The sequence below is a fragment of the Podarcis cretensis genome, assembly GCF_951804945.1.
Source record: "Podarcis cretensis genome assembly, chromosome: 14".
Taxonomy (NCBI): domain Eukaryota; kingdom Metazoa; phylum Chordata; class Lepidosauria; order Squamata; family Lacertidae; genus Podarcis; species Podarcis cretensis.
The window spans coordinates 45,019,175-45,262,967 of NC_137183.1; the positions used below are offsets into that span (position 1 = coordinate 45,019,175).

Here is a 243,793-nt window from a genome sequence, read left to right on the forward strand (position 1 = left end):
TGCGGCGCTTGCAGGCTTTTCCCCAAGGAGGGAGAAGGACAGCTCCATGCGGCTCTTTAAAGGGGGCGCTGAGCAGAGCCTCCCACCTGCATTCGCTCCATAAGATGCACACACATTTCCCCTTACTTTTTAGGAGGGGGAAAGTGCGTCTTATTGAGTGAAAAATACGGTACATTGATATTTTGCCTTTGTTCCACATGGAACAAAAAACCCCAACAAACCTCAACTTGCTGCATGCAATGTACCAGCAATGTCCCAGATAAACTTTTAACGTACGGCAAACCAGGAGTATGCAAAAAACATGACTCTCCCGCAGTGTGTAAGCCAAAGTGAGACGGTCCCAAATTCTACCACCTCATCCCAGATAATGCAGAGCGGCTCTTGTATCTCTCAGCACTTTCCACGGTGACAATTGAAGCCTTTCCTACAACATTATTACATGACAGCGACGTCCCCAGGAAAGGTGCCTGCAGGCGAGCGTGTCTGCTAGATAGCCCTTATTAGACTGCTTCTATAGCTTATATAACGGGACGCAGGTGGCGCTGTGGGTTAAAGCCTCAGCGCCTAGGGCTTGCCGATCGAAAGGTCGGCGGTTCGAATCCCTGCGGCGGGGTGCGCTCCCGCTGCTCGGTCCCTGCGCCTGCCAACCTAGCAGTTCGAAAGCACCTCCGGGTGCAAGTAGATAAATAGGGACCGCTTACCAGCGGGAAGGTAAACGGCGTTTCCGTGTGCGGCTCTGGCTCGCCAGATGCAGCTTTGTCACGCTGGCCACGTGACCCGGAAGTGTCTCCGGACAGCGCTGGCCCCTGGCCTCTTAAGTGAGATGGGCGCACAACCCCAGAGTCTGTCAAGACTGGCCCGTACGGGCAGGGGTACCTTTACCTTTACTATAGCTTATATATAGGAACTGATTTCACACAAGATCGTTCCCCTCTTGGGCTGCTGACTCGGAAGGAGGCCCATTACCCTCAAGCAGCAGCAAAAGGTAGCCACTAGATGGTGCTGCACATTTGCAGGCAGCCTCTGAGGATTCGCTGGAGGCAGCCGGCCACTGCAGGAATGCCCAGGAGAACTCTTTGCGGAGTGATGTCAAAAGGAAGCGAGGAGGCTGGAATTGGAAGCTTTCGTCCAACCTACATTTCAACCCACTGGATTTTGTGACTCTTCAGTGTCTACTCAAGATTGCCCCAAGCTGGCACTATTTTGCACAGGGGATTCAAGCCAACACTGGAAATTTAGATTTGTGCAGTTGAAGTGGATTAAAGGGCTCAGTTGCCCTAGCGCAAGAAACCACTTTTAGAAAATTTTGAAATTTAAAAAACCCAATGGATTATTATTACCGTATTTTTCGCTCTATAAGACGCACCAGACCACAAGACGCACCTAGTTTTTGGAGAAGGAAAACAAAAAAATATATATTATGAATCTCAGAAGCCAGAACAGCAAGAGGGATCGCTGCGCAGTGAAAGCAGCAATCCCTCTTGCTGTTCTGGCTTCTGGGATAGCTGCGCAGCCTGCATTCGCTCGATAAGACGCACACATATTTCCCCTTACTTTTTGGGAGGGAAAAAGTGAGTCTTATAGAGCAAAAAATACGGTATTTTTTGCAGTTACAAGACTGATGGGGAAATGCATTGAATGAATGACTTGCAAGCAGACCAGAATGGCTGTTCAGTAAAGACTATTATTATTATTATTATTAATTGAATTTATATACCGCCCTATGCCCAGAGGTCTCAGGGCGGTTCACATAAAAAGATCACAGTCTATAAAATAAAAATAAAAGCAACAACCCAATAACACCCGCCGAGAAAGAGTCACATTTTAAAAGGGTATGGGATGTTGATCAGGCCAACCAAAGGCTTGGTTAAAAAGGAACGTTTCTGCCTGGTGCCTAAAGAAGGCGCCAGGCAAACTTCCCTGGGGACTAGGCATAAACTGCACACACACACCATACATTTAAGGCATATTTAAAACACATTCCCACCCCTAAAGAATCCTGGGAACTGAAGTTTGTTAAGCATGTTTGGAATTGTAGCTCCAGTTCCCAGAATTGGAGGTGTGCTTTAAATGTTCTTAGCAGCATGGTGTGTACGCAGCCATAATCTAACCTCCACGTAAGCTTTGCACAAGCAAAGCAGGATGACTGTTCAATAAACAAACCACCTGTTTTTGAAATACTAAAACTAATTTTAGTTTTACTAATCTACTAATTTACCTATGTGCTTACTCTGCTGACTATCACGTGTCTGCTTATTTACACAGCTTGATCAAGGGCTGAAGGACAGACACAATACAAACATTCTTTAAAAAATAAATAAATTATTTATGCTTTCCAGGTTTATACGTTTCACTAATTTTACAATCATTTTAACATTTCACAGCTTGACTTCCTTCTCCCCTTTCTGCGTTTCCTTAAATTTATTTTTAATATCTTCTGCATATCCAAATTTACCTTAATTTGTTCATTTATTCATCTACTTCAAATACATACACTTACAAAACTGCAGGTTACTACAATAATCCTGCCAATGTTTTTATCTGTGTTAGATACCATCGATATATCATTTTCATATAATTTTCTCTTAGACCATAAAGGTAAAGGTAAAGGGACCCCTGAACATTAGGTCCAGTCGTGACTGACTCTGGGGTTGTGGTGCTCATCTCGCTTTACTGGCCGAGGGAGCCAGAGTACAGCTTCCGGGTCATGTGGCCAGCATGACTAAGCCACTTCTGGCAAACCAGAGCAGCGCACGGAAATGCTGTTTACCTTCCCACCAGAGTGGTACCTACTTATCTACTTGCACTTTGGCGTGCTTTCGAACTGCTAGGTGGGCAGGAGCAGGGACTGAACAACAGGAGCTCACCCCGTCGCAGGGATTCGAACCACCAACCTTCTGATCGCCAAGTCCTAGGCTCTGTGGTTTAACCCACAGCGCCACCTGTGTCCCCTCTCTTACACCATAACATGCTGTAAATTTTATATCTATATTCCACAATTGTTCCCATGCTTCCATGTCGATAGACACAAGACAAGCATTGTGAAAGAGGTTAGTGGGTATGGGGCTGAGGACCAAGGGGGCAAATTCAATGTTATACTGTACCAAATTTGGTACAGTTGCCGTTATACTGTACCAAAAGCCCCCCACCTTATGAAAACTTTAATGAACTGCTTATCAAAAAATGAGATCAGCCAAATGAATGTATTTATGCCACTTGCATCTTAATCCTGAGCAGGTCTGTAGCCTCACAAGGAACATTGTGAGGGCATTGGCTCCTTCGTGAATATACAAAGCCCCTTCTCCAAATTTTCCAAGTCCATCAAAAAATGCTCAAGCCTGCTTAATTGTGCAGACATCTGGGGAAACACGCAGACTGTATTCTAACCAGTCACTCTATCGAATAGCAAGCTCATGGAGTGAGTGCCAAGAGAAACCAGAACAAAAGCAAGGTCACTGAGAAATAGAGATGTTCTGAATCAGTGTCTGGCATTGGTAATGGACTGTGTGGGATACATAAGTAGCATACAAGTACAACATTCCTTGTTTTCCTAGAGTGGACATGCGGGGGAATGTTTGGTCCAGCCAGTCGAAAACTTCCTGTTTCCTCCTGGCTGGGACATACTTCCTTTGCATGTGACTAGAGGTGGGCGTGACCTTACCTGTCTAGGTAACAAAAGGGACAAGTCTCTTTTTTACTTCCTCCACCATTGGAACAGCTTTTAGCTAGAGATACTCTGTTGGCTTCTCCATATGGAATAGCTCCACATGTATACACCATATTTTTCCATGTATAAGACTAGGTTTTCCCCCTAAAAAATAATGTCCGAAATTTGGGGGCGTCTTATACATGGGGGCCATCTCCCTCCATTTTCTTAAATCGGAGTCCCCCAAAATAGGGGGTGTCTTATATGTGGGAGCATCTTATACACGGAAAAATACGGTACTTTGTAACTAAGTCTGCCTTCAGGGAACCATCTGTGAACTGATGTGAGTAAACTACTGTCCTATCTGGACAGGGATAGCCTAACTACTGTTGTCTATCCTCTGGTTACCTCAAGGTTAGATTACTGCAATGTGCTATACGTAAGGCTGCCTCTGAAGATGGTTTGGAAACTTCAGCTAGTTCAGAATTCAGTGGCCAGGTTGCTCACCAGAGCAAGACGGTTTGAGCATATTACACCGATCCTGGTCCAACTTCACTGGCTACCAATTAGTTTCTGGGTCCAATTCAAAGTGCTGGTTTTGACCTATAAAGCCTTAAACGGCTCAGGACCATAGCTGTCAACGTTTCGCTTTTTTAAATCTGAATCTTTAATCTGAATAGGATTCCTTGCAAGAAAAGGGAAAAGCTGACAGCTATGCTCAGGACCGCAGTACCTCAAGGACCGCCTCCTTCCATATGAACCTACCAGGACCCTGAAATCATCTTCTGAGGCCCTCCTTCATGGGCTCCTTCTTGAGAGGGTGGCAGCACAATAATGGGCTCCCTGTCTGTGAAATGCTCTCACCATGGAAGTTTGCCTGGTGCCTTCATTATACACCTTTAGGCACCAGGCAAAAATGTTCCTTTTTAACCAGGCCTTTGTTTGATCCGATTTACATCCTATGCCCTTTTAAAATGTTTGGGGGGGGGCTATTGGGTTGTTGTTTTTATTTTTATTATGTACTTTGTGGTTTTATATCTTGATTTTATTTTGAAAACTGCCCTAAGACCCCCGGATATAGGGTATAGTAATAATAATAATAATAATAATAATAATAATAATACAAAGCCCCAAATGACTTTGGGGCATGCCATCTAGATGGTTGTCTTCTCTCTTTTGATCCCACTCACTGCATGCTGAAATAAACCTGCTTTTACCTCTTAGTATTCTTGCCAATCAGTGCTTGCTGAAGCACACACGACTGACTCCTGAGGGAGACAGTACAGTAGGCTTAATGGACCACCTGGTCCAACCTCTGATGGATATGCTCATGAGATTGTTTTCACTCTCGATCCCTACAAATGCCATGGGCAGCTGCTGTCACTCAGCAATGGCCCCTGAATCTTCAGATGCCACTGATATCTCCTGCAGATCCATTCCTGAATGCCAGTCACATGAGGAATTGCCAGTTAGCTTTGTCCATTCCCCATCTGCAAATTGAGATAATCCAAGCAATCAATCTTTGTGTGTTATGGGATGTTGCCACGCACAGCAGGTTAACAAGCAGCGGCATTTGGGCATAGCACCGTAGCCCCTTATTTCAAATAACTTGCACCTCAGCCACTGCAAACTATGTGTTTCGGTGCCATTTCCCACTACGCAGCACAGCAAACCCGTTATATAGTTTTACAGGCACAGGCAGACTGAGATGAGGAATTTTTAAAAGGCGTTAGTGGAAGTGTGATGATTTAAAGTGACGTCCGCTTAAAATAAGACATGTGTTGTTTCCAGACTTGCTCATTCAGCTGATGAGCTGCAAACTAGCCTGGAAATGACTGTGTTATATTTTCTCCATCAGTTCAGACCTTGTCCCATTACTGCAACATTTGTCAGGCAGAAAGTTTGGGGTAGAACAGGACTCAAGACCTCCAGAAATCCATTCTGTAAGATTTCAAAGGCACAGTGCTGCATGACTGGTATGTGAGAATCTGGAGGTTAGCTTGAGTGGAAAACTTCACATCAAAACTGAAAGTAATTAGGGGATAAGCAAAAAATGATTCCTTTGAAGAAGCATGGAATGGTTTCATTGCTTTTGTTAATAATAAAATGAATGATTTATCTCCTGCTCCACATTATATAAATTAGTACACCATAAAGTTGACTGATCTTTTGATAGAATTACGTAACACATTTTGATATGTATGATGATTTGCATGTAAACTGTTATGCTACACTTACCTGCTTAGGAGAAATGGGACGTTCTTATTCTCATATAAAACTTGGAACCAAATGGTTTGGGGGGGTACAGTTTCAGTTAGTATGTTTATTTGTTACAGTGGTTCTGTGTATGTTTGTTTGCTGAGTGAATATCTACATCAGGAAGAAGGGGGGAAAGTGTTATGTACTGAGTTGAATAGGATCCAAAATGCAGCAGTCTGATTGGTCCTAGAACAATAGGATCCAGAATGCAGCAGTCTGATTGGTCTGCAGGAGCCACCCAATCCAACTCCAGGTGGAAGTGAATCCGCTACCTGATTGGCCTACAGGAGAATCCCAGAATTAGCCAATCACATGGGGCCCATTGTGTAAATGATGTCTATAAAGCAGACATTTCGGGGGAACTTCCGTTCCTCACTACTCTGAGCTGAATAAAGAGCATGAAATCCACACTCAACTCCGAGTATATGTCAGACACAAAGATCGCAAGCAAGGCAAGAATAAAAATTTACATCAGGAACTAGGGTGGGGGGAGCTCACCAGCAGCTCCTATTCACCAAGAGGCCACTGAAGAGGTGGCATTGCGGAGGATGCATTTCATTGAGGCTGGATCTGCTGTCCCCATGGATCCTGCCACCTGAACCGGTTGCTTCACCTTGCCTCATGGGTGAGCTGGGCCTGCTTCACAGAGCTGCCGTTTCCCCAAGGTCTCTGGCAGCTGCCTCTTTTGTGTGGGTGGTGCCAATTGGCGACATAAGCAACAGTGCTCGTAGTCTGAGCATCAGAAATAGAAGGCATTATATCGCCACGTGTGTACTCTTTGCTGCACAAACTAGGACTATGTACACATTGAGAAGCGAAGTTACAAGGAACCAGGCAGAGGGCCTTCTTGGTAGTGGCGACCGCCCTGTGGAATGCCCTCCCATCCTATGTCAAAGAAATAAACAACTATCTGACATTTAGAAGACGTCTGAAGGCAGTCCTGTTTAGGGAAGTTTTTAATGACTGAAGTTTTAATGTACAGTGGTACCTCGGGTTACATATGCTTCAGGTTACAGACTCCGCTAACCCAGAAATAGTACCTCAGGTTAAGAACTTTGCTTCAGGATGAGAACAGAAATTGTGCTGCAGTGGCACGGCAGCAGCAGGAGGCCCCATTAGCTAAAGTGGTGCTTCAGGTTAAGAACAGTTTCAGGTTAAGAACAGACCTCCAGAACGAATTAAGTACTTAACCAGAGGTACCACTGTATTTTTTATCTTTTGTTGGAAGCTGCCCAGAGTGGCTGGGGAAACCCAGCCAGATGGGTGGGGTAGAAAAAATAAATTACTACTACAACCACCACCACCACTACTACTATAAAGCATATTCAAAGCACATTCTCTTTCCCTCAAAGAATTCTGGGCACGGTAGTTTCCCCCTCACAGAGTTACCATTCCCAGCAGTCCTTAACAAACTACAGTACCCAGAATTCTTTGAGGGGGGAAACATGCTTTGAGCGTCCTTGAAAGATGTAAGTGTTTATGCACAGTCACTGTGATGGAAGGATTGTGTTTCTTTCGTCCACCCAGTGCTGGGAGGTTCTAGGATACATTTTCAAGACACAAATTAAAATGAAGCCCATCCGTCAACAGCTTGCACGTTCCAGGCGGAAATGTCCCATTAAACAGGTCTTTGGGCTGCTTCCCTGCTCCCAAGCTGGTGCCACAACAGACTCCTGAGGGCACAACTCAGAAACGCCTGCACAGCCTTGGAGCTTCCCCACACCAGCCAAGCCCCATCTAATGCCAATCATAGCTACAAAAATGCTTTGCAACAACTGCCAGAGTGGCTTCCAGTCCAAGGAACAAGGAATTACAGACTTGCTGGCGGTCCTGTTGTCTCTGCTCCTATCAGTCACCAGCTGATTCTCAGTTCATTTATTTCAAGATTTATACGCTGGTGAGCTGAGAACAATCTCCCAGCTTAGGAAGCAGAGCTCTGCTCTCTGACCTGTGGCAAGTTCTGTGCCGAAATGCTGGGAGCACATACCTCACAGAGGATGATATTGTTTCACGATAAGTTAATTTGTTCTTGTAAATTAGCCAAAGGATCAAGCCAGCAGCGTTCTGGGTGAAATTGTTTTGCATGTGAAATAATATATTACCATCTAGCAAAGTTGTCCTGCTGGCGCAGGGAGAGAGGAGAGGGTTCCACAAGTATAGGGCCAGCCATATCACCAAGCTATGAAATTTCCCAGCCCCAGCCATGCTTTAGGTTCATCAGATAGAGGGTGTCAGTATGTGGGATGACTCCATAAGCAAAGCACCCAATAATAGTCCACTGTCTGCACAGTGCAGCCGAGTGTTGAATGATTGGGTCCCTAGATGGCAACCTTGGGTCAATTGCTTGGATAGAAGAGAGTGAAGGAAATGAGTTAAAAGACTTTAAATTACACAAAAAATAATTATTATTGGGATGCAGGGGCTAAAATGGCAGTGATGTGGATGATATACCATGGCTCTGCTAATTATGGCTCTGAATTATTTTTTCGAAATTCCCCAAGTGTTTCTAGATGGCTAATGAATTCAGGAGCAACTGAATTGGGGAATTGTTTGTTTGTTTGTTTGTTTGTTTGTTTCATAAATTTTATACACTTATTGATTGTGGGTTTTTTGTTTTGTTTTTTAAGCTTCAAAGTGGTTTAGAAATGATGATCTGGGTTACTGGGTAGGACATTCATTTGAGACCACACACACACACACACACAACCTACAATACAATTGCATATTTGACTCCCCCCCCCCCTTCGTGGTTCCTTTTCTAATTTAAATTTTATAACACTGCATTTTTCACTTTAATACATTTTTTTTAGCTATTCTTCCATTTATCTTAGTACAATTTTAACTGCATGATTTAAATCAATCCTACTAATGAACTTACTTGTATGCAAGAAAACAGATTAATTTAATATGTCTTTCTGTAGAGATGATTTGAGGTTAATGAAGGAGGTAAGCGAAGGCGAGTGAAACTGATATGGGGCAGGATCCATTGATAAATTATTTGGGGTGATCAGGGGTGTGGTGAAAATTAAAGACTGGACTTTCTGCAGCAAGGAAAGTGATGGGGAAATGAACTGCAAAGTACAGTATAACACTTGCTTTGACCCGACTAGAGATGGGTGACTGTCCATTTCAGTGTCTCTCCATTTTTCATTTTACCAAGATTAAGATCAGTTCTCCACATTTCCACATCAGGTTGATTATTTTTTTAAAGTTCACATGAAAATTCATCTGCATTTTAGTGCAACTTTCCCCCAATACGAACATTTTTTGCAAAGCCATTTCCCCCAATGAAATGCATTTTTGGATTTTATTTTTACTACTGTATTCACTTTTTGGCACACTTTGCTATAGTCTATGCATTTTTGCACACACTAAATGGAGAAATTGCAAAATTCGCAAAAGTGCAAATTCCGAAGAAAAGCTGTGTTTCAGTTCATGCATTGTTTTGGAAAGAGGGACTCATGGAGGTTCACCTTTAAATGTGTACTGCAGGGGTCAGCAAACTTTTTCAGCAGGGGGCTGGTCCACTGTCCCTCAGACCTTGTGGGGGACCAGACTATATTTTTTGGGGGGGATGAACGAATTCCTATGCCCCACAAATAACCCAGAGATGCATTTTAAATAAAAGGACACATTCTACTCATGTAGAATTGGGCCGGATCTGGCCCCTGGGCCTTAGTTTGTCTACTCATGGTGTACTGAATCAAATTTCTCATCTGTCCACAGGCACAACATCAACGAACCTCCCTGCAAACAAATCAGAATGAACGCCCATTAAATAGCCAATTTTGCCTAATCTCCCCATGAAGCTCCCTCTTGCTTTAACTATGATACTTGCTTCTTGGAGTAATGTGCTATATGCCTGCAGCGTCAGTGACCATTCGGTCACTATAGAGACGGAGACCATATAAGCACAGAAATCAAAGTCGTTGCAGATCCTGCTTTAAATCGATGTTTGCATGTGTCTAGCTTCCGTAAGCTGGAGATCCTATGTCTGCCTTAAAGAATGACTCATTTCAGAAGAATGTGGGTATCAAAATGCACAGATCTCTCCAGTTCCTCACCAGTAGTTGCTAGAATATCTGTTTCTTGCTGATACAAATTCACACCCACTGGGGGGTGGCGAGAAGCGCCGGTTTCATGCCTCACTTTGCACTGGATCAGGTCCAGTTACTCCGCTTACCATTATGCAACTTAAACCGAAAGCAACCCAATACCACAGGACAGATTTAGAATTGCCCAAACGCATTTGCACAGTTTGTTACCTGTCCAGGATATTTATTTATTTTTCACTGCACAAGTCAGGATAGGCATGCTAAGATGCTGCTGATATACAACACTTTCCCAAAGTGTCCTTAAAAGGCTTCAGATCCATTCAAGAAGCTCAAAATGTGCCTTGGCCTTTAGAGGAATCCATTGACTTGCCTCCTTTATACTTTATTTTCCCTGACAGTAAAGATCATAAGAAGAGCCTGTTGGATCAGGACAGTGGTCCAGCATCCTGAGATTAAGGATCACAGTTCAGATTCTAGAATGTTTATTCACAGAATCGTGGAATTCTAGAGTTGGAAGGGACCTTGTGGAATCTCGTCCAACTTCCTGCGATGCAGGAATATGCAGCTGTTCCATACAGGGATCAAACCTGCAGCCTTCGTGTCGTCAGCACTACACTCTATAGCCAACTGAGCACTCCCACTTTCCTTCAAGGAGTCCAAAATGGGACACAGATTTCTTCCTCTCTCTGCAATATGCTCACAACAGTCCTTCGCACTGAGGACAAGTAAGTTCTGAGCTGTACACTGGGAGTACAACTGTCGAACGCATCAACTCCAACCATCATGGCCAGTGGTCATTCATTCCTCTGTATACCAGTCGCTGTGAATCATAGGTGGGCAGTTGCGCTCTTGGGCTGCTTACAGGATCTCCAAAGGTACGTGGCTGTGGCCATTGTGAGAACAGGATGCCCTGTTATGTTCTTCTCCAGCAGGGTTCTTCTTATGTTCCTAATGCTCAAGTAAAGATGGGAGCTGTAGTTCAATAACTTATGGAGGACCACAGGCTGACCATCTCTGGCTTAGGCAGAGGGAATGGCTGTTAAACCCAGTATGTCTGCCATATAAGGATATGCTCTGAGGAAAATCTATAAGAAAATGAGAAAAAAAGATAATTGAGGCAACAGGGAATTAGTAGTAGTAGTACCCTGTCCATCTGTCTAGGTTGCCCCAGCCACCCTGGGCAGCTTCCAACAAAATATAAAAGAACATTTTAAAAAAGAACTAAAGGATGTGTACCATGTTGTAGTTTGGGCTAATGCCAGTGGTGCCAGAAATTTGGTTGAAGGTTTAGCATTCCTAATACTATATTAAGCCATGTTCATTAATGGTTACCATATTTTTCTGTGTATAACATGCCCCCGTGTTATAGGATGCCCCCTATTTTGGGGGACTCCAAATTAAGAAAATGGGGGGAGATTGTTGAGGTTTTTTTTTTTTTTAGGGAGGGGTTGCCAAAAATTGCTTACCCGCTGCCACTCACATGTGTCACAAAATCGATCTTTCATCTGTCCCCTTGCCAGCAGAAGCTGCCAATCGCCTCAGCAACAGCCAATCAACACCAGCCCTTGCCACAGTCACCAATAGCACGCACAATACCCACTGACAATCTCCGGCTCGCGGCAGCAACCAATCCCACGACCCCACAATGCACTATCCATGTATAAGATGACCCACAATTTTTCAAATGATTTTTAATTAAAAAAAATACCTCGTCTTATACACGGAAAAGTATGGTATTTTTGAGGCAATGACCAATAGCTGACTTTAATGATTTCAGAATGTGCATCTAGTAGTTGAAGCTTGTTTTCTATTAGCTTACACAGTCATAAGGGTGATGATTGGTTAGGCTGGCATCTGTCTGTTTCAGGATACGATGGAAAAGTGTGCCTTCAAGGGTGAAGTCAAACCATTGAAAAGTTATAGTGCCTGTGGTGGCTGTAGAGACCCAAACAGGAGAGACATGTTTTGTTGCAGCTGGGGCAGATGAAGGCGTCTGGTTGTGCTATTGCAGATGCACCATGGCGTTTCTTCTTTCTGCACCTCTACCAGCGGTCATTCCTCCTCTGGTCACTGCTGGCCTGTCTTCAGGTGTTGTGGTCATCTGCAAGGGGTTCCCAGATGGAAGGGCAAACTGAGTCTGATCTGGTCTGAAATTTGTTTGTTTGTTTGTCCTTAATTTAATTTTAAAAACAATATTTTTATACTGCTTTTCAGGGGAGAAAGGCGTACAACATTAAAAATTACAAACAGAGACACACACACATCAATACTACTAAGAAATAAAGATAGAATTCACAAAAATGAAAAATTCAGCACTCCAATATAATCATTTAAAATTCCAACCTCCATCAAGTGAATGGGACACAAAATTACTCGAGGAAGGCCAATTGGTACAAATGAGTATTTAAGTCCTTCTGAAAAGGTTGAAGGATAGCTACGTGCTGCTGTTCTACTGAGAGGGAGTTCCAAATATGTTTCCCTGCCATGGACCACTTGAAAACTGCAGAGCCTCTTGATGGATCACTTAATGATTATTCTTTTGAATTATTCTTTTGCATGTGCCTTAAAGATATAGTTGTGCATGCAGCCTAATTTGCCCAATGCTGTCACAAGTTCTCTGGGCATATTGTGCTGCTGTTCATTTGATCCATAACCAGAGGAATTCGTTTCAAAAACAGCAGTCTACAGTCTTGCCAGAATCAATGCGAGCAAGCGTCATCTTGCCTTTGATTTCACTCAGCGAACGTCATCTATTTGTGCCTATAATTTATAAAGGTTTGCCTGCCCTTCCAGAAAACCCTGATGCTCTCACTACAACAGCCAGTATCTCCTGCAAGAAGTGATGGAATTTCCCTGGCTCAGGGCTGGGAACACTGCGAAGACTCTGTACCGTATTTGTCCCTAAGGGAAACCTCATCTCACGCTGCAGTCTCATGTGTGGGCTTGGGCCGAAGTGACATAGCGAGTGCTTCTGAGCAGAGTTGCCAGTCTCACGTCTATTTTGGGAACATCTCAGATGAAGGGAACTTACCTTGCCTTGGAACCTCAAAGATCCATGAAACGTAAGGGGCTTCCCACATAGAGAGCCTTGCCAGAGACAGAGAGCCTTGCCAGAGACAGAAAATCCAAAAAAGTCTTAGGTTTTTTGGAGCTCCTAGGCAAGGTGGTGTTGTTGTTGTTTAGTCATTCAGTCGTGTCCGACTCTTTGTGACCCCATGGACCAGAGCATGCTAAGCACTCCTGTCTTCCACTGCTTCCCGCAGTTTGATCAAACTCATGCTGGTAGCTTCGAGAACACTGTCCAGCCATCTCGTCCTCTTGTCATCCCCTTCTCCTTGTGCCCCCCATCTTTCCCAACATCAGGGTCTTTTCCAGGGAGTCTTCTCTTCTCATGAGGTGGCCAAAGTATTGGAGCCTCAGCTTCAGGATCTGTCCTTCCAGTGAGCGCTCAGGGCTGATTTCCTTCAGAATGGATAGGTTTGATCTTCTTGCAGTCCATGGGACTCTCAAGAGTCTCCTCCAGCACCATAATTCAAAACCATCAATTCTTCGGTGATCAGCCTTCTTTATGGTCCAGCTCTCACTTCCATACATCACTACTGGAAAAACTATAGCTTTTACTATACGGACCTTTGTTGGCAAGGTGATGTCTCTGCTTTTTAAGATGCTGTCTAGGTTTGTCATTGCTTTCCCAGGCAAGGTAGGTTGATGAATAATTTGATTGTTTGCTGCTCTTTTGTGATTTTCCTCCCAAACTCTGTCACTTGAAGCAGCCTGCTTCATCTGATTGACAGAGGTCTCTTGATTTTAGAATCCTCAGGTTGTGGTTCGAGGACCCGACCACCGCGACGTGAAAAGAAGACACAGGGACACGTGATATAAGGTTAATGGGCTAGAAAAGGCCACAACTTTATTGATTACAGCAATGAAAAGGTATTGGCTTAGGCATTGGATCGCGAAACAAGTGGGTTTATTCACCAGGGGTTCATCACCTGTTGATGCTAATCCAACTATAGGCTCACCCCTGCTGTCAACCACGGCACCTGGTTGGACGGCCACCGGGGGGGCGTGAGCGCCAGCCAGGTGAGCTGGAGGCAGGGGGCTATGCCCCCTGCTAGGGGCGGTGTTCAGGCTCCCGCCCACAACCACTCCCCTCTCTTACAGGGAGGAGAGTCTTTCTAGAAGACATAAGAAAGAACTCCTGGGCTGGTGGCCCTGGCAAAGTGCCTTCCAATGGACTCCATCCCCAACCCTATTATGGGGTGGTGAGACATAGTGAAGAGCAGAAGCAACAGTGGTGTGTGATGGATGCCTCTATGACACCCGCCATTTTGAATTTCTCACAATGCCCTGATTTAACTTCATTCCAGGGTGTGGTGGCAATGTCTACATGGCTGCTTCCCAACAACCACCCATTGCTTCTGCTTTGTAATTCCAAGTTGAGGTAAAAGAGCTGGGCTAAAGCCAGAGCATCATCGTTAGTGGGTCCTCCTGACAGTTGACAGAGGGTACCAGGTGTAGCCACTGGTCCTGAAAGAACTTTATGTTTGGCATCCAAATATCTCATAGAGCAATTAACTCTGGGCCCTCCAGGTGTTGCTGAACCACACTTTTCATCATTCTTAACTATTGTCCATGCTGGCTGGGCCTGATGGGAATTGGAGTCCAACAGCATCTACATTTAGGTTGAGTTTTTTAAAGAGTGAACTGAGGCTCCCATCTCTCTCACACACAAACACATATTTGGGTGCAGACACCATGCCTAGAACTCCATGTTTTTGCTAAATATAGCACTAATCTTTCACTATGTGTGAAGGTATATCTCAGCTTGAACCGTATTGACAAGCATGTAATACTATGCTGCTTCTCCATCAGCAGTCTACAAGTTGCTGTCAGGTTTTTTAGACTGGGCTAAATTTTTGGCAAAATGAATAGCCATTAGTAGGGTTTTTTTCTTTACTGTGTAATATAACTGCTGCAATTCAAACAGCTTTAGCTAATTTAAAACTGGGCAAATTGTTCCACCCCATTTCTTGTACAGCCCAGAGATACAGCCATTGAATTCCTGCTATAATCATGAAAAAGAAGGATCGTTTAGCCCGGAATGAGTCCTCCCTTACCAGCATTTTGAAGACACAATGCTTAAGCCACTGTCGGTACCCAAAAGCTGACATTTGCCCTATTGCCGAAGAAGATCACAGTCATTGGGAAGAATGACTATCAGCAACGCCAGAGATTATGCAAGGAAGATTCAAGAGGTCTAATCAATCTACTGCAGTTCCAGATAAAAACTACCCTGCAGATTCAGCAGACTGGACGGTCCCAGAAGAAGAGGATTTGCAGAGTAATTTTATTAACCTACCAGATAAAGAGCAAAGTGACATTCTCACCAAACTCGCTAAGTTACAATCCAGGTTGACCCAAATACAACAGCATGGATAACAAAACATTGGTGAAATGGTTTGACAATCAAGCCTTTTGCCCACAAGCTGTTTCTCCAAAACATATAGTTAAAAGAGGGCTACCGGAGGATCTTTTAAGTGTATAGATGCAGAGCTGCAAACTCAACCCCCCCCCCACTTGGAATATGAGATGGGAAGGGACAATCCTGATGGTGTGGCTACAAATTCCTGGCTGAGCTATCAGAAGTTAGTTCCAAATGAAATGGGTAGTTAACAGTTGATTTTAAGGGTATTTAGGGACCAACTGAATATGTGTTCACTCTGAAGTAGGGATTGGTGGATCTATCCATTTCAGTTCTCTCGGTTTCTTTTTCCAGCCTTAAATTCAGTTCACTGCATTTCTGCTGCCATTTGCCATTTGTGAAAATTTGTCAGGATTTTTAGTGCAGATTTCCCCTAAGAAATTTTGTATGCAGTTTTCTCTAAAATACCCATTTTTTTTTTGCAAAGCAGTTTCCCATAATATAATATAAGTCTCTTAATATCATACACAATACAGTCAAGGGGCTGGCGCAACTCCTCTACAATAGAAGGTTACAACTAGGTATGGCCAAATTTGTCCATTTTGCTTTCAGTGCCATTTCTCATTTTTTTTCCACATTTCTGCATCAATTTGATTTTTTAAAATCATTATTAAAAAGTCCTCATAGATTCATAGAAGCATGGAATCATAGAACTATATAGTTGGAAGGTCATTTGTCCAAAGTGTTGGGGCAACACCTTAGTCACAGGGCTTTTTTTCCAGAGGGTACTCAAAGGTACCCATTACCATCACCTCTTTTTTGTTGTTGCTAAAAAGTGCGGCACTTACTGTAACAACTTCATGGTGAGTCCCGGCGCCTATTTTTCATGAAATAAAAGCACTGCCTAGCGATGTATCTTAGAGTTCTACTTATAGAGACAGACACGCGGGTAGCGCTGTGGTCTAAACCTCTTGGGCATGCTGATGGGAAGGTCGGCAGTTCAAATCCCTGTGACAGAGTGAGCTCCCATTGCTCTGTCCCAGCTCCTGCCAAGCTAGCAGTTTGAAAGCAAGCCAAAAAGTACAAGTAGATAAATAGGTACCATGGCGGTGGGAAGGTAAACGGTGTTTTTGTGCACTCTGGCATCTGTCACAGTGTTCCATTGTGCCAGAAGCAGTTTAGTCATGCTGGCCACATGACCCAGAAAGCTGTCTGTGGACAAACGCCAGCTCCCTCGGCATGAAAGCGAGATAAGTGCCACAACCCCATAGTCACCTTTGACTGGACTTAACCATCCAAGGGGTCGTTTACCTTCACCTCATACCTTTGACTTGTGTGTTATGCACTCTGAACTGATGCTGAGCCTGTGTACTGATTTAGTGAATAAAGCTTTTGGGTTTCCTCAAAACGAGAGTCTGGAGTACTGTCTCAAAGGGTGGGAGCCAGGATAATACATTTGGGAGTAGGTAGTGCAGTGTCAAACCCTGGTGCATTGCTGCCAATTTATATAGCATTCCTTGCAACATCATGATGGGACTGATGATGAACATTTTTAGATGTCCAAAATGCTTGGAGCAGAGATGGGGGAAACCTGCGGCCCTCCAGATTATCACGGGACTATCATTTGATTCGCCCCGTGCTGGATGGACTTCAACGCCCCACAAGAACTCAAGGGCCACAGGTTCTCCATCCCAGTGGCGTAGCGTGGGGGGTGCAGGGGGGGCCGGCCGCACCGGGTGCAACATCTGGGGGTTAGGGTTAGGGGGCGCAAATCCACGGGTTAGGGGGCGCAAATCCATGGGTTAGGGGGCGCAAATTACTTGCCTTGCCCCGGGTGCTGACAACCCACGCTACGCCACTGCTCCATCCCTGCCTTGGAGGGAGAAGGGTCTCACATGCAACTGCTTAATCCTTGCCCTGTGAAGCAGGAAAACAAGTCTGTAAGGATCCAGGCCTGAGAAGTTCCTGAAGAATGGTGCTAAAGCAGGCGTGGGGGATTTGGGTCAGCTGAGATACAGGATATCTGATCTGTCGGATCTTGGATGGAATTGCCTTACTGGCTGAAACAGTAGAGCTCTGGCTAAATTCTAGATTCATCAGACAGCTTGAAATGGTCTTAAATTAAGAAGCAGGGTGAAACATAGTGAATTGGGGAGGGGGGAAGGGAGGGGGAGATCACACCAGTTAGGTCAAATCTGTTTCATTCCAAGTCAGCACTTCTTACATAAACAGAGGTGCTCCCCAAAATAGCCTCTGTACAAGATTGAGATGCATTAGTGCAAATCCTTTTGGTCACTTTAACAGTGAACATCTACAACAATTCCCCACCCCACCCCACACACAGCTCAACAAGGATGTACACATATCTGCCCTTAAAAAAACCAGCATTCAGGGAATTAGGGCCTTCTTTGTCTTTGGACAAAGAGAAAACGATATATAAATATACTGGCATTTTTAAAATGATCCAATATACTGAATTTGGGAAATATGAAACTAGGGCCCAGGGTGTGATCAAGGAAGCTTGCCAGTGCCAAAATACTCTTGTGTTGAGTCAGTGTGCAGATGCAAGGCCACCAAAGGACCCTCATTTTCTCTCCTTTCTACCCTCTGACAAAGGATTCCTAAAAAGAGCAACCTCTCCCCAGGGTCGGCCCATTCATGAGGCAGACGGAGGCAGCCACCTCAGTCAGCAGAAACCTAGGGGCAGAGACCATTGCCAGAGAAGTGGGTGTGGCAGCTTCTGGGGAAATCCCGCAAGAGCCCTGTGAGATCACGCAGAGCCTTGTGCAACCTTCCTGAGAGCCTGGTAAGGGAGGTAGAATGCTTCCCTTACCAGGGCCTCTGGAAGGTCATGCGAGGCCCTGATCTCGCAGGGCTCTTGCGAGAGCTCACCAGAACCCAGAAGCCACAGCCGTACAACCCCAGTAAGCAAGGTTTCAGTTGGAGCAGTAAGGGGTGGCCGGTGGTGCATAGAATGGGGTGGGCTGTCCCTGCCTCCTTCCATTTCTTTACTTCCCCTAATTTGATGCCTTCCTGTTTCAATCCTGTACAGTGGTGCCTTGGTTCTCAAACGCCTTGGTACTCACACAACTTGGAACCCAAACACTGCAAACCCGGAAGTAAGTGTTCCAGTATGTGAACTTTTTTCAGAATTCGAATGCTCCATTTTGAGTGTTACGCTTCTGATTTGAGTGCCACACTTCCGTTTTGAGTGTTACATGGAGGTCTGTCTGTTTTTGCTATTTATTTTGCATTTTTGTGACTGTGTGGAACCCCGTTCAGCTACTGATTGATTGATTGATTGATTGATTGTGTGACTGCAGTACATTGTTTATTGCTTTCATTTTATGGATCAATGGTCTCGTTAGATAGTAAAATTCCTGTGAAACTGCTGCTTTAAGGGTTGTTTTTAAAAGTCTGGAACGGGTTAATCCATTTTGCATTAATTTCTATGGGAAAGCGCACCTTGGTTTTGGAACGCTTTGGTTTTGGAATGGACTTCTGGAACAGATTAACTTTGAGAACCAAGGTACCACTGTACTGCACTTGAAGTACAGAACTTGCATGAGCTTCATTCAGGTGCGCCATAGCATGTCTGTGGATATGTGGTTGACAGCGGGAGAAGGCCCTTTCTTCTCTTTATCTATTCACATTGGATTTAAATTATAATTTTATCGCTTCTTTTTATTACTTATGCTGTTTTACTGTCGGAATCCTATGGCATTCATATCAGAATACAATAAAACACAATGTATAATAAATTTTTAAAATGCAATGCAAATACAATTAAAAATCATACAGCATCAAGCACCCAGCTTCTCAACTGCTACAACAGGTGGCGGGTGGGGGGGAATCATTAGGGGGCCCTCTGCAATTTTCAAGCATTCGAAAAAGAGACGTTTGGGGTGGGGCAAGAGAGCCAAGTAGAGTGAATGAGACAGTAAGTAGCGTAGCTTGGGGGTGGGAGAAAAACAAGGGCCCTATCTGTATTATACATTTAAAGGAGTATCATACCACTTTAAACAGTCATAAAAGGTAAAGGGACCCCTGACCATTAGGTCCAGTTGCGGACGACTCTGGGGTTGCGGCGCTCATCTCGCTTTATTGGCCGAGGGAGCCGGTGTACAGCTTCCGGGTCATGTGGCCAGCATGACTAATCCGCTTCTGGAGAACAAAAGCAGCGCATGGAAATGCCGTTTACCTTCCCGCCGGAGCGGTACCTATTTATCTACTTGCACCTTGATGTTCTTTCGAACTGCTAGGTTGGCAGGAGCTGGGACAGAGCAACGGGAGCGCACCCCGTCATGGGGATTCGAACCGCCGACCTTCTGATCGGCAAGCCCTAGGCTCTGTGGTTTAACCCACAGCGCCACCCACGTCCCTTAAACAGTCATGGCTTTCCCCCAAAGAATCCTGGGAACTGCAGTATGTTAAGGGTTCTGAGAGCCCCCATTTGAGTGACAATTCCTCTTTTCAGGAAACTCTGGGAATTATCATTCTGGGAAGGGAATAGGGGTCTCCTAACAATTCTTGGCACCCTTACAAACTACAGTTCCTTAGGACTCTTTGGAGGAGCCGTGACTGTTTCAAGGTTAAGTCATGGGGGGGGGAGCCTGTGGGTTCTCTTGCTCCCTATGAGGCTGCAGAAATGCTGCAGGGGGTTACTTAAAAGCCCTGGGTCATACTACCCCCCAAAACACTATTGCATAGTACAAACCCCTGATAGATACAAACCACTTAATCTAACTTCAGGTCCCCTCTCCACATTAGTGCAGCCAGTGCTATTCCCCCCAAAATAATAATAATTAATAATAACGACGACAACAACAACAACAATAATAATGTTTAGGGGTACTCCCATTTTGACTCAAGAAAACCACCATTTTATAGTTCAAATCGTGGAAAATAAATACAGTAAATGGACAAAAGTACAAAGATTCACAAAATGTTTAGGGGTATGCGTACCCCCAGAAAAAAAAACCACTGAGTGCAGCCCATAGTATTCTTGACAATTGCCATGAAAAACGAACACAGCCGTGTGTCGGATGGGCATTTCCTGCTGCTGCTTTTTCATCCCCTCCCCCCTCCCCCACTCTTGATCCTTTAAGTATTTAAACAATGGGATCATTGTGAGTGCTTTAAGCCAGGCTTAGCATTAAAATACGAGATGAATTCTCATTTCTAAAATGGCTTAAAGCTCCCATATCCACTGTCATTACAATTGCTTTGTTGACTTCTTTTTCGTTCGGTGTGGTGGCTGGTGCCAATTTCTTTCCCTCCTTCCACCTGTGGCCTTGGTGCATTGGTCACTTCCGCTCCATCAGAAATCCATCAGAAAAGTTCGGTCCTTTGGTAAGGCCTGGCTTCAGTTGAGTGTGGCGTACTGCTGACATCCTGCCTGGGACCTTGCCATCGTCATCCCCACCCCCAAGCAAATGCAGTCCACCACCAAAGACCCTAGTGATGCAGGCTCTGGCAGCAACACAACCCCCAGTTCCTCCTCCTCCCTTGGATCAGCTTACCTGGTTTACAGTAACACAGTCTTGGGACCCAAGCCGAGCCACTATGTGGTTTTGATTGACGCTGGGGAGTTGCCATGCTTGATCTTCAACAATGCAATGGCCAATGTCCAGTGCCAGGTACTGCACTACAGGAGATAAAACATGGCAGGTGCCTGGCCAGTTAGGCCACATTAATGCCATACATTTAAAGTACTATCGTGTCACTTTAAATAATCCTGGCTTTCCCCAAAAGAGTTCTGGGGGCTGAAGTTTGTTAAGGTTGCTGAGAGTTGTCAGGAGGCCTTTCTTCCCCTCACAGAGCTACAATTCCCAGAGCTTCCAGCTAACTTTTTTAATTATTTACAATTTGTCTTCATATATTCAATGATTTTTTCCCATTCTGTTAAGAAAAAGTCTTTCATCCTGACCTCTTATTCCTCCAGCAAGTTTTGCCATCTCTGCATATTCCATCAGTTTTAGTTGCCAATCTTCCTTTACTGGGACTGTTTCTTCTTTCCATCTTCTTATTCACTAAGTCTTTGGCACAAGATCTTAGTCTTCCTGAAGGGGTGGGGAATCCTTTCAACTTGGAGCGCTGCATTCCCTCAATGCTAACTTCTAAAGGGCTACATGCCAGCAGTGGGTGGGGCCATATCGTCTCGTATACCTACGTATGCATATATGTATATCGGGCTTCTCCGTTTTTGTTATGTACTGAGTTGAATAGGATCCAAAAGGCAGCAGTCTGATTGGTCCTAGAACAATAGGATTCAGAATGCAGCAGTCTGATTGGTCCTAGAACAATAGGGTCCAGAATGCAGCAGTATGATTGGTCCTCAGGAGCCACCCAATCCAGCTCCAGGTGGAAGTGAATCCGCAACCTGATTGGCCTACAGGAGAATCCCAGAATTAGTCAATCACGTGTAGCCCATTGCGTAAATAATGTATATAAAGCAGACATTTTGGGGGAACTTTCATTCCTCAATACTATGAGCTGAATAAAGAGCATAAAATCCACACCCGACTCCCGAGTATATTTAGTTTTGCACACCATGCTTTAAAAATTGAACCTCAGCTCAAAACCCGCCACAAAACATTGTTTGGCATCTGCCTTTCAAGTACATCAATATACTGTTATAGACCTGAGGGACCCCCCCCAAACCCTAGAAATTAATAAATGGTAGGATTTTGATTATTTGGGGTGTGAAGGGAGAAATACAAGCTGCAAAGGAATTGCTGGGTTAGCCTATGCAAAATGACCTGGCCAAGCTAGGGCCATTCTGAAACAATACAGGGCCATTTAGGGCCATTATTGGCAGTGCAAGAGAAGTATCCTTCCCCCTTGCCCTGAGACTGGGGGATTGGAAGGTTGCCTGGGAACTGGATGTGAAGTGACAGGAAATGAGAGTCTTGAGCTAGGGCTGCTGGGAAGAAGAAGCAGGAAGAAGGACTGGGATCCATCTTGGGCAGGTTAGCTGAAGGCAAACTGCACTGCTGTGGGGGACCAGCTCCTCTTGAAATGAGCTTGCTGTAAGGTCTGGATTCCCTCCATGCAGACTGAAGGTGTAAATAGGCGAATAAACTATATTTCTTAAAGCCACAACAGTCTCTGTCGTTTCTTAATTCTCCAAAGGAACACAGACCTTGGTGTGAGTGCCTGGAACCCCATGGGCTCTTGCCACCGCTCAGCAGAGAGAGGGGAAGGCACCCAACTTTTGTAACAATACTCTTACAGGGATGCAGTTAAAAAGAAAAAGGAACAAACAGTAAATTACATCTTAAGAGGGAAAGATGACATCCTTAAACCAAGGCAAATAATGATTGGAGGAGACAGAAGCTGCAACAAATGATTGCAACTTGTGCTTTTTACAGTATAAGCAGCAGAGCGGGGAAGGGTGTTTAAATAGGCATGGCCGCAGGTCACAAGCCGCTATTAACTGATGTGCTGTGGTTGGTGTTCAATCATAATAGCTCTTCCTCAGCTTTCGCATCTGAGCCTTTGGACCAAAAAGGAGCATCACTCCTTAGGAAATACCGTAATACTGCATGCCAACGAAACAAAAGTGAAGGTGTTATCGAGAGAATAGAATATGACAGAATTATCTCTGTGGTAAAGAAAATGCCATGTACTCTAGTCTTCACCAATCTGACTGGAGTTGATGGGAGCTGTTGGGCAAAACATGTTGGGAAAAGCTGTAGCTCAATGGTAGAGAGCATCTGCTTTGTATACAGAAGGTCCCAGGTTCAATCCCCAGCAGCTCCCAATAGGACTGGGAGAGCCCCCAGTCTGGAATTCCAGAAAGCCGATTCCAGACAGTACAGGTAGTTCTGAGCCACATGAACCAATGGTCTGACTCAGTACAACAAGGCAGCTTCCTGTGTTCCTCTCTTGAGAGCACTACGCTGGCAAAAGCTGATATATATGAACAGCAGACTCATTCTCCAAGAGAGGATTCTTCTGTGGTTTCTAAAAACTAATATTCAGAAGCATGGCTTCCTCCAGCTGTGGAGGCAGAGCAGAGTCATCATGGCTGGTAGCCACTGACAGCCTTCTCCTCCAGGAATTTGTCTAATCCTCTTTTAAAGCCATCCAAGTTGGTGGCCCTCACTACCTGCTGAGGAAGAGAGTTCCATAGTTTAACTATGTGCTTTGTGAAGAACTACTTTCCTTTATAGTGATGTATGGAAGTGAGAGCTGGACCATAAAGAAGGGTGATTGCCAAAGAATTGATGCTTTTGAATTATGGTGCTAGAAGGGACTCTTGAGAGTCCCATGGACTACAAAAAGATCAAACATGTCCATTCTGAAGGAAATCAGCCCTGAGTGCTCACTGGAAGGACAGATCCTGAAGCTGAGGCTCCAGTACCTTGGCCACCTCATGAGAAGAGAAGACTCCCTGGAAAAGACCCTGATGTTGGGAAAGATGGAGGACACAAGGAGAAGGGGACAACAGAGGACAAGATGGTTGGACAGTGTTCTCGAAGCTACCAGCATGAGTTTGACCAAACTGCCGGAGGCAGTGGAAGACAGGAGTGCCTGGCGTGCTCTGGTCCATGGGGTCAGGAAGAGTCGGACACGACTAAACGACTAAACAACAACAACACTTTCCTTTATCTGTCCTGAATCTGCCAACATCCAGCAATATGAACAGATTTGGAACATTTGTAGGAAAATCAATCTTTTAGTGTGGCAGCACCTACACTTTGAAACTCCCTACCTGTTGTTATCAGGCAGAACCTTCACTGAATTATTTTAAGTGAAGGCTAACAACTCTTTTGCTTAGATCTTTTGAAAGATACTCAGAGTTGAGTGTGAATTTCATACTCTTTATTCAGCTCGTAGTAGCAATGATGAAACATTTCCCAAAACATCTAGCTATACAGTGGTACCTCGGGTTTCATACGCTTCAGGTTACATACGCTTCAGGTTACACACTCCACTAAACCAGAAATAGTGCTTCAGGTTAAGAACTTTGCTTCAGGATGAGAACAAAAATCGGGCTCTGGCGGCGCGGCAGCAGCAGGAGGCCCCATTAGCTAAAGTGGTGCTTCAGGTTAAGAACAGTTTCAGGTTAAGAACGGACCTCCGGAACGAATTAAGTACTTAACCCAAGGTACCACTGTATATACATTATTTACACAATGGGCCCCACGTGATTGGCCAATTCCGGGCTGCTCCTGTAGGCCAATCAGGTTGCAGATTCACTTCCTCCAGAAGGCTGATTGGCTGCTCCTGCAGGCCAATCAGGTCGCTGATTCACTTCAACCTGGAGCTGGATTGGGTGGCTCCTGCGGACCAATCAGACTGCTGCATTCTGGATCCTATTGTTCTAGGATTCAGCTCAGTACATAACAATAACCCTACCTAGATACCTAGAGTGCTGGTGCCCTTTTTTTAGTTCATTGCTGATTTTATTTATTTTCTATGTTTTAAATAGTTGGTTTAATTGTTTTTAACCAGTAATTTGATTGTTTCCACCAGTAATTTAATTGTTTCATGAATTGTTTTGTAGATTGCTTTGAGGTTTATTTTTACAACCAGGCAGCATATAAATTTTATGAAATGAATACAGTAAATAAATCTTAATTACCGTATTTTTCGCTCTATAAGACGCACCAGACCATAAGACGCACCTAGTTTTTGGAGGAGGAAAACAAGAAAAAAATATTCTGAATCCCAGAAGCCAGAACAACAAGAGGGATTGCTGCGCAGCGAAAGCAGCGATCCCTCTTGCTGTTCTGGCTTCTGGGATAGCTGCACAGCCTGCATTCGCTCCATAAGACGCACACACATTTCCCCTTACTTTTTAGGAGGGAAAAAAGTGAGTCTTATAGAGCAAAAAATACGGTAAATGGGGAGAGAATGGGGGATGCCACTTGGATGATGACATCATCGTGTTGATGGTGCAAAAACAAAACAGCGCACCTTGCACACATGAGATGCATTGAATTCACTTTAAACTGCTGTGTGCATTGCACACTGTGTCATTTTTTTTTCTAATCCCCTCCTCCTCCAGCCAGTCTTTTCAGGGAATATAGCAAGTAATTTCACAACAAAACTTACATCCATCCATCCTGGAAGCCTTGCAGATTTTATTGTTTGTTGCTGAGGCCACAAAGGGAAGTCAACCGTTTCTGCTTAAATCTGAAGAAACTGAATACATCCAACCCTTTTCACTTATCCAGCCACTCATCTTGTTTCATTTGCAAATATCATATGCATTCTCTTGAGTTAAAAATAGAGCAAGTTGACTAGTTGGCCAGGTTCATCCGACACCATCCCCTTTGCAATGCTGAAATCTACAATCTTTACATGGTATACAGCTTTAAAAATATACATAGATATATCAGCTAGCTCCAAGCCAAAGGAGAGACTAGATCCCCTCTTTTCCCAGCCAAGAGGATCACAAAGGCAGGGTAATAAATCCTTCAGACTTCTAAGAAGTAATAAATTTTAGAAACAGGGACAGAATTCTGCCTCAAGCCAGGGGCGTTGTTAGGTATGTAAAAGGTTTGAGGCACCAGCCGCTAAACGCACAGTTCCATATGCTAATTTATATGTCTAGGTATACATTTAGATGTCACAGAAGACAAGCTAACCAAATCTCCCCCCAAATCTCCCCAGATAAATTGTTCAGTTCCTTTGCACATTATCCAAATCATTCCAGATGAGTTTCTCTTCCATTCATTTATCCCCAGTTTATTTCTCGACAGATCCTACTGCAAGGTTGCACACAATTGAAGTACATGACTTCTCCCATATAATCCTGGGAACTATAGCTTGCTAAGGGTGCTGGGAACCATAGTTTTGTGAGAGGTAAACCACTGTTCCCAAGGTTCTTGGGAGTGGGGCAAGCCATGTGCTTTAAATGTGTGATGTGCATGCACCCCAGGTCAATTCAACTCCCTGCTCATCTCGCAGGGTAGCAACAAAACTTATGGTGGCAAAGAGTCACCATAACTAAACAAAATAAGGGCTCCTCCAGATATCCTGTATATTGAGCATTCATCCCAATTTCCTTGCACAAAGCTTTCACAGAGGTTAGGCTATGTCCTGTCTAGTGTTTATTGAGCATTCATTCTGCGTTGTTTGTTGGGAGGTTATTCAAGGATTAAAGCTATGGTTTTCCCAGTAGTGATGTATGGAAGTGAGAGCTGGACCATAAAGAAGGCTGATTGCCGAAGAACTGATGCTTTTGAATTATGGTGCTGGAGGAGACTCTTGAGAGTCCCATGGACTGCAAGAAGATCAAACCTCTCCATTCTGAAGGAAATCAGCCCTGAGTGCTCACTGGAAGAACAGATCCTGAAGATGAGACTCCAATACTTCAGCCACCTCATGAGAAGAGAAGACTCCCTGGAAAAGACCCTGGTGTTGGGAAAGATTGAGGGCACAAGGAGAAGGGGACGACAGAGGCCGAGATGGTTGGATAGTGTTCTCAAAGCTACCAGCATGAGTTTGACTAAACTGCGGGAGGCAGTGGAAGACAGAAGTGCCTGGCGTGCTCTGGTCCATGGGGTCACGAAGAGTCGGACACGACTAAACAACAACATTCAAGGATTTGTCCTGATTTGCTTGTGTGGTAGTGAGACACCTTCCCATTAATCGTTTGTTCATTCCACAGTTTTCAGTGCATATATCCATCACTTTCCTACCTGCAAATTGTCCAGAGTTTTTGTTTGTTTGTTTGTTTGTTTGTTTGTTTGTTTGTTTTTAAAGATGAAGAAGAAAATGGGGATTTGTTGCACCAGGGCAACGTAGCGCTTCAATCTATTTTAATTGTGCACACCTAAATTTTCACTATGTGCTTTAATCTCTCCTGCAAACTACAGACAGTCTGGAGGTGACCCAAATTCTCCTGCAGTTAGGCTGCCAAATAAACCAAGCATGAGTAGAAGGCACGTGCTTAAGTGGTTTGTTGATAACCGTTATTAAGCAAATTTCTCCGTGCTCTGCCTGTGGGGGAGCCACATTTGCCTGACCCTAGATTTTGGAATACAGTACTTTGCCAAATGAAATTCATTTGGCCCCCTCCCTCGATGCTTCCTGTCAGTTGAAGCAAGCTTTAGTCATGCTGGACTTTAAGGTGTTAAAGCCTGCGTAGATCCTGTTTTTATATCTACTTAATCTGTTTCTCTTTGTTTGGTTTTTGTATGGTTTCATTATGGATGGTCTTGATCATTGCAAGCCACTGTGAATAATGGAAACAAACCGGGAGGTCGGGGTCATGTATCTTCAAATAAATAAAAAATTTAAAATACCCATGGTTTGCTTAGCAACATGTGAGAAGAACACAAGGGGCTAGTACATGCAATATACCCAGGGTACAAATACTGTGTGCCTGTCAGGTATGAAAACACCATGTATCTGCTAATTTTTTACATGAGTTGAGAAGTCCCAAATTTTGAATTTACAAGTTTCTAAGCCCACTGTCATGGACTGGCTGAACGCAGAAGAATGGTGGGAGACACCAGCTGGGCAACCCACAAGGGAAAAAGACTCAGAGCCCAGGGATTGGTGGAGGGATGAGTGGTCAGAGAGAGAAGAGGGAGGAGACTGAGAGATGTTGGTAGCTGAAGACCTAACAGGGCTTAGTGAGAGAGGCAGTCTGTGGCCGAAAGAAGTTCAGAAGCAGAAACATAATTAGGAGAGAAGGGAGGCCAAGAGGCAGAGATGAGTCAGGCTGGTGAAGAAGCCAGGGTGTCTCCCCCTCCTGCTGCAACAAGCTCCCCTCCTCCTTGATCTCCCAGAACCAGAAGAGGGATGAAGAGGGAGGAGCAGAGACAGACGTGCTGGCGGAGTCTCAGACTGCTTGGGAAGGACCTGGAAGAGGAGGGGGCTTAGGCCGCTGTGGGAAGGCAAGGACCTTTAGTCCCCACAACTGCCTCATAGGGGCAGATCTACCAGGCAGAGTTGCTGCAATCATTAGGCCTGGCACTACTGAGCTGCCCTTGTTTCTTCTAACAAAGAGTTAACTTCACTTACTGTGATTTATTGCTGACCCACCTCTGACACCCGCTTCTGAAACCAATGGTGTGAAGCCTGTGGCCTTTCAGATGCTATTGGGACCGCATCTCCCATCAACCTGAGTCAACATGACCATGGGAAGTCAGGGATGGTGGAAGATGCAACTTCTATAGCAGTACAAGTTATCCCTTCCCTGTTCTGCACCACAATCATCCAGAGAGACATTCTAGCTTTCTAGATCCCTCTACATTTTACTTTGGCTTCAATCCTAAACATACTTTCCAGGGAATAAACTTCATTCAGCTCAAGGGGACTCACTTTCGTGCACAGGATTGTTCTGCCAGTTTGTAAATGAATGAAGGGCTGGTGATGGAATTTACTTGGGTGATAATTGTAAGTAACTACAGAAATTATTGCCTAAAGGACAGCTTTTGGGGTGCGCCATACATGCCTCTCCTGCACCCAACGCACTACTCAGACATAATAATCATGTCGCCCTGTGGGCTGCACGTGTTCCTTTGTGGAATTCCCCACTCAGTCCCCATCTTCAAGTGGAGCCACCTGCTAAAGACATCTGTTCCCTTGTGCTCCATTTACAATTAGGCGAATAAGGGATCCCATATCAGGAATTGTCACGGCAACAACCTCAAACAGAGCCTTACCCTGGAGAGAGACAGTGAAGTTATTTTAATGACTAAATAGCTCTCTCGCTAATTTATATTTTGCATCTCAGCAATGGCACGACACAGACATTGTTTCTGGGAAAGATTTTGGAGCTGCTCTGTCTCCAGCTGCCAGGGTTAAGAGGCAACACTAACGCAGATCAGCTTTTTTTATTTAGCCACGGTTGACATGCTGAGCCTTGTTCCATCGCAATTCGGAAATACTGCTCTGGGCAGGAGGGAGAAGGTTACATTGGTTTCCACAGCTCCATGGGGAGCAAAGTATTTTATTTTTTTTCAGTTGATATTCCCCAGTGTCTCCTGCAGGAAAAGAATAGCTTGTGCTAAATTATGTGTTCTTTCACCGGAAATGATTGCATCACCTTTTGAATATTTTGTGCTTCTCCAAACTATGATGCACTGACTCTTTGACATGGTGAGAGCTGATGCAGCCTTGTGGCTAAGCAATTGGGTTACAAATCAGGGAATCTCTAGTTCAAATCTCCCCCTCTTGCCATGAATAATAACATCATCATCATCATCATCATCATCATCATCATTATACCCTGGCCACTCTGGATGGCTTCCAGCATTTATAAAAACATAATAAAACATTAAACATTAAAAACTTCCCTATAAAGGGCTGCCTTCAGATGTCTTTAGAAAGTTGTGTAACTGTTTATCTCTTTGACATCTGATGGGAGGGCGTTCCACAGGGTGGGTGCCACTACCAAGAAGGCCCTCTGCCTGGTTCCCTGTAACCTCACTTCTCACAGTGAGGGAACTGCCAGAAAGCCCTTGAAGTGTCCAGGCTGAAAGACTGGGGTGAAGACACTCCTTGAGCCCAACAGACGGCCTTAGGAAAGTCTCTGCCTCAGCTGCCCATCTGCAACTTGAGAGTAATTATATTAACCAACCTTACAGGTGAAATGTGAGCAGGAACTCAAGTCATATAGAAATGGTTGTATGGGAGGAATCAGTTCTGGGTGACACCAGCAGAGAAAGGGAGTTATGAAGACCTGGTTAGCTACAATTTTGTATTTAGTTTGGTTAGCAGCACACTGCTAAAGCTATTTCCCGTTCCCAGGGAGATGACGTTGCGGGCTGGGAGCAAGCTCTCCCCATGTGCACGTCATCAATGCCTAAGCCAATACCACTCAAATTCTGTAACCAATAAAGTTGTGGCCTTTTTCGCCCATTAACCTAAAATACTGTTTCATGTTTCTTTATTCCACTTCCCAGGTGGGTATGGGAACTTGCCACGCAAGTAAAGTTTGTTCCTTCCAATCCAGTTTCTCTGCATCATTTGTAATCTTGGCAAATACTAAAACAGAGTTGTGGCAGGGTTTTCGCAAGATAAGGTATGTGAAGACTTTGAACGTTTGAAAATGCCATTCTTTCCTTCAAAGAATTCTGGGAGATGTAGCTTACTACGCACGGAGTTACAATTCCCAGAAACCCTTAACAAACCACAATGCACAGAATTCCTTGAGGGAAAGGAATGTTATTTGAATGTGCTTTAAAATTATAGTGTGTGTATGCAGCCTGAGTCAATGTTAGGTTCTGAAAAGAGAAAGGATGAGCAGTAATTTTAAAGTATTTATGTTCAGGGTATGGGACTTAGGACTTAGTAAGTTAGATGACTGAACCGGCATGAAGCAGACATGAGGGAAAGATGACCTGCCATAACTTCCCACCACATCAGTCTGTGTCAAACTAGTTGTGATGCCATCATTTCATGCTGAATATGTTCAGATATGATACGATACGATAATCTTTGTTCTCATTGCCCCATACAGAACAACGAAACTGAAAAATCTACACAAGACATTCAAAAACCAACAAGCCTGCTATCCCAGCTATCCCAACCTGGTTAGCCCCCTAAAAACTCTGATACCCCATTTTTTAAATACTGTACAATATACTTCCATAGAGACTCCTTACACTGCGTTTAAAACCAAAATCCCATTTGGATAGAAACTGTTTCTCAGGTGGCTAATCCTAGTCTTTATAACCCTGTACCTTCTTCCAGAAGGCAGAAGCTGAAAGAGATCATTTCCGGGGTGCGCACTATCCTGCGCTATCTCTGCAGCTTTCTTATGGCACCTTGAATCGTAGATTTGATCCAAGGTGGGAAGAGTACACCCAATTATTCTCTCCGCAGTCTTTAAAACCCTGGACAGCATTGTTTTTTCCCTGGCCGTGCAGCTCCCAAACCACACACACAGACTATAAGTTAATACACTCTGAAAAGTACAGATCAAATGTTGGCAGTAAGACCATGAGAAGAGTCTGCTGAATCAGTTCAATGGCCCATCTAGTCCAGCATCCTGTTCCCACAGTGGCCAACCAGATGTCTGTGAAAAGCCCGAAAGCGGGACATGGGTGCAACAGCACTGCCCACTTGTGATTCCCAGCAAATGGTATTCAACGGCATACAGCGGAAGCATTCCATGATCTTAGAAGGGGTGGGAGTGGGGATAGAGGCCTTTTAATTATAGTAGAGTGGTAGCAACCTAATGCCACCCAGATTTTGTTAAGTCTGTAACTCCCTATATCAGCCCTAGTCAGCATGACCAATGGTTAGGGAGTTGTAGTCCAGTAACATCTGGAAGGCAAATTTTCGTAAGTCCCCAGAATTATGGAATTCCATCCCCAGAGAAGTTTGAATGGTGCCTATGCTGTCGTCTTTTTAGGCGTCAGATGAGAACATTTTTTATTCCCCAGGGGATTTTGAATAAAACCAGCTTTTCATTTCAGTTGTTTTGCGATGGGGAAGAAAACATTCCATTCTGCTGTCTGAATTGGTTTTGAATTCGGAAAGGGCTTTTGTTTAGTGGGGAACGTAGAGTCCAACAGCCACATCTGGTGGGCCACATCTCCCATCAACCACAGGCAGCATGGACAGTGGTCAGGGATGATGGGAATGGGAATTCAACAACATCTGGAGGGTCTCAGGTTTCCCATCCTTGGTATAATGGACATCAATGGACCCCTATAGTCATACAAACTTTTAAATCTGCTTTATACCGGGGAAAGTCATTATTCCATCTAGGCCAGTACATTTTGCTCTCCCTAATATGTCTGATTATTCAACCAGGGATTGAACCTGCAACTTTCTGCATCAAAAGCATGTGCTCTAACACAGAGCCAGTGGTGGCTGATGATCATTGGAACAGTGGGCAGAAGGCAAGGAGGCCAACAGCAGGTCAAGACAGAGCCAATGACAGGCAGAACAACAGATTCTAAATTTTATCCCCATTTCCCTCCCTGCTGAACTCTACAAGGGCAGTGCTGAGACCAAGAAAAAGGAAGCTAGCAGTCACTTCCTGTTCAAGGTGGGGTTGTCTGACTAAGGACAGACATTGGCTGAGCCAGCTTTCACCGCACTGAGCTATGCCCATTCCTTTTATTGCATCATCTTTGATGCTAGGGTGCACTTTCTGCATCACTGAAGTTGTTTGGGGGGTGACAGCATTTCCTCAGCTGTTCCTGTTTAATCTCCAACAACAGGAACACAAATGGGGGAGAGATAGGAGCTTCTTGCCTTTGGGTGGTTTCTGTTTTCCTTTTGTTTTCAATCCAGGGGTCTGAGTGTAACAGTTAAGTGTGTGGTATGCAGCTTCACCTTTGGTGTTTTAAGATTTAGTAGTAGGTGGGGAGGGGCAATTTTTCATCAGGGCTACAGCATGCAGAGAGTGGGAGGTGTTTAACCCTTCCCTACCCAGCTGCAATCCTGACGAGGATAAGTTCCTCCACAACAACTGGTGAAAAGCTCCAATAATATGAATAATAATAATAATAATAATAATAATAATAATTTATTATTTATACCCCACCCATCTGGCTGGGTTTCCCCAGCCACTCTGGGCAGCTTCCAACAAAATATTAAAATACAATAATCTATTAAACATTAAAAGCTTTTCTAAACAAGGCTGCCTTCAGATGTCCTGTCGCCAACCAAGTGAATTGCTTTGCAAGAGCAATTTTTGCTGGTGGAGATGGAAAGCTAAAACCTTCCCATATACCATCGGTCAAGTGAACATTGAGTAGTCTTGTGGTTATTACAATAATAATTATTATTATTATTATTATTATTATTATTATTATTATTATTATTATTATTTATGAATCGTTTCCTAAGAGGCGCTTTACAATATTAAAACAGTTACCTATATAAAAACAGTTAAAAGCAATTGCATATAAAACCAATCAAAATGCAACTCTAAATATATATAAAAAAGTTGAAGACTGATGCACATGCATCAGTTCAGATCCAGGACAGATGCCAACTGGGATAAAGATTTTAGTAGGGTGGTTGAAAAGAGAGAAGGCGCCTGTCTGATATGTAATGCGAGGGAGTTGGGTGCTTCCACACTAAAGGCCCGATTCTGACATCATGCAGAGCAGACCTTGTATCTGCAGGATTGCATTTTCAAAAAAAAAAAAAGCACAGATTACTTTGTGCCATGTGTTTGGTGTAATGTGCATTTAAACTCCAGGCAACTGGTTGGGCGCTAGCTCCTTGCAGCTTCCAGGGTAAGAAGAAAATAGGGCATCCTGTCCCATGTACTGTGGGCGATGTCGCTAAACACTGGGCTGTCTCGGCCGAAGCTGAACAGGTGGCATCTCTCACTGGCGCACATGCTAATCTTAGCCAGAGCTTGGGAGAGGAGGGAGACACAGCTGCAGGAATGTGCTTCAGCAGCAGCTCTTGCGGCTTCTCCTCCGAAGACCCAAATAGGGCATCATGTTAGACACTTCCCTGTCTGATTCTCTTACCGTACGCTTCCTCACAGAGCTCTGGTAAAGGCACCTCATTGAAGCTGAGGTTGAGGAGGAGGAGGAGGAGAACTTCAGCAAGAAGCTGAAGCCTTGCCTCTAAACATGTCGGCGGAAGGAGAAAGCATCTCCCTGCACTGTTTGGCTCGGAGCTTCTGCAGCCCCTCAGACAACAAGGCCCCTAGAACTGTCAGGCTGAGGAGACAAGGAAAACATGGCTGGTGAAGGGTGGAAGGCTGTCTGGTGGAAGGACCTGAAAGTACCTCAGAGTTCTGACTGAGGGAGGCACGGCTGCTGCTTCTGGCTATTTTTATTTATTTATTCACCCTAAGGTCCCAGGGTGGGTTACAACATGAGAACACAATATCAAAAACAATTTTAAAACAGTTCAGAACAAGACTAGGCATGTGCCTTTCTCAAAATGGCAGCACATCCCTCACAGGTACCAGGTGGCAGTTAAAGGTAAAGGTAAAGGTACCCCTGCCCATACGGGCCAGTCTTGACAGACTCTGGGGTTGTGCGCCCATCTCACTTAAGAGGCCAGGGGCCAGCGCTGTCCGGAGACACTTCCGGGTCACGTGGCCAGCGTGACATCGCTGCTCTGGCGAGCCAGAGCCGCACACGGAAACGCCGTTTACCTTCCCGCCGGTAAGCGGTCCCTATTTATCTACTTGCACCCGGAGGTGCTTTCGAACTGCTAGGTTGGCAGGCGCTGGGACCGAGCAGCGGGAGCGCACCCCGCTGCAGGGATTCGAACCGCCGACCTTTCGATCGGCAAGTCCTAGGCGCTGAGGCTTTAACCCACAGCGCCACAGTTAGCATGACAGAAATGGCAGGATCAGGAGTGGACAGGCGGTCACATCACCTTAGAATCATAGAATCATGGAGTTGGAAGAGACCACAAGGGCCATCGAGTCCAACCCCCTGCCAAGCAGGAAACACCATCAGAGCATTCCTGACATATGGTTGTCAAGCCTCTGCTTAAAGACCTCCAGAGAAGGAGACTCCACCACACTCCTTGGCAGCAAATTCCACTGTCAAACAGCTCTTACTGTCAGGAAGCTCTTCCTAATGTTTAGGTGGAATCTTCTTTCTTGTAGTTTGGATCCATTGCTCCGTGTCCGCTTCTCTGGAGCAGCAGAAAACAACCTTTCTCCCTCCTCTATGTGACATCCTTTTATATATTTGAACATGGCTATCATATCACCCCTTAACCTCCTCTTCTCCAGGCTAAACATGCCCAAGCTAAACCTTGCCATTCTGCTGCCTGAGGTAAATGACAAGATGGCATCCTCCCTCCACTCTAGGTAGAGACACCTGAGGGAGCCCAGCACAAGTCATATGACATATACACAACCCTGCCCTCCAAAAGAGAGCAATCCTTGGGGAATTCAGAAGGAACGGCCTGGGAGTTGCTGCCACTGTCCCCCAACATAGGTCCCCTCACTCTGCCTAATGACAGAACTGGTCCTGACTTGTTTGAATGTAATTTCTTTTCTCCTTAACTGATGGACAGTGATAAAGATGGAATAAATGTTTAGCGCAGCACTATGTTTAACCTCCCTATTGGCCGTGGCGGGGAAGAAATTTTGATGGAACTGTGCAAAAAAAGCCATCCTTTGAAACTTGGACATCTTTGCAATGCAGCTCCCCAGCCAAGTCATGTGTTCCAAAATAAATAAACTGTGCACAATACAGTGGTACCTCTGGTTACAAACATAATTCGTTCCGGAGGTCTGTTCTTAACCGGAAACCGTTCTTAACCTGAGGTACCACTTTAGCTAATGGGGCCTCCCGCTGCCGCTGTGCCACCTTCATGCAATTTCTGTTCTCATCCTGAGATAAAGTTCTTAACCCGAGGTACTGTACTATTTCTGGGTTAGTGGAGTCTGTAACGCGAAGTGTTTGTAACCTGAGGTGTTTGTAACCCGAGGCACCACTGTAACACATATATTACAGTGGTACCTTGGGTTAAGTACTTAATTCGTTCCGGAGGTCCATTCTTAACCTGAAACTGTTCTTAACCTGAAGCACCACTTTAGCTAATGGGGCCTCCTGCTGCGCCATTGGAGCACGATTTCCGTTCTCATCCTGAAGCAAAGTTCTTAACCTGAAGCACTCTTTCTGGTTTAGCGGAGTCTGTAACCTGAAGCGTACGTAACCCAAGGTACCACTGTATTGAAAACACAATGGTTGGAAACCTGTTGGAAACCTGCAAGCTAGATGTGAGCACAATAGTAGTCTGCTCACCTGCATATCCCAGTGACTGGCATAGAATCATAGAGTTGGAAGAGACCACAAGGGCCATCGAGTCCAACCCCCTGCCAAGCAGGAAACATCGAAACATCAAGTGGCATAATGCAGAGTATAGCCAATATGTCTACTAGTCATGAATAGTCTTATCCTCTATGAATTTGCCTGACCCTTTTAAAGCTATCCAAGTTGGTGATCAGCCCTGCCTCCTGTGGTTCCATATAACTACATGCTGCCTGAAGTTCTTTCCTCTGTCTGTCCTGAGTCTTCCAACATTCATCTTCATTGATGTACATGAGTTGTGGAAGGGCAAAGCAGGTGCATTTGGGACAACTGGGAAAGGAAAAAAGAGCAAAACAGCACTGTGCTTTTCCCAAGGCTAATGACTGAGGCCAGGAGGCTTCCACCTTCGAACCAAGCCCTATATGGGCCTGCACTACCAATGCCTAATGGGTGTCAGGGAGCCAGGCAGCAATAATACTCACACAGAGTATGTGAAGTTAAATCTTCATTAGAAGAAACAAGGGCTTCTCAGGGGTGCCAGGCTGAGCACAGCAACTCTTCCTGGCAAGACTTTCCCCTATGAGGTAGTTGCAGAGGCTGAAGGTCTCCTCCTTCCCACAGATGCCTAAATCTCCTCTCCCCAGGTCTTTCCCAAACAATCTGAGACTTCGCCAGTGCACCTAGCTCTGCTCATCCCTCTTCATCCCTCTTCTGGTCCTGGGAGACTGGGGAGGGGAGCTTGTCGCAGCAGGAGTGGGAGACACCATGGCTTCTTCTCTAGCCTGACTCATCTCTGCCTCTTGGCTCCCTTCTTCTCTTGTTTCCGCCTCTAATTCTGATTCAGGACTTCTCTCTGACATAGACTCCCTGCTGACCAAGCCCTGTTACCTCTCAGTTTCCAACACCGCCTTCTCCCAGGCTTCTCCCTCTGACCACTCATCATCCCGCCTTTGTCCCTTGCGGGTTCTCCAGCTGCTGCTTCCAAGTATTCCTCCGCATCCAGCCAGTCCATGACAATGGGATTCTGCAAATCAGCTCCCATGGGTTAACAGTACTACTAGCACAAAAGCAATATCATCTGCAATATGGAGACTTTGGCTGGGGAAAGAAAAAGGGAGACCATAAATAGACTTCTGAGGGTGGGTGGGGGCCCTTGCTCTTTACAAGTTTCTCTGCTTCTCCCTCTCCTCTTTTGTGCCAAAGACACATTTCCATGGCCTTGACACCTCGTGTATTTATTGTCTCATTTTTCTGGAGTTTAATTCTTGTGATCTTTAAGGAAAAGAGTTGCTAACAAGAGGGCTAAAAATAAACCAAGTTCAGTCCCAGCTTGGGAGAGAAATTCAAGTGGAACTGAAAGAGAGCTCATTGCAAGGAATAAACTCTTGGTTCCTTTATAAATTTTAAATCCGGTGCAAGATTAAAATAAGTATGAATGGTATTATATCTTTAATGACAATGATTTTATTTCAGCACAGTGTAGAAAAATGGCTATAAAGTGATGACATATTGTTACACTTCCCAATTATTCTTTAACATATTAACCCAGGAACAATTTCTTTGGCCATTTGCAGCCTTTGTTGCTGTTGGCAAAGCAGAGTTGTAAAAGGTAAAGGTAAAGGTACCCCTGCCCATACGGGCCAGTCTTGACAGACTCTGGGGTTGTGCGCCCATCTCACTTAAGAGGCCAGGGGCCAGCGCTGTCCGGAGACACTTCCGGGTCACGTGGCCAGCGTGACATCGCTGCTCTGGCGAGCCAGAGCCGCACACGGAAACGCCGTTTACCTTCCCACTGGTAAGCGGTCCCTATTTATCTACTTGCACCCAGAGGTGCTTTCGAACTGCTAGGTTGGCAGGCGCTGGGACCGAGCAGCGGGAGCGCACCCCGCCGCAGGGATTCGAACCGCCGACCTTTCGATCGGCAAGTCCTAGGCGCTGAGGCTTTAACCCACAGTGCCACCTGCGTCCCAAAAAGCAGAGTTGTATTTGGTAGCAATTTTTTCTCCTGTCTGTTGGTGTGACAGTCCTAATGCAATGATGTCACAATGTGGCATAAAGGAAATGCCGAACTACATGTGATGTTAGATGCAATGGGGAGGGCTAAATGCAAATTGCATTAGCTGCAAGGTAGGGGCTGATAATGAGCAGGATCAGAACTGGCATGGGGAGAATCTAACCTTTTCCTCCCCTACTGTGGCCCTGAGAAAAATCCCTCCTCTGAAGAAGTATTTGCATGAGGAGGAAATCTCTCATTGGCACCAAGGACCCTGTTTCCCAAGAGTCCTTAACAGTAGGGTGAGATTCCCATTCAACCCCCAGCTGTTTCTAGGGTTGCATTCTCTTCTTCTGCCCCTGTATCATGCAAATTAATGGAGATATCTATATCTTCCTCTCTTGCAAGTTAATGGAGGACGGAAAAAGAGGCTCCGTTTGGCCAGCTAAACCAGGTGAGGGTAGTCAATGGGTCTCAAACCCTCGAGTTAGGGACTTCCCCTGCATGCAAAGACAGGCTCTGGTTGATTGAGTGGACTGGTTGATTGAGTTGATTGAGACCAATTGTGGGTCCAATGGTTAAGAAGGTGGTTTCTGCATGCACTGTAGAGGTGCAGATGGGGCTTGTCAACCTGGGAAGGTAGCCCATCTAGGAGAAGGGAATCTCTGATCCTAAACCTCGACTGCCTTGCAGCTATACACATTTGTGAGAAAGGGTTTGGGAGTAAACCTGTTGGAAAATCTGTACCCTCTGCCTTGTGGGACACCTTTGGGAGAAGAAAAGGCAAAGAGTAAACCCTACACAAATCTGGAGTGACCCCCTAAGGCAGTTGGATGGTGTCTTGTGCATCTCCTTTTGGCAACTCCTGCAGCCAAGAGAGTTCCAAATGTATTGCTCTGCTTTCCTTTGGACCACATCAAGAGGGGGTCGTTTGGGCAACCCCACTGCCCAGGCTTGCTCCCCAGAGAAGTCACGTCAGTGCTCCTAACGCAGCAAAAACAGTGCGGGAGGCAGCAGTTATGAGTTACCAACCTTTCTAGCCACAGCAGATGCTGTGATTCTCCAACAGTTCGGCTTCACCCCTGGAGGTACACTCCATTGTCTCTCGAGACAGACGGATACCAACAACTTGGCTGGAGAACTGTGTTGCAAAATTCAGAGAAGTGCAAATTTCAGAGGAAGGTTCTGTACTGTTTTTGGAAAGTGCAAATAAGGAATGTTCACCTTTACATGCAAACTGAATTGAATCCCCCTACCATCTCTTACCCTGAGGCACAACTAGATACATCTCCTGTGCCATCCCCATTTCAATGAATAACAGCATAGATCAGTGGCTTTCAACCAGTGTGCTGTGGCACCCTGGAGTGCCTTGAATGATAGTCAGGGTACTGCGAGCAACTTTGAGGCCTCTGTTCCTCTTTCCTTCCCTCCTCTGATGCCCTGTTGTGTCTCTGCCTCCAAAAGGCTTGCACAGCTGTTTGCTGCAGCAGCCCTGGCTACAAGCTCCACAGATTAATGGTGCCTCTGGGGCTGGTCATAGAATCATAGAATCATAGAGTTGGAAGAGACCACAAGGGCCATCGAGTCCAACCCCCTGCCAAGCAGGAAACACCATCAGAGCACTCCTGACATATGGTTGTCAAGCCTCTGCTTAAAGACCTCCAAAGAAGGAGACTCCACCACACTCCTTGCCAGCAAATTCCACTGTCGAACAGCTCTTACTGTCAGGAAGTTCTTCCTAATGTTTAGGTGGAATCTTCTTTCTTGTAGTTTGGAACCATTGCTCCGTGTCCGCTTCTCTGGAGCAGTAGAAAACAACCTTTCTCCCTCCTCTATGTGACATCCTTTTATATATTTGAACATGGCTATCATATCACCCCTTAACCTCCTCTTCTCCAGGCTAAACATGCCCAGCTCCCTTAGCCGTTCCTCATAAGGCATCGTTTCCAGGCCTTTGACCATTTTGGTTGCCCTCCTCTGGACACGTTCCAGTTTGTCAGTGTCCTTCTTGAACTGTGGTGCCCAGAAATGGACACAGTACTCCAGGTGAGGTCTGACCAGAGCAGAATACAGTGGCACTATTACTTCCCTTGATCTAGATGCTTTACTCCTATTGATGCAGCCCAGAATTGCATTGGCTTTTTTAGCTGCCGCGTCACACTGTTGGCTCATGTCAAGTTTGTGGTCAACCAAGACTCCTAGATCCTTTTCACATGTACTGCTCTCAAGCCAGGTGTCACCCATCTTGTATTGTGCCTCTCATTTTTTTTGCCCAAGTGCAATACTTTACATTTCTCCCTGTTAAAATTCATCTTGTTTGTTTTGGCCCAGTTCTCTAATCTGTCAAGGGGTGCCGATTGCCAGGAGCTGAGGCAGCCTCAAAGTCAGCAAGCAAGTGGGCGAGGGAGCCCAGCTAGCCAGTCCACCAGACCTTGCTGTTGGGAATGGCTGGAAAAGTGGGAAGCCAGGCAGGCAGGCAGGCACTGCTCTGGCCTTTCTTGTGCTTGCTGTGTGCAATGCTGAAGGGGAACCTTTCCACCACGCAGGCCCAGCAGCAACTGCTGCTGTCACTGCTGCCTCCCAAGGTAAGGTGCTGGCTTTATGTTCACCTTGACCAGTCTCTGTTGGGCTGGGGACATCCTCTGCCCAGGCCCCTGTGAGAAGGGGCACCTCTCTTTGGTCGAGAGGCGGGCAGCCCAGAGACCAGGCTGCCCAGATGACTCCCCAGGAGAGGGGAGAGGAGAGGAGGCTGAGGGAAAACTTCACAAGGGAGGGTGCTCGAAAAGGGGTGAGGGGCTGCCGGCTCTGCAGGCAAGGGGTGACATAACTGGGCTCCTGAGCCCCACAGAGGTGTAGTTGGTCAAGGGAGCCATGGACTCAAAAAGGTCGAAAACCTCTGGCATAGATGCTCTTTAGAAGGCAATGGTAATGGAATACCCCATTACACAGTTTCAAGGGTCGCACTGTGGCTGTTTCAGCATAAGCCTTGATACCTCCTCCTATTTTGTTCCACTTTGCTCCTCCCAGATACTGATATGCAAGCTGCCAGTTTGGCATCTTCTGCACAGTTGGCACTCGGGACAAATGTTCACTCTATCTGATGGATGGGATAGCCCTGCAGATGCTTCATCATAGCTGTTTAGAAGTGCCAAGTTGTCCAAGAAGAGGAGCTGTGTTATATTTCTATGCGAAGGAGATGCAACATACCCTTGCAAGATTCAATTGATTAACTGTCTTCCTGTTTAGTCTGATTTGGTTCCAAGTCATATGTTTGGCGTAATTTTTATAATCTCTTTTGGAATTGAGTGAGGAATGTAGCCTAGAGGCAACAAACAGTTGTTGGGCTGCCTCTCTGCCCCCACCACCCCACCCCACCCCACACTCCAGAACTGCAGAAACAAAGCACGCTGGAACATTTATATAACTTTCGTTTACTGACATAGCCACGAATTGCAAGCCGATCACGTAATGCCTGGGGCAGTTCAATTACAGCCAAGTATGAAGCTAGAGTTGTTTGGCAGATGTAAGACTATGAACTCAGACAAGGAATCCTAGCAGTGCACATCCCCTGATGCCTTGGCAGTCAAGCATAATGCAGAATTATCATGACTATAAATCCTAAGACTCTCCTCAAAGTCTTTGATGTTAATTCTTGGCTGAAACGAGAGCTGGTGCCAAATGCCAGGCTGCAATTTGCAAATGGTGAACCAATTAGATTGCTTTCTTTCTGCTTATTCCCTTGACTATGGCCGGGGGGTGGTGAGGGTGGTTAGGGAGCATGCCCCAGATCTTGAGTAAGATATTATTGGCAACTCTTCTTTGCACAGTGGATTTGACTACATTTTTAATGGGGCCCATGCCTGGTGCAGTAAAAATGTGCAAGTTTAATCATGCACATGCATGAAATCACACGGCGATTTCACCCTGCTTTGGTTATTAGCGTGTCTGAGCCTCTGTAACAAGCTAGTGTTTGGTGTCCTTCTGGAGAGTATTTGGCTTAGGAATAAGGAGGACGTCACTCACCCCTGAGACTCTTAGGCATGGGGTATCAAGTCCTGATCAGGGTACTATGGCCACTTGCCCCAGCCAAGTTCTTTTACTCTTTTTTATAGGGACAGACGCAGTGGTCATATCCCTTGATGGTGTTTGTCCAGTGATGTCATTTGGGAACTCCTCAAGGTGTTCTCACAGATAAGACATAAATCACTTTGCATTTAAGCTGCTAACGCAAATCTCACGTCAACTGCGACATCCATTCAGTTTCTCTTCCACATTCTATGCTGCGTTAATATTCACGTGTGAAGCAACAAGCAGCACTCAAGAGCTCGTTCTTTAATTGCCATGTGTGTACACAATCAAAGGAAATCGATCTTTGGGAATTGCGGTACAGACCAATGTTCAGATTGGAATGTCATCGATCTTTTGGATTCCACACTTCTTGGAATTTTGTAATGCAGTTATCAACATTTTTTTTTTAAAAAAAAAAAGGATTAAAATTTTTTTTTAAGTGTGTTTTGAGATAAAATAAATTTAGAAAGGTGCATTTTGGGAGAGAAAAGATTTAAAAACAAGTATTTAAATGCAATATTTCATGTGGATTTTTTAAAATAGAAAATGAAGGTTAATGTGTGAATGAACACTTGCAAAAGTGGCACAGACTGGGAATCGGCTGATCTTTCATCCCTACATATTTGAAACCAATCTCAATTGTACTTGTTCCTGAATCCTGCCTATCTATCTATCAATCATCTATCTATCTATATACTGCTGCTTCTCTAAAGAGCTGAGGACAGCATGCATGGCTTTCTCTTCCAGTAGTAAACTTCTGTCATGCAAGAGTTCATTGTGACAACCCCCAAAGCCCCAAGAAGGATCCAAAATCCTATTTCATGCACCCCAAAATACAAGCAGCTTTGATATGTATATATGCACGCACAAACCCACACACAAAAGAGCAGCAGCACATAGCACGGTACTCCAGTTTATTAGGGTTCTCATTATTGCAATCCTACGCATAATTTATTGGGCAAGGCTCAACTTCTGAAACAAACTGAGCTTTAACAAAATATATTCAGCCAGCTGAAATGCATCCTTAAGCTACTAAAGAGAAATGTAAACAACCCTGCAAACATTTAAACTGCTTGCATGAAGTAGGAACCCAACCCAAGAAAAGGAAAGACGGAGCCAGCCTCTGAGAGCCAGGGCGGCGTACTGGTTTGCATGTCAGATTACAACAAATAAGGAATATCAATGGGCAGGTAAGTCACTCTCTGCCTAACCTACCTCACAGGGCTGTTGGGAGGTTAAAATGAGAGGGGGATGATCATGCATGCCATCCAGAGCAACTTTGAGAAAAGAGAGAATGGGATGCCATTTCTGGCCAATGCATTGTAGCCAGAGCCATGGTGTCAATGATGGCTTAGATCCACATATATTTAAAGCAAGGAGCAAGGCTACCTTCCCCAATATACACCTGCACACATCATGCTGCCTATGGTGAAGATAAAGTACAGCAGAAGATACTTTGCTGCCTGAGACAAAGGGTAAGATAGTGTCTTCCTTGATAAACAAAGAACTGGCAGCTTGATCTGTCAGCACTGGCAAAGGGGTCTCGTAGTTTAGCACACATGAGGGCTATAGCTGCAGGGCACACACAGTCTTCTGTCCTCCAGCACTTCATGGCTGCTCACCTGCCGCCTGAGGTGGCTGCTGCTGCTGCCTCACTCTGCCTAATGGTAGGGCCGGCCCTGTGGAAGATGTGTGCGCAGCTTGGGCTGAGAGAATCTGTAGGAGAAACGAAAAGCAGTCCAAATGGTTCCTCTGAGGAGGAGGAGGAGGAGGAGGAGAGCAGAGAAAGGGAAAGAGGATATGGAGGCAGCCATCCCACACTCACACCCAGACTGCTAAGGTTTCTCCTTTGAATTAGCAGCCAACCCACGTGGGGGTGGTCTTAGCGCAGCAGCCTGGCAAAACACTTGGTCATTTCACAGAAACAGAGACAGCGGGAGGTGAACTGACAGAGGGGGACGCAGCAGGGGAGGCCGAGGGAGCCACGGGTTAGATTTATTTCTCAGAAGGAGGTACTGAAATAAACGCCTCTTGGCTGACTATGAATTCTCTGAATGGCAGGATTCAAAAACTCAAAGCAGCTTTCGTATTTGCATTTTTGTTCGTTTGCTTGACATGGTTCCAACATGGATATTTTATCGTTTATATCCTACCCTTCTTCTTCCAAGTCCAGAGCGGCAGTTTTGCTGTGCACAGCAATATTCTGAGGCAAATAGGTTGAGAAACTAGTGAATTATCCATAAGCAAGTGGGGCTTTGTTTGGTTTTTGGCACGGGTGCCCCAGATCAAAGTACAGCACCCAAGCTGAGGGCCACAGAATCAGTGGCTTTGCGTCCAATATGGCCCACTACCAGAAGTCGATAATGTATTAGAGAATGTTGGTTGAAGGCATACATCCCTCCCACAGAGGACAATTGCCTAATTGTCACCAGGATGACCACGTGTCCTGTTCTATGAAAGACAGTCCTCTGTCTGAAGGGTTGTCTGATCTGAGCCTAGTTTAAAGATAAAAGACCACTAGGAAAAAAGAGCAGAAGGATGATAATTATATTAATCTTCTTGTATCTTATAGTGTGGCAGTTTGTTTGATTTTTCTGTTGTTTGTTTGTTTGTTTGTTTGTTTGTTTGTTTGATTGTATGTTTGTTTACTTGTATGTACGTCTGTTCTCTCATAAATGTATTTATTTTAAATTAATAAAGATATTATTATTATTATTTTAAAAAAAGAAGGAACCTTGAAGTTGCCCATCAACCATTAGCACTGGGACTACAGATGAAGCAGGAACACGAGTCACAGTCTTTCTCACTAGGGTGTACTGCATTTTTTATTTCAATTATAGTCATTATTTCCACATTTGCATGCCTCAATCCATATTAATTAACATATGCAACTGCACCCTCTTTTGGGGTGGTGATGCATTGCCTCCTTTTTGGCTACTCAGGTGTTTCGTATTTAAATCAGAGGACGGCAAGTGCTCATTAAATTTTCTGCATCAGGGCTTAATGATACAGCTGGTCATGGGCACTTTGCGCTTTGGCTTGGAGCAGGGTGACATTTGTTGCCTCATGTCATGTTTTCAGACAGTCCCAGGAGGAGGAACAGAACTGGGAGACTCCAGGGGTCAGCAGTGAAATGGTGTGGGTTTCAGCAGGTACCCAAGTATGCCAGTCTCTAGTGAAAATGCACAACCATTGCAACATAATCCAATTTGCCTGGAACAACTTGAGCTGAGCATGTCCCTATATGCCACCAACGGGGTGAGAGAATAGGCTTTCTATTGGTTGGGAGTAGTGCAATAACACTTGCAGTAAGTTACCTGAACCAGTTGGGGGCGATAGACAGAAAGGCAACCTATTTCTCCCTCACCGATTCCTTCTCTTTTAATAACTAAAGGTAAAGGGACCCCAACCATTAGGTCCAGTCGTGGCCAACTCTGGGGTTGCGGCGCTCATCTCACTTTATTGGCCAAGGGAGCCAGCGTACAGCTTCCAGGTCATGTGGCTAGCATGACTAAGCCACTTCTGGTGAACCAGAGCAGCGCACGGAAACGCCATTTACCTTCCCGCCGGAGCGGTACCTATTTATCTACTTGCACTTTTGACGTGCTTTCGAACTGCTAGGTTGGCAGGAGCAGGGACCGAGCAACGGGAGCTCACCCCGACACGGGGATTTGAACTGCCGACCTTCTGATTGGCAAGTCCTAGACTCTGTGGTTTAACCCACAGCGCCACCCGTGTCCCTCTTTTAATAACTACTTGTTGGTAAATGGAATCACTTCCTCTCAGATTTCACTTGCTTCCTGCTTCTTCTCCAAGTTGGTCAGTCCAAGTATGAGATAGCATGTGGCGGTGTTAATTTATTGACTCCATCTTGGCCACATGTAAAACTTATATTTAGAGAATGGCTTTGTTTGCCATGAATAATAAACCACAACTTTTCTTTTTCCTTTCAACCAGCAGTCTGACCTGACTGTTTATTTCTGCACAAATATATTTACCAAACTTGAACATTATTTAGTTTATGGAGCTAGAGAACAGACTATACCAGATGTATTATTTCTGGTACTTACCTTCCTCTGGTGCCACCTATTGGCACATTGCAAGAGATTGCATAACTGCATACACCTGTTCTGAGGAATGGTGCTCTGTGAATCTCAGAGAAGGATAAATGGGGTGTCCACTACCACACTGTAATTTAAACACTCATGCTACGCTCACCAGGAAGAGTACAACCCCATTGTGTATGTTTTCTCAGGAGTCAGCTGTTCTGTGTTCGTTAGGTCTGAAGGCAGCAAGCCCCAATGCTTTTGGGACTGCTGTTTCAACACCACGGTCCTAGGCACCCCAGCTAAGGAAGGTACATGTTCGATAATTAATTCTTTATTGACAAAAAAATGCATTTACAACAACTTCCATGGGGCTCCATATACTTCTCGCCTCTAGGCAGCTGCCCCCAGGTTTGTGCCCTGCTGAGCAGTTGCTGTAACAGTGGGATCACGCCGCCACCACCCCCAAGCTTACGTACCCTCATCTGATGGAGCATACACATGCATCTTGAGGCTCTACCTAAAGGTAAAGGTAAAGGGACCCCTGACCATTAGGTCCAGTCATGGCCGACTCTGGGGTTGCGACGCTCATCTCACTTTATTGGCCGAGGGAGCCGGCGTACAGCTTCCGGGTCATGTGGCCAGCATGACTAAGCCGCTTCTGATGAACCAGAGCAGCGCATGGAAACGCCGTTTACCTTCCCATCGGAGCGGTTACCTATTTATCTACTTGCACTTTGACGTGCTTTCGAACTGCTAGGTTGGCAGGAGCAGAGACCGAGCAACAGGAGCTCACCCCGTCGCGGGGATTCGAACCGCCGACCTTCTGATCGGCAAGTCCTAGGCTCTGTGGTTTAACCCACAGCGCCAGCAATTGATGCTTTTGCCCCTTCAAGCCCTCCTGGTTCTAGGAGATGGCAGGACGGGGGATGGCAGGGAGTCTACTAGCCCGTCCCTCACCTGAGCAGTCTCTTCCTCCACCCTTGAGACTTCCTGCATGCCTCCCTCTGTCTCAGACTGCTCTGAACCTTCTTCCTCCCCCCACCTTGACTTCTGCCTTGCAAGCAGTGCCAAACCCCATAAAACACTGGCCCCCTCTCCTGGGTCATTCCCCAGGCCCCCTGCCTCTGCCGCAAACTTTTCAGATCCCTCCCAGTCCCTCGCTAGACCGTAGCAGAAGATCTTCCATTCCCCCTGCCCCCCTGAACCAGAGAAGCAATATTCAGCTGCTGAGTGCAAGGGAGCTCACTGCTTTGGAATGGGCTGACCTCCAGCCAGTTATGGTACAGGGAGTTCCTTCTCAAAAGCTGACATACTTCTGGGATGGTTCCAGATCTCTCTCTCTCTCAAGCATGTGTATAATTTCTGCCAGGAGAAGCAGCTCTAAGCGGGGAAGCAGCCAAACAGCTTAATCCACGAGCCAGTTAAGACGGAGCATTTAGAGTTGAATTTATATAATCCAAGGGGCCTCCACATTACCTAAATGCCATAGAGGCTGGCTAATTTGGGGAATCAGAGTTTGGCCCTAACGGATAGGTTTTATTGTTTATTTGTTGTTTATCCTTGTGGACACCTCATAAGCAACCATAGCTGTTGCTAATGATTAACAAGGGTGGGCAGATGCAAAGGCCGAGTCTAGGACTTGCCAATCAGAAGGTCGGCAGTTCAAATCCCCGTGTCGGGGTGAGCTCCCGTTGCTCGGTCCCTGCTCCTGCCAACCTAGCAGTTCGAAAGCACGTCAAAAGTGCAAGTAGATAAATAGGTACCGCTCCGGCGGGAAGGTAAATGGCGTTTCCGTGCGCTGCTCTGGTTCGCCAGAAGCGGCTTAGTCATGCTAGCCACATGACCTGGAAGCTGTACGCCGGCTCCCTTGCTTTGATGGTCCATTCCTAGGGCCACCATATTTGTAGTCCTGGAGGCCTAGAGCTCCGGGCTTTGCTCTTCAAACAGAAGCCATGTGCTCTCCTGAATCCTCTGGTCTGCCCTCAGTTTAAGCCTCCTACTCCCTTCTATTAATTACTTAAATTTGTTCACCCGAATATCACAGAGCAGTACACAATGTAAAAATACAAAATGAGAACATAAAATACATTGAAGACCATAGAATGTTAATCAGCCCAAGTCCTGGTTACAGAGATACACTTTCATCTGGCACCTAATGATATGTAATGAAGGCACCAGGTGAGCCTCCCTGGGGAGCACTTTCCACAAATGGGGAGCCAGGTAGAAAAGGCCCATTCTCGTGTTGTCACCCTCTGGACCTCTCGTGGAAGAGGCACACAACGAAGGGCCTCAGATGATGATCGCAGGTTCCAGGTCCGTTTGGTTAGTAACCTGGTTTTTAAGGTACAGTGGTACCTCGGGTTAAGAACTTAATTCCTTCTGGAGGTCTGTTCTCAAACTGAAACTGTTCTTAACCTGAGGTACCACTTTAGCTAATGGGGCCTCCTGCTGCCGCTGAGCCACCGCCGTGCGATTTCTGTTCTCATTCTGAAGCAAAGTTCTTAATCCGAGGTACTATTTCTGGGTTAGCGGAGTCTGTAACCTGAAGCGTCTGTAACCTGAGGTACCATTGTAATTGAGGTACCATTGTAACCTGAGGTACCATTGTATTATAGGGATGTGTGTCATTTTTTAAATAAATAAAGGCGAAGACTTAAGTATGGAGTGCAATCCTATGCATGTTTGTTGTTTTGTTGTTGTTTAGTCGTTTAGTCGTGTCCGACTCTTCGTGACCCCATGGACCAGAGAACGCCAGGCACTCCTGTCCTCCACTGCCCCCCGCCTGTTGTCTTTGTCCATGGAGTTTTCTTGGCAGGGATACTGGGATATGCATGTTTACTCAGAAGTAAATCCCACTGAATTTAATGGGACTTGAGGTATGGTACTGCTGTGGTACCTCGTTGGCTGCTAATCTTTCTTTCATATATATACTGCAGGACTTATTCCCAGGGGTGTGTAGGATTGATGATTAAGTAGCAGGGTAAGTGGGAATTCATAACTGATCTCCTCAGAGTAGACCACTGAAATTAATGGGCAGCAGGTTCATATGGGGAGAGGCAGTCCTTTAGGCCTTGCAGTCCTGAGCCTTTTAAGGCTTTATAAGCCAAAACCAGCACTTTGAATTGCACTGCATGCAACCCATGATTTATTTCTGGAGACTGACCCACTCAGCACAGATTTACTCTCAAACTAGCCTCTTTGAACCCAGAGTTTTTGCTTCCTGGAAGCACAGAGACAGTCCTGCAAAGTCTTCTGATCTTATCATTTAATAGAAAACTAGATAAAAGTTCTAAATGGGGGGGTGGGAATGTTCCAACTTTATATTTTATAAATATCATTTTTACTTGGGTGTCATTAGGAGACAGCAGTTGGGGGGCGACTTTGTGTGGCTCTGAAAACTTGCTATATTGTCTAAGACCCGATGTACATTCCTTTGGGATATAAATATCAATTTGATTAGCTAGCAGGTCTTGTCAGCTACAGTATCTTATCCCCTGGGGCATTTGACCAATGACGTGGTCCCAGGACTTCTGTAAAAGGCTTGGGGGGTCTTAACTAAAGCCTATATAAGACAAGGTCTCTGCCCAAGCAAATACCCTAAGAGAAGAGCTCTCCTTAGATCTTAGATCTTTCTGCCCCCTTTTCTTCTCTCAGCTTTGGGAAACATCCATAAGGTGAGTTTAGCCTTTCAGCCTAGAGATTTTTTCCCCTGCCATTTTTTATTATTTTTGCAGCCATTGGCAACAACCAAGCCATTAAAAAAAATAGCCACCTGCATGGAAACTTATCAAGATTCTCAGACCAAAGAAGCTGTCAAGCAATGAGAGATTTGTTCTTATTATTCTTATTACCACAAATATTTTTTGTTTTGCTTGTTTTTGGCGTTTGTGCAAACTGGGGTGGGGGGGACAATGATCGGAGAAGAGCAAATTAATCACCTTTGTGACCATCCTGGTGGAAAAAAAACACAACCTGGGTGGACAACAGGATTTTGTAAAAAAATAATATTATTTTGACGAAGGAACTCTGCTCGCTGGTTTTGAATGGCAGCTCCTTTGCCTTGGACTTGTAATCATTGCTTTTGCTGCTGCTGCTACTATTTCCTAGCGATACAAGGAGAGCTCATGCCGCTACCCCATCTGGTGGCTGAAGAACAACTTGAGCTCTGGCAGCTACAGCCGTCTACGCTTGAGACCTCCTGCACCTAGTTACCTCTGCTTGAAAATGCTATTCGGATCTCTCTCTGAAACCCTGGATGGCTGCTGCCAGCCAGAGTAGACAGTGCTGAGCTACAAAGGCCCATGGTCTGACTCAGTTTAAGGCAGCCTCCCATGTCCCTATGGCCCTCATAACTTTCCTTTCTGTCTTTAACCTCAGCTAACTATTTCTCCCTCCTCCCCCTATAGCTTTGATAATGGCTTTCGCCGGTATCCTGTCTGATGCGGACATTGAAGCTGCCCTGAAAAGCTGCCAAGGTAATTTCTATCTTTAAAAGTATTTGGTTTCCCTACCCTCAGGCAAACAATATATTTTAAAGAAATCTGTAACTTTCTCCCTGCTCTTCCATTCTCCATTCCTGGACTTGATTGTGCAGCACTAGTGGAAAAACAGACACTTTCCTAAAATACGCTTTCCTAAAAATGCAAAGCAAAACAAACAAACAAACAATCCTTCCCAAAAAGTTATTTTCCCCCCTCAAAGCAGACAAAATAACTTAACCAGCTATTGAAACACAGCCAAGCCACAACGTTTTGTAAATTATAAATTGTGTGTCTATGAACTGAAGGAATTCTATCCAAAATAATTTTGGCAGTGAGCTTGTCACGACCAATAACTGTGAGTTGTCTGCACCTCATAAAGAAGAGAGACTTAAGACAGACAGAGATGTAGAATATTTAAACAAACAAAAAACAAACAAACCCTCTTTCTAAAAGTGTACATCTGGCTTTTCAGTTAGATACTTGTACAGGAGATGGCAGATCACACAGGCAAAGAAGCTTATACAAAACTAGGTTAGCCCTGGGTGAGGATAATTTTTTTGAAATATGGGGCTGTATCCAATGTGATTAATATATGATATATCAAATTCACAGTCTGCCTTCTTTGTGTATATTAACTACCACAAAGAGGAGGTGTGTCCTCTGATTCCCCAACATTCATTTTATATGTAATTGGTTAAAATTTGTGCTAACCCTGAATGACAACTGTGATAACACTATTTGTAATAATTGCAGATACAAAAAAAAATGGTTGTTGTTGTGCTTAGTGGGCAATATAATAATAATAATAATAATAATAATAATAATAATAATAATAATAATTGGCTATAAGTGCAAAGAGCATAATACAACCAGCGGATGTATTACAGTATAGCCACCCTCTTTGCTGCTATTGTTTGGAATCTTAATAGGAAAAAAAACCCCTGATTTCAAAGGCCCAATGTGTTATTTGTGGGCATAGCTGTGGGAGAATGGTGGGTGCCGCCCAAAAATGATTCGGAAGTTTTGCAGAAAAAAAACAGCAAAGCAGCCTTCTTTTTCTTTTGGTTTCTGTTGGGTGAGCAAAAGGAAATTCTAGAGCTGGGAGCAAATGGCCTCTTAAAAGTCCCAACCTTGTTTGCCTGCAGAGAAATTGCAGGAAAAATTTCACCAAAAATCTCGGGGTTGGAGGGGGTAGAAATTCTCTAACAATTTCTAGCCCCTGGAGTAGCACAAGTTCCTTCCGCAAGTCCCCGCAAGGGGTTTTCCCCACCCCATTAAGCGGCAACCACAACTGTGTATCTTGACATCGTCCTCCCCCTAAAAATCGCCTGGACATGGTGTCATTTCAGGCCAATGCCAAAGGCTACTGCAGACAACAGAGTTTGGAAATCATAGCAAAGTGTGTATGTGCAAGACCAACATGTTGAGTTGGGATGGAAGGATCTATCAGTTTAAGTTCTCTGTTTCTCATTTACCCTGCCTTAAATTTAGTTCTCCACATTTTGCAACAAGCTGAATATTAATAATAATAATCATCATCATCATCATCATCATCATCATCATCATCATCCTGATTAAAATTTATCAGCATTTATGTGCAAATTTCTCTGACCGAACACATTTTTTCTATGTAGCTTTGACTAATGTACACATTTTTTGCAAGCCGTTTCCCTAATATAATGCATTTTTATATGTTTTTTCCACTGATGTCTTCGGGGGGTTTTGCACACTTCCTTCTAATTTATGCGTTGTTGTTTTTTTGCTAACACTGGTTGGATAACTGCATTGCAAAATCCGAATAAGTGTGAATTTCGAAGGATAGCTGCGTTTCGGTTCACATATCGCTTCGGAAAGTGTGGATTTGATAAATTTGGCTTTAAATGCCCATAGAATCAGATTTCACCTTGGCCCCTAGTGCCGAGCCTCTCAGAGAGAATATTCTCTAAGCTATAATTGAACTCTGCAATCTTAGCATGATTTAGAGCCAGAGTCGTCAAACTTTTCAGACCCTGGGCCAATAGTGCAGTTAGGTAATTTTAGACTCTGGGTTCAGTGACCTTATGGGGAGGGAGGGCACTTGTTAGATGACAGCATCTGCTACTTCACCAGCCCGGCTGTGTTTGGGGCTTTTCTGGCTCATTTTGCATAGTGGGACCCCAGACCTTTGCCCCAAAGTCTTGGCCTGACAGCGCCTCTACCTGGTGGGACTCACCTTATCTCCAACTTGCAACATGGCATTCACTTCTATTTGTTTTGATCTTCTTTAAATATATATATATTTATATTTATGCATGCAAACAGAACATTTTTTAACCGCCTCCATTGCGGGGCATGATCTGCTTGTTGGTGCCAAACCATTAGCTGAAGATGATGATGGGCATTTCCTGATTCCTAAAGGAAGTTCTATGATTGTCCTTTTTTAGACCTACCCAGCCTGGTTTCGAAAACAAGACCAACTTGTGGGTCTCAGGGCTCCTTTTAGACTGATAATTCTCAGCTGCTGAAACCCAACGTGCACAGCTGAAACTATGTGAATTTCAAGTTGCAAATTGCTTTGCATATTTGTATCAGTGCACATCCAACTTAAAATGCAACTCTTGTTTACTGTGCCTTTTTGAGAGGCATGGTAATTTGATTTGTCCTGGACCCTTTATTGAGTCCTATAATTGATTCGAGCAGAATTGCTACCCCAAAGGCAAACTTCCCTGAAAACATATGGTAGGATGGAAGGCTAAATATGACCTTTTTTGGGAGACAAGTTGTCCTCATTCATGTACAATGGTCGGGGGGGGGGGGGGAATCTATTTCCTTTAACTTCTCCCCTCCCTTTTCTTCCAATATTTCACCATCTCTTTTCATTTTTCTGCTTCAAAAGCTCCCGATTCCTTCACTTACAAAAGCTTCTTTGAGAAAACGGGTCTAACCAAAAAATCTAAGGAAGAACTGGGGAAAGTATTTGGAGTCCTTGACCAGGACAAGAGTGGATTCATTGAGAAAGAAGAACTGCAGTGAGTAGAAGGGGAAGAAATGCCTTTCCCAGAGACAATTTTCAGTTTTACAATCGGTAGTTAACCTGCATGCCATTGGGCCAGATCCAAATATGCCCCCTTGTGCAGAAGGCATCTTATGTTCATGATGAAAGGTGCGCTCCACTTATGGACAAACTATTTCATACCTGACACTAGATCCAAAATGAAACCAGATCCAAAGAAGTTGATTTGCTGGTTCAACAACTTGTGCAACCTTTTACACAATCAGAAACAGAAGACTGGTGACTAGGTAAATGTAAAGGTAAAGGACCCCTGGACGGTTAAGTCCAGTCAAAGGTGACTATGGGGTTGCGGTGCTCATCTTGCTTTCAGGCCGAGGGAGCCAGTGTTTGTCTGCAGACAGCTTTCCAGGTCATGTGGCCAGCATGACTAAACCGCTTCTGGCACAACAGGACACTGTGATGAGTGTCAGAGTGCATGGAAACACAGTTTACTTTCCCACCGCAGCAGTACCTACTTATTTATCTACTTGCACTGGTATGCTTTCGAATTGCTAGGTCAGCAGGAGCTAGCACAGAGCAATAGGAGCTCACCTCACCACACAGATTCGAACTGCCAAACATCCGATCAGCAAGGCCAAGAGGCTCAATGGTTTAGACCACAGCACCACCTGTGTCCCTGTAGCATTGGTGACTATTGCCCTTTCATTCACAGTTCTCCAAAACCAACCCATTGAGCATAAATGTTCCTCCAAGTGGAGATGTATGTAAATAGTTCAGACAAGTCTCTCTCTCTCTCTCTCTCTCTCTCTCTCACACACACACACACACACACACACACACACAGACACACACACACACACACACACACACACACACACACACACACACAAATAATACTTTAGGCACAACCCAGCCCAAGTTAAGTACTTTTAAGTTTAATTGATATCAGTTGAAAAAGTATGAGTCACATAAATACACTGTTTGGGATATGCATGTTTTAAATAAATAGTAAATATATGTTTACATCTTTCCCACTAAAATAAGGATGCTTCGAAGTGCTTGATTCTGTCTGCACTGTTCCCTTAGCATTTGAAAACACTCCATCGTTAGTGATCAGGGTGCTACATATGCATTATTTCAGCACTGTATTATTCCTATAATGTAATATGGAAGATGGTGATGGGTGGTATTCAGTGCTAGGCCCACTCAGAGTAGACCCATTGAAGTTCATGGACATGATTAGCTTAGAGTCATTAATTTCAGTGGGTCTGTTCTACGTGGGGCTTAGCTGAACACAACAACAATAACATCGCCATAAAAACTGTTATTATTAACTATTGCACTCATACTGAATGCAGAATTTATGTATATATATATTCTAACCACTTAGTCATTTCTTGAAATATAAACTGGTATACATGTTAAATACATACATACATTCATTCATACATACATATATACATACATACATACAATTAATGACAAAGGTGCAAAAGCTCATGAATTGCCTGCAGATATTCAGCACCAAAGCTAAGACTTGAACTAGGGTTTTTTCATAGGGTGGTCATCACATGTCTTAGAGAACAGTCCTCTGGTTGAAAGGCTGTCTGGTTTAAAGATAACGAGCCCTCCGAAGGGAGAGCAGGAGGGGACTTGAAGTTGTCCATCAACAGTTAGCAGCATCTGGAAAGCAGACAGAGCAGACAAACATCTGCTCCTGATGTGTCTTCCCCACTAGGGTGAGATCTACTGCATTTTTATTACAATTATCCTAAAGCTACACCTATACATATAAAGAAGCAAATGCAAATTTTATGCTGATCAGTAGTGCCCTCTTTTCTGGTAATGCCATTTCCTCTCTCTTTGTTTGGCCACTTTCAGAGCTTTCCGAATATAAGACCCCAGGTGTAACTTAAGTCCCCAGTGGCACCTTTGCCACATTCCATACGAATTACGCAACCATATTGTGGGACGCAGGTGGTGCTGTGGGTTAAAGCCTCAGCGCCTAGGGCTTGCCGATCGAAAGGTCAGCGGTTCGAATCCCTGCGGCGGGGTGCGCTCCCGCTGCTCGGTCCCAGCGCCTGCCAACCTAGCAGTTCGAAAGCACCTCCGGGTGCAAGTAGATAAATAGGAACCGCTTACCAGCGGGAAGGTAAATGGCGTTTCCGTGTGTGGCTCTGGCTCTGGCCAGAGCAGCGATGTCACGCTGGCCACGTGACCCGGAAGTGTCTCCGGACAGCGCTGGCCCCTGGCCTCTTAAGTGAGATGGGCGCACAACCCCAGAGTCTGTCAAGACTGGCCCGTACGGGCAGGGGTACCTTTACCTTTACCTTTATTCAGGGCTCAGAGGTTAAGAAACGTAGCAGAACAAAGAGGCCGACCCAACAGTAGCTGTTTTTGCATTCCTTAGTACAGTATCAGCTTCACCTACCTCTCCCATCAAATTAAAGCGCAGGGGCTGCGGAGAATACAGGGGAATGGAAATGCAGCACTTTGAAGCACAGCAAGCGTGTGGAATTTGTTTTGCATTTCACCTAGATTGGCAGCCCAAGTGGCAGAATGCAGAAGAGATCTCAATGGCCTATGAAAGCTTGAATAATAAGAATGTTTTGGTTGGTGGGATGATTGGATTGTGGGTGACTTTTTGGCATGTGAAAGAATTTGGGGGGCGCAAGCAGTAACTTATATGAAAGGGGTATTGGAGGTGCAGGAATGCCAGAGATTAACAAATTATTATGACTATTACAAATATATTTCTTCCTGCCCTATGGCAAGAGGGGAGGCTTTGCATAGGCTTTTTTTCCCAGCAGAAAGGAATGCTTCATGGCGAATGTTGATAAAACCACACTGTAGCCCCACTGTAGCTTGCTAACCTATCACTCATCAATCAATTCTTCTCTGACAGAAATTTCATGCAGAATTTCAAACCAAGCGCCAGAGTGTTGACTGACAAGGAGACCAATGCTTTCCTGGCGGCAGGTGACACCGATGGAGATGGCAAAATTGGAGTGGAAGGTGGGGATAAATTAGCGGAATGCTTACCTATTAATCCACCTGGATCTGACATGTATGCCTTGCTTGTCCTGTTATCCTTAATATAATAGGGATAGGGAGTTTATGACAATGAACAAATTAAAAGTGATCAGGGCTTCTGGAATTTTCTTCCGAGACAAACTAAAATCCAAAAACAGAAAGTTCAGGTTCTATGATTCTATCTTGCAAATTGCCCAGAATTTGATTCTTGTTCCTTGTAAATATGATGTACTTCTTTGGTAAAATGCAAAGGAGGGGAGCAGGGGTCTCTAACCTTCCCCTCTTCCTGGCCCTCAATCTAGAGTTTCCCTTGAAGAAGGGAGCTCAAACTGAACAAAATAAAAGTTCCCTCCCCAGTGTAAATGGCATGTGGGGAGGGGTCCAGACTGGGAACACAGATTGGTAGCACAGTGGGTTGAAAGGGTTTGGTGGCTCACACTGGCAAAGTGTGGTAAAACATACATACAATAAAAAACCTGGCAATTAATGGTAGAGAGGTGTATTTATAGCACCATACATTTAAAGCACACACCCCTCCTTCCCCCAAATTTAGGAAACTGTAGTTTGCTAAGGGTGTGGGGAACTGTAGCTCTCTGAGGGGTAAACTACAGTTCCCATGATTCTTTGAGGGGCGCTTAAAATGTATGGTGTGTATGCAACCATTGAATTCAGTCTCTGGCAGAAGTCTCTGTGTGACATCATTAGAGAGAATCAGTATGGATTCTGAAAAAGAAAAATAAAGCTGTCTAGTTTTCTCAACAGCAAAATAATTAAATCTGGGTTTTGTTTTTGCTTTTCTAGAGTTCCAAGCACTGGTTACAAGCAAGTGATCAAGTGGAAGACCAAGCTATTGTATTGTAAAACACTATTTCTTATTGCAAATCTACTATTTATTTATACATTTTATACAGTTAAATGGCATTGACAGTTGCCAATATATTGTTTCTTATTGTTAGAGGACTTTGTTAAACTCCCAATGCGCTGTTTGATCTTTCTTATTGTCTGGTGTCACAAATTCGTAGTTAAAGGAGGTCTGCATCAAACAGAGACAAAGTTGGAATCTAAGGAGAAGAACTTCGAACTTTTATGTTTCACTTGCAGTAGGCGCTAGTAGGAACACTCAATAAATGTGAGATTTTAAAGAGATCTCTGGATCAAAAGTTAACCAACATCAATCTTCCTTCCAATCAAGGTATATGAAATGACAATGGGAGAATCATGTTGATTTTTGTTTATGTTTAAACAAAAATGTTTAAAGAGAATGTTTAAACTGGTCCTTGCCTTAACACAACCAGCTTCATTAAATGCCTTGCTGTAGTTAACTCTGGTGGAATTGTTCATTTGTACATATAAAGAGACTTCATCATTCACAAATTAGGGAATCGTTCTTTACTTGTTTAACTTATGTTGTTAAGTTTCCCTTCTTTCTTTTGTACATTGTGAATGTAAAAAAAAAAAAAAACAGCAACACAACATGTTAACTTTGTTATGCTTTGGAAGCATTCATTTTTAGCTGACGGTGTGGATATGGAATGCTGAGTGGGGAAGGGAGCCAGAATGGAACTGGCAAGCCCAGCATGGAAATAGCACTCAATAACACACACCAGCAAACATATACTGCATTTTCCTGGACCCAGAGACAAGGCCTCCTTCTGGCATGGAGTCACAGAGCAATATAAGGAAGGCAGGAATTAAGTGTTGATAAAAGGCAAAGGCAGAAGACTTGTTGATCTTTCTGGATGATGGCAGAGAAGGAACTAGGTGTGGATAACTCATTTCTTCTCTTTGACAAAGGAGCCCCTGGGGTGGGAGACATATAATAATGGTTGCAAACTGGATATTTAGACCTCCCACAGCATGGTCAGCTATGGAAGTGCTAGGACAAATTTGAGGGTCAGTTCTGCCTGCTTGGATTGTGCCCTCAAAGCTGCTCTGACCTGACAAACAACCCTAGCAATTCCTTTTGATATAGAGAAATAGGGGTGGTTGGCTTTTGCTGCTCAACTCCCCCCAAGGGACTGATTCCCCTAAGTCCAGGATCAGCCAGAGATGAACGGATGGAGGCAGATCTTTATTTTTCTGTTGCAAAAGAGTTCCCTCCCCTCCTTGCAAGGAGGCAAAAGAGACCCAAAACTAAGAAGAAACGTCTTTTTTAAGGGTTTGCATTTCGGCGTTGAGAAGAAGGACATGCCCTCTACAGTCAGAAATTACATCACACATAAGGTGGGGTTAATGTGGCTCAGGCTGGCCAAGGTGTGATATTCCTGAGGATTTAGCAAGTTTTACACAGTTCCAGACACAGTTTGCACAAAACATTAGTGTTTGGTAAGACAACCAGGATGCCGGTCAGACACCCCTCAATGCAGAGCATCTGGGCAAACTGATGATCAATACAAAGGAGGTTCATAGATATAGGAGAGGAATCCCTTCAGGAACTTCCCCTGACTGCTATCTGCCTACCTGTTCTCAGGCAAGGGGGATTAAGGAGGCAGTGGAAATATTGAGATTCTTTAGGAGAGCCAAGATGGCTTTCGGATTGCTTTCCTGTACCATTTTCGACATGTGGTTTATATACTTAGGTATGTGTGCAATTATCAACATTTATGGTATATTTGAGACCTTAGAATTCCTATAACACTTTGAAGTGGCAATATTCTTAAGGATGCCAGAGAAGCCACCCAAGGAACAAAGGAATGACGTTTATATGGAAACAGACCATAGGTCTCCCAGGGTCAATATAGTCTGTATCAGGGTTGGGGGATTTCCAGTTCATGCTCCAAATGCAACCTACCAGTCGTCTCAATCTGGCCTGCTGGATTCCCCCCAGGCCATTCCCATAGCTATTGGGCTCTCTGTGTTTGTGTGTGTAACTGTGTGTTTGTATACTTTGGCCCATCCAACCAATGCTATGTGGCTCCCAACCACCTCCCCTCAAAGGGGGGGGGAGGACCCTGGCAGTGTTTGTGCATGTGGGAAGGATGGAGATTCTTCATCCCTGGTCCACAATGACTGCTGTCTGTTCTGTGTTTCAAGCCTTTCCCAGGCTGGAGAACTGAACCTGGGATCTTCCCACATGCAAAGCATCTACTCTACTTCAGAATACGCAGGTGATGTATATGGCTCAACTGCAACCATAAGGGTTTTTTGGCTTTGGCACCTTTGCAGTTTGGGATGCAACGAGATCAGCGAATTGCAAGGAGGATGAGAGAATTGTGTGACGTTAAGACTGATGGACAGGGAGCATGCTTGTGCAGTCGCTTATTTGTTTAAGTTCATTTAAAAGCAACAAAAATCAAGATAGGCTTAATTTCATTATGTGTAGTAGTAGTAGCTCAGCACAGAAATAAAAAATTATACTGAGAGAGAATTACCTAGAAATAATCGACCACTTGATGGCACTCTTGTTTTGCTCACAACCAAATGTTTGTACCTGGTACAGAATACCAGGCTAAGAGAGGATTATTTCCACAAGGCTGTCTTCATTGCATCACTCAAGTGCCCACAATAAAGAGAGCTCAATGCAAGGAATCCAGGATATTGCTCAATTACTCTGCCCTAGGAGGACAAGTTCAAAAAGGCCCAGTGAGATAAGTTGGTACATCCCAACCCTGAACTGACAGAGAAGCTACTTTCTCTCCAGAACTACCTTATCAAGTGGCGGTTGCTTAGAGCTGATCAATATTAGCAGCCCCACAACTTAGTCTGCCCCTGCTGTAATCTATAATTTGCTCTTCCAGGTTATATATCCACTGCCACCACATGTGTAATTGAGTATTGACAGGTTGAAATTAAGAGATATCAACAACAAAAAGCCAAACCACTATACAGTGGTACATCGGGTTACAGACGCTTCAGGTTACAGACTCTGCTCACCCAGAAATAATACCTCGGGTTAAGAACTTTACCTCAGGATGAGAACAGAAATCGCACGGCAGCAGGAGGCCGCATTAGCTAAAGTGGTACCTCAGGTTAAGAACAGTTTCAGGTTAAGAACGGACCTCCAGAATGAATTAAGTTCTTAACCCAAGGTACCATTGTAATTCATGTCAACTGGTTCTTAACCTCATCAGTACTGGCTCCAGCTTTTGGGGGGCAAAGGCAAGATGTTCAGAAGGTGGCCCCCCATCTCTGTGATTTTATTTAGAGAGAGAGAGAGAGAGAGAGAGAGAGAGAGAGAGAGAGAGAGAGAGAGAATGAGAATGAAGGGGGGGTGCCTTTGGGGAAGAAGATTACAGGACTTGCTATGTCACCAAGGGGTGGGGAAATCAGCAGGGCCAAAAGGCTCCAGAGGTCAATCGATGGCCCCTTGCCATGTTTGTGGGCCTTGGCAAGGGCCTGATGGTGCCAATTGCTGACACCAGCTGCAACCCAAGTGCACTTTCAGAAATAATCCCTGACTCTGCTCCAATAGTTAATGCTGTTTTGCATTTGCTGCTTTTTCACCTTCCGAAGGTCCAGCAAAATGCAGGAAGTATTCCTACCTTAGTTATTACACTAGTGGAAAAGGGGGTGCTTTTCTGTGCCTGAGGAAGAGGAAGGGGGTGTTTTCAAGTGTGCATGCGCTAGAGTGGTGGCAAGCACTGAAGAAATGGTGGCATTTTCTTCAGTGGAGGAGAAAACTCAGGAGCAGCTTGAGGCTTGTGCACACATTATGTTTGCCCTTCCTTTGCCGGCAGAAGAAATCTGAAGAGCTTAAAGCAGGCATAGGCAAACTCAGCCCTCCAGATGTTTTGAGACTACAATTCCCATCATCCCTGGCCACTGGTCCTGTTAGCTAGGGATGATGGGAGTTGTAGTCCCAAAACATCTGGAGGGCCGAGTTTGCCTATGCCTGGCTTAAAACTTCGCTAGTAGCATCGAAAACATTTCAGTAAGTCAGTCTCACTTGCTCTATGCTTATAATATAGCTATTACGGGAAACTTAGAGTATGTTCAAAAGAAACTTTAAAAAGTTTGTTTGTTTTTCATTCAACTGGCATATAAATTTTATGAAGTAAGTAAGTAAGTAAAAAAAGGTGAAAATGCTTTCTGGTCATTGACCGTATTAAAGATATTATAAAAAAGGTGAAAATCACTGCAATACCCAACCCATTCGAAAGGAGGAATAGTGTAGTCTATGCAAATTTTACAGTTGAGATGGCAGCAAAATGAACACATCGAGGTGGACTTTGATTCAAACCACTGAGGTCCAGCGCCAAGGGCCTTCTGGCGGTTCCCTCACGGTGAGAAGTGAGGTTACAGGGAACCAAGCAGAAGGCCTTCTCAGTGGTGGCGCCTGCCCTGTGGAACGCCCTCCCACCAGATGTCAGGGAAATAAACAACTATCTGACTTTTAGAAGACATCTGAAGGCAGCCCTGTTCAGGGAAGTTTTTAATATTTGATGTTTTGTTCTGTTTTTAGTGTTCTGTTGGGAGCCGCCCAGAGTGGCTGGGGAAACCCAGTCAGATGGGTGGGATATAAATAATAAAATTGTTGTTGCTGCTGCTGGTTTGTGTGTTGCTGTTGCCCTTTGCACTGATCCACCTGAGGCTGCAGGAAAAAAGGAAAAGTGAGGCAGCATTGGTTTCTAGGTCCTAAACATGTCTGCACCCCCAAGGCAGGCCATTGGTTCCTCCTTACCTGGGACGGTACTGGAACAACTAATGAACTATTGACAACCACTGTGCCGAAGAAGAACCACCAACCTGAGTTGTGAGCACCCCAAAATTACAATACCAGGAGGCAATGGAGGGCTGCAGGGCAGGCAACTGGAAGCAACTATCAAGAGATGGCAGGAGAGGTGTCCAGTGACTGGGTAAGGTTAGCATCCCGCAAGAGTTAGCAACAGAACTCCAAAAACACTTGAATTCTGAGCTTGCTATCTAATTTCCAGGCAAACTGTCTCATGGCTTGAGACTGAGGCTCCCCCGCTAGCTCAACAAATCTGAGACACTTTTGACACTTACCATTACATTAGGGGCGATAAAAAATTGATGGTAAGACAGGTGCGGTGTCTGCTTCGTTGATCGTTAACAGTAGATAAAAATGAAAAACAAAAACAAACAAAAAACCCTGCATCCAGGAAGTCTTTAGAAGCCTTTTCTTTCTGTAACAGTCGTGCAAAAGAGTTAGTGCCTTTGCTTGTTTGGAACAGTGCCACTATATTTATAAAGGACATAGGAACTAGGATATGATCTGGAAGCACAGGAAGTTAGGTAAAGGTAAAGGGACCCCTGACCGTTAGGTCCAGTTGCGGACGACTCTGGGGTTGCGGCGCTCATCTTGCTTTATTGGCCGAGGGAGCTGGCGTACAGCTTCCGGGTCATGTGGCCAGCATGACTAAGCCACTTCTGGCAAACCAGAGCAGCGCACGGAAACGCCGTTTACCTTCCCGCCGGAGTGGTACCTATTTATCTACTTGCACTTTGACGTGCTTTCGAACTGCTAGGTTGGCAGGAGCTGGGACCGCGCAACGGGGGCCCCGTTGCATGGATTCGAACCGCCGACCCATAGGAACTAGGATATGATGTGGAAGCACAGGAACTTACTGAAGCTAAAACAGCCTGGATCTTGTCTGTGTCAGGGTAGGAGACTGCCTGGGAATCCCACAGGTGCCATCTTGAGTTCCATGGGGAAAAGGTGGGATATAAATGAAATAGAATCATAGAAGTGTAGAGTCGGAAGGAACCCCAAGCGGCACCTGATAGGAATCACTGCTAAATAATAAAAGTACAATATTGGCCCAAATATAAGCCGCACCTTTAAAATTGGGGGGGGGGAGAGAGAGAAAAAGACAATACCCAAATATAAGCCACTCCCTTAAAATTGGGTTACAGGCTGAAAACCACTGCGGTTGGTAAAATTGTAACTCCGAGCCAATTTAAGCCTTTGATCTTGCAAGCCCACAAAAGTTACCGTACAATTGCTAAATTCACAAATTCAGTTACTACAATTCCACAGGCTTTCACACCCGCAAATGGCAAAGGTAGAAGAAAATCCTAAGGATTAATTGCACAACAGTCTCAAGCTCGCAAATCAGCAATAAAACTTTTGTTGTTGTTCCGTTTTACCGCTTATGCCTGCTTCAGCAGTGATATCGTAAAAGCCCATTTTTTGTAAGGTCGCAAACTTAAGCCGCACTTTTACTTTTCATGGTCAGAATTTGGAAAAATAAAGTGCGGCTTATATTCGGGCCAATATGGTAAATAACAAATTGGATTCAGAATTATTCTTGAATTTCATCCTCCAATCTAGATGCCCTTGGGACATGACAATTGGGGCACCTCATGATGAGGACGGCCAATCCTTGCCTCTTAGTTCTCTTTGGCATGTGATTCCGGATGCAATGACTGATGCCCATTGACGAATCTGCTCTTTGTGAATTTGTCTCCCGTTCTTTTGCAGCCAACTACCTTCCCTCCCATCACCACATCTTGTGGAAATGAGTTAAACATACATCCCATGAATAAATAACTCATTTTGTTTGTCCTGAATCTATGAGCAATCCATTTGCGATGCAAGGGACTCATCAGGTCTGCACTTGTTCAGCTCTGACAATGCTGTAGCATCAGCTTCTTCTAGTCGCTGGGCTCTGAGTTGCTGCACTGATAATTATTTTAAGACAATGATCACAGGCGCTGGAACCTTAGAAGAGGAGCCGGTAACAATATACGCAGCCGACACCCTCTCTTGCCCATAGCTTTTACCGATTCTCGAGATGCATTTTCTAATCATCCTTTAACCTTTAGGGCAGAGTTATTGTTAAAATAACAGAGAAAACCTGAATAATTCAGCAATAGAAAGATCGCCCTCCCTGATTATGCTGCTGACAGCAACCAGAAACATCTTGGACAATTGCATGTAGCATCACGGTCACAAGATAGTGTTACTGGGTCATTGACGACACTCAACAATCTGTTTAATGATCATCATAGAGTATATCAAACGGTAGCGACGGCAGCAAAGAACTGAATTGCTTTGAAGCTGTAAGCCAATCAAGGACACAAACTGCTGGAATTGATATGCTATTTACAAAACTACGCTCTCTTTCTTTGATGTTTTCTACCGCTGCGTGCGCCCCCTTTCCAACCAATGAGAGTTTCTTGGGTCCAAGCTACCCAAGGCTTTAGTTTCCTCTGAACGAACAAGAGAGCACTGGGAATTTATGGCGTCTTTGATCACAAGGAAAGGCTCTTACTGCAGGCAGCCGATTCTTGACAATCAGCTCACAGCTCCAACCTGCCTACTGCAAAATGGTTTCCCTGCCTTTCCCACATGCTCTATTCACTAGTATGTTGCTGAATGCAAGTAGCTTTTTACCTGTTCAAAAATGAGCTGGGGTTAGGGATGGTGGAGAGTTTTGATTCAGTTGACATTTAAAGACCAAGCTACCTGTTTTTCACTTTCTGAGACAATGCAAGAACCAACACAGTAATCCCTTGAAATTTGCACTTCTCTGAAATTTGCAATTCAGTTCGCCAGCCAAGTTCAGTTCTCCCCTATTTTTATTTCAGTTTGCATTTTTTTTGTTATAATGCAAAGGTCCTCCTGGAAATTTGTCAGCATTTCAATGTGAATTTCTCCTGATACAGACATTTATGCAAAGCAGAATTTTTGCTCATTTTTCTGTTCGTTTCATTAATATTTGCATCCGTGTGCATACTTTGCCGTAGTATAGGTGTTTTTGTACACAGCACTTGGCTGGAGACCAGTATGGCAAAATTCATAGAACTGCGAAGTTTCATAGAACTGATGAATTTCTGCCGCATTCCCAGTCAAGCACGACTCTTCTTCTCCTCTTTAGTGTTGCATCGACTGCCTTCTGCTGCTTTACCACCTTACTTTTCGAGCTTTTTGAGCAACAATGCTACTGAAAAGTAAATGGCTTAAGACAAAGAGATGTCATTTAGCATGAAAAAGAGAAACCTGGCATATCTCAAGTGCCTTTTGGTCCGGTGTATGTAATTAAGATGCCTCTTTTTTTATTTGCCCCTGATGATTTCATTCATTCTAATTAAGGTGGACAGAAAGCAATGCTTCAGATAAGAGTGTCATTAATTAATAAATAAATACCAGTAACTGTAGATTACCACCTGTATCGCTATACAGAAGTATTGCCTTCGTTCTGAAATACAGTTCTTTTTAGCTTTTGTAACCAACCTTTCAGCTAGGATTAGTGTCACTTTGGTCCCTGGTGTCCAGTTTCAACCTTAAAGAACCTCTTTCTTAACAGTCACTGATTGGTGACATCTTCCTTTTCATGTTTTTAGCTGACCTTGTTGTCTCTTCGCTATGCAGTTTGTTTATTTAATCATTTCCAAATAATTTTAACTGGAAAGCACTTTGCTAGGCATTCAGTTGTTATTTTTCTGGGGGTGGGTGGGGTTCTTCTTTACATTTTTACTAGAAATCCATTTATATGGGATATGGAAGTATCATTAAGTTGGAAGAAGTGGTGGGGTAGTCTGATCCCTGCAGATGGTTAAGACAGGTTCCTCCCTATCTTAGTTCCTTTTCCAGTACAACCTTTAGAATATGCTTTTTAAGGAATTTGTCTTAAAATGCATGTCGACAGGAAAGATGGCATGTGGGTCTATTTCACAGCCAAGCCTCCAGAAGAAAATACATTCATTTGTAAACTATTCCTTCTAGCCTGGCATCCCTATGCATCTTAAGCAGTATATCTTGGAGACTCCAAAAGTTCTACTCTTACTACATTCTGCACCTAGTACATAATCTTATTATGTTCTATAGTTAATACATATTCAGTTTGCTAGAAAACTATGTTGGAATAAATATGGTGGCCACATAGCAGCTGTCCGTGCACTGCACCTTACAGTTTGCCTAGAAGGACTATAAGCAAAGCTGGAAGAAATAATAATAATAATAAACTGTAATTTTGTGTTGTTTTTAAAGAGGGGGTGGGGAGGCACAGGATATCCAGGGCCCACTGCAAAAGAATAGGGAGCCAGGCTCCCTAGCTCTCACTCTCTCTAACAATCCCTCAGTTTCCAAGCACAGAGCAGGAATTCTGCTACAGAGCTATAACCCGTCACTGCTTGTTGTTGTATATTTCAATTGCAAATTGCATTAGGGTGGTACCTTGGGTTACAGACGCTTCGGGTTACAGACTCCGCTAACCCAGAAATAGTACCTCAGGTTAAGAACTTTGCTTCAGGATGAGAACAGAAATCGGGCTCCGGCGGTGCAGCAGCAATAACTAAAGTGGTGCTTCAGGTTAAGAACAGTTTCAGGTTAAGAACGGACCTCCGGAACGAATTAAGAACTTAACCTGAGGTACCACTGTACTGTGTTTTACAATGGGGCATTTTTTTGTATTCAAGTTCCAAAACTGAAGTGCAGATCATCTCTTACACAGCTCTGTTCAATAACAACAGTCCTGTCAGAGCTGTCCCAGTTTTCGCTGTCATTAAAAAGGTTTTTACATTCTCATTCTTCTTTTTCCCAAGATAGCAGCGACGTTTTAGGAAATGGCTTTGTTGTAGACGCGAAAGAGAAGCTTGATAAAGACGGTTCACTCCAAACCCTATCAAGGTTTTTTCTGTCTGGCTGACAGCTTCTCTTTCGTCAGGCTGGCATGAAGTCACTCTGTGTCTTTCACCTCCAGGTTCCTCCACAGGATCAGCAAACATGGAGGGATAAAAACCAGTGTTTTCTGTACATTTCCCTGTACATTACCTAACTGCCACAGGGGGTTTCCCAAGAGATGGCAGCTGGGGAGAAAAGGGTTAGCCCTTCCCTCAATGTATGCAGCCACTCACACCCAACATCTCTAATGCACAGCAATAAAACTGAGGAAGAAACATTTGCACAAACGAGATTGATTTCCCCAAGTTTATGTGACCCCAGTGGCAGAGCTAGCTGCACCCGGGGGGCAGGGTGAGTGTCCCAGGGGTGTGCCGCATGCGCCGAGCATCCCGGGGGGGGGGGGCACCGCCAGCAGCGAGCATCCCAGGGGGGTGGAGCGGCAATATCACCCCTCTCAGGGAGGACACCTGGGGCGCACCGCACCCACCTTGCTCCACCTCTGAGTGAAAAGGGAAAGGAGCAGCAGAAAGAACAGGGGTGGCCCACCATGTGGTTTCAGCCCCCCTCACCACTGTCTCCTGCCCTTCTCACTTGTGCTGGGCCCAGGGGTAACCCGTGAAACACAGTCCAGGACTGGTCCAGAATCCGAAGGTTCTGCCGGGAATCAGTCCGACAGGGCCAAGGCAGGACACGAGGCAGGAAACCAGGCAAGGACAGGTACAAGATCTCAGGCAGGATCTAGCATACAGCAATGTTGCTCCCACAACCTGGGGCCGGGTTCGACAGCCTTTTATCTTTGTCGGGGTAGCGGCCGGTCCTGATCCCCCGGTGACTCACCTCCCTGTTTCGCCTGAAGGCAAGCACTCCTCCTGCGAGTACTCAGGTCTCTCCTTCTCTCAGACCTCGGTCTCTGCAGCTCGGGAGATGTCGGTGGGTTACTAGACCCAGAGGCTGCCTCATCCTCTCCTGACCCAACCAGTAGTGGAGCAGCTGTAAGTGATGGCCCAGCTGAAGGCAACAAGGTAATCTCCGCATCTGGAGCCGGGGCAGGCTCAGGCCCCTGACTCGGCCCAGCTGGTGTTTGTTGCAGGGGAACCTGTGCAGACCGGGACTCTTCGGGATCAGGCCCCAGACTTGGTTTAGATGATGCCTGAGGCAAAGAATCATAGAATCATAGAATCATAGAATCATAGAATCAAAGGATCCGGTGCAGACTGAGTCTCCTCTGGTTCCGAGCCCAAGTCCCAGACCATCACATCATGAATGGTATGGAGCTCCCTCTGGCAGCTGAGACGGGGCAAGTGGGGAGAGCCACTGGGCTTAGCTTTGGACCCACTGCACCCTTGCAGAAGCAGCTTTCTCCAGGAAGCTGTTTTCTGGGAGATACTAAGCAGCATGATTGGGCCCTACTGCGGCTGAATGCCATCTGCCCAACTAGCTGCAGCTGCTCAGGATACTCCCCAAACCATTGCACCTTGCTTTGGTGCTGGGAAGGATATGGCAAGCTTGCTGGGGTCAGCTGGTTGCATCTCTGGTGGGGGCAAACCCAAAGAAGATACCCCCAGAGGAGTTTGTCATGTCTTTCAGGTGCAACAAGCTTGTATTACACTTACAAACACAATACATATATAAAAATGCATTTTCATTCATTTTCATTCCAGATCAACACCCCCCTACATATGTACCATCGCATAACTATATAAATTAACAACCACTATAATTTGCTTCTGTGCAGCACAAATAACAACCAGTGATGGATCCCACACATTTTGAAGATCACAGTTATTTTCTATATCTACCACATGAATGGTAGCAAATAGCCATCTTTGGAAAGGTGGTGTTATTTTTCAAATGTCTGTTTCACACTTTTGCATTCCCTGTTAAGCAAATTTTCACTGGGGAGCAGACTGGATGCTGACAAACTGTGGCTTGCCGGAATTATGGTATGCTGAAACAAGCCAGCCTCAAACTCTGGCTTATAAAGCTGACCGTTTCAAAAGAATGTCAAGATTCACCACAGTTTCAGAGTTGGATATAACAATAAAGTGTGGTTAACTAAAAGCAGAAGTGAAAGCTTCCATTGTCTTCAGAATCATACTGCGCAGGAAAGAGTTGGCACAGAAACTCAAAGCTTGTAACCCATGTAAATCTAAACCATGGTTTAACATCATGTCCAAACCAAGGCAGGCATTAATTTTGTGAACCTGCTGCATGCAACACATGAACCCTACCACTGAGCTAAAGACTTTCTCCCTGGTATCCAGCTTGCCATTACTAACCAAAGCAAATGTTTTTGGTCCCTCACATTTAATTCATGTGGAATTCCAGTTTGATGATTGCACTTAAGCTTGACGAAAGCCAGTGCAATAATTCATTGTCAGCATGAGAGTGTCTGTAATTCTCTTTGCTGGTTGAGTATCGCACAGTTGGGAGCAAGGTGCAGCCCAGGCCCTACTTTGCTATAAAAACTGTTCCTGCACACTTTCCCCCCGTTGGTGCAGGCCTAATTAAAGTCAGCGCAAGAAGAACATATTGCCAAGATAGGAGTGTCGGCAATTCTCTCTACTATATTCTCCTTGGGTATAAATAGAAGGGGAAAAAACCCAGTTCATTAGTTAAGCAAGACATTTGAGCAGGGTCTCAAATTGAGCATCTAATCCATGAAAGGGTAACCTAAGTCGCTATTGTCACCTTTTGAATCCTATATAAGTTAGGTAGACAACTCCAAGCCAAAGGTACAATTTTGCCTGATATTGATTCGGCTTTCCCCCCCTCCTCCCACCTCTTCCCTGCTCAGAGAAACCATAAAGGTGAGCAGCCCGTGAAGAGATTAAAGGGCAGAGACACCTGTGCCTGGCCAACTACATTGTAAGTATACAGCTTTGTCTCTAAGACTGAGCTATTATCTATTTACCTGTGAACTGTTTCCCTGCCTGGAAAAGCCATGGAAGGGACTAAGGGAGCAAAACATCTCTGAGTAGTAAGCATTGTGCTTCTTCTCTATTTATCGGCTATCCTTTTACCTGTTACTGTCCACAATACAAGGATGATTAACCATTTTAAGTGAAAATATTCCACCCTTTCCATTTTCAGCTGGGGTCCTTATTTCTCTCTCTCATCTCCATCTCTCATATCTGTGCATCTCAAAATATGATGCTGTTTTGCGCAAAAATATGTAAGATGCATCAAATATGGAGGTAGGCCTGAGTCAAAGAGGGGTCCATACGCTCGGTATGAGGACAAGGTTTATCCAAACATGGGACTCAGTTAGACTGCTAAAGAAAAAGCAATTTATATGTGTTGTATATGCAATATAACGTTGTGCCACCAGATGGTGATGCAGAGTCCCATATATCTCCACCTGTTTACCCTGTTTAAATTTACAACGCTTTAAACTGAAACGCTTCTTTGATGTTTTCTAGATCCAGCCATGCTTATGCTGATTGTGTAGACAGTTTTAAAGATACATATTAATAGATTTTGTCTTAAAGCTGAATGCAATGCCCCTTGCTTTTTCTTCTCTCGTATCTCTTCCGTTCCCTGAGTGAAAGGGTGAGCTCGCTTGCCTTGTTATAGCACTTTGCTTTTTTGTCTTTTGGGACAGATTAATATGAGTATCAGCGACATCATCAGCCCTTCTGATATTGCTGCTGCAATCAGAGACTGTCAAGGTAAAATTGTCTGTGTAACTAATCTAAGAGCTGCATCTAAAACACATTTATACTACCCTAGCAGACATGGCTTACTCACAAAGAATCTTGGGAACTGTAGTGTCCCTCTCACAGAGCTACAATTCCTAGTGCCCTTAGCAAACCACAGCTCCCAGGATTCTGTGGGTGAAGTGATAGGCTTTAAATGTATGGCAAGAATGTGACCCAAAGTTCAGGAATGGGGAATCTATGGCTCTCCAGATGTTGTTGTACTAAAGCTCCCAAAATTCCTAACTTGTCCATAGTGGCTGGGGTTGATCAGGCTTTGATTCCAACAACTTCTGGACAGCCACACAGGCAGGCATGGTCCAGGAGGTTTTGTCAATGTGGGCAAAACACCCTGCTGCCTCCCCCTGCCCAGCACTGTCCCCCCACAATTCCAGGCACCCTCCCTGCCCCCAACATTGCATCTGCACTGCTACCCATCCTGCCGCTGCAACTACAGCCTTGCCTATGTCAGACCCTCCAAGTGTCCCTGTTTTCCAGGGACAGTCCCATGTTTACAGAAGCCATCCTGGTTTCTGATTTGATCCTGGAATATCCCAGTTTTCCTAAGAACATCCCTATTTTCATGGGAGAAATGTTGAAGAGCATGGAGTTACATGATCCCCGAGCCAAGGAGATAAGTAACCGTACAACCTTTAGAAGACATCTGAAGGCAGCCCTGTATAGGGAAGTTTTTTTAATGTTTCATATTTTATTGTGCTTTTATATATGTTGGAAGCTGCCCAGAGTGGCTGTGGCAACCCAGTCATATGGAAAAGTATTATTATCCTCATCATCATCCCTATTTTCACCAGAGAAATATTGGCGGGTATGTCACAGCTGCACGCAGGCTGCTGCCACAACACAGTGGCAGCGGTGAGGACGCAGTGTTGGGGTGAGGGCAAGGGTACTGTGGCGGCAGCAGAGGTGGCGTGAGCAGAACCACAGCATGGCTGGCAGTGGTGCAACAGTGGCAGTAGGGTGGTGGTGGGGCAGAGGTCAGATCTGCCCCTGAGGCAAATTCTTTCACCTCACCTCATGGCCACAGGTTCTCAGTCACTGACCTAACCCAAGATGCTGTCTTCCACCGTATTATTGTATTTCCATTTGTAGTCTGCTTCCTCTCTGAAGATGAGGTTAAGCGCTCAAGGTAGTATTTAGCCTGATGCTGCCAGAACATTGACAAGCAGGACATACCCTACCTATAGTTTGCTCCCAGCCCTAGACAACAGAAAAAGCAGGAGGGCATCCAAACACAGCAGTAAATGAAGTATAATACACACTGCCACCTAGAGGAAGGCCTCCAAGAGACCTTGACGTCCAGAGTAATTTAAGACTCTGCACCAGTGTTCTGAATACACAGGTTCCAATTCAGTTATTTTATCTATGTCTCATCATTGTATTTGATCTGTGTTTCATTGGTAAGTTCATTTTGTGAGCTACTTATGTTATTTTTCTCATTAAACAGCCTGTAGGTTTTTCTAAGTTAAATAAATCCCCGCAGTTGCTATTTTGAAGGATGCAATCACACATTTAATGTATGGTATGGTTTGGTTGGGGCAAGCAGGTGGCGCTGTGGGTTAAAGCCTCAGCGCCTAGGGCTTGCCGATCGAAAGGTCGGCGGTTCGAATCCCTGCGGCGGGGTGCGCTCCCGCTGCTCGGTCCCAGCGCCTGCCAACCTAGCAGTTCGAAAGCACCTCCGGGTGCAAGTAGATAAATAGGGACCGTTTACCAGCGGGAAGGTAAACGGCGTTTCCGTGTGCGGCTCTGGCTCGCCAGAGCAGCGATGTCACGCTGGCCACGTGACCTGGAAGTGTCTCCGGACAGCGCTGGCCCCTGGCCTCTTGAGTGAGATGGGCGCACCAACCCCAGAGTCTGGCAAGACTGGCCCGTACGGGCAGGGGTACCTTTACCTTTACCTTTTATGGTTTGGTTTGGTTGCCAAACTAAGGCCCGGGGGCCAGATTCGGCCCAATCGCCTTCTAAATCTGGCCCATGGACGGTCTGGGAATCAGAATGTTTTTACATGAGTAGAATGTGTCCTTTTATTTAAAATGCATCTCTGGGTTATTTGCGGGGCATAGGAATTCGTTCATTCTTTTTTTTTTCAAAATAAAGTCCAGCGCCCCACAAGGTCTGAGGGACAGTGGACCGGCCCCCTGCTGGAAAAGTTTGCTGACCCCTGTCTTAAAGAAACCAGCTCTGGACCCCACACTCCTAAAGAAACCAGCTCTGGACCCCCTTATCAACCAGTTACAAATCTTTCCTTTGGAGGGCAGGTGGTGGAGAGGACTGGGCAGGAGGTATCTCCAAGCATTCTTGGACACCACAAATTTCTTAGATCCTTCCCAACCAGGATTCGGGTCTGAGTGGACGTTGGTCACCCCGATGGATGACCTTTGAAGAGAGGGGGTGGGGGAGTATGACCCTGTTCCTGCTTCTTGATCTCCTGTTGGTTTTTGAGTACCTTGACCACGGGATCCTCCTGCGGAACTGGCACCGTTACAGGTGCCACACAATACTTGCTTTGCAATTGTAATAAATTGAACTTTTTGTGTGGCAACATCCAACACTTTGGAATTCCCAGCCTACTGACACCAGGCAGGCCCCTTCACAGCACAGTGGAACCTTGGTTCTCGAACTTAATCCGTTCTGGAAGTCCCAAAACGTTTGAAAACCAAGGCGTAGCCCCCCCCCCGAAACAATAGCCGACAACCGCATCAGACGTTTGGCTTCCAAAAAACGTTTGGAAACCGGAACACTTACTTCTGGGTTTTTGGCGTCCGGGAGCCAATTTGTTCGTCAACTAAGCCGTTCAAGAACCAAGGTTCCACTGTAATCTTTTCAGCACCTGCAAAAAAATATATTTGTTTACGCAGGCCTTCCCAGATGTGTACAATGTTGCTGTGTGTTTTTAATCTGTTTTCACCTTATCGTTGATTTTAATTATTTTTTAAAAATGTTTTTAATTGTTATTTTGAACTGTTTTTGGCAATAATTTCATTGTTTTATTCTGCTTCGAGGTTTGGTGTTTTTAGTTTTGGGGGGTTTTTTATAGTCAAGCAGTATATAAATTTTATGAAACAATCAAATAAATAAACCATGCCAAATACAGAAATGCATTAAGTCTGATCCACTCAACAATGGATCCCTCACAGAGATAATGCAGTGAGAAGCAGGCATGTGTGAAAGAAATCTTGTAAGCGCACACATGCACAGAACCCATAAGAGGATCTGCGCAACTTTTGGAGACAGGATGCATAGGTACAAAAAAAATGACCATCTTCATCTGTATTCCAAGCACTTAGGTAACAGCAGCTTTCTTTTTCTGTCTTAGCTCCAGATAGTTTCAACTACAAAAAATTCTTTCAGATAAGTGGCATGTCCAAAAAGAGCAGCAGCCAACTGAAGGATCTCTTCCGCATCCTAGACAATGATCAAAGCGGCTACATTGAAGAAGATGAACTGAAGTGAGGCTCCACCTCCCCTTTGCTCTCTTTCTCTGACTTTTGAAGTTGCCTAGACATCTCTCTTCCTTTTGTGTTTCTCGCATTTCTTTGGCGCGTCCTTGGTTTGAATATAAAATAAGCATGAACCATATTTAACAGACACCCTGTGCACTCTTTCTGGGTACTATGCCTATAAAGCACATTCTGCTCCCTCGAAGAATTATGGGCACTGTGGTTTGTTAAGGGTTGCTGGGAACTGTAAACACTGGAAGGGAAACCACAGTGCCCAGAATTCTTTGAGAGAAAGAATGTGCTTCAAATGCGCTTCAAAGACACAGCCTAAGCCCAGCGGCGGAGCAAGCCAATTGGGCGCCTGGGGTGGTGCGTGTGCCCTGCACCCAGGGACGGGGGTGGGGCCAGTCAGGGCAGGATGCTCCATGGGGCCTCCAAGGAGTCTCCCTGCCTGAGGCGGAGGCAGCGGGCGAATCGTTTGGGGCAGCGCGGAGCCTGTGGGCGCCCAAGCCACCACGTCACTGACAGGAGAGACGCCTGGCTTGGGCGTGCTGCAGGCCCTGCAGTGAGTGCCGCCCAGCATTTTGTCACCCCCCTCAGTGGTGTGGTGTAGTGGTTAAGAGCAGTGAACTCGTAATCTGGTGAACCGGGTTCGATTCCCCGCTCTTCCACATGCAACTGCTGGGTGACCTTGAGCTAGTCACACTTCTCTCTGAAGTCTCTCAGCCTCACTCACCTCACAGAGTGTTCGTTGTGGGGGAGGAAGGGAAAAGGAGATTGTTAGCCCCTTTGAGACTCCTTAGGGTAGTGGTAAAGCGGGATATCCAAACTCAAACTCAGACCGCCCCCACTGCACCCCCTTCCTCCGCCCCTGCCTAAGCCCCACTGGACACAGCAGGGTTTATTTTTGAATAAGCATGCAAATTATTGAACCACTCAGAATGATTTCCTGGGGGAATCTGCTAGTAGTCACTTCTACCATAAAACCTAATCAGCTTGATTTAAAATAGCACTCCTATTGCAAGAAATCTTTAAAATGTGAGAGGTAAAAAATGCCTATTCATTTGCATCCCACCCTATGTAACAACATTTTTTTAAACTGGGGGATGAGGAATCTGTGGCCCTATATACATTGCTGGAATCCAATCACCATCAGACCTGGCTCAGGCTGATGGGAGTGGAGTCCTTGAAGACTACAATTTCTCAATTTCTGCTTTAGTTCCTTGCTCCTCCGACCATTCTCCATTTGGTAAAGTTGGTGCCCAGTTTCGCTCCTCTCCACTGCCACTGTCTGTCAGGGAGAAGAAAATCTCCTAGGCAATGGGGATTAGACAAATTTGTAGGGGGTAAAGCTATTGATGCCTCTTTGTTCCAATGAATATATTACCTCCAGTTAGTGTCATTGAAAGTGAACTTCTGAATACCATGTGCTGAGGATCAAAAGCAGGAGAGTGCTTTAGTGCTCCTGCCCTGGCCTGAGATTGTCTGAGGCAGAGAGTGGGGTTTCATCAAGTAAGATTTGTTGCATAGTCTTATCTCCTCTCCTCACATTGAGAGTCCCTGTCTCATGGTCTGATTCAGAAAGCTCAGGGGGGACCACGATTCAAGCAGCAGGAAAGGAGCAAAGTTGGTGTGATTTTCCTCCTGAGTTCTTGCACACTTGCCTGTTCATGCTTAGCTGTGGTTTGGCCATATATTTAAAGCACTCTGATACCACTTTAAACAGCCTTGGCTATCCTCAAAGTAATCTGGGAGCTGTAGTTTGTTAATGGCGCTAAGACATGGGTAGGCAAACTAAGGGCCCGGGGGCCGGATCCAGCCCAATCACCTTCTACATCCAGCCCGCAAACGGTCCGGGAATCAGCGTGTTTTTACATGAGTAGAATGTGTCCTTTTATTTAAAATGCATCTCTGGGTTATTTGTGGGGCATAAGAATTCGTTCATTATTTTTTTTTTCAAAGTATGGTCTGGCCCCCCACAAGGTCTGCAGGACAGTGGACCGGCCCCCTGCTGAAAAAGTTTGCTGACCCCTGCGACTAAGAGTTGCTATGAGACCCTCACAGAGTTACAATTCCTAGAGTGGTTTAACAGTAAATCCCTTCTCACAAGAAAGGCTGGGAAATTGTAGCTCAGTTCGGGGAATAGGGGTCGCTTAACAACTCTCAACACCCTTAACAAACCACAGCTCCCACAATTCTTTGGGGACTTAATTCCATGACTACTTAAAGTGTTGTCACAGTGCTTTAAAGTTTAAATGTGTGGTGTGAATGTGCTCTTAGTGTTACGGCAAACTAGGTCAGTGTGTAACTGAGGTTAACAAGGTTTCGTGATGCTCAGGACTCCTCTTCAGGCAGTTGTACATTCAATGGCATTCAGTTGTGTGCCCTTTATTCTTCCCTTACTAGGTTTTTCCTCCAGAGGTTTGATAGTGGAGCCCGAGTGTTAACAGCTACAGAAACCAAAACCCTTTTGGCAGCGGGAGACCACGATGGAGATGGGAAGATTGGGGCTGAAGGTACGAATGTGGCTGATATTGAATGGTCCAGCATAGGTTAATCCTGTCACCTCTATCCACTGTTTCTGCCGCCTTCCCTTTCTCCTAGAAACTGCCTGACTGGCACCCTCTGTGAGATTAGTGCTAAGCACAAATGCCCCAACAACCAAATATATGGGCCGGCCTGTATCTCTCCATGAGGGCAGGCTCTTTCACCTATTGGTGATTCCATTCTGCAAGTATTATCCTAGAAACTGGCTCCGGGGGGGGGGGTCTGACTTAACAGACTTTTTCATGTTCTGCTCACTCTCATAGTGAACCAGGTCAAAGAGCCACGACCAACTGGGTATGTTGCTCTTAAATTCCAGGGAAATAGCTCTGCCCCATAGTCTTCCTCCCTCAGCCACCCATGCAGTGGTTGGACTTAGAAATGTTCCATTCATGCAAATGAAACTTTTATGTACTAAGCGTACCTAATTGCTGCATTTTCAACAAGGACAGCTGGGGAGGGAAGGTTTAATCATCTCCTTGTCCTGGTAAACAACACTTCAACAGAGGCTCGTGTGTGTGTGTGTGTGTGTGTGTGTGTAAGAAAGCAAGCTTTAATCAAGGTTTGCAATGGTACATGTACAAGTGCCTAAGGTGAGGCTATAGAGTTCAAGAACAGCATCAGGCATCTGAGGCCAGATGAAACCTATGGGGGGGGTCTGCTGTCAGCAGCAGGGAAATCACCAAGTTCTTGGTGATAGAATGGGGTCGGCCCCTATGGCTCCACCTGCTGCCCAGCCTCCCCTCATGGGACGCTGTTGGCGCTGTGGTCTAAACCACTGAGCCTCTTTGGCTTGCTGATCGGAAGATTGGCAGTGAGCTCCCATTGTTCTGCCCCAGCTCCTGCCAACCTAGCAGTTCGAAAGCATAGCAGTGCAAGTAGATAAATAGGTACCACTGCGGCGGGAGGGTAAATGGCGTTTTTGTGCGTTCTAGTTTCCGTCACGGTGTTCTGTTGCGGTTTAGTCATGCTGGCCACATGGCCTGGAAAGCTGTCTGTGGACAAACGCTGTCTCCCTTGGCCTGAAAGTGAGATGAGTGCTGCAACCCCATAGTCGCCTTTGACTGGACTCAACCGTCCAGGGGTCCTTTACCTTTACCATGGCTTGTTGACACCCTCCCCCAGTGCTACGCAATCTCTAGGGGGAGAGGACAGGATGGGGCAAAACAGAGAGACAGCAGAACTGCCCCCCTTGTATTGGGGTACCCATCCTTCCTCTTGGGCTGTTCCCCACCTATGACTTCCTCTGCCTCTCCTTCCTCCTCATCTAACAGCAACTGCAGCCACAGCCTCAAGCCAGTTATCAATTAACATTACAAAAAGGTTCATTCATAGGAATAGGGCCTCTTCCCCCGCCCCCAGGATAACTATTGAACAAGCAGGTCGGGGGGGAGAAGGGGGGGGGGAGAAAGAGGTGGCTTTAATAAAATGGGTGCCTTTATCAGCTGTGGTTCCACCCTTCCCAAAATGATATACGAGCAGAAATACAGGTAGGATTCAAATTGGGTGATGCAGTTCTCTAACAAACAAACAAAATGGTGTACAGAAATGTGCAAACAACACCCCAAGACGCATTATATTAAGGGAAATTACTTACATTAGGGAAAATACATACTAATATGCTGACAAATTTTCATAAGGAGCATTACAAACTGATGCAAAGGTCACCTTGAGGCACATGTAAAATGTGGTTTGTAAGTGAATTATTATTAATCATCATCACAAGTGAGAAACCAAAATTGACAAGAGTCATTTGTTGCGACATTTAGCCCAGTTTCCTGATTTCCAAAAGTGGCTATCCAAATGCTTCTGGAAACGCCAAAAGCAGGACATTAGGGCAATAAGCTTCTCCCAGTTGTTCTCCACTCAACTGCTCCTGGATTTGGAGGTTACTAGCTGCACATAGACCCATTCTCCTTGATGAAACCTAGTTTCTGTCCACATGGTCTAAAGGTAAAGGTAAAGGGACCCCTGACCATTAGGTCCAGTCGTAGCCGACTCTGGGGTTGCAGCGTTCATCTTGCTCTACAGGCCGAGTGAGCCAGCGTACAGCTTCTGGGTCATGTGGCCAGCATGACTAAGCCGCTTCTGGCGAACCAGAGCAGCGCACGGAAACGCCGTTTACCTTCCCGCCAGAGTGGTACCTATTTATCTACTTGCACTTTGACGTGCTTTCGAACTGCTAGGTGGGCAGGAGCTGGGACTGGGCAACGGGAGCTCACCCCGTCGTGGGGATTCAAACCTCTGACCTTCTGATCAGCAAGTCCTAGGCTCTGTGGTTTAACCCACAGCACCACCCGCGTCCCCCACATAGTCTAGCCTTGTCTAAATTTGTCATTTTTGTTCCCTGGCACTGCAAAGTCTCACTTGCAAAGCTACAGGACTCACAGTCACCAACCTGTAGCACTTCCACAATTTCAGCTTCTATATTCCAATATTTTTCACACCTATTTCATAACTCCCTCGCTGCCATATCTTGTGCTGTCACTACATGAGAGATTGTGGTGTAGACAAGCAACTGTCTGAATTATACAAGTCAGCTTTGCAAATGACTTTTCCCCCCTTTTGGTGCAGAATTCCAGGAAATGGTGCTCTCCTAAGGCCTTGAAAATGACCACACGTGTCAGGAGAACTGAGGCATCTATAGGAGACGATCTTCTGAAAGCTTGTAAACCCATGAACCCATTGCTAATTTTCTTTTTCTCTTGACTGTGTGTCAATGGTTTATAGATTTAATGAGGTATTGCTACACTAGTTAATAAAGGCGATGTCATGCTAGTGTAGACCTTGGTCATTGTCTCATCAGTCACTGCACTGAAAATTACCTGTATTTTTTTGTTCTTTTGCCCTAGCCTATCCTTCTGACCTAGAGATGGGGCAAATGTGGCTCTCCAGGTATTGTTGAACTACAACTCCCATCAGCCCTGACCATGCTGGCTGGGACTGGTAGAAAGTGGGGTACAACAACATCTGAAGGTCATGGGTTCCCCATTCCTGTCCCAAACAATATTCCAAAATGTATAGTGGATATATTATGGTGAGTGTGATTTTTTATACCCAGGCTCAAATCTCAAAATCTATTTTGAAAAGCTCGTGGTCTTAGCAAAGGATGTTCCACAAAGTGGGCTTTGTTGGGGACCAATGCTGTAAAATTAAAAAGCCTTTCCCACAACAATTCATGTTTTTGCAGTCAACCTTCATGTCATCATAGACATTAAGATCAGTCCCTATTTCTGGCCCACGTTTCTAGTGAATTACAGTCCTTGCTTTGGTCTCTTATGAATGCCCTGCTTAAATTTTGAATGGTTGCCATTCTTCAGTATGTAATTTCCTCCCCAGGGTCTCTAGACGTTAAGTAAGAAATTGCTGGATGTAGCCCAAGCACACTTATTTAATTGCATACACATGAACAATTAAGGCAAAATGCTGTACACAGGCTTTTCTCTTGTACGATGTAGCTGCAGCTAAGCTAACTGTTGGCCACACAACAGGTAGGTATGAGGGAAAGATTTCATTCAGTTCACATTTAAATGTGACTCTATCAAATTGTCACTTTTCAAAACAATATGAGACCCCCAAACAAAGCCATCCTTTGAAATTCACATTCATCCAATTTTTGCAATGCAGTTCTCCAACCAGATGTTTACAAAAAAATGCATATATGTGGTTATATAATAATAACAATTTATTATTTATACCCCGCCCATCTGGCTGGGTTTCCTCAGCCACTCTAGACGGCTTCCGACAAAATATTGAAATTACATTAAAACATCAGTCATTAAAAGCTTCCCTAAACAGGGCTGCCTTCTTTTAAAAGTAAGATAGTTGCTTATTTCCTTGACATCTACTGGGAGGGCATTCCACAGGGCAGGCGCCACTACTGAGAAGGCCCTCTGCCTGGTTCCCTGTAACCTCATTTCTCACAGTGAGGGAACCGCCAGAAGGCCCTCGGCGCTGAACGATGGGGCTGGTTGCAATGTGCAGAAAAATAAAGCTATTGGTGAAAATACAATACAAAAATGCACTATATTAGGAGAAACTGCATATAAAATAACATAGAAAAATGTGTTTATCAGGACAAATTTGCACCAAAATGCTTAAGAATTTTCATGAGGATTATTTGCCCCCAAATTACTGCATTTAAGATTGGAAAAATTAGAAACTTAGAAAGCTGCAGGTGAAAGATCCTGCTGTCCCTCATTGTAGGACATATTGCTTGCACGAAGGGGCATCATGTGATGTCCAACAGAGCAATCCACTTGCCCCATCCCTGGTGTCATGCACCTGCCCTAGCCAACCCCTGATGTCCACAGGCTGAGCTCGGAAGAGGAGACCCCAATCACAAGCAACTGCTAATGCACAGGCTTGCTTATGACTGGGGTCCCTGATTGCACTGACATCCTAATTGTATGGAGCCCCTGAGTGAGAGCAGCTGTGCACATATAAGGCGTCAGATATCTATGCTCAACATGCAGATATCAGGGGCCACGGCTAATCTGGCCATGCAACATGAGAGCTAGCAGTCCAGTCATCATGTGATAACCCTTCACATACTGTAAAGAACCCTCCTTCATATGTTACTTATTTCAAATGTATCCTTAATTTGCATCAGGGTTGGGGGCGGTGATGCAGTTTTGTCCTCCTGCACCATTTTTCTGTGAGAAACAGCTGCCCCTGGTCCAACTACTATTTGCTGCTGAAGGTGCTATTTGCAGTATATCAGCACCATGGGACAAGGACAAGCTTTGGGAGTGCTGTTCCACTGGGAAAGCAGCACAGGGCAAAAGGTTTAACCCTTCTCTGTGCCACAGCCCTAATTCAGAGCGTGGGACCCCGATTGCTTTTCGTTAATAAAATGGTGCACCCAGTCCTAAGCATGCTATCTGCTACTGAAAAACATAGAATTTGACCCTAAGATGTACTATTTCTAGTGGATGGTCTACATCACATTATGTCTTGGTTTTATACCACTGTATCTGCCATTGCTCTTTCCTCCACCACAATTCTAGGAATTGTACTTTGGTGATTTTGCTAGGGCTCCTGTGTTAAAGAAACCTTCAAAAATATGCTGTGTACACGGCCTTCAAGTTTTACCCATACCGCTCCACTTCCTGTTCTGCGTTACCACCACTGCTCTGACCGACATCTGCAGGTCCCCTAAATCATATCAGAACTAAAAAAACGCAAGAGTTTCCTGGGGAAAGAGATAATAATTTAAGTAGTTTATGTCTATAGCATGGATATATCCATAGCTGTCAACTTTCAGATTTGAAAATAAGGGATCAGCAGCCTCAAAAATAAGGGATCAGCAGCCTCACCTGTCCCGGGGACAGTCTATGGGATATCTAACAATAGCAGCGGGAAACAGCGCTGGAAGATGGGAATTTCCCACAAAAAAGGGAAGGTTGACAGCTATGGATATATCTGAGGGGCTTCCTTTTTTTTGTGTGCGTCCTTCTCCCCCACTCTTTTCCAGTCTTTGCTGCAGGAGAAGAGGTATTGCTATTTAGTTTCCTGTTTGATCACCACTCCTCACCAGCAACAATTGCTAGTTTCTTCAAAATAGCAGTGGCAGTGTTGAATATGCTTTTTAAAAAAAATGCTTAATAACATTTGACTGTGTAAACACTATACCTTTAAAGCACAGAGTTACTATTCCCAGCAACCCTAAATGAAAGACAGTGTACAGAATTCTTGGAGGGAAAGGATGTGCTTGCAATGTGCTTCAAAAATATACTGTGTACATGGCCTTCAAGTTTTACCCTTACTGCTCCAGTTCCTATTCTTCATTGCCACCACTGCCCTGACTAACATCTGCAGGTCCCCTAAATCATATCAGCCTGTTCTTGGTCATAGGAATGTTGTGAGTCTTAACAGTTTATAATGTAGAATGCTAACTCCTGAACCAAAAGGGTAAATAGAATCTTCCGCCCTCTTGCTTAAGGAAGTTGGGGGTTCTTTGCAAGAAGACTTTGCTGGACTGAGTGCAGGATTACTAAATTTCTGAAACATATGCATGGGCATCTCTGCCAGGCCAGCAAATCCATGACACACCCTCCACTGTTAGACCACTGTTTTGATTTTCTACTGGTGGTGCGCTTTTATGACTCAACAAGTTGTCTTGTTGGTTGAACCAAAATGAAAAGATGTGTTCATATGTGACATTAAAATGTGTTTTGAGTCTCCCTTATGCTTCTTTGTCTAGCGAATAAAACAGAAGAGAAACAGTATATACCATGCCATCCACGCTGGTTTTAGATTTGCATTAGGATTGGATTAAAAAACAAAAAATGCAGTCTTTCCAAGTTAGTAGAAACCGTGGTAGAAAACAATAAAAGCTTTTGGTTTGCTCTTCACATTTAGAACTAAAAGCATTTTGTCAACTAACTGGTGCAATTAACTGATTAACATCTTGTTTCATTTGCATTTCTGTAACTGAAGGTAGAGTCTGATGGTGTAGGCTTAAATTCGCCTATCCGTTCACATTAAAAATGCATCCGGAAGTCAGTTCCTTCTTGAATTAAAAAATGTTCACCAAACTCAAGGGAAAACTGATGACCTGGAGACACTAGGGTGATGGGGCATGGGGGCCAAGGTTTGTGCGCAGAAAGTCAGAAGGAGATGGGAGCAGAGCCAAACACAGTGGCCGCATGGCTCTAATGGTCAGTGGTCCCTTCTTTTTTTAAAAAAAATAATTTTTATTAACCGGCCAATCAAATCAAATTAAATCACATCACATAAATTCCGAATTACAAAGCCGAATTTTTAATTTTGTTGGGGGGACCCATATTTCAAGATCCGAAGGGAGATTCTGATCATCTTCTTTCTACTGCGTTAATGTCCAAATCAATCCAAATCAGTCCAAACAGAGTTCATAATTCTATCCAGTCTTTTCTTGCTGTTTCCACATCACATCTTGTTCATATATTTTCTCTTTTTTCTTTATGATCTCTTCTGATAGTCTCCTTAAGCCGATAAACACCAATAATAGTCAGTGGCCCCTTCTTTGCCTCCTGCAGCCAACACCACTGGTGAGAGGCTGCTTTGACTCACCTTCCTCTCCATGGTGGGAGGAGGAGCCTCCATGTTTTTTGGACATTGGGGGCCCCAGCTCCCACCCCAAAAATGTTGGGGGACCCCAAAGGCTGGCACACCCCTGCCTGGAGAAGAGTTCCATATCAAAATCACTGACACTCCCCTAGGAAAATCTCCTTTATAGCATGCAGCAAAGATAATCTGAAGAACCTTATTTATTATCTGACATTCAAGGCAATCCCTGTCTCAGAAGAACAAGATCAAAGATTCAACAGCATCTCCAGTCAAATGTGCAGGCAAACCTGATGCATGCTTATTCAGAAGTAAGGCCCACTGTGTTCAATGGGACTTACTCCCAGGTGAGTGGGCATAGGACTGTGGCCCTACCAAACCCAATGGGGCTTATTTTAGGAAAAAACCATGTCTAGGATTATGCTGTGATAAGTTTCTCTTACACATTTTCCATGGACATACATATCACATATGGACCGCTTACCGGCGGGAAGGTAAACGGCGTTTCCGTGTGCGGCTCTGGCTTGCCTGAGCAGCGATGTCACGCTGGCCACGTGACCCGGAAGTGTCTCCGGACAGCGCTGGCCCCTGGCCTCTTAAGTGAGATGGGCGCACAACCCCAGAGTCTGTCAAGACTGGTCCCTACGGGCAGGGGTACCTTTACCTTTTTTTTAGACTCAGGCCCAGTGCAAAATAGCTTGAAGTCCAAGGGAGGGAATTTCAGGACTTGATTCTTGTTACTCTAGAGCTGTACCAACTCCAGCTTTTAGAAGTTCTTTGGTCAAGGTACCCTCCTGTAACATAAGGCCAAGGAAGGCAATATAGAATCTATCTTCATCCTCTTCTGTGTGAGGGCTTTCAAGGTGTTTGAAGAAGGCTGTCATGCCAGTTTATGCAGATGGCTCCTAATCTATTCCTTGTACTTCTCTTAACACATAATCCTCTTAGTAGAGAATGGTGAAGAAATTCAATTCTGTTTGCATTTAAAACTGATGTTCTCAAATTCACACTTTCCAAAACAATATGGGAATCAAACCACAGCCATTCTTCAGAATTCACACAAATCCAATTTTTGTGATGCAGTTCTCTAACCAAACAACATTTACAAAAATGAATCTTTGACTGGGGGATGTGCATAGAAATGAATATACTAGTGAAAATAACATACAGAAATGCATTATGTTAGGAAAAATTGCACGCAAAAAATGTGTGCGTTGGTTAAAACAGCATACAAAAATGTGTTTATTATGAAGAAATTCACCCGGAAATCTTTTCATGAAGATTTTTTTAAAAATCAAAAATCACGAATTGCTGCAGAAATGTGAAGAACTGAATTTAATATTGGAAAAAATGAGAAACTGGGTGTTGAAACTGACAGATCCTTCCATCCCTACCTTTTGGTATATGAATAGACTGTGTTCTTTATTGCACAACAAGCCAAATTATACAGAAGAGAAGTACAAAATGCAACAACATATTCAAAAAACCATAGGAATACCCTCCAGCAGCCAGTACTCTAAGGCACAGCTCTTCAGCAGCTATCCACAAGCAATCACTAACTTGCAGGCCAGGGCCACACACTGCCCCCTCCTCCGCTCAGGTGAGCTACCAAGAAAGGAGACCAGAAAGCTGACTGGGATCGAATCAGGCCACAACTTTTACTGACTACAGACGAAGTGGTTTGGCATAGCCATTGGGTAAGCATTTGTTTTCAGGGCTGCTTACCGGAAATGACATCAGGGTCAACCCAGCAGCAGGGATTCCTATAACTTACATCAAATAGGGGGACCCCCGCAAGGATCGCAGCCTCTAGGAGCACCGAGTCCCAAGACCCCCAACTGGGCAAATGGACAGAGGCAACTCCATCAAGGATCCCTTTAATAGGATAACCCATTTCTGGAGAGGAAAGGGAGGGATACAACCTCGCAGGGTGATTTAAACCCCCCAGGAGCAGACCCAAAGGATGGGGCAGAGGAAGGGGGTGTGGTGGGGCGGGTCTCCCTGGTTGTAACCACTGGGGGGAGGCCTGCAGCGCACCTGAGTCACGCATCTCTCCTGGGAGTGACGCGGTGGCTTGGACACCCGCAGGCCCCACACTGCCCCAAACGGTGCGCCCGCCACCTCCCCCTCAGCTGTAGGGCGGCTGAGGGGAAGGAGGCAGGAAGACTCCTCAGAGGCCCCGCCCCCGTGCACAGCTAGCCCTGCCCCCGGGCGCATGGCACGCGCGCCACCCCAGGCGCCCAATCGGCTTGCTCCGCTGCTGTCAAGAGAAGCCTGATTGTTCCCTCAAGCCTGTCCCCAGAGAGCCCTCTGCACCAGCCCGCCATTGGCCAATTCACCATGCTGATGCGGAGCAGGAATTCAAGCCGGGAGCACAAGCCTCAGCTAACGCCCTGGCAAGACTCAGACCCCGACACACAGTCTGCATCACTGGGGGGCTGGCTGGCACATCGCTATAAGCTGCCACATCCCTATAAGATGGTAAGTGGAATTATCAATCAGGCCTTATCTTTAAACAGCAGCGTAGCGTGGGTTGTCAGCACCCGGGACAAGGCAAGTAATTTGCGCCCCCTAACCCGTGGATTTGCGCCCCCTAACCCTAACCCCCAGATGTTGCGCCCGGTGCGGCCAGCCCCCTGCACCCCCCACGCTACGCCACTGTCTTTAAAATAGTCACTTGACTATTATTATATTCTAGGTAGGGTCGACCCTAGTGGGAAAATGGTCCACGAAGCATGGAGCTTATGTCCAGCTATAAATTTCTTTGGCTTCTTTTTATTTTATCAGACCATAACTAAGAAGATATTATTTCTTTATAACGTTTTTATCCTGACTTACCACAACGCAAAATCATTTTATAAATATACATACATATAAACCAACATATGTATGCACTAACAACACTCAAAAAGAAGCAGATCTTAACAAACGCCAGCAGCGGCTTAAAAAAACAACAACAACCATTACGCAGCAGCATGTATCCTTAAAAGGATATTTTAAATAAAGTATATTTTATGGTGCTGAAATGAACAGAAAGTGGGTGGCAAGAAAGCACCTCCTATGAATCTATTCTATAGCCTGGGGATTAGCACTGAGGAGGCCTTCCTCCATTACATAATCAGCCACTTGTGGGATATATCTTCACCAAAGCAGTCAAATACAACATTTACTGTTTCCTAGAGTGGACACACGGGGGAATGTTGCTCCAGACAGGGAGGAGTTCTTGTCACACCTGCTGTGAAGCATCCTCCGCCTGTGTGTGACCAGGTAGATGGGCGTAACCCTACAAAAGGCCACACAGCCATCTTCCTCTTTTGCTCTTTTGCCATCTTCCTCTCTGCTGGCTCTTAGCCAGCAACACATGGCTCATCCTTTCGGAGGATGGAAGCCACAAGGTAGAAAGTCTGAGGCCTAGCTCATACTTCTTTTCTCTACAAATGTAACTGTTAACCACAAGATAAAGCCTGCCTTCAGGATACTACCATGTACTGAGTGTAAGTCAACCTTACCATTACTTTGAAAGACTGTCAAGTTATTATTATTTTTAAGAAGGAAATACAGTGGTACTTCAGGTTACAGACGCTTCAGGTTACAGACTCTTCGGGTTACAGACTCCGCTAACCCAGAAATAGTACCTCGGGTTAAGAACTTTGCTTCAGGATGAGAACAGAAATCGGGTGGCAGCCGCGCAGCGGCAGCAGGAGGCCCCATTAGCTAAAGTGGTACCTCAGGTTAAGAACAGTTTCAGGTTAAGAACGGACCTCCAGAACAAATTAAGTTCTTAACCCGAGGTACCACTGTAAAGGGGAAATTTACCAGGAACTGTCCAATCTGGACAAGCCAGACTGGATTGCTTAACTTAAATTATTCTAATGAATCCATCAACTTGCTTCCAGCAATGTGCAAGGGAAGGTTCTCTGCTACTTGCTCCCTAGTGTGAATGAGGAGGGATAATATTTAATCAATATATCTTCTCCTACTTTCCACAACATTCCCACACCGCTGGATCTCCATTAGAATGCAATGGATACATCGAGGACCACCCATATTCCCTTATATTCCTGCCTCATCACTGAGGTCTTCAGGGGGGTCAGCATCAGTTGTCCCCTGTAGCTCAGATGCATGGCTTGTATATCCACCAGGAGTCATGCATTCAGTATTGTGGGCTCAATTTTATGGAACTCCCAGGTGAGGTCAGATGTCCCCTCCCTACTGAACATCTGGTGCCAACTGAATATTTTTTTGTTTATTCCAGCAGGGATTTTAATTGAAGTCCAATGTTATGGTTCAACCCGTTTTTACCTTTTCCGCATTGTACACCACTTAGCGATTGATAAGCAGTATACATAAGCTGTTTAAATAAAAGAAAGACATAAAATAATAAACATAGGAAGCTGTCTTATTCCAGGTCAGACAAGGCCCATTATTGTTTCATTGGAGGGCAGTGAATTTCCAAGGTCTCAAGCAGAGATATGCCATCACTTGTTTCTTGGTCTATGTGACAGGAGGTGCCAATAATTAAATCTGGAACCTTCTACATGCAAAGTATCTGCTCTCTCATTAAGGCATGGTCCTTCTCCAGTGGAAAGGCCTGAGGAACTCATAGCAGGGTTTTGGATGATCTCAGTAAAGAGGCACCATAGAAAAAATAATAAAGGATCTCCTCCAAAGATTGTTTCACAGTTCCAGAGATCAAAGCACTGCTATTCATGGCAGGCGTTCTTTTAAGTATGTGCATTGGGGTAAGGGGTAGATAAATCTTTAATTAAGACTGTTTGCCTTTAAGTGACATTACATAGTGAAATGGAGTCGTGTAGTGATTTCATGCTCTTTATTGCAGCTCGTAAAACAGTGAATGAATTTCCCCCCAAACCTCTGGCTTTATATACATTATTTACACAATGAGTCCCGTCTGATTGGCTGATTCTACTTCCTGGAGCCTGATTGGGCTGCTCCTGCAGGCCAATCAGTTGTTGCATTCTAGGATCCTACCTGCCTATTGTTCTAGGATCCAAACTTAGTACATAACAGTTTCTCTGAAATCCACCCAGTCACATGAAATCTACCATTTCCAACTCAAACATCACAAATGAGAAAGCACAAGTATAGACCTGAAGCAAATGTTCCCCACATTTTTACATACTTCCTCTTGCAGGACATCCTGCAAGACACAAAACAATCTGCCAGGAATTTCTTGTTTGCTGTTTTCCCACTGACTGAACCTGCAGAACAATGTTTGCTGAAACACATTTTTTCCCATATTTGAGTTTTGTTGTAATGTAAAACATTGGATATATTCAAATGCCATTGTTTAGATTTATGTAGCAAGAAAATCACCTGCTAGACACTTGCCAAGCCATTCAACTAGGGTTGCCATATTTCAAAACGTCAAAACCAGGACACCCCAAAAGTTGTCAAGCTTTTTTTGGACATATGACAGCCCTAATTCAACCATCTTCCCAGTTCCTGCTGCTTCAGGCAAAGTCAGAATACAAGCCTTGCAACATGCTAAGGCAGGGGCTTGACTTTCAAGTTGTGTTCCCAGGAACCTTAGATTCTTCAAAAGCTTTTCAGGGACAGCCCTTAGTACAAAATGTTAGGGAGATTTAGAGACCTGATGGAAATCAGACATTTCCAGGTGGAAAATAGAGGACAGAGGAATTTTAAAAACAGGGATCAAATCACAGATAGCTGGAGAAATAGGCACCTACAGTATACTTGGAAAAGAAGGGGCAAGGGTTATTGGAGAACCAGATTCTTTGTTTTGCAACTCTGCTATAAGAAGCAACATCAAACTGCTGACTATAATTTCACACTTTTACCAACACTTTTAGACCACAGGCTGTCAACGAACTATTTGACCAGTCAACTATATTTGTTTACTGCTGTCATCTCTGACACCCAGAGTGATTTATGGGGTATTTTTCTGTTATGTCTGATATTCTCTAGCTGATGGAAATGCTGCAAATAGTGTCTAGAAACACAGTCAGCAGAACTTAAGTCACAGTGCCCCGCTGTTTATTAAATTATTCCTATTTCCCCCCGAGATCTATGCTTCACCCATACCAAACACTGAAACAGGAATAAAGCTGCTTTTCATTCTCTGATGCTGCCGGAGGTTATCCACTGTCACAATTCATTTTAAATACATTTGACAAGCACTTTAATTTTGTGTAATGGGGAGGCTAAGAATCAAATTTCAGACAGGGGAACTATCTAATATCGCTCTGCAAATGTCAAGGTTTGGTGTTACTATGCACACAATTAAGAAGATGGGGTGAAATTGGAACCACAATCATTCTTTCCTCCTAATGTTAATTTGTACACTAGCATTGCAGTAATCTGCCTAATCTTGTAATGGTTTATACAGTAACTGCTTATTAAAAGCCTGAGTCATCCCAGGACATCTTTATTTTATTTTATTTTACTTTATTTTTTAACCATGGTGTAATACCCTCTATCTTGGTGCTTACTGTGCAGTTCCTAAACCACAAAAATTATCTTACACCATATTAAAGGATACATACATGGCTAGAACTGTGTCTGGCATTCTACCATAACTATTGCCCAAATCACCCCATTGCCCTAACTGCTCCTCTAAGGGGGTTTCTGCTCAAAATCATTCCTCTCTTATAACCTTTGTTGATGGGGAGCACTTTAAAGAGCAGCTTGTTCTACAAACATAGGGTCCCCCTATGATGCAAACTCTTATACAATTGAGGTTCCATATCTCAGGAGGAGCATGTGTATGCACAGCAAACTCACCTGTAGAAATTCCTCACCACCAGGTGTGGACCAGCAGGGACATGATGGCAGAAGCAGTGCCAGCAGGCACAGTCACCCCCTCACACAACTGTAAATTGTAACAGAGGCCCAAGAAATCTCAACTAGAAGTGGGCATTTAGTGTCACTGTTCCCATGCTGCAGGACACTTTTCTTGCAGAGATGCAGCAGGCATCCTCACTTTTTTTAGGTGTCTCTTGAAGACATTTTTTTTTATGCCGGCTGGCTTTTGCACTTCTTTTCTTCCATAAGCCAGTTGCTTTAATTGTATTGCTTTTTTTTCTTCCGGGTTAGCGCGATCTGGTTAATGGCGGATTCCCTCCGAGCTCCGGCGGGAATCGGCTCCGCTGGAGAAGGGTTGTGAACCGCCTTGAGATCTGCGGGTATAGGGCGGTATATAACTTTGAGAAATAAAATGGATAAATTATATTTTATAATATGCTTGTATAGAGAGGAGCATCCAACCCTTATAGGGCTTATAGGGGGGCAAAAAAATCAAGGGTTATCCTAGATAAATAGTGTTCATTGAACTATATCATTTGGGCCAGTGAGATGGAAGTGCTTAAACCCAAATTCCTGCTCGGCTGTGAAGCTGATGGGGTGACATTGCGTCAGTCACTATCTCAGCCTGCCCTAACCCAACAGGAACATCCAACTTACCTCATAGGGTTGTATTTCTTGCTTGTGCTTATGAAAGTTCCCATTCTATAAATTTTACTTGCGCCTTTTCCCAGCAACTTCCCTACAATTGTTCCTCTTTGGTTTCTATTTCAAGACAAGATTCCTGTCGCGACTGTTGCTGCAGACACAACTGCTGAACTTTGCTCAGCAGTTAAGACGCAGGAAATGCTTCTAAGGGACCCATAGGAGATCTTTGCCTTTTTCAAGGGCTTGAAACTCCAGAGGACTAACAGACTTTAGCTGAGGTGATTTTGGCATTAATAAAATTTTAGGGAAGTGGAAAGAGAGGGAAGTGGCTGCTGAGAAGAAGACAAACCCTCCTGGGTTGTGAACCACCCTGAGATCTACAGGTATATGACAATATATAAATTGAAAAAATGATAATAATAATTATAAATGTTTCTGAAGAGAGACCTCTGGAGGTGGTGAAGAGAGAACTGGGTAGAATATACTTTCCCACTGTGATACAGAGAAAAGGCATGAAAGTATCTACTCAAGAGGAGAGGGTATCCGAAGAATCAGAGCGCCTTCTATTTCTCCAATGGAAATAATGTCTAATGGGGTTACTTCCTAAAAAATAGGTGCAAGATTGTAGCCTTTCTTTCCTTTCCCCTCCAGAGCGTACTAACAAAAGATTTTGGCTTTTTGGCCTAGTTCTAAGGTGCTACATTTTTACTGTTTTACTGTTTTAGTGTTGTTAGCCGCCCTGAGCCCGGCTTCGGCTGGGGAGGGCGGGATATAAATAAAATTTATTTTTATTATTATTATTATTACATGCTTCCGTCTGCTCATGGCAGGTGCATGCATGCTGTCCTCCACACAAATACAAAAACCTCAAGTGCCTCTAGCCACAGGGCGCAGCATCTTCCAATAGCGTCAGACTTAACCGGTTTTTATTTTTGCTAAGACCAGATCTTAAGCAGCATTACCACTTTCCTGTCGCTGGCAGTGAAAGTGGTCCAAAGGGAGTCACAGTTCTTAGCACGTCCAGCGAAACATTTCATTACGAAGGGCACCAACAGTAACACCGTCTTTAAACCGATGCTGAGAATGACACATCAGCCGCGCACAAAATCCCTTTGTATCAGCACCAGATTTACAACATTTTTGTCTTATGATTAAGAACCTGATTTACTGTTGAGGGGGTGGGGGTGGGGAGGTGTTTGCTGGCCAAATCCTAGGCGCTGATAATGCATAGCAAACGATCATCAGACTGAACCGGTATGACAAACCCATTCCGACGAAAGGTGGAGGGGAACGGAAATTACACATTCGCTGGGAAACATTTATGGGAGATAAACACCTGCAAATGTCTGTACGTTTCCTCTTTCTTGTTATGCTTGTTTTGCTGCCACTTTTGCGTGCTGGAAAAAAAAAGTTTAAAAACCCGTAAATGACTAAAATAATAAGAATTAGTAAGTGTGCTAGGATTGCAACCTGAGCCAAGCAGAGCTCAACCCTAGGCCACACCAACTAACCAGGGTCCCTCTGAGCATGTGCAGAGTGCCTCTCTTTTGCATAGCTGTCAACTTTTCCCTTTTCTTGCGAGGAATCCTATTCGGAATAAGGGAATTTCCCTTTTTTAAAAAAGGGAAACGTTGACAGCTATGCTCCTTGGGTTCCTGTTTAGTGCTTGAGTACATTGAGGCCCACCCCCCCCCCTCCGGGTATAGGGCGGCATATAATTTCAATAAATAAAAATAAGCAATTTGGAGGGAGAAGCACAAAAGCACGAGAAAGCCTTTCTCCCCTCCTTCCTCGCTTCTCAGGCGCCTCAGACCTTGGCAGAGACACCGACCACCACCACCCCCCCACCCCCCCCCTTCAAGGCCGCCCTCTCGGCCTCTTCGCCCCGCGGCCCTCGCGGCGAGGGAACCGGGAGGCGAAGGGAGCAGGCCCGGGTCGGCACAGCATCCCTTCCGGGGCGGACGAAGCGGCGGAAGTGTCGGGGGCGGCGAGGCGCGGATCGGTGCCCGTGAGGGGAGCTCCTTGGCCGGCAGCGGCAGGCGCCTGAGAGCCGCTTCTTTCCCCCGCCCCCCCGCCTCCTCCTCCTCCGATGGTCGGCTGCGGCGGCGTCGGAGTCAGGCGGGCCCAGCAGGCGAGGCTCTCCCCTCAGGCCCAGGATGGCGGCGTCCGGGGGAGCCGGGCAAGAGAAGCAGCTGGCGCCGGCCCTGCTCAGCTTCTTCATCTACAACCCCAGGCTGGGCCCCAAAGAAGGCGAGGTAAGGGGGCGACTTTGGAGGTGTGGGGGGGGGAGAGAAAGCGGCCCTTCCGTCTGAGGGGCGAAGGCTGCGAAACGGGGGGGGGGGGGGAGCGTGACAGGCTCCGAAGAGGGAGGCGAAGCGTCCTTATGGTCGTCGGTTTTATTGCTCTCATTTACTCTCCTTCGTTTCTCCCTTTAAAAAAATATAAATAAATCGGTTTTTTATTGGCTTTTCCAAAGATAGCAACGCAACGAGTTGCAAAGCCAGCCTCAGGAAGGAAATGCAAAGGGGTTTTTGTTTTCGCAGATGCTCAATGCAGTTAAGCCAGGATCGATATTTAGCGCACGGGTAAACGTCACGTCGGAAACCAGCGAAGCTACGACGTAGCTGCCAAGTGAACACTCGAGTAGACGGGGGGGGGGGCAGATCCGAGGAAGGAGTCTCTCAGCCCAAAGACTCTAAAATGACATGCTGCTTGGCAAATAGGTCGAATCATAATGTTTTGTTTTGTTTGTAAACAAGAAAAGCGTTTTAAAATCTTTTATATTACAGTGTTGTTTTTTAAATTTTCTTATTTTTCAGAAAAGGAAAAGAATCCTCGCATTTAAAAAGAACCTCCTTGCAGGCGTAGCATAGAGTTTAACAGTGCAAAACACCATTTTTGAAAACTTTTAATAAAGAGTGGCCTTGATTAGGCCCAAGAGGGAAGTAAATTAATTAATTGATTGGTGCTATTTAACAGTTGTTAAAGTGCCTACATTTTTCTCTTTAAGCGCCGAACATGAGTTAAAATGTATTTGCTCTGCCTGCATGCTCATATGCATGCACATACCTTTTAATCACATTCAAATAATTCGAGAATTCCCCCTTCAAAGGATTCTGGGAACTGTAGTTTGTCAAGGATGCAGGGAATTGTAGATTTGTGGAGGGTAAACTATAGTCTCCAGAATGCCCTTTAAATGTGTTGTAAGTGTATGGTCTGTGTTTAATTTCTAATGCAAGCCTATCTAATGCAACCAATGCATCACCAGGTTTCAAGACTTTAGGTTGTATTGTAGGGTGGAGATGGCAGTAGGACAAGATCCAGGTATAACATTTACTTAAACCTGGGATCTTTGTGGTGTTGTGCATTATTTATTTAAGATGTTTTATATCCTACATTCTAAGAGAGTGTGCTTAGGTGAGTGGGAATAAATTCATAAGACAAATTCAAATTACATTTTAAAAAAACTTTAATATGGTCATAAAAGAGTACAGTGGGCAGATCAGTTTTTTTAAAAGCATTGATGAATGAGTGGGGGGGGGAGCGGGGGGCTAAACAAAACTGTCTTAAGCAGATAATGGAAAATGGAAAATGAAAAGCAAGGAGACCAGATGAACCTCCCATGGCATAGAACGATAGCTATCCTTAGATGTAGTTGCAGTTAACAGTATTATTTCTTAAATTTTCTAGGCAATCTATATACAGTGGACCCTCCGGATACAAATTAAACCTGAAAAGTCTGTAACTGGAGGCACCGCTTCTGCATATGTGTGGAGTGCGATAGAGTGCTTTCGCGCATGCGCGCAGTGCGCAGAGCGCTTCTGCACATGCGTGCGGCGCACAGAGCGCTTTTGCGCATGCACGCGGTGAAACCCAGAAGTACAGTATACACTTCCAGGTTTGCTGTGTTTGCAACCCGAAAGTTACATATCCAGAGCGGTACGTAACTCGAGGGTCCACTGTAGAATAAAAAAGGGCACCCTCCCTTGAATCTAAAAGACATACAAAAGGTCCTGCTCTCAGGCTTTCTGTAGGCATCTGGTTGGCCACTGTGAGAACAGGATGCCGGACTACATGGGCCATTGGGCTGACACAGAGGGCCACTCTTACAGCTGTGGTCGTACAGATGACCTTCTGACAGCCATGAAAATGGGATGCTTTTGTATCTAAAGAGATTGTATTGGCATTCCACATGGAAGTTTCCTTTCACTTTGACAACTGTGGATGTACCTATACTAGTTGGATAATTTTGTCCTGAATAAATAGCTCCTTGTCATCTTCACCTATGTTATACATGTGCATCTATAAATTCCCAGGGTTTTAAAAACGGTTTCTAATAGATGCACTATAGTAAACAACAAAGTAAGATGCACACTGGATTTGGAAGAAAGGTGTTTTTTAAGGATTTGGCTGAATCCTTAAAGTGTATTACTATGAAAGGCATACGTACTACAATTACAATGTGAGGTGTCAGGACTTAATTTAGATAACTTTATTTGAACATACAGTGGTGCCTCGCAAGACGAAAATAATCTGTTCCGTGAGTCTCTTTGTCTAGCGTTTTTTTCGTCTTGCGAAGCATCCCGCTTAGCGGATTAGCGCTATTAGCGGCTAAGCGGCTATAAAGCGGCTTAGCGGCTTAGAAAAAGGGGGGGGGAGGGAAAAGACTCGCAAGACGTTTTCGTCTTGCAAAGCAAGCCCATAGGGAAATTCGTCTTGCGAAGCGCCTCGAAAAATGGAAAACCCTTTCGTCTAGCGGGTTTCTCGTCTTGCGAGGCATTCGTCTTGTGGGGCACCACTGTAGTTATTTTGTATTAATCATTGCTGTTTACTTTTCTAACTTCAGGAAGAAAAGAAGATTCTTTTTTATTACCCCAATGAAGTTGAAAAGAATGAAAAAATTAGAAGTGTTGGTTTATGTGAAGCCATAGTTCAGTTCACAAGGTACTAAGTTCCACATTTTTTCCTATCCCATTTATTTATGATTTAATTATTTATAAGGCACCTAAAATGTGTTAGGTGCATTTACAAATAAGCTTTAAAAAGCATGTTGCTAGGCAATCTGGTATTATACTTTTATTAGTTGTAGGTTGTCAGCCAATTTAGAGAAATCTTAGTCAATTAATCATGTAAGTTTTATTTTATTTATTTTTTGCTTTTATAGCATGCCTTTCCTCCGAGGAACTCAAGGTGGCGTAATTGGTTCCCACCACCTGCTTTTTATCCTCACTTTGTAAGGTTGATTAACATGAGAGAGAAAGGCTAACCTAAGTAAGCCTTGTGGCTGAGTGGGAATTTGAACCTGGGTTTTCCTGGACCTAGTCCACACCCTAATCAATAAACCACACTGGTTGTCACACAGATTATCCTTACATATTGACAAAACAAGAAGCATGCCTTTATTGTTCTTTGATGATTCACCTATGTGTTTTAGGAGTCACCAACAGGTCTTCTGTTCAGTTACGGTAATTAGAGTATATATTTAGATTCTTTATTTTAAAATCAATTTGTCAATTATATGTTGCATCCCTAGTTAACAGGTAAGGGTTAACACTCCAATGTGTTCATTCATGTAATATTTTCCTCTTTTAGGACCTTTAGTCCTTCAAAACCGGCAAAATCCCTACACACCCAGAAAAATAGACAGTTCTTCAATGAACCTGAAGAAAATTTCTGGATGGTTATGGTACCTAAATGCATGATACTGTTCTATTAAGCATTTATTTAGGATTTATCAAAGCTGCTTTGAGTATTCTAAAGCGGGGAGAGGAGCCTTCTGACTTTACATTGGGAGAAAGCACATCTTCCCCTTTTGGACATGAATGGAAAAATGGAGAGGGGAAGCATAATTTGCTTGTGTTTCCCCTCTCATTGCTTATTTGTAAATGGCTCCCGCAGGGGCAGCCCTACCATTGGGTAATGTGCGGCAGCAAATTTGGGTTGTCATGAAAGGCTGGTAGATTGTTCATTATTTAACGTATTTTTACTGTACTTTTAATGGCAAGGAGGAAGAGAGCTGTTTGTGGAATAATTATCTCCGGTACCAAAATAACTTGACTTTCATTGGCTTGGGAAGTGGGAGTGGGGTGCAGATGCAGGGAACACCATTTGCTGCTCTACCTCAGGCAGCAAAATGCCTTGATCTGGCCCTGAAAGTATCCTTGCACCATAATCCAGCATCAGCATTAGCCAGAGGCTATCCTGTGAACCATATAGCTAAGCAAGGATTAAATCTACATCTCCAGTGTTCAGATATTCAGCATTGCATGCCACTAGCACCTTCTCAAAGATGGCATGAAATTATGCTCCTCAAATACTGTAGTATTTTGGAGAATATGTGGTGGAAGGGAAGAACTTGAAACAGCATAATTATTTTATGCTTTTCTGTAAATAGTTATACTCAAAAGGCCCTTTGGAATAGAAAAAAGAACAAAATCAATTACAATTTGCAACACTAAGGCTTTAATATTCTACACTTTCCTGGGGTAGGTTCTATTGATCTCAGTTCTTCTGATCTCTAGGACTGCATTGTAAAACATCAAAATAAACAATAAAACCATGCAATTAAAAAAATTGAAATTTGAAATACTTTATTGTCACTTCTACAACTTGTATACAGTGAGATTACACGAGCACCCCCCACACAGCTCTCTTAGTCTTAATTCCCCTCATTTACTGACGCACACGCACCAAAAGTCAGTTGCCCTGTTGTTATCTTTTCATTCAGCAGCCTAACAGCCCATGGATAGAAGCTGTTCTTTCCCCTGTTGGCATGACTAATCATGCTTCTATATCTTCTGCCCGAGGGCAGGAGATCCAGAAAGTGCCGGCCAGGGTGTGAATCATCCCTGAGAATTTTCCTCACACTCCTGAGGCAACCGTCTTCCGCTATTTCATCCAGCGGATTCCCGGGACAGCCCATAATATCTTGTGCTGTATTCACCACCCTCTGTAGGCACTTCCTGTCAGTTGATGTCAAACCAGCGTACCACACCATTCAGATAAAACCAAATAAAATAACCAAATAACCAAATAAAAATAAAGCAGCAGGCATTAAAAATGCTTTGAACTAGTAGGTATCCAAAGCCTGTTTAAAAGTGGGACGAGAGGGAGCCCAACGGACTTCTCTTAATAGAGTATGAGGCCACCACCATAAACACCCTGTGCCTGTGGTGACTATAAGGCCAGTCTTTGGGTTCTCAAGGAAGGTGGTCCTTGAGGTAACCTGGCTCTAGGCCATTACAGGCACTATGAGCTTTAAAAATTAACACCAGCACTTTAAATTGAGTTTACACTGAGTTTGGAAACAAATGGACAACCTGTGTCACAAGTTGCTCAGAGAGCTGCAGAGGCTGCTGATTTGTTACTGGCCCAAATTGAAGGTGTTAGTATGCAAAGCCCATAAGAGCTTGGGACCAGTTTACTTAAAGGATTGTATTACCTCATATATGTCTGCTCAGCCACTGAGCAGATATACAAGTGACACATGATGTTCGTTCCACACTTGTAACGGTCTTTTAGTGTGGCAACTCCTGTGTTCTGCAACTCTCTGCTCACTGCTCAGGCAGGTGACTTCACTGTATTGTTTTTGGAACCTGCTGAAATATTTCTGTTTAAACCAGCCTACCCAGACATGTAAAGCTGATGTGCATTTTAATCTGCAACTTTACTTTACAATGCATAATTTAATGGTTGATTTTATTCGTTTTGCTTTTAGAAACCTGCGTTTAACACTGATTTCGACTGGCGATTCTAATGTATCTTCTATGTAAACTGCTTAGAGGTTTTATTTACAGTTCAGTGAGATACAAATTTTATTAAATAAATAAAAATATAATAGATACACTACAGACTTGAATAAATTAGACAGAGAGGTCTCCATTAGTTTGGCTTCAAAAGAATAAGTTGGTGTCGGGTAACATATGTTTTCCTAGGTATAAGCCATTGAATAGGACTCCCAAGGATGCATACATAGGATTTCACTGTTAGAGATTTAGTCTCCCTTTTGTATTTGATTCTCCTTTTGATGTATTGCTGATCACCTTGAGCCAGCAACTCTAAATCAATGAATAACGTCTGTTTTGTTCCACTTTCAAGGTTGTACGGAATCCCATAGTAGAAAAACACAAAGATGGTAAACCGGTTGTTGAGTATCAAGAAGAAGAGTTACTGGTAATTATTAGCATCGCTTGTGCTTTTTGTTTCTCCTTCCCCACCTGTCCACAGTGTGCCCTATTTGGGTCTCTGGTTGGATGGCGCCTTCCAGCAAATCCTGCAGCCAAGCTGGTGCCTATGTGTTGCTCTGCTTTCTTTGGACCACATCAGCAAGGCCGAGAGAGGGGTCTTCTTGTCTCTGCACACAATGCCTAGGCTTGTGCCCTGGAGAGGTCACTTTGCTGCTGCTAACACAGCAAAAACAGCGCAGGAAGCAGCAGTTAGAAGTTACTGGTCTCTGCAGTCACAGCAGGCTCTGTGATTCTCCAGCAGTTTGACTTCACCCCTGCTGGTGCACTACATTGTCTCTAGAGACGTATACAGATGCCAATGGCAAAGTTAGAGTATTTGTGCCCTCTGCCCAGAATATGACTCAGGTGGACCTCACCTGAACAGTGATCCACACGCAGCATACCTGCTGCTGGGAAAATATGAGCTAACCTCAGATAAGGATCTCTCAGCAATGGCTATGAACCTTGTTCAGTATTTCTTCAAACTGCTATATGTTTTCTGAGCCCAGCTTTGGCTGGGAAGGGTGGGATATAAATAAATTAATAATAATAATAATAATAATAATAATAATAATAATAATAATAATAAAAAAAAATTCTTGCATCTGATGTTATCAGTGCTGCAGCACTGTTTTTCTTGATGCCTCGACAGAGAAAAGCAAAGTTAACCTTTTAAATGATGACCTCATAGGATTCTTCTTGTAGTAACTCTTTGATTCTGGCTATCTTACAGGACAAAGTGTATAGCTCAGTGTTACAGCAGTGTTATAACATGTACAAGGTAAGTTCGATCTATGATTTTTGTCAGTTTTCATGCTGGGGTGTGAGAAGCCATCTTCGCACCTCCATAGCAGAACCCGATCATACCCTTTGATTCATGGAGTGCCATTCTTTTCCAAAGTTTGGGTTGCAGAAGCATCTCTTCAATGCTGAACACTTTATTTACTACATTCATAAGCCACCTTTCTGACAATTGTACTCATGGAAGTTAATAAAGAGAGCAACTGTTTTAGGCACATCCGATACATGCTCAACCATGCCAAACCCGGAAGTGACCCAAAAACATCACAAAAAGGGTATTTGCAGGCTTTTTCAGTGGTGTTACAAATATACCCAATTTCACTTAAATGCATGGTGCCTTGGAACGTAACCCCCGTGTAAATTGGGAGTTGCTTGTAATTTAAAATAGTGGCTTACAGTCTGATAGAGAAGTTAAGAGAAGGGGAAAGGGGTAGGGAGCAAATTCAGGTATTATGGTCTTTGCAGGAAACAGTTCTGGGAAGGGAGATGCCAGATGGTCCCACTCAAAGTAACAGGCTGGGTGGGGTATCTCAGTTTCTTCAAAATGGCAGCAACATTGACATTTTCTATGAACATCAAATTCCTACTTCTGTTTTGGCAAAGGACTGTTGCAATTAGCTGATTATTGGCTGGATACAGCATTGACTTTATAATGTGTAATGTGCATTTTTCCCCTTTTCAAAATATTGCTAACCCTATGAGACAGTGTTGAGACATGGAGAGATAATTTCAATGTGCAAAAACATTTGGGTGTGCCCAGTCGGATTTCATTCCTTGAAGTGAAGACATCTTCGCATGCCAAAACACTTTGGAAAGTCTTTTCTCTTTAAGAAATAGCTTGCCATGTGCTTCTGCACAAAACTAAAAAGGTGTGCAGCACCAGATGGAGTCTTCTTTGGATCCTGTTTTGGACCATTGTTTGGCACCGTGTGGATAAGCATTTAAGGACCTTTCAACTCCTGTGATTTCTGTGATTCTCCCTCCCTGGTTTGTGGCAAACCATAGTTTGCAAATTCATTCAAAGCTGCAAATTCATTCAAAGTTTAGCTTGCCTTGCAAACCAGCCTGCTAGTTGAGCAAATACATGTCTGTCTTGGCTCAAGTCATGTAAACCCGTTTCTCACAAACCTACATAGGTAGTGTTATGTACTGAAGTTCTTACCTTGGGCCAGCAGGGGGATACTGTAGATAGTTATGCAAATGAAGGATCAAAAGTGACATTCAGTGATTGGATAGTTTTAGAAAGTTGTTACAGTAACATTGTACTGGAGCTCTATATAAGCAGGCTGACTGAACCCTTCAGTTCAGTTCTGTTCTGACCTGTGAATAAATAAGAGCTGTTTGAAGAATCGCTGTGTTGTCTGATATGTTCACCCACAACTTAACAGGTAGTGGTTGCTATTTGCATAATTTGCACAATATGCTGGTTAAGGTGTGTGCAGGAAATGGGGAGGATATTGCAGAAATCTGGTGCTTCACCTTAATCACAATTTTTCTGTATGTGAATAAGTGCAGTGCAAATTTATTGCTCCTAAAGCATCTAAAATTAGGGAGCTGGATTAGCACTTCTACTTCCTTTGTCATTTGATTATATCTTGATTAGTGTATGTGCTTGTAATGACTCAATACTCTCAATTATTCCCTCCCGCCCCCCAATCATCCTTAGCTTTTTAATGGAACTTTCCGAAAAGCCATGGAAGATGGAGGTGTAAGAGTACTAAAAGACAGACTAGAGAAATTCTTCCATCGGGTAAGTTTTTATTATCAAAGCAGCAATAGAGTGTTAGAATTTGGCAGCTTGTTCAGCTCTGGTGGCCTGATGATCCGTGTTGTCTTGGGTGTAGAATGCTCTGAAAGCAGACATGCCTTGCTGTAAAATCTTTTTTTAAAAAAAATTGTGTGCATCCTCCAACATAATTTTATAATTTTTAAGAAACCTGCTTGCACTTCTGAAACCTTTTCACCCACTTGCAACTGGGTGCGAGCTGTAAGTCTGTTGCTTTCATGAGTGATGCTAAAAATGTGTTTTGTTTGTAGTACTTAAAATGTGAATATGACTAAAGACTAGTGGGGATCAGCTTTATTTTTAGCCAAATGATAACTGCTAGAACGTAGCAGTTAAATTTGAGTGATGTAGCAGACCTGCATGATCCTGTTCTTACGATCTTGCCCCCTTATTAAGTTCCATAAAATATGCAGAGCCCCAGTCTCCCTTAATTCATAAGCTACTCTCAGAGCTTGGGCAGTCCTTTCCTTACAGGATGCTATACTACAGTTTTCTGTATTGTAGTAGTTCCTATTACTCCTGAATGCATTTTCTTTCATTTCACATGACTCCCCAGCAGGCTCCACAACTCTAGTTTCTCCTCTTACTGTTCCCTTCACCTCTTGTCTTTGCCTCCTCTGAGGCAAGGGCAATTTTCCTGTATTCCTTTTTGTTCCTCTTAATTTCCAGCTCTCCTCTGTCCACCTTCTTCCTTTTGTGACCAGTTTCCTGTACTCCAGAAGTGCTTCTTTTATCCGGCTATCTGTCCTCTGAGGCTTCTATTCTGCAATGGCCAGTTGCCTCTCCTGCCGTCTGCTTCCAGCCGGGTGACAAAGAAGCAACACAGTGGTATCAAGTGCCACACTGCCTTGACCCATGCCTTTACAGTGGTACCTCGGGTTAAGAACTTAATTTGTTCTGGAGGTCTGTTCTTAACCTGAAACTATTCTTAACCTGAAGCACGACTTTAGCTAATGGGGCCTTCTGCTGCCACTGTCTCGCCAGCGTGCAATTTCTGTTCTCATCCTGAAGCAAAGTTCTTAACCTGAGGTAATATTTCTGGGTTATCGGAGTCTGTAACCTGAAGCGTCTGTAACCCGAGGTACCACTGTATTGCATTGTTAGCTGCTGATTAATGTTTTCACCGTAGAGAAATACAGTGCCCAGACATGCCTCCCAGGAACTTGCCCACTGGTGTCCTAGAAAAAGGTGGGCTTCATATTTCTGAGAGTCCAAAATACTTTTTCCAAGGTTTGTAGTATAAGTCAGTGAGATGTTGTCACACAGATATGAAAAGTACACTGGTGTTGGTCATGAACTTGCAGTTAGGATTGGCTATTGCAGGTGGGGAACCTCTGGCACGCCAGATGTTGGACTCCCACCATTCCTTGTTTTTTTGTTTTGTTTGAACAACAGTTTATATTGGTTTTCTTTGTAATTCCTGTTACAAACTCCTAAGTGGGCTTAGTTGGAGTCCAACAACATTTGGAAAGGAACTCCATCGCTGGGCTATTTGGTTTAGATGTAACAACAAACCATAGCTTGCATCCTGGCTTATTAATGAGGTTTGGGTGAAAGTGGGTAACTTCTGCCTAGAACACAGCAGAAATGGAAGCTTTCAATATCCTCACCTTGCATCTAAACAGGAGAGAGGGCATGAGCCTGAGACTTGTGCCAGATTGTGTTTGTCATGTCTTTCATGCCACTGTTTTTAAACAAAGGGAGTCATTAATACAGCTTTTCTATGTTTATTCTTCAGTACTTGCAAACACTTCATTTACAGTCATGTGACCTGCTGGATGTTTTTTGTGGGATCAGCTTCTTCCCATTGGATAAAATGACTTACTTGAAAATCCAGTCATTCATCAATAAGATGGAAGAAAGTTTGAGCATAGTCAAATATACTGCCTTTCTCTACAATGATCAGCTCATCTGGTAGGTACCTGAGTGAATGGATGTCAGGGCAATGCCTCAAATCCACACCCCTCAAAGGCACCTAGTTTTGTATATCCAATACTTTGTATCTCATTGTTTATCTCCTTGTTAGAGATATGTTGCAGATTTCTGTAGTAAAATCAGTCCAAAGCAGTCCAAGAGGCTTTGACATCAACTGTTCCACGTTGAAATCAGTAGTGTAGAGGAGGAAGGAAAAATGTGGCTTCTACTGAACACTTGTCCAGCCTTAGTCATGCTTGCGCTGAAGTTAAAAAAAAAAAAGTTCATTGATTTCAATGGGTCTTCTCTGAGTACGACTAACATGGGATATCATCCTCAATCTCTGAGTATCTTGTTAATAATTAGTCCCTTGAGGCACTAAAAATATCATTCTTCAGAGTCTTTAATTTTGAAGTAAAAGATATGAAGGTGTGTAAATAAATAAAGGAACCCGAAAATTGGAACGGCGGCATGTTTTCCAGCAATCCACAGCTCTCTTTTGCCACCATGACTTCACGGATATGAAATGTTGCATTTTAAAAAGAAACAAAGAAATGTCTACAGTTTGCAGCATCCTTGTAACTTAAACCTGGCAGTTCCCCTTCAGCTGCGTTTCTTTTCAGGGTGTTTATTGACATGGCACAGCTGCACCAAGCATCCAGTTTCATTTGAGAGTCGCAGTTCAAGGGTTTCCTATTCAAAAGTGATTAAGGAGTCAAGAACTAATGTGTGCTTCAAGCCTAGACAAGAAGTAATCTACGTATGACTGCATAAAATAATTAAATCAGATTAGGGTTTCCTGGGTTTGTTTTTCTTCCTCTCCCTTTTTCACTTCTTCCCTTTTACAGTAAGCTTATATTAGGAGCTCCACAGTAATGAAATATAGAATTCATTCAAAAACTTACCAGAGCAACTAAATTGTGTGGGCATGCTTTGTACATTACAGTGAGAAATAGGGAATGAGAACTCCCGCCATTGGGAGTCAGCTAAGCCCTGGACTCACATCAGAAACTTAGGACCAAAGCCTAGGTTTGTTTTTCAAGTTTCTAGGTCATATGCCTACCCATAATCTGTTTATAAACCAAGGTTGAGACTTTATCAGTGCTTGTGTGTCAAAGCTAGTTATTAAATGAAGTAGTGCTTTATAATTCGGAGACATTCCTTTATTTTGGAAGCTTAGTGAAACTGGAAATGTAGCCATGACTTTCAAGTTCGTTGGAACAGAAAGGCATGAGTCTGCTTTGCAGAACTCTGCCCAATTTGGCAGATTCCAGTGCTCACTCTCTGGTTTATATTCATGGATCCAAAAGCATTACACTAAGCTTGGATGTGTTAGGTGTTCCTGCAAATTACATTAGGCAGCTAACCTCTTACCTGTCTTGTTCATACTGTACATAAGACACAAGACTTATGAATGGTGAGGATTTGCCTTTACCAGCTGGTGGGTCTTCTGTGTACAGTGGTGCCCCGCAAGACGAATGCCTCGCAAGACGGAAAACTCGCTAGACGAAAGAGTTTTCCGTTTTGGAGGTGCTTCGCAAAACGAATTTCCTATGGGCTTGCTTCGCAAGACGAAAATGTCTTGCGAGTTCCTGCAGGTTTTTTTTCCCTCCCCCCCCCCTTTTCTAAGCCGCTTATCCGCTAAGCCGATAAGCCACTAAAAGCCGCTAATAGCGCTAATCTGATAAGCCGTCAATGGACTTGCTTCGCAAGACGAAAAAACCGCTAGACGAATTGAATCGCGGAACGGATTCTTTTTGTCTTGCGAGGCACCACTGTAGCCTGATTTTATTAATGATGCTGGGCTGTAGCTCAGTGGCAGGTCACCGTGAGTTCCATTCAGAAAGTCAGTCAGGCTGCATCTCTCGATAAATGATCACAGCACTGGGAAAGATCCTTTGGCTGAGACCTTGGAGAGCTGCTGTTAATCAGTGGAGAAAGTGCTGGGCAAGAAATGTAAGCTTGTTTTGACACAGGCTGTGGCAATTCTATGTGTAAGCAATTAACAGTATAGTGGTACCTCAGGTTAAGTACTTAATTCGTTCCGGAGGTACGTTCTTAACCTGAAACTGTTCTTAACCTGAAGCACCACTTTAGCTAATGGGGCCTCCTGCTGCCACCGCGCTGCCAGAGCACGATTTCTGTTCTCATCCTGAAGCAAAGATCTTAACCTGAAGCACTATTTCTGGGTTAGGGGAGTCTGTAACCTGAAGCGTATGTAACCCAAGGTACCACTCTACTTGAAACAGTGGACAGCCTTGTCATCATGTGCTATAATGTTGTCTTTCTTAACATTCCAGGAGTGGATTGGAACAAGATGACATGAGAATTTTATACAAATATCTCACCACATCCCTGTTTCCAAGGCATATAGAACCAGAGGTGAGTTGTGGGGCTTGGCTTACTTAAACAGGAAACTACTACTATTTCCTGTTTAAAAAACAGCTCCATTTTTCTCCTCCTAGGAGTGGGGGGCAGGAAATTTCCTTAACCATGCAATCTCTTTTATTTCAGTTGGCAGGGAGAGATTCCCCAATACATACAGAAATGTCCGGAAACCTACAGCACTATGGAAGGTAGCAGTTTTACATCTGTTGTAGACTTTCTTGCCACCGGGCCAGAGAATCGAAACCTCCAGGTGTTGTTGGACTACAACTCCCATAATCCCTGACCATTGGCCATGCTGACTGGGGATGATGGGAGTTGGAGCCCAACAGCTTCTGGTGAGCCACAGCTCCCCCTACCTTGGCTTGCGGTTTGTTTTTACAAGGTCAGTTATCCAGAGGTAATAATTTAGTTCCTTTCAACCTCTGACTTATTAACATGAATCGGATGCTGCAGTAAATTAAGGGAAAGGGAAACTTGGTGGACTAGTTCAGTTGTACGTCTCTCCACCTCTAAAAAGGACTGAACCCATAATAGTTTGAAATCAATATCAAGCCATTCTGAGTGGAGCTGTAGTCTGTCCTGCTTATGCAGCATCTATAACTGGCTCAATGCAGTATCAAGTGGGCATGGGCTCGATTCAGTCACAATGCCAAATTTTAATACCATCTTTTGTATTTGTGTTGTAAAATTACAATTTAGAATTTTACCATACAAATACAAAAGATATTAAAATTTGGCATTGTGTCTGAATCAAGCCCATTTTACCTGCTTGTACACTGCCTGGAGATGACAGGTGGTATATAGGGTTTTTTACATAAACAAAATAAATAAAGTCCCATCTTTGCCTTTCAGGTTTCTTACTGGACCTTTGAACCTGAATGATCCAGAAGCGAAATGTAGATTCCCCAAAATATTTGTAAACACAGAGGATACTTACGAAGAGCTTCATTTAATTGTTTATAAGGTAACCGTTGCACCTTTCCCTGTTCACTGAAAAATGAAGTTACACTCCAATTCTGTAATTAGGTATGTATGTAGAAATCTTGTCCTGCGTGAAAGAGTTCAGCTTCTCTCATTTCCTGGGCGATATGATCTAAATTGTTTCCGGTTATGTCCATCTGAGAGCCCCAGTCCTGTGCCAACTTACTTTGAAGTAAATTCACTACAATCAGAAGTATTTCTAAGCATGCATAAAATTTGATTGCAACTCTGTGTCATCATGCACTGCAGTACTGTTTCGGGAAACACAGAAAAGCCCCAAGTTAACCATAACAATTAGCAATGAGAGTAGCCAGCTGCCATTCATATTTCAGGAGAGGAGCAGATAATGTATATGCCACAGCTTGCTGCAAAGAACTGTGAGAGGTCTCTGAGGATGCAAAGAACTTGAACCCAGGGGTAGCCAATGTGGTGCTCTCTGGGTGCTGTTGAACTGCAACTTCCATCACACACACCCCCCCCCCATTTTTTATTTTTTTTTAAGAGGAGCCGTGGCTACAAGTGACTACCAGCTATCCCATGCACAAAAATTTTGCTTTAACAATTGGTTATGCCGGCTGGGGCTGGTAGGAATTGTAGTTGCAGTATGTGGAGGGCACCATGTTGGCCACCCCTGCGCTAATGCAGCTCAGAGTTCATTTCAGATCACGCAGGAACCAAAGTGTAGTGCTACAGTACTGTATTGACCCGAATATAAGCCACACCTTTTTTCCAAATTCCGACCATGAAAAGTTAAAGTGCGGCTTATATTCACGACCTTACAAAAAGTCCAATATCGCTGCTGAAGCAGACATACAGTGAAACACCCCCCCCCCCATTTAACTATTTAACTCCTGCTGAAGCCCTGGCAAGCGGGGCTGGCGGGTGGCTTCCAGTGCCGCCACTTCTTGCCCAGCCAGCCCCTGCCACTGTTAGGGAACAGGGGGTGCCCGCCTGGTGGAGGGTTGCGGGTGCCCGGGTGAGCCGCTGCCTCCACTGTCACCCTATGCAAACCTCCCCCCAGCTGCACCTTGTAGGGCTGGTGCTGCAGGGGAGTGTCGGGGCGCCTTCGGCAGCCCCCCATCATTTCCCAGTGCACCGTGCGGGCCCTTTAGGTCTGCAATTTTTTTCCTCAGACCACGTGGTCGCCACCAATTTTAAGGGAGTGGCTTATATTCGGGTTTTGTCTTTTTTTTCTTTCCCCCCTTGAATTTTAAATATGTGGCTTATATTTGGGTGCGGCTTATATTCAGACCAATACAGTACAGTGGTGCCCCGCAAGACGAATGCCTCACAAGACGAAAAACCTGCTAGACGAAAGGGTTTTCCGTTTTGGAGGTGCTTCGCAAGACGAATTTCCCTATGGGCTTGCTTCGCAAGACGAAAATGTCTTGGGAGTTTTTCCGACTTTTCCCCCTTCCCCCCCCCCTTTTCTAAGCCGCTTATCTGCTAAAAGCTGCTAAATGCCGCTAAGCCGCTAATGGGCTTGCTTCGCAAGACGAAAAAACCGCTAGACGAAGAGACTCGCAGAACGGATTCTTTTCGTCTTGCAAGGCACCACTGTATATATTTTGCAGTTCATATGAATCTGAGATCCTGGGAAAGCTGATGCTTGTAGGTGTGAGACCCATTGTCAGTCAGAGGTCAGAGATAGAAGACTAGATGACACTCCTCTTCTTCCACCCCTGTCAGACCTTCATAGGTTTGGGTCTTAACCAGGGATGGGGAAACTGGCCCTCCTGATACTGTGGGATTCCAGTTTTAAAAATCTCTGATCTTTGGCCATGCTGGCTGGTATGAATGGGAACTGGGAGTCCAACTGCATAAGGAAGGCTGCAGGTCTTCCAGAAGGCGTCACCTAAAATATCTCCATGTCCCATGGGAGCTTCCCCAGAATTACGAATTTAGGAAAGTACAGCAACATTCTTGAGCAGAGCTTAACTCCCAATAGTCAAGTGTATCCATGAGACAGAAAACGGATTATGATAAACGTATTGTTCCTTGCAGGCTATGAGTGCAGCTGTCTGCTTTATGATTGATGGTGAGTATCAAGTAATACTCTTTGAAACAGCTATGGAAGTTTTAAGTCTTCTTGTTTTTGACAAATCCTGACATTAGAGCATTATCCATGGTTATTTGGACATTAACTGTAATGGTATGTTGCTGTATGTAGTTTTACCAGCATCTTATGAAAATATTTTTCTTTTTTTTTAACTGTGTCAAGTCAAAAGAGTAAAATTTCTCTGCTAATGAGTCATCAGAGGGTAAATATGGATAATGGAGTAGAAGCACAGAGGCAGCCTGATCCAATATATGTTTACTCGGAAGTAAGAACAACTGAATTCAGTGAGGATTGCTTATAAGAAACTCTGCAGAGTACAGCAATTTTAAAAAATGCTGTAGGTTCTTAAATATTCTTATGCACAGAATTGTTAGATCATCTGATCTTCCAGCTGTTTCAGTGCTAGCATCACCTCTTGGTCAGGTGGGGCTTCTTAGGTATGAGTTCTTATTCCGCATGTACAGAATCCCAGTGCCTCGAGTGTAACAAACAGTTGAATCTGCTCCATTATCCCTGTAAATCAGGGTTGGGGAATGATTGGCCCTCCCAAATGTCATTGAGACTCCAGCTCCCATCAAGCCCCAGTTAGCATGGCCAGAGGTTGGGAAGGATGGGAGTTGTAGCCCAACAACACCTGGAGGTGGACAGATTGCCAATTCCTGCTGTAAATATTTGGTGTGATCTTCTAAATGTGATGTGGTTGTGGCACACAGAAGGGAAGTATCAATGGTTGGTTGGTTTGTTTTCCCAAACTGTTTCACAGCCTCTACACAGCCTACGTTGGATTTTTGCCGTAAACTTGACAGCATTGTCGGGCCTCAGCTCACAGTATTGGCTTCAGATATATGCGAACAATACAACATCAACAAAAGGATGTCAGGGTTGGTACTCTCTTTATTTCTGTTTCACAAAAATCAGCTTTTTAACAGGGGCGCAGATATTTTAAGAACTGCCTAAAATAGGAAGCAAATCATATTCATGGCAACATATTGAAAATTCTGTGTTATTTTTAAGTTTCGAAACATTCCCTCCCCCTGATCTTCAGTTGACAAAGGCCCCCAGAGCCCTTGTCACAATGTGGAAAAAGACATTGTAGGCTTACAATCTAAGCAGCTGAGTTCTTCTGGGAATGGAAGAAGCTACATTGGGCCAAGTGGCAACCACTTTGCATTTTATCCCCAAATAACTTTGAGCCTCCAATTTATTAGTCCTTACCCAGAAGCCTTCACTGTCTGTCTGAAGAGACAAACACTCTTACCTACTGAATGAAGAATGTATACAGCACAACAATTCTATAATAATAATAATAATAATAATAATAATAATAATAATAATAATTAATTATTATTATTTATTATTTATACCCCGCCCATCTGGCTGGGTCTCCCCAGCCACTCTGGGCGGCTTCCATAGAAACCAAAAATACAGTAAAATATCGCACGTTAAAAACTTCACTGAACAGGGCTGCCTTAAGATGTCTTCTGAATGTCAGGTAGTTGTTTATCGCTTTGACATCTGCTGGAAGGGCATTCCACAGGGCGGGCGCCACTACCGAGAAGGCCCTCTGCCTGGTTCCCTGTAGCTTTGCTTCTCGCAATGAGGGAACCGCCAGAAGGCCCTCGGCGCTGGACCTCAGCATCCGGGCAGAACGATGGGGGTGGAGACGCTCCTTCAGGTATACTGGACCGAGGCCGTTTAGGGCTTTAAAGGTCAGCACCAACACTTTGAATTGTGCTTGGAAACGTACTGGGAGCCAATGTAGGTCTTTCAAGACCAGTGTTATATGGTCTCGGCGGCCGCCCCCAGTCACCAGTCTAGCTGCCGCATTCTGGATTAGTTGTAAGATGCCGGTTTTGCAGACATGGGCAGTATCTTCAGGGAGGGCCTGCTTACCTCTTTTTCTGTTGCCTTTCGGCTGGCAGCATGTCTGCTACTATTTTCTTGCCTGCTGCATGCAAAGTGATTCTATGCAGCAGGTAACTGGGTCTACCACTTGTGAGCGAATAAGACAGTTCCTTCACCAGTGGCTACAGCTGGGTGAGGAAATGCTCTATATAATAGAGAGATGGGAACTGGATCCTCCCCCCCCCCCCCGGGCCCTGCAGGACAACCCTTGGCAGGTAAATGAGGGCAGCTGACAACTTGAAAGGGCCTCACCTTCTGAAGTCTGTTTGAAAGTGATTTCAATACAAACCACTTGGAAATGGACTTCAAAGGTGATGTCTCTCAGCACCCATCAGCTGGTTGGTGCTGAAAGGCGTCAGTGCAAACTGCTTGGAAAATGACTTCAAAGTTATTTTAATTTTGTTTACTTGGAGCATTTGTACTCTCCAAATTTGTACTCTCCAAAAAGGCCCCCCGAGAGCGGCTTACACGGAATCAAAGCAAGACACTCCCCATCTACAGGCTTACAGTCTTAATAAGCAAACAAAAATACAATACAGTGGTACCTTGGTTCTCAAACAACTTGGAACCCAAACACTGCAACCCCGGAAGTAAGTGATTTGAGTGCCACACTTCTGTTTTGAGTGTTACACTAAGGTCTGTCTGTTTTCGCTATTTATTTTGGGTTTTTGTGGCTTTTTGTTTTGTTTTTGTTTTTGTGACTGTGTGGAACCCAGTTCAGCTACTGATTGATTGATTGATTGATTGATTGATTGATTGTGTGACTGCAGTACATTGTTTATGGCTTTCATTTTATGGATTAGTGGTCTCATTAGATAGCAAAATCCATGTTAAATTGCTGTTTTAGAGGTTATTTTTAAAAGTCTGGAATGGATTAATCCATTCTGCATTACTTTCTATCGGAAAGCGCACCTTGGTTTTGGAATGGACTTCTGGAACGAATTAAGTTTGAGAACCAAGGTACCACTGTACAAAGGGGGAATGGCTGCCCTCAGACGACAGTTATGCTGCCCCACACCTGACACGACACCTGACATCAAAGGTGGGGCATGTGGGTGTTGTTTGGGGGAGAAAGACCTAGTGGGCCAAATTAGACCTTTGGGCCGAAGGTTCCCCACCCCCACTTTATTACCTTGTGGCAGTGCAGCATCCTCTCTCCTGTCGTCCTTATTTCTCATCCCCTATAATAAATTGGGTCCCCCTGCCTCCCCAGAAAGAAACAGAGATAAGGAGCCCATTTATACAATTTGTGGCTGTTTTCAGGTTGGATAGAAGAGGCATTTCTTTGCAAACTTTCCCCTAGTGTCAAGAAAGAGACCTTGTCCTCCAAGGATGACAAAGGTAGATTTGCTTGGTTGGTTTCATTCTCATCCCAGGTTTGGAGGCAAATGGATGCAATGCACGGGGAGGGAGCCAGGCCACAGAGGTCTGCACTGCCCCATCAGGTCTCCTCTCAGGTGTCCTATCAGGTATGTTCCCCAGGGAAGCAAAGGAGCCTCAAAAAATTGGATATGGTGTTGCTTCACCCACCCACTCACCCCTGCATGGTCAAAGCAGTACAGTGGGGCAAGGAGCATGCAGTTTTCACTGGTGTTTTATGGCACATATTGGGGTGTATGAGGAATGGGGCACGGGAGAGAGGTTAGAACCTTGCCTCCTAGCCCATTTCTGAACAACCAGGGTGATAAAAGGGCTAGCCTTCTCCTATCCAATGGCTGTGCTTCCTTGGAGAGACACACAGCTGACTCTGCAGCTTCCTGAGGTTAGGGGAACCTGTTCAGTGGTGAAAATGAATGTGCAGCAGAAATCTGTTCCTGGTAAGGGTCCCTCCACACTGGTGTTGTTGCAGGTTTCTTCCGCAACGTATTGTTAAGGTTCAGCCAACCTCTTTAATAAGCCTGATCTGTTTGCTTAGAGATGTTGACTATTTAATGAGCATTCATCCTGATTTGTTTGTGGGGAGGTTAGACAGTGTTGCATCAAAGCATTTCCCCATCACTTGCCTTATTAGAAAAATTCCAATCTTTTGGGGAAGTGAGTTTGTTTTGCAAAAGCTTCAAATCAGCTTTAATTGCACAGCCTGGTTTTTCCGGGATGTGATCGAAACCCGCTCAAAAATAGTGACCGCCTGGAAGCACCCTGAGGAAATAAAACTGCATTAGTGGTGGGTTTGTGCTGGACTGTCTACCCATCAATTCCACTTTATAAGTTGCTCTGTGATGCTTCCCCATTGTTACTGCCTTATTGCCATTTGTGGCTTGAAGAGTTACAGGACTTCGCCAGGAGACTACAGGATAGGCACTTGTTGCAGATGAAGCAGTATGACTGTCCTGAAACTTTTTCAGGCACAAATGGTGTTGAAAGTGCAGTCGCATGTCACTGTCCCAATAACCTCATGAGCACAACTCACCATGAATGCTCAGTAAAAAGGGTGGGTGGAGGGGCCCTGAGCTCCAGAGCTCTAAAACCTTGAATCCTTTTAGCCTGCCACTCGTTTAAACTTGCTGCCTGGTGACTCAAGAAGAAAGTTCCTTTTTGGAGGGGGATAAGGTTAGCTCTTGTTATTTGCAATAGAATGAGAAAGCAGTTGTACTAGGTCAATTGGACTATGCAAGAAGTCACAAGGTAAGGCTCCTTTTTTAAATAGTAAAAACAGTTAACAGTTCTATTTCCTGAGACCCTTTTCTTCAGAAGCCTCAGGTCATCCACATTTCCTCTTGTCCTGCTGCTTTCCTCGGGGGAAAACTGCTCTTTAGTGTTCAGTCAGAGCAAATGGCAATTCAGGTTTTCTTCGGATTGACGATCACTCCAATTTAGCACTAAAGAGTGGGTTTTCCCTGGGAAATAGGCAGGGAAACTGTTCAGAGCATGGGACAAGCAAAAATGCAGATAAATGCACAGTAATGAGACACCATTTAAATTTTATAAGTAAAATATAAACAAAGCATAAGAGATCTACTGACCAAACCACTATCCCAGCTTCTTTGACTCAAGGGGCTTGTCGCAAACATATTCTCTGAAAGCTGGGGCCACTAATAGTGTGAAAGGAAGTGATTAACTGGGGGTGTTGGCAGGAGGCTTAAAATATTAGGAAACCAAAAAGCTGTAGTTACTATAGTGGTTTCATACGTACCTTCCCAGACCTTAAGCTCTTCTTCACAGGGTTGCTTTGAGTGCCCCCACCAAACAAAGTGAAGTCAGTAACCACTAGGGTGGGGGCCTTTTTTGTCTCTTAGCTGCTTGTTACTGCTATTGATTACATCACATTTTCATGCGCTGGGAGGTCAGGAAAATTGCCCAGGGAACCTCTTGTGCTTTCTGGCTATGACCTTTTGTGTTCAGCACATCAGAAAACCTACAGCCAGCCCTTATGACTTCTGGGATATTAAAAGACAGATAAACTTCTGTTTAAAAAGCAAAAAAGTCAAACCTTGGGGCTCCTATAAAGGCTTCGGAGCCATACACACATGCCCAATAACCTTTTTCCTGCTCCGTTTCTGAGCTGCTTTTCAGTCTTGTAGCAAAACCCCAACATTTATGGTGTCTACTGACTTTTAAGAGATTCAGCCACAGTTTAAAGTTACGTGTGTGTGTGTTTAGTCAGCTTATTTGTCCCTGGGGACATATGTTGCTCATCATCTTAAAAAAACCCACTGTTGAATCTATCAAAGCTGTCAGTTATGCTTGTAGCTGGACCAAACTGCTCGCTTTTTTTAAATGGTGCTGGCAGATGAGAGTGATGGAAGCTTATCTGATTAAGCCTGCCTTAAACTTTGATGTGGTGACATCCTGAGAACCTGTTGCAGCGTCTCTTAGTGCTAATACAGCTGGGTTGATCTCGTACGGAGCAAGTTAACCAACTTTAGTTTGAGGTGTCATGTGACATTTATTGCAAGGGGAAGCACCAAGCTGCAAATGTCAAAATACATTTGATTATCCAGAATCGTAGACACCAGCATCAACCCTAGTATCTGTAGAGTTTAGAATGATCAAACTGACCAGCTCTTGATCTGACATGTGTTTCTCAGATTGCAGTAAATGTGTAAAAGCCAGGGGGTGGGGTGGGACGGGACAGGAAAAGGCGAGGGCTTTTTTTTTATAATCTTCAATTTTTCAGAAACAAGGGGGCGGACACCAGATAATTTTTTTCATTCCCCCCTCCCCAAGCCTGTAAATCTCTTAATCACAGGTGCATTTTGTGGTTCAAAGTGCAGTCTGTTTGTATTATATTTTTAAAACTTTAAACAAACTTCTATGTAGTTTTGCTTAGCAAATGTTGAATTTGGAGCAAGCAGCCATCAGCAGATCTTAGCTGGGATGTGACTGCAATGCAATGAGGGAGCAGATATGCTTTGCATGCAGAGGGGCCTTATTTAATACCTGGCATCTCTAGTGAATAGAATCAGGCAGCAGGTGATGTTGAATACCTCTGCCTGAAATTGCGGAGAGCTGTTGTAAGTCAAAGTCGACAGTGCTGGGCTAGACATGATACAAGGCTCTCCATGGCTTTCCTAACCTTTCTCCAGAATATTGAACCATTTCCTGACCTCGGTCTGCTGAACAAGAACAAATGCTTCTTGGACTATAGCAGGGGTGGAGAACCTTTTTAGTCCAGCAGGCTACCTCTTTATCTCCCCATCTCTGCAGGCCATGATGATGTCAGGTGGCTGATAGGTAAACAATCCCACCTACCTGTCAAAGTCAACCCAGGGGCAGGGGAGCAGTTTTGCCTCACCAGTGTGGATTGAACACTGCTCACCAGCTGATGAGTAGAGGGTTCAGTCTGGCTGGCTGCAGGGGTCTGCTTCACCAAGGGAATGCCGTGGCAAAGTGGCAGGATCAAAGCTCTCCCCCTCCCCCCCCCCCGGTGATGTCAGCAGATGGACAGCTAGATGTTGTTTTAGGACAGGGAACGCCTTGCAGGCCAACCTGAATTTTAGGGTCTTCTAGCCAAAAGAAAACATTCCCCCCAATTTCATCTGGGGTAGCCTTCCTCAACTTGGTGCCCTCCAGGTGTTGCTGGACTATAACATCCGCCACACGCAACCATTGGCCATGCTGGCCCTCCTGATATTTTAGATTACACCAGTTTGGGGAAGGGCTGTCAGTCAAGCTGATCTCCCAACTCCAGTAGCTTGGTCAGGGCCAAGCTGAGGACCTCACTAGAAATGTATCACAAATTGTGAAGGCCTCATGTTCTCTGGTGTTGCACTGCAGCACCAGACTTCTTGTCTCTTTTTGTTTCTGGCTCAGCAGTTCTCAGGATCAGCTCCTTAGCCTTTCTGAATTCCCTGATTCTGAAGTGGCATTAGCAAACCGTAGACATCACTCCGAAGTCTGACAGCTGCTAATATTTTAATGGCTTCCGGGAACAATTTTTCAATCCTGACTTAAAAATTAAAGCATATGGCAATATGGTAGTAAGCCACTCTAGATAGATGTTCAACTCTTTGCAAAAATAGCCTTCCTCTTGCTTACTTGACCATTTCCTTCTTTGTTTCCTAGGTCAGAGAAGGAACCTCAATTTAAATTCATCTATTTCAATCACATGAACCTAGCAGAGAAAAGTACAATTCACTTGAGGAGAACGCCCAATATCTCGCTCACATCGGTTCATCCTGACTTGATGAAGATTCTTGGTGATATCAACAGTGACTTCACCAGGTGATGTAGCATTCTTCCCTGCCTTTGTTAAAATCTGAATATCATTCAGTTTGCATAGTTAGATCTGGCAGTGCATACAGTGGTACCTCGGGTTACATACGCTTCAGGTTACAGACTCGCTAACCCAAAAATATTACCTCGGGTTAAGAACTTTGCTTCAGGATGACAACAGAAATCGGGCTCCGGCAGTGCGGCAGCAGCAGGAGGCCCCATTAGCTAAAGTGATGCTTCAGGTTAAGAACAGTTTCAGGTTAAGAACGAACCTCCGGCACAAATTAAGTACCGTATTTTTCGCTCCATAGGGCACACCGGACTATAGGGCGCACCTAGTTTTTAGGGAGGGGAAAAAGGGGGGGGAATGTATTTTCCCCCCCAGCCCCAAAGAGTAAAGAAGCCAAGACAGCGAGCGGGACCTTCAGGCTGCAGGCTGCTATCCGCAAACCTTCGGAGTGCAGGGGGAACTCCTGCTGCGCTCCCCGGGCTGCAGGCTGCTATCCGCAAGCCTTCGGAGCGCGGGGGGAACTCCTGCTGCGCTCCGAAGGTTTGCGGATAGCTGCCTGAAGCCTGGAGAGCAAGAGGGGTTGGTGCGCACCGACCCCTCTCGCTCTCCAGGCTTCATCAAAAGCAACGCGAAGCCTCCGGAGCGTGGAGGGAGCGCTCCCTCTGCGCTTTGGAGGCTTCCCGTTGCTATCGCTGAAGCCAAGGAGCCTGCATTCGCTCCATAGGACGCACACACATTTCCCCTTCATTTTTGGAGGGGAAAAAGTGCGTCCTGAAGAGTGACAAATACGGTACTTAACCTGAGGTACCACTGTACTTGGAAGCTTTTCTTCTTCCTTAGCCGTAATGCTGTAGTCAAAGTAATACACCAGGAGTGTATGTATGATAATAGTTATAAATCTCACTACTACTAAAGATTCTGAGTGAGCAATGTTTCCTTATCTTGTTCATCCTCAGAAGAAGAAAAAAACACCTGTAAAGTCTATCATTATATTATTATCTCTTTCTACAAATAGGGAAAGTGAGACAGGGAGTGAAGGAATTTCTAAAAGCAAACCAGTAGATTTATGGTGAGGTGAGATTTGAACAGAGGTTTCCCAGATCCAGGCTCAGCACATTGTCAGATAGACCACACTGGCTAAATACATGCATACATACATATCACAACTGGAGAATTTTAGATGGAATTTGTGTGGTGCCACAGAATTGAACAGGCAAATTTCTGTTAGGAGGTGAAGCTGTGTGTAATGTTTTTTGCAGTCCCAGTAATTGAAGCTGCTAGATCCTAATATTAGCAAATTCTCCAGGAATTCTGTGTCAGTGTGGTACAGATCCTACCACAGATATAAGAATTACTTAATCTATAAGACTTGAGGAAAACCTAAAACAATAAACCAAAGCTTGATCCACTTGCTGATGTTTAAAATTTGCTTTATATGTTATGTCTTTTGCTTTGTTTTATTCCTTTGTTACTTATTTGAGGCATCCTAAGATTTGCACATACCAACTTCTTCCTTTTAGGGTTGATGATGATGAGGAAATCATAGTGAAAGCAATGAGTGACTACTGGATTGTTGGCAAGAAATCTGATCAGCGGGAGCTGTATGTAATTTTGAATCAGAAAAATGCAAACCTGATTGAAGTGAATGGTAAGAATTTTTTTTAAGTGTGTTTTTTTTTAGTTTTACCACTTTTAAGTGTTATTAAAACTCTTTCATTACTTATATATAGAACTCATTATATTTTACAAAACATAAGGGGACAGCTTTCTGTCCCAAGGAGCTTACAGTTTAAAATTGACACAGGGGAGGGAAACTGCAGCAGAGCTACACAAGAGTAGAGTATTCATTTATTTCAACTATCACCTCCTGGCAAATAGAAGGGGAAGAAATGAAGGCAGTGAGAGATTTTACTTTCTTGGGCTCCATGATCACTGGGGATGGTGACAGCAGTCACGAAATTAAAAGACGCCTGCTTCTTGGGAGAAAAGCAATGACAAACCTAGAAAGCATCTTAAAAAGCAGAGATATCACCTTGCCGACAAAAATAGTTAAAGCTATAGTTTTCCCAGTAGTGATGTATGGAAGTGTGAGCTGGACCATAAAGAAGGGTGATTGCCAAAGAATTGATGCTTTTGAATTATGGTGCTGCAGGAGACTCTTGAGAGTCCCATGGACTGCAAGAAGATCAAACTTCTCCATTCTGAAGAAAATCGGCCCTGAGTGCTCACTGGAAGGACAAATCCTGAAGCTGAGGCTCCAATACTTTGGCCAACTCAAGAGAAGAGAAGACTCCCTGGAAAAGACCCTGATGTTGGGAAAGATGGAGGGCACAAGGAGAAGGGGACGACAGAGGACGAGATAGTTGGATAGTGTTCTCGAAGCTACCAGCATGAGTTTGACCAAACTGCGGGAGGCAGTGGAAGACAGGAGTGCCTGGCGTGCTCTGGCCCAGGGGGTCACAAAGAGTTGGACATGACTAAACGACTAAACAGCAACAATGTTCTTGAGCTGGGTTACAAGAGCCTGGCTCACACATCACTAAACCAGAGTTTAATGTCATGCATAGACACACAAGTGCCCACAGGGCCTCCCATGGCTCTGAAATTAGTTTTGAAAGAAGCATGTAAATTGAAGCCAATCTTCTTCTTCTTCTTTGGCAATCACTCGTAGCTGAATCAGATTGTCTTCCATGAACACGGTTTTAACAGTGAGCCCATAAGTGACTGTGGAGGCCAATTCTGGATCCACACATCCTTCCACAGTGGGGACATTGGTTTCTAGGCGGGAGTTGATCACGGTGTGGATTTGCCAAGTGTGCCTTCCTCTTAGCACATTTCTCCCTCGCTTCCTGAGTTCAAGTGTCTCCAACCCCATGACACCTTTGGTAAAGGCTGCGTTTGCAGGCCAGTGTTACCCAGTTGTCGGTGTTTATACTACATTTTTTTAAGATTTACCTTGAGAGAGTCTTTAAACCTCTTTTGTTGACCACCAGCATTACGCTTTCCATTTTTAAGTTTGGAATAGAGTAGTCTCTTTGGAAGACAATAATCAGGCATCCGCACAACATGACCAGTCCAACGAAGTTGATTGTAGCCAGTAGAATAGGTTGCGGTGGGTATATGTGGTTTCTCCAGTTTGCAGATGTGCCCATGGCTCCGAAAATATTAGTGACCCCTGGTTTAATGTAAATGAGCACGCTGCTCAAAAGTCCTCATGCGGTTGCTCCCTTGAGTGTGCCAAGGAGGAAACAAACCAGAGACTAGCTTGTGAATCAGCACTCATGGTTTGTTTATCACTTAAAAGTCATGATGGTGAGCCAAGGTTTGTTCCTGTGGACTTTTGAACTGCACAACACACTTCTTGCATTACAATGGTGGATGGAGAGGAAGGGATTATGCAGAAGGCTTTTAGATTTTATTCTGTCAATTGTGATTTTTAAATTTAAGCTGAACCTTTGAGAAAATGCAAACCTGTGTGGTTTTCCAGTGACATGATCCGTAAATGACTACAAAACATTTACAGATCACGTCACTGGAAAGCCACACGGGATCAATTTGTAGCTTGTAATTGGTGCCATACTTCTAAGTCTTAAAATAATATTTCCTCTTTTTTCCCCTCAGAAGAAGTAAAGAAACTTTGTGCAACACAGTTCAACAATATATTCTTCTTGGATTGATCAGCTGGGGGTACACTCTTTTGAAGACGGCTTTAAAATATCCTGAAAGAATTCTGGTTTACTCTGACAGGTTATTAGTCATATTACTGACTGGAATAATGACAGTAGTAGAGCAATACTTGCTTTGTAAGAATCAAATTTCTACTAAAACTCTACATTCTGATCATATGGTTTTTAGATTTTAAAGTATTTATGTGCAAATGAATTAAAATTAGTCTGAATTAAACGTGTCATTCCATTTCTCAGATAATGTTATGTGAATATTTTACTGGAAAAATAAAATTAGTCATTGTTACAATTTTAATGGACTTTCTTCCTCTTTCTTGACTCTGGAGAAAAGTTTAAAAATTATATCATTCATCTTCTGTGGGGGACAAAATGTTTGTAAAGTTGAGATGATAGCCACCTTCATGAAACAGGGATATCTGACCACATTAGGAAATTAAGGGCAGCCTATTCATACCTGTCAGGGACTCAGCGGGAGCGCAGGGAGGAGAGGAGATGGAGAGCGAGGGGGAGCAATCCGAGGGCAGCGTAGGAGAATATGACAGCAGCCCGATAGATTCCATGAGCCTCTCCAGCGAATCGGAAGATTCACAGAAGGGGGCGCCGATGGGCAGGGCAAGGGGCGACCCAAGGGGGACACCCCAGAAGCAAGGGGCCAGCAGGGACTCCCAGAGCAGCAGTTGGAAATCAGGACCAGCTTCCCCACCAGAGCGTAGTGGGGGGGAGGAGTCCCAGGTGTCAGAGCCCACAGATGCACCACCAGCGAGAGAAGATGAGTCAGGGTTGACCACGCCTCCATCGGAGAGCGAGTTAACGGTCAAGAGGAAAGTTGCAGGCTGGGCGCGCGCGCCAAGTTCAAAGGTACAGGCGAGCGGCACAGAAGGTAGCCCGGATAGGGAACCAGGTCCTAAAGCCCGCCGGAAGGAGGGGCAAGAATCGTCAGGGTCAGCGTCAGAGGAGTCCAGGAAGGATGAGACCCTAGCGGGCAGGAGGGCCCAGAGGAGAAAGGAACTTAGGAAGAGGTGGAGCAAGGCGAGGGTCTTAAACTGGTGTGGAAGGGGAGGAGACTCAGACGGGACTTCGCCGGTCTAAGGTCGAGACGTAGAGCTGCACGCTGCGGCTTTAAAATGGAAACCGAATCTCAATAAAGACTTTTGTACATAATTACAGCCTAGCGTTGGTCCTCTGTGAGCTGGGACCTGGAGGCAGCTCTGACAGTAAGTCCCGTCTCACTCAAAGAACCTCGCAACGTGAGAGGACGCAGCGAGGGGCGAAGATTGGTGCTTCGCGAGCTCACAAAAGCAGCACAAGATGACTACAGAAGAACGACTGGCAGTTTTGCCAAGAAAACTAGCGCTAATACGCCCAGGAACCTCACCAAAATGCTAGAGAGGGTGCACCTCCACAGGCACATGCCTCCACAGGCACATGCCCCAAAATCCAACTATTCTGGACAACAGCCATATGAGAAATATGTAAAATAACTAAGCAAGTATTAGAAATCACCCCAGAATTGGCCCTACTAAACATCTTCCAAGACAATAATGCCCATTTACACCACAAAGAACTCATAACCCGCCTACTTTCAGCAGCCAAAAACACCATAAACAGACACTGGAGCGACCTGTCAGGAGTAAGCATGGACCAATGGTACCAAAGAGTATGGGAAACAGCCTTACTAGAAAAATTAACCAATAAACTGAAACTGGCACGGAGACAAACAAAAGAAGACGCCTTCACCTCGGTATGGCTCCCCTTTATCACATACACAGCCCAACAAGACAATGACAAAACCCACCAACAGCATACAAATGAATATGGCTAACCTGATTCAAACACACACACACACCCCACTCTCACATGAAAACAAAGATCACCACAGCCAATCACAAACGAACAGCCACACCCTAGGCCAACCCCAACCCCTCTCACCACCAAAGGAACACAAGTGAATAGCAGAGAACCTGCACAAGTGATGCTGACACAAAACCCCACATATATTAATTATAATAGAAACATCACCACCTGACACCACCCCCACTCACCTTTCCCCCTTTTCTTCCTAATGTCTCAACAAATGAAACTGATCTGTAAAAAAATGTTACTTGGAAAAAAGAGAGAGAGATTGCACATACTTTTGTAAACCAAGAGAATCTTTAATAAAAATACATTTTTTAAAAAATGGAGTTGCCTTGAATTTAGTGACTTTACTGATCCCTTACTGCTTTGTATTCCTACGTCAAAGGGGCAGTTTGTGCAACAGAAATGTCAGATAGTGAACAAGTTTTGCTGCAAAGGTGTTTCTTCCCAGATTACCATTCTGCAAGCCCTGCTTCTGTCTCTTATCTCTAGGTCATCTTCTATACCTTTTTTTTTTTTTTTACATGGAAACACATCTTCAGGATAGCCAAGTTGTGCGAAATAACAACACATACCCTTTATTTTATTTTAATCTATATACATTGGTTCAACTGAAGTTACAGAAAGCATCGTAAACATCCCATTCTTGAATCGGAGCTAGAAGAAGCATCTCTATTTTATCAGTGTTGAACTTTTTTCTAAAGAATGGAAGGGTGTGAGATATTTAAAGTTTGATCTCACCCCTGCACATTTCTCTTGGAAATAAATGGAAATCCCGTTTCTTTCTTATATTTTTTCCTAGGTGACCCTACCTGGGCATTACACCAGAGGTTTGGATACTTGCAACCCTATGCCTGTCTACTTGCAAGCAAGTCCTCTTGACTTATAGTCTCATGGAACTGCACAGTATTGCAACCAAATGAAAGAAAGGCTTATAGCAGTTATGTTTGAAAGTTCTTTGACAAACCTGGAGGCATCTGGAATTATTCGTGTGCGGTTTTCTTCACAAAGTTATTCAGTTTTATTGCTCCGATATTTATTACCCCTGTAATCCAAAGCTAACATGAATTGCAATGTTTGGATTCTGCATGCCTCGGTACAATAATCTGATATTGTACAGCTGCTCATTTTATGCCTTTTTCTTCTTCTTCCCACCCCCAGTAGTCTTGGTGCTTGGTGGCGCCTGCGGTGAAACCGGGGATTCTTCCTTTGGCGAAGACTGCAGCTGTATCGATGCTTCCTCCAGCTCTCTGCACAAACTTTCCTCCAGCTCCTGAGCTGCCTTTTCTGCTGCAGCTTCTTCTAGCTTTCTGGCTTCCTCTGCCTCCCTCATAGCATTAAGCCTGTGGCCAGAGTGGGGTGGGACAGAAAAGTTGGGAGATCAGAGTCTCTTAAACCAAAAAGTCGTAACACAGTTCAGAACACGTGAGCCACGAAACAACAAATCCATACAAATGTCAGGACGATATCAAGGAGCCATCCCTTATTGAAACAGCCAGCTTCATGTTCAGATGCAAACTTTGCTTAATCATTTTTAATTAATTAATTAAATTAATTTTTATTATTACAGCCACAGACCAGTTCCGGCTCACTTACGATATCAGGAAAATCATAAAACACAACAGAAATATATTGAATTGGAATTGGGTATAACAGAGACAATACAGAAATAGCGGCAGTTAAAAAAATATATTAAATCTTGATCTTTGCTTAATCATATCAGCCTAAGCAAAGGAAGTAAATTATCCCCTAGTGAAGAAAATTAAAGATGACCAGTGGTACTTGCCATTGTCTTCTTGATTTGAGCATTTTGAGCCTAAAGCTCAAACTTGGAAGTGGCATGGATAAGTATGTTCTTTCTCTCAAGTTTCTCATTTTTCCAGATACCCTGTTCACTTTGCTTCGTTAGCTCCATAGATATATTTCATTAAACATCAAGGCTCACTACAGCTACTTCTAACGCTAAGGCACAGTTTAGCCTTACATGTGAACATGTAATCTAAATCTGGCATAATAGAAGGCAGCTTCCTATTTTCCACTGCAGACTATAGCAATGAAGGCCCGGTGTTGCCAGCATGTCTCCAATGAAAACAGCCGGGCCATCTAGCAAAGCACCCTGTTTTATGATGGGATAACTCAGTCGGTAGAGCATGAGGCTCTTAACCTCAGGGTCCTTGGTTTGAGCTCCACATTAGGCAAGAGTTTCCTGTATTGCAGGGGGCTGGGCTAGATGACCCTCATGGTCCCTTCCAACTCTTATGATTCTATGAACGCATGTGGCAAGGCTCCTGCCAAATTTGGGAGCAGGTTAGAAACCATGATCCACAAGCAAAAGCTGAAAACTCACTTTGCTTCTTCTTCAGCTTCTTGGATTTTCTTCAGTACAAGGAATTCAGCGTGCCGAATCCTGTTGTCTATAATGGTTTCTTTCACGACTTCCAAGTGTTTGTAGCCGGCAAAGAATTTGTTGACAAAAAAGATGTATATCTGGCTCATCCATAAACCAAGTTTGTCCTTCTGTTCGTTCTTTGCACTTTCGAGGTTATCTGCAAGACGGTGGGGTGGGGTGGATGGGAAATAAATGGAGTTTTAGTTGTAGGACAGGAGACGGCCAACGAAGCGCCCTCCAGTTATGTGTGATGCCTACAACGGCCATCAATCCCTGGCTATTGGCTGTGCTGGCTGAGAATGATGGGAGTTTCTGCAGCACAGCACCCCCTTTGGCCAACCCGCTGTAGGGGAAAGACTATCATAGCTTCATAGCAGAGCACACGCTTAGGATGCAGAAGATCCTATGTGGATCCAGGGGTGGAGGAAGGTGGGGCAGTGGAGACGGAGTAGGCAGGGCCAGAATTAAAAGTGGGCTGAGCAACAAATGTGAATTTCACCTTTTGCACGGTAAGCTAGTTCCTTTCTATCCTCCGCCCAGGCAAGCGAGCAACATTATCAGAGTCCAGGGATCCATTCGAACCAGACAAAAGCACCCAAGGAGGATACACAGACCTGACATTTTGCAACCATGCTTTCTTCTAAGGAACCTTCATTTGAATGGTGGTGGGATGTTGGTTGTGGGGATTGTTATTTTGCTATTTTGAAAAATCAGTACAGTGGTGCCCCGCAAGACGAACGCCTCGCAAGACGAAAAACCCGCTAGATGAAAGGGTTTTCCGTTTTGGAGGCGCTTCGCAAAACATATTTCCCTATGGGCTTGCTTCGCAAGACAAAAATGTCTTGCGAGTTCCTGCGGGGTTTTTTCCCTTTTCCCCCCCTTTTCCTAAGCCCTAAGCCGCTTATCAGCTGATCCGCTAAAAGCCGCTAAACCGCTAATAGCGCTAATCCGCTAAGCTGTCAATGGGCTTGCTTCGCAAGACAAAAAAACCGCTATACGAAGAGCCTCATGGAACGGATTAATTTCGTCTTGCGAGGCACCACTGTAACATTTTCTTTTTTAAAAAGGAGAGTGCAAAGCAGTGTTAGTGAGGGGTGTATCTCATGAGGTGTATGCCCCCAGGGAGAGTCCTGGGGGGCAGACAGAGATGCATAGAGGGCTGTATTTAGACCCTGGGCCGAAGGTTCCCCATTTGTGCAATACTGTTGGCTTATGGCTTGCAATCCACTGCAGAATTCAAGCACGCTTCGTTTGGGACTTAGCTGTGGGATCGGAGCAACTTGTCCCGTTGTGAAAGTCTTCAAAAAAGGAAGGTGCAAGTTATTGTGTTTTGGTCTGGTGTTCTTTTACTGCCCTCTTGTGACAGCAGGAAATCTTACAGGAATGTGTACTCAAATACTGCACAATCTGCAGCTCGGGGTGACCCTTCCAAAAAGCAGCACCTCTAGTTAGATTAGATAGAGAAGGGAATGCTTTTCAAATAAATAAAGGCCAACTTATTGTGGATGCCAACCATAGCTGTCAACCTTCCCTTTTTTGGTGGGAAATTCCCTTATTCCAGCACCGTTTCCTGCTGCTGCCCAGTTCTATCCCAGATTCTTAGATATCCCGTAGACTGTCCCCGGACAGGTGAGGCTGCTGATCCCTTATTTTTGAGGCTGCTGATCCCTTATTTTTGAGGCTGCTGATCCCTTATTTTTGAGGCTGCCGATCCCTTATTTTCAAATCTGAAAGTTGACAGCTATGATGCCAACACAATCCAGAAGTAAAGAAACAAAACACCCAGAATATAGGAAAACAAAGAGATATACTAAAAGGGCAACATCTTTACCTTGCCCAGTGGTTAAACGTGAAAGCAAACAAAATAAATCCTAACAAGGTTTTTTGGAAACTGCATTCTGGGTTATGAAATTGTGTGTGTGTGTGTGTGTGTGTGTGTGTGCCAAACATAAACACACATATATTAATAACAGCAACTCCAAAAATACAAAAATTATTCTTTACATTGATAAAAAGATGATCCATACCTGATAGCTTGCTATCTAAAAAGTTCTAGTTTTCTCACCTGCTAATTCCTTCATGGGAGCGCTAAGAATTGACTCTTGCCCTGCTTCCATGCTTGATAGAGACTGAGCTACACTTTCTTCTTTCTCTTCCACGATAGAAGAGAAGGTGACATTAAAACTCATGGCTGAAAGGAAGAAAAGCATCTGCTATATATTTTGGAAAGTCATTTGTCTTTTTGCCTGTTCTCTATGCATTTCGGACACCTCTTAAGTTACCACAACCAAATTTTGCACTGTAGTTCTTGAGATAAAGGAGCGAGTTTTTGTCGACTACAACCAGATGCCCTTTTGAATCAAGGTGGTGGTGGGCTGAGCCTTCCTAAACTGCACTGACTTTAAACGCTGGTGTCGAAACTGCACCAAAATGTTTGGTTTATTCATCACCTGTAGAAATCAGCAGGGATCTCAACATAAAGATGCGAGATGAAAACACAAAAAATGCAATAACAGGAACAAACAAACAAAAAACTACATGAGCCAATAACACACACAGACACCCCTGTCCCCCAAACACATTTAAAACATTACAGGATGTTAAACAGTCAAAGGCCTAGTTGAACCACATTAATTTCAACGCCAGTTTTTCCCTCAGAGCAAAAGAAGATCATGTACAACAAGGCTCAGATTGGAAGGACTGAAATTTCCAAGGACCCACCCTGAGGAGAGAGACTTTTTTCTTTACTGGGAGATTTTGAACCGTGCCGGGATCCTTTGCCCTCTTTTCCTCCATTCTTGCCTTTTCCTTTCTGTGGCAATGAGAAAAAAGATAATAAAAAATTAAAAAATGAGTTGTTGAGTTAGGAGATGGTGTTATTTTCAAACTCTGGTACCGTAACTAAGATAAAACATAAAGCAAAAATAAATATATGCCCAGATGAGGTTGTTCAAAAACGAGTTCATGGCAAAGACTCAAGAGAACAGAGTCAATGTTCTTTACTCTTCCATTTATTTGTTTAACAAAATTGAAATGAAATGCATGTAGCTTCTACCTGTCTGAATAGGCTTGCCTAAAGAATAATGTTTTAAGCAGGCACTGAAAAGATTACAGCAAAGGTGCCTCTGCCTGATGTCAAGAGGCAGGGAGTTAAAAAGTATAGGTGCTGCCACACTGAGGTCATGCAGGTATACCTACAAGAAGATTCTGTCTGGAAGATGCTTTGGTCATGTGCCCAAGTGGAGGGGATAAGAGGTAAACTAACATTGACTGGGAACCAAATCTCAATGCCCCAACTCAGTGCCCCAATGTCCAGGCCTAACTGCCAGGACTTCCTATGCCACCCACAGAAAGCCTCAGTAAATATCCCCTCAAAAATCTACATTACACCATTCTTCCTGCTCGATACCTGTTTGCACTAGTTCGGCCTACATTGAAAATGGCCTCTTCCACATGCCTACATTTCACTGGGTGCCAGGTCTGAACATTTGCCCTCACATCTACTCTGAACAGAAAAAAGAGTGCAGAGTGCTTCTCTCTACGGCTGAGCACTGTGAAGTCTGCTATAAGTGCCTCCCCAGCTTGAAAGGGGGGTATAATAGGAGGGTGTGCCCCCACCATGTTGTGCCCCTGTTTCTTTTTCTGCTCTTTTGGGTGTAGTAGCCGTTTTTGTGTTATGCCACGCAACCCCGGCGGCCATTTTGCAACTGGCGCCAACAGCGTTCCAAACGTGCGCAGTCGCCCCAAACGGTTGGTGACCCCCTGCTTCCAACACATGATCACATCAGACAACCTATGAGAAAGCAAGCAGCGGTAGCAACATAATAAGCAGATAGCAGTGGCAGAGAATGACGGGCAATTCAACTGCCACAATGCCCAAGAACCTCCGAAATAACCGTCTTCATCATCTTTCGGGAAACTAAGGAGAGGAGTGTAGACGGGCCTTCCAAGGAAGAGAGTTGCAGAGTTAGGGGGCAACCACTGAAAAGGCCCTTTCCTGGGAACACGGAAAGTGGCTTTGTACTAAGTCAGACAGCAGCTCTCTGCGATTTCAAGCAAGAATCTCTCCAAGTCCTTCCTGGACCTGGGACCTCGAAACAGCCATTATGCATCATCACCCCACTGACCTCAGACTTCTTTCCCTTGCCAACATCCACAAAATGCACAATCTTGCTTGTGGAAGCCTTGACATGCTGGGTTTCTGTGGTCTCAGTGCTTGTTTCGCCACTGCTTAGACTTCTGGTTTGAACGGACTGATAATTTTAAAAGAACAGAAGAAAATAAGAGCAATACTGTAGTTAGTTGGAGGTGCTATATTGGGGGGGGGGATAAAAGACACTTGCACACACACACACCCAAAAGAAAACACCCCTCTGAACTCCAGTTAGCGGTATTGTGCTTTACAGATATGCAAACACATAGGTCTAGATCAAGGACTCAGCCACACTGGCAAAGAAAAAGCCCTTTATATGTGTTGTTTATGCAGAGAGCTAGTGTGGTATAGTGGTTAAGAGCGGTGGACTCGTAATCTGGTGAACTGGGTTCACTTCCCTGCTCCTCCACATGCAGCTGCTGGGTGACCTTGGGCTAGTCACACTTCTCTGAAGTCTCTCAGCCCCACTCACCTCACAGAGTGTTTGTTGTGAGGGAGGAAGGGAAAGGAGAATGTTAGCCGCTTTGAGACTCCTTAGGGTAGTGATATAGCGGGATATCAAATCCAAACTCTTCTTCTTCTTCTAACACAGTGGCACTAGATGGTGCTGTGGAGCTCCATTTTTGCCAAACCGATTTCTCATACAAAGTTTACAACGCGTTTAACTGTAACGCTTCTTTGATGTGTCTAGATCTAGCACCAGAACTTCACTTCTGAGCGTGGTCACATCCACACCATACTTTTAAAGCACATGGCTTCCCCCAAAGAATTATGGCAACTGTAGTTTGAGAAGTGTGCTGTGAACTGTGAACTGAATTATGGCAACTGTAGTTTGAGAAGTGTGCTGTGAGGGTTGAACTATAGTTCCCAGCAGAACCCATGAGCTTTAAATGTGCTTTAAATGAATGGTGCTGATGCGGCCTTTGTCCATCAAGCCCAGCATTGCCTAGAAGCATAACAGAATTACAGAGCTGGGACCATGAAGGTCATCTAGTCCAACCCCCCTGCAATGAAGGAATCTTTGGCCCAACGTGGGGCTCGAACCCACGACCTTGAGGTTAAGAGCCTCATGCTCTACCGACTGAGCTTCCAGGTTTTCAGGCAGAAGTATTTCCCGTCACCTGATTTTTAAAAAACTGAACCTGTGACATTCTACAAAAAAAAAAAATCCTGTGTCCTATCACTGAGTTAACAGTCGCTTTTTAAAAATTAGGACCCTTATGATGTTGCCTGCCCTTTGCCCCCACAATGGGCTCGTTCCATGAGTCCTTGTGTTCTGTGGCAGAGGAAACTTGCACTGTCCTCATGTGACCAGTTCCCCTGCCCCCTGTTCTCCAGGGTGGTGGTCAGCGCCATTTGGTGTTTATTGATATCATAGTTCCTCAGAACTGCTAGTGCTTTGGCCCCCAGGAGTCTTACCACCAGAGGAACATAGGAAGCCCCCTTACCCCCAAAGGCAGACCACTGGTCAATCTAGATCAGGGTTAACCCTACCCCTGAGCTGCCAGCAACTTCTAACCCTAAGGCCCGGAGAAGTCAAAACAAGATTGTGTCCATGAATACAGCCTTAAACTCCTTTTCGTTGAAGAATTCAAATAAGGGCCCTGTTGTTGTTGGCCTCTGTCTGTCTCAGGAGACAATGGAATAATGCGCCTTGGGGTTGAGGACAAGCTGTTGGGTGGCTGCAGCGCCTGCTGTGGCTGTGAAGACTGATACAAGAGAGACATGTTTTGTTGCAGCTGGGGCAGATGACGGTGTCCAGCTGCGTTGCTGCAGATGCACCATGGCATTTCTTCTCTCTGCGGTCTTCCCAGTGGTCGTTTCTCCTCTCGTCACTGCTATGGATACACGACTTGACTGCCTGTCTCCAGGCACTGCGGTCGTCCGCGAGGGATTCCCACATGGTGGAGTTGACGTTGCCAGCCTTCGTGTCATGTTTGCTGACATCTTTGTAATGCAGAGCAGGCCTGCCGATTGGGCTGGTTTCAGAAGCCAGCTCCCCGTAGAGCACGTCCCTGCGGATCCTACCATCTTCCATTCTGTGGACATGAGCAAACTGGCATAGACGTCACTAAGACAGGAGTGCAAATCTGCTGGGAATGTGGACTTGAGAGAACACACTGTTGTTGGGAATTCTGTCTGGCCATGTGATGCCCCAAATCCTCCTGATGTGGAAGGCGTTGAGGCGTTGTTCCTGACGGTTGTAAGGGGCCAATGTACCCTGTCAAACCTGCCCCCTCTTTGAAGATCCTAAGTTTGCTTGATATGTCTGGCTTCCGTTCTGGAAAGTGCCCAAACTCAATTTGGGAGGCCAGCAAACCTCGTGAAAGGCTGCTGCTGCATTTAACTCATCCCTTACCTGTAGAGAAGAGAGTCAATGTTTACGCTCTGAGAACTAACCTGACCAGAGGACAAGTCCTGAGCCAAAGGAGGCCCAGCAGCCGGGTCTATGAACTCATCTGTTCTGAAGGAACTTGTTGAATGACTGGATTCTTCTGCTTGCTGTTTCAGCATCTCATCGGTGACGTACAACAGGGCACATTCCAGCAGAGCTTCGAAAAACTCCAGGAAAACAAGCTGTAGCACAACAAAGGAAGAAGAGAACAAGTCACTTCTAATCGAAGTCCTCCGCTGCCCACACCCTCTCTGCGCAGAAGACTTCCGCGCAGGGAGAGTAGGCGTAAGTTGCCGCCACTCCTGGCTAGGTTGCCTGGTTGAACCCTTTCTCTCTGGACAGCCTTGCACGCGTGGCTGTCTCAGTCGCTGGCAGAATCCGTCAGTGGGCGTTTCTTAAACTTCTTCCAGCAGAGAAGTTCTCTGACGCCAAGTCTCCGCCTACTCTCCCTGCGCGGAAGTCTTCTGCGCAGAGAGGGTGTGGGCAGCGGAGGACCCGTGCTCTCCCCACTGGTCTCCTGTGAAGAGTCCTGGAGCCTTCTCTCCGATTGCCCCATCTGCCCCCCTTCACCCCTGGTGTTACACTGATTTCCTTCCCCAGCAGATGGGCTGCCTCTCTCCCCGCTGGGACCCTCTCTGGCATCGCTCTGGAGCCTTCCCTCCGCCTCTGGCTCCGATGGCAGTTCCCTGACAGGGTCCTAACTAGGGATCTGTGGAACGGCTGAGCTGCAAGCAGCTGTCAGAGAGGAGCCAGGTCAGCAATTGTGTTAGGCGTTCGAACCAGAAGTCAGCGCTGAGGAACATGCCAAAACACACCAGAGGTAGGACAATCATTGTTGTTCAGGGACGCAGTATGACCAGGAAATTCTTCGTAGCCCTTTCCAACCAAGCAGGGTCCAATGAGAAGCCTGGATGGGTGCAGCCAATCTGGAGTCTGAGATTACTTCACTGTGGGTTCCAGTGATGGACCTGCAAGAGGTCTCACATCACTGAGTTATTGCTTGTTGTCCAGTGGTTCTCAACCTGTGGGTCCCCAGATGTTGTTGGACTACAACTCCCATCATCCCTGAGCTCTGGCCTTGCTAGCTAGGGGGGATGGGAGTTGTAGTTCAACAACATCTGGGGACCCACAGGTTGAGAAATGCTGTATGTTGTCAGTTCTACCAATTAATTGGGGAGGGGGGCTAGTTTGTGTCAGAATAGGACAGAGCCCCCAATCCTGCAATACTGTTTACAGGATGTGAAATACAGTGGGGGCAGCTTTAGGGGCAAGGATGTGAAAGCGGCTATCTCAGGGGTCAGCAAACTTTTTCAGCAGGGGACCGGTCCACTGTCCTTCAGACCTTGTGGCGGGTCGGACTATATTGGGGGGGAATGAACGAATTCCTATGCACCTCAAATAACCCAGAGATGTATTTTAAATAAAAGCACACATTCTACTCATGTAAAAACACCAGGCAGGCCCCACAAATAACCCAGATATGCATTTTAAATAAAAGGACACATTCTACTCATGTAAAAACACGCCGATTCCCGGACCATCCGCAGGCTGGATTTAGAAGGCGATTGGGCCGGATCTGGCCCCTGGGCCTTAGTTTGCCTACCCATGGGCTATCTGGTTGCTGACAGGTATGTTGTTTCCTTGCAAAGCTCTCGAGACAACGCAGGAAGCATGGCCCTCACTCTGATTGCCTCATCATAGCAGCACCACATGATGACATGGCATCATAACTGTTATGTACTGAAGTTCTCACCCTGGGCCAGCAGGGGGATACTGTAGATAGTTATGCAAATAAGGGATCAAAAGTGACGTTCAGTGATTGGATAGTTTTAGAAAATCGTTACAGTTACATTGTACTGGAGCTCTATATAAGCAGGCTGACTGAACCCTTCAGTTCAGTTCTGTTCTGGCTTGTGAATAAACAAGAGCTGTTTGAAGAATCGCTGTGTCGTCTGATATGTTCACCCACAACTTAACAATAACGACGCCAAATCAGAGTGAGGACCATGCTTCTGGATCTTTGTGGTAGAAGGGGGAATGATGCCTGGTGGGCAATTGATGCTGGCCGGATCATGGAACAGACACCAGGAAAAAGCAAATGGGGCAGTTTAATTTCACTCGCCCAAAGTCCCACTTGGAGTGGCTCAGCTCTACATTAGAATCTTATATGACTCATCATATTGATTAACTAGCAAAAGCTTTTGTTCTTAAACAAAGTTCCTTCTGGGCGAAGGACAGTCCAAGCCCAACCAGCTCCTGAAGTGGGTTGGCTCTTTTCAGTGTAGCTGCAGAAATTTACACCCAGACCATATTTCCCCACACTTTCCCGAAATACATATACCTCATGTTCTAAGTTAGTGTCATCTCCATCACACACACAAGGGCTGTCTTTAGCCAGTATATTCACAATTTTGGTAGCGGTTAACTGCTTGCTTACGAGTCTTAAATCCTGGAGAATGAAGCGACAACAACAAAATGGTTAGTGTTATCCAAATTTCTCAATTTGGCATGTGCTGCTACCTAGTTCATGTTCTCCCAAATGATACATGGGCCAAAATGTGTTAAAAATGCAAAAGCTACAATAAGCTGTAAATACGAAGGCATATATTTGTGAAAACATGCCAATATTAGGTTAAACATGCTTTCTGAAAATGTGTATATTAGGCTGCCATTGCATACAAAAACTGAAAAAATTCTATGCAATTGTATCGTATGAGAAATTTGTGCTAAAATATTGATAATTTTTCACGAGGGCTTTAAAAAAAAATAACAAAATAACAAACTGATGTGGAAATGCAGAGAATGGATGGCAGGAAAAATGAGAACCTGAGATGAACCAACACTGACAGATAACATCCGTCGTTAACAAGACCCGAAATAAATCCTTGAGATGGTGATTACTTTCAGCATCCAGAGGAAGTGCCTCATCTTCATGGTCGGTTCGTACGGAGCAACGGGATTTGGTCGACAAAAGGCCCTGAATATCTCCCAACACTTGTCAATGTAATTGATTGCGTAGACTGTTTGTTGCCGGTCGCTGAACAAGATGCCTGCAGAGGCAAACGGGGGCGGGGGGGGGGGGGGGAGAAGAGCCAGATGATGAAAAAGGCCCAAACATCTGTGCGTAAATGAAATCTGGGGAAATGTAGGAAACCAAACCAAACCAAAATGCATAGCCCACCTTTTATTTGGCAGGCGTTAGGACAGATATTCTTGACCATCAACTTGCAGAAGCACTTGAAGAGGCGGGGACTCGTATTGCTGGAGTTAAAACAGGAATTCGATATAGCAGTCACTACTGCGATATGCGGAGGAAACAGGTTTCAGAAATTCAGAAGAGATTGCATTTTAGAGTTATGTGTTGTAGGGCTGCAGTTTTTCATCAGCTAATTGGTTTGGTTATTTTTGTTTTGTTTTTTTAAAACTATGTTGACTATTTATGGATCCAAAAACAATAATTTTTTAGAAACTATCCCTCCCTAATCCAGAAGATGGGAGTTGGGCATTGCATGCGAAGGAACATCCAAACAACGTTCTAAGTTCCTATCGTGTGCAACCATTTATATAGAAGGCAATCAACAGTTTACATTAAGCAAAAGGTTTTATAATGTTCTTTGTCTTAATTCTAAGAACATATAGAATAAAGCCATACCAGTCAGTTTCAAAAGAGTCTTTATGCTTCAAACCTTGTGCCCGTTTTACTTTATTATATATATTATTTTGTGTGTCTCTGTGTGTACATGTTATATGTTGGAAGAATCAAATAAATCATTTTAAAAACTGAACTGAACATTCATTCCAATTTGTTTGCAGGGAAGTTCCATGACAAGCATTAATCCTGATTTGCTTGTGGAGTGTTTGTACATCTTCCCATTAATCATTTGCTCATTCAACACTTTTCAAGGCAATTACCTGTCACTTTCCAAAATTCTAGAAGTCTATTTTTCAGAAATGGACTTTTTTTGATGTAGGGCAACACAGCACTTTAATCTACTTTAATGGCACAATTCTAATTATCCAATATACACTTGAACCCCTCCAGCAACCTACTGACAGCCTGGAGGTGCCTTGTGTTGAGATTTTAAACTGGTGACTTTTCAGCAAACTATTCTCAGGTTCGGCGCTACCTTAGCTAATGAACTAGGCAAGCCACTTACTCAAACTCCTTATGATAGATGTGGAAGGACAAATAGATGAGATATGTCAAAAACATTCGAAGCAGCAAAGTCTCATATGGAGAGTGAATCTCTTCAAGCAATGTTTTATCTGAAAAACAAACAAAAACACTGTACTGCATACAGTGAGCAATGCAGAGGTAGAGTTCTAACTTGAGTTGTTGTTTTTTTTAGGTCAACTTGTTTTCATTCCTGACTTTAACTGAAAATCTTGGTGTGTATTTTAAGTTTTGTGTAATTAATTACAATGGTACCTTGGCTTACATACGCTTCAGGTTACATACGCTTCAGGTTACAGACTCCGCTAACCCAGAAATAGTGCTTTAGGTTAAGAACTTTGCTTCAGAATGAGAACAGAAATCGTGCTCCGGCGGCGCGGCAGCAGCTGAAGGCCCCATCAGCTAAAGTGGTGCTTCAGGTTAAGAACAGTTTCAGGTTAAGAACAGACCTCCGGAATGAATTAAGTACTTAACCCGAGGTACCACTGTATAATTATTTTAAGGTAAGACATTCTGAATACTGGCTTATGTCATGCACATAAAACAGTTATATCCCTTCCATCCAGTATGGATTACCGGCTACACTAACTGAACCATAGCAAGAGAACTGTACCAGAAGTTAAGTCATAATATGAGGCTCACCCCACGCGGTGGTGGCGTGTGCCCATTGGGACTGGTAGGGCAGAAGCAAGGGAGACCAACAGCAGGTGAAGCCAGAGCCAACGACAGGCAGGATCCAACCCACTGATTGGGACATGTGGGGTGACTCTGTGTGTGTGTGTGTACACACGCAAACCTAAGGCTTTGCTTAAACTTGGGGAGGCTTTTCCATTTACCGCCACACCATGATTTAGTGACACATGTGAACTGGGCCAATCATTGCAACTTCAACGCAAGGCGTTGGTTTCATTAAGTTGCAAATAGGCTATTTACCCACGCTTACTGATTGCTGCTCTGCCACTACTAAAATAACATGGACAGTCTATTCTATTAGGAATGCAAACCATTCAGGATCCTATCCATGTCGGCAAGCGTAAGGTTGCAGTGGTGGAATCTGCAGTCCTTTAGAAATCGCCAGAACTGAAGCTTCGTCATCAGGAAGGTGTTATCAAGAGAATGGTCATATCCTAAGCTGCTGTAGAAGGTGTAGATTCGCCTCAGTTCCGAGATATATCTCAGTACAGCAAACTCTGTCTGGAGACAAATATATATAGTTTTCTATAGAAAATCGGTAATAAAAAAGTGTAAGTATTTTGTTGTATTAAATAAGCTAGATATGTATAATAAAATATTTTTGTATTTATATACCTCATATTTATTAATATTTGCCAGTCTGACTTATTAATGAAGCTCTTTGGGGAAAGTGTTTTTCTACACATTAATTGTGTCTGTGTATTATCTTACTGTGTATTATTGTCCCTTTTGTATTCTACCTTGAAATCTCTATGATCAGTAGCAATAATTAAGACTAAAGGAGGATTTCAATGATGTGCTACGTTGAATGTTCCATCAGCTCAAGCATTTCAGTCTGCCAGACCAAATGATCTCCTGCTCCAGTGTGCTGTTCTGGGCAATTTTCTGACCCCATGCAGAGATAATTTTAAGGGGTGTTGGGGGAGAGTGGAGGGAAAGCCATATTGCACAAGCAGAGGTCCTTGTGTAGGACTTCCACCAACAGGGCTGGTGGGTGAATCCTGCCCAGACATTAAGAGATTGACAGAGAGATTGAAGGTTTACATTTCCAACACTGCATGAAGGGAAGACTCACACCTTCTAAACCAGGCATGTCCAATTCCCAAAAGACTGCAATCTACTCACAGTATAATAATGCCACCTGTGATAGAACCATTGTCATTGACAGGCAAAGTTGTGGAGCTTTTTTTTGAGGAGGTCGCTAAGGATCACACGATCAACCATGGACATTCTGCAATCAACCAGTAGATCATGATCGACTAGTTGGACATGCCTGTTCTGTACAACCTGGTATCATATTACTGATTTTGTTAAGGCAATCAAATATGGCTTTCACCCTCCATCAACTCATGGAACCTTATGGAGAGACACTTTCATTTCAGTGCCTTTTTTGGTAGGTCTAAAAACTACAACCATCAGCCTCTATTTTTCTTTCTTTTCTTTACAACTACCAAGCTGTATTTTTCTTGTACAGGTATGTTTAGTTCCTTGAAATTAAAAATCATTTTTTTAAAAAAAAATCATAAATGTAAAGCCATTTTACCTGTTTGATTTCTTCTTCCCTGTTTTCTTCTGGAAATATAGCCAACAAAGTTGATATATCTATTTCTATATTCGTTCCCAGTGCAGATGTACTATCTGGGCCATCAACAACTTTGATACTCTCTTCGCAACAGGGCAGGCGGTGGGAGGAAAGAAATCAAACTGATAATTATTTGTTACAAAAATTTAAAGAGCAACATCGGCACAAGCAGACCTGAGGACCCCGGTGGACACCTAATGGATTAATCAAGCTGCAATCTTAACCTCATTTACCTGGGAGCATGACCTATTGAATTCAACAGAACTGAGCAGGCATGGTTAGAATTGCGCTATTCAAAAATGTATAGAGCAAGTACAAATACCTGCTGGAAATGTAAAGATAAAGAATGTACCTTTTATCATATCTGGGGGTCGTGTGAGGTAATAAAAACCTTTTGGGATATGATATATAATGAACTGGGGGGAAAATGTTTAAAATATCGTTCCTTTGAAAACCAGAAGCTTTTTTATTAGGAATTATAGGTACCAAGATTCCAAAGGATCAGAAAATACTATTTATGTATGCGACAATGGCTGTACAGATGTTATTAGCCCAGAGATGGAAAGAAGAAACAATCTCGACCAGGGAAGAATGACAAACCAAGTTGATGAACTATGCTGAAATGGCAAAACTAACTGGGAAGCTCAGGAACCAAGAGGACAAGAACTTTAAAAAAGAATGGGGGTTACAATTTATTTAAGAGACCATTGTAAGCAAATGGAAACATGAGCTTTTAAAGTAACAAATACTATGGATAAACGAGATGGACAAAAATGTGGAGAACGGATTGATATGCAGTTGTAAGCGTTGAAATTAGGACCCATGGAGAGGATGGAGTCTTGAGATTCAGAGAAATCTTGGTTGCATTATTTTCAGGTAAATGAAATGTTTAAAAAGGATTTTAAAGAGAGTGGATATGCAGAAAAAGAATTGAAATTTCAAACAGAGATAATAAATAATGATTATAAAATATTGTAAAAAATGTATAAAATGTTGGAATGGCAAACGAAGGATGAGGAAGTAAAGTCGGTTATGATACACTGGGCCAGAGATTTTGGATATAATATACAATTGGATGACTGGCAGAAAGTATGGAATGAAAATATAAAATTTACAGCATGTACTGCGTTAAAGGAAAATATTATGAAAATGGTATACAGATGGTACATTACACCGGTTAAGTTAGCAAAAATGTTTAAAACATCTAATAAGTGTTGGAAATGTAAAGAAAAAGAAGGATCATATGTGGTGGGAGTGTAAGAAAGTGAAGGGTTTCTGGGAAATGATATATAATGAGTTGAAGAAAATGTTGAAATATACATTTGTAAAGAAACCAGAAGCCTTCCTGTTAGGAATAACAGGAAGAGAGATAAATAGAAGTGACCATAAACTTTTTCAATACGCAGTAACAGCAGCAAGAATACTAATGGCCCAAAAATGGAAACAGGAGGAATTACCGACTCTTGAAGAATGGAGGATGAAACTCATAGACTATGCAGAATTGGATAAATTAACTGGGAAGATAAGATATCAACGGGACCACAGGTTCATCGAGGACTGGGGAAAATTTGCAGAATATCTGAAAAGTATATGTGACGAACAAACAACGCTAGTGGGATTTAAAGAGGCTTTGTGAAAGTTAGAGGAGTATTGTTAAACAGAAATAGGACAGTAAGAGTAATATTAAAATGCAATATTAAATTTAGAAAATGTGTAAAAATGGGAAAATATGGATGACTGGCAGAGAAGCTGATGGAAGTCCAAAAAGTTGAAATTTGTGAAAATTGTTTGATTTGTTGAATTTGTATAATGGAAAACTTAATTAAAATTATTATTTTTTTTAAAAAAAAGAGATTCAGAGAAATCTCTTTGTATGGATTTGTGATTGATTTTGTTGTAAATTTATATTTGAAAAATCAAATAAGAATGATTTTGAAAAGAAAGAAAAAGGATTGCGCTATTAACCTTTCTCGAGTTGACGTTGTGTTGCCTGTGTTCACCAGTGGCGTGTGGTCAGTGGACATGGGGGACAAGGCAAGCCCCCTAAATGTTCCCCTAGCATCTCCTTCCCAAAGCCCGGGAAGCTTCTGTCTGGCTTAGGGAGGGAGGTGCGAGGCTCATGCCTGCAACACCCCCCGTAATTGCCCTCGTAAGCTGGCGCCTCTGTTCCTAACTGTTCCCCTAAGAAAAAATTCACCACACGACACTGGTGTCCGCCATAATTCTACTCCACACATACGATACTGAAATCCTCACAAAAATGTGCATTTCTAAACATATTCACTCTCATAAAATACATTTTTTAAATGCATTTTAACTCCAGCTGCCCTCACTTTAGTCCAGGTGCGAGGGGCCTTTAGTCTTCTAGATGTTGCTGAACTGCTGCTCCCATCATTCATGGCCGTTGGCCATGCTTACTGGCGCTGTGGGGAGTTGTAGTTCAGCAACTTCTTGGAGGGTCCAAGGTGCTACACACCCAAATTACTTTCCGCCACACTTCAGGCTCCTCACCAGCGCCAAAGGGACTCGTCGTCCGAATGCCACTCAGATCTTGGTTATTCATGATGTCAATTTGAAAAGATGGATATTCTGCCATATGGTCATCGATAAATTCGCCTTCATAGACACGGCCATTCTTGAACACAAGCTTACCCTGAAGGGGGGGGGAAAGGGAAATTTATGTCCCCAATGGCAGAGATAAAAACAGGCCAACTACACACCAGTTAGCATCATTGTAGGCAGGATTCTGTGGGCCACACTGCATTGCAACAGAATGCTGAGAACTAGCTATTGATGGATAGATATAGAGGCTTTTGCCAATGCTCTATTTAACCCTTTATTCTGCAGCAACACTTGTTTTACAGTTCCAGTGAGGAGGCTGAGGTTTCATGCCATGTTTCTGAGCTCTCCATACCCCAAATCTTACCATGCCTTGCTTCTTATTGTGAACCCACTGCCCATCATACATTGCTCCGCTGGCAAAGAAGAACTTCCCGTGTCCATGGCGGTCCCCATTGACGAAATCTCCCACGTATTCATTCCTTAGGGGGTATTGTGATCCAGGTATTCTCTTCAGATACCAAGTGTGGGTACCATAGCCGTGCTGAAAAAGATTTTTAAAAAACCAACTCTCAGCGAGTGCACTAGAATTATAACAACAACAACAACAACAACAACAACAACAATAATAATAATAATAATAATAATAATAATAATTTATTATTTATACCCCGCCCATCTGGCTGAGTTTCCCCAGCCACTCTGGGCGGCTCCCAATCAAGTGTTAAAAGCAGTACAGCGTTAAATATTAAAAACTTCCCTGAACAGGGCTGCCTTAAGATGTCTTCTGAATGTTAGGTAGTTGTTTATCTCTTTGACATCTGATGGGAGGGCGTTCCACAGGGTGGGCGCCACTACCGAGAAGGCCCTCTGTCTGGTTCCCTGTAGCCTCACTTCTCGCAATGAGGGAACCGCCAGAAGGCCCTCGGCGCTGGATCTCAGTGTCCAGCCTGAACGATGGGAGTGGAGAGGCTCCTTCAGGTATACTGGACCGAGGCTGTTTAGGGCTTTAAAGGTCAGCACCAACACTTTGAATTGTGCTCGGAAACGTACTGGGAGCCAATGCTTAGGTGAATTAGGTGAACAACACCAAGGAGCACTGTGGAACAGATTATCTGTTGCATTGCAACATTGCTTCAAGAACTCCTTTGGTTGAAGTAATGATGTCCCAACTTCCCAAGAATTCCCAACTTAACCAGAGAATATGGTAGAAGCTAGATGAGGAACGTCAAGATGCCGCTGGACTCCAAATCCCATCAGTCCAAGCCAACATGGCCAATGGTCCATGGATGATTGGAACTGGGGTCAAAGAACATCAGGAAAGCCAGAAGTTCCCTATCCCTGATTTAGAGTGTGTCAGTTAGGAGCATTCCTGGTTTCTGTAAAATTCCACTTAAGAAAGATGGCTGCTCTCCATATAGACCAGGGTTTTCCAGACCTAGGTCTCCAGCTGTTTTTGAACTACAACTCCCATCATTTCCAGCTAGCAGAACCAGTGGTCAGGGATGATGGGAACTGTAGTCCAAAAACAGCTGGAGAGCCAAGTTTTGGAAACCCTAATATATGGACCATGCATGAGTTACACGTCTAAAAGTGGGGTGCAATTTAACAAGGTTGATCCTTGCGAAATTATTAGCCATGGCGATCACGAGTAGCTTTCACAAATATGTTAATGAGAGCTTTACTTCTATCACCAATTGCTGCTTCAGGAGGTAACTGGGTGCAGAAGAAAGAGATGGATCTCCTACCCCTCCACACTGCAGGCTAATGGAAATTGCCCTCCCATGGAGAGGATTTAAAAACAAAACCCTGATGTGGCTCCAAGTCACACAATTAATCTAATGTTTACTTGAGTCCTATCTGTACCACTTTTAAAAATATTTTACTTTTTACCAACCACCAAAATACAAACAGTGAAACCCCCCCGGGCGGCTGATACATGGGGTATACATATTCAATAATATACATATTCAATAATATTCAATAATAACATATTCAAATCAACCATATGTACACTTCTATATACCTTAACACTCCTCCCTCCACAAGGTTTATTTAACTTTTAACATTTTAATGCCCCAAATTGTTCAAACCTACCCAAATAATTCAATATCTTCTCAAACCAATCCTCCTCTTTCTCACTGACCTTAAGCCCTTTCATTCTGTGTATCTTCACAGTCAGGTATTCTAAAATTATAATATTATTCAGTTTTTTCCTCCATTGGTTCACCCCTAACTCTTCTGCATTTTCCCAATTACTCGCTATAACCTGTCTGGCTGCAATTACCATCAATTTTACCCATTTACATTCCTCTTTGGTTTTTAACTCGGTACTACTCAGGGTAATAAGAACCATTAATCTGGTTATTTCCACATTCCTTCCCACAATTCCACACAAAAAAAATAACCTGTACCACTTTAACATCCAAGTACGGTAGTTCAGCCCTACCTGTATGCCATTAACCCACTGCCCAGTATATTCCTGATTCGTCGTGAGCCACCTCATCCGCCCTTCTCCATGACGCATGTCCCTCTCCCACTGGCCTTCATAGATATTTCCAGATTTATAACTAGGAAGGAAACAAACGCACAAGGAAAGCAGAGTGGCAATCCCAGCGAATATTGTTTCAAAATAGACTGACATTTCATAAAGTCATTTCTGGATGATGTGAAGTCATTTCCCCAAGATGTGATGCAGCTACTAGCAGATGGCTTTAAAAGGGGGAAAGAGAAAATTACAGTGGAGGAGAAGTATATTACCCATAAAAGCTGAACGGAACCTCCATGTTTATAGGAAGTCTACCTTGGAAGATCACTAGATTCACTCCCAATGCAAACAGCAACCTTGGAGGAGTAATTTTCATTGCAGCAAGGAAGAAAAGGTTAAATACTCCCTCCTCACCTGCTTCAATCCCGATAATTACTGCTCCCCTCAATCAGTAGCTGCTACAGTATATGCATTTTTTTTTTAAAAAGTGCATATAAAATGAAAAGCTTCCCAAGATGCCACCTTCCCAAACTCTGATGGGTTTTCAAAGGTGGGAGAGAGGTCTCCAGTATTATTTTTTCATTAGTCCTTGGCTACCCACAGTATTTTAGATAGCCCAACCAAATGCATAACACCATATTTGACAGTTAGCGCATTTCAACTTGATTCACGTTTAGGATACCTAATATGTAATTGCGGGATACTGACTGATAAGCTCAGCTTGGAATGAGGATACTATGAATTCTGCTCAGCCATGAACCTCGCTTTTGGCAAATCTTAGGCCAAATCACAAGTTGCCTTGGTGGTATGTTTAAGACTGGTCATCATTCTACGTTAAACAAACAAACAAAATCCAGTTGGAAGGGCCAATATGGCTGGTTTCTGTTAACATAAATGTGTGGCCCATCGTAAATACAGTGGTACCTCTGGTTAAGAACTTAATTCGTTCCGGAGGTCTGTTCTTAACCTGAAACTGTTCTTAACCTGAAGCACCACTTTAGCTAATGGGGCCTCCCGCTGCTGCTGCACCACTACTGCGTGGTTTCTGTTCTCATCCTGAAGCAAAGTTCTTAACTCAAGGTACTATTTCTGGGTTAGCGGAGTCTGTAAACTGAAGCGTCTGTAACCCGAGGTACCACTATATATTGTTTTGAACATGCAATCATGATAATATGTGGTTTGGTCCTCAATCTCTCAATTTAGCCTACCTCACAGGGCTGTTATGAGGACATAACAGGGAAAACCAACAGAGGGTGCCTTGGCTTCCTTGATGAAATTGTGAGTTTCCTGCAGATTTGTGTCCTGATAATATGTGTCCAAAGAACTGATGAATCAGAAAGGTTCTAAAACTTACCATCTTATTCCCCATCCACTTTTTACATTGTATACGAAGTCACCTTCATACCAGGACGAACCTTCCTTGTTGTAATAAATGGTGCCCTGAAAGCACATCATACAAGCGCATTAATCAACCAGTGCCTAAACATTTGCATGTACTAAGGTAAAGTGTGCATTATAAATCCATGAAAATGACACCCAAAAGCTCATTATACTGTATGCATGTCAGGGAAAAAATGCATACAAAAAAGTGCAGGTTAGGAGAAAACAGCATTAAAATGGTCATGATTTTTCAGGAGGACTGAAAACTAATGTGGAAATATGGAGAACCAAAGGCTGGGAAAAACTGAGAAACCAAAACAGTTAGATTTGCCAAATTTCAAAACCAGCTTGTGAGGTAGTGGTGTTGGGAGGAAGCATGTTGGAATGGAAATCAGTCATGCAAATATAATTAGTACTGACCCTTGTTGTTGTCTACGGACAATATGAAACTGATTACCATTTCCGTATTTGCATTTCCTTTGCACTAAAATTAATGGAATTGGGGTGGAAGCGTATTAATTATTTAAAATTCAGCCACAGTGGACAGCAAGAAGAATAACATTTTTTTTTTGTCTAAAGACGACATGCAGCAGAATGGAGATTGTGCTACATTTGACTGACACGGGTCAGAATGGAAACCATGTCATCTTGCTTCCTTACACCTGGCACACATTCATTGGAGCTCGGCTGCCATAATTACCATAATTAACCTACCATAATTAAAAGGTAAGTCTCCCTAACAGGGCGCCTAGAAGAGGCCGAGACCCCCCTCAAGTCTGGATCCGGCCCGGTTTTGTTTGCTTTTTAACTATGACACCAATAGCAAAGTAGAAAACTCACAAAGAGTGAAAGGAGGACTGCTATCAGTCACCTTGTCATCACCATCATTTTTAATTTGTATACTGTCTTTCTATCTTACAATACTCAAGGCAGTTTACAAGCTGAAGAAACAAAAAATGGACATCTTATAACAATCTAATGCAATACAAAAATATGATAATAAAACATAACTTTAAAATAGGTAACCTATATCAAAAAAGTAACATTCAACAATCACTAGAATAGTATTAAATAATAACAACAACAACAATAACAATGACAACAACAACAACATATAAAAGTTAAACAGAAATCCACTCAGCAGTTATAATAACTAATTTCTAAACTATAATCAATAAAACAACGGCAAGACACAGTACATAAAATAATACAATACAAATTGAGAAGCAGAGACTAGAGGATGGGGCAAGGCAGGTGGAAGGAGGCCTTGCCTGATGGAGTCTCTCCCCTTTCAGGCAACTCAGCAAATCTTAAATCTGTGTCTAGACTTGGTAGCAGCTCTGAGCACAGGACAGGCGAGATCTTCCTGCCCCAGATTGCCCCAGCCATGCAGGTGATGCTTCAGCCATGATGCTTTACTTACCTTGCCATGCCTTTTGCCTTCGACCCACTGGCCGATATACGAAACAGGGTAGGTGCCACACTTGTACATGCCAAAGCCATGCCTGATCCCGCTCTTTACCTCTCCGTCATAGACGCTGCCATCCGGCCAGGTGTAACTGCCATGATGCATTTGTAGGTTCTTCACAAAGTTTCCCTAGAGAGAGGGGTGAGGGGAGGGACAAAAGAGATTCACAGCTAGAACAAGAGATCTCTTGTTTTACCTGGAAATTTATGCATTATTCCTTTTCATAAAAATATTGAAAAGTATGGTTTATTAAGCCCAGGCTCTCGGTTTATCACTACAAACAAGCACAGACATATACGAATATGGAAATTATCCTTGTGCCAAGATTCTAAGACATGTACTTGCAAGTTAAGGTAGTTGTAATGATGCTCCGTTTAACACGACACTTTACCTCATACTTCACTCCATCAGCCCATGTGTATGTTCCTTGTCCATGCATGAGGCCTTCAGAAAACATGCCCTTCAAAATGAAATACATTTCAATCAATCAGTCAGTCAGTCAGTCAGTCAGTCAGTCAGTGTTTATTACAGCCAAAGGCCAGCATATTTAAACCAGAATTTCTGCATAATTCTCTACATAAACAATAAAAACAATCAATTTGGGGTTAACAATCAATATACTATTTAAAGGTAAAGGTAAAGGTACCCCTGCCCGTACGGGCCAGTCTTGACAGACTCTGGGGTTGTGCGCCCATCTCACTTAAGAGGCCAGGGGCCAGCGCTGTCCGGAGACACTTCCGGGTCACGTGGCCAGCGTGACATTGCTGCTCTGGCCAGAGCCAGAGCCGCACACGGAAACGCCGTTTACCTTCCCGCTGGTAAGCGATCCCTATTTATCTACTTGCACCCGGGGGTGCTTTCGAACTGCTAGGTTGGCAGGCGCTGGGACCGAGCAGCGGGAGCGCACCCCGCCGCAGGGATTCGAACCGCCGACCTTTCGATCGGCAAGCAAGTGTACTTAAAATACGTATCTAGAGAAATAAAACACCATAAAAGCTTAAAAGATTTAGCTAAGAATTATAGCAGTTTGTGGTGATTTATATAGCTGTGTTTTGTCAACTTCCAAACAACAAAACAGTAGGAAAATAGGGATATCTAAGCACCTGAAAGAGAATTTCCGGGGCGGGGGGGGGGGGGGCTGAGAAACAGTCCTGTCTGAAACCCTGGAGAGAGATTGTATTATATTGTAAACAGCTCTATGATCCTCAGATGGAGGGCGGTATAGAAATACTATTTTAACACTTGCCTTCCTACAAAGAATCCTGGGAACTGTAGTTTTTTAGTGCTGGGGATTGTTTGGAGACTCTTAACAAACTAGAGTTCCCAGGATTCTTTGGAGGAAGATGTGAGTGTTAAAATAGCATAAGAGTTCTTTAAAGGTATGGTGTGGACATGACCTTAACTCACAATTGCTGCCTGAGGGGCAACTTAAATCTAGAGTCTAACACTAGCAGCTTCTTGGTAATTACACCACTACAGCCACGGAGTAGTAAAAGCAATAATCTGAGCCTAGCTCAACCCCCCCCCCAAAAAAAAAATAATACATACAGAGCCCACCATCAAAAGTACTCACCTTGTATACATTGCCTCCTTGAAAACGAGCTGTTCCTTCTCCCTCATATAACCCACAGATTTTTTCTCCTTCGTAGCTACAAGGGGGGGAAATACTTAAGATTAAAATTAACTGGTATTGAATAAATCCATATAATGAGCAGACAAAATAATTTCGAGCATGAAATAGAAGCATTAATCTATATCAAATTGTAAAACAAACTTTCTCACCAGGGTATATCAGTGGTGGAGAAAGTGTAACTAGTAAAGTTTTCACCTAAATGCAGTTAGTTAGTTACTTACACACACACACACACACACACGCGCACACACACGACCCCTTTAAATAGTGGGTTGTTTTTTTACTCTTTGGGGGTTCAGCAACAAGTTGTGGTATTCTGCAGAAGGGCAGCCCACTCTCCCTGCTTCCCCAATAAAGGAAAAAAATGGAGCAAAAACAGAGAATGAGTAATTTATTTTAACATCTACAGATTCAAAGATAAAACTTGGTACTAATTATTCATTCTAACATCACTGAAGTCTTGGAGGTGTAAGGTTGCAAAATGGAACCCCCAACAGTTGCAGGGATGAAAAATATTTCCTTAGAGCATTAAGGTAAGCAAAAGATACAACAACTCTCACTCAGAAACCAGCACAGAGTCATCTAATTAAATGACTCCCAACCTTGAAGTAGGCACGATCATTTTATATTTGTCTGAAATTTACAAATTGCCCTGAGCCCTTGGATTAAAGTAGGGTAGGATTTGCCATGCATCTGGGATTTCAAAGGCAGAATTGACATCTGGGGGGAATTTCTGAAATGTGGTGTCCTGGTTTTTTAATTTTTGAAATATGGCAACCCTAAAGTTGGGGATATATTAGCAAATAAACTAAAAATACATATACAGTGGTACCTCGGGTTAAGTACTTAATTCGTTCCGGAGGTCTGTTCTTAACCTGAAACTGTTCTTAACCTGAAGCACCAGGGCCTCCTGCTGCTGCCAGAGCACGATTTCTGTTCTCATCCTGAAGCAAAGTTCTTAACCTGAGATACTATTTCTGGGTTAGCAGACTCTGTAACCTGAAGCGCATATAACCTGAAGTGTATGCAACCTGAAGCGTATGTAACCTAAGGTACCACAGTATTATAATTATTATAATTACCTTGCTCTGTTTACACTCCCAGAAAGAAGAGGACACAGCCTCTAATTAGCTAGTAAATTGCAAGATCGCATCTTCAATGCCATGTAAACCATCTTTATAGTACTTTAACAGTCATACCCCCACCAAAGAATCCTGGGAAATGTAGTTTGCTAAGGGTGCAAAGTGTTGTTAGGTAGGACACCCCTCATAGAGCTATATTTCCCAGGATGTTTTGAAGGAGCTATTAAAGTAGTATGAGAGTTCTTTAAATGTATGCCTTTGCCATGAACTTGATAAATTTAACCTTAGGTACTAGCCACACAGGCACACGGGTGGCGCTGTGGGTTAAACCACAGAACGAGCCTAGGGCTTGCCGATTAGAAGGTCGGCGGTTCAAATCCCTACAACGGGGTGAGCTCCTGTTGCTCGGTCCCTGCTCCTGCCAACCTAGCAGTTCGAAAGCACGAAATGCAAGTAGATAAATAGGTACCAATCCAGAGGGAAGGTAAACGGCGTTTCCGTGTGCTGCTCTGGTTCGCCAGAAGTGGCTTAGTCATGCTAGCCACATGACCCGGAAGCTGTACGCCGGCTCCCTCGGCCAGTAAAGCGAGATGAGCACCGCAACCCCAGAGTCGTCCATGACTGGACCTAATGGTCAGGGGTCCCTTTACCTTTACCTTTACCAGCCACACATAGATAGTCTAAATCCTCAATCCTTCTAGTTTACCTTTCAACGATGAGCTGAGTCAGAATCGGCTCCTCATACTCAATGGGTTCTGGGGGTGGAAGGGCCACTGCTTCTTTCACCTCTTCTTGGGGAACTGTTTGGGCTGCTGCCTGTTCATCCACTTGATTTAAAGCCGGTGGGATGTTCTGTACAGAAGTAGCAGGTTCTACTGAGGGCTCGTGTGCGGGAGGAGGAGGCAAAGACTTTTCTCCTTTCTTACTGTCTCTCTTCTTTTCTTTACCCATCGCAGCTGAATTCTACCAAAATCAGGACTCCCTAGATATCTTGCCTCCTTCACTTTTCAAACTTTACAAATCCTGTAAAGGGAGAGAGGGGATATATATATATATATATATATATATATATATATATATTCTGTTGATAAACATGCCTGATGATAGCTTCCTCTACCTGAGTCCAACAAAACAATCACACTCTTAAGCCCCTGGTGAACAAGGAAGTTGAAGTACAGCTTGCCATCAGCCAACACCAGGGATAGGCAAACTCGGCCCTCCAGATGTTTTGGGACTACAACTCCCATCACCCCTACCTAATAGGACTAGTGGTCAGGGATGATGGGAATTATAGTCTCAAAACATCTGGAGGGCCGAGTTTGCCTATGCCTGGCCAACACCAAGGGAAGCATTGCCTTATCATGGGATGGAGCATCACTGCACTAGGAAACAAGAGCTTAACACACTAATCTTAAAACAACAGTGTAAGTCAAGAGACAGAGGCTATGATCCAGCTGTCCCTACCACTCTACAAGGTGGCATTTACATGGGAAGAGGGTTATCAGAAGAGGTATCAAGGGCAATAAAAAAAATTAAGGAAGGTTAAAACAGAGCTCTAAGAATAGAGGGCCTGTCAGCCACTTACTATAGGATTTCCTTGTTTTAATTCAGACAATAACTGAAGTCATAAATAACATTCTTCACATAGGATTGCTACCGGAATTCAGGGAAGGAGGCAAAAATCATCATTTTTTGCCAAACCAGACAAGGCTCCTGCCCTTTTGATTTTGTATAAGTCCATTTCATGCTTAAGTAATGAACATAAAGTGTGTTCATTTTAGTGGGAAAAATAAAAATGAACACACATATGCAATGTGGTTAAGCAGGCTTCTGTTTGATAGGGAAATGGCTTTTTGGAAAGGAGTCAAATCCTCTCCAGTTGAGTTCACTCATGCCACAACACAGGTGTTTTTGTGTCCGTCCCCCCCAATTGTTGCTCTGTGGCTTTTTTGGCAGCATAGAACACAGTTGACCATATAGAGGTGCCTCAAGATGAGAGCTTATTGTGTGAACAGTGTCCTCATGATATTATTATTATTATTATTATTATTATTATTATTATTATTTGCAGCATCCACACGCAAAATAGCCAGTCCATATCCCACTCCCTTCAGATTTATCTTTCCTGGGAAAATCCAGTTTAAACACACACACACACACCCCTACACACCTGTTGTGCTCTGACCCATTTACAGCAACTGAACAAACCTTCTCCAACATCAAGCTCCCTTCTGGAAGCACGCTGGATCTAGTCCCTTAGTAATGGCATTTTTTAAAAAAAGCTTTTTTATATAAAAAAAACTATTTTAAAAAAGGATTTTATTTAAAAAATAAATTGCAGTCCACATATTTGGAAGACGCAAAAATTCTTCAGGCTGGGGCTGCTCAAAAGTACCTCCCTCAGACTTGGATGGGGCTGTTGGTGTCCATCGCTTACTCACACAAGCAAAAGGACAGAGAATTTCTAGCCTCCAACCTCCAGCAGAAACTCTCTGCAGAGAGATTTAAGTAGCAACAACAGCAGCAGCGGTTGCAGCGTCTTAATCCCGGACAGTTACCATAGTAACCACTCTCAAGGCGGGAGGGGGGAGAGGAGAGTATTTATTCCTCTTAAAGGGACCATCACCTATTAGCCTATTGCCACAGTCTCCTTAACAACAACAAAAAAGCTCTATGCCAGTGGTGGGGGTGCCCAAACGGGCACTGATGGGGCAGAAGGAAGAGAAACCAACAGTGGGTGGAGGGAAAGCCAATTATTGGTTGTGCCCCAGCTTTGTCCCCATTTTCCTCTCGGTTCAATTCTGTTAAAGGCCACATCCACACCACACATTTAAAACGCTATGATACCACTTTAAACAGTCATGGCTTCACCCTGCAAAGGATTCTGGGAGATGTAGTTTGTTAAGGGTTCTGAGAGTCCTTAGGAGACCCCCATTCCCCTCACAGAGTTACAAGTCTGAGAGTTTCCTGTGAAGTGCGAATGACTGTAAATCCACTCTGAGAATTGTTGCTCTGGGAGGGAAATAGGGGGCCTCTTAACAACCTTTAGAACTCGTAACAAACTACATCTCCCAAGAACCTTTGGGGCAAGCCATGACTGTTTAAAGCTTTAAATATACAGTGGTACCTCGGGTTAAGTTCTTAATTCGTTCCAGAGGTCTGTTCTTAACCTAAAACTGTTCTCATCTTGAAGCAAAGTTCTTAACCCGAGGTACTATTTTTGGGTTAGTGGAGTCTGTAACCTGAAGCGTATGTAACCTGAAGAATATGTAACCCGAGGTACCACTGTATTCTGGAGATATTGGGATGGAAATTGTATCTTGCACTCTATGTTTATCACCCTCTGCAACCCTGAAGTCCAGAAAATGTTGACATTGTAAAGCATTTACCAAGGCCACAAGCTCCCCGAGTGGAAGCCATGGTGCCAAGTGTTAATGTGCAGAATAATATATTTGAGATTATAATTTCAATATCTGCTCCAGTAACTAGTACCTGAGAAAAAACTGGAGACCTCTTTCAGTGGACCAATCTTTTCGAGGTGTGTGTGAAACTATAAACTTGTGAATTACACACTGCTGCTTTTCAGATAGCTGAAAATTGTACAAGTTGAAGATTTATTATTTTCTTACCCCAGCCCAAGTTAATCTCATAATGTTCTATTCATTCACACCGGCAAAGAATAGCATTTCCTGTCTTGCCTTACTTGCTTCATAAATTGAGATTTAGCTACCCTAGCCTCCTTTTGGCATTTCAATTAAGCTCAACCGTTCGCACATATACTTTTTATTAAATTTATATCCCACCCCAAAGAAGCTAAAGGTGGCAAACACTCAGGCAATAAAACAATTAGAACAGGGGTCAGCAAACTTTTTCAGCAGGGGGCTGGTCCACTTTCCCTCAGACCTTGGGGGGGGTGGACTATATTGGTGGGGGGGGGGGAATAAACGGATTTCTATGCCCCACAAATAACCCAGAGATGCATTTTAAATAAAAGCACACATTCTACTCATGTAAAAACACCAGGCGGGCCCCACAAATAATCCAGAGATGCATTTTAAATAAAATGGCACATTCTACTCATGTAGAAACACGCTGATTCCCAGACCATCCAAAGGCTGGATTTAGAAGGCGATTGGGCTGGATCCGGCCCCCAGGCCTTAGTTTGCCTACCCATGAATTAGAACATCTAAAATTAACTCCCAACAAATGCAGACTCTGTTTGAAAGGCTTGCTGAAAGAGGGAGGTAACACTGAAAAGGGAGAGAGACAGCATCTAACATTTAACAGGAGGGAATTCCAAAGGGCTGGTACCATAAGTCAGCTTCTGGTTGAAGTGCCTGGGTAAATGAAGATACTGAAGACACACCACAATGAATTCTTTAGGAAAATCATTTAATGAGAAAGCTGGAGAACGTTCATTTGTGGTTTTTTAAAAAAATATTTTAAATATATATCTGCTATAAAAACAAAAGGCCATCCATAGTAAGAACGTATGTACACAAATACTTTCTATGTACATGTTATTTAATAAAAGGAAACTGTTTTTAGCAGTGAAGCTACACTAATATAAATGACCAGCATATCATTCCGTAATAGATTAACCAACCAGGGCAGAGCTGCCCCAACCCAGTGGGCAGAAAATACAGTTTCTTGGGTTCTCAAGATTATTAGGCATTGAACTACTCTGGATAACCACCAAGGGAAACACCACAAATTGCCTCCTACCGTCCCATAATTTTGAGACAATTGTCTGGTGCTTAGGACAAAGTATCTCAGTCTCCCAAAATGCTCCTTCGCTTTTTGTTCACCTACAGGGCAGGTGAAAAGGAACTGCCGTGGGGGTGGGGGGAACCCTGAAGGGAGAAACCTAATTTCTCCCTGCCTCACATGTAGTTTGATGTAGACCAAAGGTAGCAACATAACTCAAACCAAGCCTTAATCCATAGAAACAGGTTCTGGCTTGATCTTTTGTTCTAAAAGGGTAGGACTTAATGACAGTTCACCTGCACAGGGATAAGGGGAGACACCATGGATCTATGCCAGCGTTGTGATAAAACATTTGCAGAGATCCAAGGATCATGGGGTTTGGTGCATGGTGGGAGTTGCAAGAGATGAGCAGCTATAACCTCAGTTACACACACTTAGTTGCATCAGCATAGTCACTTTGCCCAGCTAGTAGTTTATTTCTTGAACATCATGGTAAGCTTGATCTTTTGTGCTGCAAAGGGAGAAAAAGACTTTCGTGATAAATCACAATCCTATAAAAGAGGTCTCAATAGCATCCGCCAATGGAATAAATGCTAAATATGTCCAAACGAACGTGCATAAAGGTTCGTTATTCTTGTGATATCAGATCTAGATTAGCTATATGCCTTATGGTAGGTCTTCCGTGTGGGCAATTCCAAGGGTGCTCAATCTCACCCATGTGGGTGACGAGTTTCTTCATCTCATTTGCATTAAGCGCTGTTCCAACCATCACCTGTAGATGAAAAATAAAATGTTAAAAGTCTCATGAGGGTCAGTACTACCATTATCTGTTTTTGGTTGACATACTTTACTTCCTTAATCTTAAAAAAGGAAGTCCCCTCTTATGTCCCATTATCCAGTAAGCAGCTTTGAGCGTTATTTTAATAGAAAAGCAAGAAATAAACATGAAACCTCCAACGGATTAATACTTACAGACTTTCTACATGCTCGAGAAGCGAACATCTGTCTTACTCTGGAAGGCCTGCACATCACTCCAGGGCAGTCGCTTAACATGAAGATTAACTCCTCTATATCTTGTGGACCAAAAGTCCAGTTTTTGCTTGTAGGTAAAGAAATGAGTTTAACTCTTTGGGTAGCAGGAGCTGAAAGATTTTAAATGAATGATTTAATAGCCCTTTTATCACTGTAAGGATAGGAGGGGGAATTTTTACATTGTTTACTCCACACTTTTCATGCTTACATTTTAAAAAGCCAAAAGTAAATGAAAAATTCCCACCTGTAATCTAAAACCTGAAATTTAGATTTTTAAATTGTTTGCTCTTAATGCAGCAAGAGCATCTGATGTTGCTCTGCAAATGTAGATCTTCATCTCTGTGTGTGATTAAGCTGATGACTGACTGACTGACTGACTGATTGTTTGATTGATTGAATTTAAATCTGCCCTATACCCAGAGGTCTCAGGGCGGTTCACAGAACAAAATCAAAATATAAAACCACTATATATATATATATCTACACACACACACACACACACACACACGCATATATATACACACACACACATATATATACATATATATATATATATATATATACACACACACACACACACACACACACACAAACACATATATATGATCAAAATAGAAACAACGACCCAATAACACACACACCCTGATTAAGGCAGCTGTTGAAAGATGGAGCGTGTCTCAAAAATAATTTTAAAATTTAATCATTTCTACTTTTGTGTTACAATTTCTAATTTTTAAAATGCAGAGCTGAAAAACGGATGCATGAAGAATTAAGAGCATTCGTAACACATGGGCCCTGCTGCAGTTAGGTGCAACTTTGGTCATGATATCAATACCGGATAAACAGGAAGCACAACTGTTTCACTTCCTCTCCTTTCTCCTCTCTCTCTCATGTCCAAAATAGAACCTTTCACACCCCAGGCCTCCAGAGATGAACGCTGCCCCACCTTCACAAGCCTGCATACCTCCCTGCCTCATAACACTAGAACTTGTGTTCTTACGCTCAGGTCCTGCTTATGGGCCTCCCATAGGCATCTGGTTGGCCACTGTGAAAACAACATGGTGGACTTTGATGGGCCATTGGCCTGATCCAGCAGGCTCTTCTTATGAGAGTAGGAGGTAAAGGTAAAGGGACCCCTGACCATTAGGTCCAGTCATGGCCGACTCTGGGGTTGCGCACTCATCTCACTTTATTGGCCGAGGGAGCCGGCGTTTGTCTGCAGACAGCTTCTGGGTCACGTGGCCAGCATGACTAAGCTGCTTCTGGCGAACCAGAGCAGTGCACGGAAACGCCATTTGCCTTCCCCCTGGAGCGGTACCTATTTATCTACTTGCACTTTGACATGCTTTCGAACTGCTAGGTTGGCAGGAGCAGGGGCCGAGCAACAGGAGCTCACCCCGTCGCGGAGATTCGAACTGCCAACCTTCTGATCGGCAAGTCCTAGGCTCTGTGGTTTAACCCACAGCGCCACCCACGTCCCTGAGTAGGAGGTAGGAACTGTTAATACTAACAGATTTCCTACCAGCCATTCCCCATGAGGTCCCAAGGTGGGTTACAATTTAAAAACCCAATACTGAAGTTCATTTTAAACATCAAAGCACTGCTTCAGACAGTAAAGAGAGATGTGGAAAACAAAAAGCACAAGGCAGAACATTTCCTGGTTTTTTTGCATGAATATCACAGTGGAGAGGTTGCACTCCGGACTATTACTATAGCAACATGGGAGCTGCTTCCCTAGTCTTGCTTTATTCCATAGCAACATGAAAGGTCTATAACGCTCAAGTTGACAACTGCTCACTAGGATGGAGACCACTACTGTGGGAAGGAACCATAGCCCTGGGCCCACCTACTTGGTTCTTTTGTCTATACTGCATAAACTCTGTGAGAAGAAAACCCCAAGGCATTGCTAAGAAAAAAGAATAATTTCTATTAGGATGTAAAGCTGATGAAAGTAAGACCAAGAAATTTCCAGAAGTGTAGCGTAGCTCCGGGGCTTTTTTTCAGGGCAGGAGCAATGACATTTGCCAGAGCACCATAACTCACAGGCTTTTCTTGCTCTGGCAAGTGAAAGCAAACAAGATTTTGAAGTTTCATTTACAGGAAGAAAACAATGAAGCAGAGGCTAGATACGTCTTTCCTTTCCTTTGATGGGGTTCCTGACTTCATGGTAGCGGTGTAAGTGGTACCTTTGCAAGATTGCTTGCATTTCAGCTGGGTGAAAAATGCTCAGTGTGTTCTACAAGTTGAACCAATGCAGTCCAAAGTACAGTGGTGCCTCGCAAGACGAAAAGAATCCGTTCCGTGAGTCTCTTCGTCTAGCGGTTTGTTCGTCTTGCGAAGCAACCCTATTAGCGGCTTAGCGGATTAGCGCTATTAGTGGCTTAGCGGCTATTAGCGGCTTAGCGGCTATTAGCGGCTTAGAAAAAGGGAGAAAAAAGCGAAAAAAATCGCAAGAACTCGCAAGACGTTTTCGTCTTGCAAAGCAAGCCCATAGGGAAATTCGTCTTGCAAAGCGCCTCAAAAACGGAAAACCCTTTCATCTAGCAGGTTTTTCGTCTTGCGAGGCATTCGTCTTGCGGGGCACCACTGTAATCCCTACTTACTTGCCACATAGCTGGATGGAGATTACTCCCAAGGACCTATGCAAACGATTGTTGCATACTATACACTGCTGCTGCTTTTCAGTGGTGTCGGAGAGAAAGAGACAGCAACCACCACTTGGGCAGATCTTTGTACCCTAGATATTAGCATCCCATTTAGGCGGAAACTCACCATCTTCATCAATAACAAAATCAAATCCATTTTTTCTGAAAATTTCCAGGTTTTCCATTAAAATGCTTTCGCTTACAGCCGTTAAGTTAAGATTCTGAGGCCTGAAATAATGGGAGACATTGAAAAAAGAATAGGGTGTGAAGTTAGTGTGACAAGTGTTTATCTTGATACATTCTGGCAAAAGTTAGGCCCCACCTGATACATTTAAAGCAGTCTCATGCCACTTGGGTGCTGTAGTTTAAGGGTGCTGGGAATTGTGGCGAGACCCCTGTTCCCCACCAACCAATCCCAGACTTCCCTGAAGAGGGCTTGTTAAACCACACTGGGAATTGTAGCTCTTAAACTACAGTTTCCACAACTGTTTAGGGAAAGCCATGACTCTCCTTAAATGGTATACAGTAGTACCTCAGGTTAAGTACTTAATTCGTTCCAGAGGTCCGTTCTTAACCTGAAACTGTTCTTAACCTGAAGCACCACTTTAGCTAATGGGGCCTCCTGCTGCTGCCGCGCCGCTGGAGCATGATTTCTGTTCTCATCCTGAAGCAAAGTTCTTAACCCGAGGTACTATTTCTGGGTTAGCGGAGTCTGTAACCTGAAGCGTATGTAACCTGAAGCGTATGTAACCCAAGGTACCACTGTAGTCTGCTTTAAATGAATAAAGCAGATGGGATCCAAAAGCTCCTCCAAAGATCAGGTGGAGATATTCTAATATACATCCAATGAAATGCTTTTTACTACTATATTTTTTTCCTCTTCTTTTTTATGAAGTTCAGAGGGGAAAAGGGGGTTGAGTAAGCCAAGCCTAATCTCAAATGTATCAAAAGACCATCCTCACATTAATCTTAGCATTCATAAGAACTTTGAATACAAGGACAGCTAAACTTCTTTTTAAAAAGTATTTAAAATGCTGTAAAACCCACCATAACCTGTGGCCAATTTTCAATTCTAGACCGACTGCTAAGTACCTAAGGCAGGCATCCCAAAACTCAGCCCTCCAGATGTTTTGGGACTACAATTCCCATCATCCTTGACCACTGGTCCTGTTAGCTGGGGATGATGGGAGTTATAGTCCCAAAACATCTGGAGGGCTGAGTTTGGGGGTGCCTCACCTAAGGGGCTCAGGACACAGGTTCATGGGACATATTTCCATATGCTAATTTATAGATTACCCCTGAGAAATTAAGATGGAGGGCTGCTGGTGCCTCAACTTGCAAAGTACTTGGCAGTGAACCCAGACACCCTATAAGCAAAGTAAAGCACAAACAAAGGCTTTAAAAAGTGAGGCGGGAGGAAAAAGAGCCCCAGGCACTCCCATAAAGAACCCTTTTATGAGCCCTAACATACACATACACACACACACACACACACACACACACACACCCAGCTTAAATCAGCTTGCATTCAAAGGGTTTGTTACCTTTGTTAACTGTAGCTCATTCCATCCCAAGTATGTGCTGCTTTAAACAGTCACAAGCTAAAAATATGTTTATCCAATCCCTGCCATTCAGCTAGTACTTAGTGTTTCTACCCCACTCTTCTGCTCACTGAACACCCAGAGCAACTCCCAAGGAAGCTCTACCACGCAATAAAAAAGCAACGAAACTGGTACCAACGGTAGGGCCTTCACTGACTGCACTGAGCGGCCAGCTGCTCCTCTTGGGACACTTACGTGATCAGCTTCTGCCCCTGCAGAACAGTGTGCTCTTGCAACATCTCAAAGTTGTACTTCTCATCTGAAGCATGTTGGTCAATGATGAAGAGGTCCGAGTTCAGCTTGGCTATTATAAACCCTAAATTGAACTGGCCGATTATGTCCATTTTAGCAAACATCTCTTTCCTGTATATAGGGAAAGGATGGGGAGAAAAATGAGCAGGTTAAAAATTGTTATGTGTTTACAATTTAGGCCAGGGGAACTAGCAGCCCTTTAAGTTCCCTAAAAAGGTAAAGGACCCCTGACAATTAAGTCCAGTCGCAGACGACTCTGGGGTTGCAGCACTCATCTTGCTTTACTGGCTGAGGGAGCCGACGTTTGTCTGCAGTTTTTCCTGGATCTTGTGGCCAGCTGCCTAAAAGACTAGCAACTCACTCCAGAAAGTTACAGTGAGCATCACAGTGAGTTGTGAAAAGCTCTCTCTGTCACCTCATGGTCAAGGGCAGATGTGTAAGCAGCATTGCCCAGCTGTCCCTCAAGCAGAGTATATGGGAGCCCGGGAAAAATTTTGCATGGGAGCCTAAGACGGAAAGCTGTGTCTCACGGTGCAAAGTAAAGCAAAGTTTCACCTACTCTACAGTGAGGATTTCATGGTCACTGCAAATATTCCAGATGTACCATCCCAATTACTTACAAGTCAAACAGATACCATTGCTTTGCCAATGGAGGAATTTAAAAGGCACGGTCAAATACCTTATTTCTTTTCTTAATTCGTCTTCTGCTGTTTTATTTTCTCCTGGGCTAATTTTTGCCCTGAATTTTCTGAATTTTAGTGCTGCTTCTTTCTTCTCCTCTTCCTGGCTTAGCTTCTTTACCCTGTCCATCAGTGCGCTCAGAGAAAACTCCAACGGTACAGTTTTCTTCTCCAGTTCCACAGGTATGTCGTACTGTGATAGGACTGAAGAACCCCGGTCATTCTCAGTCTTTGACGGAGTGGCCACCTGAGAAAGAGGCTGGCTCATCTTAAAACGTTTCATTTTGGGGGGTGAACTGTCTGCCTGCTGGGATAATTGGCTCTCTTTACTTTGGTTCAATTTGCATTCAGCTCCCCAGAAATCTCCCCTCGTCTCAAGACTGCCACTTTGAACTTCTCTGAAAACAGAGAAATCTTCAAGAGGTGAGCCAATTGTGTTTTCACAGCTGGAACAGCCACCATTTTCTGGCGTGCTTAAACCCACTTCCGATTCTGCTGAGGTGCTCCCACAACCAGAATCTCTATCTTCTGCCGATTTCTTGAGTTTTTTGCCCGAAAGCATGAATGTACTTGGATCCTCCTCTCTTCCACACTTCGCCTCTTTGCTGGAGCCAGTCTTCTTATTCGGAGAATCCAAAATGCTAAAAAATGCCGGAAGTTCTTTCTGCCCAGAGGCACTTTGTTGACGTTTGGCATTTTCAACACCATGAAAACGGGCCTTTTTCACTTGGTGGAGAGAAAATGATTCCCTAAGTTTGGCAACAGTGATTGCTGTTTTTTCTTTTGCGCTCAGATTCTGAGAGGAGGAGCCACGTGAAGTTTCCAAGGCAGGGCTTTCTGCCTCTTCTTGAAGCACTGTGAAATTTCCTAAGAAAGTGTGAAGAGAGGAGTGTTTCAAATTGCAATTTAAAAATCAACCCACAGGAATAAATCAAGGCCCCAATAGTGAACTCCGAGGCTCCATTTAGAGAAAGAACAGAGAGAGCAGGGGTGGGGAAATGGATCTGGCCAGCCAGCTGGATCCTAGATCCCCCCAACCCCAGTGGATCACTCTGACAGTTGGATGGAAGCCCGCCCAATTGTCAATCATCTGGCTTCACGATGACATTGGCTGACGAAATTTTTCTTTGTAGCGTGGCAAGCTATGCTACAAAAGGAAATCCAAGTCAAGTGAGGCTTGAAGTCACCACCGATCAGCTGTGCAGTGGAGTTTCCCTTTGGGAACTTGGTCTTGCAGCAAATCCAGCAGGCTTGCAGTCACCATCAATTGATGCTGATAACAATTGAGAGTGTACTTTAAGGCTCCAGATTGTGCACCGCCGGCCACTTCTCTACTTGGCCCATAACACATCAAGTTTGGAGCAAGAAATGTGATTCAGGGAAAACACCTTAGCAGGCCAAATTGGGACCCATCTTGTGAAAATGCCAAGCTCCATTTCACAAACAGCAGACAGAAATCATTGACACCTGATGCCTTGTCCGTAACGCAAGGCACTGCAGGAAATCACATTAAAACTGTACCTGAGCTTTTCTAACTAAACAAGGCCGCAATTCTAAGTGGAAGTGATTGGCCCTGAGCCCCAGGAAATACAGCTGGGCTGACATTTGAGGAAATACGCACTGTGTGTAGCCGAATACAATCAGTTGAACCAGCCCATTAACAATGCACTTTTAAAAAAGCATAATTATCCACTTAGAAAGGGAGTTGGTTTAAAAGGCTGGTGTCATTCCTACCTTTAATATCTGGCAATGTATGGTTGACGATGAGTTTGTTAACATCACTGCCAAACATTCCCAACATTGAAGTCTTTAGAGTCGCCAATAGAAGTTTCTCTTCCTGCAACATTATTTGCCTTTTGTCAGGCGTCACATTGATGTCAACACATTCTAAAAACAAAGACATAAAATGATATTGGCTTGGTTCACATGTAACATTTACTCATGGTTTTCTTAAGCGAAGCCATGGCATGTTTCACAAACGAATTAACCGAAAGCTGTCCTGCAGACAAAAAACAAGTGAACTATGCCTTGTCTCTCCAAAAACTTCTAGCAACTTTTTGCCTCATGCCTTTGCAATTTGGTGAGCATCTGGGTGGACAAACAAACCATGATTAAGGAAGGGTGTTAGGTGAATATGCACCTCCAAGCTCTAGTTAAAACAAACTAAAGCTCATTAGTAAACGACAAACCATGGCTTCGTATTGTAGTTTGTTAGCAGTGAACAAGCAAATTCAGGCACTTCACCCCTGTTTAGAAGATTTCTAACCACAGGGTAAATTTTAAGACTAATGCACTTCAGAGTGTAGAGATTATGTATCAATTTACATCACAATCTGGAAAAAAACCAGCACACATTTGCTTGAAGTAGGGTTATCAGCTATTGAACTAGATTTCTTGCTGCTTTCTATCGGCAGCAGGTAGTCTAGCAGCATATCATGGAAAGCTTCACTTGTTGATTTCTGCCTATCAAACCTCTATTAAAAAGGAAAGAAGAAAACCAAGCACCTTTTTTAAAAAAAAAATGGCCTGGTGGCAACCCCTGGCTTATGAGTATTGGAACTGAGATTTACTGCCAACCGAGTGACAAAGAATCAGAATGTTTATCCCAACTGCTTAACAACAACCGCACACATAAACATACTTAATCTTTCAAGTTTTTCCTAGAGAAATGTGTGTGACTCACCGGAATTTGCACATATATTAAGAGCCACAAACGGATACTGGTGTCTGTTGTACATGTGGTACACTTCATTCACAACTTTGGAAACCTGTCCAGAAAAGAAGAAGGTGTTGCAGACATAATAATATTATAATAATAATAATTTATTATTTATACCCCGCCCATCTGGCTGGGCTTCCCCAGCCACTCTGGGCGGCTTCCAACCAAATATTAAAATACAGTAATGTTGCGCCACTTCCATGACACAGTGGGTGGAAAGGCAAACTACAGCTCGAAGGCTGTAAAAGTGAAGAACGAAGGCATTGTGCATGCTGTGAGAGAGAGCCATACCTTGCCTGCATCACAGGGCCGCTGGTTGATAAAGAAGAACTGCCTGTCTGTGGTACTTCTCCCGACACCATGATCGCAATGGGAAACAAAGCCTGTGATACTGATCAAAGTAAATATGTCAGGGATATGGTTCCAAAGAAGAAAAGCATAGAAGCTGTGCAATTTGACACTCTTTCTTTCTTTCTTTCTTTCTTTCTTTCTTTCTTTCAAAAAGACTAAAGCTGAGGTTTGTGGGGTTGCCTAGCTACCACAGACTCGCACACCAGCAAATCTGTCACCAGTTCTCAACGGACTTTCATCCTGGGAAAGGGGAACCTCCAGCAAACTTCTCACTCACTGCTGAATGAGTGAGGAAGCTAAGCACTTTTGCCAGGTACACTGGCTTTTTTAAAAAAAAATAAAAGATGAGCTTTTAATTCCTGGGTCCTTCTTCAAAAGTTCTCAAACTTTGTCACAGCAGGTCTACACATATCCAGACAATAACTATCCATACATCCTTAAATATAAAAGATAAACGGATTACAATATTTATTCCTTTTTATTATTCAGCTGCCCTTGAACTGTGGGGAATGACTATTCCAAGCTGAATATCTTGACATGCCCGACACAGCTTTGTACACCCGCCAGAGAACCCAGAACTTCGACCAGGAAGCTTGTGGGACTCATTTTACTTAAGCCTAATTTAGTATATCTTTGCCCTAAACGCTTAAAATGAGAACGCAATAATTTTCATGCAGTCTCCTCGATTGGTTCCAGGTGGTAAGGAAGACTAATAGATGTGACTGACACACCTTAAAATTGTAGAGCTGAATGGTTAAGGCCGTGATCCTAAACATATCTACTCCGAGGTCCCACTGAATTCAGTGGGCATTACCCTCATGTAAGGAGGGATTTAGGATTTGCAGCCTAAGCCAATTAAACATAGGGAAGCTGCATAGACTGTGAGGTACGTACAATCTTCTACTTACGTATAAAAATTGGCTGGCATATCAGAAACATTCAGGCCGTATTCTTCACAGACAGCATCACTAGGGGGTAGCTGAATGAAAGGAACCAAGCTCTGCACCTGGAAATAAGTGGTAGTTGATGGAACTCGCTTCTCCTTCCCAGCCACTGCCCAAAAACCAAAGGTTCAAATACCAGCACACGCTTCTCTTTAAGCCTCTGGTTTTTTGAGGTTTAAGGAACAGGGCTGCTGTCAAAGGGCTTTCAAACAGCTCCATGCTGCTCTTTGAAGGCCCAATATTCTGGGCTTCAAAGCACAGCACCAACACCCAATGTCACTAGGACAACTTTAACTGTACAAAGCATTAACTGTGCAGGAGTAGAAGTACCCGTTGCATTAGTTCACTGCAGTAGCAGTAGCAGCAGCAGCAACAACTGTACGACTAGTAGTTGTAACAATACGGATGATAATAATAATAACAGTAATACCTGCTTTGGTCCAAATATTGCTCCAATGTTTTCTTTTAAGTTTGAGCTCCCATTGGTGCACACCACAGCTTGCTTCTTCCCTTGGCCAACCTGATTGGTGCAGTTAATACGAACTCCTGTTGAAATGATACAGTATGCTTGTAACACGTGGACCATTTTTGCATACTCCTGGCAAAAACAAAGAGATAATGATGATTTTCCAGTGACTACGTAATGAAGCATGCTTACACAGACTATGTGTGATCGCTGACATTTCCCTCCCACTTCAAAACACCTTTTAATTCATGGCTTATTATCCTACCTCATCACATAGACTATAACAACACAATAATGAGGGCTGATGAATAGAAGTGGTTAAAAGACTAAGCCTCCCACTTAAACCTGCATCTGTCATGAGCTTGCAAGATAGCTTGTCTAAGGCTATCATATTCTCAATCTCTGGCCTACAACTGCAACATGGAGAATAGTACTGACCTACCTTAAAGGGTTGTTTTAGGAATTACCACACTATAAGCACATGTGAAGTACATTGAACACTAAAGCACTATATAAACTAAAAATAGTTATTACTATTGCCATTACCAGGCAAAGCCTCTTCTCTTTACCCAGGCTTTTGGCCTCTTTTAGTGTGGTGGCATCTGTAAGTCCTGCCTTTTATCTGCATAGCTGTGTTTTTAATTTTTTATTGGAGGTTCTTAATTGGTTTTAACGTACAGTGGTGCCCCACAAGACGAATGCCTCGCAAAACGAAAAACTCGCTAGACGAAAGAGTTTTCCGTTTTTTGAGGTGCTTCGCAAGACGAATTTCCCTATGGGCTTGCTTTGCAAGATGAAACGTCTTGCGAGTTCTTGCAAGTTTTCTTCCTTCCCCCCCCCCTTTTTCTAAGCCGCTAATAGCGCTAATCCGCTGAGCCGCTAATAGCCGTGCTTCGCAAGACGAAAAAACCGCAAGACGAAGAGACTCGCGGAACGAATTAATTTCGTCTCGCGAGGCACCACTGTAAGTTGCTCTGGGTCACTCTGAGAAAAATGACTAACAAGTGTAATAATAAAAATGATAATGATCAACATTTATTTATTTTTCATCTACTAGGCATATCTGTGAAGGAAGGAAGGTGTCTACTCAGAACTAGTTTCTTGTTTATTTTTGGATCCGTCCCATCTGACTTTACCATCTGGTAAAGGAACACCTTTATTCACTCCCTCCAATGACCCTTGCCTTTGTTAGGATCTCTTACATTCATTCTTAAAAACAACGTTACTAGTAAGCTGCTCCTACCTTCTTAATGTTGCGCTGAAATTCCTTATGTCGTACTGGCAAGGTATAAAATAACTGCTGCACACTGACAGTCGTCCCCTGTTGTCGTGGGCAGGGGGTCCTCAGAGTGATTTTCCCACTGTGGTCAAATACCAAGCGTGTGCCAACCTTTGCAGATTTGTGACAAGTAATGATGGAAACTTCACTGGAGGAAAAGAACAAATAAATGCTACAGGGGAACAAAAGCTTCCAGGAGTTTAAAAACAAAACCCACCCCGCATTTAATGCCAACAATTTTAAATTGTAAAAACTTGCTTCTTTTAAACTTGGGCTCCCATTCTGCTCAAAGAGACTTTGAGAATGGGAATGGGAAAGGACTGTGGTATAAGATGTACCAACTGCTCTGGCTAGAGCTCTGCACTTAAGCAGAGAGGAATCCTACCTCAATGCACACAGGGAACTCAGAGCTTCACCTCGAAAGCCAAATGTTTCAACACGTGTAAGGTCAGAAAAGTCTTGTATCTTAGAAGTATAGTGTTTCAGAGCTGGAAAAATAAATGGTAAGATAAAACAAGTAGACATTCAGCTGTATTTTGTATAATATTACCTAGCATAAAATAATTAAAACAATTGATCCAAGGCTTTATTGCTTTATATCCGTGATGTGGTTTGGCGTATGTTTAATTTATTGGTTTGCAAATAACATTGTATTCCCCACAGTGGTGCAGTAAGTTCCATAAGACCATCAAGTCCAGAGTCTAAAACATTTGCAGGGAACTTGAACTACAACCCCCATCACCTCTAGCCATTGACTATGCTTGCTGGGGCTGATGGGAGTTGTAGTTCAACAACATCTGTGGGGCCAAAGATATGCCACACCTGGTTTGAGATTACCTAATTTTAGATTCTGGAGTTAATGGACCTGTATGCCCTGCCTCTTCTTTAAAGATGGCAACATGCATTATTTCAAAATGTGGTAAGCCATCCCTGCTCTGCTTGAGGACCCTCCTGCTTTTTCTTCTGCGTGGACCTTGGACTTCTGCCCAAAAATATTCCCTGATGACACTGCCAATTCTCAAGCCACTCAGAAATCAAGTCTGCTTCTTCCCAGTCAACCAATGTCCCACTCATCAACACTGGTGAGAAGCCCAGACTTCTCTCATCACCAGGAGTGGCAGTGTCAAAAGACAAAACTGTCTTTACTCAAAAACCTAGTCAAGGAAACTGTTATAACTGCAACAGTAGGGCTCATTCAGTTTGCATCTTAAGAGTTAATTCTGCTGTCAGTCAGTTGAGCAAGTGGAGGCGGAGGTAGCATGTGCCTTGATTGGCTGTGAGATATATGGAGTTTTTCCTCCATATATCTGGTTTAATGTTTCTGTACTGAGTACAAGGACTCAAGAAAAAAAGACAAAACCTCTCCGTTTCTTCCTCTGAACGTTACATACACTATTGTTCAGTAAAGTGCTATCAAGATTTCTTTTCTCACTAGACTCTGCCATTTAAGTGACTTTGCTAGCAAAAGCAATGAGGAGGGACAGGAAGTAGTGGAGACAATTTCCTTTCTGCTACTTCCCCCCAATCCAACTGCTACCCCACAATTCACATAAAAGATACACTCCACCAAACTCTCTGTTCTGTTGAGGTCAAACCTATTCATCTGTGGCTCTCAACTCTCTCGCTACATTATATAGAAGACTTGAAAAGTTTTATTTCAAGGGTGAGATATATAGTCATTAAACAAACATTTCTAAGGATGACAAAAGTACTGCTGCCAAAGTAAATGGTTTTTTAAATGCAGCTTTGCTGTGTATGTGGTATGACCTGGCTGTATGTTTTTTGCTTTTCACCATAAACATGAATCTGGAAAGTAAAATTGATTCTGAGAGTATATTAATAGCTTCTCTTAACCAAACTGATCTGACAGATTTGCATATAGAAAACGAGGCATGAAACAAAGCTTACTCAAGCCTGCGAAGTTCTCTTCTTCTACACCACAACCGTTATCAGAAACTTCAATAAGGTCTGCTCCATAATCTTTAAGTTTCACTTCTACAAATTGTAAAGAATATTTGTCACATAACAATTACAAAGCATCACCACAATTTTGCCACATACAGGTTTACAGCAGTGAAGGGATTTCTATACATTTTCCTTTTAACGTTCAAAATGTATGTCAGGGCACTCTTAGTCGAACATGGTTTTTTATTATGGTACTTCTGTTCTCTTTTCCATTTGTAAAAGCTGCCAGTTTGCAGACATGCACGTGCAAACACCAACATAAGCAACATGCTAATAAGATTGCTAAACACGCGCACTTGACAGTAAGCTTACCAACACTGGTAGCACCGGCATCTATGCTATTTTCTACCAGTTCTTTCACCGCAGTACACAGATTCAGCACCACCTGTCCTGAACAAATCCGATGGACAGATTTCTGGTCTATTGGTTTGATAGCTTTAGAAGGCTGGTCCCTGGGGGGGAAAAAACAGAATTGGCTTTCGAGCCCAAAAATTGGTTAAAATAATCCGAACAGCCGGATTTGAGACTCATAAATCAGATCATTATTGACCTTGAAATGAAGAGTCTCATGCTCGACTGGCTAAAATAATCCCGCAGGTTTTTTATAGATTGCAATCGCTTTGCTAACAGAATAAAAAAAATCCTTCCAGTAGCACCTTAAAGACCAACTAAGTTAGTTCTTGGTATGAGCTTTCGTGTGCATGCACACTTCTTCGTGTGCATGCACACTTCTGCCAATCACCCAATCCCACCACCCTTCTGAGTAATACCCCTCCCCACCTTCTCACTATATAGAAGGGTCTGGTGACTTCTGTTTCAGTGAATCACAGCTATCTGCCAATCACCCAATCCCACCACCCTTCTGAGCAATACCCCTCCCCACCTTCTCACTATATAGAAGGGTCTGGTGTCTTCTGTTTCAGTGTATCTGAAGAAGTGTGCATGCACACGAAAGCTCATACCAAGAACTAACTTAGTTGGTCTTTAAGGTGCTACTGGAAGGAATTTTTTTATTTTGTTTTGACTATGGCAGACCAACACGGCTACCTATCTGTAACTGGAGCTTTGCTAACGGTTGGCCAATTACTTTACACAATTTGTGCTGCATTTGTGATGCTCTATTATTATATTTTACTCACGTTATTGCTATTTATTATTTGCATGCCGCTTCGGGGGTCATGTGAATGAAAAGCGACGTAGAAAAGCAACCACAGCCAATGCAAAACAAGCTGCAACCTTGTCGCCCGCTTACCTAGGAAGAGCAAGCTCCATGGCGTTGCTTCGGCGCTACTGTTTTTCTCCTTCTTCCTCGGCGGCGCTGAAGTTATTTTTTGTCAAATGTCCCAAATGCAATATGAAAACGACGCCACCCCGTTCATCATAGCGGGATGAATCAAGAGCAAGCACGAAGGTATATGAGCAGCGCCTCACTCAGAACGTCCCCCTCGGAAGTGGCAACTCAAAGCAGCTCACTTCGCGCTGGGCCTGAACAAACTACAGCTCCCAGAATTCTTTGCGGGAAGCGCCGGGCCTCTACGCCTCTTCGACCGTACTGCGCAGGCGCGGCCTGCGGTTCCCTCATTAGCGCCGCGCTTGCATCAGATTCTACTCTCCTCAGGAGACGAAGCCAGCGGCAAGCAAAGAAGCGCCGCCTTTTCCCGCCAGCGGGAGCCAATAAGACTTTCGAGGTGTCACCCACCCGGCGTAGGCCAATAAGAAGCGAGGGCGGGGGCGGGTCACGGACGAACGCTCTCCAATGGCAGAAGAGCAGTGGGTGTGGCGCTCGTGCGGGGCGTGGCTGCCTCTGTGCCAGTCAGTCAGTCAGCGAGGAGCCGCCGGCCGGGCAGCCACGATGCCGATGTACAAGGTGAGGCCCTTTCACGGGGGGCCTGGCTCGGCCGCGGTCTTGGCTGAGCACCTTCCCGCCTGCATGTACCGGGTTGGAAATATGCACCGTTGCCCCGAGGGCGGCTCCCCGTCAGCCGCCTCGCCGCCGCTGCTTCACGAGGTAGGAAGGAGGCGGCCGAGAGGCGCCGCGCTCTGAAGCGGGGGGGGGGCGGGCGAGGGCTCTCCTTCCTTGGCCTCCCTTCCTAGGCCGCGCGGTGCAGCTCCTCAGCCCGGCCTGGCCGTCTCGGGAGAGGCGCTGGCCCGCGCTTTCACTTTCCCAACCGGGACTGAGGGAGGTTCTTGCGCCAAGGCCTGAGGCAGCCCTGCGTTGTACTTCCGGGCGGCTGACAGTCCATACGTTTAAATCTCAATTCTTACATTACACAAAGAGACACACACACACAAAACCCAACAACCCCACAACAGGAATCCAGGGAACTTTAGCTTACCCCCATTTCATTGTTGTGAAATGCCCTGAGATCTAGAGAGGAAGGGTGGTATACAAATTTAATCAATAGTAATAATAATAATAATAATAATAATAGGGACGCAGGTGGCGCTGTGGGTTAAACCACAGAGCCTAGGACTTGCCGATCAGAAGGTTGGCGGTTCGAATCCCCGTGACGGGGTGAGCTCCCGTTGCTCGGTCCCTGCTCCTGCCAACCTAGCAGTTCGAAAGCACGTCAAAGTGCAAGTAGATAAATAGGTACCACTCCGGCAGGAAAGTAAATGGTTTTCCATGCGCTGCTCTGGTTCGCCAGAAGCAGCTTAGTCATGCTGGCCACATGACCCGGAAGCTGTACGCCGGCTCCCTCGGCCAGTAAAGCAAAATGAGCGCCGCAACCCCAGAGTCGGCCACGACTGGACCTAATGGTTGGGGGTCCCTTTACCTTTAATAATAATAATATATTGTCAAATGTTTTTGTGTATGCAGCTGAAGCGGGCATATGTGGCTGCTGTTCTTCCAGGGCAGGGCAGGGCAGGGCAGCACAAGTCAGGTGTTCCAAGTTCCTTCTTTCGGAATAGCTTTAGGATAGAGCTGCACTTGACTAAAAGGTTATTTGAGAGTTATTGTATATGCTACCTCCATATATTGTTCATGGTTGCAGTTGGGTCTCACATTTGTTTTACCTATGCTAGTGGCGGAGGACACAACCAGCCTGCGTTGTACCCTGGCCATTGTACGCAAAACACACCCACCTGTCAGTTACCTGACAACTTAGGAAATTTTACTCTGCATTTATAGACCACTTGATCACAAATTTCTTTTAAGTGGTTTGCATAATAAAAAGGCCTATGATTGGAGTTCAGGGATCTTTTGCTCTTCAGTCTTAGCACTGAGTAGCATAGCACTAAGATCGGATATAAGCCTCTTGCCCTGTTGTTTAAAGGCAGCAAGCAGTTTCAAAGCATGAAAACTCTGAATCACTTAATATCTACTTGTCAAAATGGCCTGTAGACAGTGGGCCAGATCCAGCGCTACATCTATATCCAGTTTCCCACCTCTATTTCCCACCCTTGACCTGTATTGAACCTTGATATATTGGCAGAGTTCCCATGTGCATGTATGCATAATGATGGATAATACTAGCATAGAGACTTGTAGAGTGTTAAAGCTACAGTGCATGCTGAGGTACATGGGAAATATCCATCTGTTTTACACAATATTAAAACAGTTGAGTGAATACTAATTGAACTTTATTTAGGAGGAAGTTGATCCAGCTCTTCAGGCACTTGAATCCCGCCAGGAGGAGATCTTGAAACGCTTGTATGAGTTGAAAGCTGCTGTGGATGGGCTTTCAAAGATGATCCAAACACCGGATGCAGACTTTGATGCAACAAACATAATCCAAGCAGATGAACACATTCCTTTATCTGCTAGTGCTGCAGAGCTTGACAATTTACTTGGGAAGGCAAGTTCAGATTAACTTTCTCTACACCACAATTCCTGTATATTTGACTTAACCGTTGTTGGAGTTTTTATAATGACTAATGGAGTGCCGTAATTAGCATTCAGGCCAACACTCAGAATGATTTATCACTAAAACATAGCTAAAATCCACAGAAGCACCTTGTGATAGGTGGGAAGGATATAGAATTATTTTAAAGCTAGGCTTTAATGAGGTTATTAGCATTCAAGCCAGCCCTCAAAATGAATTCAGTGAGGGGGGTCTCATTGTTTTAAAACTACGCTTGATAATAGATCTGAAATATTTCTTAAAGCCAATCATAAAGCAAGCATTTAACAATTCTGGAAACAAACCAAAACTCAGCTTAATTCAGTGGCCTGGTTTCCACATGAGTTGAAGACATGGTTTGTTTTGTTTAACTGGTTTCTTTGCAGGTCTGAACCCACCCCAGCCAACTAACTGGGTTGTGTCTAATAAAGCAGAATATGAATCTGTATTTTGAACCTGACATATGGCTGTCTTCTCCTGTTAACAGTGGTTTCTTGTTATGTCTGAGCCCACCATTCTTGTTTAACCCTGGTTTGCTGCAGTTGCTTTGCTTGTCTAAGATTTATCCTGGTTGGTTCAAAAACTCAAAACAAGCTGTGCCTCAGCATTGTATGCAAATCTGGCCTCTGTTTCAAAGTATCAACAAAATAATTAAATAGTAACTGAATCCAGCCAAATAATGATATAAGATCTTGTGGGACTTGTTAAGAAAATTGTGCCTAGTTCTTTGATTGATACCTAATGGGACAAAATTGGCTTCAAAGTGCAGGTAAAATGCTCCATAACTTAAAAATTGATCTAGTATCTTTTCTTACCTATCAGTTTTGGTTTTGGTGCTTGCTGGTTGCTGGTTGCATATTGCTTTGTTTGGGCATTTTATAGCTATTATGTTGGATGTGGCTCAAGTTGCTAGTTACTGTGGGTTTTGTATTTTAATATTTTTTTACTTACCAGTTTTATTGTATGATTTTTAAATATATTGAGTGTTTTAAAATAAATGAGAGACTGGTAGATTTGGGCTGGAATGGATTTCCTGTAGTTTTTTTTTGTTGCTGTTTCAGGAATAGAGTTGTTTCCCAAAAGACACATTGATTGCACTGATTTTGAAAGTAAACATTTTTGGGATGCTGCTACTAATCATGGGAGATGGAAGCCTCCTTTCCTCTAACTACATCTTCTTTTATTTTAAAAAGTGGAACAAGATTTCTCTTCATGAGCCAGTGCATAAATAGACATCCAGTAACTCTTCGAATGGGGGACGCAGGTGGCGCTGTGGGTTAAAGCCTCAGTGCCTAGGACTTGCCGATCGAAAGGTCGGCGGTTCGAATCCCTGCGGCGGGGTGCGCTCCCGCTGCTCGGTCCCAGCGCCTGCCAACCTAGCAGTTCGAAAGCACCTCCAGGTGCAAGTAGATAAATAGGGACCGCTTACCAGAGGGAAGGTAAACGGCGTTTCCGTGTGCGGCTCTGGCTCGCCAGAGCAGCGATGTCACGCTGGCCACGTGACCCGGAAGTGTCTCCGGACAGCGCTGGCCCCTGGCCTCTTAAGTGAGATGGGCGCACAACCCCAGAGTCTGTCAAGACTGGCCCGTATGGGCAGGGGTACCTTTACCTTTACCTTTAACTCTTCGAATATGGGACGCAGGTGGCGCTGTGGGTTAAAGCCTCAGCGCCTAGGACTTGCCGATCGAAAGGTCGGCGGTTCGAATCCCTGCGGCGGGGTGCGCTCCCGCTGCTCGGTCCCAGCGCCGGCCAACCTAGCAGTTCAAAAGCACCTCCAGGTGCAAGTAGATAAATAGGGACCGCTTACCAGCGGGAAGGTAAACGGCGTTTCCGTGTGCGGCTCTGGCTCGCCAGAGCAGCGATGTCACGCTGGCCACGTGACCCGGAAGTGTCTCCGGACAGCGCTGGCCCCTGGCCTCTTAAGTGAGATGGGCGCACAACCCCAGAGTCTGTCAAGACTGGCCCGTACGGGCAGGGGTACCTTTACTTTACCTAACTCTTCGAAAGGTCTGCGACTCTTTGTAGTTCTCAGCTGAACCATTCATCTGGTGGATGTTAAAGGTCGGCTGCCGATTGTAAAAACCTTTTGTAGAACTTCATTGGTTTTGTGTGTCTTGCAGTTAATTAATGAGGGTGTTTGTGTGTTGTGCTAAGCAGGAGTGGGATGTGAATCGATGCATGAATGTGTCACTTGAACAACTTACTAATGGCGGCTTATTTTCCTACAGGACTATGGAGCTCTGAAGGATATTGTGATCAATGCAAACCCTGATCACCCACCACTGTCATTGTTAATACTCCACAGCTTGCTGTGTGAGCGTTATAAGATACTATCAGCTGTTCATACACACTCATCTGTGAAGTGTGTGCCAGAAAATCTCCTGAAATGCTTTGGTGATCAGCCTAAGAAGCAGTCGCGTCATGAGTATCAGTTGGGATTTACATTAATTTGGAAAGATGGTAAGTCCAGCACATTAGGAAAAGGGACACATTCATTACTGTTAACATGTTACGAGTAGCACACAATTTCTTGATGTCTAATGACAATAAATGTGTATCTGCAGCAAATGGGCCAGCCACTGGCCATGAATAAATTTGCAACTGGGAAGCTCAACAACTATTTTGTCCACAACATGGTCATTCTTAGACAACAGAATACATTGTGAGAAGAGCTGTAGTAGATGAGTCACTTCTAGTGCCAATAATAATTCACCTTTAAGCTTCTGTTCTCTTCCTGTATGGTGCAGAAGAATCTGATAAGCACACTTATGATGACATCAAATTATGTCCACCCACCTGCACAATGGGACTCCGTTCTCCCCCTTCCCATGTCCCAAATCTGCTCCGGGTGTCCCCCAAGCACCCACATTTTAGAAGTGCACAGGGAACAGAAGAGGAAGAAGCCCTGTTGCATGAGTTAACTTGTGCTACATTGGACCTCACTTTTCATTTATGCAGGTTGATAGGTCAATAGCTGTACATTGCAGGGAAGATCACTGAGTCTTTCATTCTTTGCTCTTCAAAGGACTTCTGAGAAATTTGAGTAACCTGCAGTTTCAAAAATATTGCTATGAACCTGCAGTTTCAAAAATATTGCTATGAAGCTTCTATTATCTCTACAAGAAAACTAAAGTATTTTAATAACCCTAGTGTGTTTGCTAACTTCCTCTTAACTGCTCAAATAAACTTACGTTCCATTGTTAGGCAATTCTTGGTTTTTAGCTACAAGATGAATTAAACTTGCTGCTCTAGTTAAGATGTTTAGCTTAAGTAAAATTGTCAGTTGTGAAAGTAGAAAAGGAGCATATAATACTCAGTCTTCAGTGTTTCAAACAATAAAATTAAGTGCTTCTGCTATTATGCTACCTTAATTGACAAAGCCATTTTAAGTTAACGCTGGCCTATGGTGGTGTGTTTGGAAGAAGAAACAAAAAAGTAACACTACACACTGCCCACTTTTTGAAGAAAGCGCATAATGCTATAATGTTGAAGCTGGAAATGGCACCAGAGTTATCCCAATTGCCAGGCTTGGATTAGGAGGAATCTGTTAGTATGCCTGTTCAGTAATCTCTCATGGGGACATTTCCTAGCAGCTGTAAGTAAAAGGTAGCATGGCTGACTATATGCAAGTATTCTATAAAAATTCAGTATCTTATATAGAAAATTTGACTAGCAATTAATGACATAATGGGAGTTATAATTGTGTTTAATGGTTTGAATGAAATGTATCTGTCTCTTCAAGGTGCCTGCTTTTCTTGTCTAATGTTCTGTTGCATTGTGTTTGTTTCAGTGCCAAAATCCCAGATGAAGTTCAGCGTTCAGACCATGTGTCCCATTGAAGGAGAAGGAAATATTGCTAGATTCTTGTTCTCCTTACTTGGTCAGAAGCACAATGCAGTTACAGCAACTCTGATAGACAGCTGGGTAGATACAGCCATCTTCCAACTGCAAGAAGGGAGCAATAAAGAAAAGGCAGCTGTTTTGCGATCTATGAATGCAGCCCTTGGCAAGACATCCTGGTTGGTGGGCAATGAACTGACAGCAGCTGACATCGTGGCCTGGTGTGCACTTCAGCAGACAGGGAGCACCAACGCTGTTCCAGCCAATGTGCAGAAGTGGCTAAAATCTTGTGAGAATTTGGCACCTTTTAATTCGGTTCTCAAGTTGCTGAATTAAACATGTTCTATAGAAAGGGGCACAGTTGAAATATTTTCTATATTTACATGTGTGCTGTGAGCCTGGGTTATATAAAGCCTGTGAATGAAGTTTTAGAATGCAACTGTCAAAGGTCTTATGTCAATAAAATGCATCGCTTGCCCTTTGTGTATATCTTTTAGTGCTTGGTCCCTCTTTTAGAGACAGTAAAGTGGTACCTCTGGTTACAAACACTTCGGGTTACAGACTCTGCTAACCCGGAAGTAGTACCTTGGGTTAAGAAGTTTGACCCAGGATGAGAACAGAAATCACACGGCGACAGCAGCGGAAGGCCCCATTAGCTAAACTGGTACCTCAGGTTAAGAATGGTTTCAGGATAAGAACTGACCTCTGGAACGAATTAAGTTCTTAACCCGAGGTACCACTGTACTGTCAACCCATTCATTTATGTACATGACGCCTACGTCTGCATTTCTTCTTTCTGACAATGGCAAACTACATATGACATAGGCACACAAGCTGCTTTAAGCAATTTTATATAAAAAGAATGTATCTTGCATAACATGATATAAATACTTGGTTTTGTTTTTCTACTTAAACAGGAGAGCCAAGTTGCTGAATTCTGTCTCTCTCATCTTTCTCTTGCAATAGCTTGATTTTTTCTTTAAGCAACTTAATTTCTTCTTCTTGTTGCATCACTTTCTGCTGAAGATTGTAAATAACCTAAAAACAAAACAGGAGACACAAGTATGGTATTTGAACAATGTACAAAGGTAATGCCATTACAATTTTAGTGAAAATGAATGTAGTTCCCAGCAGTAGTCACAATGCTAATACAGCCTTCTCCATCTTGGTAACTAGATGTTGGGGACTACAGTTTCCATTAGCTCTAACCAGCATGGCCAACAGATGGTGGGAGTTGTAATAGCTCAAAACAGCCGAAGGCCACTAGGGCTGGAGAAGGCTCTGGGAACAGCTGGGCATTAGCTTATCTGTGTCACTCTACAGTAAGGTAAAGGACCCCTGGATGGTTAAGTCCAGTCAAAGGTGACTATGGGATGCAGCACTCATCTCACTTCAGGCTGAGAAAATCAGCATTTGTCCACAGAAAGCTTTCCGGGTCATGTGGCCAGCATGACTAAACTACTTCTGGCACAACGGGACACCATGACGAGTACCAGACCACACAGAAACTCCATTTACCTTCCTGCTGCTGCAGCAGCATCTATCCACTTGCAGTGGTATGCTTTCAAACTGCCAGGTTGGCAGCAGCTGGGACAGAGCAACGGGAGCTCACCCCATCCTGTGGATTTGAACCGCTGACCTTCCAATCAGCAAGCCTAAGAGGCTCAGTTGTTTAGACAACAGCGCCAGTAAGACTCAAAGAAAACTACTAATGCTCAGAGAAATAAACCAAGAATACTATAAGGTAGTAAAAATCATTTCAGTCCAAATTGTGATTTATTAAAACAAACCCATGTTCTTTGTGAGTGAGAAGGGGTTTAAGGAACCTCCTTAAAACAGTGGACCCTCCGGATATGAATTACGAAAATTTCAGAAGAAAAGGTGCCACTTCTGTGCACATGTGTGGCACGATGGAGCACTTCTGCTGATGTGCACGTGGCAAAACCCAGAAGTATACACTTCCGGGTTTGCCACGTTTGCGACCCGAAAGTTACATTACCCAAAGGTAACGTAACCCAAGGATCCACTGTACTATGACTAAAAGGACAATGGATTTTAATACTATAAAACTGCTGTTTTACATTAAAAACTATTTTTTTTAAAGTAATGAGATGCCAACGTTGGCTATATAGTACATTTTATCCTTTTGTGTAGGAACGTCAGGAAATAATCATCTACCTTTCTTAAATGTTAACCTTGCTAGGAGCAGTTTTGAATGGCCTGCACAATTTCTTTTTTGCAATACAGTGGTACCTTGGTTCCCGAATGGCTTAGTTGTCAAAGTAATCAGCTCCTGAACGCCGCAAACCCAGAAGTGTTCCAGTTTGCAAATGTTTTTTGGAAGCCCAATGTCCGACACGGCTTCCACAGCTTCCGAATAAATGCAGGAAGCTCCTGCAGCCAACTGGAAGCCACACTTTGGTTTCCGAACAGTTTCGGGAGTTGAACAGACGCTAATAATTTTATTATTTAAACCCTCCCCATCTGGCTGGGTTCCCCCATCCATTTTGGGCAGCTTGTTCCACCTCTGATGTTGGAGGCAGTATGCCTCTGAATAACGAATGCTGGTAACCTGGGGAAAGTGCTTCCAGGACTCTCATGGGAATATGATTAGTTGTGGGACAGGAAGCTGGAGCAGGCGAGCCTTTAGCCTGACCCAAACAGCAAGTAAATCTCGAAGAATGAAGCTCACCCTGCAGATGTCTCCCTCATATCACGGAATGTAGAATCAGAAGGGGCCTTCTTTTACAAAGCCAATATATAGTAAAAACTTACATTTGCTGAATTATGGAAGAGTTCACTTTCAAGAAGTTGACCTGCAGTTGGTCTGTGCGATGATACCGAACTGGTAAGCAGCTTAATGTATTTAGTTTGTATAGGCCATTTCCTGCTAAAGGAGAGGGGGATGTTGCCACTTCTTAAGCCCATCAAAACTTCAGTTCTTTCCATTTCTGTTCCAAATGGATGGAAGAGTTCTAACAGGATCACACCTAAGCTGTACATATCTGACTATTGGCAGAAAAGAGAAATATGAGCATTAGTGCACAAAATAATTACGTCTTAAGAGAAATTATGAATGCATTACAAATGGCCTAAAATCGCATTCAGTGATACAGCTGTAAAAATATCAGAAAATAACCTTCTAATGTTTCAAGAAGCTTGCCCAGAAACAAATGCCTTTTAAAAAACAGGTGTTGGTAATTTTCATGCAACCATACTTAATAAGCCATGAAATTTCAAACAAACATTGGAGTGCCATTATATTTTTGTCCACCATAAAATCAGGCCACTTGACATACACGGTCCATTTTTACCTCATCTGTGGGCATAAATAATTGTTTGCAGCTGTTCTGTTCCCTCTCATCATTGCAAATAGAACTCTCTATTTTTACTTTTTGCATTTAGCTGTTTCCATTTTGAATGTTACACCACATGGCTCTAGTTCCTTCTTTTTGAACTGACTGACTTTGCTCCAGCTCCTGTCCATCAGCTTGCTTTTGTTAACACCCATCAATAATGCTCTTGAACATGTATGCCCAATTACTAAAATGGAGGTAAAGTGTTTGAATGAATGAATGAATGAATGAATGAATGAATGAATGAATGAATGAATAAGGGTTGAGTGGCTGTACCTTGAAGTCATAGTGAGAGCCTTGTAGCTGTTCAGGTGAGGCATACAGGCAAGTACCCACCCCAGAAGTATGTATTAGATCTATGCAACAAAAAAGACAAAATTTAGAATTAATTCTTAGGATACCACACTGCCAATTTTTAAGTAAAGGCCAAACTGCTTTGAAATTACCATTTATCTTATTTGCATTTAGCAACTGGGTTGTATCTTCTTGTATAATATCTCTACAGGCCAGCCCAAAATCTCCTATTTTCACATGGTGGTCAGGTCCTTGTAGAAAGATATTTCTGGGCTGTGAAAACAGGATAATGTAAGCTGGTTATATATTTCACAAAATTTGAATATTTTATGCATGAAACCTTGCATTTCTCACTCATTCATTAATTACATTTAATCTAAGAACTAAGCTGCACTTGACGCAGAGTCCAAGCTTCTCATCTGCCTTTGTTTTTGGTCTGTCTCTAGAGATGAGTTGGCAGCAAAGGGACAGACAGACTACTGATCTGACATGCATTTATCAAAGATATAGCTGAGGCACTGGGCAGTTACCATAGCAACTGGCTTGGCTGACTTTGCACCTGCGTCAAGCTCATCCATGGGGTGGTTTACACTCTTGAAGGAAATTAACCCCTCATGTCCAGTTACTCCAATAGCCACATGAGAACGGGCCTTTTCAGTGCTGGGTGGTCTGTCTGTGGCATGTACTCCCAAGGGAAACACATTGGGTGCCATCACTACATTTAGGCACCAGGCTGGGGGGGGGGCTCTCAGACCTTTGGTATTTAAGCTTTCTACATTGTGCTAATCTTTTAGTGGGGTGGGTAGGTTTATTTTGCATTGTTCACTGTTTGTTTTACATCTATACGGTTTTAAATTCGTTGCATTTTATCTTGTTCAGTCGCTTTGAGAATTTTTACTTTTGTATAAAGTGACTGACAGATGAAATAACAATTCCATGCAGGTGTAGGCCAGGATCGACAAACAGGTAAACAAGTTAAAACAGTTCAACGCATCATCGGAGATCTACAACCTCTTCTAGACAATGACAGTTCTCTTTCTCAAGCTCTGGGAGGAAGACCTTTCATTGCCTACAGACAACCACCCAATCTTAAACAACTCCTCACCCACAGTAATACAACAACCAGACTTAACATGGACACTGGTACCAGAGCCTGAAATAAACTCAGATGCCAACTTTGCTGCCACATACACCTGGACAACACCATTACTGGCCCCAACAACATCAAACATACCATCTCAGGACTATTTAATTGCTCATCTTCTAACATTCTGTATGCCATCAAATGCCAACAGTGCCCTTCAGCCCTCTATATTGGACAAACAGGCCAAACTCTATGCCAAAGGATAAATGGACATAAATCTGATATCAGGAATCACAAGACAGAGAAACCAGGTGGAGAACACTTCAGTCTCCCAGGACATTCTATACAAGATCTCAAAGTAGCTGTCTTATTACAAAAGAATTTCAGAAATAGACTAGAAAGAGAAGCTGCTGAATTGCAATTTATTACCAAACTTAAAACCATGGAGAGACCTGGTCTGAATAGAGACATTGGATTCTTATCTCATTATACACAATAAAGCTATTTTTAGCCATCTCACCCCTTGCTTTTTCCTGTAAGACCAATGAACAGTTGTCAACAGGTTTACCACACCCATCAGCCAATCACCCATTCCCACCACCCTTCTGAGTAACACCCTTCCCCACCCTCTCACTATATATAAGGGTCTGGTGACTTCTGTTTCAGTGTATCTGAAGAAGTGTGCATGCACACGAAAGCTCATACCAATAACAAACTTAGTTGGTCTCTAAGGTGCTACTGGAAGGAATTTTTAAAATTTTTGTTTCGAAGCAGGTAAACAGTCCAAAAAGGCAATACATATGCTTCTGCTGCGCAAACCCTCTGTTTCTTGCACAGCTTCTTTACGAACTAAGCTCAGCCCTCCCTCTGCCCACACGGGAGAGTCATGGTATCATCTGGCTGGTTCTAGAACCAGGCATTGTGCATAATCACAAAGGAATGATGGCTCAAGATTCCTTTGCATTTTCTCCAAACTAAGGGTTCTCAGCTACACATTTTCTCTTGCTAAACATGGGCAATCTGATTAGAGGTTCCTATGGGAAGAAACCACCCCATGAATTAGATGAAAGGCAGAAAATGCTATTTGACGCTGTAATGGACAACGATGGGGCTACACTTCAAAGTTTAATGTATTACCTCTTGGTCCACGAACCAACTATTTTCCGGGTAATCATATGTCTAAAATTACTTACTGTTCCATTATCAAGAATCCTCCCCGTTTAAGATCAAACTACCTCACGCTGGTTCAGCCTCCATAAACTCAGGAAATTGGAAGCCAAGGCTGATGCCTTAACAGACATGCTTGATGATCAGCAATGATGCAATATCACAAACCGTGCTTGCTTACAACTTAGCCTCCATTCACTTTTCCTGGGACAGGGTGATCTGTGAGAGAAGGTTCAGTGTTGGATGGGACGCATGCCATCCATGGCAAACTGGGTGCACGTGATCATATGGAACATATGGTCCCCTTGACAGTTTCTTAGCTTTCCAAATGTGTCCACAGAGCCAAAAAAACCTCATATATGGTAACTGCTGTACCACACACATATTTCATAAGTAAAGGAACAGACATTCTACATATATAAGCCACTAGGTGACTCCCTCTGCAAAAACTGTTCTCCTGGCAAAATTTTAGTTTCCATTTTGTTTTCTGTCATGCCTGACACTATTTTGATAGTATTTGTTTTTAATATATTTTAATGGGGCAGGAAAACCTTAACAACCTTTAAACTGCTGACTAGAACTTCACCTAACCAATGAAAGTATGTGCTCTGCAGCAAGCCTGAAGAAAGTACATCGGTAGTTTTCACCAAAATTGTAAAGAATATGAGATTTCTTAATACCCAAGGGGGGAATTTTCATCACTTTTTAACTTGCTGTGACTGTGGCAATTTTTACCAGGTCAGTTAGAAATTGGGCACTTTTTGTAGACCTCAGCAGGTAGTTCATGTATGCCGTTTGGCAAATGATATTTCTATAAGCTATAGAATTTTAAGGTTATATGACAGAACTTTGTTTTTGCTATTCTCCTTATAATCTAAAAGACAACAGTGTTTGGATACTATAAGACCTTCATATAGAAAGTTCAACAGGCTATTTCTACAGATGCGGGACACAGATTCTATATTAATACCACACAGAATATTAATGCCTTTGATTAGTTAAGGTGTTCCTCTGATTTCTGAAAAAACCACCGTATTTTGGTACTGATACTTAAAAGAACAGGCTGGCTGATAACAGTCTTTTATATATCTACTCAGAAGTAAGCCCCATTATGTTCAATAACCCAGGAATTCCAAAACTTACTAAGCCCCATTGAGTAGAACTGCATAGAACTGCAGTAAGATTGCAAGTCTAAGCACGCTTACTGAATTAGTGGACTTTTTTCAGTTTACAGCATGGGGCTACAGGTTGAATGTAAAATAAGATTTGAGAATAAATATTATGCACTTCTTATAAAACTGGCCAACTTTTTAAATAATTACAGATTTATAAAAGCACCTCAAAAACTAGGCACTTGTGCAAGATACCTTATTGTAACAATCTCTGAACAGTTTTCCATGCATGCAAAATAAGTGTAGCTTTTCTTCCACAACATTTTAGTCATTGTATACGGTACTCTATAGAAGCACGCACCCTTTCAAATCAGAGTGGAAAGACAGTTTTAGGGCAGTTGTATATTGGGCCACATGCATCATAAATGCAATCTGATATAAGCCCTTCTGATAGGGCTAATAAAAATCCTTAGTTGTACTTCAAACATGCATAAAAGGGTTAACAGATAAACTTTAATACCTATTCTGGATCTTTCTCCTCTCCCTGCCCCGGAACCAATATGGCAGCAAAAGTTCGGGAGGAAGCCGCTTGGAAGATATATGAAAAGTACCTTTCAAATTGAACCCCCTGAAATAAGGTAATGTTTAACTATATATTATAGTTAGATAAGAGATCTGGGAATCCTTTGGTGGGCAGAAGAAAACCCTATATGCTTGGCCAAAGCTATTTAGCAGCAAGTCCAGAAAAGTAATGAGACGTTAGCCAGGTTTGGTTGGGTCATGCCAAGAAAAGCCAAATTGTATAATTTCTCTGGAACATCCTACACCAAAGAGACCATGGCCTCCAGGGTTCTGCCAGCCCTCTGCAGGCGCCCACAGCTGCCAATTCCTAACACCAGCCCTGCCCACTGCTAAGAGTCAAGCTTACATTCTTGTATGCCTTTCCAGCATTGTGCTAGTATTGCCACACGCTCCCCCGGCTCAGCAGATTAAAGGCCACACCAAGGGGTGGGGACTGCATATGGAAAACCTATCATATGCATTAGAACGGCACCACCTCATTTGGAGTTGACTAGTGGACCCCCAAGTCCTTTGAAGGCCAACACAAGGACAAAGAATCTCCTGTCTGTGGCACAATCTCCACTCCTTTAAATTAAGCGGCTTTACTTTATAAAGCAAGGCACCTTGCATTTGGGAATCCAGCGGGCTGTGGTGCTAGGGAGGACAGTAGCAGAGGGAAGCAAACCTTTAGCAGCCAAACCTTCAGGTTCAGCTTTGTGGTTGCCGCTAATCTAAGATGATCCATGATATGTGCCTTATCATACTTTTTGCATCCTCATACCCAAACAACATGTACTGATAAAGGTTGGGCAACACTGACTTTATGGTCTAGAAGAAAGAAGAAACAATAAGAAATATAGTTTTTGCTTGATTGTTGAAGGGTAATACTGGACAAATTCTTCAGAGAAAAACACCCAGCGGTTAATAAGGGTGGAGGCTGATGGAAGAGGAATTGTATGGAATCTTACCACCTATTATATCACTTCCCAAATACAGAACTGCAGGATGCCCCTTGAACATGCATCAGAGAATTGCACAGTGCAATGAAGAAAACTACCCTCACGTCAAACCAGAGGAAGACTTGCAGGTGAATTCTGACGCAATCATTTACCATGGCCACAGCCTTCTACATTTAGCTGTAGCCAACAGATATCATCAAACTCTAATACACCTGCTGAAGAATGGAGCCAATATAAATGACAGGGATAGATTAGGCCAAACTGCTCTTCACCTAGCTTCTGAAATCCTGGACCAGCAGGCAATTACCATGTTACTCCTCTGCGGAGCGAACGCCAATCTCGCAACTCCAGATACCAAAGAAACTCCGCTCCACTTTGCTGTCTGGTCTTCAGCCTGCAAGGCTGGCATAGTCTTAGCAGCAGGTGATAAGTGTGTTAAGTTACTGCTGTGCAATGGAGCAGATGTACACATGAAAGACTGGGAAGGGCAAGAAGTTATTCACAGTGCTTGCCGAAGTGGCAGAAGAGATATAATAAACCTCTTGCTTGATAATGACGCAGATGTTAACGCTTTAACGCAGGAAGAGGAGTCTGCACTTTTCCTGTTTCTTGAAAAAGAGACCAATCTAAGGCAGGGAGACGTACTGAAGAGATTGCTAAGCTTATCATATCCTTTGAAATTAACAAACAGGGAAGGTCGTTTACCCAAAGCACTCAGTCATTCATGCTGTGGACTGCTGAAAGATATGCTCCTGAGAGTGTCTTCAGAGGTCTTGTCTTTGCAGGACATTTGCAAATTCAACATCAGGAAAGTATATCGAGGTAACATGAAATTCTGGCTAAGAGGAGTGATTCCAACCAGCTTGTGGCATTCCATATACATCAATCAAGAGTTCTCCTATGCTTCAAAAATAAATTATTTTTGATTTACTGTGCAACACACATTTTGGAACGCTATCAGACAAGAAGAGCTAAAAGAGGGCCCCCGTAAAGCTTTCAGAAATAAGCTTGCTTGTTTAAATTAAATAAAATTTGAAGAAAAACTAGTGAGAAACTTTAATTTGGCTTTATCTTCTGAAGCATTACTAATTCTCTCGAGTGTTATTTGAATAACTTCCACTTAAACCAGTCTGTTAGGGTAAAAGATTTGTAAGAATAATGGGAGTGGATTTCTACATACAAAAAGTTCCACTTGTATGGCAGGGTTTCTTGGTCATTATTAAGATTCTGGTTATCACAACAATAGCTCCCTTGATGCAATGGAATCAGCTCCGAAAGCTCGGAATGAAATCACAAATGCAAAAGGATTCACCAGGTCAGGGCTAGAGGCATCTCAGCTTTATTGTCCATTATTACTTCTTCTTCCTCCTCCTCCTTCCTCCCTCTACTTCCTTCTTCTACCTTCTCCTCATTCTTGTCATCATCGCTATACTGCCTTTCCTCAAAGAAGCTCAAGATAGTGTATTTGTTTCTCCCCACTACACACACAATGTGATCCTCACAATAACCCTGTGAGGTAGGTCAGTTCAAAAGATAGTGGCTTCATTATAGCCTAGGATGATGGGAGCTGGAGTCCCAACAACTTCTGGGGGACCACACCTTGGTGCACAAAACTGTCTCACCTGGCACTGAAAAGACCACAAAGAAAACAGTAGGTGAGCTTTACTGGTGTAGTTGTTCCATAACCAGGATGGCAACCACCAAGAAGGCCCTCTCCCTGGTAGCTACCCACCTTTTTCCCCAGTGGGGGTACCTGGAGCAGTGCCTCTGGAGAGATCTTAAGGTTCAGGTAGCTACATATGGAAGAAGTTGGTCTTTTGGGTAGCCTCATGACAAGCTGTTTAGGGCTTTAAAGGTTAAAATAGGGCCCAGAAATTGTACCAACTGTGCCCCAGCTGCAGAGATAATCCCCACCTCCTCCACAATTCCAAGCTCCGAGTGAGAATTTTACTTACTTTAATGTCCCGATGCATGACTCCCATACTGTGGATATAATACACTCCTTCAAGCAGTTCTTGGAAGATCTTTAATGTCCACTGCTTGTCCACATGGTGATAAGGACCTTTAAAAAAGGGGTGGGGAGTGAAGTATTTTATAAGTGACAGCATAATACATCCAGCTATTTCAACAAAGAAGTTAATATGAAAATACAGCATCTGCAGTGCTGGCTGGGGCTGATGGGAGGAATAGGCTAAAACATCTGGAGGATACTGGATTGGGGAAAACAGAACTAGAACAAAGGTCCATCTAGCTCTGACAGGTAGCAGCTCTCCAATATTCCAGGCAAAGGGTCTTCCCCAGCCCTACCTGCCAATGCCAGAGATTGAACTCTTGACCTCCTGCATGCAATGAACTACAGCACCTCTGCAACTATAAGCAGGGGCCCACACATTTGTGGTGGCAACTTGCTACTGACCATTTCCACCCTCCCAAGTTCTCTGTGCATGTCATATAATGCTTGAGTCTTGGAGCTGGCAGATGAAGCCCCCCTCTCTGTCCCTCTGCTGCCAGCTCCAAAACTCCAGAGTGCAACGTGAAAAGCCATTCCTTTCAATGGGGATTTTCATCGGTTGTGGTGTGTGCAGATGAGGCAAAACCTCAGCAGTACAAAGATGAGAATTCTCTTCTCCACATCCCAGCTAGACAGGGAGAAGGATCATGCGGGTTGAGCAGGAGCACCCGCCCATGGAAAATAGCTTTTCGGAAACCTGGCTTTAGGATTTACAAATAAGGAAGAAAACATTTGCCGCTTTCAAATGCAGACTAAGATTCATTGCCTTTATTGTTATGGAAATCAGCTTAAAAACAACAGGCAAATACTAGAAGCACTTTTTACAGCTGCCCAGAGAAGAATATTTATTTATATTTTAAGTCTATCTTAAAGGCAGGAAATCACATTAACATTGAATCTCCCCCACCACTCTGCCTTCAAAAACAAAACTTACTGGAAGCATCCTCTGTTTTCAAACATACTTTGTTTCTGTCAGCAATCCAGTCCCACAATGAAATTTCACACAGCTGCATCTGTATGTGAAGCATTAGGTGATACTCTATCTGGGAAGAAAAATACAAACATTTCAGTGTGTTATACATACACATGCACCCACACACCACTTTATCAGATCATGTACAACTTCCAAAACATTTTTAAAAATAAAATTTTATTCATTCGTCCATCCATTTCCCCCTGTCTTTCCATCCTGAGGGGTGGAGCACCAGGGCTGTTACATTTTAGGTGAAAATGTGTGTTCATTTCCACCCCTTTTCAGCTCCCAAGAGTAGGAAAGGATTAAAAAAAAAGTAAATATAAAACTAGGGTGTGCATATTCAAGAATTAAGTCAGATGGGACATGTTTACAAACAGAATAAAGTAAACCAAGAAGGAGGCGGCCCAAAGAAAGAAGCTGCCAATCGTAGAATCGGAAAGCAAAATTCATCAGATATATCAACGTTTATTTAATTCTGTAAGCCACCTCAATGATAAAAGGCAGTCTATAAACATTTTAATAAATAACAGGTCTTCCAATAAAAAAAATTCCTTCCAGTAGCACCTTAAAGACCAACTAAGTTAGTTCTTGGTATGAGCTTTCGTGTGCATGCACACTTCTTCAGATACACTGAAACAGAAGTTTCCAGACCCTTCTATATAGTGAGAAGGTGGGGAGGGGTATTACTCAGAAGGGTGGTGGGAATGGGTGATTGGCAGATAGCTGTGATGAGCCTGTTGACGACTCTTAACGACTGCAATAGGTCTTACAGGAAAAAGCAAGGGGTGAGAAGGTGAAAAATGGCTTTGTCATGTATAATGAGATAAGAATCCAAGGTCTTTGTTCAGACCAGGACTCTCCATGGTTTTAAGTTTGGTGATAAGTTGCAATTCAGCAGCTTCTCTTTCCAGTCTATTTCTGAAATTCCTTTGTAGTAAAACAGCTACTTTGAGATCTTGTATAGAATGTCCTGGGAGATTGAAGTGTTCTCCTACTGGTTTCTCTGTCTTGTGATTCCTGATGTCTGATTTATGTCCGTTTATTCTTTGGCGTAAGGTCTGGCCTGTTTGTCCAATATAGAGAGCTGAAGGACACTGTTGGCATTTGATTGCATACACAATGTTAGACGATGAGCAATTAAATAGTCCCGAGATGGTATGTGTGATGTTGTTGGGGCCAGTAATGGTGTTGCCCGGGTGTATGTGGCAGCAAAGTTGGCATCTGGGTTTATTGCAGGCTCTGGTGCCAGTGTCCGTGTTAGGTCTGGTTGTAGTATTATTGTGGGTTAGGAGTTGTTTAAGATTGGGTGGCTGTCTGTAGGCAATGAAAGGTCTTCCTCCCAGAGCTTGAGAAAGAGAATTGTCATTGTCCAGGAGAGGTTGTAGATCTCTGATGATGCGTTGTACTGTTTTAACTTGTGAGCTGTATGTGATGACTAGAGGTGTTCTGTTATTTTCTTTTTTGGGTCTGTCTTGCAGCAAGTTCTCTCTGGGTATCAGTCTGGCTCTGTTGATCTGTTGTCTAACTTCATCTGCTGGGTATTTTAGTTCTAAAAAGGTTTGCTGTAGATCTCTTAGGTGAGAGTCTCTGTAGAATTGGAACAGATGCGGCTGTAACGTAGTGCCTGGCTATATACAATGGACTCTTTGGTATGTTTGGGAAGGTCTTCCAATGGGACACTTCTGGTGTTGCAACATGTCCCTGTGGTTTGGCAGGTCCTATCCTATGGAACTCCCTGCTGGTAGAGGTTTGGCAGAAGTCATCCCTGCTCACTTTCAGACACCTTCAGAAAACAGTATTATACAGACAGATCTTCTGAATTTAAGATTCCTTGCCAAACAGCTTCTATTGACATTTGGTGTTTTTATTCCAGCACTTTTTTTTTTAAGGTTGCATACCACTTTGCGATATTTTATATGAAAGAGAAGCTTTAAAATATTATAAATAAAATCAGTCAAACAAGTCCAAAAGTCATCTCTAGAAATATAGCTAGGTTTTGGATTTATGCTGCACAGTTGCTGAAGATTATTCTCCACATTTGTCAAGGGGTAACTAAGTATATTTAAGAGGAACCCGTATTTACCTGACACTGATGCCGCACAGATATCCCCTTCTGGGAGTATTCTTCATCAGTACAGGAATCATTTGTACTAACACTGCCAAGGCTAGCATGATTGCAAGGGGATACAACTGATGGATGATTTTCATTATCTCTTGATCCATTGACTGTGTTATTCATGCAGCTGCTCTCGAGCAATTCAACAGGTAGCGCACATGCATCCATTTTATTTCCTTTACGGTCTCTGCCACCAGAAGATTCAGCAAAGACAATGGAACTGCTGTCTTCCATATCTTGAACGCTGTACTGATCTCTGCAAGAAATGTAAGGAGAGAGACAAAGAACTGTGAGCGGGAGAGAAAATGCCTGCTACTGCTGTTCCTCAAACGCTGTGCCAGAGTTTGCATTGGTTAACAAGGTTAAAGGTAAAGGTAAAGGGACCCCTGACCATTAGGTCCAGTTGTGACCGACTCTGGGGTTGCGGCGCTCATCTCACTTTATTGGCCGAGGGAGCCGACGTACAGCTTCCGGGTCATGTGGCCAGCATGACTAAGCCGCTTCTGGCGAACCAGAGCAGCTCACGGAAACGCCGTTTACCTTCCCGCCAGAGCGGTACTTGCACTTTATCTACTTGCACTTTGACGTGCTTTCGAACTGCTAGGTTGGCAGGAGCAGGGACCAAGCAACAGGAGCTCACCCGGTCGCGGGGATTCGAACCGCCGACCTTCTGATCAGCAAGTCCTAGGCTCTGTGGTTTAACCCACGGCACCACCCGCGTCCCAAGTTAACAAGGTTAACATAGTGTAATTAACAGGGCCTGCTGTCACCTTTCACTCTTCTGCATCAGACCACCCTTCTCCAGGAAATCTCCTGACAGCTGGGGGTGAGAAGGAGAATGGAGTTGTGTGCAGCAGGGCATAGCAGACTGGAGGAGCAAACAGCAGCACTCCACACTCAAACCTTTTGCTGCAGGACCCACTTCTAGAGTTCGAAAGCAGTTCCCCTGCTTCCGCTTGCACAAACATTCATATAAATAAAACATGTGAAATTAAAATGTTTCGTTTGGATGAACAAGCTGTTAGCTGCTGCACTATAGCAGGTAGGAATGGAATCGCTAGCTGCAAAATGTCAATCTCGCTCCTACGAAACATGCAGCCTTTTCCATGCTTGGGCTCTAGAAGTGGTCTGTGGCTTTTATAGGCACAGACTCACATGTAGGATTTCACAGAGACCATGAAATAGAAAACCTCTGTTCTCCCCTCCAGCAAGTTTTAAAATAACTAGTCATGGAAATATTTTTCAGCAATCAAGAACAAGGTGAAGCAGTATTGTTTTTCAACCTGACAAAAGGAATAGCAATGGTAAAGATATATTTTTATATTACATGGTTTAAGAAAAGATCCTTGCCATAGATTAAGACAACATCCTGCTATATTTTTGGCTTTTATTTGAAAAAAACCAAAAGAGATTGTTCTTACTGATACATAGGATACATACTCGGAACTTCTCTGCCCAGAAGACATTTTGAGGGATAGTAAATTCAAAGTTGTCTCACCTACAAGTTGGATGAAGAGAAACACAACATTTTACAACGACAGACTGACTGTACCATTGGATTATAGTAAAATTATACCTCTTAGTTGCCTACTTTATAAACATGTAGGTGGTTTAAAATCTCAATAGTTAATAAGATCAGATACTATATTTATGAATGCAAAAACCTATAAAAAGACAACCCCACACACAATTTTTATATCTTCAAATCATTTATGGGGTGACCAGAACAGCACATGGCTTTCCCAAAATCAATACACCATGGAGTTGTGCTACAATATATTTATTGCTTTTGTTTTAACCTTTCCCGCACCAGAGCTGTCTTTTTTTTTTTTTAATGCCACACTAGGGACTGGGGAAATTTCAGAAAGCTGTTTATTATGATCCCAAAATATTTCTCTGGGCAGCAACAGCCAGTTTAGGATGTGCAGTGTGTTATGTACGACAGAGAGAAGCCACAAAAGTAATGCTGTACTCCCCTTTTGGGCTTGCTGGTTGAACATGTTCCATCCAAGCAGTGTGATATCCCACAATATTAGGGTGCTGCAACCCAGCCAACACTTTAACTTCCCGCAACACCTACAAAAAAAAAACAAGAAGGAATGCATCCTGTTCTTATTATTGGTAAGCCATTGTTTACCAGAATTTTGAGAACTGAGGAACACTTTTCCTGAAATAAAACTGGACGTGCACGTCATTCTTATATCCCCCCCCAAAAAAAACCCCCAAAGGGTGCTATTCTTGTGATAAGGGGTTCTGTGTCAGTGGCACAGCACAGTATTAGCATGCAGAAGGCCCCAGGTTCAGTCCTCCAGGCAGATGTTTGGGAACCACTGTGCTAAACCATCCAGCTGTTAGCAGCTTCATTAGTTGTCTGCAAAGTATTCTGCAAGGAGAGGACTTTGCACTCTTATTTAAGCCTTTCAGATACTAGCAAAAGTCAATTAAGGATTGGGCAGAAAGTAACAGGAAAGACCTCGGCCTGAGCTCTGCAGAAGTGCTGCCAGTCAAAAGCAGAGAATACTGGGCTAAGTGGCTAAATTTAACCTGCACTGAGAAGGCTAGCTATGATCCATTCTTATACCATTTGCTTTTAGAACAGGGATGGGGAACTGCGGCCCTCCAGATGTTACAATAGATAGATAAATAGATAGATGATAGATAGATAGATAGATAGATAGATAGATCACCTAAATTCTGTATCTTGTGGACCATTGTTCATCTACATAAACAGTAGCTGATTACAGAATCATTAGAGTTATACAGCAACAGTTTTTGTTTTTTCCTGTCTTTTCTGTTTCTTTCACTATCCTGGCATAATCCCTTTCCATTAACATTAAATATCAGATCTTGAAACCAATTACACTGAGTCATGAATTTCCACAGGCCAAACAAAACACATGAACAGATGTAAAATAAGTGCATACCTTCATACAATCTATTTTGGTAGCCTTCTTGATAAGAATTTTCTTAATTGCGTAGAACTGACCGTCTAGCTTGTTTCGGACCTGAAAGCAGATACAGCAGAGTTCAGCTCAGAGATGGCCAAATGACAACTGGCAGGCAACATTCTTTTATCTGGTCACTCACAACATTAACAATTGTGCAGTAAACTCCCTTCCGTCTCAGTCCCAGCAGCCACTATGGAGAAATTACCTTAATGCTTTAGATTAAAGCATGCCCTGTGGGTATGAGCTTAAACTGTAATGTAAAAGATTTCCCAAGTCTGTTTTATTGCCATGTAGACAACTGCACACAAGACTTAACATCTGTACATGCATTTGTCCTGGAATACAATGATTTATGCTTGGTAATGGCTTTTAACATTTTCAGAAATTTTATTTTTAAAAAAGAAAATAGTATTGAACACAGTGTTCCCCATGTACACATATAAACCACCCAGTTCAGGCACCCAGTTCAGGCAGAGGGAAAGATTAACAGGTGGTTGCAGCTTAAAACTAGGGTCAGCAAGAGCAGAGGTTTATCAGCAACTGACCTTCACCTTGTGACTGTTGGCTACTCATGTATACTCCTCCTCTGTGATTTCCCCTTTCTTCTATTACTATTTTTGTAATAATTTTTATTAGTTTCCAATTACAGTCCAATAATAGCCTCATTATAACAATACTGATTTATAATACAATAATTAATACCAATCATTCAATACCGAATTATATAATTTAGTTAAAGTGGTCCCCCGCATGCTAGATTTGATGGTTTCGCTATTTTCTTTTTTTCTGCGTTCCAAAATCTTATTAGTTTCAATTACATTCCAGTCAACATAATAATCCCTTATACAACAACTGCATATTAATAACTTCTATTTGTGTTGACACATTAAATGATTTATAAAACTGCAAGTGAAGAACTCAAACTATATCCTTGTTCTTCCTGTGTGTGGCAATTATTCTGTCCATGGTGTTTCTTCTTGTCCTAGTAAGATGTTATGTCTTTCTTTCCCCCAATTGTTGCTGTTATGTATCATGCCTTGGGCCAGGGGTTGGCAAGGTTTACCGGCCATGGGCCGGATCACTCCCAAGGAGATCATCCGTGGGCCAGACTGGCACAGTGCAATGCCAGAAATCGTATCTGCACATGTCCGCAGAGCCAGAAATTGCTTCTGCGCATGCCCAGATGCCAAAAATTGCGCCTGCACAGAAGCGATTTTCGGCGTCTGGACATGCGCAAACACGATTTCCAGTATCTGTGTGTGTGCAGACGCAATTTTTGGCGCTTCTCAGCAAGTCCCTGCGCCGCACTGCATTGATTTAGCGCAGCGCGCGGGGGACTCGCCGAGCGGGCGGCTCGTTTCAGGGGTGGCTCGTGGGCCAGTAAAATGGTCTTCGTGGGCCGCATCCAGCCCATGGGCCGCACGCTGCTGACCCCTGCCTTGGGCGGAGCTGATATCCCAGTGTTGTTCTAGAAATTTCTCCATCACTCTGTCCCGTGCTTCATTGTTTTGCTCCGAGAACTTTAAAAACAGCTGCAAAAGTCACTCTGACCCAGTAAATAAACTGTTGTCACAATTTTTCCTCTCAGCTTGGGAAGAAGAGTGGTCTGTCAAACTGCAGGTGGCTCAATAAAGAACCTTATCAGTTCCTTAGCAGCTCACAGACTCCTTTCATTCTTCCTTCCAGCTTAAGATATATGAACAATTATACTTCCAATTAAATTAAATTCCAAGTCCTCTTAGCGTCATTTAGTTCACTTTGTAGATAATAAAGGATGGGGAAAAGTCATCTCGTAAACCTTCTCCAAAATATTGTTTCCCTCCCTTTTTCATATTTTTTTTACACACACAGTTCCGTTTGATGTTATATTCCATATTTATAATCCAATTTTTCCCAAGCTTTCCCCCAATTTTTCCTTGCTTGTACAAATATAATTTGAACTAAGATTCAGAGGAGGGTTGCCGAATCATAAATGTAGAGAAGAAAACTTTAAATAAAGAAACTGTAGGCTCCCCTCCCCCCCACCGTCATTCGCACCAAATGAGTTCAAACCTTAAAGTCCTTACGGTTGGTTTGTTCCACAGTTTGTGATCTCATCTCTTCTAGCACGCGCCAGTATTTTAGACCAATTAAGCTCTAATAAACAGGAGAACCTCTGCTTTAGAAAACTCCATCCATCTTGGACTCCCTTCTCTTTGAGTATTTCTTATTATGGAAGCTCACCCAGTAATATAAACCGTTACTACAAAGTTGTTAAAACAAAAAATAAATAATACCTTGTATACAGTGCCGTACCCTCCTTTTCCTAGCCTTGTAATCTCATCAAATTCATTGATATAGCGAGAAGTCTGTGCTTCAAAGATAATTTCATTTTCCCTAGTTTTTAAAAAGATGGGCATCACTGGTTGTAGCAACAAAATACATGCCAAAATAAAAAGGTATTAGAATCACCAACAATGTAACTTTCCTTCATGGGCAGAAAAATAATGGGGGGCATGCATTTTTAGCATTCAAATGGTAGGATTTAAGTAGTTTAAGTACCTTCCTGTCCTCCCATGCTTTCAGTCACACTGTCCAAGGATACTTTTCATTTATAAAAATGTTAGAAGATATTAATCAGCTTCATGTAGTTTTGACTCAAAGACGAATATATAAGGTACAGTGGTGCCTCGCAAGACAAAATTAATCCGTTCCGCGATTCTCTTCGTCTAGCGGTTTTTTCGTCTTGCGAAGCAAGCCCATTGACGGCTTAGCGGATTAGCGCTATTAGCGGTCTAGCGGATTTTAGCGATCAGCTGAGAGGCGGCTTATCAGCGGAACAGCTGATAAGCGGTTTAGCGGCTTAGGAAAGGGGGGGGGAAGCGAAAAAAATCCGCGGGAACTCGCAAGATTTTTTCGTCTTGCGAAGCAACCCCATAGAGAAATTCGTTTAGCGAAGCGCCTCCAAAACGGAAAACCCTTTCGTCTAGCGGGTTTTCCGTCTTGCAAGGCGTTCGTCTTGCGGGGCACCACTGTACTACAAAAATATGAAGTGATGCTACTATATATTCATTTTGAGGTTCCTTCTCCATCCAGACAAATTTTGTGACACTGAAGGAACACAAATCTCTATCACTCAAATCCATAGTGACATAATTTGCTATTCTCAGACACTTTTTTATACACATTCTTTTTTAAAAAAAGAAAGGATTTGTCATAGTTGTCAGACCAGCCTTAACCAAGCTGGTTCCCTCCAGATGTTGTGGACCACAACTCTCATAAGATCCAGCCAGCATGGTTAGGGATGGAGGAAGTTGTAGTTCGAAATATTTGGAGCACTGAGCTGGGGGAAGGCTGATTGCAGTAGACACTTGGGGCAGAAAACAAGCAAGTCAGGTTTCCTAACTATGGTACAATTCCCCCTATTTTTGATGAAAAATACCAGTGTAAGCAAGAACGGGGGAGGATCAAACCATGCTTTCATGGTTTCATAATTCCAGTTGGTTCTCAAAAGCATAGTTCCAACAATACTAGAGTTTCATGGGAAACTCTAGATATTGTTTTAAAACTTCCACTTTCAGTATCGAATCTCCTGTTTTGATTTTTTTAAACACTTCTAATAATGAACATTTTATATTTGTAATACTGAGGACTCTGGCAGAGAGAGTAAATGAACACATTTACTGAGAAGTAAGCCCCACTGAGCTCAGTGAAACTTACTTTGGAGTTAATGTGTTAATTGCCCAACAAGCAATTTTAAACATTCGTTGAAGCACTTTGAACACATACCTGTTTGTGTAAGAATCACTCTTCCCGAATTCCTACAAAAATAAAAAACACATACACAATGAGGAGGGGCTCCTGCAGCAGTTTCTTTGAAGGATGTATTAATTTATTTTAACTTTCATATGGATTTCCTGCAGACTTTCTTGGCAGAGGTAAAGCAAAAATCTTTACTTTTCTAACTTGAAATTTGGCTGCTAAGACAGCCTTTGCTAATTTGGTGTCTTCCAGCTCCGATCAGCCTGAGCCAACAGTTGTGCAATGGCCACACTAGAAGAAAGACTTTGACTGTTCTGTGACGTGTAGGGACACATTTGGCTGCCACTGTTTATATGTCAGTGTGTCACTCAGATCCTTAACCAAATTTGTGAACTCCTGGCAAGTACTTTGACATATGTCCATACTAGACCAGAAACTATGGTTTGGCATGATATCTAAATTTTAAAAATGCTGTTTGGGATCAGTAATAGGGAAAATAAAAGCAGACAAACTGTGCTGAACTGCGGTATGGGGTTTTTTAGGCTCAAACCCTGGTTTAGATTATACACTATAGTTAGCACAACCCATGGTCTAGCACAATGACCAAACAGGCTGCAATATATTTTTATCCTTCCATGAAACACTATAGTCCTTTAAAAAAAAGATTTGTTGACACATGGAGAAGAATAGACCTCACTACACCAACCTCACCATGCTCCTAATGATGTGATCTCCGGATTATTATTAAACACTTATAAAGTACCTGTCAGGGAACTATCATCAGAGCAGGTGGTGGAAGGGCTCAAGGAGGTTAGGAGAGACTTAACAGCAGAGGAAGGAACCAGCAGGGGGAGAGAAGGAGCTCCGAGGGAAAGGGAGTCGGAAGAAGGGCTCTGGGACACTTCCAGCGAAAACAGTGAGGAGGTTTCAGGACCTCCTATAGGGACACCCACACCTCGCCGGAAACTGTCACGCCGAGAGTCCAGAAGACGCGTTTCCGTTAAGGAGCTTTTATGTTGGAAGAGATTCCGCAAACGCCCACTGTCGGATTCTGCCAGCGACTGAGGGAGCCATGCTTAAGGGCTCCGCTAAAGACAGAGTTTTGCTAAGCTGAGCAAACCCTGAGGGACTAAGCTTTTACGCACAAGCAGCTCATCATCCCATCACAGTACCTATACATACATTAAAAGATAATGTAGTCCATGCCCTTGTAAAGGAGTATGAACAAAGAGGAGAGCACTGGAGTAGAAATCTCTGGTCTGCATAAGAATCACAAAAAGAAACCAAAGATCTGAAGTCCTATACTCTTCCCCATGTACTTTTTATGCTAATCATGGGAACTGAGAAGCAGAGAAATGGAATAAAGTTTGAAGTAAGCTTACCTCATTGAGTATTTGTTGGTTGGCTGCTTTCATCAATTCAGTAATGGCTCGATTGTGCTGCAGGCGCAAACTACTGAATTCTTCGCGGACAGCAAAATCAGATAGCAAGTGCATTCCAGTAAATGTCTTACACAGTACTGTACAAAAGGAGGGGAAATATTTGAAAAGAAATCAAACATTTGAACTTTACACAACACTCAGATTATTAAAAACAGTTCGTGGCCTAGCTTTGCTTAAATTGCACTGACAGCTGATGCTACCTACAAGGAAATGATCTTTGCAATCTGAAACATTTTGACACTCAACAAAAATGTTTCAGCCAAACTATGGAACCATCTTTTTATAATTAAGTATTAGAATACACTTTTAAAATAAAAGGTCTCCAGAAACCGCCCCAATTCAAAAGCTGTGGGGTTGGGTTTTTTTTGTTTGTTTGTATTTTAATGCCAGGCTTGGACTGTGGTGAGTTTCAGCATTCCTCTCTGAACACTCTTGTTGTTCAAATGTAACCATGGGGTGGAGCTTCCAGGAGGTTGATTATCTCAAAGAAAAACCCCTCCTGCCCCACCCAAATCAAACAGGATCTAATAATCAGTCTGAATAGCAGATGGTTTGTGGGTGGGTGGAAATGTGGGTGGCATGGAAATGTGTGCCTGTCCGTATTTAATATATGCATTTCTGTATTTAATAAATGCTGTGCATTTTGTAGTTATTCTTTGGGATTTTAATGGTATTTTAAAATTGCTATAATGTTTTATTGATACCTTACACCATGTCAGGTATCCACTTGTGCATGTTAACATGCTGCAGTTATACCTCTAGCATTAAGCTCTGGGTTAGCTTTTACATTCAAAATGACACATAAAATTCAGCCTTCATAGAATCATAGACTTTTAGAGTTGGAAGGGACCACGAGGGTCATCTAGTCTAACCCCTACAATGCAGGAATGTTTTGCCCAATGTGGGGCTCAAACCCAAAACCCTGAGATTAAGAGTCATGCTCTACCAACTGAGCTGTCCCAATGTGAACTAAATGAACTACTATGGCTGATTTTTAATTTTTTTTTTACAATACGTCCATTTCAAGAGCAGCATGAGAACTTTGAACTTGTTAAGTGATCTAAGACTTTGAACTGGCAGCTAAAATTGTTTACTTTCCTACTTGATGGAGCAAAGATAATAACAACACAACAGAATAGTTAAAGATTAAGTTGAAATTCAGATAAGTTGAGGCTGCACCACCGGTAAGAGATGTATGGTGAGCTGAAAGCTTATTAATGTTTATTTGTAAGTAGGACCCGATGTGTTCAATGAGGTTTACGACCCTTGAAGTACTTATAGGGTTAGGGTTATAGGACTGCAACCTTAATGTGCTCAAATTATTATTAGCTACATTCTTATTTAATATATTTATATAATATAATAAATTCAGACAAAATAATGCAATTCTTCAGCTGCTGGAACTGACAACCACCACTCTACTATGCAAAAGTAAGTCAAGCTCTTACTAACATTGAAACAAACGTCTTGAACGTGCTGGATCTTGTGCATACACATGGCAAAGATGCTCTAGCAGTGAAACGAGCAGGAGCTGGTTCGCAAACGAAGTTGTAATGTTCATTAACTTTTGAGAACAGTTTGCACCTCGAAGCTCTGCAGGCCAATCAGAATCTGAAATAGACAAGGCAAAAATTAAAGCTGAAAGGCAGGCTTGCTAACCAGCACATTTTCTCATGAGCAGTTGAAAACACTGTGGAATTAAAACGGCAATTTATGTAATATTCCTATTCTAAGAAATATCAAAGCTGGAATGTTTTACAGTGTTATTGAGAGGACCACATATTTCCCAGGTAAAAGGCAGGACCAACCCAACAAATTCTATCTGCAGAAGTCCTGCGCAAGGGTTTCCACTGTGCAACAGGGCTTTCACCCCCTGCTGCCCTCCCTGAATTTGGCTCTGGAGGAGTTGGAAAAACCTCCTCCTGAACAGCACATGGGGTAGGGATAGTTCCATCTAGCAGGCTGATATGCAAATGTCTTTAAGGGTGTGTGTGTGTGTGTGTGTGTGTGTGTGTGTGTGTGTTTTAAACAATCAAGCAATGTAACATTTGATGAAACAATATCATTAAAAATAAACTATTCTTATGTGTTGGTGGAAGGTTAGTCTGGATGATATCCACATGTCCCTTCCAGGCCTGTGATTCTGCATCAAGTGAGGTTTAGACTCTAGAAGAAGCTGTTGAACTGGTCAGACCAATTTCTTTGAAAGGCAATGACCTCAGCTGGTCTGTTAAGAACTGACATTTACATGCCCAAAAAGACTGTTGCCATAGAGACAAATGGGTGGGCCTTTCCCCACCTCCCCTGGCCTGATGCCACCCCATCTCAGGATGCAGAACATATAAGGAGGCTGCTTTTAAGTTAGCGTAAGTTTGGAATGATAAAGAACATGGTTTGCATCAGTATAATAAAAAGGGCAGCTGATGCAGTTATAGAGTACCCAGAGGCCCTAAAGAGAAAGTCACAAGACAGATCAGTAGGAATGATGAAACTGCCCCCTAACTCTGCCTCAAGGTGAAGAAGAATGATGTAACCATATAACTGTTTAGTCATGCACATTCTTCCATCCTAACACAAAAACTGTTAAATACGGTAATCCAGCTTCTCTAGCTAACGGCGGGGGGGGGGGACCCTATTGTTCTCGAGATGCTATTGAGCTCCCAATTCTCATCAGCCCCAGCCAGCAAGGCCAATGGTCAGGGATTATGGAAATTGTGGTCCGACAAAATCTGATAGGCCACAGCTACCTCATTCTTGGTTTATAAGGTTAACATTTCTGAAACGGGGCTGGAGGGTGGAACTCAACCCAAGGGCAGGCAGGAGACTATGTCAAAATATGCTGTTTAACCAGAAACAGTGAGAGCAGCAAAACTAAAATGATTCAAAAGCCCTATGATCTGGATGTCTCCTGCATGTTATGACATGTACAGACCCGGCTAGATTGTTTTAGTTGCATAACTCTCGGTATATTATTGTCTTCCATGCCGTTAAAATAATTCCAGCAGCTAGTCTCCTGTGAGGGCACAAATAATCCCCCTTCCTTGCCCACTGTTTTCCTGCAGTGCAAAGCAGTAGAATCTATTCTATTCTATCCATTAATTATTCTAAAGCCTCGTTTACCAAGCCTTAACCCAAAGCAAACACAAATATTGACGGAATTTATACATACGGCAAATTCATGTGTTGTTTTTAAACCTGATCCCTTTCAGGTAGGGTGGGTAGATATTGGCACATTTTCCAGCAGAGCAGTTTTTAAATAGATAAAGCCCTTGTCCACAGTGACGTGGCTCAGTAAACGCTTTACCACTTGTGATCTGAGTTTATTGTGACATAAACCTTCCCTTTCACCTTTGCTTGATGGCAAGTCCTGTGAATTTCAGTGTGGGTTACTCCCAAGCACACATGCACTGGGACAGGCCAGTAACAGCAGGATCCTAAGCATGTCAACTCCGAAGTCCTATTGAATTTGATGGCGCTTACTCCCAGCTAAGTTGGAGTAGCATTGCAGCCCAAGGTTATGTACACAGAATACAATTTACAACGCTACGAAACCTGGGAACTATGGTTTGTTAGCAGTGCTGGGAATTGTAGCTCAGGGGGGAGTAAACTACAGTTCCCATTAAACCCCCCCCCCCCCCCCGCTTTAAAGGTATGGTGTATACACAGCCTAAGCTTCTATTGCCAACGGGAATTGACAAAAATGGAATTCACAACTCCAATTAGATTTTATTATTACGGGTCTTGAAAGGCAAATTGTCCTTTATGGGGTATAATTATTAGCCTCTGTCTCTCCCTCCTTCCCCATAGGTTGGCTCCCTTGTGTCAAATTTTATACTGTCCCTTGAGGCAGAGACCTGCCTCTCTCTTTTTTGTTCTCTCTAGCACAATATATAATAAATAATAATAACGGCTCCACAATCTGCAGCACTTACCTGGGAGCAAGTCCCACTAGTCCTTACTTCAGAGGAGACACCATAGCTGGGAACTTAAACTCTCCTAAGCGTTGCACCCAACGCAGAGCAGCCACCGCGAAGTCCATGGACCCCGAGGCAAGCCGTGCCCCGTCATTTCAACGGGTCTACTCTTGAGTAGGGCTAGCATGACGGGGCTCAGCTTGCACACGTTTCCCCCCTACCGTGCAAGAGGGGAGTCCTTCCCTCCCCCCCCCCCCACCGCGCTTCCTTCCCTCTCGAAACCATTACAGTGGTACCTCGGGTTAAGAACTTAATTCGTTCTGGAGGTCTGTTCTTAACCTGAAACTGTTTTTAACCTGAGGTAGCACTTTAACTAATGGGGCCTCCCGCTGCCGTCGCCATGCGATTTTTGTTCTCATCCTGAAGCAAAGTCCTTAACCCGAGGTACTATTTCTGGGTTAGCGGAGTCCGTAACCTGAAGCGTCTGTAACCCGAGGTACCACTGTATTTGCACCCCCTTGGGTAACGCACCGTCGAAGGGCAGCTCCGTGCCTCCATCGCTGTCCTCTGGGAACGCGATGGCTGCGGGAGGCGTCGGCGAAGCCTCCTCAACCCGCCACGGCCGCCGTGGCCGCTGCCCGGAGGAGCCGGCGTCGTCCTCTCGCCACATGGCTGCTTTCCTCGCAGCCGAGGCCCTTCTTCCCACACCCACCTTGGAGGGCCTGAACGCGCAGCGCGCTGAGAGAAAGAAGGCGGGCACGGAGCCCGGCCTCCCTCGCTAGGCCGGAGTCTCCTGACATGCAAGCTCGGCCGCCCCGCCGGCGCCCCCTGGCTCTGCCCGGGGACAGAAAAAAAGCGCTGCCGCTCTCGAGCGAAAGAGGGCGAGCCCGGACGGGTCTCCTCAGTGTGCAAGTCGCGCACTGAGTCCCCATAATAATGCCCAGGTAAGGGGGTGGGGTATTACTCGGAAGGAAGCCGCCATAGGTTTTAATGGAGCTGACACCCAGCACTTTCCACAAGACCCTTGGGGCTTTTCTGCAGCGAGGAAGGATCAAGGCAAGATAGGGTTAGCATTGCTGCCCAGGCGTTGCAATTGCTTGTTACTACTATTCCACCTTCCCTCCGAGGAGCTCAAGGTGGTGCGTGGAGTTCTCCCTGTTTTACCCTCACACAACAACCCTGTGAGGTAGGCGAGTGACTGGCCTGAGGTCACCCACTTCATGGCTGAGTGGGGATTTGAACCCTGGTCTGCCAACACTCTAACCACTACAGTACAGTACTTCACACTGGTTGTTACCATCATTATAAAGGTAAAGGTAAAGGTACCCCTGCCCGTACAGGCCAGTCTTGACAGACTCTGGGGTTGTGCGCCCATCTCACTTAAGAGGCCAGGGGCCAGCGCTGTCCGGAGACACTTCCGGGTCACGTGGCCAGCGTGACATCGCTGCTCTGGCCAGAGCCAGAGCCGCACACGGAAACGCCATTTACCTTCCCGCTGGTAAGCGGTCCCTATTTATCTACTTGCACCCGGAGGTGCTTTCGAACTGCTAGGTTGGCAGGCGCTGGGACTGAGCAGCGGGAGCGCACCCCGCCGCAGGGATTCGAACCGCCGACCTTTCGATCGGCAAGCCCTAGGCGCTGAGGCTTTAACCCACAGCGCCACCTGCGTCCCATACCATCATTATAATAACCTTAATTTTGGCCTTTATGGCTGTTGTTGGTCTTATGTTGACCTTGATGGTGATGATTTAGTTGTTGTTGTTATTGTTATTATTATTAAAACGGTAAAGGTTAAGGACCCCTGACAGTTAAGTCCAGTCGTGAACGACTCGGGTTGCGGCACTCATCTTGCTTTACTGGCCGAGGGAGCCAACATTTGTCTGCAGACAGTTTTTCTGAGTCATGTGACCAGCATGACTAAGCTGCTTCTGGCGAAACCAGAGCAGCGTACGGAAACTCCGTTTACCTTCCCGCTGGAGTGGTACCTATTTATCTACTTGCAATTTGACGTGCTTTTGAACTGCTAGGCTGGCAGGAGCAGAGACCGAGCAATGGGAGCTCACCCCATCGCGGTGATTCGAACTGCCGCCTTCTGATTGGCAATCCCTAGGCTCAGTGGTTTAGACCACAGCGCCACCCGCATTATTCTTATTGTGCATATGGGGCCAGGGAGTAATGGATCAAGGTCCCTTGGGTGAGAACCAAAGGATAGCTGTGGAGGGAAGCGAGCCCCATGCAAGAGTTTAATTTGTATTGTCTACGCACAAGGTAGAGACAGAGGAATGGGAGTTGATGTGCTCAATGGGACTGCTCTTGAAAACAGTCTAAAAACGGCAACTAGAACAGACTGCTGCAGCCAAAGTGCTGACAGGCACATTAAACTCACATACAACTGGGGTTTAAGAGAGCTGTGCTTGTTGCCAATTCACTTCTGAGCCCAATTCCGGGTGCTCATGTAAAGCCATAAATGACATGGGATTCAAGGATGGCCGGCCCAAGACGTTTTGGCACCTGAGGTGAACCACAAAATAGTGCCCCCTCCCTCCCAGGGAAGAAGGGGTGAATAAAGATCAACATCAGAAACAATGAGATAATGAAGATCTCATTCAGGATCTGCTGCCCCTCTGGGGCGTGCCACCTGAGGCAGTCACCTCACCTTGCCTCATGGGTGGGCCAGCCTTGTACCCAAGTATCTGAAGGGATGCCTCTTTCCATACTGACCTGCCCTTTAGTGTCTGATGATGATCCCACTTGAGGAAAACTTGGGGGACAATGGTAGATGGCAGGCTTTGGACAATGGTGGATGGATAGGCTTTCCCTACAGGGACCCCGTATCTTTAGAATGACCACTTTGAAGTAAGCTGAGCCCTGACACTGTTGACCTTTTGGCAGCAGCTGAAGACTTTACCCAAGCTTCTTGTTTTGTTCTGTTTTTATCCCCTACTTAATATTTTTTTTAAAAAAAAAAAAAATCTGCATTAGTATCCTACCTTTCTTCTTCAAGGAACACATGGTTCCTCATGACAACCCTGTAAGGTAGGTTAGGTTGAGAGGCATTGACTGGCCCAATTTCACCCAGTGAGCTGAGTTCTAAGCACTACACCAGACTGTTTATTGATGTTGTGTGTATGTGTTTAACTATGGTATTTTATGATATGGTATTTATATTTTATGAAGTTTTATGTCATGCATGTCCACCCTGGGTGGGACCAGATGGTAAAGGGTGGATTGTAAATGAGATGGATAAATAAATAAATGTCCTCGTTGTTAAATATGTATTTTTGGATCTGCATTCTTTTAACCAACAAAGAAAAGATGGCCACTGATTTTTGTTTGCATGTGGTTTTCCCTCCACCACCACTAGCGAATCTAAAGACAAGCAGTGCTTTACTCAGCATAGCCATCTGTGTCAAGCTAATAGGGCCATCAGTTTCACTAGGGCATATTTGGTTCAAGAAATTGTCTGATAGCAAACTGAGAAGTGACTAATTAGAACATATCTTTTTCAGGCCCCGGTAATTGAACATTACATCTAATGGCTTGTGCCTTTTCATGATCCATTATAAAGATTCCATATGGATACTCTTGTTCACCTTGATGTTTCACTCACCATGGTTTTCCTCGAGATTTTTGTACCCTGTCAAAACCTTTCTGGTTTCAAAGAGTGTGCCTGCTGGGTGCTATTTTTAGACACTTTAGAAGTGCTATGATTTGAAAATGTGAATTTCTCTGTATCCACAAGATACCATTCTACAGCCCAAAATCTTTACCATTTTCCCGCCTGAAAACGAGGTACTTGTGGAGTAGTTGTAGAATATTGAGCCATCTGTAGAGCTGGTTCAGCGGGGTGTCATTTATCTGTGCTAGTCATCAAACATGGGGCACCTCCACCTTCTTTATGACCTTATAGTTTTGCATGACCTGCTGAAATAATTGTACAGATTTCTCCTACAAAAACGTGGAAACATTTGCAGCAAAAAAGATTTGCCCTGCTGCCCCACACCCTCCTCAGAGTGCTGAGATGGATGGACCCAGTTACAAGGTAGCTTCCTGTGTTTCTTGACAAAGACTAGTGTTTACAACCCCACTGGGTATTTAGAAAATTCCCAGTTGCTTTAGAAAATGTACCTGTGCAAATCTCTCCTTGAGCATAATCAGAGGCATTGACAGAGCAGCAGGATTCCCAAATGCAGCAGCAAAATGCCTACATTTTGAAGTAAGGCTGCAATCCTATATACCATGAGTGGGGAACCTTTGGCTCTCCAGATGTTGCTGAACTACAACTCCCATCATCAATGATTTATGGTCCAAGTTTTTTATGGCTGATGGGAGATGTTTTTCAGCAGTATCTGGCGGTCCAAAGATTTTCGACAGCTGCTGTTATATTTCTTCCACGTAATAGCAGCTTTAGTGGCGGTGGTGGTGAAGAAATGAGAAAGAGCCTTCTGAGCTACAATCCTAAACCCACGACTCTAGCAGACTCAGGTTGCATCCTCATCACCCACTTAAAGCACTCCCATACCACTTTTAACAGACACAAAGGTAAAGGGAGCCCTGACCATTAGGTCCAGTCGCGGACGACTCTGGGGTTGTGGTCTCATCTCGCTCTATAGGCCAGGGAGCCAGTGTTTGTCCACAGACAGCTTCCAGGTCATGTGGTCAGCACAACTAAGCCGCTTCTAGCGAACCAGAGCAGTGCACAGAAATGCCATTTACCTTCCCGCAGCAGGAGCGGTACCTATTTATCTACTTGCACTCTGACATGCTTTCGAACTGCTAGGTTGGCAGGAGCTGGGACCGAGCAACAGGAGCTCACCCCGCTGCGGGGATTCAAACCAATGACCTTCTGATTGGCAAGCCCTAGGCTCTGTGGTTTTAACCCACAGCACCACCCGTGTCCCTTTAATAGACATACCTTCCCCCAATGAACCCTGGGAATTGTAGTTTACGGGCGCTTGGAATTCCAAACTGAGGGGGATAGGATGTCTCCTGACATCTCTCAACTACAATTCCCAGGGTTTCTTTGGAGGGAAAGCCACGTGTTGCTTTAAATGTGCGTCCATGGTTAGGGCTGCGCCGTTAAGGCTGCAAGGCACCCAGAGGAAGGAAGCCCCAGTGAGATCAGCGGGGCTTGCCTCCCAGCAAGGCGTGCGCAAAACCGCCGATCTGCGCGAAAACAAACAACCCAAACACCCCGTTAAACAGCAGCCGCAACCGAACTCCGAGTCTGCGTTCCACTCGCGGCTCGCACTTTCGAGACCGCCCCTCGCCGCAGTAGCCTCTTTGCCGACCGCCCCTAAACCCGCAGTTCCGCCGAGCCCCTGCCCCGCCCTCCATCTCTTTTTTTAAAACAGACGCCGGCGAGCGCAGCGCCCCCTGCCGGCCCCCTGTCGAAGCCGCAGGGGCGGCGCTGGTCCCTGTGTGACCCAGAGCCGCGCCGGCCTTCGCCGGGGCCCCGGATGCAAGAGGCCGGGCGGAGCGGGGCACGTCATTGTTCCCCGACGCGGGCAAAGCAGGAGCAGGAGGGGAGGGAGGCGGAGCGGCCGGGCTGAGGCGAAAGGGGAGCCGGCAGCGCCGTCCCAGGTAACTGAAGCGGGAAAGGCTGAGGGGGGACCGCGGGAGCGTGAGGGGGGAAAGCGGGAGAGGGTGGGCGAGGGGCCGGGTGGGCTGCGCTGGGGAGCCGCGCCGGGCTAGGCCGCCTCCCCGGGCCGGGGCTGCTTGGCGCGGCCCGTTCCCGCCCCCCTGCTGCTGCTTCTGCTGCTGCGGGAGCGCCCCCTCCTCGCCTCCTCAGCCGCCGCCTCCTCCGCCCGTCGCTTTTTCTCCCGGCGCTTCCCTTCCCGCCTCCCCACTAGGCCCATGCGTGTCCTGGCCCCGCCCCGCCCACTGCCATTTGCCTCCCCTCTTTCTCTTTCTCTCACGACCCCCCCCCCCCGCTCCTCAGCCATCTCTGCCCCGGGGTGACCTCAGACCCCCCCCACCCCCGCCTCGCGCCCCCCCCCAGCAGCCCCCGTTCCTCTTGCAAACTCCGCCCCCGCGCTCACACAGTGCTAGTGGGGGCTGGGGGGGGGTGGAGGCATTATGGGGCCCGAGGTTTGGGGCGTTGGAGATATGCGGGGGATGGGCTCTGTGATATGTGCGTGGGCTTGTTTTCTGTGGCTGGGGGAGAATTGGGGGGAGCTTCCCCCCACCCTTCAGCCCCACTTTGCTGCTTATATGGTTTGGCGGGGGGGGTGAGAGGGAAAGGAAGGGAAGGCAGTTGGGTGGTTTGGAGGGAATGAGGTGTGTATATGTACCTGTGTTTTATGTCTGTATACTACTGTGTGTATTTCTGGTGTCGTATACACACACGTCCGCATAAAGTTGGTTTTCTTTCAGTGTGTGTCTGTATACTGGCAAGTGTGTGTGTGCATATATATACGTTCCTATGCACATTTTATATATAGTTGGGGGTGCAAAGTGTGCGTTTCACACCACTGGTGTTATGTACATACAGAGAGATGTATGTACATTTGGCTTTTAGGGTACAGTATTAGTGTGTGCATGTGTGTGTGTATTGCATATATGTATATAGTCATTTTGCTTTGGCAGAGAAGTATGGGTATTATACATCCAATTCTTTGTGTGTGTGCACTTCTCTCTGTGCGTATGGTTGTCAGAAGGCTTTTGAATAGTTTGCCCCACTCTTCCATTCTCTGTTTCAGCATGGTTTCGTGTGTGCATCGTAGCTGTCTAACACAGGGGTCAGCAAACTTTTTCAGCAGGGGCCGGTCCACTATCCCTCAGGCCTTGTGGGGGGCCGGACTATATGGGGGGGAATGAACAAATTCCTATGCCCCACAAATAACCCAGTGATGCATTTTAAAAAGAAGCACACATTCTACCCATGTAAAAACACGCCGATTACCGGACCGTCCGCGGGCTGAATTTAGATGGTGATTGGGCCAGATCCAGCCCCCGGGCCTTAGTTTGCCTACCCATGGTCTAACTCCATCTCTAGGAAGGTCTTGAGCTTTAGTGTGGAGCAGGGGCCTTGCTTCCTCTGACCTCAGATGGGGGGGGGGCAGTTACAGAATTCCCTCTTTTCTTGGTCCCATATATACAGTGGTACCTCGGGTGTCTCTTTTCCTCACCTTGGCTGTCCAAATGGGGTAAAGGGGGGGCAGTCCCCACACAACAGACCATTAGCCCCAGATTGTCAGCTTTCTTATAGAAAAAAGAAGTGCAGCCCTTCCAGCAGTTTGAGAGCTTCATCAGCTTCTGTGACAGGTCAGCTCCATCAGGCCTCCCTCTCCCCTCAGCTGTCATCTGGGGACATAAGGCACCTCCTGGCCCAGACTTGTGCCAGCTGGTCATTACACAAAACAACTCTTTAGAAATTGGTGCCTGAGTTTTTATTTTATTTTCCTCTGCCTGCCTGTTCCTTTCTCCTTGTGTATCATGTGGGTTGTTGTGGGGTTTGTTTGTTTTTTAAAAATGAGAGTTGGTAGGGACTGTCTTGTTTTGATTGTATGCAAATCACTCTGAGGGCCTTTTTGGTTGAAGAGCAAGGATACAAGTGCTCCAAATAATAAATAAAATATTTGTAGAACCAGAGATATTCTCATTTGTGAGAAACTTGCCTGCTTCCACCTTTCAATTATGTATATATGTTTATTCCTCTCCCTTGGAAAAATTCCTGTGGGTGCCCATATCTTATTTCCCTCTGATTTGGAAGATTGTCTTCACTTTGCCATTTCCTTCTGGTGCCCCTGCTCATGCCCCTCCCCCTTGCTGCTGAAGGGGTGGGTGGGTTTGAAAGTCTCCTGCCATTCTCTATATAGTATTACTTCCTTGGCTTGGTTGCCATGGACACTACTTCTCAAATGAGTGATTCCTGTACTTTCCCTTCTTCTCATTCTTCCCCCTGTGTCTGGAAATCGGGCTTTGATGTGGTGGGGATGGGAATTAACAGAGACCCGGGTCCTTTTGCATCTTTTAGGTCCATAGCTTACGTGTCCACCTTTTGAGTCCAGTTCATCCTTTTGCCACATCTGATTAGACATGTTGCAGCAGCTGTTGCTGGGTTTGAACAAGGGCGGCAAATCTTGTTTCCCGCATGGACATTTTCTGTATGCACGCTGGCTGTGTGACATGTTGACATCAGGGCCGCGTTGCTCTGTATTTGGCATGAATGATATTATAGCAGCAGCACAATAGATTCCTGTGTAGCACAGCTGGGAGGGAAAGTATCAATATGCCTCTTCGGTTCCTTACAAAATCCACCTTCCCCAGGGAGGAATGTATCAAATGCTTCTACCTTCAGTAATATTAATTTCCTGGGATAGGGGAGATAGACATTTTACAGATATTCTACCTTCTGTGTGTACTGACTACCACGCCCCCTACTCAAAGCCCGTTTTATAGCCTCAATAGCTGGAAACATACTACTTTAGGCTCTCCTGGCATAAACAATGCTTTGTAAGTATAAAATTGCAAACACAAATGTATCTTGAAGGCACCTTTAAAACACACAGAGCTGCCTCTTTGCAAGTAAATTGCTTCTTTCGGAATGGAATATGTTAGAAGAACCAGTTAACTTTGTTGCAAAAGACCATAGTGAAATTAAATTGAAAGATTTAGGCACAAGGTCGACAATTGTGGGGGAAAGGAAACAAGAACCTGGGGAGAATAAATAATTGAGAACAGAAATGGCGGCCAGTGGGCGGGAGACGGGGCTTGTGCAGAGAGGGTCTGAATCCAAAAAAGTAAAACAAAATGGAACTACTGGGGGTAATTGCTGGGACTTTACATTCTTAATGGTCGGTGTTCTTAAAATAATTACAGCTTTTTAATGAGAGACCTGATGTTTCCAATTAAGGTATTTGATTTTATTGTAAGGTGTGCCCTTTTAAATGTGGTGTACAACATTTCTTCAAACAGACTGAAAATTGGGCAGTTACCTGTTGCTAAATGTTACTGAAGTTTATAGCTGAGCCATCTATCCATCCACCTGCTATGCTATTATAAAATATAATTTCCCATTATTATTATTAATATTATTATTAATAATAATTGTGTACTGCCCTTCCTCTGTAAATATCAGGGCGGTTTGCAACATAAAATACAAGATAAAAAACATAAAATGCACAATAAAAACAAAAACAAATAACCCCCTCCTCCAGTCTGTATCTGCCTTAAATTATCAGGAAATAAATTCTAAACACTTGGTGCATTGCAATATATTGAACTTGTTAAACAGCATAAATGTTGGCCCCTGCAATTTTCTCAGATTGGTCAGTTTTGTTACAGGAATGGGGACCCTGTGCCCTCCAGAAGTGCTGGACTACACGTCCCATAATCCCTGACCATTACCCATTGACTGAGGCTGATGGGAATTGGCATCCAACAACATCAAAAGGGTTCCAGGTTTCCTACCCCTGTAGTATTAATTGTTTTGTTCAATGTTTATAGCAGGGTCAGCAAACTTTTTCAGCAGGGGGCCGGTCTACTGTCCCTCAGACCTTGTGGGGGCCGGACTATATTTTTTGCGGGGGGGGGGGGATGAATGAATTCCTATGCCCCACAAATAACCCAGAGATGCGTTTTAAATAAAAGCACACATTTTACTCATGTAAAAACACGCTGATTCCCGGACCATCCGTGGGCCAGATTTAGAAGGTGATTGGGCTGGAAACAGCCCCCGGGTCTTAGTTTGCCTAACCATGGTTTATAGCAACTGTGCAAGGTCAATTCACATTTTCATGTGGTGCTTTTAATTCAGGCAGTCTTTGACTTGCAGATTGCTTCAGAATACCAGTGGTTAGAATCTTGCATTTTCACAAACCACTCAGTCTCCCATCTGAAACACCATTCACACACACTGACAATTTTCTTACACGGATATAACCGCAATATGGAACTGAGGCGCAGTTTGGAGATCTGGAAGGCAAACTCCTATGCCTAGGTCAGGATGACCAGTGACCCTGGGTTTGTGTGTGTGTTTGTTGTGTACTTTGTGTTACAGTGGTACCTCAGGTTACATACGCTTCAGGTTACATATGCTTCAGGTTACAGACTCCACTAACCCAGAAATAGTGCTTCAGGTTAAGAACTTTGCTTCAGGATGAGAACAGAAATCGTACTCTGGTGGCGCAGCGGCAGCAGGAGGCCCCATTAGCTAAATTGGTGCTTCAGGTTAAAAACAGTTTCAGGTTAAGAACGGACCTCTGGAACGAATTAAGTACTTAACCTGAGGTACCACTGTATATGTATTTTCTCTGCTGCTATTGTTGTTGTTGTTTAGTCGTGTCTGACTCTTCATGACGCCATGGACCAGAGCACTCCAGGCACTTCTGTCTTCCACTGCCTCCCGCAGTTTAGTTAAACTCATGCTGGTAGCTTCAAGAACACTATCCAACCATCTTGTCCTCTGTCGTCCCCTTCTCCTTGTGCCCTCCATCTTTCCCAACATCAGGGTCTTTTCCAGGGAGTCTTCTCTTCTCATGAGGTGGCCAAAGTATTGGAGTCTCAGCTTCAGGATCTGTCCTTCCAGTGAGCACTCAGGGCTGATTTCCTTAAGAATGGATAGGTTTGATCTTATTGCAGTCCATGGGACTCTCAAGAGTCTCCTCCAGCACCATAATTCAAAAGCATCAATTCTTCGGCGATCAGCCTTCTTTATGGTCCAGCTCTCACTTGCATACATCACTACTGGGAAAACCATAGCTTTAACTATACGGACCTTTGTTGGCAAGGTGATGTCTCTGCTTTTTAAGATGGTGTCTAGGTTTGTCATAGTGCATGCCATTTGTCTTACTTGCTTTGAGTCATCAGGAGCTAACTGCTATGCAACCATCTTCCTGTTCTTTGTATTGTATTCTACGTTGGGTAGATTGACCTACAGAAGCTGAGAGTCCTGCTATGAAGCAGGTGATTAGACTAGTCCCTGGGCATTATCTGAAGGCACATGATGCAGGATCTTTGCTGAAGTTAAGCAGGTCTGGTCAGTGCCTTGACCGGTGACTACCTGGGTCAGTGTTGTATAGGCTGAGATTGGGGAGACACAGCATGTGTCATAAGCTGCCTGCCCACTTCTTGGTTTGTTTGCTGCTCCCAGGGAGCAGTGAACTGGAAGCACTGCAGTATGGCTTGTTAAGTCAGATCAGAGACCTCTCCCATGAAAGCTGATCTTAGGCCTGTTGTCTTGGGAGCAAGTCTCACTGAATTTAGTAAGGCCTACTTCCCAGTAAGTATGCCCACGTAAAGTAACTCACCATCCAGTCACGTAGGATTGTGTAAGACTTGCAGGTCCAACCCGATTGAAATCAGTGGAAGTAACACAACACTAGTCGCTGATTGGGTGCCATTTAGGCACACGCCACGTTCTGTGGCTTATTAGGAGTCATAAATATTTTCTCTTAATGTGTTGTTGGCAACAGTATTGAGAGCCATGCCATTTTAACAAGAAGGTGCTTGTGTAAATAGTGAATCACAGCGACTGTGCTGTAGAATTACTTTTCACTCTTTACTTTTGTGACAATTTCCTCTTTGCCTTTTTTCATTATTGTTACATTTCCCAAGTGGTGGTGAAGCATCCTTGTTTCCTAGAGGAGAAAATATGACAAACCTCTTTTTTCCTCCTCTTCCCCCCTGCCCCACCCCGCTGCTTAATGGAACGTACTCTTTGTCTGGATTTGCATCTGTGTTTGTTGTCGGATAATCTTATCTGAGCAGTTGACAGTTTTGGAGTTGTCTATTATTACTAGGTTTGCTCTAGGCACCTCCGGAATGATGCACTTGGACTGTAGTTTACTATCTTCCAAATGAATTTTGGCTGCTGTGTTCATTCTCTTCTAGAAACAATTCTCTCAGATGACTTGCAAGTGAACTCCTGCTCAGTAATTGTGCTATTGACTTATTTGTACATCGAGGGCTCCTTGACCTTCTGTCCCTTCCTCCCCGTGCCCCTTCAGATTGTACCTTTTCCTAGTTAATAGGGGGAAGAGAATTGCGCTTCCAATGTGCTCTTCTTTCATTGCTATTCCCATTAAGAACGAACAGACACATGCAGGAAATGAGTAAATACTTAAGCATGTTTAGTGTTGGCGCGGAGATGTGCTTCTCAGTATGTTTCTGCTACATTATTGGGCAATTTTGGTAACCTGAGACCTGTAATTCCAAAAGGAATCCAGATTTAATAGGGAGCTCTGAGAAGGTGTTGTTTAACAGAGCAATGAAAGCTGTTAGATTTACTTTATGTAACCTCATATGTGTGAAACACTTCCAGTAACCTTCAGTTCTCAGTTACTGTCAAGCCAATCTTTGGGCTTTGTGTTGATCTAGACACCCAGAGAGATTAGATTTGCTTAAGATCTCTCTGGTTTCAAAATACAGTAGGGAGTTAGTATAGTACATGCTACTGTTAGCTCTCTCCAGCAGTTCCTTTCACTAACATGGGCTCTTCCTGCCTGATGGATCCTCCCTCTCTCTGCTTCCCTCCCAAACTCAAAAGGATATGCACTGGTGGGACATTACTGTCTGCATTACTATAATATTTTCTTTGGTCCAGCCTTGCATGTGCCATTCTCTTAGCACACGAAGAAATTGCACATGCCAGCAGTTGAATTGCAAGCCTAACTAGCACATGCTGCAATTGGTTTCCTCTGCCTGGAGTAGTGTAGCACTACTACTCTATATTTTAGCCTTTTACAGCCAAAAGACAGTGTCACAATCAGAGCTGCTATAGCACTATTGCAGCTGTGTGTACACTCCCCACTTTTCAGCCTTCAAGACAGAAAATATCGTATGGATGGCAGCAGCTCTAGTGCAGCATTTATGTATTTATTTAAATGAGGCTATGCAATGCTAGGGTAGCTGTGTGACCATACCCTCTTTTGACGTTAACGCCAGAAGGAATTGGGAGAGCCATAAATTTGGCATCTCCTGCAATGCAGCACCGTCTTTCCAAGTTGGGAACTGGGATAATGCAGGCTGCAGCACGTTGCCATGGTCAGGCTCAATTGGTAGGCTGATATGAGACATAACTAATTCTGAGACTAATATTAACACAGAGAGCCCTGTGAACATCAGCATCATCAAGTAGATGGATGGTGCTGTTTGGCCCACCATCCACCATGAGCCAGGGTTGGCCAAGGATGTTGCAACTAAGCTAGTTCTTCCTCCTCCCTTTACCCACCTATATCTAGAGATTGAAGCAGCCATTTAGGGAACTGGAATACTTATATTGCCCTGGGGGGGGGGAGCATTAATCCAAAGAAACTGCCATGCCACACAATGTCATTTGCAATGGCTTCTTAAGTACTTATTTGTATGCAACTTGTTTATAAAAAATAACATCGGTATTTAACGTGTTATGAAAACAGGCATGGCAAAAAGAGGGGCTTGTGGTTCTTAAATACTTGATTAGGGTCAATCCAGTCTGGCAAGGTGGGATTTTTTTTCTTTTCCAATGTGCTGCTGATATTCACACATGCCTTAGGCCATACTGAATCTTGCAACCTGTCACTGCTAGGGCTTTCAGAGGGCAAAGTCTGCCCTACATGGAAGCCTTAGTGTTCTCTGAAACAATGCACAGGTGCTGAAGCACCTTGTCACTTTATGCAGGACACCTACTGAGTTGCAAGCAGCTTCCTTGAAAAACCAAGTGAGCCATCATTTCTGACCTTGCAGTAGTGTTAGAAACTCAAATATGTAAGCTAGGTGCCAAATTGCACCTTAAACCTAGGTTGTGGTCATCACAAGGGATTTGTCTATTTGCCAGAGAGGTTGGGGGAGCTGGAGAAGAACCTCTTGGGGCAGCCTGACCGGCCCAGTGTGGCAACTCCAAGACACCGAACGACTGTCTCAAGAGAAATTATGTGGGTGGATGCTACTTGGAAACATTGTGCTATGGCCAAAGGACCGGTCCATTTCTTTTGTTTGAGGAGTTCACGTTTCCTTGATCGAGTTTCCGTCATGTATAAAAAGAACTGTGTGTTGTCTACTTAGAAAGTGAATCAAGATTTCTACTCCTTTTGCCGTGCATCCACGATATGTTTCTCTCTCTCGGTTTTACAGAGATGAACAATGACCATAGTTGACAAGACGTCTGAGTCCTCAAAGCCTTCGGCTTCTGAGAAACAGCCTTTCAGCTCCGTGGCCCCAGCTTCTGGAGAAATGGACTCGGGCTCTGCAGGATGGGGTGCTGTGTCTTCTTCTTTAGAAGCTCCAAAACACAAAATATCTTTGGGGCCAGTGCCAGGAGCTGCAGTGTACTCTAATTCATCAGTACCTGATAAATCCAAGCCCTCGGCTCAGAAGGATCTGTGTAAGTAAAGCTGCTCTATTAACAAAGAGAGAGAAAAGAAAACACACAGCGAAGCCTCTTACGATTTTATTTTGTTTATGAAATTCATATGCTCACCCATCAAGAAACATTCCTTGGTCTGATTACAAACAAGAGAAATATACAATGCACAATAATTAAAACCAACACTAAGCAGTAAAACATAGCAACCAGAACACTTGGATTTGCAAGCTTCTTCTGTTGTCAGAAGCAGTATGCAGAAGAAGTATGTACCTGAATACCAGTTGCTGGAAACTGCAGGACGGGGAAATGGCTATTGCACTCAGGCTTCCCAGAAGAGGCATCTGGTTGGCCATTGTGAGAACAGGGTGTTGGACTAGATGGGCCACTGGCATGTTTTAGCAGTCTCTTCTTACTTCTTAAGCCTGTTGTGCAACCCGTGCAACCTTAATTTTTGAAAATTTGTTCCACCTGTGGCAAGAGCCAAAGGAGAAAGCCATATTCTCCTATTGCAGTAGTTATGCCACAGTTACCTTGGTAACTATAAACAAGGCACAGTCAGCAGTTGGGATGAACCATTAAGCACATTAAAAATGGTGTTGATTAAGAAGATGATTAAGAAGATTTTTATGCATCGTAATATCAATATTCGTTTTTTAAAAAAACCTGAAACTGGCAAGCATAATATTGAGAGGCATTCTTTCCTGAGTAGGAAAGAAGAGGGTGCCTCTTCTAAGAAGCTGCCTGCTTAGATACACATGCACATTCTATATAATCAGAGAAAATGCTACTTTTCTTTTGTGGTGCTGGTGTGAGGTAGTGGTCAGAGTGTTGGACTAGGAGACCGGAGTTCAAATCCCCATTTAGCTGTAAAGCTCTCTGGGTAACCTTGGATCAGTCAGTCACTCTCGGCCTAGCCTGCCTCACAGAGTTGTCAGGGTAAAATGGGAAGGAAGAGAACCATGTTCACCACCTTGAGCTCCTTGGAGGAAAGGTGGAATAGAAATGTGAAAAAAAGAGAAAAACCTGTGATACGCATACCCAGTATATCAAGAGAACAAAATACAAAATACACTATTAATCACCTAAGATTTTTTCAGTAGTTAGCATTTTTAACACTAAAAAGATACAGCGTTCAGATCAGGAAGGTAATTAAAATGGGTTTTTATTTATCTTCACCATTGTAAATTACTTATTTAAAAGTGGTTCCACACATACCCTGGGCCACCTTTTAGCTGGAGCTTCCCAAACATCATTATCCTTTGTTCTGAATTTTAAAATTCTATCTTTGAGTAATCATTCTTCCAAAACCCTAAATCGCTTCAGTATATTTAAAATGTGTCTTTGGTCTTCAGCCGCTGTTGGTGACGGCATTACTGCCCCGCAGAAGGTCCTCTTTCCAGCAGAGAAGATATGCTTGAAATGGCAAAAAACACACAGAGTTGGAGCCGGTCTCCAAAACCTTGGTAACACATGCTTCCTCAACTCTGCACTGCAGTGTCTGACCTACACTCCACCTCTTGCCAACTACATGCTTTCCCATGAACACTCCAAAACCTGTGAGTATATTTTAACGTTTGTCACACTTTCTCTAAAAATGTGGACAATATTCTATGATTCTAAATATGGCAGGCTTCTTAAGAACATGGTCTGTTCTTAAGCAGTGTAAGGCAGTTCCTATGGAACCCAAGTTAGTCGTGCCTTTTAAGTGCAGTAGATCTACTCTTGAGTATACACCCCTGTGTTTTTACTATCCTGAGCTGTGAGTGCTGCTCAAATTATAGGTATGAATGAAGGCAGGTGGGTGAGAACCAGCCCATTTTTGTTAGGCCTCACACATAGCCTATAGAATTGCTTTGCTTACTAAAGCTGCTCAGAATTTGTTAGATGTTGAGAGTGGTGTCTATTTCTTGTTTTGGAGATAATTGCATATAATATGCGTCCTTTTAAAAATTCATCCCTTTCCCCCTTGAATGTAAATAATTTGGCCCCTTGAAGCAATTGCAATGACTTATCCTTGAAGCAACGTTTTGTTGGACTGACTGCTTTTTGTGAGCTGCAAAAAGGTTTGTCCAATTGTTTGTTTTATAATACAGGATGGGTATTTCTCCCCTGCCCCACTTTCTTTTCAGGTCACGAACAAGGATTTTGCATGATGTGCACCATGCAAGGTCACATCACCCAGGCGCTTTCAAACTCCGGCAATGTCATCAAGCCTATGCCTGTCATAAATGATCTTAGACGTAAGCGTTTATCTTCTTTGACATCTAGTATGCTTTAAACTACATAGTGTCTGCATGACATGTAAACCACAAAGCCCACCACAGCGTAAAGCCATAGATTGTAGCCTACCAACTTTCCTAGTTTTGCCGTCTTAGGCAGGCAACAAAAACAGGAGGGATGTTGTGCCCCTGGTGGGTTTGAGTTCAGTTTGGTAAGTTGCAGGTTGTGTAAGCCTGACTTTTATATCAGGGTGGGGGACTGTCAGCCCACAGACCAAATTTGGCCCACCAGGCCGTTTTCCAAAACCATGCCCACACCTGATGTCAGATGTGATGTCAGATGTGGGCTGGTAGAGACGTGGCTGGATTGGCAGCCCCACACAGCCATTGCCTGGGGAAAGCAGGATTGAACTCTGTGCATTAGATGACGTCAGATGGGTGGTTCTACCCACCTGTTAAAGTTGACCTGCTGAGTGTGGGGAGGTAAAGATCTGGTCTGCTGGGCCAAAATGTCTTGCCACCTCTGTTTTATGTGATATATTCAATGTAACTTCTTTCTTTGCATATTAGGAATAGCAAAGCATTTCCGTTTTGGCAATCAGGAAGATGCACACGAATTTCTACGGTACACCGTTGATGCTATGCAGAAAGCATGTCTGAATGGTAGCAACAAGTAAGTTGTAGTTGGAGCAATACACCCCCGGAACTATTATTGTGTTTGTGAAATCTCTTTTGGCCTAAATTATCTACTTCTGTGATTTGTTTTTAGATTGGACAGACATACCCAAGCTACCACATTCATTCATCAAATATTTGGAGGATACCTAAGATCTAGAGGTAGGTTCCTAAAAGACCAAGATCTTAGCGTATTGTTGACATTCTGACTTGTTTGAGTGCTGTTGAACTCTGGCTTCGATCACTGTATATTATTCTAAACTTCTTTTTTCCCGTTTCAGTAAAATGTATGAACTGCAAAGGAGTTTCAGATACTTTTGATCCATACCTAGATATTACGTTGGAGATAAAGGTATGCTCATTTGCAAAAAGAAAAAGCTTTGTTTAAATCTCCAACAGCCATGCAGTTTGGTTGGGTTAGGAATGTGCTTTTCTACTCCAAAATATAAGAAAGCTGTCAATGGGGTTAGTTCCATTCCATTTCAGTAACGCTGGCGGGGGGAGGGGGTGTGGACGTTTTACAGCCCAGCGGCCACATTCTTTCAGGTACAGCTTTCTGGGAGCCACATGCAAGTGATGGGTTGGGATGAGAGGCAAAAAGTGGATCAGGCATTATGTGACACTTACCTTTGCACGACAAATTATGTTGTAGCAGTAGTCAGCAGTCTGCCCACATAGCTCTTCATCCTCCAGGCAAGCAAGAAGCACTGGATTGTAGCCGGTGCTAGTCCTACTCAGAGTAGACCCATTAAAAGCAATGGGTGTAGCCAGGATTTTTGTTAGGGGGGCAGAACCTCAGATTTGTATTGATTTAGGAGGAAGTTGCCCCTCCCCCTTGGCTATGCCCATGGACACAGCTAACAGATGGCTTAATTTCCACGGGTCTACTCTAAGTAGAGCTTAATTGGATACAACCCATTATCACAGCTCAAGAGCACATTCCAAAAGCACGTGAGAGTCCTGTTGGCCAGACTTAAATACTTGAAGGGCCACATTTGGCCCCAGGCCTGAGAGTATCCATCAATCCCCACAATGAAGGCTTGAGCTATTCTACAGCAAGCCTGTGCTGCAAAAACTGTCTTCATCATTGCATGCATGAAAAGTAAATGTTTTCCTGTAACACGAGACCTACTTGATTAGACCAAAAGGGCCAAGTAGTTTAGCATCCTACTTCCCACAATGACCAACCAGATTGTTCCAGGAAATCCACAAGCATGGCATGAATGCAAGAAAGCAACCTCTTGTTGCCTCCCCTGCCAGCAACTGGCAATCAGGGGCATCACCTCCCTCTCAACATGGAGGGTTCCATATAGCTGTTGTAATTAACAGACATTGACAGGTCTTTCCTCTGCGTATGTTAGTGGCCATCAGCTTACTTTGTGGCCGTGAGTTCCAGCATTCTCTCCATTTCCAGTGTTCTAGGGTGAGCTTTGCTTACGAAGCAAAAATGAAACCATGCACACACAAGATGGAGCTGTTTTGGGAAAACCCCAAGGTTTGGAGGAATCCAAAAGTCTTGAAGGGGGGAGGAACTCAGAAAGAGCTCAGTGAGGACTGAGCATGCTTATTGGCTGTGGAATGCTGACTGACTGCTGCGGAAGGGGAAACAGAAAACTGGGAGAATGAACAGGAGCACTCTGCAGTTTTGTTGCAGGTTTGAAGAAGTATTTTCTTCAATAAGTACTTCAAGAAGTATTTAGGTGGCATGCCCCCTGCAAAAATGGTTTTATGCCGTCGTTTAAAACCATGGAAATGATTTTACAATGTTTGTAGTTTGGGGGATGATAGATAGAGATGACTTTGGAATGCCTAATTCACTGATTTGGTAGTTGGAAGATTCTGCCATGAACTAGAGTTAGCTGGGAATAGTTTTATTTTTATTTGCGACACTCACTTCAGTTCTCCTCTTCCTCTTTCTCTAGTCAGCGCAAAGTGTTAACAAAGCTCTGGAGCAGTTTGTCAAGCCAGAACAGCTGGATGGTGAAAATGCCTATAAATGTAGCAAGTAAGAAGAAATAAATTTAACGTGTCTCTCTAATAAAATACCAATTTGTCATATGAATCTTACATGGTTTAAAAAAGAGTTTGGCTTTCATTTAATGTGCAACTTGCAAGGCAAAATGGCATTTGCTAAATTATTTATCACGGATATTTAGTGATATGTGGTGTAGCAAGCTTTATTTTGACACTTATCTGCGTATGAAAAGCAATCCAAATTCTCTGAGGACAACTGGAAGTTGTATTTTCTCCTCCCCACTCTCAGAAGCAAATGAATGGGGCATTTAGAAGAGCAGCTAAAAGTTACTGTTTCTGGCAGCCCTGAAACCATGGGAGGAGAAAATATCTTAAACTGTTTTTCATAACACTTTTAAAAATGTTTCCAGAATTTATGTCTTTGCTGCCCTGGGCTCCTTTGGGGAGGTAAAGGTAAAGGTACCCCTGCCCGTACGGGCCAGTCTTGACAGACTCTGGGGTTGTGCGCCCATCTCACTTAAGAGGCCAGGGGCCAGCGCTGTCCGGAGACACTTCCGGGTCACGTGGCCAGCGTGACATCGCTGCTCTGGCGAGCCAGAGTCGCACACGGAAACGCCGTTTACCTTCCCGCTGGTAAGCGGTCCCTATTTATCTACTTGCACCCGGAGGTGCTTTCGAGCTGCTAGGTTGGCAGGCGCTGGGACCGAGCAGCGGGAGCGCACCCCGCCGCAGGGATTCGAACCGCCGACCTTTCGATTGGCAAGTCCTAGGCACTGAGGCTTTAACCCACAGCACCACCTGCGTCCCTTTGGGGAGGTAAGGGTGGGATATAAGTTGAATGAATGAAAAATAAGAGCAGCGCTGGCTCCAGGTTTTCAGAAGCCCGTGGGTCTTCTTGATGTTGTTTGGAGGCATTGCTGGTCGTCTGCATCACGGTTGGTTGCAAGACAGGGCTAATGAATAAGCAAACAGTGGCACCTTTCCTTCTCGCCACTGTTGACTGTTGTTTCCTTGCTTGTCCCCCCTGGCCCACAGCAGGTGACAAGCAGCTGGCAGTGAAGAGGAGGACAGGAGCCCGGGGGCTTTCGTCAGTGGGGCCCTGCTGTGGTATGGGCCCCCTGTCAAGTGTCCAGCCACGCTGACCTTTGACATTGGCCTGGATCAAAGGGCATGCAGGAGGCGGGAAATGGCAGGGGCATTTTATTTTCTCTTTGCCCCAAAGAGCAACCTTCTTGAATCTGCTGTTGTGAATGGACATAATTTATTTATGAAAATCTGAGCCTGCATATACTAGTTCAAATAGGGCAGGCAATTGTTTGAACTTCAGGAAATGGGATAACACCAAATGAAAATAGCCTCGAAAGCTGAACTGGATGTCCTCTGCTTATGTTTTAGGTGTAAAAAAATGGTTCCTGCATCAAAGAGGTTTACAATACATCGGGCTTCAAATGTACTCACCTTGTCCTTGAAACGGTTCGCAAATTTCAGTGGTGGCAAAATTACAAAGGTAACACAGCGCTACGACTGGATTGGATTTTATAGACCCAGATATAAATATTGACGCATGTTAAAATGCATTCTGCAGCCTGGAAGCAAATATTGTGAAGGACGATATAAAAATGGTTTTATATTCTACTAATTATGATATAGTACAGGAACAGCAGAGTATAGGTTTAAAAGCAGCACAGAACGTACATATAGGTGTACATCTTTTCATCCAAATTTTTAGAAACAAAAGTTGCCTTCAGCAAAGATAGTGGACACCTGTTGTATCCTGACAGGAATATTCCCCCACAGATCAGAGGGGGCCACATTAGAAGCCCAGCTCCAACCTGCTACAGATCAGGCTTCTGATACCTTGGGAGCTTGAAAGAGAAACTGTTCTGCAGAATACAGTGAACTACTAGGTATAAAAGGGATAAGGCAGTTTCCCAAGTAACTTGGTCCTGAGCTGTATAGGGCTTTTTATGTTCATACCAAAACCTTGTTCTGCTGAATTGAGAAAAATGCAAGTGTTTTCCCCCCTTTCATTTCTGTTTAGGAGGTGAAATACCCTGAGTATTTGGATATTCGGCCATATATGTCCCAGCCAAATGGAGAGCCAATTATTTATGCATTGTATGCAGTTTTGGTACATACTGGTTTCAGCTGTCATGCAGGACATTACTACTGCTATATAAAGGTAAATATTACTTATAAGAGTCACGATACAAGAGGAAAAAGGAATGGGGAGGGAAGAGGAATCAACTGTCCGCTACTGGTTACGTAAAACTATGTAATGTGGAATTGTCATTGCAGGAGAGAATTCTGGGAGGGGAGGCACCAACTAGCAGTGGAGGGAACCTTGCAGTCACCTCCTCCCTCAGATTCAGCCTAGTGGATTGGCTGCTGGTGGAAACAGTTCTGGGAATGGAGGAACTAAACAGCAGCTGATCCCAGTCCGGCTGATGGAGGGGGCTCCACTCTGTTGCCTCTCCCTTTAATGCAGCCAGTTTTTTAAAAATAAAAATTTTCCATTTAAGAATTTCTTTTCCTTTTCCTTGCACTGAAGTCTTTGTTCAGTGTGTTTGCAGGCAGGCACTTTTTGTGGTATATCCTCCTTTGGCCCCTTCCCGTAAAAAGGTTGTTCTTTATCCCTCTTTTTTTTTGTCCTTTTGAAAGAGGCCCATTGTTGTTGCTTTCTAGATGGGGCTTCTCTTCTGCACTACTGAGTCTTAGCACTACCCAAAAACCTCCCATTAATTTCACAGCACCATAGAGTTGTAAAGGAGCAAAAGTCCAGCTAGTCCAACCCCCTGACCAAAAGACAAAGACAAGCCTACCTATGCAATCTGGATCACAGTTTGCTGCAAAGGAAAGAAAGTGCTTGTGGAGCCGAGAGCTCCAGAGGACTCCCAGCAAGTAAGTGTGGAGGGACAATGTGTTGGCGATGGACTGTGAAGCCTTGGGTTCAAATCTCCACTCAGCTGTGAGACACTTGCTGATTGGCCCTGGGCAATTTCCTCTTTCTTTCTTTCTTTCTTTCTTTCTTTCTTTCTTTCTTTCTTTGTTTTTGTTTCTCTCTCTCTCTCTCCCTCTCTCCCTCTCTCTCAGCCTCCCCATCTGAAATCCTGGAGAGCTACTGCCAGTCCGTGTAGACAGTACCAAGGTAGATAGATCAAGGCTTGGTATACAGCAGCTTCCTATTTTCCTATGTACCTGCCTCATAGACTTGTTGAAAGGATAAAACGTGATACCCACATGTATACCTTTCCCAATTCATTTTCAGAAGAATAAAATCAGGGGTAGCCTTACCATTAGGTAGACCCATGTCAGACCACATAAGCCAGAATTAAGGAGATGACAGTGAGGAGTTAGAGGGCAGAGTTGTATCCCCTAAGCTAGTCTGCTGTCCTCAGGTTACTATCCCATTGCTAGTAAGATTCAATTGCCACTGTGCTCAGCTTTGGTATTGGGGGGCAAGTTTCATCCTTTGCTTCAGCAGCAAAATATCTTAGGTGTAACACAAAGGTAACGCATGCTAAGCTAGGTAGGGGAGGCAGATAAAAGGAAGAACATGTTCTCTTCCTACAGAGACATCTCAGTAGTCTTCCTGCAGCCCTCAGCTGCTGCAGAATACTTTCATGTTGTAATTTTAGTTGTTTGCATCTGTTTTAGCTGGGGTGTTAGGAGGTCATTGCACCAGGACAGAGTGCCAGGGATGGTTTCAGCAACTAAAAAATATGTTGTGTTCCATGTCATAAGCAAGGCCACTAGCAAAAGCAAAGGGCTGTTTTTCAGTGTAGTGGTTTTCACGCTATGTTTCAGGGAACTCTAGGGTTCTTTGGAAGTTTATTAGGAGACAACTAGGACATACTTCCTTGAAAGACAGTTTGTCCACCACTATTTATTTTCTCTTGCAATGTCCAACCACAAGTGTGTGCGGGGGGGGGGGGTATCCTTTCTGTTCATGCAAGACGACTGTGAAGCTCAGTAGGCCTGTGACTTAGAATTCCACATGATCTCTGAAGCAGCTCCCGGAAACATTTGTGATGCAGCTCTGTGAATCTGCCACCCTGAAAGAAGAGAGGGGTGGAAATAATTGGTGTGGGTTTTCTGGATATATATTTGTATTTACTAAAAGTTTTCATGCAAACGTAACAAGACATTACAAACAGAGAGAAGACAACAGAATTTCAATAGAGTCAAGATACTAATACAAGAGTGCTGATTAATCTATAATGTTGAGGTCATCATACAAGCCAAGGGCAAGTTGTTCACTAAACAGTTAAGCATGTTTTTGAGGTGGTGTCAAGTTGTTTTCTTTAGTAGGTATTCAGGTTTTCTGGAAATTTTTTGAGTTGGGAAATTTTCCTGTGCAAATTACTGGCCAGTTTGAATCAGAAAATGTTCTGATTCCCTAGAATGTGACTTAATTTATCATGCTTATTTTACTTTTACTTGATAAGAGGAAATTTAAATCGCTTTGACTGCGATGCTTGCCTAGTATTTATTTGCATTTATTTTCCTTGTATTTATTTACAGTTGGCATGTGTTCATTATTAACATTGAACTTATGAAACAGATTTTATTTTTGGTGGAAAAATGAAGCATTGGGGGGGGGGGAATTCAACCCTGCATCTCTGTGATGCCAGAAGGTTGTGATTTGTGTTGCTCCCTAGCATCACTACCATCTTGTGTGTTTTTTCGGTGGGTTGTATCCACCTAAAAAATTGTGTGTATATGTTTGTTTGTGTGTGGAAGGGATGGGACTTCCCCAGCCTCCCTTCCTCCAATCCCTCTGGAAAATATTTAGGGATGGTGTGCAAGGAGGTAGATGGAGAGGAGAAGTTTTGCAGAAGTTGTTTTGTGTGCAGTGATTTAGGTGTATACAGCTCAGTGTAGGCAAGGGTCAAATGGGCTAGAAGATGCTGCAGGCAGGCTGGAGCCCAGTACTGGATCTCTCCAAGAAAGGTTGAGGGCAGGCTGTCCCTTAGAGACCTAACAGCACTGGGAAGGTCAGGGTTTTGGATCCCTGCCTTACTGGGCTGGGCTGGTAACAAACTTAGCAACAGGGGTGAAAGGCATCTGGGTGAAAAGCAGACATTCAAAGTAGACTGGTAATGACTTTAGACACATGTTGTCTGTCCTGATAACAAACACAGCTTATGTGTATTCAGATCGCTTTGACCATCATGCTTTAGAATACATTTCTGTCTGCGCTGTTGGGGGTCAGTCTCATCCTAGAACTTCAGAAGCATCCTGCTGTGGCAGTACAAAGAGAACAAGGGGCCTAGGTTTTTTTGCACTCAACACCTGACTCTGGCATGCCAGCAAATCAAACCAAACAGCTGCTCACGTGGCATTCTTGTCTCCTCGCTTGCCTGCCTGTTGCTGCCATCCCTGTCTCCAACTGGGAAACCCCCGCTGCCAGACACCTGAGACATGAAGGGAAAGCTGCACAACCTCTTCTGTCTCGGGCAGTCACCTGCTGGAGGTGGTAGGGGCAGCAGCAGCAGCAGTTGCAAGACTCTGCATTCAGTTTGCCATGTACAGTTGGTGTGCAGACATGGAGTTCACAGGGCAGTGAACATTCTTCTGTATCGGGTGGCAGAAGGGGGGTTTGGAGGTACTGGTAGATCTCTGTGTGTTTGATAGTAGGTCAGCAAGGGTCTCTTGACTATCAGCAGCAGGCTTCCCCAGCCTAGTGCCGTACAGTTTGTTTTAAACTACCACGCCCATCAGCCCCAACAAGAATGGCCACTGGTCAGGCGTGATTTAAGTTGTAGTCCAACAACATCTAGAGGACATCAGGTTGGAGAAGCCTGCCCAGTTAACAAAAGCAGGTAGAAATGCACATTTTAAAAAGTTTGTTTTTAAGCTATTCTATAAAATATAAATTGTTTGCCGCTTTAGTTTTGTGTTGGGATTCCTGATTCATAGTAACTCAAGTGTAGATCCTGGCTTCTTTAATTCATTGTTTGGCTCATGGAGTACACAGTGATTCGGATAGTTGGCTGTAGCTTCAGCACCACCGTTTTACATCTGGTTCTACCACTGCAACCCCCAGCCTCTATTTCGCACCTGGCTCCAATTTGTGGACCTTGAGATTCTAGTGAAACAAGAATACTAAACAAGGTCGCTAAACCTTGAAGTCTGGCCACCACTGCTCTATAATTGATTTTCAGCCTGAGCTGTAGCATAAGGAAATTTGACTGTTGCTGAAGCAATACAAGGTTAAGGACTAATTGTAATTGAATGGTGGCTAGGTGAAAAGGGCCCTGCTCATTGTAACTGTGTATATAATCCTATTGCTTTCTCTCTGAGCAGGAAAGAGAAGCAGCTGTCTGTTGCTTGGATACACAGGAAAATCCTTGTGTTGTGTTCCTCTTAGCTCGTTCCTTGCCTTGAAGCTGGTTGTCATCTCTTATTGTTTTTCTGCAGTAGTCTTGCCTCTGCCCAGATTCCAAAGCCTCCTCACAAATTTCAGCTTCACTTGGTTTTCATGTTCCTGGTTCAGTTGAAGGTCAGATTCTACGGAGTGAGGGACCACCTTTCCCAACATGTGCTTCTGTGCGCCAGACCCTACTCCCTTGTATTTTCATTGCATATCAGCCACGTGGAGCTGGGCCTTAATTGTCATGGCCACAGGGCTGTGGAATCTGTCCTTGATGCGGGTTTAGAACTGTTCTTCTGGAAAGCGTATAAAATCCATTTATTCTGGAGTTCATTTGGTCGACTTGGTGGTAGCCATTTCTAATTTGACAGTTGTTGACTGCTAGATTGCTGTTTTTCTGTGAGCCTCCTCACAGTGTGAAAAACTGATTCCTTAAGCCAGGAATGAGGAACCTGTGGCCTTTCAGATGGTGCTGGACTTCTAGCCATTGATCCCATTGATCCCAGCCAGCATGGCTGGTGGTCAGGAAAAATGGGATTGAACAGCTTCTGAAGGACAACCAGTGATGAACTGCTCATATGCAAGGCTTGCTTTCACACGCCAGAGGAGATTAAATGGAAGATCCTACGTTTAATATTAAACCACAGTTGCCTGTTATGACCAGACATGGAGAACTCCCATGGTTCATAAACCATGGTTTGATCCTGGCTTGTTTGAACTAAGTAGACTTCAAACAAGAATGCCCTAAATTTGAGCTTGACAAATAGCTGTGGTTAGTCAATCAGAAATGGATGCCTCTGATCTCTTCCTCCTGATATGTGATCTTCAGCTTGCACACAGAATCCAAACCAGCCGCATTGTCTTTTTCCTTGACTTGTCTTTGTCAGTAAAAGCAATAATTTATAAACATCATTATACAGTTAGCAGGGTATAAAATTAATCTACAAAAATCTGTGGTACCAGCCTAAACAGAGTTTAGGAATTCTTGGACTAGCAAGTTGAGAAACTAGGTCTAGTTTCTGTGGCAACAAAAATCAGTAGGTTTTTTGGACTGGTGGCACTAGGCTGTCTGTCTGGCAATAATACCAAGCTAAGTAAAAACATTTTTTTCCCTTCAGTTAGCAAAATGGACTCCAATTTAAAATGCTGACATGCTTTAAAATGTACATTTCTAGGTAGAATAAATGTGATCAAGATATCTGTTCCCCCACAATTCATTTTCTTATTTTGCAATGTACCAGTTGTATTGTCAGTTAAGGTGTTTGAGTAGCCGAATAAACGCAACAGATTTATTTGTGCTGCCAAAAAAATCTAATTTCAAAATCGTACAAGACTCTTGGGGTGGGAGGGGGGGGGGAGAGGATGATTTATACCAGACACTAGAAACTTCATACTAATCCTCTGAAGTAAGATTGTTCGAAAACAGTCTGAAATGCTGTTTTGTTAGTAAAATTAGCTGTCAGCTGCAAGTCCCAGGATGCATTTATTTCAGCTATTGAAATATAGCATCCAGCAGTATCTTGGATGAAAAATAATTTTTGTTTCTTGTGGTGATAAGCCTGAACAGTTTCATCCTGTGTAACTGCCTATGTCTTGCCTTTATACTTGATCATGTTTTTAGCTTAACTGTCCGTAGCCTTTAGTTATTTTCCTTTTTTCTGATTACTACTTCGATCATTTCCTGCATGGTGACATGCCTTGAGTATCTCATCAATATGCGATGTGGTGGACTCAATTCTTAGCAATAAAGATCCCTCCTGAGTGGTCTAGTCACTATAGGCATAGCCACTTGCAGGCACCACACACACAAAACTTGTTCACAACCAGCCTTTCCCCCCTTGTGGTTATAGAATAGAATTATAGAGTTGGAAGGGACCCTAAGGGGTCATCTAATCCAACTCCCTGCAGGGTGGCCATCTTTGTTTAGGGAAGAGGCTCAACCTGGGCATGTGAACAGAGGCTCTGAGCATGGGCTTCCTTGTAGTTACTGCTGTTGCTGGAAAATGTACTGAGGTTTTAAAACTGTGTAAGCTGATAAATACACAATGGGTTTTTATCAAAACAGGAAGGGCAAGGCCTCTGCTATTCCCTCGAATTTTTGGACTCGGTTAAAGGGGCAAAAAACAAGAACTCTGAAGGTATGTTATACCTGGCAGAAATGAATGGAAGAAGCCAGATTTGTCTCAAATGGTGAATTCTTTAAGCTGCTGCATCTCAAACATTTTGCACCGAACCCGTCTGAAATGTGGGCAACGTGCAGCACTTAACACACAAATAACCCTCTCCGCCAAATTTCAGACAGTTGGGACAAATCTTACGGGTTTTATTAACGTAATAATGTCCAGGCTGTCTAATGGTAGGGTGCGATTTGACCTATCCAGCATTACTGTCTTGTGCCTGTAGAAATGTGATCCTGCCCTTGTGACGTGGAATAATTTGGGAGGACTAAATGGCCAGTATGGACTGTCATAACTTCAGAATCGTCCTGTTTTATTTGTTGCATTTAAATTCTTCCTTTTCTCCAGTGAGCTTAAAGCAACATATGTGGATTTTATCCTCCTAAGAATTCTGCAGGTAGGCTGGGCTAAGAGAGAGCGACAGTCACAGCTGACTGAGGATTTGAACCTGAGTCTCCCTAGTGCAAGACATATGTGCACTGCTGCACCCCACTTCCTATGCCTTTCAGTAGGAACGTACCATGGACCCTCCAGTTGTTGCTGCAGTGCAGTTTCCATCATCCCATACTGATGGGAGCTGGATCCAGCAACATCTGGACAGCCACAGGTTCCCCATCCCTGCTATGGACTTCTAGCATAGATCTTGCTCAAAAGGAAGCCTTCTCTAAAACATGGATCCTGTGGGAATTACTCCCATTCCCTTTGCTAACCTGTCAAACTTTACGTCATCTCCACATTTAACTACTAGTAGTACAGCAATATGGCACGCTTATTTCACATTTCTTCCACCGGAGGGCAGGCTTTCTCTTGTTGCCTGGTCCTGAGAGTGCCATTTTTCAATTAAGATTGGGACATTTTGTTTCTAAATATCATAAATCCACTTGATGTTTGTGCTTTCCAGTTCCCTGTCCCTATGTTAGAATCTGGAGCATATGAAATCAACCATTTACCTTGCTCAGAAGCGTGAGAAATTATGAATATAAATTATTCAGTGTATACTGCTGCTGGAATTTTGATGCGTGAAATTAAGTACATCACACTGGGAGACATCAGTGGATATGGTGTATGGTAATATTAGGTGCACTTAGCAGCTTTGTTTATGTTGATAATAGAGTACAGTTAACAATTATGCCTGTTACAAGTTCTTACAAATTATGTGGAAGCATGGAGCAAAAAAGTTGGACGGAAAAGATGCCAAAACTTGAATGCATTATTTGGGGGCAGAAGAGAGATTGTGGTTTCCTGGCATATTATAAACAGTCTACTTATGCTATTTACTGTCGCTTAAAAAAAAATTAGGAAATTGATGAACTCTTAGTCAGCTTTTAACTTTTCCACTTTACTTTCTCTTTCAACTTGGCATTCTGAAAATTCTGATCTCAAAGTGCCATCAAACACGCATATTTCTCTTCCTGCTTCTGGACTTCGTAGAATGTCTGCTGGACATGATACCTAGTATGCTTGCGAGATGGAATAATTTGGGAGAACTAAACGGCCAACATAGACTGGACTGCTTCAGAATTTGGTCTGCCTTCCTATGATATCTCAGGAATTAAATCCCTTGCTCCTCAGCTGTGTGAACTTTCCCCAGGACCTTTGTTCCATTTTTCAGGCACTTCTTTTGGTCCTGCCACCATCTGGTACCCTGGCAGAAGACGGCCTTTTCAGTTGTGGCACCAAGACTTTCATGACCCACTGGGTTTTTAATGGAAAGGAGATGTAGAACTGTGTGCCATCTGCGTTATGATGACAGGAAATTCTAAAACTCTGGATGATGTCCTCCCAGTGATTTCACGTAGATGTTAAAGACCACAAATGGGTGTGAGCAACACCTGGTGGGGAGGATGGAACCAGAGTCAGAACTGGCACAGGAGCTGAGCCAGGGAGCACAGGAGATTAATGATCTTGGAAGGGAGCTGTTAACCCAAGCAAATGTCCAGAAATGACATAGAGACTGCTAGCTCCATCTCTGTCACTGCTTGCAGTGGCGTCTTTGTCCTCCTCCCACATAGACCCTTCTAAATAGAGCCCTGGTGATAAGAGCTTTCTTGGCAACCAGATGAATGTTCCTCTGGTGACTTTGGGACTTCCCATTAGCTCTATTGCCACCTTCGCTCCTGAGGTCTAAGTTTGGTGTTGGAGAAATTGGTGATTAAGGCCGGACTTAAAATGGGGAGACAGATGAGGTGTCTCTTAGGCTGCCCTTGAGCTACTGTGGGTTCCTCCTGGTCTTCAGCTGGAATAAGGTTATGTGCATCTTCCTCTGCAGAGGTCTCTAGGATGCGTGTTAGATGGGATCCTGCTACTAGGGGATAGAATAAAACTATGTGGGGCAGGCCTAGGAGGCCTGTAGCACCACTTCCAGGAAGTGCCCACCATTCATCAGTTCCTTTCAGCCACATCCTAGAAAGGCACTTCTGGAGATATTATTGCCAATGATATTGAAAGTTGCAGAGGTCCATCGAAATAATACTATTTATATGCCGCCCATCTGACTGGTTTGCCCCAGCCACTCGAGGCAGCTTCCAACGATTATAAAATCGTGGTGAGACATCAAACGTTAAAAAGTTCCCAGTATAGGGCTGACTTCATTTGTCTTATAAAAGTCAGATCATTGTTTATTTCCTTTACATCTGATGGGAGGGCATTGAGCTCCTAGTCCACCAAATGTTGTATTATGCTTCAATATTTGTTGGAAGCTGCCCAGAGTGATTGGGGCAACCCAGTCTGATGGATGGGGTACAGATAATAAAATTATTAGTAGTAGTATTATTAAATGTTCCTGGACTCTTAACTTCCATCAGGCTCAGGCAGGGGGTAATGGGAGAGGTAGCCTTTTTTCCCTGTAAACCGTTTTGAGGTGTGTGTTTGTTTTACAATCAAGGGGCATATAAATTTCATGAAATAAATAAATATCCATCAACATCTGGAAGGCCGCCAGTCCCTCATTCCTGATCTAGATAATCACATCATCTTAAAATACCTTGAGATGTCACTGTGTGCTCAAGCACTGTGTAAAAACACTGCCATGTTGTAACCAGTTGCAAAGACGACTATAACGTTTTCTTCTTCTTTTTTGCAGGCCAGTAACGGGCAGTGGTACCAGATGAATGACTCCACCGTCTCAAACAGTGACATCAGGACTGTATTGAATCAGCAAGCCTACGTGCTTTTTTATATCAGGTAATGCCAATTGCAAGTTGATTTCCCTTGCGCTGTGCCTGCATCACTGTTAGTTACGTCTAAAGCCTTTTGGTTTTTGAGAAATTATTCCTAATTCAAGGGCTGAAATTGGGGCAAGCAGAAAGAAGGTCTGTCTACTGGAAGAATTCTGGGTGGTTTGCCATAGATCGGCAAGGGTTTCCGACTACCAAAGATTGTAGCAGCAGCAGGAGCAAGCAAAAATGTGCTGGTTTTTTAAAAATGTGCTGGTTTCTTCTGCCTTGTCTCTGAAACACATGTGCTAACTGCTGTCTTTCTCACCAAGCCTTCCTGTAACTCTGTTGGCCAGTGTTAATACATCTGGTTCAACCACCTTAAAGTCCACAACTGTGTACTTGGCTCCAGTTGGTAGACATTGGGTTTCTAGTTAAAAAAGGAAGATTTCCACAAAGTTGAAGTTTACCCACTCTTGGCTTAACCTAAAGCCTGTTAGCCAGACAGTTCTAGTCACTGGATACAAATACCCTTCTGCACTCACTGACTCTTCGGCATGTGGCACACGGATTTTGGGGGAGCTGGTTCAGGCAGAGACAGAAACCGACCAGCATTTGCTGTTTAGCCAGTTGGGTAACCTAAATTGGTTGACATCCCTCTGCAGTTATTATGGGGTGTTGCCTTGCAAGGAGTGAAAGCGGTTTTGCAAATACATCAAAAGCATGTTATCTGTCTTCCCTTTTCTGTTCTTTGGACAACTTGTGTAGCAAGTCTGCGACAGTGTTTTGACAGCTGCTGCTAGCCATAGCAGTGTGGTGTAGTGGTTAGAACGTTTGACTAGGACTTAAAGCATGAGAGACAAATAAGTCATAGGAGCCTTAGGGAGAATTTCATGGTAGAAATAGGTTTGTGCAAAGAAAGAAAGAAAGAAAGAAAGAAAGAAAGAAAGAAAGAAAGAAAGAAAGAAATTTAGTCAACAAATGTGGATCAATATGTCTTTTATTTGTTAGGTCCCATGACATGAAAAATGGTGGCGAACACATTCATTCCGTTCACACTCCTGGGCAGTCTTCTCCTCGACCTGTTATCGGTCAGCGGGTGGTCAATAAGCAGACTGCGCCAGGGTTTATTGGACCACAACTACCCCCTCACATGATTAAGGTACTTCTCTTTTCTGAAGCCAACGGCATAAAGGTAGCAGGTTAGGCAGCAACGGTTCACTGAAATCTTGTAGCTCTGAAAGTTGTTGTAACTGCTCTGTGCCTCTTTTTGCAATGCATGTGAAACACCTGGTAAGTAAATGTTGCAACATTTACAGAAATTTTGCTCTCAAACAAGTACAGTTGTATCTCGGCTCCCAAACGCCTTAGGAGTCGAACGTTCCGGCTCCTGAACAATCAAAAACCAGGAGTGAGTGTTCTGGTTTTCGAACGTTCTTTTGGAAGCCGAACTTCCTGCAGCCACTCAGAAGCCACACTTTGGAAGTCAAACGTTTTGGAAGTCGAATAAACTTCCAGAACGGATTCTGTTCGACTTCCGAGGTACGACTCTAGTGGAAATCTGGGTTTTCGATATAACAAATTATGTACATTCGTTGCTCTAATGCGGGGGTAGGGGATCTATTTAAGTCTGAGGGCCGCACTCCTTTCTGGGCAGCCTTCCAAGGGCCACATACCAGTGGGTGGAGCCAGATATGAAAGTGGGTGGAGCAACAAGTGTAAATTTTGCCTTTCTGCTGTAAGCTAGTTTCTACATAGGCTTCGCTTTCTCAGAAGATTTCTTTTTCATCATTGTAGAATTCAAATCATTTGAATGGAACAGCATCCCTGAAAGAAACTCCCAGCGGTTCTGTGGCAATCGCTAGTAACGTCACCCTCACCAGGCCTTCGTCTGCTCCTCCGGCCATGTCTATCCCAAACTGGACGATGAACAGGCCTACCGCCACTCCCGACCCTTCCAAGAAGCAAAAAATAACCATCAGTATTCACAACAAGCTGTCCGCTCGCCAAAGTGTCCCTCACGCCAGCTGTACCTTGGACAACCCCAGCAAGCCTGCCCCGTCCTCGACCATTTCCAGCCCTGCTGCTGTGCAATCTACCTCAAGTGCACCTGCCGTCTCGGCTCCTAACCAAGTCCCCAAGCAAATGCCTCCGAGCGAACCTTGCTCCAAGTTGGTAGTGAATGGCAAGTCCAAGCTGAACCCGAGCACGTTGGTCCCTTACGGGGCAGAATCTTCTGAAGACTCCGACGAGGAGTCCAAAGGACTGGTGAAAGAGAACGGCCACGCTGCCCCTCTCAACGGCATTCTAGCTGAAAATGCAGCCAGCCCATTGGAGGGCTCTTGTTTGTCGTGTCACAACGCCGAGAGGGAGGCTCCGCAGCACGAAGCGCCGAAAAACATTACCGTTCTTGTTTCCATTAGTATAAATGATACCCCTAAACAAAACGGACAGATATGCAACGATTCCACTAGCCAAGCAAAGCCTGCTAAATCAGCCGAAAACCCATTCTCCAAAGCAAATGGGTTGCCTGGGAAAGTGAGTATTTTTCCGCTCCAGCTTCTGCGGCTCAGTGCAGGTGTGATGCCAGCTCCCTTCAAACCATGGCTTGCAAAGTCTGTGGTCTCGGGTGTGGTCTTGAAGTCCCATGATGCAACAGTGTTGTTGGAGCTCGGAGGGTCTGAGTGTAGTTTGGGCCTGGATGAGAGACTGCCTGGGAATCCTGTGCACACAGCTTTGTGTTCTATGGAAGGAAGGCTGGATACAAATAAACTTGAAGCTGTTGATAGCAAGACCCATGCTCCTTTCCTTCTGCACTGTAGCATGAAGTCTTTCTCCCCTCTCCCTTTGTAGATCTTACCTGTGCTTTGGCATTCCATGATGCTAACAGTGGCGGCTAGCGCTAATCAGTTTCCCTCTTAACCGGGGTTTGTAAATCCACTTCATATTCCAGCTGGGATGGGAGTCCTGGTGTAACCTTAACCATGGTTGGCGCTGGTGTAGACAACCACGGCTAATCTAGGAAGGGCAGAGGTTATCCATCCTTGCTGGGGAGTGAGCATTTCTGGGGCTGCTTCCCAGATTCCAAATCACCATTCCGTCTGCATCAGACTTGTGGCTTATCAGCATGGCTGTGGGGACACCCCCCACACCTGCCATTGCATTATGGCAGCTTTGCACAACCTGGTCCAACTCCCATCAGACATGGCTAGCGTGGCCAGAGGTCAGGGATGACTGAGTTGTAGTCCAAACCATCCCACAAGTGAAGTTATTGATGTAAGCCAATATAGGCAGAGTTGGTTGGGTTGTGTAATTCATCTAGATGTAAATCAAAACATCTGGAGGGATGGCAAAAGCTGGTGTCATTTACTTGTACTGCAGAATTCGGCTTGGATGAGGACCTTTGCTTCTTATTCAAGGAGTGCCAAAACAGCTTCAGTGAAGTTTGGAGGCACCACATTAGCAACCCCCTAGCAATACCAATCTCAGCAGACCAGGGGTCTGACTCTGTATAAGGCAGCTATTTAAACTCCTTTTGCTTTTTCTAGTTGGTGTTTATTGAGCATGGTACTTGGTGGGAGCCAGTCTTAGCTAATACATCTCTTACCCGTGTGAGGAAGGAAGGCAATTTGTTTCTCACAAGCACTTAAAAGTACTTGTTTTCCCTATTGGTTGATACTGCATGTTAACCTTATTTGTTTTCAATAATAGGGTGTGCCTACAGCTTTGCCCCCAGTCCCTGAAGACAGGATCTTAGACTCTTTCAGATACAATCAACTCAAAACCTCATCGGGGGAAATAAGGTAAAGCACATGTGCTTTTTCCAATACGCTTTCCTTCAGATGCGTGTGTTTTCACACAATATATTGCCAATGCCTAGTTCTGTAGGATCTGCAGCCATTTGTTTGGAAATAAGTGCAGGGTTTGTGGGAATCAGAGCTTAATCTTTGGGCTGTGCCTTCTCTTCAACAACATCTGGTGTTGTGCACCTTATGCTAATATACTCCAGAAAGTAGTTCTATATAATTGTCCTGAAATCAGTCTAAACAGGATCTCTCTTGAGATTTCTAAATCTTGGGCAACATCGAGCATTTAAAACAGGGATGGGGACCTTTGTCTTTCCAGATGTTGATGGACTCCAGCTCTTACCAGGCGCAGCCAATAATGGGCATTGCAGTCCAGCAACATCTGGAAGTCCACATTCCTGATGTAAATTAGTGACCCAAAGACTTCATTTAAAGACAGAGTGTATTCCGTGGCTAAATAGAATTGTATGAGCTATGGTAGAACAAATTCTTTCTCGATTGTAGCAAGCTACCATCTTCTTTCATTCCCTTAAAAGAACACAAGTCTTTGGAGCATTTATACCTTGTGAGATTTAATGTTCTATCAGCAGTGGTGCTCCAAGGCAGATTTCTGAAAATTCTGCTTCAGTGTAAGATTGACCCAGTCAGTTAGCGCATCACAGTAAACTTATAAGGGGGGGGGGTTAAATGCAGAGTTGATTGGTTTTCAAAAACAGCATTGTAACGATACGTAGAGCAAACATGAATTATAAAGGAAAATGAAAACATAGAAGCAAAGCATGTAAGTTCATAATATCATCAGAAAATTAGACCTGAACCATAGTTAATAATTTACCGTGATTGCCCCTTTCTGGTTTGTTTTGAGGCTTCCATTTGTGCTGTAAGGAAACAACCCAACCCCCTGGGTTAACATTATGTCCAAAGCAGGGATTGTGCTTGTTCCACTCCCAATAAATGATGATCAGTAAGCCGGGGGGGGGGGGGTCTTTGCTACATACTGTGGTTTGTTGAGGCAAAATAAAGCATGGTCCCTGGTTTAGACATAACACTAAGGTAGGGATCACAGTTAGACATTACCTGTGGTTTACTGTGACATGTGAATGAAGTTGCTATGTCCACGCAATAACAGAGTTCCTATAACCATGTTGGTACATGTACTTTATATTGTGACTTTTATTCTGCTTTGAGAGAAGTGTTTTCCAGAAGGTGAAAAAAGTGTGAAGGTATATGTAATGTTTGCTATATATTTGTTTTTCTGGTCAGTAGCATCTCTCTCTTTCTCATGTGCAGCGGTAGTGGAACAGAAAAAACAGATGGCCCTTCTGAAGAGGGAGCCAGTACTCTTCCCAACAATATCCAGACTCATTTGGCCCCTTCAGACCCTGAAATCACCTCTACGACAGAAGACCCCTGTGAAAGGACTGTTGCCGAAACAGAGAGCACGCCTCTTGAGAGTGATGGGCAGCACGACCCTAAATCCAGTTCGTTGGGGGCAGAAGAAGACTTCCCTAGGGAAGGTGACGTGGAGGACCATCCTGAAAAGATGAGGGGACCAAAAGAAGGGAAAGCAGCTTGGGAAAAGAGCCCTGAGCCTGTCAGGGGAGCAGCAGAAAAGGGGGTGCATAGCCCCCTCCTTACAAGCTCCGACGGTGAATGTAGTTCTCCAAAGCTTGCCATTGTAAACGTGGCAGAAAAATGCCAAGAAACACAAGACAGTGCGGAACGCTATGAGGATGTCCTGCCTCCTGATGAACCTTCCGTTACAAGGCTGGACCCCGTTGGAGGAAGCCAGTGTTCGAAGGACGACGGCAGATTGGGAGAGAGCAGCAGCAAACAGTTCATAGGAAATACAGAAAGGCAAGAGTTGAAATCCCATTCGCCCCTTAAGGAAAAAATATCCACCTCAAAAAAAATGGACAAAGAGCACTACCGTTCCAAAAGGAAGCGCTCTGAAAGCGAGGAGGAGGAGGCAGCAGTGGCCCCCCGGGGCCAGCCAGAAGGGCACTACCCCAAGAAGTGGTGCTCCTACAGCAGGGAGAGGGCCAAGCAGGAGCACTACCGGCGAGAATACTACAATGCAAACTATTACAGATTCCCATGCAGCCCTGATCCTGAGAGGGGCATGGGGAAATATCCCTCTTACAGATCTCGCAGCAGAGGTAAAACGGACCCTGAACGGAGCAGGCATTGCTACGGGAAAGGGGAGCAGTCGTGGAGCAAGGAGCGGTATTACCAAGATGGCCCAAGGAGATGGGAGAGCTGCAGGCCTTACAGCTACTACTATTCTTCCCATGGCCCCAGGTACAATCAGGATAGGAAATTCACTCACTGCGAGAGAGACTATAGCAAATCAAGTCATGTTTACAGTAGCCCGTATAAATACGATCATTATAAAAGCAGGTGGACTCACGACCAGGAAAGGAAGAGGAGGTGCCAGAGCCCCGAGGGGAGCAAGACCCCCCCGGAAAAGAGGTACCGGAAGCTCTCACAGAGTGAGTCTCTTGAGGAACAAAGAGGGCGGAAGCACAAGAAGTCGAAGAAGAAGAAGAAGAAGTTGAAAAGCAAACACAGAGAGAGAGATTCCAGGTTAGTGCAAAGTTGGTGAGGGTGGGGTGAAGCCAATGGCAGGAGCCCAGGGCTATTCCCAAATAAGTTCTACTTGGAGTTGACCAGCTGAAATTAATGACCCGCCATTAGCCATGTCTGCGAATTTCTGTGGGTCTGCTCCTTTATTTATTTTAGAGCATTTGTAGCCCTCTGCAGCCAAGAAGGCTCCTAGTGAGGCTTGCCTAGCAAGACAGTTCCTCCCCACAGGTTTGCAATCTGGAAAGCACACAAGAGAGGGGGTGGAATCAAACTCAGGCACCAATTCTTAAGCAGTTGTTACAATGACCGGCTGGCACATTCCAGTGGTAGGAGGTGCTGAGCTTTTCTGTCTCTCCCACGGAGGCAGTCTAATGGAATGGCTGCTTCCCCGTGCCTATTGTCAGGGAGGAGGCCTAAGGGAGATGGAGTCTTACTAGCGTTGGGTACGACTAGCATTGGGTACACACCCAACTTTTGTGAAGCTTTATGGTCTTCCCCTGGCAGTTGCTTATGACCTGGAATGGGATAGTTGGTGAATTAATTTGCTGCTTCTCGAACTAGCTGGTACCTGTGCAATGTGGTGGTTTCTGCAGTGCACCGGCATTTATTTATGTGTTATTCTACTGTTTTTCACTTGGAAGGGGTCATGGCTTCCTTTGCACATGGAAGGGGCTGCGGGTTCAATCCCCAACATCTCCAGTTGAAATGGGTCAGGTAGTGCCTGAAATAGCGCGCTCTCTCTCTCTCTCTGCCTGTAATCCCAGAGAAGCAGTTCTGGTCAGTGTATACAATACTGAGCTAGATGGAGCCAGTGGTACAATTTCGTTGGTGTATGGAAGCGTCCTATGTTTCATTCATAAACACTTTCTGTTTAAAGTCCACTAATAAAATAAAGGAAGCTAATCTCAGGTCCAGAGTGTATTAGCAGATCAGCTGTCAAAGGCAGGTTTGTAGAGGAAAAGCTTAAGCTGGCTGTGGCACGAAAGCAAGAAGGGGACCTTTTGTTCTTCCCATTGGGTGGGGGGGGGGACACACTAAGCTCTAGGGCCACAGCAGGAAAGGTCCTGCTTCTTGAAATGAAATCCTCCACAGGATCTTTAGCAGACCTTAAATTGCGGTGGGGGAAGAAGGTTGAATTAGTACACTATGCTCCGGTGTGCAGCTCAAGGGCCACATGCGACCCTCAGCAACATTTGACAATGCTCCCAGCCCTTGTGCTGCCAGAGCCTCACGCCTTTTTCCCAAAGCCCACACCTCATTTAGCCAACTTTGGAAAGGCAGTGCGAAAGCTGGTGGGCCCCAAATTTTGGCCTTGCTCCCTGCCCCGCATGAGAAGGCAGTGTGTGACCCATGGGTTCCATGTTGAAGTACTCTTGCAACCCACTTGGTATGAAAAGCTGGGCCGCCCTGATTTAGTGCCTTATTGGGAAAGTGACTAGAACTTTGTGGTGCTAGTGAATTACACTGAGAATCGAGTAGGAAGTTTCACGTAAGCCATTTTTTTTACTTAATAAAAACTCTTCATCTGAAGATCACAGGGCAGTTTACAACATAAAAACACAAAGTGCATAACATAACAACAACAACAAACAACAAACAACCCTCAGTAGAATAACCTTGGGCTTGACAGTTATTTCTCAGCCCCAGTCCCCCAACTGGAAAATGGGAATAATCATACTCTTCTTCCTCAGGGTGGGAGAACAAAAGCAATAAAGATCATATAGTGTGTCTTTGATCCCAAGGCAGCAAACAACAAGCAGGTCATGTTACTCACAGCAGATTGAGCTGTGTGTGAGCTGTGACCATGAGCCTCTCCATGGAGGGAATGCCCTCTCCTCTAGGTGAACAGCAGCAAAGGAAGCTGCCTTATCCCCAGTCAGACCATTGGTTCATCTAGCTCAGTATCATCACAACTGAGTGACAATGGCTCCTCAGAGTTTCAGACAAGGGTCTCTCTGTGCCCAGCCTTGAGGTGTCAGGGATGGAAGCTGGGACCTTCTGCATTCAAAGCAGTGCCCTACCACTGAGTCATGGCCCTTCCCTAAGTTTCCTTGCCCAGCCACTAACTTGGATGTCTTTAAAGGAGGGTTAGACTACTTGGTAGACCACTGGTCATCTTGCATTCTTAAGGTTGGCTCCCTTTCCACATTACCTAGTGAAATGTAGGGAGGCTCAAAACCCAGTCAGAGCAGAAACTTTGAAATCACTCTGTCATTATGAACTGGGTAGGAATAATGTCTGTGTTCATTTGCGCGCGCGCACACACACACACACCCCCTGGGATAAGTGGGAGGAGTGACCCACTCAGGACACTTGCCTCTTGGCTGAAGAACCTGTTGCCTTCCAGGAGCTTGCATTGCAGATTTTCCTGTTAACTAGCTTCCGTTTCCTTCAGGTACCACCAGGATTCAGACCCGTCTGTATCCAGCTCCGAGGCCGAGACTCACAAGCATAAACATAAGAAGAAAAAGAAGAAGAAGAAGAAACGCACGAAGAAAGAAGAGCGTGCCGAAACGTCAGCTTCTCGTCTTCCCAAGCCAACCGGCTTGGAAACCAAGAATCTCAAAGCATGGGAAATGACTGAGTCTTCTTCTTCGGATGCATATAGGAAACAGGGCAAGGGCCCCCAGGATGGAGAGACTGTTTGCCAGGAAACCAAGAGCTTAGAAGGTAGCAACAGAGAGAGCTGCTGCCCACCTACAGATCGTAACGTAGGTAAGAAGCTTGGAGGGGGATTTCCAAGTGGTGTCTGGAGAGCAGCCTTCGCCTTCATGGGGTGTTTCCAGTGGTTTTGGACAAGCACCCCCAGTGGGGTGGCTGGAGCTGATGAGAGTAGCCACCCAGAATCCCTGGAGGATCCTCATGCTGGCAGAAGTTGCTGTAAAGCAGCTCTTCCTCCCACTCCCGGGCAACCTCTGGAGTCCTCTTATTTTGTTTTATTACATTTCTATCTCATATCCTCTCAAAGGAGCTCAAGACACGGCATGCACTGTTCCCCTTCCATTTTATCCTTATGAGGATCTGTGTGAAGGTAGGTCAGGCAGAGCTTTCTACTTGGAAATGGCCATCCTTGGTCCAGCCTTGTAGCCACTATATCATGCTGTCCGTGAGGCAGGCATTCCCACCCATAAGGCTTAGTGGTCCTCCCTTTCGCTTTCATAAACCTGGACAATTCATGATTGGGAACCCAGAATCATGTTTGGGAACCCAGAATCATGCTAAGGCTGCTTTGTCTGCACTGCCTCCCAGGCCAACCATAGGACTGTCCCAACATGTCACCAGCTCCCCACCTTCTGTATCTAAATGGAAAATGACTGCGTTCCTGACAAATGACTGCATCAAGGTGCTGTTTAATCCAAGATTCAATTAACAGTGCATGTTTCATTATGCTGCTAATAACTTGATGTAATCCTAAGCTTCCTCAGGGGCTTCAAAATATCATAGGAATATAGAAAGTTGCTTTATACTGAGTCAGACTCAGTATTGTCCACACTGTCTGGCAGCGCCTGTCCCTGGCTTCAGACTTGAGTCTTTTGCCAGCCAGGAACTGACCCTGGGACCTTCTGCATCCAAAGCAGATGCTGAACCACTGAGTTTGGTTAGCGTGGTTTATTAGGGATCATATATAAAACCTGCAAAGTTTCCTAGGTGCTGTACAAAGAGTTAGAAAACGAAACAGTCCCTGTCCACAAGCTTGCAGGCCAATGAATATGTCATAAAAAGAGGGAAGGAATGGGAAAACCAGCAAACTCGGGTACTAATATAATTGTTCTAATGATGACCAGCTTGAACGGAGACATTTCAGGGAGGGGTGGAGCCAAATGGCAGCTGGTCTCTTAGCCAGACTGATGGAGAGTGATTGATGGAGAGTGATCCCATTTCACTCTCCGCTGCTGAAGGCTCAAGGAAAGCAGGAAACAATTTGAGGATTATTCAGTGCTGGAATTGTCAGTGATGCAGTTGTTACAGCTTGTGTGACACAGCACCACAATTGTGCTGTGCCATTAAGGAACTAGACAAAAGCTCATCTCGGATCTAGGCATCCAAGAATAACCTGGTTCTCTTCTCTTCTTTCAGATCCAGAGTGTCTGCTGGAAGCCATCCCTCCACAGCTCGCAGTATATTTATAAACCGAAAAGCGATTAACTCTTTAATTCATAATTGGTGCTTCAGAAATACTGTACAGAATTTTACCATTGAAAGAAACCCTTTTTTTTAGTTTTTACCTTGAGACTTTTTTTTAAATTACCTGCAATCCAAAAAAAGAAAAAACCAGAAAAAAAACAGATGGAAACTTTCTACAACTGCTGAACATCATAAAATATACCCTGTAAATGTCACAGTAATTAATGCCCTGGAATAGAACATCTCAAATGCTGCTTAGTTACAGACTCAGGTTGATTGTGTTATTCATGTGATGTTGCTCCAAGTCTACACACCTGGTGCAAAGGGGCGAGGAAACCACAGAATTATCAAGCTGCAACTGATAGTCTCTTATTTAATTTAAAGACTTATTTAAAAATTTCACATACAACTAGAATTTTTGCAAGAGCTTCATCTGTTTTTTCTGTGATGTCTGCTACTAGAAACTCGATCCATTCCCTCCCACCCCGTCGGATTCCAGTCTTGGACTATGTGAAATGTGCCGTTTGGACTCTTTACCAGTTTTTGAATGTATCTTGGAACATGTCTGAAGACCCCTTGCCTGCTGCGGCCACTCCCATGGATAGGGCTGTCTCTCTGGGCTCTGCAATGTCACCAACCACCTGCCAGCTGGCCACTTTCAGGGTGTTTGAATGGCCAGGCTTGTCGTCTCACCCATGAACTTGTGAAGGCTGGTGCAGGGATGTCTCCGGCAGATGTCTGCCCCCCTCTCCTTCTGTCCCTTCTACTACACTCTCTCTTGCTGTGTTTCAGTTTTCCTCCACTGAAGGCTTCTGCCTTTGGCTCTTGTTCACTCTGTGGGGCTTCCTCTTTCCTATTCTGTGCACTTTCTCTCTCTCTCCTTCCCCTACTCTACCCCCACCCCATGTTTAGCTCCTATTCCCCTTGTCTCCTGTCTCTTTGCCTCTCCTTGATTCCACTCTTGCAGCTGCCTGTCCCGGGCATCTGTTCCACGGCTCTTTCAGGCGCCCACAGATGACAGCACTGGCGGCAGCGGGTCCCCCTGCGTCGTTCCGACAATGGCCAGCAGGAGCCATCCTCATACATCCACTATGTTTTTGTGTTTTACTATAGCGTTGCTTGTCTTGACGGGGTCTCAGTTGTCTGGCACTTGTCCCTTCAAAAGTTTCTAGTTACAGACACATTCATACTGTGATTTAATTTTTTTATGATGAATTGCTATCAAACTGTGATACACTTAATTCACTGGTCCTGCATCAGGAGACGGAGTGGGGAAAACTGTATTAAATACAGTTCATCTGAATAATCTGTCTGGTTTATACAAGCTGTGTTGTTCAGAGATGTCTAAAGTTTGATCTTTTGTTTTTTTTAAAGATAAAGCACTTGCCCCACTTGTAAATATATGGCATGTAAAATTTATATAGTATATAAATACAACAAGTCAAAACAATGTTGCTCAATGTACACTGGTTTCCATCTAGTGTGTAGTGTTATGTTTTCATTTTGTTCTACACCAGTGACTTTTAACGAAGTTTATATTCTTGATGCTCTCTGCTCAGGCTGTCTGCTCATGGTGGTATTTGTATATCCCCAGCTAAGGGTGAATCGTTTAATGTAATAGCTACTCACTTACTGTATAGTGTGTGTGTCCTCTGGTTAAGTGATACAGCAGCTGTATATTTTATTCAAGAAATCACACTCTGGTTGATGCGCCATTGCTGCAGTTGCAGAGAGCTAGCATCCTGGCTGCTACAGGATCAAGTTTTC

The 243,793-nt window shown here is 44.1% G+C and overlaps 9 protein-coding genes across 16 annotated transcripts; 6 read left to right on the top strand and 3 right to left on the bottom strand.

Moving 5' to 3' along the window:
- Nucleotides 1-49,684: 49,684 nt before the first annotated feature.
- Nucleotides 49,685-57,992, top strand: LOC307202389 (parvalbumin, thymic-like). Its single transcript, XM_079952250.1, has 5 exons — nucleotides 49,685-49,838; nucleotides 50,571-50,639; nucleotides 53,521-53,653; nucleotides 56,543-56,652; nucleotides 57,472-57,992. The coding sequence occupies exons 2-5, from the start codon at nucleotides 50,579-50,581 to the stop codon at nucleotides 57,498-57,500; spliced, it is 333 nt and encodes a 110-aa protein (XP_079808376.1). The 5' UTR covers nucleotides 49,685-49,838; nucleotides 50,571-50,578; the 3' UTR covers nucleotides 57,501-57,992.
- A 12,035-nt stretch (nucleotides 57,993-70,027) lies between these two features.
- LOC307202691 (parvalbumin, thymic CPV3-like) lies at nucleotides 70,028-76,911 on the top strand (the record flags this gene model as incomplete). The annotated part of the gene is made up of 4 exons (XM_079952856.1): nucleotides 70,028-70,066; nucleotides 70,803-70,869; nucleotides 74,231-74,363; nucleotides 76,761-76,911. Exons 2-4 carry the CDS (start codon nucleotides 70,809-70,811, stop codon nucleotides 76,909-76,911), a joined length of 345 nt encoding a protein of 114 aa, XP_079808982.1. The 5' UTR covers nucleotides 70,028-70,066; nucleotides 70,803-70,808.
- A 16,472-nt stretch (nucleotides 76,912-93,383) lies between these two features.
- On the top strand, nucleotides 93,384-121,081 carry CCZ1 (CCZ1 homolog, vacuolar protein trafficking and biogenesis associated). Its single transcript, XM_079953888.1, has 15 exons — nucleotides 93,384-93,631; nucleotides 96,223-96,320; nucleotides 96,969-97,062; nucleotides 99,474-99,548; nucleotides 100,335-100,382; nucleotides 102,069-102,152; nucleotides 103,927-104,102; nucleotides 106,403-106,484; nucleotides 106,617-106,678; nucleotides 107,343-107,454; nucleotides 109,476-109,509; nucleotides 110,294-110,411; nucleotides 116,941-117,099; nucleotides 118,621-118,748; nucleotides 120,722-121,081. The coding sequence occupies exons 1-15, from the start codon at nucleotides 93,533-93,535 to the stop codon at nucleotides 120,775-120,777; spliced, it is 1,425 nt and encodes a 474-aa protein (XP_079810014.1). The 5' UTR covers nucleotides 93,384-93,532; the 3' UTR covers nucleotides 120,778-121,081.
- A 2,114-nt stretch (nucleotides 121,082-123,195) lies between these two features.
- RSPH10B (radial spoke head 10 homolog B) lies at nucleotides 123,196-151,453 on the bottom strand. Of its 5 annotated transcripts, none has more exons than XM_079953730.1 (22): nucleotides 151,081-151,453; nucleotides 149,346-149,662; nucleotides 147,498-147,573; nucleotides 146,316-146,384; nucleotides 145,880-146,053; nucleotides 144,914-144,940; nucleotides 144,431-144,516; nucleotides 143,038-143,158; nucleotides 140,956-141,132; nucleotides 140,541-140,682; nucleotides 137,991-138,112; nucleotides 136,759-136,948; nucleotides 135,738-135,846; nucleotides 134,762-134,841; nucleotides 134,482-134,630; nucleotides 133,922-134,029; nucleotides 131,586-131,762; nucleotides 129,160-129,285; nucleotides 127,754-127,844; nucleotides 127,098-127,223; nucleotides 124,991-125,189; nucleotides 123,196-123,986 (listed from the first exon to the last, which is right to left on the bottom strand). In XM_079953730.1, exons 2-22 carry the CDS (start codon nucleotides 149,588-149,590, stop codon nucleotides 123,773-123,775), a joined length of 2,808 nt encoding a protein of 935 aa, XP_079809856.1. In that variant the 5' UTR covers nucleotides 149,591-149,662; nucleotides 151,081-151,453; the 3' UTR covers nucleotides 123,196-123,772. The 5 variants fall into 5 exon arrangements, with proteins under 5 accessions (XP_079809856.1, XP_079809858.1, XP_079809855.1 ...); XM_079953732.1 differs by having other exon boundaries at nucleotides 145,979-146,053; nucleotides 150,848-151,453; XM_079953729.1 differs by having other exon boundaries at nucleotides 150,848-151,453.
- A 1,561-nt stretch (nucleotides 151,454-153,014) lies between these two features.
- On the bottom strand, nucleotides 153,015-168,923 carry PMS2 (PMS1 homolog 2, mismatch repair system component). The gene is made up of 15 exons (XM_079953760.1): nucleotides 168,533-168,923; nucleotides 167,593-167,732; nucleotides 167,224-167,310; nucleotides 165,701-165,803; nucleotides 165,280-165,463; nucleotides 164,001-164,168; nucleotides 163,535-163,632; nucleotides 162,567-162,666; nucleotides 162,240-162,324; nucleotides 161,291-161,443; nucleotides 159,556-160,423; nucleotides 158,820-158,987; nucleotides 157,151-157,251; nucleotides 154,319-154,488; nucleotides 153,015-154,118 (listed from the first exon to the last, which is right to left on the bottom strand). Exons 1-15 carry the CDS (start codon nucleotides 168,550-168,552, stop codon nucleotides 153,975-153,977), a joined length of 2,589 nt encoding a protein of 862 aa, XP_079809886.1. The 5' UTR covers nucleotides 168,553-168,923; the 3' UTR covers nucleotides 153,015-153,974.
- Nucleotides 168,924-169,003: 80 nt separating this feature from the next.
- AIMP2 (aminoacyl tRNA synthetase complex interacting multifunctional protein 2) lies at nucleotides 169,004-175,452 on the top strand. 2 transcript variants are annotated; one of them, XM_079953969.1, is made up of 4 exons: nucleotides 169,004-169,147; nucleotides 170,874-171,080; nucleotides 173,354-173,585; nucleotides 174,916-175,452. In XM_079953969.1, exons 1-4 carry the CDS (start codon nucleotides 169,037-169,039, stop codon nucleotides 175,299-175,301), a joined length of 936 nt encoding a protein of 311 aa, XP_079810095.1. In that variant the 5' UTR covers nucleotides 169,004-169,036; the 3' UTR covers nucleotides 175,302-175,452. The 2 variants fall into 2 exon arrangements, with proteins under 2 accessions (XP_079810095.1, XP_079810094.1); XM_079953968.1 differs by having other exon boundaries at nucleotides 169,082-169,288.
- A 348-nt stretch (nucleotides 175,453-175,800) lies between these two features.
- Nucleotides 175,801-201,551, bottom strand: EIF2AK1 (eukaryotic translation initiation factor 2 alpha kinase 1). 3 transcript variants are annotated; one of them, XM_079953820.1, is made up of 15 exons: nucleotides 201,178-201,551; nucleotides 198,185-198,343; nucleotides 196,673-196,809; nucleotides 195,318-195,349; nucleotides 193,826-193,925; nucleotides 191,526-191,606; nucleotides 190,577-190,677; nucleotides 190,038-190,098; nucleotides 188,569-188,850; nucleotides 186,444-186,552; nucleotides 185,454-185,560; nucleotides 178,768-178,888; nucleotides 178,598-178,677; nucleotides 177,741-177,974; nucleotides 175,801-176,003 (listed from the first exon to the last, which is right to left on the bottom strand). In XM_079953820.1, the coding sequence occupies exons 1-15, from the start codon at nucleotides 201,314-201,316 to the stop codon at nucleotides 175,875-175,877; spliced, it is 1,872 nt and encodes a 623-aa protein (XP_079809946.1). In that variant the 5' UTR covers nucleotides 201,317-201,551; the 3' UTR covers nucleotides 175,801-175,874. The 3 variants fall into 3 exon arrangements, with proteins under 3 accessions (XP_079809946.1, XP_079809945.1, XP_079809947.1); XM_079953819.1 differs by having other exon boundaries at nucleotides 188,569-188,857; nucleotides 190,042-190,098; nucleotides 201,178-201,549; XM_079953821.1 differs by lacking the exon at nucleotides 201,178-201,551 and adding an exon at nucleotides 200,665-200,845 and having other exon boundaries at nucleotides 188,569-188,857; nucleotides 190,042-190,098.
- ANKRD61 (ankyrin repeat domain 61) lies at nucleotides 180,512-184,544 on the top strand. Its single transcript, XM_079953951.1, has 3 exons — nucleotides 180,512-180,866; nucleotides 182,546-182,616; nucleotides 183,536-184,544. The coding sequence occupies exons 1-3, from the start codon at nucleotides 180,711-180,713 to the stop codon at nucleotides 184,422-184,424; spliced, it is 1,116 nt and encodes a 371-aa protein (XP_079810077.1). The 5' UTR covers nucleotides 180,512-180,710; the 3' UTR covers nucleotides 184,425-184,544.
- A 4,503-nt stretch (nucleotides 201,552-206,054) lies between the features above and the next one.
- Nucleotides 206,055-243,476, top strand: USP42 (ubiquitin specific peptidase 42). The gene is made up of 17 exons (XM_079953673.1): nucleotides 206,055-206,229; nucleotides 214,702-214,951; nucleotides 216,286-216,489; nucleotides 217,063-217,173; nucleotides 217,723-217,825; nucleotides 217,922-217,989; nucleotides 218,109-218,179; nucleotides 219,750-219,832; nucleotides 221,197-221,308; nucleotides 221,843-221,983; nucleotides 231,437-231,537; nucleotides 232,521-232,671; nucleotides 233,307-234,047; nucleotides 235,221-235,312; nucleotides 236,606-237,901; nucleotides 240,297-240,616; nucleotides 241,979-243,476. The coding sequence occupies exons 2-17, from the start codon at nucleotides 214,711-214,713 to the stop codon at nucleotides 242,029-242,031; spliced, it is 3,888 nt and encodes a 1,295-aa protein (XP_079809799.1). The 5' UTR covers nucleotides 206,055-206,229; nucleotides 214,702-214,710; the 3' UTR covers nucleotides 242,032-243,476.
- Nucleotides 243,477-243,793: the final 317 nt, after the last annotated feature.

Excerpts from the sequence above, each read along its gene's own strand:
- USP42 (XM_079953673.1), top strand. The coding sequence starts at position 214,711 with ATGACCATAGTTGACAAGACGTCTGAGTCCTCAAAGCCTTCGGCTTCT. Across the intron at positions 232,672-233,306 it reads TACCCCCTCACATGATTAAG|AATTCAAATCATTTGAATGG; the intron begins GTACTTCTCTTT and ends TCATCATTGTAG. Across the intron at positions 237,902-240,296 it reads CACAGAGAGAGAGATTCCAG|GTACCACCAGGATTCAGACC; the intron begins GTTAGTGCAAAG and ends CGTTTCCTTCAG.
- PMS2 (XM_079953760.1), bottom strand. The coding sequence starts at position 168,552 with ATGGAGCTTGCTCTTCCTAG. Across the intron at positions 160,424-161,290 it reads TACATTGCCAGATATTAAAG|GAAATTTCACAGTGCTTCAA; the intron begins GTAGGAATGACA and ends ACACTTTCTTAG. Across the intron at positions 154,489-157,150 it reads TTTTGTTATTGATGAAGATG|CTCCTGCTACCCAAAGAGTT; the intron begins GTGAGTTTCCGC and ends AAAATCTTTCAG.
- CCZ1 (XM_079953888.1), top strand. The coding sequence starts at position 93,533 with ATGGCGGCGTCCGGGGGAGCCGGGCAAGAGAAGCAGCTGGCGCCGGCC. Across the intron at positions 99,549-100,334 it reads ATCAAGAAGAAGAGTTACTG|GACAAAGTGTATAGCTCAGT; the intron begins GTAATTATTAGC and ends GCTATCTTACAG. Across the intron at positions 106,679-107,342 it reads AACCTACAGCACTATGGAAG|GTTTCTTACTGGACCTTTGA; the intron begins GTAGCAGTTTTA and ends TTTGCCTTTCAG.
- RSPH10B (XM_079953730.1), bottom strand. The coding sequence starts at position 149,590 with ATGGGTAAAGAAAAGAAGAGAGACAGTAAGAAAGGAGAAAAGTCTTTG. Across the intron at positions 138,113-140,540 it reads GACGAGTCCCTTTGGCGCTG|AGAGTATCAAAGTTGTTGAT; the intron begins GTGAGGAGCCTG and ends CCTGTTGCGAAG. Across the intron at positions 125,190-127,097 it reads TCCCATGAAGGAATTAGCAG|ATAACCTCGAAAGTGCAAAG; the intron begins GTGAGAAAACTA and ends ACCGTCTTGCAG.
- LOC307202389 (XM_079952250.1), top strand. The coding sequence starts at position 50,579 with ATGGCTTTCGCCGGTATCCTGTCTGATGCGGACATTGAAGCTGCCCTG. Across the intron at positions 50,640-53,520 it reads TGCCCTGAAAAGCTGCCAAG|CTCCCGATTCCTTCACTTAC; the intron begins GTAATTTCTATC and ends CTGCTTCAAAAG. Across the intron at positions 56,653-57,471 it reads TGGCAAAATTGGAGTGGAAG|AGTTCCAAGCACTGGTTACA; the intron begins GTGGGGATAAAT and ends TTGCTTTTCTAG.
- EIF2AK1 (XM_079953819.1), bottom strand. The coding sequence starts at position 201,316 with ATGTGGCGAGAGGACGACGCCGGCTCCTCCGGGCAGCGGCCACGGCGG. Across the intron at positions 198,344-201,177 it reads CACGGAGCTGCCCTTCGACG|ATTCTGATTGGCCTGCAGAG; the intron begins GTGCGTTACCCA and ends TGTCTATTTCAG. Across the intron at positions 186,553-188,568 it reads CTGTGCGGCATCAGTGTCAG|ATAGAGTATCACCTAATGCT; the intron begins GTAAATACGGGT and ends TTTTCTTCCCAG.
- AIMP2 (XM_079953968.1), top strand. The coding sequence starts at position 169,133 with ATGCCGATGTACAAGGTGAGGCCCTTTCACGGGGGGCCTGGCTCGGCC. Across the intron at positions 169,289-170,873 it reads CGCCGCCGCTGCTTCACGAG|GAGGAAGTTGATCCAGCTCT; the intron begins GTAGGAAGGAGG and ends AACTTTATTTAG. Across the intron at positions 171,081-173,353 it reads TTGACAATTTACTTGGGAAG|GACTATGGAGCTCTGAAGGA; the intron begins GCAAGTTCAGAT and ends ATTTTCCTACAG.
- ANKRD61 (XM_079953951.1), top strand. The coding sequence starts at position 180,711 with ATGGGCAATCTGATTAGAGGTTCCTATGGGAAGAAACCACCCCATGAA. Across the intron at positions 180,867-182,545 it reads ACGAACCAACTATTTTCCGG|CAAAAGTTCGGGAGGAAGCC; the intron begins GTAATCATATGT and ends CCAATATGGCAG. Across the intron at positions 182,617-183,535 it reads ATTGAACCCCCTGAAATAAG|AACTGCAGGATGCCCCTTGA; the intron begins GTAATGTTTAAC and ends TCCCAAATACAG.